The 221,414-nt window shown below is 40.0% G+C and overlaps 3 protein-coding genes and 1 pseudogene across 7 annotated transcripts; 1 reads left to right on the forward strand and 3 right to left on the reverse strand.

Moving 5' to 3' along the window:
• Positions 1-29,370: 29,370 nt before the first annotated feature.
• On the reverse strand, positions 29,371-30,743 carry LOC111521427 (annotated as a pseudogene).
• Positions 30,744-42,414: 11,671 nt separating this feature from the next.
• Positions 42,415-101,031, forward strand: GNB4 (G protein subunit beta 4). Its single transcript, XM_023184819.2, has 10 exons — positions 42,415-42,743; positions 69,613-69,711; positions 74,830-74,868; positions 76,309-76,415; positions 79,254-79,317; positions 80,778-80,940; positions 82,034-82,100; positions 82,209-82,410; positions 90,382-90,598; positions 95,763-101,031. The coding sequence occupies exons 2-10, from the start codon at positions 69,655-69,657 to the stop codon at positions 95,867-95,869; spliced, it is 1,023 nt and encodes a 340-aa protein (XP_023040587.1). The 5' UTR covers positions 42,415-42,743; positions 69,613-69,654; the 3' UTR covers positions 95,870-101,031.
• Positions 101,032-115,827: 14,796 nt separating this feature from the next.
• Positions 115,828-164,426, reverse strand: MFN1 (mitofusin 1). Of its 4 annotated transcripts, none has more exons than XM_023184806.1 (18): positions 163,852-164,426; positions 158,313-158,431; positions 155,283-155,418; positions 148,216-148,378; positions 145,116-145,240; positions 142,876-142,984; positions 142,060-142,167; positions 139,370-139,523; positions 138,858-138,925; positions 131,623-131,744; positions 129,813-129,939; positions 129,533-129,637; positions 128,537-128,639; positions 128,160-128,389; positions 123,321-123,473; positions 122,420-122,616; positions 118,884-119,018; positions 115,828-117,069 (listed from the first exon to the last, which is right to left on the reverse strand). In XM_023184806.1, exons 2-18 carry the CDS (start codon positions 158,422-158,424, stop codon positions 116,991-116,993), a joined length of 2,226 nt encoding a protein of 741 aa, XP_023040574.1. In that variant the 5' UTR covers positions 158,425-158,431; positions 163,852-164,426; the 3' UTR covers positions 115,828-116,990. The 4 variants fall into 4 exon arrangements, with proteins under 4 accessions (XP_023040574.1, XP_023040573.1, XP_023040571.1 ...); XM_023184805.1 differs by lacking the exon at positions 163,852-164,426 and adding an exon at positions 159,490-159,596 and having other exon boundaries at positions 158,313-158,428; XM_023184804.3 differs by lacking the exon at positions 163,852-164,426 and adding an exon at positions 159,490-159,609 and having other exon boundaries at positions 116,394-117,069.
• Positions 164,427-170,303: 5,877 nt separating this feature from the next.
• ZNF639 (zinc finger protein 639) lies at positions 170,304-182,094 on the reverse strand. Of its 2 annotated transcripts, XM_023184802.3 has the most exons (7): positions 181,590-182,094; positions 179,962-180,023; positions 177,467-177,537; positions 176,749-176,817; positions 175,362-175,472; positions 171,894-172,028; positions 170,304-171,748 (listed from the first exon to the last, which is right to left on the reverse strand). In XM_023184802.3, exons 4-7 carry the CDS (start codon positions 176,804-176,806, stop codon positions 170,595-170,597), a joined length of 1,458 nt encoding a protein of 485 aa, XP_023040570.1. In that variant the 5' UTR covers positions 176,807-176,817; positions 177,467-177,537; positions 179,962-180,023; positions 181,590-182,094; the 3' UTR covers positions 170,304-170,594. The 2 variants fall into 2 exon arrangements, with proteins under 2 accessions (XP_023040570.1, XP_023040568.1); XM_023184800.3 differs by lacking the exon at positions 179,962-180,023.
• Between the last annotated feature and the right edge of the window lie 39,320 nt (positions 182,095-221,414).

Consider the following 221,414-nt stretch of genomic DNA (forward strand, 5'->3'; position numbering starts at 1 on the left):
TTCTTTCTTTCTTTCTTTCTTTCTTTCTTTCTTTCTTTCTTTCTTTCTTTCTTTCTTTCTTTCTTTCTTTCTTTCTTTCTTCAGCTAAGACAGCAGAAGAAGTGATTTATTGTATGCTTATTACACTTGGCCACAAGTGAACACAGAAATAGTTCAGAATGCCACAAATCCAGGGAAAAGAATCAGCGTGGACTGTTTTGGTTATGAGTTAGGTGGGTCTCCAAGGTAGTTTTGGTGATCACATGGCAATGGAAGTTCTAGATCCATTGACACAAGCTCTAGACAGTAGCATGGAGTCCAACAACTTGTACTAGCTTCCTCCGCCTCTAGCATTCCATGTTTCTGTTCCTGTGGCCTCCATGGGTGCATGAGCTAGTGGATTACTTGGACTTCTGCCTCATCTTTCTTCTTTTGCACTTCAGCCTATGCATTCGCTTCTTCCTCCACTTGGTTTTCATGGCACAGAGGTTTTCAGGATGATAGTGCTAAGGCTGGGAGCTGGCGATTATTTCTTTAAATAAGCTTTTCCTCCTTTCCTCTCTCTTCTCATTCTGGGACTTCTATAATTCATATATTATTTTCCTTAATGGAGTCCCATAAGTCCTAAAGACTTTCTTCACTTTTTTTATTCTTTTTTTCTTTTGAGACTGGATAATTTCAAAAGACCTGTCCTTGAGTTCATAGATTCTTTCTTCTGTTTGATCGAGTCTGCTGTTGAAGCTCTTTATTGCATGTTTTATTTCAGTCATTGTATTCCTCAGTTCTAGGATTTCCGTTTTGTTCTTTTTTATGATTTTCATCTCTCTGTTGAACTAATTTTGTTATCGTATTGTTTTCCTCAATTTCACTTAGTTGTCTATCTGTGTTCTCTTGTATCTTGTTGAGCTTCACTAAAAATAATTAACTTGAATTCCTTTTCAGGCACTTTGTAGCTCTTCATTTCTTTGGAGTTGGTTACCAGAAATTTTTTGTGTTCCTTTGGTGGCATCATGTTTCCTTGCCTTTTTGTGTTTCTTAAGACCTTGTATTGATGTGTGCATAATTGAGGGAGCCATCACTTCTTCTAGGCTTTATAGACTGTTTTCAGTGGAGACAGTTTTTTAATTGTGGGTGAGTGTGAGAGCATCAGCTGGATGAGGCGTGGCAGCTATCATTCTGTGGAGGACACAGTGGCATAGTCTCCCTGCAGCTCCATAAACTGAAGTCTCTGTTGGCAAAGACATTGAGAGTTCTCAGCAGCCTAGGCTGCAGGTATCTGTAGTGGTGACAGTGGCCCCAGCAGTGGCAGCAAATGATGTTGTGGACTTCAGTGTCAAAAGCTGTTAGGGTCCCTCTGGTTTCTTTTTACCTTGTGGGGGCAAAGTCCTAACTGAAGAGATCTTTCTTGGCATCAGGTCTGGCATGCAGGCACATAGGCAGCCACAACAACACTGGGTTTCAGGGCAGAGGTGCTCAGAATGGCTGCAGAGACAGGGTTCTGGGCACAAGGGCATGTGGAATTAACATGGAACCTAGGTCCTAGGGCATGGACATGCTTGCTACAGTGATGGTGCTGGTGTACTAGGCTTAGGTATGTACCAATTGCCCATACTGCTAGGTTCCAGGTCTCTGGGGTACACTGCAGCTTCTTGGGCTCCAGGGCATGTGACATAGTGGCAACTCAGATCTCAAGGAGGTACCAGGGCTGCTCAGGCCCTGGGGAAGCAGGGCGCAGCAGCAGCATGATTCTGGGTGTGGTGGAGCATAGTAGCAACTCTGGCACTGGCACTAGGGTTTGGCATGCAGCACAGCAGCAACTCCAGGCTCATGGATGGTGCAGTATCACAGTAGCTCAGATCTTGGGGTAAGGATGCAGTGGTTGCTCCTTTCCTAGGGGAAGCACAGTGGCATGGACTTTGGGCAGCTTGATCAGGTGGGTTCAGCATCTGTGAAGACTGTGAAGTCCTTCCTGGTGAAGGCTACAGGTATCTGCAGTGGTAATGAGGGCTGCTAGGGTTTTCTTGTTCTCCTTTTTCCCACAAAGGGAAAAGAGAAATATCTCAGAGGGTATCACTCTTGGTGCCTCAAAACTCTGGGAGATGAGAGCCCAGGTAAAATATTTTCTTTCACTTTTCTATTTTGTGCTTCACATGGTTTCTGCTATTTCTTCATTGTACTCCAAAGTGCTCCTAGAACTATTTTAATTGGTGTGTAGATGTTTATTTCTTTATTTGTTATTTTTGCTGTTTCCATGGGGAAGACAGGCATTGAAACCTTCTAGTTCTCTATCTTAATGATGTCACTTCAGATCTCCTAGATACTAGATTGATACCTAGCTGTTTGAATAAACATGACATTTCACAATTTCCCTTAAAGTTAGGAATGGTGATGTAACCAATTTCTACCCAATAATATGTCAACAACCGCTTAAGAGAACCTTCCTTTACAAAAACAGCTTGGTAAAATCTTTGCCTCTTCTTGTCCCTTCCTTCCTGCAGCTTGAAACATGTCTGGGATGGCTACAACTCCATTTTGGACAAGGAAGACAAGGGATATAACTTAGAAATGGTGGAGGAGAAAGCTGCAGTCAGCTTGGGGTCCAGAGGATGGTACAGCCTCTACACCAGCTCTGGAATGCTTCTATATGGACTTTTACAAGAAAGAAAAATAACTGTCACTAATTTTTATGTCTCTGTCATTCCTGGGACAACCTAATGCTAAATAACATATATATACCCTACACCTTCTCTACTTCCCTAGGTTTGACCATTTCCTCTTTCTAACCCTTCTGCTCTTTGTTCATGATTCTATCATAGCACCTTCCATAATGTATTGTCATAATTTATGCACCTCATATGTAGGCACATAATTTGACTGACTTTGTTGAAACCCATGAATAGATTTCAGCCTGTTAATTTGAACCTCTATTCTCTTATGTATTATTGTAATTTAAAAATTTTGTATTCTTCTAATTAGATTGCAAGTTCTTTGAGCACAGGAACCTTTTCTTATTCATCTTTGTAAAATTTCCATTTGGTTCTTCCTTATGTTCTCTATTTCTATGCTGAGAATTTCTGTCTTACTATTTGTTTCCAGAGTGTTCACCCTTGCTTCTTAGAGAATTTTTATAATAGCTGCTTTAAAAACTGTCAGATAATTCTAACATATGTGTTATTCTGTTGTTGGTATCTATTGATCATATTTTTTCATATGACTTGAGATTGTACTTATTCTTCCAATGCTGTTATTTTGGGTTGTGCCTGGACATTTTGAATATCATAAGGCTCTTAGCCTGCGATGGTTAATTTTAGTGTCAATTTAACTGGTTTAAGGAATACCTAGGGAAGTGACAAAGCATTATTTTTGGGTGTGTCTGTGGGGGTGTTTCCAAAGGAGATTGGCATGTGCATCTGAGTGGATTCAGTGGGGAAAATCCACCCTCAAAGTAGGTAGCACCATGCAATTGGCCAGGGGCTTAATTAGAACAAAAACAAAGGAAAGGCAGGTTGGTCTCTCTCTCTCTCTCTCTCTCTCTCTCGGAATTGGGATACATTCTTTTTCTCTTTGGACATCAGAAATTCAGGTTTTTTGGCCTTTGGACAACAAGATTTATACCAGTAGCCCTCCAGGTTCTCAAGATTTTAGATTTGTATTGAGTCATGCTATGACATTCCAGGGTCTCCAGCTTGCAGATGGGCTGTCATGGAATTTCTTGGCCTCTGTAATCACATAAGCCAACTCCCCTAATGAATCTCCTCTCATATATGTCTCTGTCTATCGATCTACCTACCTACTTACCTATCTGTCTATTTTCTATTGCTTCTATCTCTCTGAAGAATCCTAACTAACACAGGGCCTTTTTGAAATCCTATGAAGGAAGCTGATATTTTTATTTGAGCAGACAATTGACCTGGCTGCATGTTTTGACTGTACTTCTGAGTTTGGCACTGTCTTGAGTTCAGGTTAGGGGATATTGGAGGGAAAAAATACAAAAATCATTGCCAGTTTAAAAATACTTCAAATTCTAATCTTCTCCAGTGCATCTGCTTCTGAAAATAGCTGTTCCACGAATTCTGTCTAGGTTTTATACTTACATTCCATGGGTGAAATAGAGTGAATTGTGCTTACTCCATCTTATCCAGAACTAAAACTTACTAAGTCATTTTTAAAAATATATATCCTCAATTTCTGTAGAGGTTAAAAAGAAGAAATGGTCATACAAATAATTATTTTGAGTTTCTAGTAAAGTCCTTAAGATGTATCTTGATACATTACAGGGTTTAAAGTGTTGTATGCAAAGCAATTGGGAAACGTGGAAAGTGCATAAACCTTGGAATTAGACAGTCCTAGCTACATTTCATACAAATAGAAAATAGATTAATATGATACACTCTGAGAGGATTAAATCATATCATGTATGTCAATTCTCCAGCATACATAAGGTAGAAAATAAATGTTAATTTCACTTCCTTTTAGAATTTAGTATCATGAAAAGATTGCCTGCAGAAATAGCATACTTCTTTTAATCTTTTTTTTTAATTAAACATTTTTTTTAGACATAGGGTCTCACTCTGTCACCCAGGCTAGAGTACAGTGGCAGAATCATAGCTCACTGTAGCCTCAAACTCCTGGGCTCAAGTCATCCTTCCACCTCAGCCCCCTGAGCAGCTGAGACTATAGACATGTACCACCATGCCCAGCTAATTTTTTATTTTTAGTTTTGTACAGATGGGGTCTTGCTTTGTTGCCCAGGCTGGTCTTGAACTCCCCTGGCTTCAAGCAATCCTCCTCCTCAGCCTCCCAAAGTGCTGGGACCATCGCATTGATGTTATAGTAAGAAACATGCAACTTGTATTTCTTTGTGTGTGTTAGCTGACTGGAGGCTCAGAGATAAGCATAATGAGAAACCAGTGTGTTCTTCATTTGTGGGATTGATATATTTTCTTCTATTCTACATAGCATTTTATTTTCCATTTTTTATTTTGATAACCAAATTGTATAACATGACTTTTGTGGTAAAATACTTTAAACTTTTTCAATGTTAGATAGGGCATAGCCATTAAAAAACTATGCCTTTTAATTGATGCAGTATTTATAAAAGTTTTATGTTCCTGAACTGAAAATTCACAATTATTTTCTGATAAAATAAATTTCAAATTAAAATATAGTTATTTTATTATAGATAGATAGATAGATAGATGCAGGATCTCACTTTGTCACCCAGGCTGGAGAGCAGTGGTGCCATCTTGGCTTACTGCAGTCTTGACCTCCCAGGTTCGAGCGATCCTCCTGCCTCAGTCCCCCAAGTAACTGGGACTACAGACACACACTACTGCTCCTGGAAAATTTTTTGTATTTTTGGTAGAGATGGGGTTTCACCATATTGCCCAGGCTGGTCTCGAACTCCTGAGCTCAAGCGATCTGCCCCTCAGCCTCCCAAAGTGCTAAGATTACAGGCCTGAACGACCATGCATGGCCAAGACAGTTATTTTAGAGTCATGAACACTTGGTCATAAAATAATCACCTCTTACAACTAAAATGTATACTTCATAGTTAGAGCATTTTATATTTCAAATCTAGCATTGTTCCTATTGTCAACTTCAAAATCACACAATTTATACGTTAAAAGGAGAGCTTTATATCTTAAGAAGGGGATCACAACCTACAGGCAGGAAGTGTAGCCTCTAGTTGAAGCTGGAAGCAGGCACTTCCAAAGAGCAGGGATTGCAATAGGAATTTATGCTGAGTTGGCTAAACAGACGTATTCAACAGGTTACAGGAGGAGCTATGAATATTCATGAAGGGGGTCCTAATGCATGCATACTAAAAAAACACACATGTTACTTGCATCCCATGTTCACTGTGGGGTAGAAGACTTAACATTTAAATGCATTACAGTTAGGCCCTATACATCAAAAATTGAAGCAGGGACTCAAAGGCTAACAAATGTGCAGCCTCTCTAAACTTAACAGAACCAGCCCTTGGTCAGTAGTCTCTTATCAGGAGAAAGTTATGGAAATCAGTCTTTCGTCCAATCAAAGCTATAGTCATGGCTTTTGGAACAGGAAGGTCAGTTCTTCAGTGTCTGTCAGTGGATGAGCTGCAAGTGGATTCTTTTTTTTTTTGAGACAGGGTCTCACTCTGTTGCCCAGGTGGGAGTTCTGTGGCGTGATCTCTCCTCACTGCAACCTCTGCCTCCTGAGTTCAAGCGATTCTCCTGCCTCAACCTCCTGAGTAGCGGGACTACAGGCATGAGCTACCTCGCCCAGCTAATTTTTGTATTTTTTAGTAGAGATGGGATTTCACCATGTTGGCCAGGCTGGTCTTGAATCCTGACCTCAAGTGATCTGCCCGCCTTGGCCTCCAAAAGTGCTGGGATTACAGGCGTGAGCCACTGCGCCCAGCCAAGCTGCAAGTGTTTTAATATTGCTTATCTTGAGGCCAGTGCTTGTTTAGCTGCTAGAGAGAAAAAAAAAAAAAATCTTGTGGCAGTTAGAACATAGGCTATTTTTTAAGTATAAGAGTGCATGCTTAACCTTTGCTTGGCAAGGCTTTAGGTCTTATTTATAATTTTGTATCTTATTGCTACGAAAATTATTTCTTTTGTCAGTCTTATGATCTCTGTTTTAACATTAATGTTGGTCAGTTTTTGGATCTAAACTGCAAAAGGGAGGGGATCTGACCTGCCATGCTGTCATGGCTGGGAACTCAGTTTTTAAGGTTTATCTGGGGTTCCCTTGTCCAAGAGGGGGACTGTTTAGTCAGTTGGAGGACTTAGGATTTTATTTTTAGTTCTCACCATATATGACCCAGTTTAAAGCATTTAATTTTTGGTGCTTATAACACTTGAAGATTTCTCTAACAAAATAAGATGATATGGTAAGACTATGGTTGTATAATCTTTCTTCCTCCAAATGTTATTGGCATATTCATTGCAGTGAACAGTATGCCTTTCTTTGTTAAACACTGGTAGGAACTGGCTTATTAAATATTCTATATTTTGCTTTCCAAGTCTAAAGACATTCATAGTAAGCACATTTTGCACTAAACAGCTCTTATTTAAAACGGCTCTTATTGGTTAGATTTTGAAATAATGAAATGTCCTATGCTTTGGATGAAAGCTTTCTCTGTCTGAAATTTTCCTTAGAAGAGGCATTTTTAAATAGAAGTGTTGTCTAATTACAGGCCCAATTTCTCCAGCTTGGTTTATGCCAATATGTTTTTGAAAGAAGTTTACAATTATTTTGTGAGGCCCAGTGTTTAAACAGTTTTGGTTTTATTTTTCTAATTTGCAGGCACAGGCTCACCATTCACAGGGAAAGACAACTTTCTAATTATTGATTTAAAGCTGTTTCTTAAGCCTTAGGTTTTCCCTAGTAATGCAGCTCATAGCAGTGCAGCAGTTTGTGTGTCTACTCAGCTTGCTGGATTTAAGGCAAAACTTTAATGGGCTGGCCAGTGTCAACCTCCTCAGATTCTCTCTTCGGGCTTCACTGTGCTTGCACTCTGTCAAGTAAAACAGGATCAAAACTTGTCCTATGTTACCAGGCGCTCCTCTTGAAATTCCTTTGGAATCCTATGATGGCTCATTGGTTATCGTAAGAGATGTCAGAGATATTCTTGTTTTCTTTTTGCATTTGCATATTCTTATTTAGCTGAAAGATATACAAAGACTGCAACTTTAGGCAGAGGTGAATGATAATAGCTGGAAATTGGGAAAGCTAGGTTAAGAGCTTCTGAAATAAATATCACAATAGTAAGATGGAGAACAATGCAAAATCAGCAAAGAAATGTCCACATAATAAGGGATTTATTAAGCAAATAAACTCATGATTATTTTTTAAATTTTAACAGAAGAATGACTTGAAGAATATTTAAAATTACTGGAGGAAAGGCAAATTACAGAACATGCATCTTTTACTTTTTTTTTTTTTTTTTGAGACGGAGTCTCACCCTATCACCCAGGCTGGAGTGCAGTGGCACAATCTCGGCTCACTGCAACCTCTGCCTCCCACGTCAAGCAATTCTCTGCCTCAGCCTCCTGAGTAGCTGGGGTTATAGGCACATGCCACCACGACTGGCTAATGTTTGTGTTTTCAGTAGAGACGAGGTTTCACCATCTTGGCCAGGCTGGTCTTGAACTGCTGATCTCGTGATCCACCTGTCTCGGCCTCCCAAAGTGCTCGGATACTGAGTTTTGATTGTTGTTTTGTTTTGAGATGGAGTTTCGTTCTGTCACTCAGGCTGGAATGCAGTGGCAAAATCTTGGCTCACTGCACCCTTCACCTCCTGGGTTCAAATGATTCTCCTGCTTCAGCCTCCTGAGAAGCTGGGACTATAGGCACCTGCCACCATGCCTGGCTAATTTTATATTTTTAGTAGAGATGGAGTTTCACCATGTTGGTCAGGCTGGTCTTGAACTCCTGAGCCCAAGTAAGCCACCCGCCTCAGTTCCCAAAGTGCTGGGATTCCAGGCATGAGCCACTGTGCCCAGCCGACACTGAGTTTTATATATTGCAAGACAGTGCAATTCGGGGGTTAAGAGGAGAAAAATACACTCCACTTAGTACTGGTCAAAGTATTACCAGAGAAGTATATCCTGCTTTATGTTTCATAACGTAAGGCATTTACATGTCAAGGCATTTTACAAAGTTAATTAAATATTGCCAGATATATTACCCAAATGGAAATAAGCAAAATAAATACTGGGTTGACATACAGTACAGGGCTAGTCTTGACTTTCTATTTACAAGCTATTTCTTAATTCTGTAGGGGCAGAGACTAACTTGTAGATACAACTGAGTTCATTATTCATAGTAGTTATGTTCTATGAAGTTGCCATGGGCCGGGTGCGGTGGCTCACACCTGTAATCCCAGCACTTTGGGAGGCCAAGGCGGGCGGATCGTGAGGTCAGATCGAAGCCATCCTGGTTAACACGGTGAAACCCCGTCTCTACTAAAAGTGCAAAAAAAAATTAGCCGGGCCTGGTGGCGGGCGCCTGTAGTCCCAGCAACTTGAGAGGCTGAGGCAGGAGAATGGCGTAAACCCAGGAGGCGGAGCTTTCAGTGAGCCAAGTTTGTGCCACTGCACTCCAACCTGGGCGACACAGTAAGACTGTCTCAAAAAAAAAAAAAAAAAAAAAAGTTGCCATGAACACTGAATTAGCAAATACTGAATCATTTCTTCCAAGGCAAGAAATGATTCAATACCAAGCCTCAAGATACAAAATTTTTGTCAACTGATCAACACATAACCTTGTTTCATGTGTGTTTCTATTTGAACACACACACACACACACATATATATAGCTATATATATTAGATATAGTTGATATAGTTGATTAACATTGAACTCATGACCAGCAGTACTATAACTAATGCCAGAACAAAACTTACCTAACACATATTTTCTTTTAAAGGCCCATCACAGATTTCTTGCACTTAGGAACATTAAACAACCCTTCAGCAGTATACTTGAGAGCCATTTAAAAACAATGAAATCACCAACAAAAAGCACAAAAACACACCCAAAAAAATGGCACTATACAGATGGCAAAGGGACATTTGGTTACAGTACAACAGCTGAAACAGGAAGGTAGTGTCACATCTTTCAAACTCAATTATGAATTGGCACATCAGGCAATTCAGATTTTTCACTGCTCTATGCATGGCCTCAAAGGAGCATGAAAGTGTCTTCAGTATTAATTTGTGGGTTACAAATAAACTGTATTGAGTAAGCAATTTCACAGATATGGGATCTGTAAATAATAAGAATTGACTATATTTGTCCAGTAGGGATACAAATAATTTTTAACCAGAGGAACAGAACCCCAAGAGTTATATATTTGGCCCTGCTAGAGGGTTAACCAATTCTAAATCTTAGGCCAAGATCAATTGGTTTGCCAATATAAGTCTAGTTTCTCAACTACTCTGAACTGGTTTTAACATCTCATGGATTCCCTTATTAATTGAGGAATACTATTGACATGTGCTCATTTTATATTTTTCTGAGAGTCATGTTTTTCACAATTTGAAATTTGAACTTTATAAATTTTCAGAGACCAAGACACTGAGACAATGTGCCCATAACTACTGAATGAGGAGGTTGAACTATAAAAGTTCTAATGTCCTTTTTTTTAGCTCTAGATTCTGCAATTTTAGGAGATTGCAGGGTAAAGGATGATTCAAAATTATTTAAACTATATGGATTGTAATAAAATTTGTCAAATATTTTGACTTTAGTTAATTAACATATTCTAGCCTCAATCTATCTAGCCTGATACTACTATTAGTATAGTATCAGAAAACAAAAAACTCTTAAAATCAAAATGGAAATAAGCCATCTAAATAATCTACAGAGAGTAAAACAAGATTATTTAAATCATTGTCTGGTAAGAGATAAAAATTTTGTCCAGTCTTAATGGTGGTTATATTTGGAATCAAGAAAAACAACTGTCTTTTTGTCACAGGATTTTTTGCCTTTTGTGATTTCAATAAATTCTTCATCAAGTAAATCTATGTAGTCCCCCACTGAATTAATGGAGGGAAATGAAATTATGCTGATGGTTTCTCTTTCTTCCTTCCTTTCTTTCTTTCTTTCTTTCTTTCTTTCTTTCTTTCTTTCTTTCTTTCTTTCTTTCTTTCTTTCTCTCCCTCTCTCTCTCTCTCTCTCTCTCTTTCTTTCTTTCTTTCTTTCTAGCTTTCATTGCCAGGCAACTTAGAGTGAAATTTGAGGCTCAGCTATAATAACTATATTACACAGTTTTTCAAGACCTGTGCCTTTATGGGCCTTTCGCCTGTCCTAATCTTATTTATTATTGATACTACTTATTTATAATATAAACTGAGTGATATAAATTTATTTATAAAATAGTATATATATAATTTAATTATAAGTTCACTATGATTTTTAAATAATTTTCTGAGTCCTGGGTTTTAAACTCCTATATCTATTTTACTCTTTTATTATACATGTCTTTTGTGGTCACCTATACAAGTCAAGCATTGGAAGGGAAAAAATATTCTACTCCTTTGTGGAAGGAGGCAGGGTATACACAGGAAAAAGAGACAAATAAAGGAAATAAAGAAAAAAAAACATTAAATTGTCCTTTAGCCAGAAAGGAAATGAGCCATTGTTGTCCGGAAGGCAGAACAAAATGACTATGACTTCTTATATATGAGGCCATCATGGTTGTATTATCGTAAATCAGAGTGACCTCAGACAACTAGCGCAATGGATTATTGCCAGAAGAAAGGCTTCAGGCCAACAATTTCTCATACCCAGCATGATGAAGGATAGAAATTGTAAAAGGTGGCCGGGCGCGCGGTAGCTCATGCCTGTAATCCCAGCACTTTGGGAGGCCGAGGCAGGTGGATCACGAGGTCAGGAGATTGAGACCATCCTGGCTAACACGGTGAAACCCCGTCTCTACTAAAAATACAAAAAAATTAGCCAGGTGTGGTGGTGGGCGCCTGTAGTCCTAGCTACTCGGGAGGCTGAGGCAGGAGAATGGTGTGAACCTGGGAGGCGGAGCTTGCAGTGAGCCGAGATTGCGCCACTGCACTCCAGCCTGGGCTACAGAGCAAGACTCCGTCTCAGAAAAACAAAAAAAACAAAAAAAAAAAAAAAAAAAAAATTTTAAAGGTCCCACTAACTTTGATGGGGAAAAAAAAGTAAAACACCCTATTTCTCAGGACAAACTTCATATTCTGACACCAGAAAAGTCACACCAAAAAATTAAGACTTTTCCACCTGCCATATGTGACCCACACCACCTCCCTCACCCGGAAAAGGAGAGTCATGAAAAGCCTTGGAATAATGCCAAAATTATTCAAAGCTATAAATTTTTTTAATTTGGAACTGCAAAAGTGAAGATTAACTGCAGTGTGATGACAAGCAGTAGAGGTGGCTCTACCCTTCACAACAGTGGGAATAATTAGTGTCTTAGTAGAGAGGGACTACAGCCTCAATGTCCCAAGGCATTAGTGGGGGCAGGGAATTATGAGGAGACAGAAGGAAAGAAGAAGTTCTTCTTTTTAAAAACAAATGTTTTATACAAAATAAAATAATGTTTTCATATTTCAAAAGCAGAACGTGCTAATTTTTAGAAAATTTTGAAAAATTTAACAACGTTCACAGATGAAAGTAATAACCACTTGCGTCATCACCACTCAAGAGAGAACCCACTCTAACATTTTACTCTAAGTACTTTATGAGCCTCTAGTCTTCTAATCTTTGCTGATATATGCATATCTTCCCTCTCTAAGAATCTATGGCATTACAAAAAGGTCATTTGAATAGGGAACCATAATTTCACAGAAAACAACGAGTAAACATTTGATTGAAACTTGACTTTTAAAAGAAGCAGGCCAGGTGTGGTGGTTCATTTCTGTAATCCTAAGCACTTTGAGAAGCAGGTAAAAGGATTGCTTGAGCCCAAGAGTTCAAGACAAGCCTGGACAACATGGCCAAACCCCGTCTCTACAAAATCACAAAAATTAGCCGGGCCTGGTGGTGCACACCTGTTGTCCCAGCTATTGGGGAGGCTGAGCCAGGAGGATCGTTTGAGTCAGGGAGGTAGATGCTATAGTGAGCTGTGATTGTGTCACCGCACTCCAGCCTAGGTGACAGAGCGAGATCCTGTCTCAGCAAAGTGAAAAAATACATATAAATAAATAAAGAAGAAAATTACAAAAATGAATTTATTTCATGTTGTGTTGAGCAAAATTTAGGTTGTAGTTGAAACTATGCACTAAGAGTGAATCAAGTCGACTCTGTTTTGGAGCAATTGATTGAGCAAAATATATTTGATATTTAAGCAGTGTGATAGGAAAGACAGTGCATCAGTTTATTAATTAAATCATTCTTTTTAAAACTACCTATTATTTTATGATTTTCTTCTAGTTTATTTTATTTAGTTTGGGGCTGGGCACAGTGGCTCACCCCTATAATCCTAGCACTTTGGGAGACTGAGGCAGGAGGATCACTTGAGCTTAGGAATTCAAGACCCACCTGGGCGATATAGTAAGACCCTGTCTCTAAAAAAATTTTAAAAATGAAATAAATTTTTTTTTAAAAAAAGAAGAAGCTTAGCTATGGGCATGGTGGCTCATGTCTGTAATCCCAACACTTTGGCAGGCTGAGGCAGAAGGATTGCTTGAGTCCAGGAGGTAGAGGCTGAAGTGAGCTCTGATCACAACACTGCACTCTAGCCTGGGTGACAGAGACCCTGTCTCAAAAAGAAAAAAAAGTTCAACTTTGCCAGGCCCTCATTAGCAATGACTTTGGGTGTCTTTGAGAAACTAGGAGGAAGATAAGATACTTCCTTTCTCAGGATTAATTTTATTTACATCCATGGAACTCATGGAATTCTGGTGTCTTTCAGAAGCTCTACAACTTTAGTTTGAAATTAGTTTGCATTGTGTCCTGATTACTTTAGCAAATGCTTACTGTATCTGAAAATCAGGTAGAGACTGACTGACCAAGAGACAAATTCCATGGGCAAGAAAAGGCCAGTGTTAAACCTGTGGGAGTTTTGTAACAATAAATGTTGCTTCTTTATACACTATCTTATCAATGTGGACATGAATAAGAAACAAAAACCCCTCTGTACTTGATGACAGTATCAAGTAGTTTTGGTAGATGGGGTTGGGGGATGAAGTGCATCCTATGACATAAGAGCTGTATAGGATCCTCCAAGAGGATCCTTATTTCCAGGATCCTCCTAGAAAAAGCCAGGACCTTGAGAATGATGGCAGCTAATTTATGATGGAGAGAAGGAGAAGTAAAGACTGAGCTAAAGAGAGCTAGTATATGGAAAAGTGTTCAGAGCTATGCACTTGTAAGTTGTTATTGCTATTATTACAGGGGTCAGAATACCTGGACTAGGTCAACAGATGTATCTTATGCCTTTAAGAAAGTCACTTCCATTGGAAACACCATTGATTTGTACAATAAAGGGTTGCTATCTTTGTCTGTTTTCTGTTGCTATAGTAGAATACCACAGACTGGGTAATTTATAAAGAAAAGAAGCTTCACTCACAGTTCTGGATGCTGGTAAGTCCAAGAGCATGGCACTGTCATCTGGCAAGACCTTTCTTGCTGTGTTGTAACTGCAGAAAACATCACATAATGAGAGGGCAAGAGCAAAAGAGTCACAAAACTTGCTTTTTTTAACAAAGCCACTCCTGCAGTAACAAACCTATTCTTGTGGTAGTGACATCAATCCATTCATGAGAGTAGATCTCTCATTAATTCATTAATCCATACAAGGAAGAGCTGACATTAATCCATTCACATAGGCAGAGGGATTAGTTTTCCAAAACATGAACTTTTGGGAAATACATTCAAACCATAGCAATTGGTGTACACTTATATTTTTAAAGTTCTATAGTTCTATGACCTGAGAATGTGCAATATTTCTAAGAGATGCTGGAGCGCTTAAGAACATTTGAAAAATATAATTCTGATATTTGCTACTTAAGAAGAGTTTATAGCCATTTTGAGTTTTTTTTTAAATAGATGCTCTTACACATTTGCACTTCCATGTTTCTTTTGCTTTTAGTTGAACTAATCAATTGGCTCATAAGACTTTAGTGAATTAGGAAAATGCTTCTCCATTAGCTTGGCAAAAGGACTCTGTGTGTGTGTGTGTGTGTGTGTGTGTGTGTGTGTGTGTGTTCTCTCTTTGCAATCATGGCATTGCTTCCATTGGATAGATAAAACCAAATTATTCTTGTTTGGGCTCTTGATCTGATAAGTGGAGGTGCTATAGTCAATAATATCATTTGATTTTCTCCCAAATAGTTTTCAACTTCTACCTGAAGTGAACATAAAAATGTTAAATTGTTTGAATGGCTGTAAGAGATAAATACAAGTATGAAGAAAAGTAGATTTCAGGGGCAGACAGAAAATTTGGTCAATTTCCAGGAAAACATGTTGGGAGAAGATTATTTCAACTATTTAAAATAAAATGGGCACCAGAAATCATATAGAATCACTTGTTAGAGGTGTGTCTTGTTGTCTTGTATATTCAACATTATCCTAGTACATATGCAACTTGATGCTGATTTTAAAGATTTTTTGAATAACGTGACTAGCATAGGCAAGACAGTCACCCCATTTCTACATAAAATAAAAAAGTTAGTTGGGTGTATTAGTCTATTCTCACACTGCTATAAAGAAATACCTGAGACTGGGTAATTTATAAAGAAAAGAGGCACTATAGGAAGCATAGTAGCTTTTGTTTCTAGGGAGGCCTCAGGAAACTTATAATCATGGCAGAGGGCAAAGGGCAAGCAGGCATCTTCACACGGCTGGAGCTGGAAGAAGAGAGAGAGGTGGGAGCTGCTACACACTTCTAAACAACCAGATATCATGGGAATTCTATCATGAGAAGATCACTAGGGTGATGGTGCTAAACCGTTCATGAGAACTCTGCCCCATGATCCATTCACCTCCCTCTAGGCCCCACCTCCAACATTGGGGATTACAATTTGACATGAGATTTGGGTGGAGACACAGATCCAAACCACATCAGTGTGGGTAGTGGTGTACATCTGTAGTCCCAGCTACTCAGGAGGCTGAGATTGGAGGACTGCTTGAGTTCAGGAGGTTGAGGCTGTAAGTGAGCCATGATAATGCCACTGCACTCCAGCCTGGGTGACAGACTGAGGCCCTAATTGCAAAAAAAAAAAAAAAAAAAAAACAGAACAAAAAACCCACAACAAATAAACAAAAACAGCAAAACCTTAGTAAAATGGATAGGAATCTCAAGGGATATGAGTTAACTATTTGTGATTGCTGCAACAGGAATGTTTACTAATATTTCCTAGCTGTTTACTATGGATCAGGCAGTGAAATACTTTGTAATAGGAAGTTGCTTGGGAGTATACAGCTCATAAATGGCAGAACAACTGCTATGATTTGAATATCTCCTCCAAAACTCATTTTGAAATTGAGTTGTCATTATGATGGTGTTAAGAGGAGAGACCATTAAGAGGTAATTAAGTCATGAGGGGTTATCCCTCATGAATAGTTTAATGTTGCTATCATGAGAGTTGGTTTGTTACTGTGAAAGTGGATTGTTTTAAAAGTGAGTTTGGTCCTCTCTCTCTCTCACTCTCATCTTCGCTTGCCCTTCTGTCTTCTTCCATAAAAGATCACAGCCTGAAGGCCCTCATGAGATATGAGCCCCTTGATCTTGGACTCCCCAGTCCCCAGAACTATAAGAAATATATTTCTTTTCTTTATAAATTACCCTGTATATGGTATTCTGTTATAGCAACACAAAACAGACTAAGATGGAAAATTGGTACTGAGAGTGGGACTGTTGCTAAAACAAATACTTGAAACTGTGGAAGTAACTTTGGAACTGGGTAATGGGTAGAGCTTGGAAGAATCTGGAGGAGCAGTCTAGAAAAAAACCTAGAGTGTCATGAATAGAACAATAAGAACAATTCTAGTGAGGGCTCAGAGGAAGACCTCAGAAATAGGGACAGCCTAAATCTTCTTTTTTTCATTTTTTAAATAAAAAAAAAAAAAAATAGAGATAGGGTCTTGCTATATTGACCAGGCTGGTCTTGAACTCCTGGCCTTAAGTAATCCTCCAATCTCGGCCTCCCAAAATGCTGGGATTACAGGCATGACCCACCATGCCCGGTGTAAATCTTCTTAAGTTGTTGTGATGAGAGAGTGGGTAGAAATACGGATAGTAAAGGTCATTCTGGTAAGGTCTCCCATGAAAATGAGAAACAAGATATTGAAAACTGGAGCAAAGGCCATCCTTGTTATACAGTTGCACAGAAATTGGTGGAGTTTTTTCCAACCTGAGGGCTTTATGGAAAACATAATTTAAGAACAATAAACTTGATATCGGGTGGAAGAAATTCCTAAGCAAAATATTGAGGGAGCTGTGTGGCTACTCTTAACTGCATACAGTAAGATGCAAGAGGAAAGAAAAGACTTAAAGATGAGATTTATAATTAAAAGATAATCAGAACTAAAATATTTTTTTAAAAACTTCAGGCTGACCTTGTAAATAATTTAAAAAGTGTGTTCAGGAGAGTGAACCAAGGATTTGGCAAGTAACTGTTTGCTGAGGTGATTAGTACATACAGAAGGGATCGTTAAGACAATGAGAGAATGACTCCAAAGGCACTTCAGATCTCTTTAAGGCTGCCCCTACCATCACAGGCTCAGAGCTCTCGGAGGGCAGACTGTCTTCAGGGTATAGTTTCAGAGCACCCTCTATTGGCTTGCTGCCCAGAGCCACCTTGGGTCTCTACTCCCCACATTCTGCAAGAGAGAGTAGAAAAGACTTAAAGTGTAAGATAAAAGAAGACTTAAAGACAAGATTTATACTTAAAAGAGAATCAGAACTAAAAGATTTTTTTAAAACTTCAGGCTGACTTTGGAAAGCTGCTCCTCAGCTGCTCCGGCTGTAACTCAAGCAGGACCAGGTGCGGTTCAATCCATGGCTCCAAAAGGTACAAGCTGTAAACTTTGGTGGTATGTACGTGATGCTAATTCTGCAGGTGCACAGAATGCAACAGCTGTGGGGACATGGCTTTCTCCACCTATATTTCAAAGCACATTGCAGACAACCTGGGAGGCCAGGCAGAGACTTGTCACAAGGGTAGCACCATCACAGAGACCCCCTACTAGGGCAATACTGAATGAACAGACACGTGGAGTTGGAGCTACAAGAGAGTCCTCACTAAAGAAATTCAGAGTGGATGCATGGGAGTGGAGCCACTCCTGAGGCCCTAGAACTGTAGAGCTACCAGCTTGCAACACGAGCCTGGGAGAGCTGCAGGAACAAGACTCCAACCCTAGAGAGCTGTAGCACAGGCTGAGCCCAGCAAAGCCATGGGGTGGGGCTGCCCAAGACACTGGGAGGCCTAACCTCAACCCCATTGTGCCCAGGTTGCAGGACAAAGGGTCAAATAAAATTACTCTCCAGCTTTAAGACTTAACGTTGTTTTCACTGTTAAGTTTTAGATTTTCTGTGAACCAGTTACCTCTTTCTTGCCCATTTCCCCCTTTTGGAAAAGGAATGTCTATTTTATGCCTGTCCCAATATTGCATCTTGGAAGCATGTAACTTATTGATTTCATAGGCTCACAGATAGAGAGGAATTTGCCTCAGGATGAATCGTGCTTTGACTCTCACCTATGTCTGATTTTGATGAGACTCTGGATTTTGAACTTTTAAGCTGGAACTGGAACAAGTTAAAACCTTTTGGGGCTATTGGGATGGAACGAAGCCATATTGTATGAGTTTTGGTGAACCAGAGGCAGTTTGAATGTCCTCTCCAAAATCATGTTGAAATGTAAGGGCTGCTGTGACAGTATTAAGAGGTAGGACAAGTAAGAGTTGATTAGGTCATGAGGGCTGTGCCCTCATAAATGGGTTAATGTCATTATAGCAGGAATGTGTTCATTATCACTACTGCAGAATGTTTAAAAAGAGAGTTCCGGGCCGGGCACGGTGGCTCGTGCCTATAATCCCAGCACTTTGGGAGGCCGAGGCGGGCAGATCACGAGGTCAAGAGATTGAGACCATCCTGGACAACATGGTGAAACCCTGTTTCTACTAAAAATACAAAAAATTAGCCAGGTATGGTGGTGGGCGCCTGTAGTCCCAGCTACTTGGGAGGCTGAGGCAGGAAAATCGCTTGAACCTGGGAGGCAGAGGTTGCATCCCCGTGAGCTGGGATCTCACCACTGCACTCCAGCCTGGTGACAGACTGAGACTTTGTCTCAAAAAATAAAAATAAAATTAAAAATAAAATAAAAATTAAAAAATGAGCTCAGGCTGGGTGTGGTGGCTCATGCCTGTAACCCCAGCACTTTGGGAGGTCGAGGTGGGAGGATAACAAGGTCAGGAGATCGAGACTTTCCTGGCTAACATGGTGAAACCCCGTCTCTACTAAAAATATAAAAAATTAGCCAGGCCTGGTGGCAGGCGCCTGTAGTCCCAGCTACTCGGGAGGCTGGGGTGGGAGAATTGCTTGAACCCAGGAAGTGGAGGTTGCAATGAGCCGAGCTCGCGCCACTGCACTCAAGCCTGGGAGACAGATCAAGACTCTGTCTCAGAAAATTAAATAAATAAATAAATAATAAAAATAAAATAAAATAAAGTGAGTTTGGCCCTCTCTGTCTCTGTCTCTTGCTCTCACCCTTGCTTGTCCTTCCACCTCCTGCCATTGGATGACACAGCTTGAAGGGCCTTGCCAAATTCAGGCCTCCTTGACCTTGAACTTCCCAGCATCCAGAATGATAAAAAATCAATTTGTTTTATGTATACGGTACCCAGTCTTGAACCAAGCACAGTGGCTCATGCCTGTAATTCTAGCACTTTGGGGGGAGCAAGGTGGAAGGATCACTTGAGCCTTGGAGTTTGAGGCTGCAGTGAGCCATGATCACATCACTGCACTCCAGAGGGGATGACATATTGAGAACCTGTCTCAAAAAAAGGAAAAAAAAAAAAAAAAAAAGAGAGAGAAAGAAAGTAAAAAAGGACCTGCTCTGGGATTCTGTTACAGCAACAAAAAACAGACTAAGACAGCCATGATTGAAATCTGGGCAACATGACTCCGGGTCACAGTACTCTAATGCTATACTTAACTATAGACTCTTGCTGCTTCTGTGCTGCAGTGCTTTTACTTTAGCAACTTGGCAAAAAATGTACTGTTTTGTCTATTTAAATCAGGTGTAAATCTCACCATCAAGAATATGTGGCTTGGCTGGGTGCAGTGGTTCTTGCCTGTAATCCCAGCACTTTGGGAGGCCGAGGTGCAGAGATCACTCAAGGTCAGGAGTTCAAGACCAGCCTGGCCAACATGGTAAAACCTCATCTCTACTAAAAATACGATAATTAGCCAGGCATGGGGGCGTGCGCCTGTAATCCCAGCTACTCAGGAGGCTGAGATAGGAGAATCGCTTGAACCCGGGAGGAGGAGATTGCAGTGAGCCAAGACATGCTACTGCACTCTAGCCTGGGAGACAGAACAAGACTCCATCTGAAAAAAAAAAAAAAAAAAAAGAATATGTGACTTAATTGAATATTATTATTATTATTTATCTTTTAGAAACAAGGTCTCACTCTGTGACCTAGACTGGAGTACAGTAGCACAATCATAGCTCACTAAGCCTTGAATTCCTGGGCTTGAGTGATCCTCCCACCTTGACCTCCCAAAGAGCTGGGATTACAGGCATGAGCCACTGCAGCCTGGCCAATTATTATATTTTTAAGCCTTGGTGTTGCAAATTGATGAAACCAAACAAATCAAAGATGACAGGAAAGAAGTGTTAATTTATATCAATCAAAATCATATTTTCTACCCTCTTTCTTCTCATCCTTTATACCATCCAAGCCAAAGAGAGTAATTGCCAGTGTTGGGTAATTTCATATAATAGAGAAGTGTAGCACAAATGCACTCTTGAATCGAAATTACAACCAAGTGGTTACATTTACATATTGATACTGCAGTAGAACTTATATAACAGGCTGGAATTTCTTTTCAAACATCTGTGACTCAGGGTAAACTATGGGAAGTTAGAAAAAAGTTATTTCCGTGTTTTCAAAATAGAGAAACAGAACGGTCTGTTGGATTTGCCTTTAGAACTGATACCACTTCCCAGCACTAATCTCAACTATAAGAAAAAAACAAATTGGCTAGACATGGTGGCTCGTGCCTGTAATCCCAGCACTTTGGGAAGCTGAGGTGGGAGGTTTGTTTGAGCCCAGGAGGTCAAGCCTTCATTGAACTATTATCATGCCACTGCCCTCCAGCCTGGGTGACAAAGTGAGATTTTGTCTCTAACAATAATAATAATAATAACAATAATAATAATAGATGAATGAAATAATTCATGATTAAAAATTGCTTCAGGAGGAAATTGGGTGAAGGGTACAAAGGACCACTCTGTATTATCTTTGCAACTTCCTGTGAATCTATAATTATTCCAAAATAAAAAGTTTTAAAAAAATTTCCTTCAGTAAGTTTTTAAAAAATTTCCTTCAGTAAGGGAAGTGGGCTTTTCACATTGGAAAGAATTACTGCTATATTCTATAATTTACTAGAAGAATAAGGGAAGGGATGTCTGTAGTCAGACTTTTGTCATTTTCTTTTTTTTTGAGACAGTCTCACTCTGTTGCCCAGGCTGTAGTGCAGATCTCGGTTCACTGCAACGTCCACCTCCTGGGTTCAAGCAATTCTGCCTCAGCCTCCCGAGTAGCTGGGATTACAGGCGCCCGCCACCATGCCTGGCTAATTTTTTGTATTTTTAGTAGAGACAGAGTTTCACTGTATTAGCCAGGATGGTCTTGGTCTCCTGACCTCATGATCTGCCCACCTCAGCCTCCCAAAGTGCTAGGATTACAGGTGTGAACCACCATGCCTGGCCAACTTTTGTCATTTTCAAAGAGTGAATTTAGCGTCCTTGGAGGGTCACTTCTTCCAAATCAGTGGCAGTGAGTAGGAAAAAAGTGTCAGGGTGCTCCATCAAAAGTATGCTCCCTTTTCCAACTCAAGACTTGAAATCAGAAGCAATAATCAAGGAGTACCAACTATATATTTTGGTGTTCCTTAAACATTTTCTCTTAGTGACAGAAATAATACCTGTTCATGGCCCGGTGTGGTGGCTCTTGCCTATAATCCCAGCACTTTGGGAGGCCAGTGCAGGCAGATCCCTTGAGTCCAGGAGTTTGAGACCAGCCTTGGTAAAATGGCAGAACCCTGTCTCTGCAAAAAATTCGCCGGGTATAGTGACACAAACCTGAAGTCCCAGGTACTCAGGAGGCTGAGATGGGAGGATCAGTTGAGCCTGAGAGGTTGAGGCTGCAGTGAGCTGAGATCACACCACTGCATTCCAGCCTGGGCAACAGAGCAAGACCCTGTCTCGAAAAAAAAAAAAAAAGAAAAGGAAAGAAAAAGAAAAAGAAAAAAAGAGATAATATGTGTTCATTATATGAAAATTTGGTGAATATTGAAAATTATAAATTAATCCAATTTATCCATAATTTGAAACTGAGCAACAACTAATGTTGATATTTTGGTATATCTTTTCAGTTATTATTGCTATATAAATGTTTTTGTATAAAATTGGCATTAAAACATTTTTTCTTTTTTTTTTTATTTTTTATTATACTTTAAGTTCTAGGGTACATGTGCATAACGTGCAGGTTACATATGTATACATGTGCCATGTTGGTGTGCTGCACCCATCAACTCGTCAGCAAAAACATTTTTTCTTTACCTATGTTTGAAAGACACATACTTCATTTTCATTTTGTGAGTTTACCTTTACATTTAGTGAGTTTTTCTCAAATAAAAAATAATACGTGACTGATTATGCCTCTATTACTGTGCACTACTACAGACTTATAAACACTCTACACCTAGGCTACGCTAAATTTATAAAAATATTTCTTACTTCAATAATAAACGAAGGTGAGCTTACTGTAATTTTTTTTTTTTTTTTTTTTTTGAGACGGAGTCTCGCTCTGTCACTCAGGCTGGAATGCAGTGGCGCGATCTCAACTCACTGCAACCTCCGCCTCCTGGGTTCACTCCATTCTCCTGCCTCAGCCTCCCGAGTAGCTGGAACTACAGGCGCCCACCACAATGCCCAGCTAATTTTTTGTCTTTTTGGTAGAGATGGAGTTTCACCATGTTAGCCAGGATGGTCTCGATCTCCTGACCTTGTGATCCACCCTCCTTGGCTTCCCGAAGTGCTGGGGTTACAGGCATGAGCCACTGCACCTGGCCTACTGTAACTTTTTTACTTTGTATACTTTTAAATTATTTTTTAACTTTTTGACTCTTTTGTAATAACACTTAGCTTAAAATGCAGACACATTGTACAGCTGTATAAAAATATTTTCTTGCAGGCACGGTGGCTCACGCCTGTAATCCCAGTGCTTTGGGAGGCTGAGGCGAGCGGATCACGAGGTCAGGAGATCGAGACCATCCTGGCTAATACAATAAAACCCCGTCTTTACTAAAACTACAAAAAATTAGCTGGAGTGGTGGCAAGTGCCTGTAGTCCCAGCTACTTGGGAGGTTGAGGCAGGAGAATTGCTTGAACCCAGGAGGCAGAGGTTGCAGTGAGCAGAGATCACGCCACTGCACTCCAGCCTAGGTGACAGAGCAAGGCTCCATTAAAATATATATATATATATATAATATGTATTTTTTTTCTTTCTCTATATCTTCATTCTCAACACTTCTTTCAATTAAATTTCTTTTTGGCTTTGTAACTTTTTGTTAAAAACTTAGACACAAACACAAACAATAGCCTAGGCCTACACAGGGTCAGGGTCATCAATATCACTATCTCCCTCCTCCACATCTTGCCATCTATACTGGAGGGCAATAACACTCAAGGAGCTGTCACTTCCTGTGATGACCATGCTTTCTTCTGGAATACCTCCTGAAAGACCTGGCTGGGGCTGTTTTACAGTTAACTTTTTTCTTTTTATAAGTAGTAGGAGTATACTCTAAAATAACAATAAAAAGTATAGTGTAGCGAATATATAAACCAGCAACACAGTTGCTTATTATCATTGTCAAATATTATATACTGTATGTACCTAATTGTATTGCTACACTTTTATACAACTGGCAGCACAGTGTTTGTTTACAGCAGCATCACTACAAACACTGTACTTCAGTGTTACCATGTCACTGGGTGATAGGAGTTTTTCAGCTTCCTTGTAATCTATGGGGTCATTGTGGAATATCTAGTTCATAGTTGATTGAAACATTGTTATGTGACACATGAGTGCATAAGACTGAGCTCCTTGGCCTCGGTATCACAAAGGCAGAGAAGATGCCATCACTTTCAGAACTTTCTTGTAACCATATTAACATTAGTATGTTTTTGCATTTTCCAAAACTGTATTAGCCCAATACACTAGCACTGTATTACTGGGTTCTAGAGAAACCCAAATGAGTAAGACTGTGGAAAGAGAGAGGAAAGAATGGTTTCCTAAGGTTCAGGACTTTAGAATTCTCATGGAAAGGACCGTATTCCTCAGTGTTTCTCAAGCTTTAATGTGCTTTTAAATTACACAGGACCTTTTAATTATTTTACTATTGCTGTTTTATGGTGTGATTAACATTTGTATGCCGAACTTAGTCTGCATCTTATTTTTTCACTCAATAATGTGCCATGCAGACCTTAACACATCTATCTATTTCCGTACCAATACAATAATAATCTTAGAATATGTTTTCATAATTTGTTGTGCAGGCCCCTCCTATTTTTGTTCAACTAAAAAAGTATTTGTTCTACTTGCCCTTTACTCTTTCATATATGGTTTATCTCATTTTTCAGCTTTATTGAGGTATAATTGACAAATAAAATTGTATATATTTAAGGTATAACCCAAAAAGTAACTGAGACAAGTGTCAATCAGTTTAGAAGTTTATTTTGCAAAGGTGAAGGACATGGCCATGACACAGTCTCAAGAGATCCTGAGAACATCTGCCCAAGGTGGCCAGGCTACAGCTTGGTTTCATACATTTTAGAAAGGTGTAAGACATCAATCAATACCTGTTAGCTGCGCGCTGGTTTGGGCCAGAAAGTACACACAACTCTAAGCAAAGGGGAGCGGAGTACCTTCCAGGTCATAGGTGGATTCAAAGATTTTCTGATTGGCAATTGGTTAAAGGGGTTTATCTAAAAGACCTAGAATCCACAGAAGAAAGGGTCTGGGTTAAGATAAGGGGCTGTGGAAACCAAGATTCTTATTATGCAGATGAAGCCCCCAGGTAAAAGGCTTCATAGAGAATAGACTGTAAATGTTTCCTATCAGACTTCAAAAGGTGCCAGACTCTTAGTTATTAATAATTCTCTCCTGTATCAGGAAAAAGACCCAGAAAGAGAAAAGAATTCTTTACAGATGTAAATTTTTTCCCACAAGAGACAGCTTTGCAGGGCCATTTCAAAATATGTCAAAGAAAGATATTTTAGAATAAAATACTTTGAGTTCTGCCAGGGCCTGCTATCTGTCATGTTGGTATCTTACTGCTACAAAGAATCTGCTTTGTCCATCTTAAGGTTTCTGTTTTAATGCTAGTGCTGGTCAAGTGTGCCTAAATTCTAAAGGGTGGAGGCTATAAGGCATGTCCAACTACCCATTTCCATCATGGCTTGAACTAGCATTTCAGGTTACCTTTGCTTTTTTTTTCTTTTTTTTCTTTTTGAGACGGAGTTTCACTCGTCTTGCCCAGGCTGGAGTGCAATGGTACAATCTTGGCTCACCACAACCTCTGCCTCCCGGGTTCAAGCGATTCTCCTGTTTCAGCCTCCTGAGTAGCTGGGATTACAGGCATGTGCCACCACACGCGGCTAATTTTGTATTTTTAGTAGAGATGGGGTTTCTCCATGTTGGTCAGGCTGGTCTCGAACTCCTGACCTCAGGTGATCCACCCACCTTGGCCTCCCAAAGTGCTGGGATTACAGGCATGAGTCACCGAGCCGGGTCTTGTTTTCGTTTTTTAGAGACAAGGTCTTGCTCTGATGCCCAGGCTGGAGTGCAGTGGCACAATCATAGCTCACTGCAGCCTCCACCTCCTGCACTAAAGGAATCCTCTCACCTCAGCCTCCCGAGCAGCTGGGACTGCAGGCATGTGCCACCACACCTGTTTCATATATATATATATATATACTTTTTAATCAACAAAACGATTCTTTAAATTATTATCACTGGTTTTTCATACCTGGAATCACATTTCATTATACATTTGGGCGGGTCCTTCCTGCAAATTATCAATGTTTATTCCCAAAGTCAAGCTCCCATTCACATGAACAATACATGTTAGACAGAGGTAATGTCACATTTTACATTATAACTTTGTAGTATTAATCAAGGTAGTACTTTAAAGGAATGATTGAAAACTATTTGGGAAGATAAAAACCAGTTTCAGTGAAGCAAACCTATTCCTCATGAAACTTAAGATCCATCATTTTACCTTCAATCCACATTTAATGAACACCAACCATGTTTATTTAATACCTACTATGTGCCTGACAGCCACAGTGCATCTGACGCTTTCTCCAAAACAACTATGATTTGAACCTTGAGTAAATCACTTTGGTTAGAGTTACTATATTTGCTCAAGATGACAAATGCAGGTGCTTTCCTTTTTAAAGAAAAACGACACTAGATCATTAACACCTTGAGTACTAGGACAGGTAATTGCCTCTGTAATCCCCAGAGCCTAGTGTAGTGCCTGGTCCATAGAAAGTTATCAGTAAGTGTTTGATTACATTGAATCTCAGAGCTCCCTTTCAAGGGATACTTCCAAGAGGTAAAACTCTAAACCTATACTCCTACTGATAGCAGAATTTCTTAACTAATCCAGAACCATCTTCTAGGCTTAAGTATAAATTCTTGCCAGGCACAGTGGCTCATACCTGTAATCCCGCTACTTGGGAGGCTGAGGTGGGAGGATCAGTAGAGGTCAGAAGGTCAAGACCAGCCTGGGCAACACAGTGAGACCCATCTCTCAACAAATATTTAAGAATTAGCCAGGCATGCTGGCACATGCCTGTAGTCCCAGCCATTTTGGAGGCTGAGGCAAGAGGATCGTTTAAGCCCAGGAGTTCAAGGCTACAGTAAGCTATGATCAGGCCACTGCACTCCAGCCAGGGAGACAGCTGGAACCCATGTCTTATAAACAATAATAATTAATTTTTTAAAAAAGTATTTACATCATCCACACCAATCCTGGGGGAGCTAAAAATCCACCCTTGGCTGGGCGCGGTGGCTCAAGCCTGTAATCCCAGCACTTTGGGAGGCTGAGACAGGCGGATCACGAGGTCAGGAGATGGGAGACCATCCTGGCTAACATGGTGAAACACTGTCTTCTACTAAAAAATAAAATAAAAAACTAGCTGGGCAATGTGGCGGGCCCCTGTAGTCCCAGCTACTCGGGAGGCTGAGGCAGGAGAATGGCGTAAACCCGGGAGGAGGAGCTTGCAGTGAGCTGAGATCGGGCCACTTTACTCCAGCCTGGGCAACACAGTGAGACTCCATCTCAAAAAAAAAAAAAAAAAATCCACCTTTAACATTTCAGTTTTAAAACCTGGTTGATTTGGAATAGAACTTTGTCCAAATTAAATTGTAGAAATGCTATGGATTCAAGACTAAACCTACTTGATTAATCAAACAAGCTGAAAAACTACTCTGTTAATTTCTTTGTTGTAAATTGATCACTATAATTTTACCTTACATGTGATTTATATTTTGTATATATATGAGCATTTTAATTTCCATAACTTTTAACAGGTCGACATAATACTTCTCCATGCAGTAAGTCAGTTATTTTTTCCACTTATAACTGTAATTCAATAAAATTTTGGTCATCTTGGTCATCTAGCTCCATGCTTAAAAATCTAGATAAGTAAGCAGGCATGGCTTATAGACATGAGCTATACCTCACTCACAAAAACATCTCCAGCAAACTCTCTAAACTTCTTTCAACTGCAGAGAACTATGAAAAGAATAATGCCAGCTGGCAGAAGAACAAGGACGGAGGTAGGTCAAATCAACTGTTCTTTCTCTTTCTGTCTCAAGCTGCCTAGAACAGGAGCTACTTCTGCTTAGCCAAAAGCCAAAATAGACAAGGAACCTATCCCTGCCTCAAGTATTTTACAGATTAAGCTCCTAGCTTTGCACAACTTGATGGGATATAAGATGGTAGGACTGGCCAGGTACGGTGGCTCATGCTTGTAATCCTAGCATTTTGGGAGGCCGAGCCAGGTGGATCACTTGAGGTCAGAAGTTTGAGACCAGTCTGGCCAACGTGATGAAACCCCGTCTCTACTAAAAACACAAAAATTAGCCAGACATGGTGGCATGCACCTGTAATCCCAGCTACTCAGGAGGCTGAGGCACAAGAATTGTTTGAACCCGAGAGGCAGAGGTTGCAGTGACCTGAGATCGTGCCACTGCACTCCAGCCTGGGCAACAGAGAGAGACTCAGTCTCAAAAAAAAAAAAAAAAAAAAAGGCTGGAGGACGCTGGTTTCTCCAAAGCTCTTTAAATCTCTGTTTGGGCCTGAGTGGCCCATGCCTGTAATCCCAGCCCTCTGGGAGGCTGAGGCAAGAGGATTGATTGCTTGAGGCCAGGAGTTCAATACCAGCCCAGGCAACATAGCAAGACCCCATCTCTACAAAAAAAAGAAAAAAAAAAAAAGAAAAAATTTTATCTATTTAGGCTATAGTAGTGTTACCGAATACAGGAATATCTACATTGATTAAATGAGAAAAAAACTCTGGTTAGGTCGCAACTAGGAGTCATAGGAAGACAGAATTTCAGAAATTCATATCACACCAGACAGATGTGTTTTATTAAAAAAGAAGAAAAAACCTTTAATCAGAAAGTCTGATTAAAATCAGTATTAACTCAGACTCTTAAAAAATGTCTGGAAAAGTCAACAGGGTACATCACAGAAAAGCAGGCAGCTGCTGACAGTTCTTCGGTGGAAGAGTAAGTTGCATACTTACCCAAGCTGCCCAAATGATTATCAAGCCAAGTTTGCTTTTCAAAAATAGGTTTTAAGACACACCAAAGAAACTATACAATACAAAAATTTAACAATGAAGTTAAAGTATATAGCAAAAGTCAAATATGACAATACACATAAATAATGTGTAAAAGAAGCCTTTCAATCCTAGAAAACTAAAATGGGGAGAACTTACTGAAGGGTAACATACATAAAATGAGTACTAATAGCAAGGAATAATCCTAAACATTTTCCCAGTGACTGACTAAGCCTCAAAAAGACAGCTTAGGAAAACGATTAACATGTAGCTTTCCTTTTTTCCTTGCCAATTCAGTTCTACTTAGATAAATCTGGTTACCAATCAATACATATACAAATTAGAGTATTTTTTTTTTTCTGCTCAATTACTACCATTTTTTTCTTTCTCACCTTTTCCGTAATTTTCTCTAGCAACACTTTTCCTTTGGTTTGGTCAGTTGAACTCAAAAGGTTTGGTATCTAAAATGAGTATCAACTGTTATCAGAATAGCACTTGGGAAATGCAATCCTGGAAAAGGTAAATGTGTAACCGAGGTGCTTGACAAACTGAAGTGTCCAGTCTCCATACGGTAATGTCTCCCACCTTAATCACTAGGTTAATGGCTGCTCCTGGCTAGATCACAGGACCCTGCATGATACTGGAATGCTCCATGGTGAGGTACTGCAGCGGTACATGCACAAACACCTACCCGTTTAAGCTTTCAATAAATACAAGACATCATTGTAAACCATTTCAGTAGAATAAATTAAGAATATTGCATTTCTGTTGGCCTGCTTTGTTTCTTGAGCTGGCCTGGAGTGCTGTTCCTGACATAGCAGACACAATAGTTAATTAGCGGCTACCCTAAGCTTTTTAGACTCCAGCACTTCTGGCTCTTCAAGCCTCAGCACCTGTTTTGCAGCAATAATGGTATTTTTTGTTTTTTGAGACGGTGTCTTGCTCTGTCTCCCAGGCTGGAGTACAGTGGCACGATCTCGGCTCACTGCAAGCTCTGCCTCCCGGGTTCACGCCATTCTCCTGCCTCAGCCTCCCGAGTAGCTGGGACTAGAGGCGCCCACCACCACGCCCGGCTAATTTTTTTGTATTTTTAGTAGAGACGGGGTTTCACCGTGTTAGCCAGAATGGTCTTGATCTCCTGACCTCGTGATCCGCCCGCCTCGGCCTCCCAAAGTGCTGGGATTACAGGCGTGAGCCACCGCACCCGGCAATAATGGTATTCTTCATTAGCATTGCCACTGTCATGGGGCCAACACATCCAGGAACTGGAGTGATATAACCGGCTTTTTCTCTGACTCCTTCAAAATCCACATCTCCAACCAACTTGGGTTTGGCAGTTACAGGATTGTGAACTCTATTTATTCCCACATCAATGACTGCTGCTCCTTCCTTGATCATATCTGATGTGATCAGATTTGGAATACCCGCAGCAGATATTACAATATCTGCAAAAATTGTATGTTTCTTCAACTGCTCTTTGGGAGTATATCGATGAGATATTGTAACAGTGGCATCACCTCCGGGACGTTCATGCACCCCATCTGTGTGCAGTAACATTATAAAGGGCATTCCAACATTTTTTGACCTTCCAGCCACAACCACATTCTTCTCTAGGGTTGGGATGCCAGTTCGCTTAAATTATTTCCCACACACCCCATGGGGTAGCTGGTAACGTGGAATACTGGTCCAAACACATTCGCCCTACATTAATTACGTGAAAGCCATCAGCATCCTTGTCCGGAGAAACAGCATTGCAGATCCTCCTCTCATCAATATGCTCTGGAAGAGGCAGCTGAACAACGAGGCCATCTACATTATCATCATTATTCAGTTTACCGATTACATTCAACAATTCTTCCTCTGAAATTTAAGCTGGTTTCACAATTGTCTCACTGTTCATTCCCGTATCTGCGGCTGCCCTGGTTTTGTTGAGGACGTAGGAGTGATTTGCAGGATTCTCGCCAACCAGGATCACGCTCAGGTGTGGCCGTTTGTTGCCTGAGGCCACCCACTCTTCTACCTGCTGCCGCACTTCCTGCTTGAACTGCTGGGCCAGTTTCCTTCCAGAAATTACAACAACTTCATCTCGAACTGCGGCGTGGTGGAAGGGGTGAGGGCGGAGGAAGCAGCTGTGCGCGGGCTGCAGCAAGCTGGAAGCCAGCGCGGACGTGAGGGAAGTCGCAGCCGTAGCCCGCGCCGGTGACCGCGCCAGGAACTGTTTAATATTTTTAATTTTTAGTAGAGATGGAGTATCTCTATGTTGCCTAGGCAGGTCTTGATCCCCTGGCCTCAAGTGATCTTCCCTCCTTAGCCTCCCAAAACGTTGGGATTATAGATGTGAGTCACAGCCCCCAGCCCCAGGTTAACTTTGGAACCCCTTGGCCGAGAGGAGGGGTCCATTCCGTTGGTTGGGGGGCTTAGAATTTTATTTTTGGTTTACAAAGGTACACAATATATTTGATATGCATATATATTGTGAAATGGTTACCACAATCAAGTTAATTAACACATCAATTGTTTGTCATAGTTACCCACCCGCTTCTTTTTAATAAGAACATTGAAGATCTATTCCTTTAGCAAATATTAAGTATATAATACAATATTGGCCAGGGGCTTTGAGTCTGCCTTTCTGACAAGCTTTGTGGAGTGCTCTGAGTAGCAGGGTTATTTGACTATTAGGAAAGACAACTGTTTGAGGTAACAGTAATTTAGGAGACTCTATCAAGGGCTGAAAGAGACCGTGAAGGTAACTAGCATTCGCCCAGGAAGGACTGCCTGATTCTCCAGCAATTTTGCTTATGGAAATCTGCATTTTCTTGGTCTGGATAGTCAGCTGCAGCTCCTCACTAGTTTGTAATAGCATACTATCTTCCTAAGAGGGAATGTGATGGAGTAAAAACATCACAAGTTTTAGGATCCAACACATGGATACAAATCTTAGTGCTCTTGGGCAAGATCTTTTAACCTCTTCAGTTACTTCATCTGTGGGGTGAATAAAATAAAGTCTTCCATACAGGGCTACTGAGAAGATTACACAAGCACTTGGCAGTGCCTGACTCATAATAAATGCAAAGGTCTAGAGTTGTTATCTTTACTATTATTAATATATACATTGGTCATTTCCCTCTCATGGAAACAATGACAAATTTATTTCAGAAAGTTGTTCTTGAACAATATGAGAAATACCTTCTGTTTGGGGAGACAAGATAGTAAATTTCCCAACATACGCTGGATGGTCCTTTTTCTTTTCAATGTCTTATTTCTGAAAGACGGAGTAGGGGAGGGGCAGACTCAGAGAGAAGTGTGTTGACTTATTGATTCTCAGGAGCTTTGTTTCGAGTGACTGCAGACATTTCTTCCTGACCCAGTGAATGTACAGACCATTGATACAACTGCTTCCAAACAAACAATACTATTCTTCCACTTTCTTTTCTTAGCTAAACACCTTTGACATATACTGATCATTTTTCTTTAAACCTTCCTAGACTTTCAGTTCAATCTTTCTTTTTTCCTTCATTAGCTCTTCTTTACTTCCTTCTGTCTTTGTTGCTTTTTGCTATTCACAAATGGGGTTGGGCTGGGTGGTAAGAATCTTTTTGCTTAAAACGATTTTGTGATAACTCCAAATATGAGAGAACAGGAAAGTGAACCAATAATTTTTTTTTTTTTGAGACAGTTTCACTCTGTTACCCAGGCTGGAATACAGTGGTGTGATCGTGGCTCACTGCAACCTCTGCCTCCTGGGTTCAAGTGATTCTCCTGTCTCAGTCTCCCGAGTAGCTGGGATTACAGGGGTGCACCACCCCACCCAGCTAATTTTGTATTTTTAGTAGAGACAGGATTTCACCATGTTGGCCAGGCTGGTCTCCAACTTCTGACCTCAAGTGATCTGCCTGCCTTGGCTTCCCAAAGTGCTGGGATTAATTATCATTAGTTATTTCCATGCCCGGCCAACCAATTATTTTTAATAGGTTTAAAAAAAGAAATTCGGAAAAGTATGCTACTTCTCTGAAGTCACATAGTTCATAAGTGACAGAGGCAAGATACGAACTTAAGTTTTTCTAACCTCATAGCTCATGTTCTTACAAGTATGCCATGCTTATTGTCAAATCTGGGAGATAAAACAAGCACACAGACTAATATAATTCAAGCTAAAGTGGGTTATAGTGACTTAAGTACTAAAGGGAAATCCCAGCACCTCTTCTCAGAATTAGGAAGAGCCAAGTTTCGGTGGAAAATACCACAGAGATAAAGCTAGAAAGGACAGGTTGGGGCCAGATTATAGAAGGTTATGCCAGGTGAGCATGAACATATAATTCAGTAAACAACTAGAAACTGTTGTAAGTGCTTAGCCAGCAAGTGACTTAATCAGAGCTAAATTTTAGGAAAATGGTTTCAACAATAGTATATTGGATGGATTAGGGCAGGGAAAAGCAGAAAGCTCTATTTGGTGCCATGAAGGATACACAGATGAATCAACCTTGTGTTCTACATGTAAGATTCTCATTACACAGTAACTTTTTACACACAAAGAAAACTTCAATGAAAGGTAGAATTTAATAAATGTCATTGAAATATACAAAATGTCATAGTAGTTGAAGGTTGAGGTGGCAAAAACAATCTGTTTTTAGTTAGTGTAGAAGGATAGATTTGTTAGGCAGTCATTGTCAACATGTAAATTTTGAAAAGCTAGGTCTGATTTCATGGACATTTAAACTTTCTTGAAATTTATATTTCAGCTCATATGTAGACCCAAACAATTACCTCACCATCTCTCCAACCTAGGAATTCCTTCCAAATACTAATGCCTAAAATCATTTTTAAAAATTATATATTAAGATTTCCAGTAGCAGGGTCTGGGGAAGGGGCGGTAGTTGCCATGTCCAGCCGCTAAGGTGGCAAGAAGGCCCTGAAACAGCCCAAGACGCAGGCCAAGGAGATGGACTAGGAAGATAAGGCTTTCAAGCAGAAACAAAAAGAGAAGCAGAAGAAACTCGAGGAGCTGAAAGTGAAGGCCACGGAGAAGGGGCCCCTGGACAAGATGGAATTAAGAAATCTGACAAAAAGTAAGCTGTTCCTTGTGCCTGCGGCGATGGTGACCATTGATTTCATTCGTATTTAAACATCAGTATTCCCTGCCATAATGTCTTTTGCCACCTATAGCTGGAATGAAGTGTTGTCTTGGAGCCTGTTGTATATTTAAGAATAAACTTTTGTAAAAATAAAAAATAAAAGATAAAAATTATAGATTACTATAGAAGATCTTGGCAGCCTTACCTCTAGTCCCAGCTATTTGGGAGGCTGAGGCAGGAGGATTGCTTGAGTCCAGGAATTTGAGTCCAATGTGGGCAACATAGAGAGACTCTATCTTAGAAAAAAAAAAAAGGAATTATTTAGGTATGCAAAAAGGCAAAGTAAGAATTTGGTTTTTAAAATAAAAGAAAAAGAAGCAAATCTACAGTAAGTTTTATTTTTAGAGCTGCTGCTTTATCAACTAAACCAAGATGAAACACTTATTCATAAGATGACAAAATTTTTTTTCTTCTTAAATTCATTTCTGAGTTAATACATATCTGACTCATTGTCACCAAAGAGGAACCTTCTTGCAGAGACTTGTGCAGCTGCCCTAGGGTCAGTCTCTACAGAAAATATACTTACCTTCATGCAATGCTAATAGTGTAAATGTTAGTTGAAATCTGATTTTGATTTTAAATAAGCTTTTTTTTTTTTTTTTTCTGAGATGGAGTCTCACTCTGTCACCCAGGCTGGAGTGCAGTGGTGCCATCTTGGCTCACTGCAAGCTCCGCCTCCCGGGTTCACGCCATTCTCCTGCCTCAGCCTCCCGAGTAGCTGGGACTACAGGCGCCTGCCACTGCGCCCGGCTAACTTTTTGTATTTTTAGTAGAGACGGGGTTTCACCGGGTTAGCCAGGATGGTCTCGATCTCCTGACCTCATGATCCGCCGGCCTCGGCCTCCCAAAGTGCTGGGATTACAGGTGTGAGCCACTGCGCCCGGCCATTATAAATATGATTTTATAAAAATTGACAAATAGACTAGAATTATCTTTGCAAAAGTGAAATTTTTAACAATGAGGTTTCTGGTTTCTTGAGAAAACACAAACTCCCTAACACAGACTTCATTTGCAATGAGAATGCCCATGAAACTCTCAGAAAGTAAGATGGAGCAGTGCAAATATCTGTAACAAGCAATAATGCCACAATGCAGAAAAAGCAGAATTAATATCATTCTGATTCAAAGCTTTTAAGCTTGGAAATCTATCTGACAGAAAGGATAAGAACTCAAGTTTATTTCAGTTGAAGCAAAACAGGAAGAACAATAAGTAGCTAATCCTGATAATGGGAAAAGGGGGGAAAAGATTAGCTGAGCAATTGATGTTTCCTGATTGAATGAATTGGTGAAGTCTCTGGGATTCGGGTTAAATGTTGGGGCAAATTGGGTGAGGATGGGGTGGTTAAATTCACCTACCTGATTTTTGTTTATGAGATCCAACTGGAAAGATAGAGAAACTTCTGAGGCATTCATTTACTGGAGACTCTGCTCTGATTTATTTAGCAGGAAATACAATATTCACAATGAAACCTAAACAAAAGCAGTTGTGGAGCTGTTGGAAGGTAGGCTTATGAGAGCAGGAATAGGAACACACCCAAGCATCAGGTCAGAAAGTTCTGGCTCCATGTCAGTGCCACCACTTACCAGCTGTGGGATTCAATATAGGAGAGTCTCAGGGGCGGCAGCATTGCTGAAGCATTCTGGAGTTTCATTTGCACAGCAAGCACACTCTTTCCTTAGGTTGTCTAGCTATGGTGGTAGCTTGGAGGACTTGAAGATGGGGGGTTGGGAAGAGTAGGGAGGACCTGATCTCCCCATGCCTACCCCTGGCACTGCCTCAAGACCTTGAGCAAGATGTTCAATTCTCTGAGCCTAAATCTCCCATTTGCACAACGGGAATACTAATATCCCCTTACAAATCTGTTGCATATAGTAAATGAGGTTAATTAATATGAAGTGCTGCCTCCTAAATGCTCCATAAATGTATGTTAAATGTAAAAGATATCAAAGGGGAAACACTAAAGTAGGAAATTTGTTTAAAAGCAGATTGTTTCTGTTAAAAAATTCTCAATTCTGCCCTGTTCCTAGACAAGTTTTGATATCTATTTTCAGATGTAGTTAGCTTTCCGTATCTTCTGCATCCTTAGATTCAATCAACCTCGGATCAAAAATATTTGAAAAAAATTAAAAATAATAATAGAACAATAAAAAGAACATAAAAATTTAAAAATACAGCCTAATAACTATTTATACAGCATTTATATTGTATTAGGTATTATAAGTAATTTAGAGATGCTTTAAAGTATACTGAATGTGGCTGAGGCAGGAGAATTGCTTGAACCTGGGAGGCGGACGTTGCAGTGAGCCGAGATCAAGTCACTGCACTCCAGCTTGGGTGACAGAGCAAGACTCTGTCTAAAAAAAAAAAAAAAAAAAAAAAAAAAAAAAAAAATGAGAACTAAAATGATAGCACAAGGAAACGTGTAAAGGTAGCTCAGTGCTCAAAAGTTACTACCTCAAAGTGAAGGAAAATTGTAAAAACCGTCACAAGTCTTAGAACTCATGCCCTACTTCCACCCCAGGTTGACTATCTCACCTTCCAGGAAAAGATTCCACTCCTAATGTTGAACCAAGCATTTTGTTAGCCTGACTCTATTTGTTCTTAAATAGATATGAAGACACTTTTTATCTGAGAGCGCATTAACTACTTACAGAAGAATGAATGAATGGAGCTCCCAGAGATTGTCCCTTAGAGCTCTGCATTCATTTGCTCACTCATTAATTGAAGAAAATTGGTGGGTGTGTGTGCTGTGCTAAGACTGTGGACTGTGGCTAGAATGTGATGAGAAATGAGTGAGACCCCGGGAGAGAGAGTTTGGCATAAAATAGTCATCCAATTATAAACCTCTGAATCATACAAAGTACTGTATTACATTCTAGGCACTACAAAATGAGCATAATTATACAAAGGGGAAAACCATGTAGAATGTAACTTTAATACATCATACACTCTACCTGAACTGAATTTGCTATCATTAACAATTTCACTTGACTTTCTTAGAATTTAAATGGGCTTTTGAAAACATGATTTGTTAAAAAAAAAAAAAAAAGAAAAAGAAAGAAAGAAAGAAAGAAAAAGAAAAAGAAAACATGATTTGGATATCCAGGTCCATTTAGAGAAAATGGCTAAGGGAGTCTGAATTCATGAATCCTTTTTCTCTTAAATATTCCTTGGGGTAAGAAGACGCATTCAAAATCATTCTCTTGATCTTAGAGTTTTGTTCTAAAGAGCAGGTTCTTTAATTTTTTTGTTTGTTTATGATACTGAGATCGGCATTTCTACCAACAAACAAACATGTTTAGAGTAAGACATCTTTTCTTACCTCCTAAATAGAGTCTGAAGTCTGGGCTATGTGGCTTGGTATCAGTTCAAAGCAATTGTTTCCCTCAAAAAACTATTTGCCAAATGGATAAACCAACTGTGGTACTTTTGTACCATGGAATGCTGCACAGCAATAAGAAAGAACCAAAGTGTTATGCTAAGTGAGAAAAGACAGTCTCAAAAGGTCACATACTGTATGGTTCCATTTATATGATAATCTCAGAAAGACAGAACTCTAGGGTCAGAGGACAAATCAATGATTGCCAAGAGTCATGGTAGGGAAGAGAGGTGACTATAATTAAGGCTGTAAATGGTAAGTATGAGGGAGATTTGGGGAGTGATGGAACTGTTCTGATTATAATGATAGTTACATGAATCTGTACATGTGTTCAAAATCATAGAACTGTACACTAAAAGAAAAAAGGTCCATTTTACATTATAATTTTTAAAATCAAAGCAAAGCCAAAACAAATTTGTAAGGAAAACAAGATGTTTTCCATTGTTTGTAATATCTAACAGAACATATAAGCGTAAATAAAATCAGTGCAGTATGGGAGGAAGGAATGGAAAGACAGAATCTTAGATTGTTGGATGCTCATAGATTATTAATCCAGGGTTAGCAGATGTGCTTGTGGCAGATTATATTTCTGAAGATAGCTGCAATGATATGTGCCATTCAACACGTTCCTCTAGATAAGTCCGTCCAGCCTAGGGAACATGGTGAAACCCCGTCACTACAAAAATACAAAAAAAATTTGCCGTATGTGGTGGCACACACCTGCAATCCCAGCTACTGAGGAGGCTCAAGAATCACCTGAGGTTGCAATGAGCCGAGATTGCGCCACTGCACTCCAGCCTCGGTGATGGAGCCAGATCCTGTCTAAAAAAAAAAAAAGGTCTATGTCCCTATCACATGAATTTGTGACTGCCTAGACCAAGTGAGGATGGTGGAAGCGACACTATGGGATTGCTGAGGCTAAGTCATAAAAACGCTATGCACTTCCTCCTTGTTCTCTTGGAACACTTGCTCTTAGAACCCAGCCACTCCAATGTGAGGAATTCCATGTAGGCCGTGGAAGGGCCTACATGAAAAGGAACTGAAGTTTCTGCCTACACACCTGGCTAATCTTCCAGCCAGCAGCCAGCACCAACTTGCCAGCCATGTGAGAGAGCCGTCTTAATAAGAGACAAACTATCTGAGGCTGCATGGAACAGAGAACATGTCTGCCAAGCCCTGCCCACGTTGGAAATTCAGGAGCAAATTAAATAATTGTTGCTGTCCTAATCCACTAAGTTTGGTGACTTGTATAGAGCAATAGATAACTAATATGTCATCTCATTTTAAAACTCATGTTTTTACTCACTTAACAGAAACAGATCAGAGTTCCTTTTGAAAATGTGGTGTTCAGAAGAGTTCTTGGGATGGAATGAAGCTTAGAGGGCAAGAGTCCATGATTGATTAGTGAAGTCATCCCCGGACATAGTCTGAGAGATGGCACCAATGTTGTCTATTTGTCAATTGTGTTAGAATTCAGCACCTTCATTTTATATAATTAAGACAGAATGCAGGCAGGGTAAGATCTGCTTAAGATCACATAGATATGTAGTACCAGAGCCAAAAGCTCTAAATCAAGTCTTCTGATGTGCAGTTTCGTGTTTTTTCACTTTGCCATGTCCGTTTCCAGGGACCTGAATTCTCTGAATTTCCTGATTCCAGGGACCTGAATGACAGGACACAGAGCAGCAGATATATGCCTGCATACTTCTACCTCCCTCTCTCATGCCTGTGACAGACATCACTGACACTCTCCTAAGGTCACTGGGATGCACTTGGATGACAGATTCCAAATTGCCATGGTTGATGAGAACCTGAGTGGAAATATACAAAAGCTATAACTGATTTGTATCACGAGTGTCAGAGGAGTACAGCAAAGGTGACTCAAAGTACAAACTGTACTTTGGTATGGAAAATGCATTGTGTGTGAGCAAGAGGGAAGGCTTTAGGCATGCTACTCTGTATCAAGGATGCCTGTCTGAAACCACACAGACCGACTGACTTCGCATAGAATCTACTAGGGAATTGCTTCTCATGTCCTTGGGGAACTGTGCTGTAGACCCTGTTAGATAATTTCCATTTAATATTTTATTACTTATTTTGTTGCAGGTGAAAGAAAATTTGTTATTGTAGTTATGATGTTGTATGTATATAATTTGGCCTCATTTCAAACACAATAGAATTGGAATGCATACAACACATACAGGGCGGTGCTGAAATATTGGACACTTTAGTGGCTCTGTTCTTCACGGTGTTCTTGGCATCGTCTGAGAGCAAGGTAGGCTCAGAAAAAAAAAATAGACCATTTCTAGGGTAAAACTTTAAAAGCAGGATATGCAAACCTATGGCACTATGGATTACAGCGTAATTCACTGAGTACAGCATTCAGACTCACCCAGTGTAGGACCAAGAGCAGAGCTTCTCTGAACTTGATCACAGTGAAGCAAAACACCCTGCAAAAGCAACTGTAACTAAACTCCTAGAAAAACAATGATCACTTTCTCCCCTCCTATGATTCTGACTAGTGTGTGGGATGGGGTGAGGTGGGGTTATTTGCATAAAACAAGTAGCCAAGTGCATTCATTCATTTATTTGTTTGTGGAGTACCTAGTAAGTGCAAGGTGCTCTGTTAAACACTATGGGGGAACACGAAGATGAAACGGACAAGGATTTTGTCTTCAAAGGTTCTCTAGCAGGGACCCCACCATGCTCTCTTAATAGAGTAGGATTTGAGAACATGGGCCTAATGAGTCATAAATCTAATTATCAACCGGTGGCAACCCAACAAAAGACCATGGGGCTTAATCCTTAGAAGTAGGATACATCTCTACAATTGTCTACACAAACCAGCAGGCATCAGAAATGTTAACAGCATGCCCCTTCACCTTTCTCTCTACCTCCCTTGCCTTTCTCTCTCTTTCATTATTCATGGATTTCATTATCATTGGAAAAATTATGAATTGCTGGATCACGTAGATGCCTTACTATCCTCTTATGAAACTATTCCTGATGATGAAATTCTTTTAATCAGCTCCACTTTCAGATTTTCAGTATAGGCTTGTCCTTTAACAAGTAAGTTTTGTTTTGTTTTGTTTTGTTTTTTCAGAAAAATATGCAGCAGGTGTGGCAAAACAGAAATACAATATTCTTGGAAGTAGATTTGTTTGGATAATAATTAAACTTTCCTTTTTCTGTACTTGGACTTTCTTCTTCTAGTAATTTCTTTGTCTACATTAAATTTTCAAGAAGGCTGACGTTATCATTCTTTTAAACTCTCCAAAAGACAGTCAAATTCTTGTTACATCTTTTCAGGGTTTTTATGTTTAGGAGCTGTTCATTTATATTTCCCCTAATCTTTTCTGGAATAGACTATCTCATTGCTTCCCACTGGGTTTTCCTAAATACCAGCAACTTGTTTTTCAACAAATAATCTTAACCCAACAACCACCTCTCAAAGCTTTAACATCTGGTAAATGCTAGTGCATAGGAACAAGGCAGAAAAGAATCTAAAGAAAGACTATGGGACCGGGATCGGTGGCTCATGCCTGTAATCCCAACAGTTTGGGAGGCCGAAGCGGGCAGATCACCTGAGGTCAGCAGATTGAGACCAGCCTGGTCAACATTGTGAAACCCCGTCTCTACTAAAAATACAAAAAGTCAGCCGGGTGTGGTGGCTTGTGCCTGTAATCCCAGTTACTTGGGAGGCTGAGACACAAGAATCACTTGAATCTGGGAGGTGGAAGTTGCAGTGAGTGACATCACACCACTGCACTCCAGCCTGGGTGACAGAGTGACTCTGTCTCAAAAGAAAGAAACTGCACTCCAGTCTGGGTGACAGAGTGACTCTGTCGAGAGAGAGAGAGAGAGGGAGAGAGAGAGAGAGAGAGAGACAGAAAGAAAGAGAAAGTAAGAGGGTTTTGGAGTTGATCCAATCTGATGTTATGCAAGGCTCTGCCAGTACCCTGGTGACTCTGATAAATTAATCTTACCAGGGCATCAGTTTGCTTATCTGTAAAATGGGGATTAAACTCACACTTCAAGGTAATTATGAGGATTAAGTACAGTATAAGACAGCAGAGAGCATGGTCCATAATAGGCACTCTTTTAACAATTTCCCTTTGCTTCCTCCTAGAAACGACAATGATAAAGCTCAGGATTTAATCATTAAAACATAAATAGTTACAGATGCAAAACACTCATGTCCTAACTAGCTCTTCTGACACTTTGATATGCAGAATATTTGGCATTTTTCCTCTTTCTTCTTAATGGAAAAGTGCTCCTAATATTAGTAAAAACGAAAATTTTGGGGGAAAAAATTATCCACAGTTTCTTTATCTCTGGATAAAGAAAATAGAAACAGCTGTTTCTATTTTTGTCATGGCCTGGCTTTTATACAAACCGGTCACATTTTCTCCACAGTCACAAACAGGGTGTGCTTATCATGGCATCACCTCTTTCAAGGGACTAACAGATTTATTCCAGGTGATATTGGGAAGCAGCTAGAAAAGGAGGATTGGAAGGCTGCGGGGGTGTTAAAGTTATCTGATGATACTGTTGGAACCTTTCTCCGGCACAGAAACTCCACAAAGAACTCCTCTGCAGCTTTCGCTACCCAGGGCTGTTTCTTTAAATTGTTTGACGTCAGAGAAGGAATGCTATAGCAACAGTCTGTCAAACTGGAATTAACTCCGAAGAAAAATGGGGGTGGGGAGAGGAAAAATGCTCCCAGGCGGTACTGACTTTAGAGGAAGCAAATTGGATAGATGCATTTATTTTATGACATTTTAAACATAAAACACCCAGATAAATGTGAGAAAGGAAAAAAAAACTCGATTGAGATGCATGTGGTGTTTAACTCATGCAGAGAAGAGCGACTTGGCAGGGATATCTGGAAGGCCTTCCAGTTTTATCAACGACAATAGGAACAATAACTTCCAAGTATTTGGAGGCAGGCTTCGTGCAAACATTACTTCATTTGATATGCTTAGCACCTTTATGAGGCAGGTATCACTATCCTTATTTTGGCGATGACGAAACTTAAGCCCGAGACGGTACACGCTCCTACAACTAGTGATGGTAGAGCGGGGACTGCAACGCAAGGTTGTGCGACTCTGGGCTTCAGTTTACTTTCTGACATTTAGAATTCCAGAATGGGAAACCTAAATTGGATCTTTGGGGTCTTCTAGCTCTGCCCTTCGATCTTGCTCACGAGCAAACTGGCGCCTGTCAGAGCCGGAAAAGAAACTGGCCACGCCACTTAGACGGGCGCTACTTAGCAGCGTGCCCCAGCGCCGCACCAACAAGAAAACGAAACTGCCCGGGAAGGAATGTTTTTCTTCTCCTTCGGGCAGGAAACGAGAGAGAAAATAGGAAGCAGAAGCTGCGCGCGGCTCCCGCTCCAGTCGCCCCCCGCCCGGGCTGCGCGCGCTCCGAGGGTCTGCGCGCCCCCGGCACGTCCCCGCCGGGCCCGCGCGCCTCGTGCCTCGCGCCTCGAGCCTCCAGCCACGTCCCCGCCCCGGCTCCGGCGCGCCGCGGAGTTGGCTGCTGGGCGTTGCGGGACTGGGTGTGGCCGGCGGGTCTGGTCTCGGCGGTGCGCTGCGCTGCGCTCTCCACGCCGGCTCTGCGCTCCAGGAGCTGCTGTGCGCCCCGCGGACCCCGGCAGCGCGCGGTCGACGCGGGCCCGAGCTCCCTCCAGGTAGGCGGCGAGCTAGCGAGCGGCGGCTCGTGGGTGTGCCCCGCGAAGCGATCCCGGGCTTCTCGCAGAGACGTGGGGCGCCGCGAGCCACTCCTGCGGAACGGGGTCCGGGTGACGGTGCGGGGCGGGATGAGTCCCTCCTGGCTCCGGGACTGAGGGCTCGGGCGGCGGACGGTGCCCGGGAGGGCCCGGGAGGGCGCGCCTGGGTAGCGCTCCGCCGCTGCGCGGGAACCGGCCTCACGACCGCGGGCGCAGGCACTTCCCGGGTGGTCCAGATCGCTCTCCCGGGGCAGCGAGGAACGGTCGGCGGTCCAGGTCCTCCAGACCCCCTGGGTTTCTCGTCACTCCCCGAGGCCTCCTCCCAGGAACTCAGAGTACAGCCCGTGCGTGCCCCCAAAATAGCGGGTATTCGGGACTGCCCAGGAGGGCTATTGGGTGGAGAGCGCTGCGAAAACTCATAAAAGTTCTACGCTGAGTCCAAAATTAGTCCAATGGTTTTGTATCTGATTTATTTTGGGAATGATATAATGTCCAGAGTTTGGGGATGGGAGGGGATTAATGAATTTTGAATACTTGTGAGTTCAGTACGAGAAAAAGTGTTTTCCTTTTCTCTCCACCTTTTTCTATTTCAGAATACAGATGATTGCCATGTACTTTGATATGTATTCCTATTCGCTAAGGGAAAATTGAATTTTCAAAAGTTTAAAACCAGGCTTTCATTTGTTTATACAAGCAATACTTTGTTATTTTGCATCTCCTTGTCTTCCCTTTTCTCCCTCTCCTTCCCTTTCTCTTTCCATAAAGGATGAGGGTGCATCTTTCTCCCTCTCAGCCACTGACAGAGTAGTTTGGCGTGTGGATTCCACTTTATCAGGAAGTTTTCTTAAAACGTTCAAAATTTAATTGTTGATTAGAACTTTTATTATCAGTCCATCTCAGTGTTGCGAAATGAGTTTATGACCATTAAGTACATCTTCTAGGACAGAGATAGAACACACGCTGCTTACCTAAGATGGGAGGGAAGTCATTTCTAGTCGGAGAGGAAAACGACGGATTAGGTGCATTTAAAATTGTGTGCTTTGAGCCTCTACCATTGTTCATTTTAATATTCTTCAGTGTGGTGCTTTTGGTTTACTACTGATCCTGGGCTCTGAAAATTTGCTGTATATTTCAGTATGTAGTTTGAAAACATTTGAAGATTTTCCATGTTGCATTTTGGTTTGTAGATGAATTTGAAAGTGAAATAGAAACGTTTAAAATGTCTTATTGAACGTTGTCAACTTTCTGTATATACTTTTATGAAACTGATTAATACAGCTTTTGATACATTTAGGTTGGTTCCTCTCTTTGTGGGCCTGTAGACATTATTTAGGAAGTTATTCCGAGTCATTGGCCTTTGTTAACCTGTAGAATTGTTTCTTTTAAACAATTGGCATGTAAGTATGTCAGCACATACTTTTACACTTTAAAAATAGACTCTGGGGCAATTTGAAATTTAAGAATTGGAACTAAGTGTTGGACATTTTTCTGCCCTTACTAAATGCTGCCTGAGATGGTGTGATTTCTCTTAGGTGTGTTATTGAAGTCAGCTGGCTGTGTCATCAGTTTCTTTACCTTGCTGACTATTTTAATCTGCATCTGTTATGGACTTACTTATTAAAATATTTCTTCTGGGCTGGGACAGTGCTGTAAGTTATTCTACTTATATCTCACAAAAACACCCTTATCTACTTCCACAGGTGAGGAAACTGAGGTTTTAAGTAACTTGGCAGTGGTCATGTAGGCGTTAAGTAACTCAACTGGGATTCGAAGCAAGATCCCTCTGCTTCCACAGTCCATGTTCTTTCCCCTGTGCCATATTAACTTAGTACCAGGGCATTAGGAGTGACCCTCAATTCCTCATTAGCATGTGTGTAAAATATCCAAGACATCCCAGAGACATGTTTGTTTTTCCAGCATGATCATTATTGTCTGTCCATGTTTTTATACAACTTCTCACATTCTCTTCTCACCATTCTACTCCTAGTTGAATGTATTGTTCCAAGTTCAAAACCTCCCTTTTGCCAGGGCACAGTGTATCCTATTGATATTAACAGGTAGTGATGGCTTAATTATCTTGATAAAATAATAATGCCATTTTAATGTGGGTTCTCTAGAAATAGAGTTATAACTAATTTGGAAGGTTACGAACAGGATGGCAATCTGTTTTGGGATATGAGAACCCTTTGATATCCCTCAAATTAAACCAGGTGATATTTAGATAGATATTTCCCTCTGCAATTTATCATACTCTCCTGTGTCTTCAATTTGTCAGTTACTACAGAGTCATTTGCACTATTTTACAGTCTGTCTCCCATTTTAAAATAAAATTGTTTCTTGATGAGTGTTCTGCTTCAGTGACTGCCTCATTTCTTTTTATTTATTTATTTTTATAAATAGAAGCAGGATCTCACTGTGTTGCCCAGGCTGATCTTGAACTCTTGGGCTCAAGCAATCCACCCACCTCAGCCTCCCGAAGTGTTAGGATTACAGGCGTGAGCCACTGCATCCGGCCCTGCCTCATTTCTCTACCTCACCTTGAGGAAGCTTAGTTTTTTGACAGAACAAAAATAAATACAGGAGCAATAACCAGAAACTAATTAGTTACCTACAGGCACTGGGTAGGAACTGAGTAAACGGGAACAACAGAAGGAATGGCGTTGCTCTGAATATACCTTTTTGCATAGTTTTGAGTTTTGGAAACTGTTAGTCTTTTTTATGTTCAAAAATAAAATTAACAAGATGTGGAGAGTGGGACTCCAAAACTGAATACAAACAGCAACAACAAACCGTGTATTTCTGTGAATAACATGAACTCCCAGAATAAAAAAAAAAAAAAACAAAAACCAAAGTAAGTTTTGAGCACAGGATTAAAGATTACAGAACTGAAAAAATAATCTTGAACTCTGTGTACTCTGTGTAGTAGGCTATTATTTGGTAGAGGTGTAGCAATTCTGAAACTATTTTATGTGTGTTATAGGACTGAGCAAATGGGTCAATTCATTGATATTTTGGGAACTGGGATTTTCAGTGTGGAAGAAGAGAAATAAAAATATGAAACAGGCCTGGCGCGGTGGCTCACACCTGTAATCCCAGCACTTTGGGAGGCCGAGGCAGGCGGATCACAAGGTCAGGAGATCGAGACCATCCTGGCTTACACGGTGAAACCCTGTCTCTACTAAAAATACAAAAAATTAGCTGGGCGTGGCGGCGGGCGCCTGTAGTTCCAGCTACTCAGGAGGCTGAGGCAGGAGAATGGTGTGAACCCAGGAGGTGGAGCTTGCAGTGAGCCGAGATTGTGCCACTGCACTCCAGCCTGGGCGAGAGAGCGAGACTCCCATCTCGGGAAAAAAAAAAAATATTGAAACAGAAGAAGGCAATGAAGAACTGTTGATTTTGGATTGGAATTAATGGTATCAACATGAACTCATGATTAAAATATATATTCACGTATGCCTACTTGCATCTATTTGCTAGTTCTGTCTAATGAAAGGGCCCAGAGCAGTGACATTCTAGGTAATTAATTTGGATTCAGGCAATGTTACTTCAGGCAAGTGCCACACACTCAAATGATCTCTCCGGATTAACACCAAGGGGAAAACAGTAGCTTCACAGTGGAGAAGTGTGGCAGACACCACCTTAACCAAGGGATCAGAGTTAGCATCACCAGTAGTAGCATAATCATGTTCTTCTTGATGTGTCTGAACCGAGAACATCATTACTTTCCTGTGGTATTTCTAAAATAATCAGAATTTAATCACAAGGAAACAATTGGGGGACCTTTATTGAGGATTATTCTACAAAGTAACTGCCTTGTAATCTTCAAATATGTCAGTGTCATGAACGACAAAAGGTAAGGAACTATTTCAGATTAAAGGAAGTTCAAGAGACATGGTAATTAAATACCATGCATAATCCTGGATTGGATCTTGGCTTGGAAAAAAAAAAATCATTTCTCTAAGAACATTGTTAGGATATTGGCAAGATTTCAAAATGAAGTAATAGTGTTGTATCAGTGTTAAATTTTCTGAATTTGATAATTGTTTTGTGATTATATAAGATAATGCGCTTGTTCTTAGAAGATAACACAATGGGCCGGGCGCGGTGGCTCAAGCCTGTAATCCCAGCACTTTGGGAGGCCGAGATGGGTGGATCACGAGGTCAGGAGATCGAGACCATCCTGGCCTACACGGTGAAACCCCGTCTCTACTAAAAAATACAAAAAACTAGCCAGGCGAGATGGCGGGCGCCTGTAGTCCCAGCTACTTGGGAGGCTGAGGCAGGAGAATGGCGTAAACCCGGGAGGCAGAGCTTGTAGTGAGCCAAGATTGCGCCACTGCACTGCAGCCTGGGCGACAGAGCGAGACTCCGTCTCAACAAAAAAAAAAAAAAAAAGAAAAAAGAAGATAACACAATGAATTGTTTAGGAGTAAAAGGTCAAAATGTTTTTAGCTTACTCTCAAATGGATAGACAATAATAATTCCATATATAGAGAGACCGATAAAGCAAATATGGTACAAATTAGCAATCTAGGCGAAGGGTACAAGGGTGTTCACAGTATTACTGTTTTCAAGTTTAAAAGTTTTAGAATTGAAAAGTTAAAAATAAAACTTCAAACAGTAACAATGCAGCTTTGCTTCAAAAAGAAAATCTTTGAAAGACTCCATATAGGCTGTCTCTCCTCCTTATCTGCCATCTTCTTCTGAACCCACTCCAGAGAGACATTATTCCTCCTACTTCATGAAACAGTTCTTCTCCAGGTCACCAGGGATGTCAGTCTTGCCAAACTGGATCTTCAGCCACATTTGATACAGGCAACAGATAACTCCTTTCTTATCAAAATATCTTTTCCCCTTGGCTTCTGGGACACTCGCTCTCTCTGGTTTTCATCCTGCCTCATTGGCTACAGTTTCTCATTCTTATCCATCTCAGTAAACGGTACCACCATCCACCAGGTTGCTCAGGCTAAAAATTCTAAGAATTATCCTCATTCCCCTATTTCACTCATCCTAAATCTATTCCTTCAACAGCAAGTATTATGGGCTCTACCTTCAAAATCACTGCAGATTGGACCATCTTTTTTAAAAAATTGATTTGACCATTCCTATCACCTACACTGCCACCACCACTCTTGTGTCAAACTGTATTCTTTCCTGGCCTGGATGACTGCAGGAGCCCCCCAACTGGTTTGTCAGCTTCCACTCTCTGTCTCCCACCAGCCAGCATGAACTTTAAAAGAGGTAAATCAAAGCAGGTTATATCTCAGTCATCAGAACCCATTATTGTTAGATAAAATAAAAATGTTTTAGCCAGGCATGGTGGTGCATTTCTGTGATCTCAGCAACATGGGAGTCTGAGGTGGGAGGATTGCTTGAGTCCAGGAGGTCAAAGTTGCAGTGAGCCATGTTTGTGCCTGGACAATAGAGTGAGACTCCATCTGAAAAAAAATCAGGATTTTTTTTTTTTTTTTTTTTACTATGATCAAGAGGCTGTGACTGGACTCTGGGGCACCCTTCTAGTCTCATCTGCTGCTCTCTGCCGTGCTCACTCTGTTCCAGCCTCGCCATCATCACTGCTGTTGGTCCAGCATGTCGGGTTAGTTTCTGCGTGGGCCTTTGCTTGCTGTTCTGGCTGGAATGCTTTGTCACAATTAAGACATGGCTCATCTTCTCATTTCATTCAGTCCTTACTTAATTTATTTAAAAATAGCCTTCCTCGTAACCCTCTAACTTCTTGAAGTTCTTGCAGTTTTTTTCTTGCATACGACTTATCTGTACTTAAAATTATGATGTGCTTTCTTGTTTATCTCCTAGACAAATACAGAACAAAGCACTATGGCAATGGGAAGTTTTGTTTTGTTTACTACTGACTAGAGCCTGGAATATGTTTGGCACATGGTCAGGACTCAGATATTTGTTGAATGAAGGAATGAATACATGAATTAATATTTGCTGTATCTTAGCTAATGCTGTTTCAAATATAGAAGACAGTTTCCGAGAATCTGACAGTGTTAGTGCTATGTAAGGTGTTTGGTGATGCTGCTAAAGCTTCTCTGAAAGCTAACAAGTTACCAACTTTGAGTGTTTCACGTTGTCACCTTTCTTTTGTGTGCCCTCTGGTGGAGTGATGATAATAAGCGGCAGGCCAGTAGAATAGGTCAAGAAGAAACTAAAATGCAAGAACTTAGATCACAAACTGGATAATTAACTTAAAAAAATAGATTTGAAAATTTTAATTTTAGTTAAGCCTCCTGAATAATTATAATAAGATTAGAAAGAATGAAAAGAAAATGAGGCATAGTTAGATTTGAAGAGATATCTGGCTTAGGATGAAAAAATAACCTATTGCGCACACCCAAAATGTTTGGATTACTTAAAATAATTCCTGCTTAAATATACTTCTGTCCCTTAAAGTATTTTAATATTTTTCCAACTTTGGTTCAAAGATTCTTTCTCTCAACTGTAGTAATCATTTCAATGAACCTTTATTGACTTTACCATGTGTCGGTTAATGTATGCAAGTGGTGAAGCCAGTGTTCAGACTCTAGCAGTGGAGGACCAGAGACAGTGCGCTCAATCATCATGCTTCACTACCACCTTTGTGCTAATGTCCTGTGGATGGTATAGGGACTGGAGAATTTCCTTTAGAGCAATAGTTACGGACAGAAAAATGCTTGGTAAGTTCACAGTGTGCATTCCTCAGTTCCATTTTCCAGTATGTTTATAGAGAGCCCTTTCTTCCAGAATTGCTGAAAGATGTGTTATCTTTTTTGAAATAGAAATCACATGAAATGTTTCCACACTCAGGTGCTACTGACTTGCTAAAATAATATAAAGTTTCTCTTAGTGTACATATTTAATACTTACGGCAGTAACAGCTTCATTGTTCCCCCACTTTTGGCTTTAGCAGGGTTTGTTCATATACTGTATAGTTATTACAAAGGAAATTTAGTATACCTTGCTGGGTAAGGACAAACTCCCACTGAGATGCTTATCTTACTTGCAGTAGGAAACCTCCAAAAAAGAATTCGTTCAGAAGATATCATTATTCTTAGTATCTTTGCAAGTCAGTACTTAGAGCACTAACATTGTCTTCTTAATAGCTGCATAATATTTCATTGTATGAATGCATCATATCTACCCTTCTATTTACATTTTTAATTTTTTGTCCATATAAACAATTTGCTAATGAATATCTTTAAACATTAATTCTTAGCTATCAAAAGTGTTGGCCAGTTGCAGTGGCTCACACCTGTAATCCCAGTACTTCGGGAGGCTGAGGTGGACAGATTACTTGGGCCCAGGAGTTCAAGACCAGCCTGGGCAACATGGTGAAACACCATCTCTACAAAAAAAAAATACAAAAATTAGCCAGGCGTGATGGTGTAAGCCTGTAGACCCAGCTACTTGGAAGGCTGGGGTAGAAAGATTGATTGAGCCCAGGAGGCAGAGGTTACAATGAGCTATGATCATGCCATTGCACTCCAGCCTGGGTGACAGAGGAGACTTTTAACTGCCTTTAAAAAAAAGAAAGAATATATATATATATATATATATAAAGTACTCTTTTTAGAAGCCTTACTGTTTTCTACTCTCTTTTAGCTTGTCATGAATTTTCAGCTATGGAGAAATTGATGAAATCTGCTTTCTTTATGGAACAGATTCTGTCAATTTCTCTATAGCTGAAAAAAGGGAGAATACTACTTTGGGAATGACAAGATGACGACAATGGCCCCTGTGCTCAAAGAGCTAATAATCCCCAGGCTCTTATATAGGATTTTACATTTTTCTTTTATGGCAGCACTTAGCAATGGCTTGACTCAGTTTTTTTTCTCCTTATTTTTATATTCAGTTTTTCAAGTAAACACCTTTACCCAGAAATTGTTTAAAATATGAAAATTGGTCATTAATTACTTGGTAATGTGAAATTAAAAACCCAGTAAGGCAGCTTAAGCTGAATGAGGTTTTATGTCTAATTGGCATGTGACATAAATTATATACATTGTGTTTAGGATAGTTAAAAAGGCTTACGGTGGCTCGTTTTTATCAGGAAATAATTTAAGACATCTTATTCTAGAATTCTGCAAATTAAATTATGTGTGTATGTATATATGTTTGTATGTACTTTTTGAGACAGAGTCTTTCTCTGTCACCCAGGCTGGAGTGCAGTGGTACAGTCATGGCTCACTACAGCCTTGACTTCCCAGGCTCAAGCAATCCTTCCATCTCAGCCTCTTAAGTAGCTGGGACTATAGGTGCATGCCACTGTGCTGGCGAAATTGTGTATTTAAATGGAACATGGTAGGCAGTTAATTACTTGAGGAAATTGAAATTTGTCAACAAGGGATCTTAGTTATCTGCATTACTTATTAAATGGGGCTCTAGGGAAGCTGTTGAGAGATAAACAAACAAACAAACAAAAAAACAAACAAAAAAAACCACCCTGAAAAATGTGATCTCCTTGCCATGTGGTCTAAAAAACAAGAAAACTTAGTATTTAAAAATTTTAAACTTAGATATTAGTTTTCATGGTTTGTGTTAACCTTTGCTATGGGAATTAAAATTTCTGAACAAGAGATTTCATTTGGTTCATTAATTACTGAATATATCATCAGGGAAACTTTTTTGGGGGGAGAAAAAATGAAAAAACCACAGAGACTCCTTGCTGTAAGACATAAAGAAGGTAGAGATATGTTAGTATGTAAATTTCATTCATGTTTATGTGTTGGCTCACTTTTTAATGCAAAAAAATCTTCACAAAGGTTTTAGAAATGATGATGAGACAGATTATGAGAGGATACTGAAGAATTGGGGGGATTGTGTGTTCCCTTAAGGCATTGAAGAGCAGTCTTGGTATATCTGATAGAGAATGTTGTAGGATAAAAACATCAGTAGGAAAATCAGCAGTAGAACAAAACTAAATGTGACTAAATGTAACTAAAAATGAATATTCTGTTCAAACTGCATGGTAGAGATTAGACCCTTTGAATGATAGATTCTGAGAACATTAGTGGTAGGGGTAGAGAATTGGGGATGGGATGGAATCCCAAATAACTTGAGTTATTAATTAACTGCTAATCTAAACCTGAGACAGTAATTGTATAATATTTTGGTAAATAAAGTGTGATCCTGAGGTAGCAGAGATGGATACCAGCTCATCTCAAAACAGTATCACTGTAAGTACACTTGCTTGTTAACTAAAACCTCTAAAATTTTATCTTATAGGTAGGCATTATGGCTTTGTTAAGATAAATGAAATCTACAGTGAAAGACACTGGATGCTTTATTCTATTTCTACTTATTATTGGTAACTTTAAGATATTTTTACCTTTTTTTTTTTTTTTTTCCTGAGACAGAGTCTCACTCAGTCACCCAGGCTGGAGTGCAATGGTGAGATCTCGGCTCACTGCAACCTCTTTCTCCCAGGCTCAAATGATTCTTTGCCTCAGCCTCCCAAGTAGCTGGCATTACAGGCATGCACACCAGTCCTTGCTAATTTTTGTATTTTTAGTAGAGATGGGGTTTCACCACACTGGCCAGGCTGGTCTTGAACTCCTGACCTCAGGTGATCCAACTGCCTCAGCCTCCCAAAGTGCTGGGATTACAGGTGTGAGCCACCGTGCCCAGCCATATGATATTTTACTTTTATTAAAGCTGTGAGCATATGGAATTGTAGCTACCTTTCCATGACTGTTAATTGCACAAGTTACATTTTGTCCTATGTAGCTGAGTTAGCAAATAAGCTAGATGGTAATGCTTGTGAGGCACTCATAAACATTTGTTGGATGAAATTCTGATATCCCCAGTTGTCATATTCTAACCCTTTAATGGTGGGATTGATTTTTAAAATTTTTGTATTTAACCAAGAGTAATATATAACCAAGTCTGGTAAATTTAAAGGGTTGTTTCTGGTAAAACAAAAGCCAGTTATGTGACTTTAAAGTGATACAAGACTGCCAGATATGGTGGATCACACCTTTCATCCCAGCTACTCAGGAGACTGAGGTGGGAAGACAACCTGAGCTCAGGATGTCAAGACAAGCCTAGGCAACCTAGTAAGGACCCCATCTCTAAAAAAATTTTTTTTAAATTAGCTCAGCGCGGTGATGCATACCTGTAGTTCCAGCAACTTGGTAGGCTGAGGTCGGAGATCGTTTGAGCCACTGAGTTCAAGGCTGCAGTGGTGAGCAAGGATGGCAGTGCCACTGTGCTTTAACCTGGACCACAGAAAAAGACCCATCTCTTAAAAAAAAAAAGTGACATAGGACTGTGTGACTTGGTAACACAGAGATAACCACACGTGGTCGTTAAAAAAAAATCGAGATGATAATGCTTGAGTGGGTCATGTAAGAAAAGACAGGCTAAGTGTATGATTTTAAATTTACGTAATCATAATTTATGTTTCTAATGTTTAGTTCACAAAATCTTAGAGTACTAAAACCAAGAAGCTCCTCTTAGAGAAGGTAGTTTTAGGACTAAGTAAAAGGAAATGCCCTGCTGTTTTACAGAGCTGATGGTAAATTTATAGAACTTGTACTTTAAGAAGTAGTACAGGAGAAAATATAAGCATACTAAAAATGGGTTCAGTGAATTCATGGACAATAGTTTCAAAACATATTGTGTAAAATTTAAGAGAAATCCTTAGTAGGTTGAGTTCAGCCACATTCTCATAAACATTTGGTTTCAATGATGTGACACTTTAAATACAAGTTCTGTCATAGCACTTACACTCTAATATGATTATAGTGATGAGCCCCATAATGATGTTTCAGTCAGCCGGGTGCGGTGGCTCACGCCTGTAATCCCAGTGCTTTGGGAGGCCGAGGCAGGTGGATCACCTGAGGTCAGGAGTTCGAGATCAGCCTGAACAACGTGGTGAAACATCATCTTTACTAAAATACGAAAATTAGCCAGGCTTGGTGGTGGGCACCTGTAATCTCAGCTACTCGGGAGGCTGAGGCAGGAGAATTGCTTGAACCCAGGAGGCGGAGTTTGCAGTGAGCTAAGATCATGTGCCACTGCACTCCAGCTTGGGCAACAACAGTGAAACTCCATCTCAAGAAAAAAAAAAGGATGTTTCAGTCATTGAGTAGACTGTATATGGGGTGATGGTCCCATAAGATAATAATATCTTTTTTTTTTTTTCTGAGACGGAGTCTCTATCACTCAGGCTGGAGTGCAATAGCGCAATTTCGGCTCACTGCAACCTCCGCCTCCTGGGTTCAAACTATTCTCCTGCCTTAGCCTCCCAAGTAACTGGGATTACAGGTGCCGGCCACCAAGCCTGGCTAATTTTTGTTTGTTTGTTTGTTTGTTTTTGTATTTTTAGTAGAGACAGGGTTTCCCCATGTTGGCCAGGCTGGTCTCAAACTCCTGACCTCAGGTGGTCCACCTGCCTTGGCCTCCCAAAGTGCTGGAATTACAGGCATGAACCACCATGCCTGGCTATACCATGTTTTTACTGTTCTTTCTATGTTTAGATATGTTTAGATACACAAATATTTACCATGGTGTTAAAATTGCCTGCAGTATTGAGTATGCAGCACAGGTTAGTAACCCAGGAGCGATAGGCTATATGCTATAGATAGAGCCTAGGTGTATAGTAGGCAATACCATCGAGGTTTGTGTAAGGACACCCTTTGATATTTGCACAGTGATGACATTGCCTAAGGACGTGTTTCTCAGAGCATATTCCCATCGTTAAGTGATGCATGGCTGTATTGTTACTTACCTGTTTTTCCAATGGATGGATGTTTCTGATGGGGTGGGTTTCTGTGCCTAGCACAGGGTAGGTGTTTAATACATGTTTGTTGAGTGGAAGAATGAATCACATGATGATTTAGATTGACAGTAGGACAGAATAATACTCATTTCTTATGTACTTTTAGGAGTATAGGTGAAAATAATGGGAACAATGCAGAAGAAAATCCTTTTGAAAACTTTCCCAAAGTGTTGACTGGAAGAGTTTAAACGTATTTGTTTAAAGCTGCTATTGTCTTTCTCCCTCCCTCTCTATAGATACATATCTAGATCTGTCGATCTGTAGATCTAGATATCTACAGATCTAGATATATATGGGAATTTTAAAAAAATACACTTAAAGAATAGAAACATATCAACACTATACTTAAGACATGTACTCTGCATTAGGTTTTAATTCCATAAATTCCTATTCATTTTTTATTTTTATGCATGAAATTTTACTGGGTAATGGAATTTACCATCCCTGTTAAGATTCGGCATTGATGACATATCCTGTTCAATGTCATAAGCCCTAATTATTAACCCCAAATGGACCCATTTATGATACATGGAGAAAGAACTTGTTTTTCTTCTTGGTCAGTTTGCGCCTGTACCGACTGATCACATCGTGCTTGTTCAGAAAACGTAATCACAAGTTCTTTCAAAAATAATGAAACACGTAAAAATCAGCTGGCGTTTCAGAATCTAAGTCCCTTTTTAATACATGAAACACTTTTCTTGGTGTTTTCTCATTTCTTTGCTACTTTAACAAAGATTAATTCTTTTAAGCCTTAATTTTTTTTAAAATGGCTCAAGTGTCTCTTTTTTAGGTAGCATGAATATTTCAAGATAAAAGAAGACAGCTTGGTTCCTAACTAAGCCTGTCCTTCCCGACCTTGGTATTTATTTCATTCTTATGGTTCTTTAAAGTAAGACCAAAGGAGGTATAGCTGCTCCCTGAAAAATCACAGTTCTGTTTGATGCATTGTTTCCATCAAGGAAAGAGAAGATAATACCTGAAATAGGTCAAGGAATTAATTGTTTGTGTACAAGTGTTTTAAGTTGGGAGCGTTGCAAAAATTACAATTTATATAGGAACTTCTTTTCCTTTTCTGAAGCCATTCTTCAGAAAAAATTTCAAAATCATCACTATTCAGATATGGGAAATTATTTTGCTTTGTTTTAAAATGAACTAAGAACGAGAATAATTTTTTAAAAATCTATATTCCTTTTAATGTGTAAATCAAAGAAAAAAACTGAGACAAGTCTCAATCATTTTGTGAGGTTTATTTGCCAAACTTAAGGATGTGTGCCTGGGAGACAGGTCTATGCCTGTCTTTGAAGATGATTTTGAGGGCTTCAGTATTTAAAGGAGAAAGGGCAGCATCTTGGGAAATACACAGTTTTCATGTGGGAAGTGGGTAGGGGAAAATATCATTCATGCCTTTGTTTAGATCAGCAAATCTGTATTTTTACATAAGACAACATAGACAAATAGGGCAGAGGAAGCAATGAGATATACATTTGTCTGAGGTGAGCGAAGGGATGATTGAGTCCTGTCCTGTGTCCCACACCTGTGAAGATAAGCTATCAATTGACATTGCCATGGTGAGCTTCAGCGGAACTGCTTTAGGGTAGAGATCTTGGGGCCCATAAGGATTTCCTTGTGGGGCAAAGTGTGAGGGAGGTATGTAGCTTTTCATCTTTGTAGCCATCTTATTTAGGAACCAAAATGGGAGGCAGGTTTGCATGACCCAGCTTGACTTTTCCTTTAGGCTTAGTGAGTCTGGGGTTCCAAGATTTAGTTTCCTTTCACAGATGTCTTTATGTTTAAGTATTTAGATGTTTTATCTGATTAGGAAGATTATATAAGTGCCAGTTTAGTGATATTTAGGAAGTGATTAATGCATGAACACACATTGTTGAACTTTCCTCCAATCACACGATCTTAAACTGCTTGTGTAAATAAGAGCTTAGACCAGTGAATCTCAAACTCTAGAGAGCTTCAGACTCACCATGAAGACTTACTAAAACACAAATTGCTGGGCTCTACCCTCAGGGTTTCTGAGTCTGTAGTCCTGGGAAGAGATTTATGAATTTGCATTTCTAACAAGTTTCTACGTGATGCTGATGCTGCTGGTCCCCACACTGTGAGAACCATAGATCGAAACTGTCTGGTTAAATTAGTGGTTATCAACCCTGGTTCTGCCCTTACACACTTGAAGAGTCAAGGCCTTAGGGTGGGTATGGGCCACAGTGACAGGTGCTGCTGATGCGGTGGGGCAAGTATTTAAATCTTCCAGGATGTGGATGTAGTTTGAGAAAGCCCTTCAAATGATAAGTTGTTTTCTTCCTATTCTCTCTCCCGCTTTGAAACCACTCTCCTCTACCCCTCAGTACGAGAGTCCTGGTGCAAATGAAACAGTGCTCATAGATTGTTTTAGTCCTCTCCCAGAAAATAAAACACAGCCTTTACCAACAGTTGCCCAGTGCTTCTTAAGGAGTTCAGTAGAGAAAGTAGTAGTTAAATTGCAACGTAACTGAGGTGTGAAGGCCAGGAAAGGACTTCCTTCTGGTTATTTCTTTTTCCACTTTTGTTTAGAGCACTATAGTATTAGATCCATCGATTAATCACTGTAGATAATAGCCTGAGTAGTGTTCATGGTTATAGCTTCTTCATGTATTTCCCTTGCTGGGCCAAATTGACTTAAATTTCCAAAGACATTAAAAAATGTGTATTATTTAATTCCCAAAACAATCCCGTAGGGGTAGAGATCCCCACTGTGCAGATGAAGGAATTGAAGCTTAGAGTAAAGAATTTCTGGGGTCACACTGTAAGTAGTCACCTCTGGCTCCTTTAGGTTGTGTGAACTTGGCTAAGGTCCATAACCTCCATGTGTAAAGTTTCCTTATCTGTGGAATGAGAATGATACTGGTACCTACCTTCTGAGGTTGTTTTGAGAACTAAATAAAGAGTTACTACACAGAGTTGTATACATACACATAATAAATGCTCAGTAAATGTTATCTCTTGGTTGGCTAACTCCTAGTTAGTACTTTTGAAGTTCAGGGGTAATCCTGCCTTTTCTTTTTTTTTTTGAGATGGGGTCTCACTCTGTCGCCCAAGCTAGGGTACAGTGGCACAATCGTAGCTCACTGCAGCCTTGACCTCCAGGGCTCGAATGATCTTCCCACCTCGACCTCCCAAAGCACTGGGATTGCAGACAAACACCACCACACCTGGGTGATTAAAAAAATTTTTTTTGTAGAGATGGATACCTGCCGTGTAGCCGGGCTGATCTTGAACTCCTGGCCTCAAGTGATCTGCCCACCTCAGCCTCCCAAAGTGCTGGGATTATGGGCATGAGCCACTGTGCCTGGCCTATCCTGCCTTTGCGCCAGGTAATCCTCCTCATGTGTATTACAGGTCAGTCTCTTAACAATTTAGAAACACCAAATACTCTTGAAAACTACAGGTTTTTTTCCTTTTTTTTTTCCTTTTCATAAATCGTTTAGTGGCAAAACCTTATATGACCTAAACTCATTTGGTGGCACAGTGCGACCTGAACTGTAATAACGTGAAGCTATCGCTTAGTCTGTTTTTGTTTTTTTGAGATAAACTTGCTTTGTTGCCAATCAGGAGTACAGTGGTGCAATCTTCCGCTTACTTCAACCTCCGCCTCCCAGGTTCAAGTGATTCTTATGCCTCAGCTTCCCAAGTAGCTGGAACTGCAGACTCACGCCACCATGCCCTGCTGATTTTTGTATTTTTAGTAGAGACGGGGTTTTACCATGTTGGCCAGGCTCGTCTTGAACTCCTGGCCTCAAGTGATCTGCCCACCTTGGCCTCCCAAAGTGCTGGGGTTGTAGATTCTTAGTCTGTTTTTTTCCTACCTCGTATGAGCATGCTTTACATTTTGCTGCAGAAATGTTAATTCTTGACTCTGTGGGTGCTGCTCTGGGGTCTGGTTGTGGCGGTATGCCAATACAATGAACATACCTTTCTAAAACCTGGGAACTTCCAAATTCTGAAATATATCTGGCCCTAGGGTTTGGGGTAATGGATTATGGGCCTATGTGTGTATGTGTTTATACGTCCGTCTTCCCTTTTAGACTGTAAACTCCTTGAGACCTGGGCCTCAGATTTATTCATATGTAGCCCCAGTTCCTGGCACATTCAGTAAATATTTGGTGAGAGAATAAACCCTACCAGGACATAACAGTTAGGTGAAGGGAAATAGACTGGAGAGGAGTGCCTTATTTATTTCCTGGAACACAAAACAGCCTGCCTTCGGTTCATAAGAGGTTGGACTATTTTACTTTAGGGGTATTTAAAAATGCTCAATGTGATGAGTAATTTGGTAGCAAAACAAAAAACAAGATAAAAAAAAGTTAATACCGTATGCTACAATTTCAGCATCTGCGACTTCTATTTTCCTCTCTTATCCACTTGTCCCATGCAGCTGTAGGGTTTTGACTAACTTCCTGAGAAAGAAAGCCACGTGGAGATGTCTGTGTATGGAATACTTGGGGTGGGTGGGCATGTGTGTTTTAAAATGTCTTGGTTCAAAAAAAAACATAAAAGCTTTAAATATTGTACCTGATTCATTATGGTTTTTAAAAATTGTTTTATAAAGTATAAGAAATATAAATTTGTATTGCAAAAAGAAAAGTAGCATACTAGAAAATTTATAACAAATTAAAAATTATGAATAGACTTTTAGAGAAGCAAAAGTAGTTGATACTTACTTTTATTTTATTTTATTTTATTTTGAGATGGAGTTTCACTCTCGTTGCCCAGGCTGGAGTGCAATGGCATGATCTCAACTCACTGCAACCTCCGCCTCCTGGATTCAAGCAATTCTCCTGCCTCAGCCTCCCGAGTAGCTGGGATTATAGGCATGTGCCTGGCTAATTTTGTATTTTTAGTAGAGACAGGGTTTCTCCATGTTGGTTAGGCTGATCTTGAACTCCCAACCTCAGGTGATCCGCCTGCCTTGGCCTCCCAAAGTGCTGAGATTATAGGCATAAGCCACTGCATCAAGCCTGTACTTACATTTTTTAAGTACAAATTAAAGTAACATTTTTTATGGCTTATGTGAGCTTTCATGATCAGTATGAAACAGTAGCTAGGAAATACTTGTATTTTCTTGTCTTGTACAGATTAAAATGTGTTCACTAACACAGCAATATAATTGTACAGCCTGCATAATGCCTTGCTTCAGTAAAAGTTCTGTGGACATTCTAAGACATGGAATGAGAAGGCCATTTGAATTATGCAAGTGTATTTTTTCCATTTTATTTAACAGATTGGCTTGGATACAATGGCTCATTAGTATCTTTTGATATTTGTAACTGGTACAGCTGAACTCTTAAAAGATAACTGATACGCTGCTTTCTGCTCAACAACGCTTTCACTATGTGATAGTTATTTAAAATGTGTTCAATGAATCGAATATTCGTGTTGAAACAGTGCTTAATCAAGAAGTTACGGTGACAAAATAAGAGCACTGTGTTTATGAAACAATTTCTATTTAGTTATTGGTTTAAAATTGCCTTAGCGATGTTAATGCTGCTTTGAAGATTGTGATAAGCAGCTCCAATGTCATCTTGAGCAAAAAGCACTCTTGGTTGAAATTCGTTGACGATTACACTGTGCCCTTCTGTGTTTTTTTTTTGTTTTGTTTTGTTTGTTTTGTTTTGTTTTTTTGTAAAAGAAAGGGATGGTGTGTGTATCTCATATTCCTCTTTAGCTTTGCTTCCTCCCAAGAGGGAAGTTTCCTAACTAGCTTGATGAAGATAGAACCCAGGACACATAAATCAATATTTAAATGAATGGAGGAGAAGGACCCATAAAGGTAAAAAGAAGGAATAATTAAGTACAGGGGTAATCAGAGAAGTATGCGTTCATGAAAGCCTCAGGAATAAAGTTTCAATAAGAAGGGAGGATCATTAGATTGAGCAAAGAGGTCTTAAGATGCCCTTTGAAAAGAGGCCGTATGGCAGAGTGGTAAACAACCTGGGTTTCAGAGTCATATGGTTGGATTCAAATATGAACTCTGCCTCTAATCTTAAGCAAGTTATTTAACCTGCCTAAGCTTCGTTTTCTTTTTTCTTTATTTTTATTTTATTGTTCCCAGTGGACTTCAGGTGCAAGAGTTAGATAAATTATTAATATGCTCACCTTTGATTCCTATAGCACTCACTTTTATATATTTATGTTTGCTTGCTTATTTTGTTTGTTTATTTTTAAGAGACAGGGTCTCATTCTGCTGCCCAGGCTGGAGTACAGTGGTACAGTCATAGCTCACTGCAGCCTTGAACTCCTGGGTTCAAGCCATCCTCTTTTCCTTGGCCTTTGGAGTAGCTAGGACTACAGGCGTCCACCACTCCACTGCATCCAGCTTGTGTGCATTCTTTTTTCCTTCCTTCCTTCCTTCCTTCCTTCCTTCCTTCCTTCCTTCCTTTCTTCCTTCCTTCCTTCCCTCCTTCCCCCTTCCCTTCCCTTTCCTTCCCTTCGCTCCTTCTTTCCTTCTTTTCTTTCTTGCTTTATCTTGCTTCCCTGTTTTCTTGCTTTCTTTCTCCTTCCTTCTTTCCTTCTTTGACAAGAGTCTTGCTCTGCTGGAGTGGAATGGTGTGATCTCGGCTCACTGCAACCTCTGCCTCCCAGGTTCAAATGATTCTCATGCCTCCGCCTCCCAAGTATCTGGAACTACAGGCACACACCACCACATCTGGCTCATTTTTGTGTTTTTAGTAGAGACAGGGTTTCACCACATTGGCCAGGTTGGTCTCAAACTCCTGGCCTCAAGCTATCTTCCCACCTCGACTTCCCAAAGCGCTGGGATTACAAGTGTGGAACCACTGCGCCTGGCCCACTGTGTGCCGTCTTAAGCAATGTATCATTTAGTTGTAGTTGTTTTTTGAGTTTTGTAAAAGGGGTATGATGCCAGTATGTGGCTCCTGGAATTTGCTTTTTTTTCTCCCAATATTATTTTAAAGATTCATCTATGTTGCACGTAACTGTAGTTCATTTGTTTTCACTGCTGTATAATAATTTACTGTGAAAACACTACAGTGATCCATTCTCCTGTCAGTGGGCATTGGTGTTCCAGTTTATTGTTATTATAAGTAGTGCTGTATGAACACTGTTAAATCCTGTGCACGTGTACTATAGATTCCTTAGGGCTTATGTATCCAGAAGCAGAATTGAATTGTCAGATTGAAAGATGTATGTGTCGTCACCTTTGTTAGATGTTGCCAAATTGCTTCCGCAAGAGTTGCCCCATGGAATTTGTCCCATTTCTACAACCTTGCCAACCCTTGGTTGAGATATAAAATGTTTTTCATCTAATAGACATGAAATTCTACCTTATTTTAATTTGCATTTCCCTGATTCCTGAGGTTGAGTGTCTTTTCATTTGTATGTGGTCATCTGGCAGCTTTTCCTGCTGTGGTTTGCCAGTTCATATTTTTGCACGTTTTCCTATTGGATTGTTAGTCTTTGTAATGATTCATTTGAAGTAATTACTTTTAAAAATCTAGATGCTAATTCAGTATTTGAATTTTAGCTTACAGCTATCTTTTCTCAGTCTGTGACTTTTTTTTTTTTTTTTGGTGTTTTGTTCTTTTGAGGTATCTGTGTTATCATAGATACCTTGTATTTACCCAGCTGAAGCTGCTTGCTTCCCCCCCACCCCCTCGGCCTTTAGAGACAGGGTCTCTTTTTGTTTCCCAGATTTGAGTGCAGTGGTGTGATTGTAGCTCACTGCAGCTTCAAATTCCTGTGCTCAAGCGATCCCCCCACTCAGCCTCTTGAGTGGCTGAGGCTAGAAGCATGGACCACCATGCCCAGCTGGAAGCTGCTAGCTCTTATAGTTGATGTTTTCTCATCTCCCCAGTTTTCTCATATGTAGGGATAATTATAAAAATCGTCAGCAGTGGATGTGTCTGTGTGGTGGGGCTGGAGGGTATAGCTGGTCATTGAACTGTTAGCCTTTGGGGAGATTCTGCTCCCCTATGTTAAAAGCTTTTTTTTTTTTTTTAAATAGCATGCTTGATGCCTCTTTGTGTTCATCTTTGGGGCTCATTTATCAGGTCTGTGTCATTGGGAGAAGTCCCACTCAGTTTTCTGTTTTGCGTGCAACTAGTGTAGATGAAAAACTTTCTGTCTGTAATCACTTCTTATTTTTGTCATTTATTCAGGAAAAGTCTGATCAGTCAGAAATTATTTTTTTGGTTTACTCCCTTCTCAGATTGGGATCTTGATTATTTTAAACTTTAAATAAGGAACACTGAATTAATTGATGCTGCAGTTAGTCTGCCTGGCTAAGACCCAGTGGAGGATTTCTTCAGTAGTGGGTGACTGTCTTGCCAATCACCCCCTCCCTCCACTTTCCATATTTTTCTTTTCCTTACATCACAAAGCTTTAGACATCCTTTTGCCACTTCCCTGATTTCTGTTTCTTATTAAACTGTGGATGTAAAGGAACTGCAGGAGGGCAAGTGGTTAGATGACTTTCTTTTCTACTGTCAAAGTGTGTCGCTAAAGAGATTCCCTTCCGTGAATTTACCCATGCTTTAGATAAACAGCCTGAGGGAGCTACTTACTAAACTATACCTGATGTAATAGTATTGTTTCCAAGAATTAAAAAATTTTATAGTCATATTATGTACACACATTTCCATACACAGTTTGGCCACTTTGGATCCTTACCTTCAAAACGTATTTACTAGGACCTGCCACATTAGGCTTCATCTGGGGCATCCTATGGCCTCGTTTTACCCTCATCAGCCTTTAGGCTTGTCTGAGAGTAGTTTATAATCTATTGGTCTATGCTAGATTCGTGCTTTATTGGTATTCTCAGAAATCCAACAGTTGTTGGCTGAGAAGAAAAGATCACCAAAAAAATCTGTGTAATCAGAATGTTCTCCCTCCCAAGTGACAAAATGAACCAGTTGTGTTTTTTTTGAAGAGTGAAAAGTTAGTTCCTCCTTTTAGCAGCAAAAAGGAAAGGGGAAAAAAGGGCAGCTTTGACATTTCTTTTCAGACATCCAAAGAAAGGTTGCGGTTGTCTGGCACAGGCATCACAAGGGTTCTGATTTTGCAGCTTAGCAGCATTTCTCAGACAGCCCCTTGCCTTATAACTACACTCCCTCTCCATCATGCCTGCCCAAACATAGCTGGAGCCTGCTGGACATGAGGTTTGAGAACTCAGAATTTCATGTGAGAAAGTGGGGTCATGTGTAGGCAGTTCTCTTTAAAAGTCTTTGATGAAGGGAAGAAAAAGGACTGTAAGTGGTGGTGCAATGTGGAGTCAAGGAATTTTTTCTTTTTTCTTTTTCTTTTTAAGGGAGAGACTTGGGCGTGTTTAACTGCTGATGGAAAAGACCCAATTGAAAGTGAAAGGTTCCCTCATAGATTGTCTGCTGGATGAGAGTGAGGGATTATAACTGTATAGTGGACAAATTAAGCTGTTAACAGCTGAATACACTGAGGAATCTTAGCTTCACCGATAGTGGCACAAAGAAACATTAAGTTCATCCTGATGTGCTGTAGTATGAAGTCCACAGCATTACCTGGAAGGATTCTTGCCAAATATATTGAAACTAAATATAATCTAGCCAGTAGATCTAACGCCCTTCCAGTTTACAAGCAATCAGTATAGAAGATAAACAAGTTAAACAGTACCATAGGAAGTAAACAGAATGGGTTACATCCTATAGGACAAGTGATTTAGTCTTTTTTTTTTTTTTTTTTTTTAATTGAGACAGTTTCACTCTTCACCAGGCTGGAGTGTAGTGGTGCAATCTCGGCTCACTGCAGCCTCTGCCTCCTGGGTTCAAGTGATTCTCCTGCCTCAGCTTCCCAAGCAGCTAGGATTACAGACACATGCCACTATGCCTGGCTAAATTTTGTGTATTTTTAGTAGAGACGGGGTTTTGCCATATTGATCAGGCTGGTCTCGAACGCCTGGCCTCAAGTGACCCACCCACCTTGGCCTCTCAAACTGCTGGGATTACAGGTGTGAGCACCTGCACCCGGCTGATGATTTAGTCTCTCTAATAAGTCAATGTCAGAAAGTGCAAAAGAGTAGGCAAGAGATGGATTCTTCTAGATGGTGGAACAAGAGACATAACTAAATGTATTATGTAGTTCTTAATTGGATCTGGATTTGCACAAATGAGATGTAAAAAGACATTGGTCAAAGAGTTGGGGAAATTTGAAAATCTCCTGGGTTTTAGATATTAAATAATTTGTTAATTTTGGTAGTTATGATAATGGTATTGTGGTTTGGTAGATATTTTTAGAGATGTATAGTGAAGTATTTAGGGCTAAAATGTCTTGATGTCTGTAATTGACTTTAAAATACTTCAGCAAAAACAAAAGATAAAGCAAATACAGCAAAAAAAGTTAATATTTTTTAAATCTATGTGATGAATATTAGAGTTGTTCAGTCTTTATGTTAGAAAATTTTATTAATAAAAAGACTAAAAAGAAAAAAATGTAAGAGATTGAATATACTGGAAGTATAAGATTACTTAAAAGGTGAGAGTCTAAATCACTGGTGGAGGGGCTGGGCATGGTGGCTCATGCCTATAATTTTAGCACTTTGGGAAGCCAAAGTGGGAGGACCAATTGAGGCCAGGAGTTCAAGCCCAGCCTGGACAACATAGCAATACACCATATCTCAAAAAAAAAAAAAAAATTAGCCAGTCGTGATAATGCGTGCCTGTAGTCCCAGCTACTGGGGGAGGCTGAGGTGGAAGAATTGGGTGATCTCAGGAGTTTGAGGTTACAGTGAGCTATGATTGTGCAGCTGCATTCCAGCCTGGTTGACGGAGTAACACCCTGTCTCAGAATGAATCAATGAATGAATGAATAATAAATAAATCGCCAGTGGAGGACTTGGCCCAAACAGGAGAGAAGTCAGCTATTCTATTATAGTTTAAAGGAAGGACTAGGTACAGTGACTTATACCTATAATCCCAGCACTTTGGAAAGCTGAGGTGGGGGGATCGCTTGAGCCCAGGAGTTTGAGACAAGCCTGGGTAACATGGCAACCCTGTCTCTATCGAAAAAGAAAATCAGCTGGGTGTGGGGGTTCCCGCCTGTGGGCCCACCTACTTGGGAGGCTGAGGCTGGAGGATTGCTTGAGCCTGGGAGGTTGAGGTTGCATTTCACCACCACTGCACTCCAGCCTGGGCAGCAGAGTGAGACCTTGTCTGTCTGTGTCTGTCTGTCTGTCTCTCTCTCTCTCTCATTCACACATACAAAGAAGGAAGATGAGGAATATGATGAGTCAGTTATGTATCTATAGCTTTGTATAGTAGTGGAAAATTGAAAAAGTTCATGTCTGATGGCTTCTCCTTTATGATATAGATGGCAAGGTTATCTGCTGCAAGAGGGCTTGTGAGAAGGTCAAAATTTTGAAAAGATTGCAAATGAATTTAAGTATTTGATAGCAAAAGCGGAAGCAGTGCATACAAAGCTGTGTAGGGTTGCCAGGTAGTTTTGAGGGCCCAGTTGAAATTAGTGATGTGAATTTGTAGTAGAACTGACATGCCCCATTGTTTGACTTTCTCAATCAATGTTCAGCCACTTGAGTGCTCGCTGAAAGAAAGTAGGTAGCTGATTTCATCCAGGGTTTTGCTTTTGCTGTTGAGTGTGACAAGATGGAAGGGCAGGCAGTCTGGGGTACTGTGAAAAGGCTTGAGGTGCTGGACCTAGAATGCCTGATGAAGTACTGGATGAAGCCTGGTTAAGAAGGGATGAGCCACAAACTCACTGTTTTCCACATTGCACCCCTCATCTTTTTTCTTGTGAACCCTATATCCATGACTGCAAAGGGCCTGGGATCTTTACCTACTTACAAGTGAATAAATGAGTCTGTTACTGTTTCATGAGACTCCTTAAGATTTTATTATTCACGGGGAGTAGCATGGTGTGATCCTGCTTTGTGTTGATTGCCTATGTTCCCCAGTGCCCACAGGGTGACACAGGTAGGCCCAGGTGGATGCTGCACATGCATTGGATTTGCATCACAGCCTAGAGACACTGAGCTTGGGGGTTTTACCCCTTTTACGGTATTCTGCTCTTCATCTCCTGAGGAGACATTGTCTTATTCCTTGAGGTTGCATGTTGCAAAACAATCCTGAGAGATGGCCCAAGTAACAGCCACTAGGGACTTGTATTCTTGGCATTCCCAGCCAGAATGTGCAGGAAGGGCCAGGGTCTGTGACAGATTGCCTCTCCCGTCATCCCATCGGTGCCCCATCCACAGAGTGATGGCAGTGAGGGAACTGCTTTTTGTTTCCCATTTCTATTCATGGTACCTCCATCCTTAGGGGCACTCAGCCTGGAAATTCTCATTCCTTTGGTACAGATCATAGTCTATCCCAAGTAACTCTTACTACAGGTAGCTCCTGCTTTAGAAGGTTACTGGTATGTGTGTGTGGCTTTGGGAAGGACAGCAGTGGGATGGGTAACAGATAATTTTTAATATGCTTAAAAGTTCTGAAACCCAGGCTGGGCTCAGCGGCTTGTGCCTGTAGTCCTGGTGCTTTGGGAGACTGGGGTAGGAGGGTCGCTTGAAACCAGGAGTTCAGGACCAGCCTGGGCAATATAGCTAGAACCCCATCCCTACAAATAATAACAATAATAGTAATAATAATAACTGCAAATTTTTAAAAAGTTCCAAGGCCCTTTGATAGTTCTTTCTAGTATGTTAGCAACTTAGTAGGAGGGATGTAAACTACTACTGCTTACCCCAAATTTTTTGGAACCCTAAAAATAAAGAGCTATCAAAATCAATAAGAGTTCTAGGACTTTTGGGCCAGGGATATCTCAGGAACGGTCAGCAAGGGCAGCTAAGGTTGTGACTTTAAAGAGCCTGCATGCTGCTTGTCTTCAGTTCAGCAGAATGGTATTCCAGACTGGCTGTAATCTGTCCAGTCGGGCCCTCTCTGAGATGCATACTAAATTGTTAAACAATCAAACTTTTATCAGGGAATGGTTAGGACTCATAAATAAAAGATGGAAAATTTGGATAAACAGAGAAATACGCCACAATATTAAATTGGAAATGGAATATTAGAATGATTTTAGTTCTTCTGGAACTGTTTTATACCTTAATGCCATTCCAATCAATCCCGATACATTTATTTTTTAATTGGACAAAATAAATACAAAGTGAATTCTGAAAGAATAAATAGATGCTGGTTTCTTTTTCTTTTTCTTTTTTTGTCTGAACATAATAAACAGATATTTCTACCATAGTTGATGTGATTGTAGGATAGACACCAAAAACAAATTCTCTGTCATGATGGGAATCAATCTTTTATAGGAATTTGAACTTAGGACAGTCATTTTGGGCTACAATCTTGACCTAAAAAGACATAAGCTTGGGTTTTGTACTTAGGGGAGCAGAAAAAGTCATTCTGTAGAAAGAAAAAAACCGAGGAAGATAAGAGAAAAGAGACCAGGACAGGTAGAGAAAGAATACTCCCAGTTTCTAGCCTGTAGTGTCTTTTTGAGGTAGTTATATTCCTGTCTTTTGGTTCTCTGATTCATCCTAAATCCTTAGAATGAATATTCCTTTATTTGTTAAGCTATTTCAGGTTGCTTTATTTACTGGAGACCAAAGTATCTTAAGTGATGGGGATACAACAAAGAATAAAGCAAACAGACACCCCGCCTCAAGGAACTTTACATCTCTCTTTTTTTTTTTTTAAAGACAGAGTCTTGCTCTGTCACCCAGGCTGGAGTGCAGTGGTGTGATCTCAGCTCACTGCAGCCTCCACCTCCCAGGTTCAAGCAATTCTTGTGCCTCAGCTTCCTGAGTAACTGGGATTACAGTCATGTGCCATCACACCTGGCTAATTTTTGTATTTTTGGTAGAGTCGAGATTTCACCATGTTGCCCAGGCTGGTCTTGAATTCCTGGCGTCAAGTGATCCACCCACCTCGGCCTCCCAAAGTGATGGGATTACAGGCGTGAACCACCACGCCCGGCCCTTTACATCTTATCAGAAGGAAAGAGATCACAAATAAGTAAATACTTGCTGATGGTGTTGAGTCTTATAGTGAAAAACAAGACAGGGTAAGAGGAGCATGTTTGGGTGCATGTGTGCTATCAGCAAAGGTCCTGCTGAGAAGATCACATTTGAGCAGATATAAGGGAGCAAGGGATTAAAATATCAGGGACAAGATCTATCCAAGCAGAGGCAGGAGCAAATGCAAAGACACTGAGGCTGGGGCCTGCTTAGCGTGTTCAAGGAACATCAGAGAGGTCTTTGAACAACTGGAAGAGAGTGAATGTGGGAGTGATAGATGAGGTCAGAGGATGTGTGTGTGTGTGTAATGATACAGGGCTCTGTGGGTCAAAATACAGTTTAGTGGAGTGGAAAACCTTTGGAGGATTTAAAGTGACTTGTATTTTCAAAGGATCTCTAGTTACTCTAATTAGACCAGAGAGTGGTCGAGGGCAGTAGAAAGGAGACCAGGTGAGAGATGATCATGGTGGTGTGGACCCAGACGGTAGAAGTGGAGGAAATCAGAATTAGAACCTGGATAATTTTTTAAGGAATAACTGACATGATTTGCAAATGGATTCGATGAGGAGGGTATGATTAAAATAGGACTGCTCCCAGATTTTTAGCTTAAACTATTATAAGTAAGGATGGACTTGCCATTTCCTGAGATGGGGAAGGCTTGGGGGTGGGTGGGGTTCAGTTTTGAGGTACTCTTTGAGGTGCCAATCCAGACATCCAAATGGGGAAGTCTCTTGGTGTCCTCTGAACTATTGTAAAATATTTCTCACTGGACTCCATTCTGGTGCCAATTCCCCATAATTCAGCCTTGAAGACTACAACTTGCAATTTCTCCTCCATCGTCTGATCATGTTCTTGTATAAAACCCTTCAGTGAATAACCTCAATCTGTATTTACTAACCATCTTTAAATTCCCTTAATAATTGACTACCTCCGTTGAATTTCAGAAGGTCCAAAAAGAAGTTATATGTCAGTGTTACTAGATGAAGATGTAAATACAGAACTGAAGCTTTCTCTTGTTCTCTATTTTTTAACAGCTGTTTTCACTCATTAGCTCCTGAGGTAAACAAATTGAAAAAATGAGTGAACTGGAACAGTTGAGGCAAGAAGCAGAACAACTGCGGAATCAGATTCAGGTAAAACCTTTTCATTTCGAAATGTTAACACTTATTTACAGGAATCTACAAAATTTGCCTATTTATCAGTCTATATTAAATGATTTCGAAGGCTAGAAATGGTCTTTTTTCTCTCACATGTGAAGTAAGAATTAAGGTCTATTTGTGTTTATCGTGTCTCGAAAGAACTCTTCAAAATTCATTGTGAACAAGTACCTATGTAGAAGAATGGCCTCTATGAAAGACAGACATAATTCTCTTGATTTACATGGCTAGAATCATAGATTTTTGGTACAAAACAATAATGTAGATAGTGTCACAATGTAATATACTAGGAAAATATTAATCTGTACATTAGATTGCAGAAAATCATTAGGCTGGGCACAGTGGCTCATGCCTGTAATCCCAGCACTTTGGGAGGCTAAAGCAGGTGGATCACCTAAAGTCAGGAGTTCAAGACCAGCCTGGCCAACATGGTGAAACTCCGTCTCTACTAAAAATAGAAAAATTAGCCGGGTGTGGTGGCATGCACCTATAATCCCAGCTACTCGGGAGGCTGAGGCAGGAGAATGGCTTGATCCCTGGAGACAGAGGTTGCAATGAGCTGAGCTCGTGCCACTGCACTCCAGCCTGGGTGACAGAGCGAGACTCTGTCTCGGAAAAACAAAACAAAACTATTAGTGGCAGAATCAAAACATGTCTGACACCTTTTACTCTTGGAATCAACTCAAAACAGTAAGGATAAGAAACAACTATAAACTCCATCTTTAACAAAATTAAAAGACACTAGATCTTCAAAGCATAATAGGATGGGGAGGAGTAGCCAAATGCAGTGAAGCAGCAGCACATGGAGATGCTCTGAGAGGAGGCGTCTGCGTGGGGAGCACTCTCTAAGAGACAGCACCACGGTCCCTTCTTTGGAACAATGGGAACAGATGCTTCCTTGGGCTTCATTAGCACTGAGAAATATCAAGGAAGGCAGAGCTAAAAATGAAAGGATATAGACATGCCATCTTGTAGGAAGCCTGGCGGTAAGCAGGGTGGAGGAAAGAGGCTTTGAGTTGTGAGTAGCCTGGCAGCTGCCTCCTCCTTTTCCCAGAGAAAAGTAAAGGCTAAAGCAACGTACAAGGGTAAGCAGGGAGAATCTCATAACTTGGAACACAGCTGTGGCTTTTCCCAGTTTGAACCTCTCTCTATAGCTGTTTCTGAAGAATTTATCTAATTTAAAAGTGAAGAGTAGGCTGGGTGCAGTGGCTCACGCCTGTGATCCCAGCACTTTGGAAGGCTGAGTTGGGAGGTTTGCTTGATACCAGGACTTCAAGACCAGCCTGGGCAACATAGGGAGACTCGTCTCTACAAAAACAAACAAACAGAAAAACATCAGCCGGGTGTGGTAGTTTGCGCCTGTAGTCCCAGCTGCTCAGGAGGTGGAGGCGGGAGGATTGCTTGAGTCCAGGAGTTTGAGGCTGCAGTGAACCATGAACACACCACTGCATTCTAACTGGACAAAAGAGCAAGACCTTGTCTCCAAAAATAAAATCAAGTCTCTACAAAAATGATACAAGAAAAGAGAAGAAAGGATTAGGAAAAACAGGGATGAATGAAGAACGTTCACCAGAAAAGTGTTGATTCTGAGTGAAGTCATAACCAGACAGACATATTGCCAGGAATTCAAGAAAGTTAATTATTTCGATGTGAGTAAGAATTATGAGTTGAAACCTTAGGTATCTGAATGAGTTGAAACAGGTATCTGAACAAATTTCAGAACAAAGGAGAGATTTGTTTTGCCTGGGATACTCACAGAAGGCTTCGCAGGCTCATCTCTGAATTCGATGTTACTGCACCCACTAGAAGGAATTTCTGCCTTCTCTACTTTGTGTCACTTACTCCAGATGCTGAACAGGAGCAACTGATTGGCTAAACCATGTGGCCACAGGCCCATCCTCACACCGACTCTGTGAAGTCGATGGTGTTACTTCATTTAATAGTTCAGGAAGCTGAGGCTCAGTGAGATTAAATAAATTGCCAAGGTAACAGATCCAGGATTCAGACCAGGTGTGTTTTGCTAGAACTTAAAGTGGGTTCTCCCAATCTTAGTTACTAATGTCTTTTCCTGCGACTTGTGCTGTAGCCATGCTAGTCTGGTTCCCTGAACAGGCATTACTCTTTCTCATCTGTTACCTTTTATCAAATTGTTCCCTTGGCCTTGAGTTTACTACCTCTGAGCCAATTTTGCTCTTTGGAAATTCTGTTGAGTCCTTATCTTCCAAGAGCCCTCCACTTGGATTTATCTTTTTTTTTTTTTTAATTGAGATGGAGTCTCACTCTGTCACCCAGGCTGGAGTGCAGTGGTGCGATCTCGGTTCACTGCAACCTCTGCCTCCCAGGTTCAAGCGATACTCCTGCCTCAGCCTCCCGAGCAGCTGGGTCTACAGGCGCACATCACCATACCCAACTAATTTTGTATTTTTAGTAGAGATGGGGTTTCACCATGTTGGCCAGGGTGGTCTCGATCTCTTGACCTTGTGATCTGCCTGCCTCGGCCTCCCAAAGTGTTGGGATTACAGGTGTGAGCTCTCGCGTCTGGCCAAGTTTCTTAACTTCATTGATGATCAGTATCTTTGCTGTGAAGCAAGAGTACTGGTACCCCACTTTATATGTTTCTGCGGAGGATTAAGTGAAATAACACATAGAGGACTTAGTCTACTGCCAGCAAGTGGCAGATTTTTACTCGTGCAGCATGTTGGACTTCTGTTATAGAGCTGATCACGGTCTGCCTTGTGTTGTAGTTCCTTGTGCACATTTGCCCCTACTGTTTGTACCTAGATGGATAATTTTGTGTCTTAATCATCTTCATATCTCACTAGCATCCCAAGCACAATGTTGTGGGCGCAGGTGCTCACCAAATCATCTCCTCCCATGATTTCAAGTAGCCACATGTATGTAAAATACTACATACTTTTCTTAGTTTAATTGTCACATTGTATTTAAAAATCTTTCCGGCCGGGCGCGGTGCTCACACCCGTAATCCCAGCACTTTGGGAGGCTGAGGTGGGTGGATCACGAGGTCAGGAGATCGAAACCATCCTGGCTAACATGGTGAAACCCCGTCTCTACTAAAAATACAAAAAAAAAAAAAATTAGCCAGGAGTGGTGGCAGGTGCCTGTAGTCCCAGCTACTCTGGAGGCTGAGGCAGGAGAATGGCATAAACCCGGGGGAGCGGAGCTTTCAGTGAGCCAAGATCACGCCCCTGCGCTCCAGCCTGGGCAACAAAGTGAGACTCCGTCTCAAAAAAAAAAAAAAAAAAAAAAATCTTTCCTTTCTTCCTCCTCCCATCCAGAAATATAATCTATTTATTATGTATTGTAGTAGATTATTTGTTTTAAATTTTAAAAAATGCAAATAGAGAAAACATTTTGTTTTCTTGTGTAATTATTATGTCTTTGATTTGGAAAAAAGTATGTATCATCTTTCTTTTGCACAAAGATCTTACCAGATTTTGTATTTCTTGTGCTGGACAGTATGAATTCAGCCTTTAATTGGGAATACTTTATATTCTGGTTTTTTTTTCGTTTGTTTTGTTTTGCTTTCTTTTTTTTTTTTCAGAGACAGGGTCTCACTGTTTGCCCAGGCTTGTCTAAAACTCCTGGGCTCAAGCAGTGCTTCCCCCTCAGCTTCCCAAGGTGCTGGGATTATAGGCATGAGCCATCATGCCTGGCCTTATATTCTGTTTTATAATGGATAATAGTGTTCATAAGAGAGAGTTCTCAGTGTAAATAGAATCTTTGCATAATGTAATTTTGCACATAACTGCTGCTAACATATTTGTAGAATTCTTGTATTCCAACATGATATTTTAATTTTTGTTACCAATTTTCACCATAATTCAATAATTTCCATTTGCAGTTTTTAAATTGTGTTACTAATATTAATGTAAGCTCAATGAGGGCAGAGATTTTTGATGTCTGTTGGTGCCTAGAATAGTGCCTGACACATAGTGTTCAACCAAGTTTTTTAACAGCTAACTAAATTTAAAAAGATAGTCTAAACAATGATAGTTCATTTTCATAAAGCTTGAAGTCAAAGAACCTTTTTTAAGAATTTGGTCTTCAACTGTACCATTTTTGGAACATAGTCCAGGCCCATCACTGTCATTTCTGGAAACTCTTCATTATAGGACAGTGGGCTACATTATTCCTTACCAGATGAGGTCTTTAAACCCACAATTTGGCTAAGAATGAAAAAATCAAATCATATGTTTTGTGCCACTGCTTGTGAACACCCTTACTTAGAAATATTCTAAGTGGTTATAAATAGGTTGAAAGGGCAGCCAGAAAGATCATGTCCGCCATCCAGTGTTTGCTGTGAGTTGAAGCAGGCATTTGTCCCTTGGCTGACTGGAACAAGTTGTCCATTTGGGACATTTATTCAGCAAACATTGTGTGCCTTCTCCTTGCCTAGGAGTATGCAAGTACTTAAACACTGTATAGGAAGATACAAAATTGAAGAGGATACTACTGTAACCTTTGTGGAAAAAAGTTTCAGTCTAGCAGAAAGGATTTAATTGCATTTCTTATTTTTCTATGTGTATAAATCCTCTAAATTTGTTAACTGATAAATTTGAAAAAAAGTGATTCAGTTTGGTTTAAAACTTTTTTTATTAAATATGTCTTTGCAGTCTTTAATTTTTTGTTAATTTCTGCTTCACCATCTTCCTTTTGATAATCCTTTTCAGTTTGTATAAAAATTTGAGGTCTCTCAAATTTTTATTGACATCTCTCAGATTTTGTTCAGAAGAGGCAAATCCATAGAGAAATAAAGTAAATTAGTGATTGTTAAGGGCTGTGAGAGAAAAAGGAATTAGGAGATATGGGGTTTCTTTTTTGGGGTGATGTAAATGTTCTGTAATTAGTGGTGATGGTTACACAACATTGTGATACTAAAAACCACTGGATTATATGCCTTAAAATGGTTAAAATGGTTCGATTTAGGTTATATGGTTTTTATATTAAAAAATTTTTTAAAGATTATGTGGTATAGTGAAAAGTAAATTAGCAAATCTACATTTTCAATGAAAGTATCACTGTAGTCATTCCACAGGTTTCTAAATGCATTATAATCATCTTTCTTTACTTCAGGATGCTCGGAAAGCATGTAATGATGCAACGCTTGTTCAGGTAAAGTTTTGTTTTTCTTTATTTCATTTTGGTAACTCATAAAATAATTTGACATTGAGGCAAATGACAATCAGATCCTTGTATTAGTACTTAATTGATAAAAGTTAAATGAAATCTCTGTGTAAAAGCACTTTGTAATTTGCCAAATGCTATACAGTACAAGTGCTTTTTAAAATATATTGTTAAAATAGACATCTATGGAAAAATAAATGCTATAAAAATATACCAGCTATACCAACATGGTGAAACCTCATCTCTACTAAAAATACAAAAAGTTATCTGGGCATAATCCCAGCTAGTCGGGAGGTTGAGGCAGGAGAATTACTTGAACCCGGGAGGCAGAGGTTGCAGTGAGCCAAGATTACACCATTGCACTCCAGCCGGGGCAACAGAGTGAGATGCCGTCTCAAAGAAAAAAAAAATTATATATCTATATGTACATATATATATGTATGCATATGTATACACACACACATACACACACATATGTGTATATATGTAGATTCAAGGCCAAGCATGGTGGCTCATGCCTGTAATCCCAGTGCTTTGGGAGGCTGAGGTGGGAGGATCACTTGGGGTCAGGAGTTTGACCCCTGAGGTGGGAGGCTGGCCAGCCTGTCCAACATGGTGAAACCCTGTCTTTACTAGAAAAAAAAAATTAGCTGGGCCTGGTGGTGCCTGCCTGTAATCCCAGCTACTTGGTAGGCTGAGGCAGGATAATCGCTTGAACCTGGTAGGCAGATTTTACAATGAGCCGAGATCACATCACTGCATTCCAGCCTAGGACACAGAGTAAGACTCTGTCTCAAAAAAAAAAAAATTATATATATTTATGTATGTATATATGTATATATAGATTCATATAGTTTATGCTTCTTTTTAAATAGTTTCTGATTCTTTTTGGTATACCTGAATTAAGTGGTTTTTTTCCTTGTGAAAACTCGTAGGTTGGGAATGATAGTAAGAGGGGTTAAGAGAACTAATATTTTAAAAATCTTTGGAAGGCTTCATGTTTAATTAATATTGATAATTATTATTAAGGAAGTATTTTTTGTGCTTTACAAATATAAAATTGGCTTTCTTACAGTTACAATTATAAATGTTTACTGTGATCATTTGCTACTAGATTTTTATTTGTGGCTGGTTTTTTACTAAAGCATAGAGGTATATCTATTTTTAGTTAACAGTCTGCAGAAGGCATTCTTATTATATATTTATATATATTATTTATAATAGCACATACGATTATTTTGAACCAATCATAATTTTCATGAACATACTGATCCCATACCGGCTCTGTGGAATTATATCTATTAAATTACCTTCGATTACTATAAATGTACTTTATGTTTGTTTTTTTCACTCCTCACTGTTTCTAGTTCAAGTTATCTCATGAACCATGACTAAGGTAAAGAATAACATTTTTGTTGCTTTCAAAAGATTACATCAAATATGGACTCCGTGGGTCGAATACAAATGCGAACAAGACGTACACTGAGGGGCCACCTAGCTAAAATCTATGCTATGCACTGGGGATATGATTCCAGGTTTGTACCTGTCATTGCCTGTCGTTTTTAAACTGTCGCAGAATTATTTTCATTATGAACTATCATTTGTATTTTCTTTGTTTAAAAAGAGTATATGCATGAAGCATTTGCAGAAAATGCATCTCAGATGAACGAACATGTTGCTTTCACTAAGAATATTGACTCTTTAAAAGTTAAAAAATTTTTAATTTGGAATCCAGGACAACTGTTTAGAAGAGGATTCCTTTTCTTTGCAGTGGGACATTGCAGACATTCTGTGTTTTTTAAATATGCTCAGAGCATTTTTGCTGTGTATTAACCTTGAGATTTCAGTTAATAAGCAAATATTTATTCAACACCTTCTATGTGCAAGTTATTGGTTATTGCTATAGGTACTTAATACATAAATTCGCAAATAATGGAAATTACACCAAACAAAGTTATTTGTATTGAATACATCTTTTACTCCCTCGACCCCATCATGTGTACTTGAATGTGCAAGCTGACCGTCTGCAGGTGCACGGGCACACGCACGGCTGCCACCTGGCCTGCAGTTACATAGATTGCTCATCACTGTCATTCACTATGTGTATAAGGCTACAGTGCAGCCTGTGCTTTTTCCATTGTCTGGCAATAGCAGGTGTGTCTGCTGCCATAGTGATTTACTTGTTCCTTTGATTTGGTTAATCTTAATGGGAAATGCCTAAACCAAGAAACTTCTGTTTTTTAATAGAAGTTGCACATTTATTCTCTTCTCCCAGGAGACACTAAAATTGTAAAGTAGAAGAAGCCTCAATTGTTGCTCTAATTGGGATGCTTGACAACAATAATATAGAACATGTGTCTCTTAAGAAGGATACATGAAAGTATACAATTGACAACTGACATAATGTCTTCATCTTTTTCTTTTTCTTTTTCTTTTTTTTTTTTTTTTTTTTTGAGACAGAGTTTCACTGTTATTGCCCAGGCTGAAGTGCAATGGGCGATATCGGCTCACTGCAACCTCTGCCTCCCAGGTTCAAGGGCTTCTCCTGCCTTAGCCTCCCAAGTAGCTGGGATTACAGCATCCACAACCATGCCTGACTAATTTTTCTATTTTTAGTAGAGAGGGGGTTTCACCATGTTAGCCAGCCTGGTCTTGAACTCCTTCCCCTCAGGTGATCCAACCACCTCAGCCTCCCAAAGTGCTGGGATTAATCAGGTGTGAGCTACCGTGCCTGGCCGAATATCTTATTCTTTTTCTTAAAGGAGTTTAAGATAAAAATAACTTACCTGTTGATAAAGCAAATTTTTAATTCAAAATATAATAACATGAAACAGTGTTTATGGTTCTTGCTTTCCTTAAACATTTTCTCAAGACTGTTAATCTTCATAGAAAAATGAAACTATCACCCAGGAACCTATCTCACGTAGTCTTCCCACCCATCGTATTGTCAGTCCGTTACTTAATGTTCTCCTGAACTCTTATGCTGATGATGGCAATTGATTTCTAAAGAATTTTCTTTAGATTCCATCCTATACCCCACTATCAGATAGATCTTCCCTTTTGTAAAACCTTGTAGTGATTGCTACCTGAGAACCTGATAATGTTATTTACCTCTAGGGGAAGGTAAATAACTGGGTGGCTCATGATAGGCCCAGGAAGGGGCTTTTTAAATTTTTTTCTGTATATCCTTTTTTATTTTTTGAATTTTACACCATGGTGAAAAATAAAACTTCCAAACAAGGCTGGGCGTGGTGGCTTATACCTGTAATCCTAGAACTTTGGGAGGCCAAGCAGGTGGATCACTTGAGGTCAAGAGTTCGAGACCAGCCTGGCCAACATGGTGAGATCCCATCTTACCAGTTGTGGTGGTGCGCACCTGTTATGCCAGCCATTTGGGAGGCTAAGGCAGGAGAATCACTTGAACCTGAGAGACAGAGGTTGCAGTGAGCTGAGATCACGCCACTGGACTCCAGCCTGGGTGACACAGTGAGACTCTGTCTCAAAAAAAAAAAAAAAAAAAAAAAAAAAATCCAAACAAAACGAATCTAGTGTCTAAAATTACTTAGGAGTTCATACTCTTTAGCTTAACAAAGCTTTCTGCAGTTTAAGCCCAATCTGCTTCTCTCACCTTATTTTTCCTTTTTCTCACAAACTCTGTACTACTGGAAGACTCACAATTTCTGAAACACTTGTGTTTTTCTACCTGTCATTGATCTTAAAGCTTTCTCCTAAAATACAGCCCTTTCTCTGTCTTTAGCTCTCAACATTTTCTTTCAAGACTCATTCTCTTTTGATTAACTCAACTAGCCATTATTCCTTCTTTACTCTCCTGTGGTATTTATTTTATACCCCTCTTCTGACAGTTTTTACTTATTTGATTTAATATAAATGAGTAAATGTCATATCTTCACCAGATGGTAGAGGCCTCAAGAGCAGGAGATGTATCCTGCATTGTACCTCTAGTACTGTCATATTCTCAGGCTCTCAATTGGTGTTTTTAGATTTGATGAAATATGGTTGTTAGGCTACTATGTACATTCTTGTCATTAAATTTAAGTAAGTTAGTAAGTACTAAACCAGTCAGCTAATATCCATCCAAATCTTGTATAACTAAAATGTTGTTACGACAAAAAAGTTTAATCATAGCCAGACATTTTTAGTCAGTTGCTAAATTTTATTTTATGAAATATGTTCAAAACTTTTGGCATGCAGCATACATTTTTTAAAAGTTGGAAGAACATATTTTGGTATCAAGTTTTTAATTAGAAAGATTGTATTTTTTTCTGAATTATTCTACATTAATACAATGCATAACCAATTTAATCTATTTTTTCCCTCTAAGTGTCAAATTATTTTTGTGTTTGTTCCTCTAGGCTGCTAGTCAGTGCTTCCCAAGATGGAAAATTAATTATTTGGGATAGCTATACAACAAATAAGGTAGAATTTCTTCATAATTCTTTTAAATAACCTTATATTTGTTTGGCTCTTTACCAGTTCTTTCCTTTATTCTTTTACCTCAAACCTAAATTGCTTTCTGAGATAAATTTATTATAGTTTATTTTAATCTAGTTCTTCTCTTTTGTCTTAGTGTTTGCTTTTAATGTTTAACTCTTTTTTATTTCCAAAGATGACTTTGTGTTTTACTAGAGGGCTCATATTTAATTTATAAATACTAGAAAAAGTACCATTATACATATACTAATAAATGACTTTTTAAAATTCCCATTTCCTAATGTGACAAAGACCCTGAGATTGTAATTTCTAGTTGTGGATAAGTTAGATGGCTAGTGTGAAGCTCTTCTTTGGCCCACTCCAGGCATTGATTTGTGCTTCTGGACTGCTTAGAAGATACAGTAGATTGGAGGCAAATGACAACTTGTTTAGATCTCTTGGGGGTAATAGAGTGTGGATGGTCCTAATACATCCACTGGAAGGAATCCCCAGTTTAAAATTGTTGAGTGGTAGTGAAAAAGCTTCAGGAATACTTTGATAAGTTTAAGATAAGTATAAAGTTTAACTTTATACTCTGTGTATACATATTAGTATTTTTATTAAACATTTGAAAATACCATTTTGTGAAATAAACAATAGCTTCAACCCGATTGAGATTTTAAAGCAAGCTAAGACAGTTTTGTAATATAATAGTTTTTCTTTATTAATCATCATTAAGCATGTTATCTTTCAACTGTATTTTCATAAAACAAAAAAATGTATTTTAAGCATATTATTTTACGTTAAGTGAGAGCATAGTAGTAATCCTGCCATGTGTTGATTCCCTGTATGGACTGTTTAGCCGTGGTATTCTCATACACCTTACTTTTTTCCATCTGACTTTCAAATTATTGGTGTTAGGGTAACAAGGCAGCAGATAGCGTTGTGACCAGATCAATGCAAAACTATCACCATTGTTTGAATGAGAGCCCAGAATAAGGGCCTATTAGTAGAGGGATGCTAGTGTCATCTTTTCATAGAAGACTCATGTAATCGACTCTGAGACTTGCTAATTATCTCCCTAGTTCTTGTTCAGAGTTATGTTTGAGGAATTTTGAGCACTATTACAAAAATGAAAATTCTATTAAAACCTTTAACATTTTACACTTAATTTTTCAAATGGCAATATATTAACACTGAAACTTCTTTATGTTCTTTATTAAGAGAATTATTTCCAAGAAGAGCACTTTTTGACTCATGATTTGATAATACAAAATAATAGGCATTTTAATGTGCTTTAGCATTTTATTTTTCATGGTTCACTCTCTCAAGCCCTTATTTTATTTGACTTACCTTTCTTAGATGTATTTAATTTTTAGTAATATTTACTTCATTGTAAATGGGTTTATGCAATAGATGATGGTTTTTGTAATCTGAGTGATGTGTGACCGGTGTGTGCCCTACAGATGCATGCTATTCCTTTGAGGTCCTCCTGGGTGATGACCTGTGCTTATGCTCCCTCTGGTAATTATGTTGCCTGTGGAGGCTTGGACAACATCTGCTCTATATATAACTTAAAGACCAGAGAGGGAAATGTGAGAGTGAGCCGAGAGTTGCCGGGTCACACAGGTGAGCTTCCCTAAATATTCTTTCCCACCACACATGACATGATTCCTTGTGTAGAATGTGCTGGTCAAGGACAAATAACAGATTGTGCTCGGCTGGCTAAAGGATGAGGATTAATCGGGTGGGAATAGAAATTATTATGAACCAAAGGAAACATTAACTTTTTATATTCATACAAACAATCATAATTTTATTTTTCTTTCAAAAATAGCTGTATTGTTTTTGTAAAAATGATAAGTTTATGGCACAAAATTCAAACTCATGAAAAATAACGCAAATAAAATGTTCTCCATTTTCTGCTGCCATATAACCATTATGGGATTGTGGCATCTGTACTCAATTATATAATTGAGAGTATGCATTAAGGTGCATTAGTGAAATACTTTTCACCATGATAGTGTATTGCTTTGTTTGCCAGTGTGCCCATCATAGTTCAGTAGTGTAGTATTGGGTTAATGGTGTTAATTAGGAATTTATTGCCACTGATCTGGTATCCATCCATCTGAATTTTTAACCATACTATTTGACGTTGCTTTTACAAAATCTCTAGAATGGTGTTTTCCTGACATTTCCATATTTTGAAACACTGATGAATGCTGAGCATTCAAATGCCACATCTTTCGTAAAGTCTTCACTGTCGTTCTTTTGATTTCTCACAATTTTTAATTTTTTTAATATTTTTTGTTTGAAAAAAATTTTTTTAACTGCTCCTTGCAGAGCAGGGCTAACTCCCAGGCGGTGCGCCCAGAGGCGTCCTCTCACAGTATTTTAAAAGTATTTCTCCAGGGTGCTTAACACAGTCGGCCATAGATTATAGTTCTTCGCAAGGTAATTGTCTTAGGTGGCAGGGGCTATGTCTTGCTCAGTTTGGTAGCTTTCAGAGTACCCAGCACAATGTCATTAACACAGTAAATGCCTAAGAATGGGTTTGTTGATAACATTTAATTTATAGACAATGTAGGATTTGAAGTAACTAAAAGTAGAACTATGTTGTTGCCCAAGTATTCTATTTTTAACAATATGTATTGCTATTTCATATGGTAGCTGAGTTATTCAATCAATGATAACCTAAAATTTGCTACTCTTTATGCTGTAGGGTACTTGTCCTGCTGTCGTTTTTTAGATGACAGCCAAATTGTTACAAGTTCAGGAGATACAACTTGGTAAGTTTATTCCAAAAGCACACTGATTATGGGTGTGAGGGTGGTAGCAGGAACTGACATAAGAAGAGGTCATTGCCATTAAGTGTTGTATTTTATTTTTAATTACAGTGCTTTATGGGACATCGAAACTGCCCAGCAGACCACCACATTCACTGGGCATTCTGGAGATGTGATGAGTCTTTCTCTGAGTCCTGACATGAGGACTTTTGTTTCTGGTGCTTGTGATGCCTCTTCCAAATTATGGGATATTCGAGATGGAATGTGTAGACAGTCTTTCACGGGACATGTCTCAGATATTAATGCTGTCAGTGTAAGTGAATAGCATTTCCAGAGAAAATTTATTACGCATTTAAAGTATTGAGCTCTGTGGCATGATTTTAACAACAAATTGCTTTCAAGGATTCTTATAAATAATGTGCTCTTATAACTTTGAATCTCCAAGTAATAAGCGTTTTTGATTTTTTAAAAAAGAAAGCTTCAATTCGTAGTCCTAGATCTTTTTTATTATTGTTGGATTTTTTTGTTGTTGTTGTTGTTTGATTTTTTGAGACAGTCTTGCTGTGTCATCCAGGCTGGATTCCAACGGCACAGTCATGGCTCACTGCAGCCTTGACCGCCTGGGCTCAAGCAGTCCTCCACCTCAGTCTCCTGGTAGCTAGGATTACAGGCACACACCACCATACACGGCCAATTTTTGTATTTTTTATAGAGATGGGGTTTTGCCATGTTGTCCAGGCCAGTCTCGAACTCCTGAGCTGGAGCAGTCCTCCTGCCTCAGCCTCCCAAAGTGTTGGGATTACAGGCATGAGCCATTGTTCCTGGCAACCTAGGTTTTTAATTGCTGGTGAATATCGCTTTTTTTTTTCAAAGTAGAGGGAGGGATTATCATGAGTAAACAAGCAGATCATGGATGTTCTAACAGTGAATTTAGATGAGAAAAAAGTGTCGTTTCTCTGGGACCAAAGCGAACAACCCAAAGAGAAAACAATAAGGATGAAAACAGCAGCTGATGAGTGTGGAGTATAGCTTTTGAAGGCAGTGCAGCCTGGGTCTAATCTTAGTTCTGCTGCCGTCAAGCACCTGTGTGACACTAGTCATGCTGTCTAATCTTGGTGAACCTCAGATTCTTCAGTTTTTAAAATAGGGATAATACCACCTACATCAGAGAATGGTGTGGAGACTAAATTAGGTATTAGATGCTCAGTAATAATAATTATTATTATTTAGAGACAGGGTCTCACTCGGTTGCCCAGGCTGCAGGGCAGTGGCATGGTCATAGCTCACAGCAGCCTTGAACTCCTGGTCTCAAGTGATCTTCCTGCCTCAACCTCAGGAGTACTGGGACTGCAGGCACTCACCACCACAGCTGGCTGTTTTTTTTTGTTTTTTTTTTTTAATCTTTGGTAGAGGCAGAGTTTCATTTTGTTTCCCAGGCTGCTCTTGAACTCCCGGGCTCAGCGGTCCTCCCACCTCAGCCTCCCACAGTGCTGGGATTATGAGGCATGAGCTACCATGCCTCGCTGCTATCAATTATTTATGAGCTACTTCATATTTTATAAAACTACCTAAACAGATAACTATAAATAGATTAAGCCAGGTAAGAAGTACTCAGTATATAAGAGGATAAGCTAGTCATAGGTATCTGTAAATTAGGATAAAGTGAAAATAACATTTTGAATGACAATCAAAATGATTGTGAAATAGTCAGAATTGATGGGGAGGGGTGTTTAAAGAAGGTAGGATACTGCTTGAGTTAGGTTACCTAAGCAGATCAGATATGACTAGAGTGTCCAAAAGTACCATAATTGCCAAGGATTTTAATGTATGAGAAACACTCTACTTTTGTAACAAGACATTTTTGGGGAAAAAATTAGCTTTTCTTTATCATACACTTACCGAGAGTCATTTTTGTTTTACATGATTTTGTAGAAAACATCAGAGAAAGTAAATGCTGTGCTCACCCCATCCCCACCTCTTCGCCTTAGGCCAACCTGGTTAGAATAATAGAGTTTTAGAGCAGCAAACTTTACCCTCTCTATCTCTCAGCCCATTACTTTTACCAAGTTGAGATGTTCTCTCATAATTTGCTAAATTCTTTATCAGGAATGAGTGTTGAATTTTCATCAAATACTTTTTCTCCATTTTGTGAGGTGTTCGTGTGGTTTTTTTTAGCCAGTTAAAATGGTGTGTTTACATTGATTTTCTTTTTCTTTTTTTTTTTATTTAAGTCAAAACATTAGTACCATCTTTTAAAACTATAAGTAAATATAGAAGCCTTCCATTTGGAATAAAATGGTTCAAACAAAGATACTGTATATATAACAGTTTTCCTTTTTTCCTATGAAATTATGACCACCTTTATTATATTTTTGCTTTCAAATTATATTCATTGAGGATTTTAACAGTGACATTTCTCACACTGTTTAGAATGTTAGGCTTAGAAATCAAACTGTAATAGTTTCATTTGTGGCTGAGCCCCATATATTCACTGATTGAGTTGCTGAAACTTTCCATTTGACTCTATATTTATGGGGCCTCTAGGTGTCTCTCAGCAGTAAAGACACTGTTAATAATTGTGAACTGTGATTATTATTTTCATTAGCTCAGTGCCAGATTCAGTTATTTCTATCATAGATCAAGGCTTTTTTTCCTCCCCAGCCCCCACTTTATTAAGGTATAATTGACAAATTGTATATATTTACAGTTTATAATGTGATATCATATTAGTTATAGGGCTTTTTAGGTTATCCATTTCTTTTTGAGTGAACTTTCAAAGATTTTGTCTATATCATCTCCATTGTTATATTTATTGGCTTATAGCTGTTTATTATACTCCCCTAATTATTTTTGATATCTATAGAGTTTACAGGATATCCTGCTCTCACGTATGATGTTGGTAATTTGTGTTTTACTTTTTTCGTAATAGTCTAGGACTGTAGGTTGAATTGTGCCCATCTAAAATTTATGTGTTGAAGTCTTAAAGCCCAGGACCTCAGACTGTGACCTTGTTTGAAAATAAGGTTGGTCCAGATATAATTGGTTAAAATGAGGTCATAAGGGATTGGATGACACTAATCCAGCGTGACTATTGTCCTTATAAAAGGGGGAAATTTGGAGATAGACAAGCATAGAGGGAAGATGATGTGAAGAGACACAGGAGAAGACAGTCATCTACAGGACAGAGAGAAGATTACAGATCTTTCTGTCACAGCCCTCAGATATCTTGGTTTCAAGCTTCTGGCCTCCAGAACTGTGAGACAATACATTCCTTTTGTTTAAGCCAACCAGCTTGTGGTGCTTTGCTATTGCAGCCTTAGCAATAAATATATCTGGCTAGAGGTTTTTTTATTTTATCTGTATCTATACCTATCTGTCAATCAACTATCTGCTCAGAGAACCAGCTTTTGTTCTGAATGATACTCTGTTGTTTTTCTGTTTCATTGATCTTTCACTCTCATCTTTATTATTTCTTTTCTACTGCTTCCATGGTGTATTAGTTCGTTCTCACACTGCTATGAAGAAATACCTGACACCGGGTAATTTATAAAGAAAAGAGGTTTAATAGACTCACAGTTCTACATGGCTGGGGAGGCCTCAGGAAACTTACAATCATAGTGGAAGGTACCTCTCCACAGGGTGGCAGGAGAGAGAATGAGTGCGAAGGGGGAAGCCCCTTATAAACCATCAGCTCTCATGAGAACTCACTATGGCAAGAACAGCCTTCAGGGAGCCCACCCCCATGATTCAGTTACCTCCCACTGGCTCCCTCACAACACTTGGGGATTGGGGATTACAATTCAAGATGAGATTTGGGTGGGGAAACAAAGCCAAACTGATCACTTGGGCTTCATTTGCTTTTCTTTTTCTAGACTTTTTTTTTTTTTTGAGACGGAGTCTCGCTCTGTTGCCAGGCTGGAGTACAGTAGCGTGATCTCAGCTCACTGCAACCTCTGCCTCCCGGATTCAAGTGATTCTCCTGCCTCAGCCTCCCAAGTAACTGGGACTTACAGGCGCACACCACCATGCGCAGCTAATTTTTGAATTTTTGGTAGAGACGGGTTTCACCATGTTGGCTAGGATGGTCTCGATCTCTTGACCTTGTGATCCGCCTGCCTCTTCCTCCCAAAGTGCTGGGATTATAGGCGCCAGCCACCGTGCCCAGCCTTGTTTTTTTTTCTTTTCTTTTTTTTTTGAGATGGAGTTTCACTCTTGTTGCCCAGGCTGGAGTGCAATGGCACAATGTGAGCTCACCACAACCTCCGCCTCCCAGGTTCAAGTGATTCTCCTGCCTCAGCCTCCTGAGTAGCTGGGATTACAGGCATGCGCCAATACTCCTGGCTGATATTTTTTGTATTTTTAGTAGAGACAGAGTTTCTCCCTGTGGTCAGGCTGGTCTCAAACTCCTGACTTCAGGTGATCCGCCCACCTCGGCCTCCCAAAGTGCTGGGATTACAGGCATGAGCCACCACACCCGGTCTTTTTTCTAGTTTTTTAAGATAGAAGCTGATGTCATTGATTTGGAACTTTTTAAAATTTCTAATATTGGAACTTAAAGCCATATTTTTTTTTTTTTTTTTTTTTTTTTTTAAGACTGGGTTTCACTCTGTCACCCAGGCTGGAGTACAGTGGTGCAATCATGGCTCACTGTAGCCTCAACTTCCCTGGGCCCAAGTAGCTGGGTATACAGGTGCATGCCACCATGCCTGGGTATTTGTGTGTGTGTGTGTGTATTTTTTGCAGAGATAGGGTCTTGCCATGTTGCCCAGGCTGGTCTCTAACTCCTGCGCTGAAGTGATCTTTTGTCTTAGCCTCCCAAAGTGCTTGAATTTCAGGAGTGAGCCACCATGCCTGGCCCTTCTTCATGTTTCTTGTCTTTGGATCTATGAGTTTCTTTCTGTCTTGTCTTTCTTTCCTTTCTTTTGACCGACTCTTTGTCACCCAGGCTGGAGTGCAATTGCACGATCTTGGCCTCCACCTCCCGGGTTCTCAGCAACCTCCACCTCCCGGGTTCAAGCAATTCTCTTGCCTCATCCTCCTGAGTAGCTGGGACTGCAGGCACACCCCACCATGCCTGGCTATTTTTTTGTATTTTTAGTGGAGGTGTGGTTTCATTATGTTGGCCAGGCTGGTCTCAAACACCTGACCTCAGGTGATCCACCCGCCTCGGCCTCCCAAAGTGCTGGGATTAAAGGTGTGAGCCACTGCACCCCGGCCCCTAATCAGATTTTTTTTCTGTCTCCTCTCTTCCTTCCTTTGGAGACTTTTAAGTTACAGAGACATTAAACTACTTGAAGTTTTCCCATGTTCTGTTCATTTTATTGTTCAGGATATTTTTCTTTCTGTATTTTACTTTGGATGGTTCCTATTGCTTTGCCTTCATGCGTCTTTTCTCTTCTGTGGTATCTAATCGGCCATGAACCCATCCAGTGCACTTTTCATCCCAGACATTGTCATTGTCCTTGTCTATTAATTTTATCTTCTGTGACTTTTTCTGTTTTTTTCAACTGATTAATTTTTCTCCTAATTATAGGTCATATTTTCTTGCTTTTTTGCATGTCTGGTGAATTTTTATTAGATACCAGACATTGTGAATTTTACCTTGTTGGATGCTAGATAATTCTATATTCATAAAAATATTGTTTCGGTTTGCTCTGGGGCATAGCTAAAATCAGACTGGCCAAGTTAAGTTACTTGGAAATGATTTGATCATTACAGGGTTTGCATGTAAGTTTTGTTAGATGGGACCAGAGTCACACTGTGTGTGCTTAATTTTGCCCCACTGGTGAGGCAAAAGACTTACAAACCCTCTTCCCTATAAATTATGAGGTTTTTCGTGTGCATTATGAGGTTTTCCCTCTGGCTGGAGGGGATAGGCATCATTCTCGTCCTATGTATGCACCAGAGTTTGTTTTCTCTAATCGTTTTGGGTGTTTCTTTTCTGCTTGATTAGTTTTTCACACGACTCTGCTGATTGGTACTCAGTTGAATACCTAAAAGAGGCCCTCCACATGCCTCTGGAGTTTTCTCTTTGCCAAACTTTGCCCTCTCTGGCACTCTCTGTGAACCCTAGCTGCTGTGGACTTCTTGGATTCCCAGTGCTGTCTCCTCAACTCAGGGAGGCCAGTGGGCTCCAGCTGCGTTTCTCTTCCCTTCACCATGACCTGTAAACTTTCATAGTAAGATGGTAGTAAGGTAGTAAGATGGAGCAGCTGTAGGAATTATTTATTTATTTACTTACTTATTTTGAGACAGAGTCTCATTCTTTCACCCAAGCTGGAGTACAGTGGCGTGATCTCGGCTCACTGCAACCTCTGCCTCCTGGGTTCAAGGGATTCTCCAGCCTCAACCTCCCAAGTAGCTGGGACTGCAGGCACCTGCCACCACACTGTGCTAATTTTTGTATTTTTGGTAGAGACGGGGTTTCACTATGTTGGGCAGGCTGGTCTCGAACTCCTGACCTCAGGTGATCTGCCCACCTCAGCCTCCCAAAGTGCTGGGATTACAGGTGTGAGCCACCACACCCGGCCTCTTTTATTTATTTCTCAGAGGCACACTCCTTAGTTGACTGATATCCAATGTTTTGAGAACCATGTTTTATATATTTTTGTCCAGTTGTTTTTAGTTCTTTAAGGTGTGGAGCAAATCCAATCACTATTACTCTGTTTTGGCTGGAAGCAGAAGGATAGCCAAGAAGTAATTTTTTAAAAAATATCTTAGTTGAAGAAAAACATTGAGTTGAAGGTCTAAGGGTCTTATGAAGTAGTTTTTAAAAAGTAATTAAAAGAGGGGCCAGGTGCTGTGGCTCATGCCCGTAATCTCAGCACTTTGGGAGGCTGAGGCAGGCAGATCACTTGAGGCCAGGGGTTCAAGCCCACCCTGGCCAACATAATGAAACCCTATCTCTACTAAAAATGCAAAAAAGTTAGCCAGGCGTTGTGGTCCATGCCTATAATCCCAGCTACTGAGGAGACTGAGGCAGGAGAATTACTTGAACCCAGGAGGCAGAAGTTGTAGTGAGCTGAGATTGCGTCACTGCACTCTAGCCTGGGCGACAGAGCAGACTCCATCTCAAAAATAACAAAGAAAAGTAATTAAGAAAAACCAACACGTCCTGTTGAATTTAGAGTATCAAAAGATGGAAGAAAATTCAAGATGAAAACACAGATTACCTAGATATAAGAGATTAAAAACTAAGCTAAACTCACACTTTTTCACAATAGACACTGCTAGAAGGCTCCTGAAGAAAATCTGCCAAGTGTTAAGGGAGAAATACTGTATCAGAGATCATAGCCGTGATATAGGGAGAAAATACACTAAATAGAATATAGGATAAGATATTAAGGCCCAAGAATAATCACGTAAGGCATTACACATAAATGATGACTGCTATTGAAAGATATGGAATAAACTGAACTATAATGTTGTTTGCAAGAAACATACCTAAAGCAAAATGACCCAGGAAGGCTAAATGTAACAATGAGAGAGTGGGTAAGTCATAAACTGGAAGGAAATCTGTAGTAATATTACTGTATTGCTATTAACCGAAGTAGAATTGGAGCAAAAACTGTAAGATGAGAGAAGTTTTATCTTAACAAAATGGACAGTAGTGACACCATAACGTCGAAATTCATAAAACAAAAGCCATTAAAAATTCAAGGACCCAAAACACCATTGTGTAGGAGACTTTAGTAGACAACTTGGAAATACTGATACCCTAAGAAGGCACGAAATAAGATATTGAGGATCTGAATAGTGTTGTTTAATAATGTTGACTTGATAGTGTATTGTACACTGCACCATATTTGGGTTTTACCAAATATGCAGTATATTACCTTTCCAAAATCTGAAAAATTCTGAATTCTGAAAAAGAACTGTCCTAAGGGTTCCTTATAACCCTTTGAGGATTGTGGACCTTTTATCTCCTTGCCGCTCATTCTGCAGTAGCCACACACACACACACACACACATATATTCTATAAATATTAGTACTTACCTTAAATGTTCCAGTATGACATATGGAGAACCAGAGCCAGTATTTGTTGAATACTTGCTGTGTTCTGAACAATAGGCTGTGTACTTTGCATATGTTATTTAATTCAATCCTAACCAACACTTTGAAATGGAATCTAAGGCTCAAAATATTTAAGAATCTTAGTGCCCAACATCGCTCACCTGGTAAGTAGCCAAGTTGGACTATTAGTCTAGATTTGTTTATTATTATACTGCCTCCTATGATTTTGCATACATCTGTAGAATAAATGTTTGTTACTCTCCTGTCTAGTTTTTCCCAAATGGATATGCCTTCGCCACTGGCTCTGATGATGCCACTTGCCGGCTCTTTGACCTTCGTGCAGATCAAGAGTTATTATTGTATTCTCATGACAATATCATCTGTGGAATCACTTCCGTAGCCTTCTCAAAAAGTGGGCGTCTCTTGTTGGCTGGTTACGATGACTTTAATTGTAATGTATGGGACACGCTAAAAGGAGATCGTGCAGGTTAGTAAATCAGTCCACATTAGGTTCTGATTTTCAGGAAGCGTGAAGAGGTTCCCGTCAGTTGTATTCTAGGCCTCCATGGACATCTTGGACTTGGGGGAAGTGGTAACCCAATGGTTCTCATCATGGTCTTTGTCGTTACCCTTTGTTTGTGATTATAATCCATAAGCTATATTTACACTTTTGCTTTCTGAAGAATCACACTGAGGTCTGTAATATTTTCTTGTTTCTTAGACTTCAGAGTTAAAGATGGATAGTGAATGTGATTCAGTGTGGTCTTTTAGAAATCACACTTTTCTTATCACCTGACAGGAAACATTGTAACTGCTGGTTTTCTTCCTTCTGAAGCAGATCTTGTATGGGACAGGACATACACCTGTCACTTCCCTTAGCCCCATACCCTGAGTCCTCCTCTGCAGCTTCCACAAGATGACAATACACATTAAGTCATACTGGGGACTGTCATTAATAACAAGTCACACAGAGTAATTTTTAACTCTTTAAAAATCAAAATTATACTTAAAGGAATCCAATTGTCCTTTATAGCTTGTTACCAAAACACAACATTGCTTCATTCCCAACCCATAGTTTCTGCTCCCCAAAGTAACTACATTTAGTCATTAACTACTCCTCCTCCTCTCTCTCTCCACCTTTGTTCTGTTTTGTTGGGACAGGATCTCTGTATGTTGCTAAGGCTGGTTTCTTCCTGCCTCAACCTCTGGAGTAGCTGGGATTACAGGCTTGAATCACCTCACCTGGCTTACTTACATATCTCTAAATAACATGCCTGTATTGCTGTTACTTGTTTAAAAAAAACATTAGGTGTTATCTGTTGTTGACCTATTACCATGGATGATAAGGGTTTGGTTTTAAGCTGCTCCCACCATAGCCACATTCTTCCCAACCAATTTTCTCCCATATGATAGATTTTGTTTAGAGCCACATTCACTGTTTACATAATTCCGACTTTTCAAAAAGTCATTTGCTGCTGAGACATGAGACGTGTTATGACTTCTTTTGCCATGGAGCTTTTTTTGTATTTTCTAGAGTTAATTTTTTGGTTTATAGTCTTAGTTTTGATGTGCTTCTCACTAATGAATCTTCACACTTTCTGCCACTTTTGATATGTCTTGGAGCAGATCCATTTTCATTCATTGTGCTGGATATTTAGTGTGCCTTTTTGATCTGGAAACTGATTGCCTTATAGAATAGGGACACTTGGGGGTGCACTTGGGGGTGGGGGCTTGTTGAATTTTATTTCTTCTCCATTATCATCATTCCCTTTTTCTAGATCTCCCATTATGTTGATAATGGGCTTCCTGGACTGATCCTTTGACTTCTTTTTTTTGTTTTTAAGAATTTTTTTTTCTTTTTTTGAAATGGAGTCTTGCTGTGTTGCCCAGGCTGGAGTGCAGTGGTGTGATCTTGCTTGGCTCACTGCAGCCTCTGCCTCCCAGGTTCTAGCAATTCTCCTGCCTCAGCCTCCCGAGTAGACTAGCTGGGATTACAAGCGCACACCACCATGCCTGGCTAGTTTTTGTATTTTTAGTAGTGATGGGTTTCACCATGTTGGCCAGGCTGGTCTTGAACTCCTGACCTCAGGTGATCTGCCTGCCTCAGCCTCCCAAAGTGCTGGGATTACAGGCATGAGCCACTGTGCCTGGCCTGACTTTTTAATTGTGTTTTTTTTAGTTGCCATCTTTTTTGCTTTATCTTCTGGAAGGAAACCTCACCTCGGGTTTCAACCCTTCTGTTAAGTTTTGGTTTTCATTTTCACTGCCATCTTTTTAACTTAAGAGCTATTTTGTTCTGGGTTTTTCTTTTTTTTTTGTTTTTTTTTTTTTTTTTGGTGGCACCCATTCTTTTATATTGCGGGATCTGGCCAGCAGCCCGCAATGTAATGGGCCTCTCTCTTTGTTCCCAGGCGGATCGGCAGGTCGAGAAATAATAGGCACACACAAGATAGTGAAAGCCGGGTCTGGGGGATCACCGCCTTCCGGTCCCACGGTGCCAACAATGCACTGGATATGCCAGCATTTTATTATTAAGTTTAGTGAGGGCGAGGGTAGGTTAGTGAGGGATTTAGGGTCATTTGGTGATGGTGAGATGGTCACATGGGGATGAAGTAGTTCTTTAACATAACATCTGTATGCAGAAGTACAGTATACAGAGATAATTTACAATATAGTGTGTGCATCAGTAATTTCTAACAGAGCCTTAAAACAGAAAGTCTTTTCATAACCTATGATTAGCAAGATATTAATCAGCAGTAACAGTTACAGGAAAAGCTGGTTACAAACAATCCATAGAAAGAAGATGTGAAGCTAGACAAGTGGTTAGACCAGAAATTCCCAGAAGGGAGTATGCCTTAACCCTAAAGAGGCCTAGAAGAACCATGGCAAGATGAAGACATTTATAGCCCTATCTTATCCATATGGACAGGTGCTCCCCATGCATCTGTTTATAGGCTCTCCACGAGGGTCACATTCCATTCTCAGAGCTATGAACATCTGCTTTTCTGGGATAGGAATCTTGGTGATGTGAAACCTCCCTGACTGCATGTCCATTCATAGGCTCTCTTCTGGGGGAAGCACATCATGTGCTGTTGGCTCATTCTGGCAGTCCAACCTGACATTGTCTTTACAGAATCCTGCATGCAATTTTGTATTTACAATAATCAGGAGTATTTCATCTTTTATTCCATAGCAATAGTTTCAGGGGGTCTCCCCACACTTTTATTCATAAATGAAGTCTTGTGTTTCTCTGAGCTTATTAGTGAAAAAAATTTTTTTTAAGTTTCTTCTTCAAGCATAGTCTTTTGTGTTGCTAAGTTTTTTTCATTTTTTTTTCTTCATTTTTGGGGTTTCCTGTCCTTATTTTTAGAGTATTTCCTTAAAAGTGTTAGTTCTTATTCATATTTAAGAGTGAGGCACTAAAACCATTTGAAGCTCTGAGCACATGGCTGGTGTGCTGACTCTGGGCCTCTCTGAAGGGTGATCTGGCCGGCCGTTAACTGAGGAAGCTCTCCTATGTCTGCCCATCTGCCTTTCTGCCTTTCTTCCTTTTTTCCATCTTCCACTTTCCTCCATAAAGTGTATAAACTGGCTGCCAGTTTGGGGGCTGATTTCTAGAGAAAACCTGAGGGACCACAGCATTTAGCTAGTAAACTTCCTTTATTCCCCATTTCAGCAGTTTTACCAATCTCATCTGTGTCTGTTTTCTTCCAGTCAGGAGACCCTGTTTTACCCTTTCCACTGAGTGAGTCTCTAGTCTTATGCCACAGTACAGGATGATCCGTCACCTGACTCTGCAGAGTGGAAGAAGAGGACACCTGGGGGGTCTTACTGATTGATGAACACTTTCCAGTGCAATCTTATTTTTCTCTGCCTTTGCCCCTACCTGTTCCAGAGATACCTGTTTCCACCTAGTAGGGATGCTTTTGGAGAATCTGCAGTGTAATTTTGTTACTTGGCTTACTATATTATTCATTTTGAACTATTTTGGGGTTCATTAACAGTTACCACCATCCAGCTTACAAAAGTTTGTTGCCATTGCCTGCTCTCATCTCACTGTCCTGGTGGATTTATGTCCTTACCCTTTTAACCCCCCTATGCAGTTGTTGGGGTTCCTGAGGTAACAGAGGCAGTGTAAGTTTTTTCCAGGAATAATTTTCTACAACCTCTTTTAAGAGGCTGCATGGTTTGCAGTTTTACACTTTGCAAGTAGATTCCTGGAAGTATTCTGTTGCCTAAAGCCAATTACTTTGTAAAGATATTTGGTGTTTTGCCTGGATTGAAACAATTCGTATCCATAACAAAATAAAAATGTGCTTGTTGTCCACACTTACATGCTTGAGTTTTAGTTTTGCTTTGCTTACAAGCTGGTTTCAAGTTGGCTGAACTGGAACTTTGAACTTAAAATTGGATCCTGACTTGGGAATTGCTAATTCATTTCCCTCTCCAGTGTGACTTAAAGTATTTACTCACAATGTTCATTTTTTTTGTTATTTCAACTCATAATGATAAATTTTCCCATTGCCAAACATGGCCATTACTGGAGATACTATAGAGAATATTTAGACAATATGAACTTCTTTTCCTGAGATGATTGATCGAAAATGATATGCTTACGAATATAGGGAGATGATGTAAATTCAAACATAGTGTATTTAAAAAATTTTTTGAGCATTTGATGTATTCTAATTTTTCTTAATGATCTTACTGTATTTCTTGTTTTCCTCCCAAATATTGGAAATATATCAAGTGAGTTTAATATGTGAAAGAAATGAAAACTAGATGAGTTTCATGGTTTCAGAAAGTTATGACCAATAACATTCCAGAGTTTGGTGATTAGCATAAGAAAGTAAATAAATTGGCCGGGCACGGTGGCTCAAGCCTGTAATCCCAGCACTTTGGGAGGCCGAGACGGGCGGATCACGAGGTCAGGAGATCGAGACCATCGTGGCTAACACGGTGAAACCCCGTCTCTACTAAAAATACAAAAAAATTAGCCGGGCGAAGTGGCCGGCGCTTGTGGTCCCAGCTACTCGGGAGGCTGAGGCAGGAGAATGGCGTGAACCCGGGAGGCAGAGGTTGCAGTGAGCTGAGATCCAGCCACTGCACTCCAGCCTGGGCGACAGAGCAAGACTCCGTCTCAAAAAAAAAAAAAAAAAGAAAGTAAATAAATTATGTTGGTATTCTTGGAAGCAGTGACGTAAAGCAGCTTTATTCTTACGTTTTTATTGTTCCTGTGGTGAAGGACTACTTCAGTGAACTTCATTGAAAATCTTGTTCTTGTTGAAAATAGCGTAGCTCAGTAGCAAAATTTGGAATATCATGAACTTATTAAAGATGTGGACTAATTGTCTGCATATGTTTTCCTAGATATAAGTTGAATTATAAAATGATGTTTCAAAAAATAAAACCACAAATTGAGGCACATGTCAAAATTCAAATAATCCAAATTTATAAATACATCCAGCTTACTTCTAACCTGTCTTCTTACTCAGAGAAATTTGTTTTCTTTTAAAGTATTATTATTATTTAACTGATCAGCTTTCAGACTGGACTGATAGTTTTTAAGTACCCTTTTAAATCTCTGCATATACTTGTTTAATTCTAAAACTCTACAATTGCTAATTTTTTACTGAATTTTTTTTTTTCAGGTGTCCTTGCTGGTCATGACAACCGTGTGAGCTGCTTAGGTGTAACTGATGATGGCATGGCTGTGGCAACAGGCTCTTGGGACAGTTTTCTGAGAATCTGGAATTAACAGTGTCATACATGTTCTTTGTTCTCCATTGATATATCTGGAGAAATCAATGCTACAGCCTATAGCTGTGAAAAAATTCTACCTTATATTTGCAGGTGAAGATTTTTCTATGAGATTATATACAAAAACAAGCTTTCAGTATACTACCAAAAAAAAGTCGGGGGGGGGGGAAGGCAAAGGCGCCTTCTGAGATCAAAAGGACCAGTGTATTAATTTGAGGGGTTGGGTTAATTTAACCTTAATGAATTGTGTGTACTCAGAGTCTATTTTCTTTGTGTAGAACATAATGTACACATTATATCAGGTCGCCATTGTGTTTGCATTTTTTAAGAAGTACATTTTTAACTTTGTATACACAAGAAATGTCATGTTTTTTAGTTTTGTAATGGAAGAACCAGGTACAGAAATGCGACAGAAATGATACTGTATGTGTGTATATTTATGTCTGAAGAAAGTCCCCTTGAATCCTGATATCTCTTTGAATCTAAGAGATCCTGATGGCTTCATGTTTAAGAGCATTGACAGGAGGGGCACCTCTGAGGAGAGTCCTTCATTTCTCATGCATCATTTACCATATACTATTAATCTAAGTGCTCGCTTTCAGTCCTTTGAGGGGACAGATAATCTGAAGGCCAGAGATTAGAGATTTCACTGATATTTTGGACATACATAAGAAACTTCTTTAGAATTTATTAATAAAAAGTAGATAATAGCATATAAATGGTTCTTGACATTTTAAAAGCCTGGTTATGATCGGTTGACACTTTGAGTACCCCCGCTAAATAGCTGAACTTTCCTATTCATTTCATATTTGGAACTAAGTTTGTAGTGTATATTCATCTTTCAGAAGTTTGGTAAACATTGGGATTGTCCCTGCATCTGAACATCTTTCCCAGTGCTATCAGTATACATTTAGAGAGGAAATGCAATGTGACAGTGTTACATTTGGAGAGAAGTGTGAAATCTAACCAATCACTAAGACATATTTGTTGTAATGTGGTGGTTTATTTCATGTTTGCAAACTATAAAATCTGAATCGATGTGAAATATCTGTGCCTTTACATTTCTTAAAATGAAACCCTTAAGCTTTTTGTTCTGTTTTGCAATATTTTGTAATATTTCTTCCCTTCCTTAGCACAAAATACTGGTTTCTAAGTGGTTTTGCTTCAAAGGATATCTAGATCTAAGTGATTCCACTTAAAGCCAAAATAAAAATTCCTAAAGCAGTTCTTAAAGGAGTTAGAGATAAATAGTTCTTCTGTACTAATAATGTGTCTATTACTAGAATGTCCCCCACCACCAAGTTAAAGATACTTTTCCTGTTGGATTTTCTTTTACAAATAAGTTGGAATGATTTATAATAGAAGATTGTTAGTCTTGCGTGATGGTTAAGTCTTGGATTATTCTGATATATAGACGTGCATTGTTTTGTAACTTAGTTACTTTTCAGATAGATCTGTGTTAACTTTTGAACATGTGTAACCTTAACCTAAATATTCCCAAATTTTACCTCTGAATTTTTTGTTTATATTGTGAATGTGCTAATATATGCATCACCTGTAAAGACATCAATATCAGTTTTGTTTATTAAAATCAGTTGACAATTAGAATAATAACAAAATAGATAAAGGCAAATTAAGATATAGGACCAAAACAGAATATTGTAGATGGCAGTTATGAATGTATATTTATATTTTGGTTAAGATTTCTATTAACTTTTTGGCTGGGTGCAGTGGCTCACACCTGTAATCCCAGCACTTTGGGAGGCCAAGGTGGGCAGATCACTTGAGGTCAGGAGTTCACGACCAGCCTAGCCAACATGGTGAAACCCCATCTCTTCTAAAAATACAAAAATTAGCTGGGTGTGGTGGCACATTCCTGTAATCCCACCTACTTGGGAGGCTGAGGCAGGAGAATCGCCTGAACTCAGGAGGCGGAGGTTGCAGTGAGCCGAGATTGTGCCACGGTACTCCAGCCTAGACGACAGAGTGAGACTCCATCTCAAATTAAAAAAATAAAAAATTTTAAAAATTATATGAACTTTTGCTATTAATGCTATTAATGTTTATTTTAGGCTGTTTATATCACTTCATAAAGAACAGCTCTTTGAGAGAAGAATAAAGGAATATATTCATTTCCGGAAAAAGAGGGTTGGGGAAAGTTTGCCATGTAGGTTAGTCAGAAATTTATTCTGAAGTCCTGTTCAAGAAAGCAATTGTATTATGCATAAAAATAACCTTAAATGTATAAAAGAGAATCTCCTCTACTTAAAAGTTATTATAGTAGTCAGAGGCATACAGACCACAGGAATTATATGGCCTTAACATATTTCAAAATGACATTTATTTTAATGTTCTTAAAGTTTATGAAGAGGAGTTTAAGACAGTTCCCATAATTAAATATTTATTCGGCAACTAAAAACTATTTAACACTTGTGGTTAATTATACACATAAACAAATGGCTAGAGAGTAGCCTCACTACAGTTACCTTTCTGGTTACACCTTTGCTTTCTAATATTAGAGGCTCCAGTTGCTAAGTATATTTGTTTACTTGCAGTTTAAGTTGAGCTGATTATTTGTTTAATTCTGTTGTTCCTGAATTCAATGAGTATATAATTTGTAGAGATGTTGAATACTTTTGATCTTACTTTTTAAGACTGAAAAATCTGGCTGGATTTAGTTTTAAAAAATATGCATCATCAAGAATATTGCAGTTAATGTTCCTTCTTTTTTTTTAAAGACAGAATCTCTGTCACCCAGGCTGGCATGTGCAGAGGCACGATCTTGGCTCATTGCAGCCTCAACCTCTGCCTCCCGGGTTCAAGTGATTCTTGTGCCCCAGCCTCCCAAGTAGCTGGGACTATAGGCATATGCCACCATGCCCGGCTAATTTTTGAATTTTTAGTAGAGATGGGGTTTCGCCATCTTGGCCAGTCTGATCTCCTACTCCTGGCCTCAAGTGATCCACTGGCCTCAGCCTCCCAAAGTGCTGGGATTACAGACGTGAGTCACCGCGCCCAGCCAGGTTTCCTTCTTTACTTTCTAGGAAACATTTAAACATAATGTGCCTCAGAAGGTTAATTTGTCGACTGTAGCATGTCAAGAAGAGTAATTTTTTGAGATCTGGCAAGAATATTTTAGAGATACATATTATTTTCTAAATATGTGATCACCCTGTGGTGTTTAGCATATCATCCCAAAAACCTGCTTAAGAGCAGTTCTTGGCCAGGCACAGTGGCTCATGCCTGTAATCCCAGAACTTTGGGAGACCAAGGCAGGTGGATCACGAGGTCAGGAGTTCAAGACCAGCCTGGCCAAGATGGTGAAACCCCGTCTCTACTAAAAATACAAAAATGAGCCAGGTGTGGTGGCGGGTGCCTGTCTTCTCAGCTACTCACGAGGCTGAGGCAGAGAATTGCTTGAACCCGGGAGGCAGAGTTTGCAGTGAGCTGAGAGCGCGCCACTGCACTCTAGCCTGGGCGACAGAGCAAGACTCCGTCTCAAAAAAATAAATAAATAAATAAAATAAGCAGTTTTTGCTATCAGCAAGGATATCTCCTCCACTTTAATGGACAGGCCTCATTTTTGGCAGCTATACTATTTGAGATTTAGACTGAATATCCAGGATTCCTCCGTAGCCCAAGTTTTTACTTGTGATTACACATACCACATTGAATTCCATCTTCAGAGGCAAAGATTTGGGCTTCCTATCTCTTCAGCAAAAGGGCCTGTTCAGCAATTCCCTTCATTTTAGACTCATATGACCTCAGAGATTGCATGATAATAGTAAACTAGTCTCCTGGAAATAATGGATGTAGGTGCTTCTAGAATATGTTACAGAATTTCAAACTTAACCTATTAATAAATGGATCTTGACTTAAGGTGACAGTGAAACTTTTATTAGTGCTTAAAAATGCTGTGCCAATATTGTATAACTGAGCTCCTCCAATACTCTTGGTATTTTGGATTTAATAATAATTTAAGACCTTAAGCATTTTCAATGTGAACATGTTCAGGGAAATATGCTTTGATGTAAATGTCTCAGATCTAAGTTGTAACACAATGAATACTTTGGCTTATTCTTGGTTTAACTTAGGAAAACTGGTTAAACAATCCCCCATTTGGGCCTGTCATCATTTTAATAGTGAAGATGTTCTTTCTAAAATCTTCAGGGTCTGAGTCAGGCTGATTTTTTTTTTTTTTAATTAAATATTACGTTCAAATTCTTTCCTTTTTGCCATTGTGAAAAAGCAAAATTTTAAATGATTTCTTCTGTTAGAATTTTTAAAAATATCCACAGGTTGGACCATCTTATAGGTTGCACAATGAATTTATATTTTAAATTAGATTAAGTAGAATGTGAAGTACATTTCAGATTTACTAGTTTTCTTTCCATTGTTCATTTTGGGTTGCCTCAGATCAGTGTATATTTTAAAATATTGGTTACATAATAGGTACTCAGTGAAATGGTTTATAGAATATCTAAGCTAGCACTTTATTTTTAAAAAGTAACTTATTAATCACACATTGATGGTACACCTTGTGTTTAGCAAATGTTTGCATGTCGATAAAATCTATGTCTTCTTTAAATCCAGTTACTGATTTTGTAAAATACAGTTGTGATAAAGCAGCATTACGGAGGGGAAAAAAAGCTATGTTCCAAATGGTGTTAAATGTATTCAACAAAATCTTACATCGTACAGTATTTCTTAATTAATAGAACTTCATTGATATACTTGGTAGATATCTCAAGCCTTTTGTCTTTTACACAATGGTGCTTTATCCTATTGTTTTCTTTTCAAAGAAGCATCTGAACACTTGCATTTCTATTTTCCTATCCAAAGGCATTCACATGTGTGTTTTTAAAGTTGATTAAAATTATTTTCCTGTTAAAGCATTCTGAAAATGTTTGTCTTTACCTAGAATGATTTGTACACACTTGTGTCAATTGAACATGAATGTCAGTAGTAGTCTAATTATGGGAAGGGTAAACATGTTAGATTAAGGCTCTTAAAGCTCTAAACCATATAAACTATGGACTTGTATCATGATTTAACTGTTCTTAGATCTTTCTTACACAGTGATTCATTCCTGTATTTGTACAGTGGCTTTATGAAATATTGTGAATTGATCCTGTAATCAATAAAGTGCTTTTAACCAGATTTCATTGTATCTTTTTTTTTAATCCTGCACCTTTTGGTGTTTTTGTTTGTTTGTTTGTTTGTTTTTTTTTTTTTGAGTGTTACTGTTGCTCAGGCTGGAGTGCGGTGGTGTGATCATGGTTTACTGCAACCTCAGCCTCCCGTGCTCAAATGATCATCCCACCTCAGCTTCCCGAGTAGGATTGGACTATGGGTACATGCCACTATGCCCAATTAATTTTTGTATTTTTTGTAGAGACAGGGTCTGTGTTGCCCAGGGTGGTCTTGAACTCCTGGGCTCAAGAGATCTGCCTGCCCCAGCCTCTTAAAGTGCTGGGATTACAGGCATGAACTATCATGCCCAGCCAATTTTTTATAAAGTTTTTATTGAAACAGGGGTCTTGCTTTGTTGCCCAGGCATGTCTTGAACTCCTGACTTTAAGGGACCGTCCCACCTTTATCTCTCAAACTGCTGGGATTGCAGGCTTGAGCCAACAAGCCTGGCCTCTATAATTTTTAAATAAGCAATTCTGCTTATGGTGTTGATAAATTATCTTTACTACTTTCTTTCACCACCACACCCTTGGGGAAGGATGAATGTGGAAATTAAAGATGTTATATAATTATTTACAGATTATCTTAAATTTACTTCAATATGTGGGAGATAAAACAACTTTGGCCATGAGTTGGTAATTCCTGAAGCTGGACAATGGGGTCATGAAGGTTTATTATGCTTTCCTGGTTATTTCTGGCCTTGATTAATATTATTCTATAATAAAATGTTTCTTTCCTTTATGAATCCATGCAGGGGTACACAGCACTATAGGTTGAAGCAGAGGGCAAGAATCAACTCCCCTTTGACACTCTGAATATTAGTTCTATTGTCCAGTGAAGCATACTAAGTACCTGTAAATTGTTATGTCTAAGGCAGAAAACTTGAAATGTGCTCCTCCAATGGTATTGTGTCCAGAATTGGTGGGTTCTTGGTCTCGCTGACTTCAAGAATAAAGCCGCGGACCCTCATGGTGAGTGTTACAGTTCTTAAAGATGGTGCGTCTGGAGTTTGTTCCTTCCGATGTTCAGATGTGTCTGCAGTTTCTTCTTTCTGGTGGGTTCGTGGTCTCGCTGACTTCAGGAGTGAAGCTGCAGACCTTCGTGGTGAGTGTTACAGCTCTTAAAGGCAGCACGTCTGGAGTTGTTCATTCTTCCCGGTGGGTTCGTGGGCTCGCTGGCTTCAGGAGTGAAGCTGCAGACCTTCGCGGTGAGCGTTAACAGCTCACAAAGGTGGCATGGACCCAAAGAGTGAACGGCAGCAAGATTTATTGTAGAGAGCGAAAGAACAAAGCTTTCACAGTTTTGGGACCGGAGCAGGTTGCCACTGCTGGCTTGGGCAGCCTGCTTTTATTCCCTTATCTGACCCCACCCACATCCTGCTGACTGGTCCATGTTACAGAGAGCTGATTGGTCCATTTTGACAGAGTGCTGATTGGTGCATTTACAATCCCTGAGCTAGACACAGAGTGCTGATTGGTGCATTTACAATCCTTTAGCTAGACACAGAGTGCTAGACAGAAAAGTTCTCCATCTCCCCACTAGGTTAGCTAGATACAGAGTACTGATTGGTGTGTTTACAAACCTTGAGCTAGACAGAGGGTTCTGATTGGTGTATTTATAATCCCTTAGCTAGACATAAAGGTTCTCCAACTCCCCACTAGACTCAGGAGCCCAGCTGGCTTCACCTAGTGGATCCCACACCGGGGCGGCAGGCAGAGCTGCCTGCCAGTCCCGCTCCATGTGCCCGCACTCCTCAGCCCTTGGGCGGTTGATGGGACCGGACGCTGGGGCGCAGGGGGTGGTGCTCCCCTGGGAGGCTCATGCCATGCAGGAGCCCAAGGCCCTGGAGGACCCTGCACACCCTCTGCAGTGGCTGGCCCGGGTGCTAAGCCCCTCACTGCCCGGGGCTGGCAGTGCTGGCTGCCTGTTCCGAGTGCGGGGCCCGCTGAGCCCTTGCCCACCCAGAACATGCTGGTCCGCGAGCATCGTGCGCAGCCCTGGTTCCCACCTGTGCCTCTCCCTCCACACCTCCCAGCAAGCAGAGGGAGCCGGTTCCGGCCTTGGCCATCCCAGAGACGGGCTCCCACAGTGCAGTGGCAGGCTGAAGGACTCCTCAAGCATGGCCAGAGTGGACGCTGAGACTGAGGAGGTGCTGAGAGTGAGGGCTGCTAGCATGTTGTCACCTCTCAATCCCCCCTCTTAACAGGATAACCCAACTGCTGTTGGGAATTTGGCCTATGACTGCTCTAGCTACTTCCTGCTGGATAGGGGCGATGAAGGGGCCCTGCAGTTACGGTGTCCTCCAGAGGGGTGGTCTCTAGGCCAGGGAAAGTGCCAACGGGTTGGTCCAGGGGTCCTCGGTAGAAGTTGTTGAGTTCATTTGGGGTTCCATTTGTAAGACCGTCTGTGGCTTGATGGCTTCAATTCTAGAGGAAACAAATTTGACAAGAAGGTTAAAAATACAGGGCCCAAAATTATAACAAACTGTCTCTCAGACCACAGTGCAATCAAACTAGAACTCAGGACTAAGAAACTCAATCAAAACCGCTCAACTACATGGAAACTGAAAAACCTGCTCCTGAATGACTACTGGGTACATAACGAAATGAAAGCAGAAATAAAGATGTTCTTTGAATCCAATGAGAACAAAGATACAACATACCGGAATCTCTGGGACACATTTAAAGCAGTGTGTAGAGGGAAATTTATAGCACTAAATGCCCACAAGAGAAAGCTGGAAAGATCTAAAATTGACACTCTAACATCACAATTAAAAGAACTAGAGAAGCAAGAGCAAACACATTCAAAAGCTAGCAGAAGGCAAGAAATAACTAAGATCAGAGCAGAACTGAAGGAGATAGAGACACAAAAAACCCTCCAAAAAATTAATGAATCCAGGAGTTGGTTTTTTGAAAAGATCAACAAAATTGACCACTAGCAAGACTAATAAAGAAGAAAAGAGAGAGGAATCAAATAGACGCAATAAAAAATGATAAAGGGGATATCACCACCGACCCCACAGAAATACAAACTACCATCAGAGAATACTATAAACACCTCTACACAAATCAACTAGAAAATCTAGAAGAAATGGATAATTTCCTGGACACGTACACTCTCCCAAGACTAAACCAGGAAGAAGTTGAATCCCTGAATAGACCAATAGCAGGCTCTGAAATTGAGGCATCAATTAATAGCCTACCCACCAAAAAAAGCCCAGGACCAGATGGATTCACAGCTGAATTCTACCAGAGGTACAAGGAGGAGCTGGTACCATTCCTTCTGAAACTATTCCAATCAATAGAAAAAGAGGGAATCCTCCCTAACTCATTTTATGAGGCCAACATCATCCTGATACCAAAGCCTGGCAGAGACACAACAAAAAAAGAGAATTTTAGACCAATATCCCTGATGAACATCGATGCAAAAATCCTCAATAAAATACTGGCAAACCGGATTCAGCAGCACATCAAAAAGCTTATCCACCATGATCAAGTGGGCTTCATCCCTGGGATGCAAGGCTGGTTCAACATTCGCAAATCAATAAACGTAATCCAGCATATCAACAGAACCAAAGACAAGAACCACATGATTATCTCAATAGATGCAGAAAAGGCTTTTGACAAAATTCAACAGCCCTTCATGCTAAAAATGCTCAATAAATTCGGTATTGATGGAATGTACCTCAAAATAATAAGAGCTATTTATGACAAACCCACAGCTAATATCATACTGAATGGGCAAAAACTGGAAAAATTCCCTTTGAAAACTGGCACAAGACAGGGATGCCCTCTCTCACCACTCCTATTCAACATAGTGTTGGAAGTTCTGGCTAGGGCAATCAGGCAAGAGAAAGAAATCAAGGGTATTCAGTTAGGAAAAGAAGAAGTCAAATTGTCGCTGTTTGCAGATGACATGATTGTATATTTAGAAAACCCCATCGTCTCAGCCCAAAACCTTCTTAAGCTGATAAGCAACTTCAGCAAAGTCTCAGGATACAAAATTAATGTGCAAAAATCACAAGCATTCTTATACACCAGTAACAGACAAGCAGAGAGCCAAATCAGGAATGAACTTCCATTCACAATTGCTTCAAAGAGAATAAAATACCTAGGAATCCAACTTACAAGGGATGTAAAGGATCTCTTCAAGGAGAACTACAAACCACTGCTCAGTGAAATAAAAGAGGACACAAACAAATGGAAGAACATACCATGCTCATGGATAGGAAGAATCAATATCGTGAAAATGGCCATACTGCCCAAGGTTATTTATAGATTCAATGCCATCCCCATCAAGCTACCAATGAATTTCTTCACAGAACTGGAAAAAACTGCTTTAAAGTTCATATGGAACCAAAAAAGAGCCCGCATTGCCAAGACAATCCTAAGTGAAAAGGACAAAGCTGGAGGCGTCACACTACCTGACTTCAAACTATACTACAAGGCTACAGTAACCAAAACAGCATGGTACTGGTACCAAAACAGAGATATAGACCAATGGAACAGAACAGAGTCCTCAGAAATAATACCACACATCTACAGCCATCTGGTCTTTGACAAACCTGAGAGAAACAAGAAATGGGGAAAGGATTCCCTATTTAATAAATGGTGTTGGGAAAATTGGCTAGCCATAAGTAGAAAGCTGAAACTGGATCCTTTCCTTACTCCTTATACGAAGATTAATTCAAGATGGATTAGAGACTTAAATGTTAGACCTATTACCATCAAAACCCTAGAAGAAAATCTAGGTAGTACCATTCAGGACATAGGCATGGGCAGACTTCATGTCTAAAACACCAAAAGCAACGGCAGCAAAAGCCAAAATTGACAAATGGGATCTAATTAAACTAAAGAGCTTCTGCACAGCAAAAGAAACTACCATCAGAGTGAACAGGCAACCTACAGAATGGGAGAAAATTTTTGCAATCTACTCATCTGACAAAGGGCTAATTTCCAGAATCTACAAAGAGTTTATAGATTATAGTTATAGATTATAGATTATAGTTTATGGATTATAGTTTATAGATTATAGATTATAGTTATAATCTACAAAGTTTATAATTTCCAGAATCTATAAACTCAAACAAATATACAAGAAAAAACCAAACAACCCCATCAAAAAGTGGGGAAAGGATATGAACAGACATTTCTCAAAAGAAGACATTCATACAGCCAACAGACACATGAAAAAATGCTCATCATCACTCGCCATCAGAGAAATGCAAATCAAAACCACAATGAGATACCATCTCACACCAGTTAGGATGGCAATCATTAAAAAATCAGGAAACAGGTGTTGGAGAGGATGTGGAGAAATAGGAACACTTTTACACTGTTGGTGGGATTGTAAACTAGTTCAACCATTATGGAAAACAGTATGGCAATTCCTTAAAGATCTAGAACTAGATGTACCATATGACCCAGCCATCCCACTACTGGGTATATAGCCAAAGGATTATAAATTATGCTACTACAAAGACACATGCACACGTATATTTATTGCGGCACTATTCACAATAGCAAAGACTTGGAATCAACCCAAATGTCCATCAGTGACACAGTGGATTAAGAAAATGTGGCACATATACACCATGGAATACTATGCAGCCATAAAAAAGGATGAGTTTGCGTCCTTTGTAGGGACATGGATGCAGCTGGAAACCATCATTCTTAGCAAACTATCACAAGAAGAGAAAACCAAACACCGCATGTTCTCACTCATAGGTGGGAACTGAACAATGAGTTCACTTGGACTCGGGAAGGGGAACATCACACACTGGGGCCTATCATGGGGAGGGGGGAAGGGGGAGGGGGGAGGGATTGCATTGGGGAGTTATACCTGATATAAATGATGAATTGATGGGTGCTGACGAGTTGATGGCTGCAGCACACCAACATGGCACAAGTATACATATGTAACAAACCTGCACGTTATGCACATGTACCCTAGAACTTAAAGTATAATAAAAAAAAAAAAAAAAATACAGGGCCCAAAGGCGAGTAATAGCAAGATGGCTGCCACGAGACCTAGAAAGGGGAGAAGCCATGTTGCCCAACTCCAGAGGTTGGTATAAGAGTTTGAAAGGCATCTGATTTCAGAAGCTTTTTCCTGTAAACGCTGGGCTGCATCTCATACTATCCCTGACTGGTTAGTGTAAAAACAACACTCTTCTGCTAAGAAGGTGGAGAGTCCGCCTTTCTCAGCAGTGAGGAGGTCTAGGCCTCGGCAGTTTTGGAGAGTCACTGCTGCTAACGAGTCTATTTGGGATTGTAAAGTAAGGATAGATTTTGTTATTTCTTGCAAACTGTCTGAGAAATCCTTTGAGAGTGTGTGGTAGTAGGATAATGAAGTAGATAAACTGGCTATTCCGGTTCCTGTAGCAGTAGCCATCCCTAACCCTGTAAGTAGGGGTATTAGTTGTATTGCTCTGCACTGATGGACTTGAGTTTTGAGGGGTACTGATAAGCTCTGATTTCCTGGGGCAATGTTAATGTTGGGACTTAGAAAGACTAAGGTGCAGGTGCCTGTCCAGTTAGTGGGGAGGCAGATATAGGTTGACGTTCCACATAAGAAGAATATGCCTTGGCTGGGTAGACATTTAGAAATTTACCCTGGGGGCTTTTAAAGGAATAGGGTACACTTTTTTCTTTACTACTTCTATATCTTTTTCTTTCTCTTCGACTTCTTCTTTGTCTCTCTCCTTCTGACTCTTTCCTTTCTGCTGCTTCCTTCTCTTTGACTTTTGTCTTTCTCTTTCTCTGACTTCCTGTCTTTTTCTCTCTTTCCTTTCTGCTGCCTCTGCCAGCTGCTTATGCTGTTGTTCTCCCTTCTCCTTCCCCTTTTTGATGGCCTTGGCAGTGTAAGACTGACACCTTCTTCAGTTTTTGCACTGTGTGAAGTAACTCCATGATTTCCTTGTGGTATTTAATGGGGGTTCCCAGATGTTAGGAACTCCGTCTTTCCACATTGCAGTATGCACATGTAGGATTAGATAAGCATACTTCCTATCTGTATACACATTTATTCTTTTTCCCTTTCCCAGTTCTAAGGCTCGGGTAAGTGCCACTAGTTTTGCTAACTGGGCACTAGTCCCTGGGGGAAGAGGCTTACCTTCAAGTTTGGTTACATCACTAACTATGGCATAACCTGCCCTTTGTATTCCATTCTCCACAAATGAACTTGCATCAGTATATAGGTTAAGGTCAGGATTAGCTAAGGGGACTTCTAAGAGATCATCTCAGGCGCCATTAAGTCTGGACTATAATTTGTTGGCAGTCATGCTCGATTGGTTCCCCATCCTCTAGGAGAAAAGTGGCAGGGTTGAGGGCCGCGTATGTACATATTTGAAGCACTGGTCCCTCAAGGAGTAGCTCCTGGTATCTAAGTAGGCGGTTGTCTGGTAGCCATAAACTTCCTTTGGCACCTAGTGTGCCATTTACATCATGAGTAGCCCAGACAGTGAGATCCTTTCCTTGTATTATTTTGATAGCCTCTGACCTAAGACAGCCACTGCTGCCAACTACCCATAAACAGTGAGGCCAGCCTTTTGCTACTACATCAATTTCCTTACTTAGGTATGCCGTTGGTTGTGGGGTTGTTCCACGAGTCTGAGTAAGGACTTGAGAGCTATCCCTGCTCTCTCTGTGATGTATAAACAGAAGTTTTGTCCTGTCGGAAGGCTTAAAGCTGGAGCCTGCTTTAAGGTTTTAAAGGCTGTTTCTGCCTCTGGTTCCCATTCTACTAGATGAGTATTTGCCCTCTGGGTTTCCTTGATTAGAGTATAGAGGGGTCTGGCTATCTCGCTATATCTGGGGATCCATAGCCAGCAAAAGCCGGTGATTCCAAGGAACCCCTGCAACTGTTTTAATGTCTTAGGGTGAGGATAAACCAATATAGGCTGTATTTGTTCCTTGCTGAGGATCCTGGTGCCTCTGGCTAAGATTAGGCCTCGACATTTGACCTTATGTAGACAAAGCTGGGTCTTCGACTTAGACACCTTGTACCCTTGATTAGTTAGAAAGTTCAAGAGATCTAGAGTAGCCTGCTGGCACCCGGTTTCCGAACTGGTAGCCAAAAGTAAATCATCCACATACTGAAGGACCAGAGTGCCTGGACTTGAGAAGTGGCCTAGATCGTGGGCCAGTGCCTGAACAGATGAGGGCTATCCCTAAACCCTTGGGGCAAGATTGTCCATGTAAGTTGGGATGTGTGGTCTGTGGGATCCTCAAAGGTAAAGAGAAACTGGGAGTCAGAGTGCAGGGGAATACAGAAGAAGGCATCCTTGAGGTCAAGAACTGTGAACCATTCTGCTTCCTCTGGTATTTGAGAGAGCAAGGTATAGGGGTTGGGTACAACTGGATATAGAGGAATTACTGCCTCATTGATGAGCCTAAGATCTTGCACTAGTCTCCACTGACCATTTGGTTTTTGTACTCCTAGAATTGGGGTGTTGCAGGGACTGCTGCATTTCCTTACTAAGCCTTGAGCTCTTAAATGCTTAACAATATTCTGTAATCCTTTATGAGCTCCAGGCCTTAAGGGATATTGCCTTTGATAAGAAAAAGTGTTGGGATCTTTTAACCTGATTTGGACTGGGTGGGCATTTTTTGCCCTTCCAAATTGTCCTTCCAATGCCCAGACTTCAGGGTTGATTCCCTCCTCAAGTAGGGTATAACAAATGAGTAACTTGTTCCCCATATTCATGTAGATAATAGCTCCAGCCTTGGCTAATATATCCCTCCCTTAATAAGGGTGTGGGACTTTCAGGCATAACAAGAAAGCCATGTGAAAAGAGCAAAGTCTCCCAATTGCAACTGAGGAGGCAGGAGAAATACCTGGTTACAGGCTGTCCCAGGATTCCTCAGATGGTAATGGACCTTGAGGACAGTCGTCCTGCCAGGAGATTAACACTGAGAAGGTCACGCCAGTGTCCAGGAGGAAGTCAATTTCCTGGCCCTCAATGGTTAAATGTACCGGGGGCTCAGCGAGGGTGATGACATGAGCTGGCACTTGCCCCTGGCACCCTCAGTCCTGTTGTTGGATCATCTGGTTGGGTGCTTCTGACCCAGAGAACTTTCGTCCTCTGGGGCAGTGCACCTTCCAGTGATTGCATGGACGAGGGGCAGCTTGTTTCTCATTGAACAATCTTTTTTAAAGTGTCCTAGTAAACCACACTGATAACAAAGCCTACCGGGTGATTGGCCTGCTCCATTTTCTGTCCTCTCTGAACCTCCAAGGTTTGTCTGTCTGAGGGCCGTAACTAAGGCTGCGGCCTTTCTCTGATCTCGCTTTTCCTGTTGGGCCTGTTCCTCTTGGTCCCTATTATAGAACACCGAGGTTGCCAGGTTTAATAATACCTCCAAATTTTGTTCAGGGCCCAGGGCTTGTTTTTGGAGCTTTCTCCTGATATCTGTGGCTGATTGGGTAATAAACTTATATTTTAGAATCAACTGACCCTCCAGTGATTCAGGTGACAGAGGAGTACATTTTCTTAAGACTCCCGTAGCCACTCGAGGAAGGCAGGATTTTCTTCCTTTCCCTGAGTTATGGTGGACATCAATGAATAATTCATTGGCTTTTTTATAATTCTCCTTAGTCCTTCTAGAACACAGGTCAACAGATGTTTGCAATTCCAGTCCCCATGATCTTAGTCAAGGTCCCAGTGGGGATCCATACGGGGGATGGCTTGCTGACCGGTAGGGAATTTGTCCCTTTATTTGGCTGTCATTCTATCATTTACTTGACTAAGACACCAGATATCTCCAAACTCTCAGGCTGCGGCTAAAACCGCATTCTTTTCATTAAAGGCCAGGGTTTGGTCTACCAATAGCATGACATCTCTCCAAGTGAGGTCGAAGGTTTGCCCTAGACCCTGTAGGACATCTATGTACCTATCAGGATCATCTGAAAACTTCCCCAGGTCTGCCTTGACCTACTTTAAGTCAGAGAGAGAGAAGGGGACGTGTACCCTGGTTGGGCTGAATTCCCCTCCCCCTACAGCTTGAAGGGGACATAACTGATAGCCTGAGGGTTTTTGTGGTCCTTTGGAGATTTCTTTGTGTATTTCCTTCTGGGCAGGAGAGATTAGAGGAGGATTATCATTAATAGGAAGGGGAGCTATAGGGAAGCTAGGATATGGGGCTAAGAGGTCCTCCTGTGGGATGTAAATTGCAAGCTTTGCATAGTTGTGTATTCTCCCTCAATGAAAGGAAAGCTTGGATATAAGGTATTTCACTCCATTTGCCTTCCCTCTTACAAAAAAGGTCAAGCTGCAGGATAGTATTGTAATTTGTACTTCCCTCAGGTGGCCATTTTTCCCCATCAGAGAGAGAATATATTGGGGCCAAGCAGTAGTGCAAAAAAAAAATGAGCCGCCTCTTTTTCAGGGTTTGTGGGTCAAATTGGTCCCAATGGCTTAGGATGTATTTTAAGGGTGAGCCTGTTGATGCCTGAGTGTTCCCCATCTGAAAGACAAAACCGTCCGCAGTTTTGGTTTGTTTCTCTCCCTGCCCAGTGGTCCCTGGATCCTGCTGATCAGAATAGCTGCACTCACCAACGCAGCAGCAGAAACACTAGCTTTCCTCCCAGACCACATGGAGGACCAAGGAAGGTCGGATTTAGTGGCCCTTACTGAGGCATTCTTGAAAACCTGCACCCTTTCCTCCCAGACCACAAGGATGACCGAGAAAAATCGGATTTAGTGGCCCTTACCAACACATTCTCGAAAATCTGTTAAGAGTCTTAAGCATTCTCCTATTAGTATTGGGACTTTACCCCTGTCCTATGAAGATGTTATGCCCCAAAAATGAAGTGGAGGGCCATACCCTGAGGGAGGGAAGGGATCTCCAGGGTTGGAAGAGTGACACCTTTTGTCCTCACTTACATGAACAGGAAGGATACAATTTCTGAGGCTCCTCATAGCCTAGCTTCAGGAATAGCTTTTGTTAGGCCAGCTAGTCTGAGGAGGGATCCTAAAATTCCAGGTAGTCCCCTCCATGACGGGGCTTTGGGCAAAAATTATGTCTTCTGATTGGTGAGCCAGGGTGCCTAAAGAAGGCAACAGAGTCTTGGAGTTTATACTAGAAGTCATTCTTACAGGAGAAACTAGAAAAGCAACAGAGACAGGGAGTGATTTTTAGAAGCGGGACTAGCCTCGGAGAAGAGAGGTGAGAGGAAATTTGTCCAGCACGCATTAGGACCCAGGGGACAAGGGTCAGGATAGATAGAATAGATAGGTGAGTCTGGCTTGGGCGACATGCCTTTGAGAGTTCCGCTCATGGCTGCAGGGTCAACCAACTTCTTGTCAGGAACCTGGAGCTGCATGGCTTTCCTCCCTGTCGACCCTCGGCTCAGCCCAGAAGTACAGGAAAAGTGGAAGCTGGTTCTAGGCAAACCAATGCTCCCAACTCCGAAGAGTCAAGGGTTGTCAGAGAACCCTTTCCCAGAAAGCCTGACACCCGTGTCTTTAGTCCAGCAGCCATGCTAGTTGCTTTTAACTGGCTGACAGGTGCCCAGTATTTAGCCCCCAAATTCTAAGAAAAAATAGGACAGAATAGCAAGCAAAAGGGGTCCATTGGTGCTCACCGATCAGCGATAGTCGATGTCCCACTGCTTGGCGATAGGCAAGATTCTCACCGCGTGGTGATAGGTGAAAGTCCCATCTGGGTCACCAAAATGTGTCCGGAATTGGTGGGTTCTTGGTCTTGCTGACTTCAAGAATGAAGCCGCAGTTCTTAAAGACGGTAGTCCAGAGTTTGTTCCTTCAGGTGTTCAGATGTGTCCCCAGTTTCTGGTGCGGACCCTTCCTTCTGGTGGGTTGGTGGTCTCGCTGACTTCAGGAGTGAAGCTGCAGACCTTCACGGTGAGCGTTACAGCTCATAAAGGTGGCATGGTCCCAAAGAGTGAACAGCAGCAAGATTTATCCTACAGAGCGAAAGAACAAAGCTTCCACAGTGTAGAAGGTGACCCCAATGGGTTGCCACTGCTGGCTCAGGGCAGCCTGCTTTTATTCCCTTATCTGACCCCACCCACATCCTGCTGACTGGTCATTTTACAGAGAGCTGATTGGTCCGTTTTACAGAGAGCTGATTGGTCCATTTTGACAGAGTGCTGACTGGTGCATTTACAATCCCTGAGCTAGACACAGAGTGCTAGAGAGAAAAGTTCTCCACATCCCCACTAGGTTAGCTAGATACAGAGTACTGATTGGTGTCTTTACAAACCTTGAGCTAGACACAGGGTGCCGATTGGTGTATTTACATCCCTTAGCTAGACATAAAGGTTCTCCAAGTCCCCACTAGACTCAGGAGCCCAGGTAGCTTCACCTAGTGGATCCCGCACTGGGGCTGCAGGTGGAGCTGCCTGCCAGTCCCGCTCCATGCACCCACACTCCTCAGCCCCTGGGCAGTCAATGGGACTGGGCGCCATAGCACTGGGCAGCGCTCATCAGGGAGGCTCGGCCGTGCAGGAGCCCACAGCGGGTGGGGGACGCTCAAGCATGGCGGGCTGCAGGTCCCGAGCCCTGCCCCATGGGAAGGCAGCTGAAGCCCAGCGATAATTCGAGCGTAGCACTGGCGGGCCAGCACTGCTGAGGGACCCAGTGCACCCTCTGCAGCTGCTGGCCTGGGTGCTAAGCCCCTCACTGCCCAGGGAAAGCAGTGCTGGCCACCCACTCCGAGTGCGGGGCCCACTGAGCCCATGCCCACCCAGAATGCGCTGGCCCGCGAGTGCTTCACGTAGCCCCGGTTCCTGCCCACGCCTCTCCCTCCACACCTCCCTGCAAGCAGAAGGAGCCGGTTCCAGCCTCAGCCAGCCCAGAGAGGGGCTCCCACAGTGCAGTGGCAGGCTGAAGGACTCCTCAAGTGCCATCAGAGTGGACTCTGAGACCGAGGAGGCGCCGAGAGCGAGCTGCTAGCATGTTGCCACCTCTCAGTATTGTATAACACATACTAATGACTAGTATATGTAACTCTGACTTACTCTTTTACTGTATTATACTAATGAGGAGATACCAAACCATTATGAGTTTTCAAGTTTAAGTACTTTCATACAAAGGTTATGGCCTTAAGCTTTGTAACCTAAATTAGCAGTGTGTGATCTTAGACATTGTTTTTCCATGTTGTAGTTGTTACCTAATCCCACTTTCTGTGGCCTGTACCATTTCTTGGGTTATAAATCAGCAATAAAAGCTAAACACCAAAATTAATTTGCATTAGTATACTGCATTCTAGTGTCAATTTGCCCAGAAGAACAGTAATGCAGTCAAAAGAGGTCTCCTCAAGATAACTTACATATCTACCACAAAAGTAATTAAGAATGAAAGATTAAACCTCACTTACTACTAGTATAAATGCTACATTTGTCAACCATCAGGCAAACAGGTTTTATTTTCATCTTGCAACCTTGTATACTGAAAAAAAAATTTTTTTTAAAGATTATACAAAGTTTAATCCTGCAAACATACAAAGTAAACAAGTGTATGTGCAATAACATTGAAGTACATCACTCATAATCACATAATTTCTGTATAATTCATGGACTTGGTCATAGGTGCACATATTTCCAGGCATAAGACTTGGCTTTCATTATTTTACTGTTCCATTTCCAACATTCATTATGTTTTCACAATCCATCAGATAGAACTACATAAAACAAGTGATGGAAAAGTTGCCATACCAAACCTACTACACCAGTGGCCCCCAAATTTACTGTGCATCAGAAACACCTGGATGGCTTGTTAAACCATAGATTGCTGGACCCCAAACCTACTGTTTGACTCCATAGGTCTGGGTTCAGACCCAAGAATCCACACTTCTTGTAAGTTTGAAGGTGATTATAGCTGTGCGTGGTGGCTCACGCCTGCAATCCCAACACTTTGGGAGGCAGAGGTAAAAGGATCACTTGAGCCTGTGAGTTCAAGACCAGCCTGTACAACATGGGGAAACCTCGTCTCTACAAAAACTAGCCAGGCATGGTGGTGTGTGCCTGCAATCCCAGCCACCCAGAAGGTTGACGTGGGAGGATCACCTGAACCCGAGAGGTTGAGGCTGCAGTGAGACATGATCACGCCACTGCACTCCATCCTGGGTGACAGACTGAGACCCTGTCTCAGAAAAAGAAAAAGAAGTAATGTCGATGATCCAGGACCAAACTGTGAGAACCACTGTATTATACTAATGAGGTGATACCAAACCATTATGAGTTTTCAAGTTTAAGTACTTTCATATAAAGGTTACGGCCTTAAGCTTTGTAACCTAAATTAGCAGTACGTGATCTTAGACATTGTTTTTCCATGTTGTAGTTGTTACCTCATCCCACTTTCTGTGACCTGTACCATTTCTTGGGTTATAAATCAGCAATAAAAGCTAAACACCAAAATTAATTTGCATTAGCATACTGCATTCTAGTGTTAATTTGCATAAAAATATATTTTTGAAAGGCTTCAATGGCCTAGTGTTCTCTTCTAAGATATCTTGAAAAATAGAGTTGCACCTGCTGTAAAAAGGCTGAGTAGCATCTAGAAGCCTTAAAAGGCATAGAAAAGGAAGGATTGTGTATTCAAAGAAAAAAAGCCTTAAATTTTATCCCTCCCATGAAAAGGAAGCGTAAACTACACGTGGCCAAATGTACTGTGTTCCCTGGGATTGTGCATTTCTAACAAGTGTCTAGGAGATATTGATCTGGTAGTCCTATATTTTGTCTAGCAAACTCCTAGAATGGTGTCATTTTTGTACATTTCCATTCCATCTGAGTTTCAATCAATTTTTTTTAACTTCAAAGATTTTATTTGATTCATTAAAGAGGAAACTGGTGAGGTATTTCTACCAGCTCAAGGGAGAATTTTGTAAACGCTACATGTATTGATCAGAAATACTGAAATGAATGTGCAAATGGAGGCAAAACTGGCCTCTTCCACAGTGGGGAAGAAAGTCAACAGAACCTCCACTAGGCATAATTTACATGTGTACAGACTCAATCAGCTTTTAATATAGAAAGATATTTGAACCCAAAATCTTTCATTAAGGTAAAAAATACAGTAATAATTTTTAATGAAATCCTGGAAAATTGATACAAATAAAATTAAAAGCCTCCAATGGGGTAGAATCCAGCAATATCCTAGACAAATGCCTCCTGAAGAACAGCTTTTTTAAAACATCACTGTTATCATTCAAAATTCAGACCTCTATCTTTGGCTATTTTTATCTCTTCAAACTTTACTCCTAAAATTGCGCTAGGAAAGCTTGCCTTATTGTAATCATAATTGGAGCAAAGCTGAAAATGTGTCTTTAGAAACATCTAAGGAAATTACTTAGACTCAGATACTTGTAAGTGACCATAACAAGCTTTTATCCTGTTTCACGTCAGTTTTAATGGGAATAAAAAGTAAAAACAGCACATTTATTAGCGGTTCACATAGCTGCCATGATGGCAAAGTGACTGTAACTTGCATAAATAATACACTCAAGGACATTCCACACTCCTTGGTGGTTCCAGCAATGCAATTTATTAAATAAAATTAAAAAGTGACCATTCCCATGAAAGAAAGCATCAAAAACTAGTTTTGAGAAAGAAGATGAAAGGCTCAATCTCTAACTCCTGGATGCCAGGAAGCAGAGTTTTTCAGAATCAAAAACAAATTAAGAGCTCACAGCCCCACCCCTCAGGGGTCACATAAGTTGGTACTGTTGCTTGTAACTAATTCATGATTTTAGCCCTTTCTTTACCCAAAATTAAAACTAAGGACATAACACTCTTCAAAAATACACATACCCTGAGATAGATCATTACCAGAATCTACACAGGGCTTTGCTATTTAGGTACAGTTAGTACAATTCATATTTAAAGTCATTTCATAAAAATAACAACTGTCCCAATCTTACAAGTTTCATTTCCTCCCATCATGGTCACCAAAGCAATCTCTATTGTTAGGATTCTTCATTGCTTGAAGGTAGAAACTGCTTAGCAAAATTCTCCAGCTCATTTTCAAGTTGAACAGCTTTATTTCTAATTAAAAAAAAAAAAACAACAATCTAATTACCATAAAAGTCAAGGAGAAAAGTGCATTCCATCCATTATTAAAAGACAAAAACTTTAATAATAAACAACGAAGAGCATAACAAACAGTGGAATCACATCTTACACGGGAGTTATATCCTAAGTTACCTAGAGTCGTGATTATGCTTGCAAATTCCCTTTAAATAATGCACAAAGTACAGAGTGTTTCTTACGGACATATAAGGAAACTAGCAGATGTTACAGCGGCAACGGCATACCAAAAATATTTCCTTTAAACACTAGATTCATCCTTGATGCAGCCAAATGCCCACAAGAGAGGAAAACTGGAACTAAAACTGTCAGAAAACCAGATTTGTTTCCCATTCTCATACTATGCCAGGGCACATATTCATTGCGTGGGCTCTCTCTCTCCATTATGGAGCAGGGAGGGGTCTTATTTTACTTTATTCCTGCGTGCATATGCTTCAGGTCACACAAGTGAAGTGTATATCAGCTCTGAACTCTACTGTATATATTTCTTGAGGTAGCTTTCCTGCAGCGTAAGCACATTAAATTCTATTCAAATGGATGAGCCTAATCTAGTAAAAAATGGAGATTCCAAATGTTATGGTATTTGATTTTTTTAAACTTTTTTCTATTAGAAAAATGATTAATTAGCAGACCAAAAATATTCACACTTACTCAAGCCAGTCTTTCCCAAATCAGAAAGCTACACGACTAATGCCAATAATCTATTTTATCATTTGTTTTATTATAACAAAATGAAATACTACTTAAAAACTTACCTAGGTATTTCTCTATCAAAAGCTGAATAAATTAAAACCAAAATTAACCACAAAAACTTACAGGGTTAAGTTTAAGGTTAAGACAAAAAACCAATTTCTACTGCAGTTTCACCAAATTTGAAAGGTATATTTGGGATGAGCTGACTTAAAATAGGAGCAATCGAATACATACAATTCACATGGGTGGGTGAGGGTGGAAATATCTAAGTGACAGGCAGTCATCTTTTCCAGAGATTTTGAAACTAAGGTGCAATGAACACGTGTGTTGGTCAGATGAAGACACTATGGATAATCACTACTATGGGTGTTTTAAGCACGTCCAAAAATCCAGGTCACAAAGACAGTCCCTCCAATTTGTAAACATTGACTACTAAGCTATTCTTACACGGGCAATTTTGTGTAGTATGTGTCCTAGAAGTAACAGCAGGGACTAAGTGAGGTTTAATCGTTCTTCCAAGACATTCTGACAAGCGAGCCTAATGGGTAAGCATAAGTAAGAAAGCTGAAAGTTAAGTTCTTAAGCACTGAGTAAGAATTCCCAACTACAGACCGAATGGTGACACTTTGTCTTGTCCCCAAAAGCAAATTTCATTAGACCCTAAATAATATATAATGAATCATATCAAACCAGAAATCCACATTTTATCAGGAAATCTTACTTTTGTTATGATTTAAGTATACACAATCAATAGTCTCCCATGAAAACAGAAGTTATGAGTCTTGAACATATACAACTAAAAACCACTTCTAATTATACAACTTCTGTTCTAAAAGGGACAAATATAGCCTAATGAAGAGTAAATTTGGATCTATAAAATTTCTTTCGATTCAGATTTGTTTTCTTGTTGAAATTAGCCTTCAGTGAAATTGTAAAACACATGGAATTCAATATGGAAGATTTTCATTCAAACCAACATAAAGAGCTATTATGTATGAATACAAATTCATTAATAATTTTACATATTTTGTAATGAGATGAGTAAATGTTCAAATTATTGAGAAGAAAGGTTTACATACCTTAAGAGCTTTGAATTGTTTTGTATTTTTTCCAACTGATCTATTTCTTTCGGTAATCTAGCAATTTCTTCTTCCAGTTGTTTTTGAGTAATATCAACTTGTTGGCACAGGCGAGCAAAAGTGGTAGCCATTTTTCTTAAAATAAAAATTTAGAAGCAGTCATAAATGTCTTCAAAAATGAATAAGCTTTAATTTAAAGCTCACATAAAAAGGAGAACACAAGTTTTAAAAAACTTCTAAACTATAGGAAATCAGAACACTAAGAATGCTAAGAGGGAAGGTATGGCACTAGTGGGCTGAATTTTATCCTGGCTCTTTAGAGATGATATTACCTCTGCTATATGGCTGTGAACAAGAACAAGCTACATAAAGACAAAAGACAGGTCTGTTTCTCCAGAAACACAATAAACCTTACTCATGCTTGGGATCCTGCCCCATCAAAGTAAGAAATTATCAAGAACAGAAAAAAAATTCCACGAACTTTCGTGACATAGGCAAAAATGCCTTACTATAGCAAAATTTAACAATATTTCTAGAATCAAAGGGTTATATTTGAGAGCTTAAATTAATATAGCAACTTTGGCAAACATTGTATTTTTAAATGGGAGCATACCTCTTCCCATTCCACCAAATCCCAGTATTAGACATGAAGCATGTGTCATTCTTTTAATATTTTGTTAAATATATTTACTTAGTTTATTTTAATTGAGATATTATTTGAGGTTGCCTCCATTAACGTGCCAAGTCTTCTAAGAAAGAGGATCAAGTCAAGTTTTTATTTCCCATAACCCCTAGCATGAATTGCTACATGGGAGCCAATTAATAAATGTTTGATAATCAATGCATGGAAAGCTACATTAACTTTGTTTTTATTTATATGAATTTCAGCTGATTTCTTTGGATGTCCAAATATGTTAATTAGATGAAAACTCATTCTTAATATAAATTACAACTATCAGATAAAATAGAGGCTCAAAAAAATTGGTCAATGAATGAATGAATAAATGAACAAATTCCTCAAATTTGAGGTCTCCTGGTAACCATTCTCTGCAATTATTAACTGTTACTTCAGGCTTTGATTTTGTATCTGAAACAGTTTACCGTTCCTGCAATTCCTGTCTCCTGAGTCTGAACAATTTCATATACTACTGCAAAGTTATTTGTTTTAGAGCTGAGTGTTGGTGACATCACTCTCAAAATTCCTAATTATCCAAACCCCAGTCTACACATACAGACAAGGCCACATCCTGTAATGAAGTCTATAACTGAATGTATGTACACAGCTTATATACACGTGCCACACTGAAATTTTTCTCTTCATGTCCTTGAATGCATTCCTTTCCCCTTACCTTCCTGCTTTTGATTTGGGTTGTTGTCTCCATCTTATCTTCTGATACAGCGTGTTCAAATCTCATATGCTACACATCTCCTCTAGGAAATCTTTATTGATCTACTATCCTTCATGATTTAAGTAACTTGTACAGCCTTGTCTTATGATAATAGTTTATCTTCTTATATTTCTTATCACTCTTACTTTGTATTATAATTATGTAAATGTTAGTTTCTCCCATTAAACTGAAGTTATCTTGAACTCAAAGAATTTTTAAATTCTGCTCTCAAGAGGCATCCAAATACAGAACATTGTACCCTGACTTGACTGGAGTTCTATATATTTTTACCACATGAATGAAACAAATATTTAAGTTGCATAAAAGCAGAAACCGGGTCGACTTAGGTATATGTTATAATAAAATTCTCCTGAGATCTAAAAATAAAATAGCATTTAACTTATAAATTTGAACTGCGAGAGCAAAAATACATTACACTCACCGTGAAATCAGGAGTCTGCCTACCATTAAGTTCATTTGTTAAATGCTAAGAATTCATTCAGCTTTCTTAGACTGCTTGGCCAGGCGATCTCTCTATTCATTCAGTTTTCTTAATTAAGAAACCACAAAGATCTAGCTGGGTGCAGTGGCTCACGCCTGTAATCCCAACACTTTGGGAGCCCAAGGCAGGTGGATCACTTGAGGTCAGGAGTTTGAGATTAGCCTGGCCAACATGGTGAAACCCTGGCTCTACTAAAAAAAAAATACAAAAAAAAAAAAAAAAAAAATTAGCTGGGCATGGGGCTGGGCGTGGAGGCTCATGCTTATAATCCCAGTACTTTGGGAGGCCGAGGCAAGTGGATCATGAGGTCAGGAGACGATCGAGACCACCGTGGCCAACCTGGTGAAAACCCCATCTCTACTAAAAATACAAAAAAAATTAGCCAGGTGTGGTGGCATGCACATGTAGTCCCAGCTACTCAGGAGGCTGAGGCAGAAGAATTGCTTGAACCCAGGAGGCAGAGGTTGCAGTGAGCCGAGATCGCGCCACTGCACTCCAGAGTGAGACTCTGTCTCAAAAAAAAAAAAAAAAAAAGCTGGGTGTGGTGGCATGTGCCAGCTACTCGCTTGAATGCAGGAGGTGGAGGCTGCAGTGAGCCGAGATTGTGCCACTGCACTCCAGCCTGGGCGACAGAGGGAGACTCTGTCTCAAAAAAAAAAAAAAAAAAAAAAAGAAAGAAACCACAAATATCTTAAGGGCAACTATGTATTTTTGAGATATAGTCTCTCACTCTGTTGCCCAGGCTGGAGTTCAGTGGTGTGATCTCAACTCACTACAACCTCTGCCTTCCAGGGTCAAGCGATTTTCGTGCCTCAGCCTCCCAACTAGCTGAGATTACAGGCATACACTACCACGCCCGGCTAATTTTTGTATTTTTAGTAGAGATGGAGTTTCACCTTGTTGGCCAGGCTGTTCTCAAACTCCCGACCTCAAGTGATCCACCTGCCTCAGCCTCGCAATGTGCTGGGATTATAGGCGTGAGCCACCTTGCCCAGCCAGGTACATAAATTTAGAACAGGTCTGCTGAAGATCTTTTGAGTTGGGCATGGTGACTCACGCCTATAATCTCAGCTACTCAGGAGGCTTGAGGAGGGAGGATCACTTGAGCCCAGGAGGTCAAGGCCAACCTGGGCAACATATTGAGACCCTGTCTCAAAAAAAAAAAAAAAAAAAAAAATTAAAAATTATCCAGGTGTGGTGGCACACACCTGTGGTCCCAGCTACTCAGGAGGTTGAGGCAGTAGGATCACTTGAGCCCAAGATTCGACGCTGCAGTGAGCCATGATAGCGCCACTATCCTCCAGCCAGGGCAACAGAGACCCTATCTCTGAAAAAAAAAAAAAAAACAACAAAAATTAAGAACTATCTTTTTAAACCCCTCCAGAGTTCTTGAGAGTTCCTATCTACCAATTTTCTAATGTTCAAACCTAACCTATCAGGAGAATGGAAAGAAGAATAGTGATTAGGAGGGAGAAATGGCAGCAGTGAGGTTTAGTATTGGTCTATTTTTTCTCATTTGTGGCGATCACAAAACATGTTCATTTTGTGATAATTCTTTGAGCAATACATTTATTTTGTGCATTTTCTGCATGTATGTAGTATTTCAGTAACTTCTTTTTAAAGGAAAGATGCACCTTTCAACTTACTGTTTTACTTGGTGACTGCAGTTCGCACTCGTGGAGCTAACAATCATCTTCAGTTTTTCAGTTGCATAGTTTACAAACTGCTGTTTAAAGGCTCGCTCCTTGGCATGGGTGGTCCAGGACAGTCTTTCATACAGATACAAAGCTCCATACATAGTTAATGAAACAGATATGAGTTTCCAGCCTATAGTTTTCCAAATCTGTAAGATAAAGTCACAGGTTAGTCTGAGAAGGAAAAACACCATTTTGGAGAGCACATTTAAAAGCATTTTAGTTCCTTATGGATCTTTGAGTTAGATACATTTGTATATTCCTTCTCTATGAGAAAACCTGAAGTTACCAGAAATCAATCAGGCTTAAAAGGGATCAGCACACAAATAAGGGAGAGCTTAATAAGCTGCCAGATTTGATAAACTGATTCAACGTATCTCAACAATAAAACAACGTTAACTATTTAAGGTCAGTTCTTTCAAAAACCAAAACAAGTATATCTATGCTGTTAATGATATAATTTTTTTTAAAAAAAACAAATTACTACTACTAAAAATAATATTTAATACTTAAGATAGATCCTCTTGATATTCAGAGAAGGCTAGATAGGGCACCTGGGGTTTTCTTATTACCCCAATGTACAAATATTTCTTTGGGTGTTATGATGTGAAAATGCTTAGGAAGTATTGAAGACCAGCTAGATGGTGACAGTTCATTCCTAAAAATGTGTGTTTTTTAAAAATTTAAGATGAGACTTGTGATATTTAATTCACTACCTTTAACCTGTAAATGTTCATACTATTTTACAGATCCTACAAACAGAAGTAAATACTATATACCTTTTCTTCTGTGAGCTAACAGGCAGCCTTGCAAACATTTCAATTTTAATTATACTAAAAGTAATCTTTCTTACCACTCCTCCAACAATAATGATACCCATAGAAGTTCTAGATGTAAGGGAAGCCAATCCTGTTACTAATGTAATCATGAGTTCTTCTTGTGATGCATTATCTGGCGTTGCTGGAGTGGTAGGAGCACTGGGAGTAGAAGCTAAAGATCTAGGGAGCTGCCAAAAAAAAAAAAAAAAAAAAGAAAAGAAAAAGGAAAAAAGATTATTATACTTAAACAACTATAAATTAAAGTTACCTTTATAAAACTCTTTAAAATTATAATAGCAAATCTATGAGGGAAAATTACCCTAAATGATGAGTATACAGCAAATATACGTAGAAAATAAAAATAATTTGGAAATTCTTGTCTACAATATGGACCAATGATATCATGAACAATAATAAATGTTCATAATATACAATGGGGTCTAAATGTAATAGGCTTTCAACTCTCAAGAGGAACGAATTGTGTTTTTAAAAAAACTAACAACAAAAGCACAATCCTTGAAACAAACAACAACAAAAAAAGATAAACCAAAAAAAAAAAAAGACTTCAAAATAAAAACCTCTTAAACTTCAAAATGCACAGCCACAGACAAGAGAAATATATTTGGGGGTGGGTGCGGTGGCTTATGCCTGTAGTCCCAGCCCTTTGGGAGGCCATGGCAGGAGGATAGCTTGAGATCAGAAGTTTGAAACCAGCCTGCGCACCACAGTGAGGCCTTGTGTCTACATAAAATTGTTTTAAATTAGCTACGTGTGGTGGCACATGCCTGTGGTCCCAGCTCCTTGAAAGCAGGGGCTGCAAGTGAACTGTGATCATGCCACCATACTCCAGCCTGGGCAGAGCAAGTCCTTGTCTCAAAAAATAAAAAATCAAATAAAAATCATATTTGGAAATCATATATGTGAGAAAGAACTTGATCCAGAATATGCAAAGAAACCCTGCAACTCTGTAGGACTCAAATAACTTAAAAATAGGTAAAAGCTTTGAATAGACATTTCACAAAAGAAGATACACAAATGGCTAGTGAGCACACAAAAAGATGTTTAAAATCATTGGTCATTAGGGAAATGCAAATCAAATCTCCAATGAAATACTACTCTATACCCACTAGAACCTAAGTATATACTAAAGAGAAATGAAAACACATGTCCACATAAAAAACATGTAGATGAATATGTATAGCAGCATTATTCATAATAGCTAAAAAGTACAAACTACCCTAATGTCCACCAACTGATGAATGGATAGTGTTATAGCTATAATGGAATATTCCTCAGCCATAATAAGAAATGAAGTACTAATACATCCTACAACACTGATACCATGATGATAAACCTTGAAAACATTATACTAAGTGAAAGAAACCAGTCACACAAGGCCGTATTTTATATGACTGCATTTACAGAAAATGTGCAGAAAGGGCAAACCCATAAATACAAGGCAGATTCATGGTGAGGCTGCAGGTGGAAATCATAATTGACTACAAATGAGTAAAACGGCTTTGGGGTGACAAAAACTAAAACTCAATTGTGGTGATGGTTTTACAATTTCACATATTTCCTTAAAAATTACTGGATAATTTTTTTAAACTTTTTCTTTTAAAAAGCTTGTATTTATTCTAATTTATTTGAAATGTGAAAACCAAATCTTCTAAAATAGAAAAGTTTCAAAAATGAATGTAGCACCACCTGCAACAGTACTGGACGAAAGCTTTATGATAAGCTTTCCCTTAAGCATACTACAGGCTGAGTGTCCCCTACCCAAAATGCTTGGGACCAGAAGTGTTTCAGATTTCAGATTTTTTAGGATTTTTGAATATTTTCATAGATATTATAATGAGCTATCTTGAGGATGGGACCCAAGTCCAAACACAAAATTCATTTATGTTTCATATACCTTATAATCATAGCCTGAAAGTAATTTTATCCAATATTTAAATAATTTTGTGCATGAAACAAAGGTTGTATACACTGACTCATCAGAAAACACAGGTGTCACTATGTCAGCCACCCATGTGAACACTCTGTGGGTGTTTGGCATCACCATCATTCTTGACTGAATTTATATGCTACTGACAAGCAATCATTTTCTTACACCTATTCACACAAAGGAACTTAACAGTAAAAATATAAGACACACCATTAATAATAGTGAAAAATAATGTATTCAAACTAAGCAGCACAGAACACCTGTATCAGCTGTTAAACAGCAACAATGGCAGGCTTTCAGTCTCTACCTACAATGCTATGTTTTGATTAAAAAGTTGCTGTACACAGTACTTTGTTAGGTGAGAAGAAACATCAGAAGCAGTTGGGGGACCAAGAAGTGGGTCCTCTAGGCATAATAAGACATTCTGCTGAATGGCTTTTTAAAATGTTTCCTGTAGTACCACCTACTTGCCTCTCTAACAATGGTTTTTGTTGAAGTCTCTCCCTGATTTTATAAACCTATTTCTTGTTCTGTTATGAATACATGCTGCTCTAGTGCTTCAAGAAGCCCATCACCATGCTGCCTATAGGCACTTGTTCTGCAGGGTCAACGACATCATCTTCATTATCACCATTATCATAATCACCTTGATTTAGAAGCATTTTAGCTCTTTTGTCATCAGTTAATGAAGGAACAACTGAAGCCTCATTGTCAATGTTAAACACTTCTTTGATATACCCTTCTTCCAGCTTACAGATGGACTCTGAAGATATTATTTTTTTTCATAAGGAGGTCAGACGTCATTTTTTCCTCACTTGACATACTTCAAAGTCACCAACTTGCTCCTCATCATCAATAAATGTAGTGACAGGCAGAGGCTGCAGGCATACACAACTGAGTCACTGTCTTCCAAGTGCTGGCATATATGGCATCCTTCATCCTAAACTCCTTGTGCTGGCAACAGCATATATGGCAGCTTTCATTTTAAACTCCTTCTGAAAACCTTCCATACTCAGCCTCAGTTGACTGCTGCTAGCATGCTGCCCAAAAAAGGTTTTTGTATTTACTCCTCATTGATCTTAGAATACTCTGGTCACAAGGTTAAAATAATGAAACATTATTTTTTATGAGAATTTCAGCTAGAGGATGAGCAGAATAGTTGTCAAGGAATAACAAAGTCTTGCAGTCATCATCTGGTCTAGCTTCCCTGCAAGTGCACACAAGCTGCTGGTATAAAATGTTTGTGAAACCAATCAGAAAAGATGTTCCTAGGGATCCATGCCTTTTTGTTCACACAATAATGGACTAGTAAAAAATTCATTCCTTGAAAACAGTGAGGACGCAAGCTTTTGCCTATCACAGCAAGTTCACATTTATGCCTGCTGCATTAGCACATCCCAGCACAGTTATTCTGTTCTTTGCATCCTTAATTCTTGTAGGGGCTGTCTTCTCAGCTGTAGTCAGTGTCTTTCTGGGTCAATAATGGCAAAACAGTGATGTTTCGTCAGCATTACAGACTTGTTCTGGAGTTGATTTTCATCAGAGACAACCTGGCATATTCATCAATGAATTTCTCTGCTGTTTTTGTGATCAAGATGCTTTACCACCACAAACCTTTAGAAAAGTTAATGCTATCTTACCTTAAATTTCTCTAACCAGCCAATTGAATACTCACAGTTCCCTTTGATTTTCAGTTCATTTTAATAGATCTTTATTTCATAACCAGCATGTCCTTAAGTGGCATGTGTTCACTGAAATGCTGATGGATCCACTCTTTCAATACATGATCAAGATCTTCATATTTAACTTCCTGTAGTGTTTTTTTTTTTTTTTTTAAATTAACTTCTGTCATCATTTTTAGCACAGAACTTCAACAGTTTAGGCCTAAAGAACAACTTTAGGAAAGTTGCTCTTTCTTTTAGGTCATATATGGTGTTCATTCCAACATCATTCTTCTGTAAGAAGTTTCTCACATTGTTAGCCAGTTTTTCCAACAGCTTAAATTTTTGTGCTATAAATAAAATAAATGCCTCTTCTTTTTCTTATCAATGTCACCCACGAGGGTATCCGTAGGCCTTTTAAACATTTTAAACAGGCTGGAAGCTATGGCTCACGCCTGTATTCCCAACACATTGGGAGGCTGAGGCAGGTCGATCACTTCAGATCAGGAGTTTGAGATCAGTCTGGCCAACATGGTGAAACCCCATCTCTACTAAAAATACAAAAATTAGCCGGGCGTGTTGGTGGGTGCCTGTAATCCCAGCTGCTTGGGAGGCTGAGGCAGGAGAACAGGATGAACCCAGGAGGTGGAGGTTGCAGTGAGCCAAGATTGTGCCACTGCACTCCAGCCTGAGCCACAGAGCAAGCCTCCATCTCAAACACATCCCCACTCAAAAAAAAATTTTTTTTAAACAGTATCTTTACACCAGAGAAAAGAGAGTAAAGAAGCCCATAGTGGGTAATGCATAAAGGTCTTGGCCCCTTGTGGGGCATCATGGGGAACCTGCTGTTGGTGCATTGGGTCTGCACGTGTGCCATTTTAGTACCCTTCATAGGTGTGCTTGTGTGGGGGAATCTGGGCATGTGTGGAAAAGATATATTGCAGTTAGAGGAGGCTGAGTCTTTCCCCTGAGGACACTGAATAAACTGTGTGTTGTGTGCTTGCCATTTTACTATGACCTCACATGAGGTCTTGTGTGGAATTTTCCACCTGTGGTGTCACCATACTCAAAAGTTTTTGATTTTGGACCTTTAAGGATTTTCAGATTGGGGATGCTCAAACTAAATATCTACCTCAGAAATGGCTCTAAGAGACAGATATTAGCTTTTAAATATGCAGATTTTGTAAAGCTGGTTTTATTATAGAAAAATCACATAAACAAAATAATAAAGGAGAGTCTAAATTGGTAGATTCAAAGATACGTACCTGAAAGATAGGCTCTGATAATCCTAGGAGCACCCTCTGAGCATTTCTAGGGCCCAAAAATCGATGTACAAGGGAAGACCAGCCCAGGGAAAAACGAAATACAATATCCTCTTGAAAATCAGAACATAACTTGTGGTAATTTAGATTATAACTGAGATCAAATTTCTGGCAAGGGATCAGTGTATGTAGTTTATCCTGTATACCAGCTGGAAGTAATGGCTTCAAATTTTCTAGAAAGAACAAAATTACAACACTTATTTTAAGAAAGAATGGTAAGTGTTTTACCTTCAATGGAACACCTAAAGGAAAATAAGCTCTTTACCAGAGTCATGAATGAAAAAACAAACCAGACATGACCTTGTAGACATAAATATTACCAATAATTTCTTGCTGGGACTGAAGCACTAAGGCGTTTACTTCATCGGTGCATCGATCAGCCAAATTTCTTCCCATACCATCCTCTATGTGCTTATTTAATTCCTGTTAACAATGGTAAATATCCATATTATTTTTTCTCCAGAAAGCATGTAGTTTTTATAAAGACATAAAAATGCAGTAAATGCCAAAATGGTCTTTATGATTTTTTGTGTGTGTGTGTGTGAGACAGGGTCTTGCTTTGTTGCTCAGGCTGGAGTGCTCTGATCTTGACTCACTGTAGCCTTGACCTCCTGGGCTCAACTGATCCTCCTGCCTCAGACTCCTGAGTAACTGGGACTATAGGAGCGTGTCGCCATGCTTGGTTATTTTTTTTTTTTAGAGGGAGTTTTGCTCTTGTTGCCCAGGCTGGAGTGCAGTGGCGTGATCTTGGCTCACTGCAACTTCTGCCTTCCAGTTTCAAGCGATTCTCCTGCCTCAGCCTCCCAAGTAGCTGGGATTACAGACGCCTGCCACTGGCTAATTTTTTTTTTGGCATTTTTAGTAGAGACAGGGTTTCACCATGTTGATCAGGCTGGTCTCGAACTCCTGACCTCGTGGTCCGTCCGCCTCAGTCTCCCAAAGTGCTAGGATTACAGGCACGAGCTACCGCCCAGCCTAACTTTGTTTTTTGTAGATTACAGTTCTCACTATGTTGCCCAGGCTGGTCTCGAACTCCGGGGCCCAAGTGATCCTTCCGCCTCGGCCTCCCAAAGTATTGAGATTACAGGCATGAGCCACTGTGCCTTGTCCTAAAATGATCTTTATCTCATTCTAAGTATAAATTTTCTATTTACTTTTTATACAAGATAGTTTACATTTATTATAAGAGGGCAATCTAACAGTTTCATTTTGTACTGATTGCCATGAAGACACTGAAATGCCAAACCATGAAATAAATGAGGGTATAGAATAATAAGAAACTGTCTCTGAATAATTTTATCTATACTTTAACTTACACTTTTATATATTTTTAATACATCTGGATTAGGATGAAACTCTGAACAAAATTCATCAACCAAAACAGACAGTCGACAAATTTCATCTGTCATTGCACATGAAACCTGAAAATATGAAAAATTCGGAGTTAAAATAATTAAACAAGATTATCAATTACTCAAAAAAATTAAGTTGAAAAATCTTAAAACATTCTTTTAAAGTAACAGGAATAACATTTTTAGCTTTATCAAAAATAATTTCCATCCAGGTTATTTTAATCATGAAGCTACTGTTACCCACTTTGTTTGCCACCTCCTCGGTAACCTCCTTGATTTTTTTCTTAACATCCAGTGTTAAAAGGTTCATCTGGTTTCGAATAAAGTCCAGTCTATCAATTTGGTCTTCCCTCTCTTCCACTGAATAATGCCTATTTCAGTAATAAAGAGTAATCAACGTTCAGGGTAGACTGAAGTCCTAAAGCATTTCAGCAAGGGACTCATTCATGGATTGAACCATCTATTAGTATGACCCAAGAAAAAAAAAACTTGTAACATCTGAAAGGATTCAAGTAATATTTCACTTATAAAGTATTTTATATAGACCATTTGATAGAAACCACGTTTCTCTGCCCATGTGGCACCTAAAATCCAGAAAGGATAAATAAGAATTCTAAGTCTTCAAACACTTCATAAATATGAACAGGCAAAACAGAATGCAATATTGACTTTAGTTAATAAGCAGGGGTCAGCATATGGCACCTTACAAGTCAAATCTAGCCAGCTGCCAGCTTTTGTTAAAGTTTTCTTGAAATGCAGCCACACCCATTCATTTACCTATTATCTATCTATGGCTGCTTTTGCTCTAAAACTGTAGAAATGAGTAGCTCCAAGACACTTTATGGCCCATAAAGCCTAGAATATTTACTGTCTGGCTCTTTTTTTTAAAAAAAGTTTGTTCACCTCCAGCTGATACAGGGAAAAAAAAGGTCTGAGATCCATTTAAGAAGATCTTTTACTTAAGAAGTTCCCAAGACATTATGATTACACGATCCTCAAATCACATTTTCTTTGTGCTATACTTTGTTCAATGTCCTATGTCTTTAAAAATAACTACTAATTAAATCAATCTTATAGACCAAAATTTGGGTACTACAACAAAGCAACTGAGCTAGAAGGAACTGCTATAGCAGCGCAATCTCATTAAACAGAGGCGACACAGAGGCTCTACGCAGGGGCTGAGTTCAGACTCACGGTTCTGATCCTTGCATTTTATATGCTGGCAGTTCTCTGCATTTGAACTTAATTCATTCCTAAGAAAGTACCATTATAAAGCAACACACAGGGACATGAGAGAGTCTTTGTTCCCAGCAAGAGCAAATACATTTAAAATTCCAATGTTATGACATCTTGGACTTAAGCTTTGATGCTTTTATGTTTCCTTTAACTGGCTTAAGTCCACTGAAGGTCCTATTGAGGCTTAACATCATTACTTTTGTCACATCTAGTAACATTCCATTCTGTGTTTCAAGCATACCAAGTTTGTGAGAATTATACTTTTTATCAATAATGCTGGTATTTTCATATATTCATTGCCACCTTTACAAGGTAACACATAGTATAAAATAACGCCATACAGTATAACATAAAGGGTACTGCTTACCGAATCAACTTTCTGGTTGGCAGGTAGCATCACCTTGTTTGTTCATCAGGCGATAAACAAACACAACTAGTATAAAATAGTGATTTCAAAATACCGATGTATGACTATATTAAAAAATGGGTTGTGGGTTGAATGCAAAAAGAGGATCACCTGTTTTGGACTTCTTCATGAAAATCTGCTTGAAGAAATAGCCATAAAACATTTTAAAAATCACAATTCATACACAGGAATAGTGAGGTCCAGGGAATATAAATGATGTGTGCAAGGTTGCAGAATAAATATTGACACTTTCAAATATGCACTTAAAAAATACAAGTAGGCATCAGTTAAACCCACAAGGCTGATTTCACTGTAAAAAGTATTTATAGTACAACAATTTAAAACCTCAGTCTTAACAAAAATCTGACCAAAAAAACTAACATTTTTATGTTGCAACGAAACAAACTCATACCTTTTCTCTTCAGCTGCCAGGTTTATTGAATCCATTATGTTTTTCACAGTAGCTAGTATCTGTTTAGCTCTGATAGTGTGCTGTTCAAACTTTGTTTTCACTGCTGACTGCGAGATACACTCCTGCGAGGGGCCCAAGCCATAACACATTACTGTAATTCCATCGCAACATTTTCAGGAATTTAAACACAAGAACTTGCTGTTTGTAACTTTAACCCAAACAGAAATAAAGATAGAAAATAAATGAGTGATAAAAGCACAACTTAAAATTACAAAGGTGAAAAAAATACAAAGACTCAAAAGTAAAAAGGGCTTTAGCAGCAAGTTACCATCTTTGTGTATTTTTACACAGTAATGTGCAATGGTTTGACTCTAACATTAAAAAAAATAAACAGGGTACTATTTTCAATGTTAAAAAATTTTCTCATTAGAATTACTATTTTTTATCTGGATCACCTTTAATCCAATTCTAGTCCTTCTATCTAGATTCTTCTCATACTTGAAATAGATATAACCTAGTAAAGTTCTTAAATAAGATGTGAATTAGAACAATTCCTTATTTAATAGCTGAATGATACAATGATTCCTGTAAGTTCGCTAAAAAAGACTTTTCTGGATTAAAATGTGAAGAATTTGAAAGCTAATATTTAACAATGTAACATCTAAAATTGTTTATAGAAAAAATATCTGCAGCTATTTAGAAGATAATTGTAATTACTTTCATTAGAATATAGTATGTACACAAAGGCCTGAATCATGCCCTATCTCATTTGTTTTATCTTCAAGCTAACAACCCATTAATAGTTGTTATAAATCAGTGTTTTATAACCAGTATTTATTTAAATAAAAAATACATCACAAGCATCACATGTATCGATGGATACATTTTGCAACATTTTTGTTTCAATTTTCTTTTTCTTCTTTTTTTTTTTTTTTGAGACGGAGTCTCGCCCTGTTGCCCAGGCTGGAGTGTAGTGGCCTGATCTCGGCTCACTGCAAGCTCCACCTCCTGGTTTCATGCCATTCTCCTGCCTCAGCCTCCCGAGTAGCTGGGACTACAGGCGCCCGCCACCACACCTGGCTAATAATGTTTTGTATTTTTAGTACAGGTGGGGTTTCACTGTGTTAGTCATGATGGTCTTGATCTCCTGACCTCGTGATCCACCCGCCTCGGCCTCCCAAAGTGCTGGAATTACAGGCGTGAGCCACCGTGCCCGGCCTTCAATTTTTAATATATAGAATACTTGTTATCTAAGAAATACATATAAAAATTTATATATATATATATATACATAAAAATATATATATATATTTTTTTGGACAGTCTTGCACTGTCACCAAGGCTGGAGTGCAACGACATGATCTTGGCTCACTGAAACCTCCACCACCCAGGTTCAAGTGATTCTCCTGCTTTAGCCTCCCAAGTAGCTGCAATTACAGGCATGCACCACCATGCCTGGCTACTATTTGCATTTTTAGTAGAGACAGGGTTTTGCAATGTTGGCCAAACCGGTCTCCAACTCCTGACCTCAAGTCATCTGCCTGCCTCAGTCTCCCAAAGTGCTGCGGTTACAACAGTGAGTCACCACGCTCATCCTATAAATATATATTTACTATGATTTATCATTTAAAGTTTATAAAATTGTTATATTACAATTTGTCTTTCATCTTTTCTTCATGGAAAGTCAAATTCTGCACTGAAATACAGCACAGTAACTACTATAGATGTTTTACAAGAGACTTATTTTCTATGATAAATTTTTTAAAAATTAGGGATATATTAATTATCTGATACTCCAATGAATTAATCTTCTTGAACCTCTATATATTTAGCTAATACAAATCGTGGTAATTGCTTCCTGAAGTTCATTACTATCCTTCCTTTGTTAAAACAAATGGCTTTTAAGCTTCAAAAGGCATTTACTTAATACTCTAGTGCTACATTTGTTATCCTGAAATCATCAGGATGCTATATGTATATTCAGTGTCCTATTTATGACCTATGCTTAGTCTTCATGTCTCTGAAGTTATTTGAGCATTCAGAAAGACAACAATCTCCTTTGCCATTTTAGCTCCCCACTTCAGCATTTTGTTTGAGGTAGAGAAAACAAAACAGATTATTTAGCTATAGAGCACATGAGGGTAATTCATTTAGTCAATATTTAACTCTGAAGCCATTACTTTCTTACATTGCCTAGCTTCATTTTTGCCCATGGTGAAGCTCATTTATGCATTAGTCATTTTCACTGATTTTGAAAAGATTAATGTAGGAAGTTATAGTATTCCTGTTCTGTACACATCTAAAGATAAAACATTCCTGGATGTTTTCTTTTTATTTTTTCTTTTGTTTTGTTTTTTTCTGGATGTTTTCTTCTTTAAAATCACCAATAATTATATAATAATGAACATTTGTAAACTACTTATTTTTTAATAATTAAAAGAATGCATTGATTTTATTTTAAATAAATGCCTCGTAAATGTGTCAAATTAACTTCCGCAAAAATTATAATAGAAACAAAAATATTTTTAAAGGAAAAATATTAAAATAAAGTCGATATTCCTCGATGAAGCAGATCTAGATATCAGCAATGAAGATCCAAATTTGTAGATAACAGCACAGTGTTAGAGCTAGACGAGACAGAAAAGATCTCCAAAAGTTATTAGGCAATATAAGTTTCTTTCTGATTCAAAAATATATAATGATGAGTAAGCATAGAGAAGAAAATAATCAATCTTCTAATTAAAAAGTATCCCACAGTGGTGCTCCCACTGATCTGTAGGATATTTAAGAGGTACCTTGAAAAAAAGAACATTCTACTCCAAATAAGTATGGGTAGTGTTAATTTTAATAAAGTCCCCTTCTAAGTTATTTCTCAGCATCCTTAATACACTAATATGCTAATTAATCTCTATGGGGAACATATATACTATGCAGCAGTTCCCAGACTTATTTTATCAGGAACTCTAATCATACATTAATATTAATTTATATGTACAATTAAAACATAAAACCAACAAACTTGTCAATTTCCCTTGAAAATAGACCCTACAAACACCTAACAATATGCTATTCATCACTGCCAACTTATTTTGGTGTATTTTCAACAGAAAAGTGCAAGAACTATACCTTTCATCTAGATATATCAAATACTAACATTCAGCCCCTTTTGTTTACTTCTCCTCTCCCTCCATACACATGCTCCATACTTTCTATCTTGTGTGAGGGCATATAGATATATATAATATTTATATATTACATATAATAAATATAATCTTGCAATATATATATAAAATGTATGCCCCCATATATATAAAGAGAGGCATACATTTTTATGTATACTTATGTATTATTTTCCTTCCTAAACATTTTGACAGGATTTTACTGCATCACAAGCTTATTACTAAATACATCAACACTTGTCTTCTAAGAAAGAAAACATTTATTTGCACAATCACGAAACAACTGTATTCAGAATATTTACCATTGAGACAATACTATTATCTAACAAACAGTTCATGTTCAAATTTCACCTGTCATCCAAGAATGCCCATTACAAAAAATCCACTGACATTTTAAATAAGTTATTTTTATATGTCTATCTCCCATCATACAACCAAAACTAGTAAGAATTAATGGTGAAATAACTGTGCAAAAGAAATTTGGATTTCTAACTTGCCTTTAGAACAATGCATTCCAAATGCATTTTGAAACTTTCCAAATACAGTTTTAAAACAATAAGAAAATGTATTAATAGACTAACATTGATTTTCCTTTCTTCCTTTTTAAAGAAATGAGACAGAGTCTCACTCTGTCACACAGGTTGGAGCACAGTGGTACCTCCATAGCTCACCATCACCATAGCCTCAAACTCCTTGGCCTCCTACCTCAGCCTCTGGGGTAGCTGTGACTATAGTCATGAGCTATTATATCTGGCTTTTTTTTTTTTTTCCTGGTAGAGATAGGATTTAGTCTTTTCATGTTTTTGCCAACTTGATCTTGATCTCTTTAGCTCAAGCAATCCTCCTCCTTTGGCCTCCCGAAGTACTGGCGTCACTGGCATGAGCCACCAACGCCCAAGCTAATAATGATTTTCTTGATTGCTTTCACTCAATTTCAAGCCTTGTTTAACTTAGTATTCTAAATGTTTAAAATACTTAGATCCGCTTGAATCAAATGAATCTAAAGAAGTCCATGGCAAAGGTCAGATTGATAAAGGTGATGAACTTGATAGTTTTTCTTTTCACAAAAAAATCTTGCAAGACTACAAAGAAAAGTAAGCAAATCCCCAAAACAAAGAGAAATGTGTGTAAAAGCCACATGATGTGACCACAACACAAAGAAACCAAGAAATTAGTAACCAAAAATTGGATAAAAAGAACCACAACACCTGAATTTTAAAAAATCTTATATTGATAAGGAAATGCCAAAAGGATAACTAGAAACAAAATCAACAAAAACTAAACTAGCACTGAAAACCTTGGGATACAACCAAAGCTGCAGTCACAAATTCACAATCCTGAATCTTTTCTTCAAGAACAATAAGCAAAAAACCAATGCATCTTCAAAGTAAACAATGTTAAAGATGAACACAGGCCAGGCACGGTGGCTCATGCCTGTAATCCCAGCACTTTGGGAGGCCAAGGCGGGCAGATCACAAGGTCAGGAGATTGAGACCATCCTGGCCAACATGGTGAAACCCCGTCTCTACTAAAAACACAAAAATTAGCCACGTGTGGTTACGCGCCCCTGTAGTCCCAGCTACTAGGGAAGCTGCGGCAGGAGTCCCTTGAACCCAGGAGCTGGAGGTTGCAGTGAGCCGAGATTGTGCCACTGCACTCCAGCCTGGCAACAGAGTGAGACTCTGTCTCAAAAACAAAAAAAAAAACCATAGAACTTAGTGAATGAACCCCCAAAAATGACATTTATTAAGTGATAAATTACATAAGAGCTGGGGCTGCGTCTTTGGATGATAAAACATTGGCAAACTCATTAAAGGTCTGTGTGTGTGTGTATATGTATATGTAGATATACATTCATATTTAAATACAGACATGAGAAACAAGAGACTCAAAATAAACAATTTTGTGCTACTAAATTATAAAATTTCAGAAATACACCAATTTCTAAGAAACCAGGAATTACCAAAACTAATTTAAGAAGTAACAAATACCAGTCTTGGACTAAAGCTGACTAAAACTTTCAACGTAATTATTCACCAAAAAGTGTTTTGTCTCTTTTCAATACATTTAGACATAATATTTTTGCCCAGCTGATTATTTGTTTAGATAAATTCAAGTAATTTTTACTGATTCTCATTTTAGATATTTCAGACTTAAAATTTTCAAACTCTAAAGCTGCACATTCCATGACTTTATATATATATATATATATATATATATATATATATATATATATAAAGCTACTGCTCAAAAGCAATTTTTTCCATACATAAATTTTAGAATCCCAAATGGACCATTAGAATAAAACATAAACTGCCAAGTTTCCTCTAAAAACATTTAAAAATAATAGTTCCTAAGTCTGTCTGATTATTGCAATCATTTGGGGAGTTTTGAATATGTATGTATATAGATTGCTAGACCAACTCCAACCCCCTGGATCTGGGGTTGGGGATATGACAGGTTGCGAGCCTGCGGTTCTGTAAAGAACATCATGTGATTCTGATGATCAGCCAGGCTTGTGAACCAATGCCCGACAGCATATCTTTTATTCTTCTCATTCCCACCTCCTCAAGGAGATATTCTGGGGAAGCACAAGCTATACCATGAACCAGTATGGAAGCAATATAAATGTGTAACAGAACATTACACAATTATACACTCTATAAATGTATAATTTAGAAGAAATCAATGATAAACATACATAAAACACATATATACAAAGGTCAATAAATAAGGAAAGACAAGGAAACAGATCCTCTCCCTACATATTTTCCCCATGGATGAAATACTGATAACAGTGAGGACAGGAGGCTGAGGTGGGAGGATCATTTGAGCCCAGGAGTTCGAGGCTGCAATGAGCTATGATTGCCCAACTGCACTCCAGCCTGGGTAACAGAGGGAGATCCCATTTCCTTAAGATAAAAAAAAAAGGTGAGGAGAGCATCAACTCTTTGGTGAAAGCAAAAGGAAAAGAAAAAAAAACAAGCAATGGTCTTTGAGTAACTGGGACTTCACGTATCCTATAGCTTGGCTTGAGAGGACATCTACCCATAATCCAGTAGCCTCTGAACAATTAGATCTTACCGAGATAGCTGGCAGTGGATTTGCTTTCTTCCAGTTTGTCTTCATCTAATAACCTTTTTTCTCTCACCAAATTAAAGATGAGAGATAGTAAGCAAAATGTTTATTTTAAAAATCCTGCCAAGTATACTCATCATTCATGTCCCCCCTATTAAGGCAGTTACTACTTATAAGAATAATTACAGATTGAGATTTCTTCAATGCTGAAGTCATTGTGTTCATTCCTAAGTGGGAAGGTGATATGAATTATATAGGGCAAAATAGGAGTTCAGAAGGTTAACATCTAAAGAACTATTCAGTCAAATGTAGGGTGAGTTTTAATGTCTCTGAATAAAAACACTTACACTGCAACATAAGAAACTAGCCTCCCTCCCTGTCTACCACTCAGGCACTTCAGTAGTTTCCTAGAAGATTCTGAAAACGGTGAAGCTCTTTTTTACTCAATTATTCATTTAGAGAGTTTGGCACAACATATGGAGAATGGACATGTGGTAACATGGTATATAAATATAATAAAATTTTGTCAAATGGCATTAATCATGTTTTGTATACTTCTATTAGTCATGCGGCACAAAGAAAAAAGGATAATGCTTACTTTGCTCTATTATCCATTCCAACAACAATTACGCTTGTTTGCTCTTGTTCCAAATTATTGAATACAGGGAATTTCATTCATTGCACAACACAGCAATACTGAAACACAGTTTCTTATTTATATATAAATACATAAAAAATAAGAGTAAGGAAGAAAATAAGAATAAGGAAGAAATTACAATCTCTAATTCTCAATTCTTACAAATCATTTTGCAGGGGCTTCCTTTCTTCAGACTTTCCACATTTTACTGGCTATGTCAGTAACTAAACTAAATAACAGCAAAAGTTATTGACAAAGACAAATGATAAAAACAGAAGAGTATGCTTTCTCCAACCAAGGAAAGAGTTTTGTATTAGGCAATACAATCATAAAATTCCTACCTCAAAGATTTGTTCAAAATTCTGAAATTCCTGTAATCTTGCCTGAAATCCTTCAGCAAGTGCCCCACCTGTAATGTATAGGCAAAGATGTAAAAATCTAGTATATAGCAAGATATATTTTCTGGTAGGCTACTGATTTTATAATTTTATATATATATATATATTTTCCACCCTCCACCCGAGACAGAGTCTTGCTCTGTTACCCAGAGCTGGAGTGCAATGGCGCAATGTCGGCTCACTGCAACCTCCGCCTCCTGGGTTCAAGCAATTTTCCGGCCTCAGCCTCCCCAGTAGCTGGGATTACAGGTGCACGCCACTATGCCGGGCTAATTTTTGTATTTTTAGTAGATTCGGGGGTTTCACCATGTTGGCCAGGCTGGTCTTGAACTCCTGACCTTATGATCCGCCCACCCCAGCCTTCCAAAGTGCTGGGATTACAGGCGTGAGCCACTGCACCCGACCAATTTTACATATTTTTATATTTAAAAAGGAAATCTATAATTAACGCATACCACTTTCTGGCATCCCCTGTGCTTTTTGCTTTCTAGCACTAAGAACTTCCTTTGCTGAAACAAAGAAGATACGATTCTGTGCTTCTAAAGCATTTACAACTTTGAGCTCCTCCACCAAGAAATGCAGGCATCTTTCCATGTGCTGTCTGCGTACCTACAGAGAAAAGGGTATTAAAAGAATTCTAATAATTTAAACAAATACAATAACAAATGACTACAGGCCAATACTTTTATTTACAGTGATATAACAAAAGTTACCATATAACTAATGAATTCAAAAAATTCTAATAAATGAAGTTTGATACTTGATAACAGAAAATCTTTCTCTTAACAATTCTGTCTTTTGAACATTTATTTAAAATTCTGCTGGGCACAGTGGCTCACGCCTGTAATCCCAGCACTTTGGGAGGCTGAGGCGGGCAGTTCACAAGGTCAGCAGTTTGAGACCAGCCTGGCCAACATGGTGAAACTCCGTCTCTACTAAAAACACAAAAATTAGCGGGGTGTGGTGGCAGGCGCCTGTAATCCCAGCTACTGGGCAGGCTGAGGCAGGAGAATCGCTTGAGCCCGGGAGGTTGCAGTGAGCCAAGATCGTGCCCCTGTACTCCAGCCTGGGTGACAGAGCAAGACTCCATCTCAAAAACCAAACCAAAACAAACAAACCCTGCTAAGGTTGGGGCGAATGCATTAACCAGGCATTAGAATTGCAATGTTGGGTTCAAGATTGCCACTTGGGCACTGAGGTGAAGATGACGGGTTAGAAGTTAGGATTTAGTACTAGTCTACTAGTCTTTTTTTTTTTTTTTTGAGACGGAGTCTCGCTCTGTCGCCCAGGCTAGAGTGCAGTGGCCGGATCTCGGCTCACTGCAAGCTCCGCCTCCCGGGGTTACGCCATTCTCCTGCCTCCGCCTCCCGAGTAGCTGGGACTACAGGCGCCCGCCACCTCGCCCGGCTAGTTTTTTTGTATTTTTTAGTAGAGACGGGGTTTCACCGGGTTAGCCAGGATGGTCTCAATCTCCTGACCTCGTGATCCGCCCGTCTCGGCCTCCCAAAGTGCTGGGATTACAGGCTTGAGCCATCGCGCCCGGCCTAGTACTAGTCTTTAGCATTATGGCTATGATAAGGGTTCTCTATATTAAAACTTGCAAAAATAAATCTAAATAGGAATGCTGACATATTTGAGGAAAAATAATTTATGAGTGATACTTCCTAATTCTCCAATGATTATGTAAGCCCCAATTTGAAAGAACATGGCTGTTAAGACAACAGTTAATGACAGGAGGATATAAAACATGATGTTATGCAAAATTCCAATGGTGGAAAAATGAAAGCAAATAATTTAACATGTGAACAGTAATGGGATAGTTTATTTTTATCTTGTCCTCTACATATAATAATTTCATACTACCATTAAAATCAGAAATCGTCTCAAGCAAATTAAATAAATATTATTTATAGTCCAAATTCCAGATACTTCAATCTTTTTAGGTTTCTACAATTGGTGTGATTAAAATACCAAAAAAAAAAGTTGAGGATGCAAATCTTATGAAACTCAATCTGCTGGCAAGAGTACAAATTGACACCAAGCACTTTGGAGAACTCTGGTGCTATGTTTACTAAAATCTAACATATTCTTAACTTGTAATCTAGCCATTTTACCTCTAGGTACATATACCCATGGTTTACTGACCTCTGCATTACTGACATTTTGGATTGGCCCATGTTCGTTTGGGGGCCTGTTCTGTGTCAGGGCATGTGTAACAGCATCTCTAACCTCTACTCATTAGATGCCATTAGCACAAAATCCCAGTTGTGACCAAAAAAAAAAAAAAATATCTTCAGATGCTGCCAAATATCCCATAGGGGTCAAAACTGTCCAACCTCCACATTGAAAACTACCTAATAAGAATGCATACATATGCACACCAGAAGGACATATACAAGCATATGCACAATATACTGAATTCATAACTAAATATAGCACATTAACCCAAATGCCCATCACCGTGAATAAGTCAACTGTAGTATAGTCACAGATGGAATACTATACAGCAATGAGAATGCAATACAACTATGCTGTGCACAATGTGGACACATATGACAAACTCGTTAAATGAAAAAAACAGATGCAAAAGCAGATATTATATGATTCTGTTGTATGAAGTTGAACAGCCAGAAAGATTAATTTAGGGGGTCAGAAGTCATGATAAATGGATAATTTCTCTTTGGTAAGGAGGACAGAATGGAAGTCGGAAGGAGAGAGGTAAGAGAGAGGTTCTAGGGTGTTCAGAATGGTCTGCTTTTTGACCTGGATTTTGACACAGGTGTGTTAAATTTGTAAAATTTGGCCAGGCATGATGGCTCACACCTGTCATGCCAGCACTTTAGGAAGCCAAATTGGAAGGATCACTTATGATTTATGTACTTTTCTGTTATGTACATTTCAATAAAAACTTAAACAAAAAAGAAGCTGCAAGCTTTGAAATAACTAGATAGTATAACACAATTTTCCCTCAAAGTAACTTCATACCTCGGTCTTTATCACATACCTACTTCAGGTTTTCTTGAACTATATTCTTTTCATGGAATAGCTCTTATAATTTTCTATTATATAAGCTATATTGTTTTCTCAAATAACAATGTATGTGACTGTACTTCAAAACCTACAAAAAATAAATAAAATAACTTACGTCTTCCATATATTCCGGCTCTGATGCAGAGGCATCCCAACGATTATTGAGAATGAAAATATTAGGCTTGGAAAGTCGCTCATTCACTTTGTGAAAAAAATGTTTTTCCTGAAAAAAAAACCCACAGTACATTCACTGTAATTTACATTTACAATTGAAATTTTATTTTAATGAGAAAGTCTGAACCATTTAGACAACACTAACACCACTGACAAAGGATCCCAAAGCACTCTATGAGCATTAAACTTTCAAAGATGAAAAAAACTGATGAATAACAATTTTTAAAAATCATGTTATAGTTTTGAATATTAGATTATCTCAACTCTGGAAAGTTTATTTCAGATGAGTCTGGCTCCAGACATTTGGATAAATAATCTTCTAAGTCTGACAGCAGCTTAAAGTATACACAGGTAAGGTGAAACCTAGAGTATATTCAGGTGAAGCTGGAAACAGCTAACAATACTGAAAATATAAAAAACCTTGCCCGATAGATGGCAGAAAGGAGGAGTGGTTTATATTTTATTCAAGAGACTTAAGTAAGCATCCTAAAATTTCTGGCACTCATTCTCCCCGAGACTGGCAAATAACCATAAGCTAGAGTCATCAAGCCCTATATTGCTAGAGAAATCCAGGGAACTACACACTATAGAAAGACTAGAAACAGCCCTTCTGGTTCTATGAAAACACAAACCCCTTCATTCATGGCTGTTTTTAGAAGTTCTTTCTAATCCATGATTTGGATTTCTCTTTTCAGAATGAAAACAGACACTGCTTCATTCCCTACCACCGAAACACAATAATATGATTAAATCCTACCGTATTCATTAGTGTTGATTCAGAGTTTGCAACCAAAACGAAGACATCAGCATCCAGGCAAAACTTATCAATCCAGCTATCCAGCTCTGTAGTAACATCTGTGCCTGGACTAATGAGAGTGAAATAAAAATTGTATTATATTTCTTGAAAAGAAAATTTGGGTTACAGAATTTTTTCAGCTTTTATGTATAATTTGAAGTCTAAAAAACAGGATTTCCACCTGTCATCTATAAGAAGCCTAGGAAATTTTAACCCAGTGATCTTTGACAAAGCAAATAACATGCTCAATATTTCAATCTTTTTAATCTTTGTGCTTTAGATGGCTGAAATATAAAACTAGGCTAATGGAGACTAAACAACAAGGGTTAAAGCAGCTATATCCAGTAAGGCTTAGAGAAGATTTAAGCCCTTATAAGCACAAATAAAAAAATATAAATTTAATATACCAACTACACTAGGACCTGCAGTGAAGAATTTGCCAACTATAAATCTTTGTAAAAAATTTAAAAATTTTTTCATTTTAAATGTTTGTGGGTACATATTAAGTACACATATTTACGAGGTATATGAAGTATTTTGATGCAAGCATACAATGTGTAATAATCACACTGGGGCTGAGTGCAGTGACATATTCCTATAATCCTAGCATTTTGGGATTCCAAGGCAGGAGTGCTTGAGTCCAGGACATTGACACCAGCCTGAGCAACATGACAAAACCCTGACTCCACAAAAAAAAAAAAAATGCAAAAAATTAGCTAGGCTTGGTGGCATGCCCCTGTAGCCCCTGCTACTCTGGAGGCTGAGGTGGGAGGATTGCTTAAGCCTGGGAAGTGGTGGTTGCAGTAAGCCATGATCCCATCACTGCACTCCAGACTGGGCAACACAGCAAGACCCTGCCTCCAAAAAAAAAAAAATCACATCATGGTAAATGAGGTATCTATCACCTTAAGCATTTATTCTTTGTATTACAAACAATCCAATTATATTATTTTAGTTATTTTTAAATGTACAATTAAATTGTTATTCAGCCAGGTATGGCAGCTCACATCTATAATTTCAGCACTTTGGGAAGCTGAGATGGGAGGATTGCTTGAGGCCAGGAGTTTGAGACCAGCTTGGCTAACATAGTGAATTCCCGCCTTTACCAAAAAATACAAAAATTAGCCAGGCATGGTGGCTACTCGGGAGGCTGAGGCACAAGAATGGCTTGAACCTGGGAGGCGGAGGTTGCAGTGAGCCAACACTGTGCCACTGTACTAGAGCTTAGGTGATAAAGCGAGACTCTGTCTCAAAAAAATAGAAATAAAAATCAATTATTATTCACTATAGTTACCCATTTTGGTACCAAATACTAGATCTCTTTCATTTTTTCTTGTATCTATCCAACTGTCAATCTTTTTTTTTTTTTTTGAGACGGAGTCTCGCTCTGTCACCCAGGCTGGAGTGCAGTGGCCGGATCTCAGCTCACTCCAAGCTCCGCCTCCCGGGTTCACGCCATTCTCCTGCCTCAGCCTCCGGAGTAGCTGGGACTACAGGCGCCCGCCACCTCGCCCGGCTAGTTTTTTGTATTTTTAGTAGAGACGGGGTTTCACTGTGTTAGCCAGGATGGTCTCGATCTCCTGACCTCGTGATCCGCCCGTCTCAGCCTCCCAAAGTGCTGGGATTACAGGCTTGAGCCACCGCGCCCGGCTTCCAACTGTCAATCTTAACTGACTGGGTCATAGATACAACCTGGTTATGAAATAAAGCTAAATTAGTTAACATTGTATTTAAACCAAATATTTTGGTGTCATGAACATCTTCTCTCTCCTCTGTTTCTACGGATTACTTGAAACACCATTTCCATTTAAAAGGAAAATCCATTATCAAAAACAAAATGGAGCCAGGTGAGGTGGCTGTTGTGTGTCTGTAATCCCAGCTACCCAGGAGACTGAGGTGGGAGAATCGCTTGTGCCCGGCAGGTGAAGGTTGCAGTGAGCCAAGATCATGGCACTATGGCACTGTACTCCAGCCAAAAAAAGTGGCCATCCTTAAAATTTCTTGAAATGGAATAAGACTGATGAACTGGTGTTTTTATGTAACTTATAAAATAAAACCAATACCTTATCTCTTCCTTAATCTACCTAATGAGAACAAGGTAGCAACTGAATGTTTTAATTTTTTATACCACATGCTAAAGTAAGCAGTATTATACTATTAAGTAAACTTCCAGAGAAAATGCAATCCACATGTAATTTTACCTGTCTACTAACACCAGGTCATCTCTCAAGAGGGCACATTTTGCTTTTGGCCAAAACACATGTACAAGACAGCCAGCTTTCAAATCTTTGTCCATGTGAAGGGCATGGGCCAGTTGATTAACTGTCTAAAGCAGGAGGAAAAGAAAAAAATAAACTCCACTTGTAATAAAAGTCAATAAAAATTAACAACATTGTAGTACATTTATTTTAGTCAAACAGGTGTATAAAAATTCTGAAATAAAACCTTCTGAGCAATCTTGAGAACCTGAATTTTTAAATTTCCAAGTACGAAAAAAAAATGGTTCCCTCAAAGAGAACTCCAGCAACAGAATTCTAAGCAACTCCTGATACTGATACTGGTTTTGTGAAGTATGTAAGTTATGGAGTCTTCGTTCTTTTTGCCTACTTGTATCTTCTGACTACTGAAATAAATGTGTATCACTTTGTCATATGGAAGAAATGTCATTATTAAAACAGGTTAAAATTAAATAGCTTTTAACACCCCCTAGAAAGGAATGAAATCATGTCTTTTGCAGGAACATGGATGGAGCCACAGGCCATTATCCTAAGTCAATCAACGCAGAAACAGAAAACCAAATACTGCCATCTTCTCACTTAAAAGTGAGAGCTAGGCCACGCGCAGTGGTTCATGCCAGTAATCTGAGCACTTTGGGAGGCCGAGGTGGGTGGATCACCTGAGGTCAGGAGTTTGAGACCAGCCTGGACAACCTCGTGAAACCCTGTCTCTACTAAAAACACAAAAATTAGCTGGGCGTGGTGGCGTGTGCCTGTAATTTCAGCTACTCGGGAGGCGGAGACAGGAGAATTGCTTGAACCCAGGAAGTAGAGGTTGCAGTGAGCTGAGATCACGCAACAGAGTGAGACTCTGTCTCAAACAAACAAAAAAGTGAGAGCTAAACATCTGGGTACACACAGAGATAAACATGGGAACAATAACACTGGGAACTACTACAGGGGTAAAGGTATAAGGTGACAAGAGCTGAAAAACTACTGAATGCTACATTCACTATTTGGGTGACAGGTTCAATTGAAGGCCAGACTCATGCATCACACAATATATCCACATAATAAACCCGTACATGTAACCCCCGAATCTAAAATGACGAGGAGAAAAAGAGTGTGCAGAGGACTGGAAGAGCACAGATCAGGAAAATGAGAGATGATTTCTTTAGAGTAACACAGCATACTCTGAGGCTCTAAAGTTAGGAGAAGTTTGAATTTTGATTTGCTAAAAATCTTAATTACAAAATAATAGTGATTCCTTCATTTATATGAATTAAAAGCTTGATTAGTATTTTCTTTTCTTTTTGAGACAGTGTCTTGCTCCATTTCCTAGGCTGAATGATCACAGCTCACTACAGCCTCAACCTCCCAGATTCAACCAATCCTCCCACCTCAGCCACTCGGGTAGCTGAGACTACAGGTATGCGCCACCATGCTTGGCTAATTTTTGTATTTTCTGTAGAGATGGGGTCTCACTATATTGCTCAGGCTGGTCTCAAGCAATCTGACCACCTCAAGTGCTAGGATTGCAAGCGTGAGCCACTGTGCCCGGCCTTGAATAGTATTTTCATAAATATCATCTCACTTTTCTAATAACTAATCTGAAGGGTATGCTTATTCTAAAACTTACAGATTGAGTCACCTGATTTACATCAAAGAGCAAATTCACAAAGCAAGAACCATCCATGACTTTACCAAGAAATGAAATAGCATGGATCTTCAAGCACTGAACTTTTGTGTTTGTGGAAGAGATCCTTAGACTCAAGACAAAGTGACCGCAATGAGAAACAGTGCCTTAACTAACTTCTTTCAGTCCAGAGTCAACATCTTGCATTCTAATTTGTTTTTCCTTTTATTCTTTTTTTGGCTGCAGGAGTCTAGTGGCACTGAATTGAGAAATTTATGAAAGGCAGGGAATTACCATTGGCTCTCATCTGACAAAGTTAAAATATTTCTTCATGAATATACTTACTACATACTCCTGAGGTAAGACAATTTCTAAAAACACAGACACATATCAAAAACAGATTCCAGGGCCCAATTTCTTAAGCAATTCTGTTTTAAAAAGACAAATCCAAGGCCAGGCATGGTGGCACATGCCAGTAACCACAGCACCTTGGGAGGCCAAGGTGGGACAAATTTGAGATTAAACAACAATGATACACTTCAATAATGTCAGTCTCGGCCGGGCGTGGTAGCTCACACCTGTAATCCCAGCACTTTGGGAAGCCAAGGCAGGTGGATCACCCTAGGTCAGGAGTTCAAGACCAGCCTGGGCAACATGGTGAAACCCTGTCTCTACTGAAAATACAAAAATTAGCCAGGTGTAGTGGCGCATGCCTGTAATCCCAGCTACTTGGGAGGCTGAGGCAGGATAATTGCTTGAGCCTGGGAGGCAGAGGTTGCTAGCTGAGATCGTGCCATTGCACTCCAGCCTGGGCAACAGAGCAAGACTCCGTCTAAAAACAAATAAATAAATAAAATAATGTTAGTCTCACTGTAAGGGGAGATTTAAAAGAACCTGTAATTCTAATATACCTTTAAATTAAGGACAGGTTTTATTCTTTCACTAATTTAGCTATGAAGTAAAAAAAAAAATTTAGAGTACTTAAAATATTTAGTGATGGCTTTCAAAGTGACAAATATTAAGTTCTTCCTATAATCCTAGCACTTTGCGAGACTGAGGCGGATGGATCACCCGATGTCAGGAGTTCGAGACCAGCCTGGCCAACATGGTGAAACCCCATCTCTATCAAAAAAAAAAAAAAAAAAAAAAGTACAAAAATTAGCTGGGCATGGTGGCACGCACCTGTAATCCTAGCTACTTGGGAGGTTGAGGCAGGAGAATCATTTGAACCTGGGAGGCAGAGGTTGCAGTGAGCCAAGATCGCACCACTGCACTCTATCCTGGGCAACAGAGCAAGAATCACTCTCAAAAAAAAAAAAAAAAGAAAGAAATATTAACAGTTCTTTTTATAAGATGTCAGCAATGCAGACATCTATAAAAATGTTATTAAAGAATAAGTTAAGGACATTGTTTCAGGTATATTATGCTGCTAAAGGTTAAAGATCATACCTTCACACTCTTTTTTTCATCTGATCCTTCTGTCATAAGATAGGCTTTATCTCCATCGGTTCCTTCAACACTTAGGAAGCAATTGGTTATATGGCCAATCCCACTAGGGAGAACTTTATCCCACAGCATTGCATTGATAACAGAGCTCTTCCCACTGCTTGTCCTGAAGAATATACAAAATCATGAAAAACAAAACATAACAGTAAAAAAATTAGTTCTTTCACTGGGTCTAATATCAATTTTTTTAAAATCCAAATTTTGTTAAGATTTCTTAAGACTGCATTTTTACAAAAAAATTGACCACTTGGCTTACACAAATATCAGTAATGTATATTTCAGAAAAAATAAAGTGTAAGAAAACAAATCTGACCTTTCTCATAGTATTATCCTCAACTTTTCTTTCTTGCTTTTTGTGGCAATTTGAAATCACAGGTCAAAATTCTGTAACACTACTATCACAAGATGGGGTCTAATATCCCATCTCCTTAAATCTGGGCTGGTTTGTGACTGTTTCAACAAATAATGCACATCAGAAGTGACACTGGGTGGCTAGGTGCAGTGGCTCACACCTGTAATCCTGGCACTTTGGGAAGCCAAGGTGGGTCGATCACTTGAGGTCAGGAGTTTGAGACCAGCCTGACCAACATGGTGAAACTCCATCTCTACAAAAAATTAGCCAGGTGTGGGGGGTTGGGGGAGGGCACCTGTAATCCCAGCTACTCACAGGCTGAGGCAGGAGAATCACTTGAACCCAGGAGGTGGAGGTTGCAGTGAGCCAAGATCGTGCCACTGCACTCCAGCCTGGGTGACAGGGCCAGACTGCATCTCAAAATAAAAAAAAAAATTAAAAAAAGGAGTGACAATAGGTGACTTCCAAGACTAGGTCATAAAAGACAATGCAGCTTCTTCTATCTTGTTCCCTGGAATATATGCACTTGGAGCCTTGCCATGTAAAAAGTCCAATTACCCCAAGTCCGCTGTGCTACAAGGAAGTCAAGCTACATGGAGAGCTCTGGGTAGTGCTCTACTGAACAGTCCTAGTCTTTGAATCATTCCAGCCCATGTCCCAGACGTGTAACTGAAGATTTAAGATTATTTCAACCCTCAGTTTTTGAGCCACCCCAATCTTCACATCTTCTCAGTTAAGGCTCCAGAGTCCATGGAACAAAGACAAGGCATCCCCGCTGTGCCCCATCTGTATTCTTGACTCACAGAATCAGTGAACATAGTAAAATGGCTGTTAAGTTGCTAAGTTTTGGGTAATCTGTTATGCAGTCATAGGAAAAAAAACACTTTTGATGGCTCTGAAATGCAAGGAACAACCCATACTCACTTCAGGGACTTGCTTTCCATTAAGTCAACCCACGTCCCAGATACCATTGGGAGCCTTTTGGTTCATTGCAAAAGCATCCTATCTTTTTGGCATATGTTTTACCTCTTTTCTTTAGCAGAAGAGGGAAAGAACTTTTCTTATGTTATGGATATCATTCCCAACTCCCTTCCCAGGGAAGCTGCTTACCTTCATTAGCTCAATATTGGCTTCTATTGCCACTATACCACATCCTGCAAGGATGCCTAGGACCTCTCTTAAAATTTATCTTTCTGGACATTTCATGAAGCCTTGCAGTGATCCTCAAGGGTAGTTCTGAAACCATCTCCATGGGGTTAACAAGAATTACATGCCGGGTTCTGGACAGAAATATGGCTATAGCTCAACATTAATCAGGCTGCACTTTGGCCCACTTCCTTGTTGCTAAATGTCACATAACACCAGATACCGACCATTTGCACCTCCTTCTTCCTATAGACAGGATCTCTGACATTAGAATCATAACACTTTTAAGGATAGTTTAAGATGTTTTCAGGCCCCCAAATCCAGCAACCAGTTTGAAGACCCCCCGCCAGAAAGGAATGGGATGGATCAGCATGTGAATACAGCCTAGCTGTATTATCTTCCTCTACCATGACTTCACTCTGCAAGCTCCAACCAATCAATGATCTCTATACTTTGGGCACTCCAAAAACCTTAAAAACCCTAACCTCAAATTCCTTGGGGAGATGGATTGAGGTTCCCTCCCATCTCCTCATTTGGTGACCCTACGATTAAATCTCTTCTCTGCTGCAACCTGGTGTCTCAGCATATCAACTTGCTGCATTCACTGGGTGATGAACCTACTATGGTTACAGTTTGGGTCCCCCCCACTCCATATAAGAATCATCTGGGGAGCCCATTAATGATGCAGATCCCTCAAACGAACTGCGAACCTAAAGAATCAAAACTCTGGGGATGCTCTCAGATGATTCTTACGCATACTAAGTGTGAGACACGCTGTCATCCTGCCTCCCAAAACAAACAAAAAACAACAACTGTGGAAAAAGAAACTTTTTCTCCTCTATTATCGAAATCAACACAGAACACTTCTTAACTAGATGTATGGAGATTTTTCCACATGCATGAAGCAGTTCTCCAGCAGACACCAACTGGGTGTCCTATCATTCAATTCATTTCTACCTCCTCCCACCTTGGGTTCAATATCAGAATAGCTCACAGAACTCAGGGAAGCACTATACTTACATTTACTGGTTTATTATAAAGGATATTATAAGTGACACAGATGAGATGCCTGAGCACTCATGCCCTCTCAGCATGTCACTCTCCCAGGATAACCATGAGTTTAGTTACCTGGAAGTCCAATCTTATTCAAGAATTTTCATAAAGCTTAATTTTCAGCCTGTCCTCCCCCACCCTTCCTGGAAATGGGTTGGTGGGAAGGAAAGTTCCAATCCTCTAATCTCCTGATCACTTAAACTTTCAGGTGACTGGTCACCCTCTGAGGTTATCTAGTCACTGCCCCACACTAAACCACTTATTAGCATAAATTCAGGTGTCATCAAAAAGGGCTCATTATGAGAACAAGATACTCCAATCACTCAGGAAATTCCTATGGTTTTAGAAGCTCTGTGACAAGAATGGGACAAAGATCAAATATATTTCTTTTTATACCATACCAATGCTTTCTAATCTTCCTTTTACCTGGCTGGCATTTCTTTTTCTTGTTTGAGATGGAGTCTCCCTCTGTGGCCCAGGCTGGAGTGCAGTGGCACGATCTCAGCTCACTGCAATCTCCGCCTCCTGGGTTCAAGTGATTCTCCTGCCATGGCCTCCCAAGTAGCCGGGATTATAGGAGTGTACCACCACACCCAGTTATTTTTCCACTTTTGGTAGAGACAGGGTTTCATCATGTTGGCCAGGCTGGTCTCAAACTCCTGACCTCAGGTGATCCACCTGCCTCGGCCTCCCAAAGTGTTGGGATTACAGGCATGGGCCACCATGCCTGGTCCCTGGCTGGCATTTCCATGGATAGTCCCTCTTCCTTTCCCCAGTGTTTTTCATTACACACTCTCCCTGGATCATCTCATCAACTCCTGTGATCTCAATCACCGACATAAGCCAATAATAATTCCTAAATTTCCTAGAATTCTCCCTAGTCCAAGTCTCATATTTCCAACCGCCTTTTTGGTAACTACACTTGAATATATATAGTTGTATTAAACACACACAATTTATGGCCTATACTACTTGTCAGAGGTGTTTGAATCAGAGCAACTCCATCTTGAATAGGGGCTGAGTAAAATGAGGGTGAGACCTACTGGGCTGCATTCCCAGTAGGTTAGGCATTTTAAGTCACAGAATGAGATAGGAGGTTGGCACAATATACAGGTCACAAAGACCTTGCTGATAAAAGAAGTGACCAAATCCCACCAAAACCAAGATGGCAATGAAAGTGACCTCTGGTTGTCCTCACTACTCGTTGTGATATATATATAATATGTATATAATATACATTAAACTAATTATAATACATTAGCACGCTAAAAGACTCTCCCACCAGTGCCATAACAGTTTAGATGCCATGGCAACATCCAGAATGGATGGATATATGGGCTAAAAAGGGGAGGTACCGGCCGGGCATGGTGGTTCACACCTGTAATCCCAGAACTTTGGGAGACCGAGGTGGGTGGATGGCCCGAGGTCAGGAGTTCGAGACCAGGCTGGCCAACATGGTGAAACCCATCTCTACCAATAATACAAAATTTAGCTGGGCGTGGTGGCACACTCCTGTAAACCCAGCTACTAATAGGGAGGCTGAGGCAGGAGAATCACTTGAACCTGAGAGACAGAGGTTGCAGTGAGCCAAGATCATGCCTCATGCCATTGCACTCCAGCCTGGGTGACAAGAGCGAAACTATCTCCCGAAAAAAGAAACAGAGGGGGACAGGTACCAACCCTCAGTTCTGGGAATTGCCACCCCTTACCTGGAAAACTCATGAATAATCCACCCTTTGTTTGGCATACAATCAAGAAATAACCATAAAAATAGCAAAGCAGCAGCTCTTGGGGCTGATCTGCCTATGCAGGAGCCATTCTTTATTCCTTTAATTTCTTAATAAACTTGCTTTCACTTTATGGAACCCACCCGGAATTCTTTCTTGCACAAGGTCCAAGAACCCTCTCTTGGGGTTAGGATCAGGACCCCTTTCTGGTAACAATACTACAACTGCCTCCTACCTCCTGTTCTCATTTAATTCATTCTCCCTATTATATCTAAGGTTATAATTGTAACATCCAATCCTCTCATGACTATTTTCCAAAATAAAAGAATGCAGAACTCCTGAGCATGATATATTAATTTAAGGTCTTTTACAATCTGACTTTTGCTTACAAAGTCTCGTCTTTTGCTAGTTTCATAACGCCTTAAATTCAACTACTTGAGTTCTCCAAACACACTGTGGTCTCTCTCCCCCTTTCTATTTATAGCTTTCTGCAAGAAATGAGCTTTTGGACCTTTTTCACATCCAAAGCTACACCTATTTCTCATTCTCGGTAGGACAGCTGAGTCATCACCTTCCCAGGAGGCTCTTCCTTCCTACTCCACCCTAATCTGAAGTAGGATCTTTTTAAATGGAGCTGTCTCATGCCAGACTCTGTGTAAGGCCCTGAGAATATGGTCAAATGGGAGAAGCAGAAAATAAAAACATAAAATAAGAGCATTGTGAAAAGTGATGAAAGACATTAACAGGGTGCTTTAACAGAAAATAACTGAGAAGGAATAATTTAGATAGACTGGTCAGAGAAGGTATCCAAGGTAGTAACATTTAAGATGAAATATGAAGAATAAGAAGGCATGAGACATAGATAGAACAAGGAAAAGAGAGTTGTAGGCATAGGGAATTGCAAAGGCAAAAGCCCTGAGATGGGAAATAGCTTAGAAGGCCAATGAAGTCAGTTTAGTAAATAAATGTCTCTGTTGGTACACAGCACATGATAGCTGAATGACCAATTATGGAGCTACTCATTTGTCTTTGCATATAAGCTGTGGCAGAGATCACCCTATCACTCTGGATAGTGACACCAACGTAATGGTGCCTCCTACTCTCCCTCTGGGAATGAAGGAGTTGAAAATTCTGGAAGACATACCTGATCACTGCCCTTTTCTTCCCCCCATAATCCTTACAACCTGTGAACCTGATAATTGTCAACCTTAAGAAAGATACTAAAGAAAATCACCTCTAAATTAGCCAGGCACAGTGGCTCACACCTGTAATCTCAGCACTTGGGGAGGCCGAGGAGAGTGGTTCACTTGAGGTCAGGAGTTCGAGACCAGCCTGGCCAACATGGTGAAACCCCATCTCTAATAAAAATATAAAAATTAGGCCAGGGCCAGGTGCAGTGGCTCACGCCTGTAATCCTAGCACTTTGGGAGGCTGAGGTGGGTGGATAGCCTGAGCTCAGGAGTTTGAGACCAGCCTGGGCAACATGGTGAAACCCCATCTCTACTAAAATACAAAAAAAAAAAAAAATTAGCCAGGCGTGGCAGTGTGCGCCCGTAGTCCTAGCTACTTGGGAGGCTGAGGCAGGAGAACTGCTTGAACCCGGCAGGCAGAGGTTGCAGTGAGCCAAGATGGTGTCACTGCACTCCAACCCGGCAAGAGTGAGACTCTGCCTCAAAAAACAAAACAAAACAAACAAAAAAAATTAGGCTGGATGCAGTGGCTCACGCCTGCAATTCCAACAATCTGTGAGGCCAAGGCGGGTGGATCACCTGAGGTCAGGAGTTCAAGACTAGCCTGGCCAACACAGTGAAACCCTATCTCTACTAAAAATACAAAAATTAGCCAGGTATGGTGGCGCACGCCTGTAATCCCAGTACTCGGGAGGCTGAGGCAGGAGAATCGCTTGAACCCGGGATGTGGAGGTTGCAGCAAGCCAAGATTGTGCCATTGCATTCCAGCCTGGGCGACACAGCGAGACTCCATGTCAGAAAAAAAAAAAAAAAAAAAATGCTGAGTTTACTTGGGAATCAAAAATAAGGATTATAATCTGGAATGCATGGAATGGCATACCAGTGCATTCAGTGAGGGTAAGAGGAGTTTTTTTTATCAGCAAAAAGAGATTTACATAAGCTGCCTAGAAACAGAGTTCTTTGGTTCCAGAGGTTCAATGCCAGCTATTGTCAGTTCATTGGTGGAGATGCCATTACTGGGCAAGAACTCTCCTGAGAACATTTTATCTTATGCAGTCCTAAAGTATGTTTATTGATAAGTCTTAATCAAAGCAGGAGATTTGAAAGAATTTCTAGAAAGCCCTTGGAAATAGTTATCTCAGACACGTAAGCAAGAGCCTCTTTCCTTCTAGGCCTGTCTAGGTCTGACAAAAGTTATTTCATCCTAGCTTCTGAAACTTTCACATATTCAAGTAAACTTAAAAGAGTAAATCACAAATTATGCTTATCATTTACCTGTATTTCCATTCTTAAAACTGGCTAAGAGCCAATTCTTAGAGATGAGAATCATGAAAAGGTAAAAATATGACTGACTTTCATAAAGCTTCATTTTATACCAGGAGGTAAAATGTACAAATTCTTTCACATGCTAACAGCTTTAATGTTCAACACAGGCAGAAATTTGCAGGGCTGGGGGAGGATGGGAGAAATATTACTTGCTGAAACATCAGACACAAAGCTGATTTCTGGAAACTAACCTTAGAAGTAATAATAAATAATTACCTGCCAAAAAATGCCACCTTCATGTGTCTCCGAGATAGCACCTCACCAATGATGGAAAGCTTGTCTTTATATCCCTGCATTTCTACCAGATCATTCTCAGTGGCTATTCGATCAAGTTCTGGATTCTTGTATGTTGCTGTGAAATTGAAATGGCATCAGAAAAGTGATATAAATGAATATTAAGTTAGTTATATAATGGAATACCTAAGATTGTATGTATTCTGGCTTTATGTTAACATGCCACCCACAGCATCTGAATATTTGGTAAAAGGTGCATACTCCGTGGCAATGGGTCATAAGAATCCCACCCGAAAGAATTTCAAGAATATTAAATGTTGCAAGGGCACAGTCAAAAGCATACTTCTAGGTCTCAAACATTCAAGCTACCCCTGAGACAAGACTACATTTCTAAACAGAGAAACTAGAACCTAACACTGACCTATTATTGTTCCAACCTGACAGGATGGATCTTCAGATCTTGAACTCAGAAAGAGGAGCCACATACTGAGAAAAAAGTGAGGTTTAATAGGAGCCCCTCAGAAATTAAGATGTGGTTCAAGGTCTCCAAGCTAGGAAAGACTTTGCTACTTTACCACGTTCTATCTGCTTCCCTCAGGGATGAGGTGAAACAGCTCATTTAACAGAGAAGAAAGAGAATTACAGATTGTGTCCCGTCTACAGCCATACCACCCTGAATGCACTCCATCTCATCAGATTGTATATCCCAGTCTCACTCTCATCAGGTTTAGGGTTTAACTGCACATCCCAGCCCTCACCTCTCCTCTATGGCTGGAGGTAGTTAAAAAAGCCTGGGTTTGAAGAGTAGAAAAATATTTCAATTTTGTTTATAATTCAGGAATAGGAGATAAACTGATGTTTACATTCTTATCACCTCTTTTTGAAGGTAAAGACATGAAGATTTATGTGGGCGTGGGGGCTCACGCCTATAATCCTAGCACTTTGGGAGGCCGAAGTGGGCAGATCACTTTAAGTAAGGAGTTCGTGACCAGCCTGGCCAACATGGTAAAACACCACCTCTACTAAAAATACAAAAATTAGCTAGAAATCACTTGAATCTGGGAGGCGGAGGTTGCAGTGAGCCGAGATCATGCCACTGCACGCCAACCTGGGCAACAGAGCGAGACATCGTCTCAAAAAACAAAAACAAAAAAAAGATTGATCTGGCTATCTGAATGATCCTAATTAGAGACAAACACTGCCACTGAAAACATACCCAGTGCATATCCAATTAAGCTTCTCATATCTCACCATACTTTTTTAATGCATTAATAAAATATATGCAATTTGGTGAATAATGGACAGACTTGTTTAAGTATCATTACATTTATTTTTGCTTTTCATTTTATTTTTGCTCTTGTATGTTTTTCTTGATTTATTTGCTTTGTCTGCTTTTTGCAACATTTTTACTGAGGTTCTAAAACCTGTAAAACTGAATTCAGATTCTAAAGCTGCCATTTCACTAGTGCCTAGCATAATGCATGATCTACAACACACACAATACACATTTAACTTCATTTTCACTTCCTATTAATTTTTTTAGAAAATATTTTTCAAACGTCAACTGTGCCAGCTCAAATTATTTCCTAATTGGAAACAAAGATTCTATAATACTATTTTTTTTTTCTCATTCAGCATTGAATTGTGTCAAGTCTGGTGCTAGGAATACAATGAGTCCTAGGATCCTGTCCTAAAGGAGCTCAAAATCTGGTAAGAGAGAGTTGGGAGAGACATGAAAAAAAAGTTTGATTCTACCAATCTATCAAAGGTTTCCAGCGTTGCTGGAAAAATTTATAGAATCCCTCCCTTTCCATTGTATAGTTGAGAGGTACATAATCTTTTTTTTTTTTTTTTTTGAGATGGAGTCTCACTGTCGCCCAGGCTGAGTGCAGTGCGCAACCTCGGTTCACTGCAACCTCTGCCTCCCAGGTTCAAACGATTCTCCTGATTACAGGCTTCCACCACCATGCCGAGCTAATTTTTGTATTTTTAGTAGAGACAGGGGTTCACCATGTTGCTCAGCCTGGTCTTGAACTCCTAACCTCAGGTAATCCACCCATCTTGGCCTCCCAAAGTGCTGGGATTACAGGTGTGAGCCAGGGTGCCCGGCTGAGAGGTACATAATCTTAAGAATCAGCAAAAAATTTCAAGTTATCTTCAAAGACGTATTCCCGGCCAGGCACGGTGGCTCACACCTGTAATCCCAGCACTTTGGGAGGCCGACGTGGGAGGATCACGAGGTCAGAAGTTCGAGACCAGCCTGGCCAACATGGTGAAACCCCATCTCTACTAAAAATACAAAAATTAGCTGGGCATGGTGGCACGTGCCTGTAGTCCCATTTAGTCTGGAGGCTGAGGGAGAAGAATCGCTTGAACCCAGGAGGTGGAGGCTGCAGTGAACCGAGGTCACGCCACTGCACTCCAGCCTGGGCAAGAAAGCAAGACTTTGTCTCAAAAAAAAAAAAAAAAAAGTACTCCCTAGTAAGACATTCCTCATCACCTTTGTTTCAACAGTTACGAAACGCCTTTTGCCCATTTCCACTGCAACTCAGCCTCATTTGAGAGAATGAGATATGCCTGAGGTCTTGGTTTAACTGCTAAGTTGGGGAGGAGACAAGTATAATGGTTAAATGTGGACTGCCTGATTTTTTGTCTGGGCACTTATTAGCTGTGTGACCTTGGGCAAGCTGTTTAACTTTTCTTTGATTTGGTTTCTTCACCTTTAAAATGAAAGATGGTGGTGATGAAAATTAAATGAACTATTAATATAGCTATTTCATCACCTAGTGGTGATGAAAATTAAATGAGCTATTAATATACTAAAGTTCTTAGTTGTTATTAATACCATTTAATTTTCCCCTTCTGGAGGGTAGAAATGGGTTTTACTCATTATGGTACTTCTCATAGTATACAGTACAATGCCCTATATGTGTTCAATAACTAATGTTGAAAGAATACGCACTTTTATATATTTTCAACAGTAATTACTTTAAGAACTTAAGAAGAACTAACCTTCAACAAAATGTGATCCTTCAGTAACAAACTCCAGTAACTGGTCAAAGATTGCAGTAATCGCCTTCTTAGCCAGCACAAAGTGCTTCAGTGGAGAAACAGTTTCTGCCATTATGCTACTAGGGGAGATAAAGTTAGAAAAGCACAAACTAAAGTGGATGATAGACATGCAAACTGATGACACACCAGTGACAGTCATCAACTCCCCAATGAAATAAATTATGCTGGCAAAATGTTTTTAGGTAATTCTTTTTTGAGAGTGTTCTAGTCAGACAATTAGAGATGACTTTTGAATGATATTTCACTAAAATAAGTGAAAATCTATTAGCCAAAATCTTGGTTGCAATTTCGACTCAATTTCCCTTTGGTGAAGATGAAACTAATTGTGACTAAGTTTGTCACTGCATGTGACTATAAAGTACATCAGGGAATAGGGTTAGTGAAAGGAAGCCAAGTTCACAAACAATAACGAAGTTACTAAGTTTCTCAACCTGAAGCTCTAGGTGAGTAGGGGTGGATATGCAGAGTGAGGAAATAAAATTCTAAGACCACAACGTGAGGCTGACATTTAGAAAGACGGAGTTCATCACTACAAATGAGGAGGTAAGGCTTAAAGAGGGCATTAACGCTTCCAGCCAAAGTATCAGAAACTTCAAGGAACATCAGTCTAAGAAACATAGGTGGTTTCTCAAGAAAAAGACACCAAAGACAATCACGGTCTAATCCCGGTGTGCACATGGAAAGGAACAGTGGCCATAAAGAAGGCGGATCCTTCCAGAGTCCAGAAATGACCGCGCGAGGGAGCTGCGTGGGAAAAGCCGGGTGGGGGCAACGCCCCGGTCCGGCCGGTGTGAACACCTGCCTTAGTAAAAGCCTCCCGCCTTCCCACACCGGGCGCAGTGGTCGGGGCCAGAGCCCACCCCAGACCCGCGCGCGCCAGTCCAGGTCCGGATCCCCTACTCCCACCCCCGAGCTCGGCCTCGTGGGCTCCGTGGGCTCGACTCGGCCGCCAGCCCCGCTCGCCTGACGGTTCGCTCTCTCCTTTCCCACAGGACCACGGCGGGCGGCGCCTCGTCACAGAACGCTGCATGCACGACTCCCGCCCTCTGTCCCCAGTCGCTCGAAGGTCACTCCGAGCGTCGCAAACGTGCTAGCTGTCGAGGCAGCCGGCACTCACTGTCTCCGCTCCAACTATCACCCGGCAACAGCAACTCGGCCACTGATCCCAAACTGCCTCATCTTCCCGAGAAGTTAAAGGCGGAGAGGAGGCAGGGGGAGTGGCAAAGGGCGGTCACTTCCGGCCTCTTGCCTCCTCTGTTCTGTTTGGCTCCGTGGCCGGAAGCGCATCTATGCCAGGCGCCATTTTCCTTAAGGGCAGAAGGCAAGGTTTGTTGTGGGCAGGGACTGCTACCAGGAGAGTGGCTTTCCGTTCCCCCTTCCAACTTCTCACCCTGCCTTCTCCCCTCAAAGTGTCTAAGTCTCTGCCCAGCCTAGGCTTAGCTAGCTTCCAAAGATGGCAGTGGCTGACGCCTGTAATCCTGACACTTTGGGAGACCGAAGGGGTGGGATGTTTCTTGTGGGATATTTCTTAAGACCAGGAGTTCGAGACCAGCCTGGGCAACATAGGGAGCCCCACCCTGCCGCTTCCTCCTCCCTGTCTCTACAAAATAAAAAAATTAAAAATTAAAAAAAAAATTTAAAAACCTAGCGAGGCGTGGTGGCACACACCTGTGGTCCCAGCAACTTCAGAGGCTGAGGTGGGGGGATTGTTTGGGCCCGGGGCTGCAGCGAACTGTGATTTATCGTGCCACTGCACTCCAGCCTGGGCAACAGAGCGAGACATTGTCTCCAAATTAAAAAAAAAAAAAGAAAGAAAGAAAGAAAAAGAAAAGAAAAATCCAGATCATATCACTTTCGGAGCTTAAAAGCTTTCCAGGCCGGGCGGGATGGCTCACGCCTGTAATCCCAGCACTTTAGGAGGCCAAGGCGGGTGGATCACAAGGTCAGGATATCAAGACCATCCTGGCTAACACGGTGAAACGCCGTCTCCACTAAAAACATAAAAAATTAGCTGGGCGTGGTGGCAGGCGCCTATTGTCCCAGCTACTTGGGAGGCTGAGGCAGGAGAATGGCGTGAACCCGGGAGGCGGAGCTTGCAGTGAGCCGAGATTGTGTCACTGCACTGCAGCCTGGAGGACAGAGTGAGACTCCGTCTCAATAAATAAATAAATAAATGAATGAATGAATGAATGAATGAATGAATGAATGAATAAAAAGAACTTCAGAAAATAGAGCAGAAAACCCAACAGAAAAGCAAAGGATAGGGAGAAGCATTTCACAAAATGAGAGTGAAAATGACTAATAAGCATATTAAAATAGTCTCAACCTTGTTAGTAATCAGATTATGCAAATTTAAACAATAATAATGTACTACTTTATACCCTTAAGATTTACAGGATATTTAAAAATTGTATGATATTGTTGGTAAGCCTGTGAGGAAACATGATCTTGCTGATGGGAGTATAAACTTTAGTCATTCTGCATATATTTTGGAAGTACTGAATCACAAGTATATAAAAAACTTACAAAAATGTGTATGATAGGTAGCGTTATACATAAAGCAAATACTTAGATACATGAAAGTCAATTTGATATTTAACGGACTTGTAGTTCAGAAAGGCGACAGTTTCCTGCATTATATGGTAAATCTCTTTGAGGTCAAGAACCATAGTTTATATCCTTGAGCACTTGGCTTGCTGGTAGATATTCCATAGCTGCTGTTGGTTAAATAGAAACATAGTAAAATAGTTTTTTTTTTTTTTTGAGAAATCCCGCTCAGTCGCCCAGGCTGGAGTGCAATGGCGTGATCTCGGCTCACTGCAACCCCCACCTCCCAGATTCAAGCGATTCTCCTGCCTCAGCCTCCCGAGTAGCTGGGATTACAGGCATCCACCACACCTCCCGAGTAGCTGGGATTACAGACATCCCCCACCAATGCTTGGCTAATTTTTTTATTTTTGTAGAGACAGGGTTTCACTGTGTTGGCCGGGCTGGTCTTGAACTCCTGACCTCAGGTAATCCACCTGCCTCGGCCTCCCAAAGTGCTGGAATTACAGGCATGAGCCACCGCGCCCAACCCGTAAAATATAAGATTTTAAGGTCAAAAAAAAAAAAAATTTTTTTTTTTAAGGAAGGGGGTGTCCAATCTTTTGGCTTCCCTGGGCCACATTGGAAGAAGTAGTGTCTTGTGTCACACATAAAATACACTAACGATAGCTGATGAGCTTCAAAACAAAACAAATTGCAAATAAATCTCACAACGTTTTAAGAAAGTTTACAAATTTGTGTTGGGCCGTGGATTGGACAAGCTTGTTTTAAGGAGTTGCAGAACCCATGGACTATTTAAGAAAAACTTAGTAACATTACATCTACTGTTCGTGATCATAGTCACACAATTTATAGCTACTGAACAGGGATTACAAATCAGAGTCATATGCTTTTGTCCTTTATTTTTTAATATGTTATTTTTCTCTAAGTGTTTGGCATAACATTCCATTGAAAAACACAGGGCACATTTTAACTTTAAAGAAAATTCTTTGAAGAGTGGTTGGGAGTTTGTCATGTTCATTCTACCTTAAAAAGCATTTGACTAATGATGTTAGAAGATCATTTTTCTCAAATATAAATAAGTTTAATCTGGAATTCTATATTCTCCAATTTCAGTCATTCATGTATCATCTACCCAATGTTTTCCATATCCATGTATGACTATTATTATTTACTTCATATTTTTCAGCAATTTGTTTTTCTTACAAAGTTGATTTTTTCCTACATTAGCTGGGCGTGGTGGCAGGCACCTGCAGTCCCAGCTACTCAGGAGGCTGAGGCAGGAGAATGGCGTGAACCTGGGAGGCAGAGCTTGCAGTGAGCCGAGATCGCACCACTGCACTCCAGCCTGGAGGACAGAGCGAGACTCTGTCTCAAAAACAAAAAAAAAAAGTTAATTTTTTCCTAAGTAAAAATATTCATGAATCAAAGTATTGTGCCAATGAAATTTTATACCACAGAATTTACAACCATGAAAGTAAAAACTACATACCATATACAATTATTATTATTATTATTAGAGACAGGATCTCACTCTGTCTGCCCAGGCTGAAGTGCGGTGGCACGATCAATAATAGCTCACTGCAGCCTTGAACTCCTGAGCTTAAGCAATCCTCTCACCTCAGCCTCCCAAGTAGGTGGGACTACAGGCACACACCACCATGCCTGGCTAACTTTATTTTAAATTTTTGTATAGTTGGGATCTCACTATGTTGCCCAGGCTGGCCTCAGGCGATCCTCCTGCCTTGGCCTCCCAAAGAGCTGGGATTATAGGAGTGAGCCCCCACACCCAGACACAATTATTTTTATATGTTTTTCACTTTATGAGTCTAGACTGTATCTCTAAGGTTCATCACAGATCTAACATTGTGTCATTCTAGGTTAGGTCCTTCTACTTCAGCATCTTAGTTGCTCACCAACATTGGATGAATGCCATTAAGGAATTTAACCAGAATATTGTAACCATAAAGAAGTTATTAAGATCTGTGCCATAATGTTCTCCTTAAAATCTAAAATAGACACATTCAAAATTTACAAATTCAGCACAAACTGATGCCAGGCAGGTATATATAAAATATCTGCAGGGTAGACAAGGAAGTGATGTGGGTATGGCATGAAGGGAATAACTTATTTTAAGAGTTTGGAGAACAGATGGAAGGAAGAATCAAAACAAATCTACTCTATCTTAGTCAATATAGGCTACTATAACAATGTACCATAGACTGAGTGGCTTATAAACAATAGAAATTTCTCACAGTTCTGGAGGCTGGAAGTCCGCGATCAAGGTGCTAGTATGGTTAGGTTCTGGTGAGGCTCTCTAACCAGGTTGCAGACTGACTTCTCATTGTATCCTCACATGGAAAAAGGGTGAGCGCTCTCTGGGGTCCCTTTTATAAGGGCACTAATCCCATTTGTGAGGGCTCCACTTTCATGACCTAATCATATACCAAAGGCCCCATCTTCTAATACCATCACATTGGGGATTAGCATTTGAACATGTGAATTTTGAGGGGGACACGTTTAGTTCACGGCAACTTACCTTGTTAGTTGGGAAAATAATCTTTTGAAACTTTCTGAAAACCCAAATAAGATGAGTTGTAAAGAAAGCAGTAATCAGCCATAGAATATAATTTCAGAAATATGTATTTAAAAAAAGATGAATAAGGCCGGGAGTGGTGGCTTATGACTGTAATCCCAGCACTTTGGGAGGCTGAGGCAGGTGGATTGCTTGAGCCCAGGAGTTTGAGATCTGCCTGGGCCTCTCTTATAAAAGAAAAAGAAAAACAGAAAAAGACAAATAATGCCATTGTGGACATAACCACAAATGAACAGGGTAGGCAGGAAACATGGGAATTCTGTATGCTGCAATTTTAGCCAACCAAAATCCAGAACAGCAGGTCAATAGCTTTAAAAAGAAACAAAAATTACTCACCAGAAATTATATTTGCTGAATATGATTCCAATTTCTGATTTCAGCTTTACTTTGAAGAGTAAAGGCGAAAATATCAATAATTCAACTGCAGGATTTTTCAGTAGTGGATACACTCCCTGGACAAGATATTAAAAACTAGAAAATTCTGAGTTTTCATTCAAAATATGTACTATTCATTACATTTTTGGAATGTCATTCATTCAGCTCAATATTTCTAGCAAGGGGAAAAAAGATGTCAGGTTAGATTTATTTGCCTATTTAAAAACAAACAACAAAGAACACACTTTTAAATGTTCTGTTAATTTCTTTTAAAACTCTCTAAATAATCACCCTTCATAAAGTATGGGAATAAGATTAGTAGGTACTACAATATTCTTTTCCAGCAATGTAAGAAAATTTCTTTTTGGAATGAATAAATTACTCTTCACAAATTTATTTTGGGTTCAGATAGCTACCACTTTAGCACCAAAGTTACTAAAGAGAATTAACTTAATAAGGAATTGGTGGTGACTGATGCTTTAGTATGGAAATTCATTATCCAGAAAATTATTTTTCAAATCACTAGTACAAAGTAAATTCCTAACAACTCTAATAGTCTTAAAATCTTAGTTTTTAAACTTACAAATGGGATGTATAACTTTATATAAAGTTATAAACAGGTAAACTATGTGAAAACTTCTAGCTTTGCGAATTTGTTTTAAACCATGAATGTACACCATTTCTTAGATGTGAATGTTGTCTTACAAGATTAATTTATGGAAAGCCAAATTAACATAAGGAATATATGTAATCCCATAAACTCAGTGCCATAATAAAAATTCTCTTCTGACACTCTATCTTTAGTCACCAGTACTGAGGTTAAAAGTTATAAGCAAGGGAATATATATTATAATCCTAATTTTTTTTTTGAGACGGAGTCTTGCTCTGTCGCCCAGGTTGGAGTGCAGTGGCCGGATCTCAGCTCACTGCAAGCTCCGCCTCCCGGGTTTACGCCATTCTCCTGCCTCAGCCTCCCCAGTAGCTGGGACTACAGGCGCCCGCCACCTCGCCCGGCTAGTTTTTTGTATTTTTTAGTAGAGACGGGGTTTCACCGTTTTGGCCAGGATGGTCTCGATCTCCTGACCTCGTGATCTGCCTGTCTCGGCCTCCCAAAGTGCTGGGATTACAGGCTTGAGCCACCGTGCCCCGCCCCAAAATTTGTTTTATTTATTGGGATGAAACTGTTAATTGTATGATATACCTGACTAAAACAATTGGCTTCTCCACTGGGTTTAACAGTTGATCTTAAGTATTTATTTTCACTTAAATTCTTTTTTTTTTTTCAGAGACGGAGTCTCGCTCTGTCACCCAGGCTGGAGTGCAGTGGTGCAATCTCGGCTCACTTCAACCTCTGCCTCAGGGTTCAAGCAATTCTCTGCCTCAGCCTCCCGAGTAGCTGGGATTACAGGCGCCCACCACCATGCCCAGCTAATTTTTGTATTTTTAGTAGAGACAGGGTTTCACCATCTTGGCCAGGCTGGTCTTGAACTCCTGACCTCGTGATCCACCCACCTTGGACTTCTAAAGTGCTGAGATTACAGGCGTGAGCCACCGTGTGCATCCAACCTCACTTAAATTTTTAATGAATATTGATATTTTGGTAAGCCAATCTACTTCCCAAGAAGATTGTGGCCATTTGATTTTTATTAGCTCTTTCAAATTTATATAACATATGTTTTTGTTTTTTTCTTTTGAGACAGAGTTTCACCCTTGTCACCCATGCAATGGCACGATCTTGGCTCACTGCAAACTCTGCCTCCTGGGTTCAAGCAATTCTCCTGTCTCAGCCTCCCAAGTAGCTGGCATTACAGGTGCTAACCACCACGCCTGGCGAACAACCCACTAGATCTGTATAAGTCTATCCTGTAGTCCTTTCGGCCAGTTGATAGAAATTGAACAGGGAGTCAGAAACTGGGAATCAGAGTTTCCAAGTTCTTGCTCACCCCATGACCTTGGAGAGATGTTTGTCCTTTTAAGAATCTGTTTCCTCATCTGGAAACCAAGTTAAATTTTGTTGTCGTTTTTTTTAGTAGAGAACGGGTTTCACCATGTTGGCCAGGCTGGTCTCGAACTCCTGACCTCAGGTGATCCGTCCACCTCCACCTCCCAAGGTGCTGAGATTATAGGCGTGAGCCATCGCACCCAGCCAACATATGGTCTTTTTAGGCATTAAAATTCCATTAAAAAATTAACACAGCAGCTTGGAAAATATACTAAGTCTCTTGTAAAAGGTAGTAAGACGTACAAGAAAAGTGGAAAAGTGCCAGGATTAAGTAATTCAATGCTTTGTAAATCAGATTTAAGGATTAGGATTAGGCCGGGCGCGGTGGCTCAAGCCTGTAATCCCAGCACTTTGGGAGGCCGAGACGGGCGGATCACGAGGTCAGGAGATCGAGACCATCCTGGCCAACACGGTGAAACCCTGTCTCTACTAAAAATACAAAAAAAAAAAAAAAAAAAAACTAGCCGGGCGAGGTGGCGGGCGCCTGTAGTCCCAGCTACTCAGGAGGCTGAAGCAGGAGAATGGCGTAATCCCGGGAGGCGGAGCTTGCAGTGAGCTAAGATCCGGCCACTGCACTCCAGTCTGGGCGGCAGAGCGAGACTCCATCTCAAAAAAAAAAAAAAAATTAGGATTAGTGCTAGTCTATTAAAAAAAAAAAAAAGAGAGCCTGCAACAATTCAGCAAACAATGGATTAGAGAAACTATGAAATTGACAAATAATATGCAATTCAGAGAAACGTAAGAAAGGTGATTTAAAATGGTAAAACTGGCAAATTTACAAGCAGGAAGAGGCTTTTTAGTGACCCACCATTTTCAATTTCAGGGAAATGTTTTGGAATTTCAAAGTAACTCATTGTAAGATGAAGATTTAAAACAGCAAGAAAAACAATAATGACCTGTCACTACTGTTCACTGCTGCCCAGAACCTTCTACTGAAGTGTTCATGTAATCTCAGACTTGAATTGTGGTGCAAGTCACAAGAATACAGTGAAAATGTCTGTCTCTGAAGTTAAAAACAACAACAACAAAAGTAGGAGTGTTAATTTTTTTAGGTAGGTTTGTTCTTCTGAAGTTCATTAAGTTAAAAGACTGGCTGGGCACGGTGGCTCACGCCTGTAATCTCAGCAGTTTGGGAGGCCGAGGTGGGTGGATCACAAGGTCAGGAGTTCAAGACCAGCCTGGCCAAGATGGTGAAACCCCATCCCTACTAAAATTACACAAATTAGCTGGGTGTGGTGGTAGGTGCCTGTAATCCCAGCTACTCGGGAGGCTGAGGCAGGAGAATTGCTTAAACCCGGGAGGCGGAGGTTGCAGTGAGCCGAGATCACGTCACTGCATTCTAGCCTGGGCGACAGAGGGAGGCTCCGTCTCAAAAAATAATAATAATAAATAAATAAAGACCAACTACTTCAAGCAATTTATGGTCAATCATTGATTTGAAAACGGCCACGGCAAAAAGGTTTTGTGGGACAAACTGTCATTGGGATAGGTCCTTAAGCTGCAGATTCATCAAAAAGTACAAAATTATGCTGGGCACGGTGGCTCGGGCCTCTAATCCTAGCATTTTAGGAGATCCAGGTGGGCGGATCACAAGAGGTCAGGAGTTCAAGACCAGCCTGGTCAACATGGTGAAATCCCATCTCTACTAAAAACACAAAAATTAGCTGGGCGTGGTGGCACACACCTGTAATCCTAGCTACTTGGGAGGCTAAGGCAGGAGAACTGCTTGAACCTGGGAGGTGGAGGTTGCCATGAGCCAAGATCACGCCACTGCACTCCAGCCTGGGCGACAGAGCAAGACTCTGTCTTAAAAAAATAAATAAATAAAGTACAAAATTTTATGGTTCTGCGACTTGAATTTATGTCTCTTTGAGTAGCTGCATTGCAATCTTTTCTTTTTTGAGATGGAGTCTCGCTCTGTATTCCAGGCTGGAGTACAGTGGCACGATCTTGGTTCACTGCAAGCTCTGCCTCCCAGGTTCACGCCATTCTCCTGCCTCAGCCTCCCAAGCAGCTGGGACTACAGGCACCCGCCACCACGCCTGGCTAATTTTTTTTGTATTTTTAGTAGAGATGGGGTTTCACTGTGTTAGCCAGGGTGGTCTGGATCTCCTGACCTTGTGATCTAAAGTGCTGGGATTACAGGCGTAAGCCACCGTGCCCGGCCCGCATTCTTTTCAATTACTAACACTTGATCAAAATGTAAAGCAGCAAATAGATTTTAAAAAAACAAACAAACCAATACATTACTTAAGGTGTTTTTCTGAAAATCTAATTCCTGGAGCTAGATGTATAAAAAGCATAAAAACAAAATTATCAAGAAGTAGGTTAATTGTTAGGTGAAGTAGTCACAAAAAACATCCGAGGGACAAAGGTTAGGTTTATGTAGCATGGTGTAATGGAACCATCACTAGACTGTAAACCAGATAACCTGGATCCCACTCCCATATGCCATAACTGGTTATATGTAATTGGCCTCATAGCGACCTACATTTCTATTTCTGCAAGAAACTTAGAAAACTAGAGGCTTTAGACCAGATGCTTTCTAAGGTTATGTTACAATTTAAACTGTTACACTTTTAAGTCTTATGAGAAACATTTGCATCAGCCCTAACAGGAATGTTATAATTAGATGGAATGTGAGTTGCTAGGAACAGGTATGCACATACAACAAAATAGTCGGGATAAAAATAATACCTTCTAAGAATACTTGCAGCCACCATTGTCAAAACAGACTAAATTCTTGAAGTGAGAAAATCATTGGTCACAAATTGATCTTCCACTTATATCAATAAACCTAAAAAATAATATTGTTAGCAGTGCTTGTTAAATTTGAGAGCAATGATACACATAATTCTGTCTTCTTTGTACTGCTGTTTCAGACTGCTACTGAATTATGTTCCCTCCCAAATTCATATGTTGAAGTCTTAAACCTCAGCACCTTAGAATATGACGTTATTTGAAGATCAGTTCTTCAAGTTAAAAGGCCATTAGGAGGGGCCCTAATCCAATATGACTGGAGTCCTTATAAAAAGAGGAAATTTGGCCCAGCATAGTGGCTCATGCCTGTAATCCCAGCACTTTGGGAGGCTGAGGCCAGTGGATCACCTGAGGTCAGGAATTTGAAACCAGCCTGGCCAACGCAGTGAAACCCCGTCTCTATTAAAAATGCAAAATTAGCCCGGCATGGTGGCTGGCGCCTGTAATCCCAGTTACTTGGGAAGCTGAGGCAGAAGAATCACTTGAACTCGGGAGGCGGAGGTTACAATGAGCTGGGATTGCGCCACTGTACTCCAGCCTGGGTGACAAGAGTGAAATTCCATCTCAAAAAATTAAAAAAGAAAAAAAAGGGGGGGATATTTGGGGACAGACTCGCACACAGGGAGAACACCATGTTAACATGAGGCTATCCATCTACAAGCCAAGGACAGACCTGAAACAGATCCTTCCCCTACAACCCTCAGAAGGAACCAACTCTGCCAGTAACTCCATTTTGAAAGTCTGGTCTCCACAACGGAGAGACCATAAATCTCTGCTAGGCAACTCAGTTCGTAGTAATTTGTTATGGCAGCCATGGGAACTAATATCGATGTTAATTTATCATTTTATTGACAAACAAATATTGTTAAGCTATACATTTTCATGCCAGCAACCCGTATCTCTCAGATCTTCCTAACTTTAAATACTTCAGTGGGTTTTCTGTCAATAAACAATTTGACGTCAGAGATTTGGGCAAGAGTCACGCATAATGGCTCATGCCTATAATCCCAGTGATTTGGAAGGCCAAGGGGGGAGGATTGCTTGAGTCCAGGAGCTTGAGACTGGCCTGGGCAACATAGCGAGATCTCATCTCTACAAGAAATTTAAAAATAGTGGGCATGGTGCCACATGCCTGTAGTCTTAGCTATGCAGGAGGCTGAAGTGGGAGGATTGCTTGAGCCTGGGAGACTACTGCCTGGGAGCTGTGATCAACCACTGCACTCCATCCTAGACAACAGAACGAGACCGCCTCTAAGGAAAAAAATATTAAGTCTGTGCATGAATTTATGGTTCCTCAACAGAAAATGAAACATCAAGTTATGAATGAGTTATGATAGTTATTATTGCGTAAGCCCTTATTAGTTCCTCCCTCATCCCATCTTAAAATATTCAACAATAGACAGGGGCTCAAAAAAATTTTTTTTTAAAAAACAGACTGCTATGAAAACCAAATCTTTTCTTCCTGTGATAATAGTGGCTTCCTAGTGTTATTTCTTATTAATGAGAGTATCCGTGGACTTAATTGTATATTGCATTTTAGTTCTAGTCGTGTAATAATTTCATGACTTCATACACAAAAAAACTAATATTGTCTTGAGTTTTAAAAAGAAAAAGTTACTAGCACCCATGGTTAAGGAAGGAAAACTGCAGCTCATTTCAATACATTTGTTTCTTTTCAATTCATGAAATCGAGCACATGCAAGAAATAGGATGACAGTCACCAAGAGTGGTTAAAACTACAAACTATCACGCAATTGAAAATACCACATTAAAGATATATTTATATACTGAAAATGGAGCAATGCCAATAAAATTTTATAATTTACAAAAGTTACCTGTTAAAGGCAAATTTCATAAGTTGTGTTTACAATCATCCATTTAATCATCTCCAAAATAAGGCTGAATTTATTATTTTAAACTTTCTGTAAGTTAAAGAGAATAATCACGTTGTCTCATGGACTGGAAGGTGACTTACTAATTCCCTTTCGTTTCCAAACCTCATCAAGCAGTCACTACATTTATGAGGTAAGTCAGCTGAATGCTTGAAGTCTAGATGAATTTTAAGATCTTCAATTTGTCCTGTTGAATATTCACAATATTGACATAAATAAATCCCTTCAGATAAATGTGAATTTAAATGCTTGCAATATTCTAGCATACTTGAAAAGCCTTTCCCACAGTCATCACAAACATGAGGAAAAATTTTAGTATGTTCAATAGCAACATGCCTGTTAACATTTGTATGAAGTCTACTCCGAAAACCACATACTTGACATACAAAGAAATTTTTACATTTGTCAAAGGTAATTTTGCTTAAGAGGCTATACTGTCCATGTTCTCCATTGTTATACTTATCACTTAACTCTATTAATTTACATGCATGCTCATTTACCACATGGCTATGCAAGTCTTCTGGATCATTAGTTTCATGTTCACAGAACTGACACAAGTACTGTTCATCACAGCTGTGCTCCTGGAAATGTAGGTAGAGTTCACTGCTTGAGGAGAACTGTACATCACACTGTTCACACCAATAGAGGTGATCACTAAAATGGGTGTCTGCAATGTGCTGGCTGAGGTTCTCAAAAATTACTGTCTTATAATCACAGTATTTACAAATGTAGGGATCCTCTTCATGTAGTTTGGCATGTTCTATCAGAAGCATATTAGTAGAGAAACTTTCCTTGCATACTCGACACACATTTGAATCAGTACGTTTATGCTTCAGGATCATATGCTGCTTTAAGTCAGAAAAATATTTGCTGTTAAACTCACAAAGTTCACATTTATAGAGGCCACTGCTATTAGCTCTCAGTAAAGGCCATTTCTGCTGGGCAGTCACATTCAAAGCTTGGCTCTTGTCAAGAATTTTACAAAGTTTAGCTGGTGGTTCCTCATCAGTTTGGTCTTGGAGACTCTCAGAGGAATTGTTTTCTGTCTCTATATCATAATCCTCAGAAATCGCATGCACTTCTACAGCAATTGGAACATCTTCAGCAGTGTGAACTTCTATAGGACTCTCCTCTTGGGTCTGCTGGTTGACTGATTCAGGTGAGTCACACTCTTCATCACAAATTTCAATATCAGCAGATTTTTCTGAAGAATAAAACAAACCTATTATATGACTATAACTAAGTAAGATCTGTGAACTACAACTGGGCAAAAAGAAATTTATTGCATGCACTTTTTTTTAAATTCACCTATACAAAATGTATCAATGCTATTAATTAGTTCCCCCAACCTGTAGAAAAGGCAGTGTGGTCTAGAATTCTAAGTACAGGACTGGGAACCAGGTAGTTCTGATTTCTGTTTCTGGCCTTGATTCCATCTGCAAATTTTGGCAAGTCATTTGATGTCTCGGTATCAGAATCATCATCTGTAAAAAGGAATTTGGAAGAATACTTATTATTTATATAATCAAAGTATTCATTATAGAATGAAGCATCAATTTTTAAATACGATTTTGAATTCTTACAGGAACTAAGACTTGGATTTAGTCACAAAAAGAAAATGATCTATATACCTCAGACACAGAAAATCTGCTCAAACAAGCAAATGCTTTAGAAATAATGCCCCATTTGAACTAGATTACACTTTTTGAAGTTTCTTAGGATTTTAAATTTAAATTACTGAGTTTGAATAAGTCTTTATATCCGCAGGTCAGCCCCAGTGTTTCAAAGGTAGCACGGGGAAACTGAAATACAGGTTAATAGTGAAAATTGGGCTTCAACATTTTGCGAGGGAGCAAGTTTTGCTCTGTCTGCCAAGGCTGGAGTACAGTGGCATGATTGTGGCTCACTCACTGAAGCCTCAAACTCCTGGGCTCAAGTGATCCTTCAGCCTCAGCCTCCTGAGTAGCTAGGACTATGGGCATGTACCACCAAGCCTGGGTAATTCTTGTTTTTTGAGATGGAGTCTTGCTATGTTGTCCAGCCTGGTCTTGAACTCCTGGCCTCAAGTGATCCTCTCACCTTGGCCTCCCAAAGACCTGGGATTATAGGCATGAGCCACCACACCCAGCCCATCCATCATGTTTTCTTAAAATAGACTTTATTTTTTAGAATAGTTTTAGAATCACAGAAAAATCTGAGAGGATAGTATGGAGAGGTCCCATGTATCCCAGTTTCCCCACTACTAACATCTAACATTAGTATGGCACATTTGTTAAAATTAATGACCAATACTGATATCTTATTAATAAAGTCATCTAGATGTCCTTAGTTTTTAACCTAATATCCCCTTTCTGTTCCAGGATACCACATTCCATTAAGGTGCCATGTCTCTCTAGGCTATTGCTGGCTGTGGCAGTTTCTCACTCCTTGAGGAGTACTAATCAGGTATTCTGTAGGATGCCTTGCTAATGGAATTTGTCGTTCTTTTTTTTTAAATGATTAGGCTGGAATTACGGGTTACTGGGAGATAGACCAGAGGTAAATTGCCATTTTCATCACTTCTTATTAAGGGTACATACTATCAATATGATTTATGGTTGTTGATGTTGATCTTGATCACCTGCCTAAGTATTTATCAGGTTTCAACACTGTAAAGTTGTCCTTTTTTTTTTTTTTTTTTTTGAGACAGAGTTTTGCTCTTGTTGCCCAGGCTGGAGTGCAATGGCGTGATCTCAGGTCACTGCAACCTCCGCCTCCCAGGTTCAAGCAATTCTCCTGCCTCAGCCTCCCGAGCAGCTGGGATTACATGCATGCACCACCACACCCAGCTAATTTTGTATTTTTAGTAGAGATGGGGGTTTCTCCATGTTGAGGCTGGTCTCGAACTCCTGACCTCAGGTGATCTGCCCACCTCAGCCTCCCAAAGTGCTGGGATTACAGGCGTGAGCCACCGTGCCTGGCCTAAAGTTGTGCTTTTATTTTCCATACTTTACCCTTTGTAAGAAGTCACTATGTGCAGTCCATGTTAAGGAGTACAGACTTACATTCCATCTCCCAGAGGGAGGAGTAGCTACATAAAAAATCTGGAGTTTATTGTTTCTTGGTCTTTTGGTTAAGATGAAGTCTAATAATTTGAAATTCTTCTGCACAGATTTGCCTCCTCCTCTATTTAATAATTTATAACAGCATGAATTCATGGATATTTTATACTCTGGGTTATAATTTTTTGTCCTCAAATAGTTTTCAGTTTTGGCTACTGGGAGCTCTTTAAGTTGACTTGTGCTCCTTTAGCATGCCCCTGTCAAGTGCATGTGTTTGGGTTTTTTTAAGTACTTTTCCTATTTTCCAGCACTACAAAATGCTCCAGGTTCATCTTGTGTATTTCCTGCCCCAGACCTAGAATCAGCCATTTTTTCCAAGGAGGCCTAGTTCTTTTCACTAAAGAATGGCATTAGAAACCAAGACCTGGGCACTCAATGTGCTCATGCTCACTGCTTCTGGATGTCATTTCTTCTAGACCCTCTCAGCTAACAGAGCAAAAAGTGTGTGTGTGTACAGTACCATACGTATATATACACACACACATATCTACAAGCATTCTGTATGTAGCCAACTGAATCTATAGTAAGCTAAACATGAATTCATACTGATGTCTCCAACTCTACATGATTTTTGTAATTTATATTTCTGTTCCTGTAACGGAACTCAAGGGAACTGGGACAATCTGGTTGCAGAAGAAGTTTAAGTGCAAGTTATAAATTGTTATCGTTCACTAATGCTCTAGAACAGAGCCAACAGAAGATCCAAGATTGAAAAATACCAAATCACCCTCTGTTCTTTTCTTCCACACTATGTGATATAGCTGAGTAGAACTGTGTCTAACACTATTCTTAACCTTTCAAGATAAATACTCCCAACTCTGAGTCACTCCTGCTTTGCCACCAATTCCTAACCAACTAAAGTGGATTTAGGACTGAGAGCCGTGGCTCAGCACTCTGTGAGGCCGACATGGGAGGATTGCTTGAGACCAGGAGTTCAAGACCAGCCTGAGCAACACAGCAAGACCCCGTCTTTACAAAAAAATTTTAAAAATTAGCCAGGCATCATTGGGCATGCCTGTAGTCCCAGCTACTCAAAAGGCTGAGTGGGAGGAATGCTTTAGTTCAAGAGGTCAAGAATGCAGTGAGCCATAATCCATGGAGTGAGACACGTCTGCATGGGTGACAGAATGAAGACTGTCTCCCCGCAACCCCACTCCCTTCAAAAAAATGAACTTACGAGAGTACACTTTTTTATTTATATAACTTCTGATATATAATGTTATATATGTTAAAAGTTAAAATTATAGCCGGGCACGGTGGCTCATGCCTGTAATCCCAGCACTTTGGGAGTCCAAGGCTGGCAGTTCATGAGGTCAGGAATTTGAGACCAGCCTGACCAACATGGTGAAACCGTCTCTACTAAAAATACAAAAATTAGCTGAGCGTGGTGGCGCACTCCTGTAACCCCAGCTACTGAGGAGGCTGAGGCAGGAGAATTGCTTGAACCCGGGAGGCAGAGGTTGCAGTGAGCCGAGATCACGCTGCTGCCCTCCAGCCTGAACGAAAAATCCATCTCAAAAAAAAAAAAAAAAAAAGAAGAATTAAAATTACTTGCTTTCTTAAAAAAATACAACTTTGCTTTCTTACATTGTAACAAATTGCAAAGACTTGTCTGTTTTGAAATCATCAATCCACATTTTATCCACATTTTCAAGTAAGGAATATAAAATGTAAAAGCAGTTTAAAGAAACATATTTTCAAAAATATTAGATATACCTTTGTTGTCAAAATATTTTAAATCTGGCTGTCTCATAGAACAGACACTGTAACAATGATCAGAGAAAATTCCATTGAATCCATCTGCAATTCTGCTTATTCCAGAGGAATCTGAACATAAAACAAAATGAAAAATATTTCAAGCACAGTAAACATACACATTTAATGAGAAACTTCCCGTTATCTAACATACACAGATGTTCTTAATGTTACAGTATCTGTAATGAAAATACTATATATTTTCAACTTTTAAAGCTTTTATATTTCAGATCTGATACTGACATTGGACTTTGAAAGAACCACAAATTACATACTTTAAAACGTAACAACTTTGAAATACACAAGGATACATTTGTTTTATACTCAGAATCATACAAAATAAAAATATATGATAAACACTGTATTAACTGCACAAAACAGTGAAATAAACACCAGGAAGGTGTGCCATGTCATGCAGAGAAAGGTTATTACATAGGGGAAATGCTGAAGACCACTTAGGGTTTCTGAATATAGTCATTTCAAGTCTTGTATAGGAAGGGTCAGTAAGCAGTATACTAGGATTAATTTCTTCAGAAATGAAGAATGTGTAGGCTGGGTAGACTAATAGGTAAGACTGAGATGGTCCCAAGTAAATGTATGCAAGGTGTATGAGAGACGGCCAAAAGACCCCTTTTCTTATACTGCCAACACAGCAGAGCCAACCTCAATCAAAGGATCTAAAATTACACAGTCATCCAGCCTGGCCAGCATGGTGAAACTCCATCTCTACTTTAAAAATACAAAAAATTAGCTGGGTGTGGTGGTACACGCCTGTAATCCCAGCTACTTGGGAGGCTGAGGCAGGAGAATCACTTCAACCCAGGAGGCAGAGGTTGCAGTGAGCTGACATCATGCCACTGCACTCCAGCCTGGGCTATAGAGTGAGACAATGTCTTAAAAAATTAAATAAATAAAATTACACATTCAGAATGAATGAAAGTTTACATTTCCAAAAGTAATAGAGAGGATAAAGTCTTTTTTCCCCAATAATGTAAAATATTTTCTACTAAGGTTGTCATTACTGTGTCTTAAGCACAGCTTAGGAATCAGACATGCAAATCCCAATTATGCTATATAAGTAAATAACCTTGGCTATCTAATTTTAAATATTTATAACCCATAGAGTTGTGAGGAATAAAATAATGTCTGTAAAGTTCTTATGTGTGCCTAGCACATGGCAGACAATAAGGAATATATATTCAGAGAATGTATTTAAACCGTTCTTTTACCTAAAAATTGACCCAGATACTTAAGTCTTATCTGATCACTCAGGAGAAAACAGATGAGAATATAATTTTGTGGGAATTTATCCATACCCAACTTCAAAATAAATTAATTACATGCTGACCTGAATAACGAGAAGGGTGTAGAGTCTTCCTTTTTCTTTTTTTAGGATACTCATTCATATCTTTTCAATCTAAAAAATGAAAAAAAAATTAACAAATATGTCACAAATAACAACTGTTAATGCCATTATAAAAATTCTAACTGAAGAATTTACTGGCAATAACAAATATGTGAGCCACTTGAAAATCTATGGTATAACAAAAATGTTAAACGATGCCTCTGTTTGTATTTCAGATTGCTTTCCAATCAGGTTTCAAGGCAGAAACTGATTTCTGTTTTCTTTCTTACGGAGGTTAAAAAATTCTTTTTCAAATGTTGATATAAATTGTGAGAACTGGATAATTACAATAAATCAAATGCTTAAGTCATTTTGTGTATATATAAAAAAAGAAACATTGTGCCTATGACACCACATTAGGAGTTTTATAGGCACAATTCCTACCATTGGAAATATTTTCATGTAGTTTTCAAGCTAAAAGTGGAGACATTTCCTTTAAAAAAAAAAATATCATCACAAATATGTACCGGCCTCCTGGCTTCCAGAAAAAAGTACTCATCATATAGATCAGAATATAAATAATTTTCAAGAAAAAAATCATTTTCCTATTTATGAGGTCACATTCAACATTCCACTGAGAACACAACAGGTGCAGCAACCATTGTCCAATTAAATTCTCATTAACTTATAAAATTAATTAGTTTCAATACAGTCTACTTACTTGGTATAATTCTTACTACTGGAGTGAGGAAAAATGAATTACAATAAGTTTCTGTAGATGGTAAAAAATGCCTGTAAGTAAAACATGAAAGAAGTTAGTAAGCAAAAAATATAGGTCATTTCTGGTACTGAATAACACAATGGCACCAGATCTTTAATCAACTGGAAAGTTATACAGAACTAATTAAGATATATTATTTTGAAAAGAATGTACTACATACTAAAAACTGTATATATTGATAAATGTGATTATATGTAAATTTCCACATTTCTTTGAAATGATTCACATTCTACAGTTTTTTTTTTGAGACAGTCTCATGACTGACCTATACTTAAATCTTTTGATACCCAAAAATATGAATCTGAATTAATTTATTCATCCATAAGGAAAGCAAGCATAATGAAAGCAAATCAAATTATAAACTTTTTTTGTTTTTGAGATGGAGTTTTGCTCTTGTCACCCAGGCTGGAGTGCAATGGTTCGAGCTCAGCTCACTGCAACCTCAGCCTCCTGGGTTCAAGCGATTCTCCTGCCTCAGTCTCCCAAGTAGCTGGGATTACAGGCGCGTGGCACCACACGGGGCTAATTTTCGTATTTTTAGCAGAGACAGGGTTTCATCATGTTGGCCAGGCTGGTCTCAAACTCCTGACCTCAGGTGATCCGCCCACCTTGGCCTCCCAAAGTGCTGGGATTACAGGTGTGAGTCACCTTGCCTGGCCCAAATTATAAACTTTAAACTGTTACAGTCCTTACAGATTATTTATTTAAGAAATAAAAGTGGCTAGGCACAGTGGCTCACGCATATAATTCCAGCACTTTGGGAGGCCGAGGTGCATGGATCACCCCAGGTCAAGAGATCAAGACCAACCTGGCCAACATGGTGAAATCCTGTCTCTGCTAAAAATACAAAAATCAGCGGGGTGTGATGGTGCACACCTGCAATCCTAGTTACTCAAGAGGCTAAGGCAGGAGAATCGCTTGAACCTGGGAGGTGGAGGGCTGCAGTGAGCTGACATCACGCCACTGCACTCCAGCCTGGGTAACAGAGCAAGACTCCCTCTCAGAAACAAAAAACCAAACCAAAACAAAAAAAGAAATTAAAGTAAAAGTGATAATAATTTACTGACCACCAATTATGTATCAGGCTGTGAACATACTTTATCTCATTTAATCCTATGTAATCGTATGAGATGCACATTTCACATCACCCTCTCAAAATCATTTACTTCCTGCTATTGATGAGGAAACTGAGGCACAGCAAAGTCAAAGCTAGATACTCAGTAAATGCTGGGGTTGGGATTTGAATAAAGGTTTACTCAATTTTATTTATCAATCTATTTATTTATTTGAAACAGAGTCTTGCTCTGTCACCCAGGCTGGAGTGCAGTGATGAGATCTTGGCTCACTGCAACCTCTGCCTCCCCAGCTCAAGCGATTCTCCTGCTTCGGCCTCCTGAGTGGCTGGGATTACAGGTGCCCGCCAGCACACCCAGCTAATTTTTGTATTTTTAGTGGAGACAGGGGTTCACCATGTTAGCCAGGCTGGTCTTGAACTCCTGACCTCAAGTGATCTGACCACCTCGGCCTCCCAAAGTGCTGGGATTACAGGAATGAGCCACTGCGCCGCCTATAATGCTCTTAACATCAAGGTGATACACATGACAAGTGTTCTAGTTGAGGTGCACATACTATTTTTGCTGCTTCGCTAAGTTCTGGGTATAGCAGCACTAAACTGATACAATACAGCAGGGAATGAGATAGTGCTTTTTCAGTTTATTAAGCATTTTCCTAACCCTTATTCTACCTCATCTTCAAAATGGTCCTGTGAGGTACATGGAGGTGTTACTAACAAACCCATTTACATTTTTACTGATATGGAAACAGCCTTAGTGAAAGTTAAGTCAACTAATAAGTGGGGGAACCAGAGATGAAATGCATGTACATCTTTGCTTCCAGTTCTTAACTACTAGGTGGGAGAAGGGAAAGGGAATAGCCTAAAGAAACCGATAACCATGAAACGTACAGAAATGATACCAATATTTAAAATGCTTCACCTCGCCGGGCACGGTGGCTCACACCTGTAATCCCAGCACTTTGGGAGGCCGAGGCAGGCAGATCACCTGAGGTCAGGAGTTCAAGACTAGCCTGACCAACATGGAGAAACACCCTCTCGACTGAAAATACAAAATTAGCCGGGCATGGTGGCACATGCCTGTAATCCCAGCTACTTGGGAGACCGAGGCATGAGAATCGCTTGAACCCGGAAGGCGGAGGTTGTGGTGAGCCTAGATCACATCATTGTCCTCCAGCCTGGGCAACAAGAGCGAAACTCCGTCTCAAAAAAAAAACCAAACAAACAAAAACCAAAATGCCTCACCTAGCAATGTAAACAATTGTTCCTTGAGTAACCATCTCAATTCACTGCATTCAAAAATTAAAAAAAGAGCTATTACTATCTTTATGTAATAAACTAAAATTTCAAGACTTATTAATACCTCTTTTGTACACTTCCAGGATTCATAGAGCCCAAAGCTTCACACTTCACGTTCTAAATACTCTAAAAGTATCAGGGAGAACATGAAAACTGTCAGACAAACATGTTAAGTAGTCTCTTGTTATTTCAGAATGTATCTCAAGTTCTTTAGAACTTGAAGAATAAAAGTAAGAAAAGAAAACCAAGCGTGGTATTAAAATTAACGTTGCAAGCTGGCCTGGATTCAGGGTGTTAGGTGAGAGGAGTAGGCACATGGATCAGGAAGGGTTTGACTCCTACTTAGGGCCAAACAATATCCAAATGTCCATCGGACTTCCTTTCAGCACGATGGTGAGATGCCTATTCAAGACCAAAAATGCTAACCATCCTTCATTTTGGCAAACATTTTTATGTGCCTTTTGTGTGCATAACAGCCTTGAAAAAACTTAGCTTTTTACTCAAGGACGTCAGAAACATTTGCTCACTAGTCTTCTTAGCAGGAAGATTCTGAATCACAAGCAACTTACCACACAGTTCCCCCCCACTCCCGAAATACAAACGACATATGTAACACGTGTCACTGCAGGAAAATCAGAAAAATGTTTTAAAAACTTTGTATCACCTAGAAACCAACATCTTTCCACCTGTCATTTTTTTCAACCAACAAGAATGTCTATGCACAAAATACAATACATACAACAGGTAGTCAGCAATTATCAAATAGATAAACATTTTAAAAGGCTTTTCATGCAATGTGTAGTCTTTCTTCCTAATTGGTATAAGACGTCTTTACAGTAAATAACTCCATTTTTAACGAGTTTAAGAAGAGTTAAACTTTCTTTTTCGTTCTCATTAAAATAAGTATACGCTTTAAATTGTAAAGAATGGAAACAAAACATGTTGCAGGAAAGCCTGAAGCAGAATCCACTACATGTCCAACGTGGAGGCAGTCCTTACTGCAATACCACAACGGTCACTACATACTTGATTCGCTATTTTTCAGTCCGGCATAAATCTTTCTCTTTGGGGGGGAAAAAAAAAAGTATAAACTGCTTCAAATTACTCGTTTCCCTAGGCAGCACCTAAAACCAAAAAAGGGTTTCTAAGCACTGTAACGAGTGGAGGGACTCTCGGCTGGAGGCTTTGGGCGCCAGCATCAGACGCCTGCTCTCGGCGGCTGCAACTCTTTGCGCAAGCCCGGGGATTCGCTGCCGGAGGTCACGAAGCCGCCGGGCAGGGCCGCAGCGCCACCGAGGACCGAGGGGCGTACCGAGCCCGGACGCAGCCAGACAAATGCCAGTCGGAGGCGCACGGCAGGAGTCCCAGGGACTTAGCTGCCTCCACCCCGGCGCCACGCACCAGCCTCGCCCGGGCCCAGAAGTCGGCGCCGAGGAGACTCCCAAGCCCCGACCCCAAAAGTTCCGTGAAGACAACGGCAGTAGGGGGCCGAGGCGAGCCCGGCCAAGCCGTCCTGGCAGGGGGTGGAACTGCCACCGGGATGGGGGAGGGGAACGCCATCCCGCCATATAACGAAGGCAGAGTTTCCGTGTAAAGGGAGCTCCAGCCTCTCCCGTTGGAAGATGCGCCCGCACGCCCGCGTCCCCTGGAGCAGTCCAGCGCCCGGCCCACCCGCTCCTCCCTCATACTCACCAGTCAGTCTCCTCGGGCCCGCCCGGCCGGCCCACGCGCAGCTCAGAAGCGGTGGCTGCCGAGGTGCCGGAGCGCGGGCGGAGGGGCCGGGCGGTCCTTCCCGCGGACGCACGGTGGCGGGCAGCGCTGCTGCGGCCCTAGAGCTCCCGGACGCTGTGTTGGGCCCACCCTTCTCCCTCTCCGCGCGCCCCACGCCCTGCGCGCCGGGTCCCCGGCGTAGGCTCCGCGGCCGCACTGACTTGGCCGCCTTGGTCCGCGCCTGCGCCGCGCACCTCAGGGGCCCGCCGAGAGGGCGGGGAGGTGACGAGGTGAGGTGGGGGCAGGGAGCGGGCTGAGCCAACGCACCGCACACGCGGCCTGGGAGGGACCACCGACCCGCAGCCCGGGGGGACGCCCAGCGGCCCGCGCCCCCTGCCGGATGCCTTGCGCCGCCGCAGTCTCCTTCTGGGCGGGGAAGAGCCCCTCCCGAGCCCCGAGGGTGAGCCCACTCTCTAGGATTGCTCCACGCCAGGCGGCCAGCGAATTAACCCCCGCCCGCCTCCAGCGCCCCCTGGAGCCCTGGGGAAGTGGGAGAAACGTGGCGCGCAGCGGCAACTTTCCCCACGCTGCTCCTCAAGGGAAAGGACGCGAATGGTCTTGCCCAGGTTAGGCAAAGCAGATGACATTTCAGACCCCAAAGTGTGCCAGCAGCCTGTTGGGGACAAAAAGGCCGAGGACCGCGTCACGGTTTCCTGAGGCCACACCAGAGAACCACCCAGGGCTGGGATGCTGCCCTCAGGGCAAGAGGGTGAAACCTGAAGACTGCGAGTCGGTGTTGGGTTTCACCCGATTCCTTGGCTCGAGAAATAGTGGAATGAATGAGGAGTTAAGGGGGACTGGACTCGACGATGTAAGTCCTTTCTCGACTTTGACTTGCTTTGAGCAGCTGTGGAAATGATTAAATTACGCGAGCATAAATAAATTTGTGAACATGGTTCCATAAATGATCTCTGTGCAAGTGTGGTGATATGTTTAATTCAATCCTTTTGATAATGAGTTGAGGTTTTTAGTCACATTTTACAAAATAGAAAAGTGAATGTGTGAGAAGCTAAAGACTGGGTCTTAATTCATTTTGGTAGCCTAAGCCCCTGAGGTTCAAACGGTTAAGAGGTTGACTGAGAGCCACGTGGATTATCAGGTACCCAAGGTCACGCGGATAGTGAGGACTGCAATGATGTCTCTTTATTCATGTCCACTGCGTTTTCTGATAACCACATGCTAATCAACTGGAAAGTAATCGCTGGAAAGTAATCACAGACTTTGATCTCTTCACCATCGCCCAGGAGATAAAGCTATATTTGAAAGAGAAACTGCTTGTTTGTTTGTGAGGCTCAGTTTTTATGACCTCCTAATTTTTATGTGCGTACTCAGCTCAAATAAGCTAATGTTCACGAATGCTAGTATGGTCCGAATTACAGTTCGAAGAAATGTAGAGACATTTTTAAATCCTAGAATAGTTAGTATCTAGCACAGAACCGGGAATCGGTGGAAACCACAAGGGGGTGTCATGCCACCATCTTACCGTTTTGCTCACACATAGCCTTGTGTCCAACAAAATCTTTATATTTCAAAATGAAGTTTTACTCCAAAACATTTTGTTGTGAAAGTAAACGCACACTCTCCCCAGCATCCCGCGTATTGTTTGCACTTAGAGGAACATGATGATGTTTAGATGTTTAACATAGTCACAAATTGCAAGCAATTCAAGTTCTTGATTAGCTGGAGTGTTTTTTAGTTTCATTATTGGGTCCCTCTTTTCCTCCAGCTCCAAGGGAGGGTGATAGCTGGGATAAAACCCTGAAGTCTCAAGAGTACTAAACTGTAGAGTTTGTTCAATACTATTATAAATTTGATTCAGGGCTAATAAAACATCATTCTTCCAACTTTTTCACACATCTGTAGAATAGCCTAATTTCTCCTTACTTCCGTCCTTCCTTCCTTCCTTCCCTCCCTCTTCTCTTTTCTTTCTTTCTTTCTTTCTTTCTTTTCTTTCTTTCTTCCTTCCTTCCTTCCTTCCTTCCTTCCTTCCTTCCTTTCTTTCTTTCCTTCCTTCCTTCCTTCCTTCCTTCCTTCCTTCCTTCCTTCCTTCGTTTCTTTCTTTCCTTCCTTCCTTCCTTCCTTCCTTCCTTCTCTTTCTTTCTGTCTTTCTTTTCTTTCTTTTTCTCTCTCTTTCTCTCTTTTTTTTTCTTTTTTCTTTTCTTTTCTTTTTTTGACAGGGTCTCGCTCTGTTGCCCAGGCTGCAGTACAGCGATGAGATATCGGCTCACTGCAACCTCCACCTCCCAAGTTCAAGCGATTCTCATGCCCCAGCCTTGAGATTAGCTGGGATTACAGGCGCGCGCCATCACGCCCGGCTAATTTTTGTATTTTTAGTGGCGATAAGATTTCCCCATATTGGCCAAGCTGGTCTTTAGCTTCTGGTTTCAAGTGATCCGCCCGCCTTGGCCTCCCAAAGTGCTGGGATTACAGGCGCGAGTCACCACGCCCGGCCACTTTAATTTCTTACTGATTAGAAAAGAGTTACGTTTTTAGTACATAATGGAGACAACAGAAAAGTACAAAGAGCAAAAGTAAATTTACCATAATCTCACAACCGTGAGCTCATCAATGTATATCTTTCCGTTATTTTTATACCTATACAGACATATAAATTTGTTTTCAAAATTAGAATATTGGTTGTGTGTGTGTGTTTTTTTTTGTTATGTTTTGTTTTTTTATTTTTTTTTGAGACGGAGTCTTGCTCTGTGGCCCGGGCTGGAGTGCAGTGGCCGGATCTCAGCTCACTGCAAGCTCCGCCTCCCGGGTTTATGCCATTCTCCTGCCTCAGCCTCTCGAGTAGCTGGGACTACAGGCGCCCGCCACCTTGCCCGGCTAGTTTTTTGTATTTTTTAGTAGAGAGGGGGTTTCACCGTGTTAGCCAGGATGGTCTTGATCTCCTGACCTCGTGATCCGCCCATCTCGGCCTCCCAAAGTGCTGGGATTACAGGCTTGAGCCACGGCGCCCGGCCTGGTTGTGTTTTTTTCTAACAGGTTCTTTTTTCCAATTAGTATAGCATGAGCATTCTTTATGTTTTTTTGTTTGTTTGTTTGTTTTTTGCGATGGAAATCTTGCTCTTTCACCCAGGCTGGAGTGTAATGGCCTGATGTCAGCTCACTGCAACCTCCTCCTCTTGGGTTCAAGAGATTCTCCTGCCTCAGCCTTCCGAGTAGCTGGGATTACAGGCCTGCGCCACCACGTCCCACTAGTTTTTGTATTTTTAGTAGAGATGGGGTTCACCATGTTGGTCAGGTTGGTCTCCAACTCCTAACCTCAGGTGATCTGCCCGCCTTGGCCTCCCAAACTGCTGGGGTTACTGGTGTGAGCCACCACACCCGGCCTCTTCATGTTATTAAAGTGTTAATAGCACCTTAAAATCACTATAAGTTAAAAGTGGACATTTGAGTTGTTTCCATTATTTAAAATGCTTTGCCAATTTGTTAAGTAAAATATAGTATTCCATTTTAATATGTGTAATACATATTTTTGTATGAAATGGAATATTTTCTGATGTGCTTATTAACTACCCCTACCCCTGCCCCCGGCCCCCCAGACTGGGTCTCACTAGGCTGGAGTGCAATGGCATGATCTCACCTCACTGCAACCTTCACCTTCTGGGTTCAAGCAATTCTCCTGCCTTAGCCACTGAGTAGCTGGGATTACAGGCACCTGGCACCACACAGAGCTAATTTTTGTATTTTTAGCAGAGATGGGGTTTCACCATGTTGGCCAGGCTGATCTCAAACTCCTGACCTCAGGTGATCTGCCCACCTTAGCCTCCCAAAGTGCGGGGATTACAGGCATGAGCCATGGCCCCCAGCCAACCATTTGCACTTATTTCATGAATTTTTAGTTTATGTCCTTTGCCTTTTTTTTAAATAGGCTATTCATCTTTTTTTAACTAGAAATTTTAGCCTTTTACTTGTCATACCTGTTGCATGTTTCTTTTTTTTCTCTCTCTTTCCTTCCTTCCTTCCTTCTTTCTTTTCTTTTCTTTTTAGAGATAGGGTCCTGCAGTCCAGGCTGGAATGCAGTGGTGTGCTGTTGGCTCACTGCAGCCTCGACCTTCCAAGCTCAAGCATTTTTACCACCTCAGCCTCCCAAGTAGCTGGGATTGCAGGCCCCACAGAACCACATGTGGGTAATGTTTTAAATTATTATTTTTTGTAGAGACCGAGTCTCTTTATGTTGCCAGGGTTGGTCCCGAACTCCTGGACTCAACTGACCCTCCTGCCTCAGCCTCCCAAAGTGCTGGGATTACAGACATTAGCCACTGCACCTGGTCTGCATATTTCTTTGTAGTTTGTTGTTTGCTTTTTAATTTTGTTAGTGGTACAAACATTTTAAATTGTAGCGAAAGTAAGTCTATTAATCTTTTCCTTTGCAAGTTCTGTTTTTGGTCTTTTGCTGAGATAATCTTTTCTTCTATGCAAGATCTGCTTGCATTTTTGGCTTTAACTTTTTAGTTTGTCTGTAATTTATTTTGGGATATGGGATGAAGAGAACTCTTTCTCTTTCTGTCATGATCCTTTTGTCTTCTTTCTCTCCATCTTGTATAACAGCCTGAAAAGAAATTTGTAAGAAATAAAATAGCTTCATCTGATGCTCAAGTAATCTCATAAGGCATTAGTTTTCAAACATTTTCTGCATCAGAATCACCAGAAGATCTTATTAAAGTTCAGACTTCTGTGCTTTATCCCAGAGTTTCAAACTGGGTAAGTCTGGACGAGGGCCTGAGTAGGTGCAGTTCTAACAAATTTCCTTTTGATATCCATGCTGCTGGCCTGTGATCACATCTGGAGAACCACTATCCTAAGGCTTTCCTCACCCAACCCCACACTAACCATATGGTATTTCTCACTATTCCACAGATATGCTCTGCCTTTTTCTCACTTGTGTGATCTAGCATGTTTCTTCTACCTGCAATTTGTTTCCTTTCTGGCTGTAAGATGAAGCTCACAGTTGATCTCTTCTATGAAACCTTGATTTTCCCTTGCTGAAATCTCTGATCAATCTTTAGAGATTCCACAGTAGTTATTACATTTGTCCACTTATTCCCAGAGATGGATTTACTGTGAAGTTATTGAAGCTTAAATTTCAAGTCCCTTCAATTGCATGAACCTCTTCCAAGACCAGGTTCTTAATTTTGTACTATTTATTTTGAGACAGAATCTCACTCTGTTGCCCAGGCTGAAGTACAGTGGCATGATCTCGACTCTCTGTAACCTCCTCCTTCCAGGTTCAAGCGATTCTCGTGACTTAGCTTCCCAAGTAGCTGGGAGTACAGGTATGCGCTACCATGCCTGGCTAATTTTTGTATTTTTAGTAGAGGCAGGGTTTTACCATGTTGGCCAGTCTGGTCTCAAACTCCTGACCTCAAGTGATCCACCTACTTCGGCCTCAACAAAGTGCTAGGATTATAGGCATGAGCCACCACACCCAGCCTGTGTTAAAATTTTGTATTATTTTTCTTCAGTTGATCTCCCCTGTTTGCATAAGCGTCTGCCCTTGAAAATTTTGGCTCCATCTGTTTATCATGTTGTCTCTCCACAGACTGTAAGTTCCAGTTTTATTATCTTCCAATCTGCTCCATTTCCCTGCTTGGCACAGTATGTTGCATACAGTCTCATTCATTTCTTTCAGTAGAATATTCATTGCATATCTACTTTGTGTTCAGCACTGTACCAGATACTGGCAATACAGTGTGAGCAAGATAGACGTGGTCACTGGTCTCCTGGTCCTTACAGTTAGGTAGGGAAGATGGGCAATTATACAACACTGGAATGGAATTGGTAAACTTACATAGTGCAGGTAAAGAATGTTTATGGGAGCACATGACACATGGCCTAGCTTGGTATTCTGTTTGTTGAATGAATTGATAAACTCTGTCATGGTTACCTAGTCAGCTAACACTAGTGCACACCTAAAGAACGTACTTCTGACTCCGGCGTGAGGTGGCTGCAAGCAAGAGTCTCAAGTCAGCGATTTCACGTTCTCAACAGAGCCATCTGAGCTCCAAAATTCCAAGCCACCCTTACACAGGTACAAGGACTAAATTTATACATTTCTTTTTTGAAAGCACTACAGGCCAGGTATGGTGGCTCACACCTGTAATCTCAGCCTTTTGGGAGGCCAAGGCAGGCCGAGTGCAGGAATTTGAGATGAGCCTATGAGCCTGGGCAATGTGGCAAAATCCTGTCTCTACAAAAAAAAAAAAAAAAAATAGCCACATGCCTGTAGTCCCTACTTGGGAGGTTGAAGTAAGAGGATCTCTTGAACTCGGGAGGTCAAGACTCCAGTGAGCTGTGATTGTACCACTGTACTCTAGCCTGGGTAACAGAGTGAGACCCTGTCTGAAAAAAACAACAAAAAAGCAATCCAACAAAGCCCAAGTCTAGCCATTCCAATCAACACACTCAGACAATTTGCTTTCCTAAAATGGGACAGGGGCAGTGTTTTGGTTGTAAAAGATCTAGCCTATTTCTCCTTTCTTTCTTTCCTTTTTTTTTTTTGAGACGGAGTTTTGTTCTTGTTGCCCAGGGTAGAGTGGAATGGCACGATCTTGGCTCACCTCAACCTCCACCTCCCAGGTTCAAGCTTTCTCCTGTCTCAGCCTCCTGAGTAGCTGGGATTACAGGCACCTGCCACTATGCCCAGCTAATTTTTGGTATTTTTGTTAGAGACGGGGTTTCACCATGTTAGCCAGTTTTGTCTCAAACTCCTGACCTCAGGTGATCCACCTGCCTCAGCCTCCCCAAATGCTGGAATTACAGGCGTGAGCCACCGCACCTGGCCTATTTTTCCTTTCTTGAACCTCATCCCAGAGAGCCAACTAGACTCTGTGCTGACCCAGGATCTCTGCTTAGCTGTCAAACCTCTTCATTCAGTGCTCACTTTTCAGTATCAGTCTTTATTTTTTCCGTTAGCTTGGTGAATGACTGAATGAATGAATAACACCTGATTAGTCTTGCATATTAGGATATTAACAATGATTCCTTCTACAGTGTTTCTGAGGCACTGTTTATTTTCTAGAGCACTGACTTTACATGATTTACATTACTTTATTTACATTGCCTGGGAGTAAAGGTCATGGTGTATCCATTTGATAGATTTGAATTCAGACACACATACCTGCAAAGATTCGAAGGCTGAACCTCTTCAAGGGAAATTGACGCTAGCAGATGATGAAAAGGAAGTATTTCCCCAGTAAATAGATACATTTGTTATCCCTAAGAGGAAAACTTATTGACTGTTTAGGTCTGTGGTAGGCATTACTACTGTTTACCAATATCCAGGTGGGGTATGGAGACTTATGTCTATAATTTTGGCATGTTGGGAGGCTGAGGTGGGAGGATTGGTTGAGTCCAAGAGCTTAAGACCAGCCTGGGCAACATAGTGAGACCCTGTTTCAAAAAACAAAGTAGTAAAAATTAGCCAGGCATGGTGGTGCACACCTGCAGTCCCAGCTCCTCAGGAGGCTGAGGTGGAAAAATCCCTTGAGCCACGCAGGAGGGTCCACTGCACTCTAGCATGGATGATGGAGTAAGACCTCCATCTCTAAAAAAATATAAAAATTAAAAACACTATCCAATTTTTGATACTCTCTACTTTCAGGCATGCAGGAGATTATACTTCCTGTCCTGCTTGAGGTTAGGTATAATCATATAACTTGCTTTGGCCATTGACATATCAGTAGAAGTGTTGTGTGTCACTTCGAGATAGAGGCATTTCACGTCCAGTGCTCAATTCTCTAGCCCTCCCTTCCACTGAATGGAGTCATCAGGACCCACAGCAGACACTATATGAAGAAACAGATTTAGGCCAGGCATGGTGGCTCACGCCTATAATCTCAGCACTTTGGGAGGCCGAGGTGGGTGAGGCTAAGAGTTTGAGAGCATTCTGGTTAAGATGGTGAAAACCTGTCCCTACTATAAAAATACAAAATAGTAGCTGGGCATTATGGCACACACCTGTAATCCCAGGTACTCAGGAGGCTGAGGCAGGAGAATCACTTGAACTGGGGAGGCACAGGCTGCGGTGAGCCGAGATCACACCACTGCACTCCAGCCTGGGTGACAGTACGAGACTTGGAAAAAAAAGAAAACCCACACAAAAAACAAAAACCAAGTCGTTATTGTGTTAAACTGTTAAGCTTTGGGGATTGTTATTTCAGAATCACTAGCCTATCCGGATAGTTACAAGGGCTAAATTTATACATTTCTTCAGCCACAGCCTGAGTCTAAAGAACAGAACCTATTAAAAATCTATAGTTCAGTAATGTGCCTTTGGATTTCATTTGGATTCATTTAAGAAGCATTTATTAAAGCCTATTATTTTCAAGATAACTGTGGTGGCCACTGTGGCTGTTTTCACTTTCTTTTATGACTGTCTTCTAAGCCACTGTGGAGCGGGCTGTTTTACTTTCTTTTCTGACAGTCTTGTAAGGGCACATTGAAAATCTTTGTACATGTTAGAACTGTAATTTTCATGTTGCAGTTCTCAAGTCTTACACCAAGTGGTGCCACATACTAAATGGTAACCATGGGAGCTGCTTTTGATGATCAGGCATATCCAGAGTTTATCTAGTCCAAACTTTGAGTAGCCCAACTTAGCCACATTGCTTTTCCCGTTATTGCTAATGAGACTTTAAAACAACCACAAAGGCATACTTATTTGTAATAATTACTAATCTCACACACACACACACACACACACGCAAAACAATCTTGCTGGGGCGAAATGTGGGTGAGGTGGGTCAGAGTAGGTGAACAAGACTCTGTGGTGTCTTTTCTGGTAGACACTACGCTCTGTGAAGGTAGAAAATTTGTGTGTCTAATCAAAAACTAGCACGGTGCTGTCCCACAGTAATTCCCTGATAAGTATGTATTATATGAATGAAGGACAAAAGGAAGGAATGCATGAAATCCTTAGCACAGTGTAAATCTTCATACAATGTTTAGTTTGTATGCTAAAGTTTGCTAAAACCAAAAGGTTTACTTAGTAGGCATTTTTTCTCATTTTTAATTCCTTCCAAAATTATGTTTTGAAGTTTAAAATCTTTATTTTTGAATCGGAAAATTGATGTGGAATCTTAAGGACAAAGCTAGCATTTAAGTGAGCTTTACTTAGTCACCGTTAAAGCTACAAAGTTTTCAGGTATTTTAAAGCCATTAAGAAAAGAAAAATGAGGGCCATGCACGGTGGCTCACGCCTATAATCTCAGAACTTTGGGAAGCTGGGATCGGTTGAGGCCAGGAGTTCGAAACCAGCCTGGTCGACATGGTATAACTCCATCTCTACTAAAAATGCAAAAATTAGCCAGGCGTAGTGGGCACCTGTAGTCCCAGCTACTCTGGAGGCTGAGGCGTGAGAATAGCTGGAACCCAGGAGGCAGAGGATGCAGTGAGCAGAGATCACACCACTGCACTCCAACCTGGACAACAGAGTGAGACTCTGTTTCAGTAAAGAAGAAAAAAGAAAAGAAAAGAAAAGAAAGAGAAAAAGAAAAGCTTTAAAGAAGACCATCATCATCGTGAATACTGGCCTTAGTTTTTCTGCTCTTCACAGATGTAAAATCTCTTTATTTAAGAATTTTAAAATGGATTATGTATAATTGATTTGCTCATAAAAATGATGAGGTTTAGTATATCCAAAGGGTAGTTTGGACCATAATCTCACTAAATGAATGTTTTCCATTTTTAATCTGCATGTCTTTTGGGTATTTTTATGGCTTTTGTAAGCTTTTTCAAACACACAGAAGAATAGGGAGAATAATAAATGAACCCTTCTGTGTTCAGCACCCAGTTTTCAATAATTATCAAACATTTGCTATCCTTCTACTGGTTTATCTCTCTGTTTTTTTTGTATGTGTTTTTTTTTCTGACACCGAGTTTTACTCTTATTTGCCCAGGCTGGAGTGCAATGGTGCCATCTTGGCTTATTGCAAGCTCTGCCTCCCGGATTCAAGTGATTCTCCTGCCTCAGCCTCCCAAGTAGCTGGGATTACAGGCACATGCCACCACGCCTGGCTACTTTTTGTATTTTTAGTAGAGACAGGATTTCACCACACTGGCCAGGCTGGTCTTAAACTCCTGACCTCAGGAGATCCACCTGCCTGAGCTTCCCAAAGTGCTGGGATTACAGGTATGAGCCACTGTGCCCAGCCATATCTCTCTGTTTTTTCTGTCCTCTCTTCCTCCATCCATCCTTCCTTCTCTCTTCTTTCTTTTATCTCTTTCCTGTGGCTATTTATTTATTTGGAGATAGAGTCTCAGTTTGTCATCCAGGCTGGAATGCAGTGGTGTGATCATGGCTCACTGTTAACTCTGAACTCCTGGGCTCAATTGCTCCTCCTGCCTCAGTATCCTGAGCAGTTAGGAATACAGGCGTACACCACCACACCTAGCTAATTAAAAAATTTTTTTTTTGTAAAGACGGAATCTTGCTGTGTTGATCAGAAGGTCTCAAATGATCCTCCCCCCTCGGTCTCCTAAACTGCTGGGATTATAGGCATGAGCCACTGCACCCAGCTTCTGTGGCATTTGAAGGAAACATTAGGTCATTTTACTTCTATGTACTTCTCTATAAAACATTACATCTTCTTACATGAACACAAGTCAATTTCACACCTAACAAAAATAACACTAATTACTTAATATCCTCTAGTACTGACATTTCTTTGTCTGGCAAATGTCTTTTTCCAGTTGGTTGTTCAAAACCAAGATCTAAACGAGGTCCACACATCAAACCTAGTTGTCATATCTCTTTAGTTTCATTTAAGCGGGAATAACCCTTCCCACTTTTTCATGCCATTGATTTGTGAAAGATGAATTTATATATTTTCTTTTAAATGTCAAACGTTTTGTTATGAAGAGAACTCCAAAGATCTGCATTGTAAAGAATCTTGCATCTGAGTCTTTCTCTGCCAGTTTGCAAAAAGCAGACAAACATTTAAAACAGAATAACTAGCTTTGTACGGACAAAGAGGATCTGTTTTTATGAATTTATTTGGCTCCATTATAATAAGGAAATTCATATTTTTCAAGTAGAAACAAAACATTATTAAGTACAACACAGGTAATTCGATCATATTTTCCTAGCTTGTCACTTTTAATATATTTTTTTTCTTGAGATGGAGTCTCGGTGTCGCCCAAGCTGGAGTGCAGTGGTGCGATCTCAGCTCACTGCAAGCTCCGCCTCCCGGGTTCACGCCATTCTCCTGCCTCAGCCTCCAGTAGCTGGGACTACGGGCGCCCGCCACCGCGCCCGCCCCCATGCCCGGCTAATTTTTTTATTTTTTTAAATTTATTTTAATTTTTTAGTAGAGACAGGGTTTCACCGTGTTAGCCAGGATGGTCTTGATCGCCTGACCTCATGATCCGCCCGCCTCGGCGTCCCGAAGTGCTGAATTACAGGCGTGAGAAACCGCTCCCGACCCACTTTTAATATTTCTTGCTTCTCTGGCTGCTTAATTTTCTTTCCTTTTAAGGACCTGTGAAAATTAAAGGTTAAACCAAGATCGAGAGTTCCCTAAGCAGCATACATCTCACTCTCTTCCCTGTGAACGAAATCCTGATTTGACTGAGGACTGCAATGTGTCCATTTTTTAAAAACTGTGTTTTTCAGCCTCTCTTACAGCTAAGAGTGGTATTAAGATGCAGGTCTGGGCCAAGTGCAGTGACTCATGCCTGTAATCCCAACACTTTTGAAGGCTGAGGTGGTAAGTTGGCTTGAAGCCAGAAGTTTGAGCCCAGGAGTTCCAACATAGAAAGACTCCATCTCTACAAAAAATTAAAAAACTGTGGGGCACGGTGGAACATGCCTGTAGTCCTAGCTACTCAGGAAGCTGAGCTGGGAGGATTGTTTGAGCCCAGGAGCTTGAGATTACAGCAGGCTATCATCATGCTACTGCACTCCAGCCTGGGCAACAGAGCGAGACCCTGTCTTAGAAGAAGAAGAAGAAGAAGGAGAAGGAGAAGGAAGGAGAAGCAGAAGGAGAAGGAAAAGGAGAAGATAAGATGCAGGTCTGACCGATGAAATAGATGTAGGCAGAGGTAATTTTAAGGGGCTATCAGAAAGCTCTTTTCAAAGATGGAGACAAAACCATTCATAAAGAGAGACGGCCCTTAAACATATTTTTTAAATGCTCAAATTAACTCATAAGAATTTGAATACAAATTAAAACTACCTTGAGCTCTCACTTGTCACTGGCACATTGGCATAAATAAAACAATTTAGGCTGAGTGTGGTGGGGCACGCTTGTAATGTCAGCACTTTGGGAGGCCGAGGCAGGGGCGTTACCTGAGCTCAGGAATTCAAGACCAGCCTGGGCAACATGATGAAATTCCAATCTCTACAAAAAATCCAAAAATTAGCCAGATGTGGTGACACGTGCCTGTAGTCCTAGCTACTTGGGAGGCTGAGGTGGGAGGATCACTTGAGCCTGGGAGATCAAGGCTGCAGTGAGACGAAATCATGTCACTGCACTCCAGCCTGGGTGACAGAGTGAGACCCTATCTTAAAAAACAAACAAAAAACCAAAAACTCTTTTAGCGAGATAGTGGGGTAATAGACAATTTCATTGATGTAAAATGATACACCCCTTGATGCAAGATTTGAACAATACCAGCAAAATTATAGATAAATTTGCCATTTGATTAATAAATCTCACTTCTAGAAATTTATCCTTAAAACACACTAGCATGAATATGAAATCGCATATGCACAAGATGTGTTTGTGTGTGTAAGTGTTTTTATGTGTTGAATCAAAAATTATAACATACAATGTGGTGCTCATTATGTGAAGAGGAGATGCAGAAGGTAATAGTATTTGAAAAATGGAGAGGGTAAAGGGACCTAAATGAAATTGGGCTTCTACATTTCACTCAAAGTGGTCAAATACCAAACATTCATATGAGTAGGCTATGGTAAGTTGCATATGTATGTTGCAATAACTAGAGCAAAAACTAAGGAAACTACACAAAAAGGTATACTCAAAACACTACAAATAAATCAAGAGAAAAAAATTAAAAATCAAATAACCCACAAGAAGTTAAGAAAAGAGAAACAGAGGAAACAGACAGGAAGCAAAATTTAAATAGCAGATTTAAGTCCTAACATATCAATAATTACTTTGAATGCAAATGGTCTAAATATACCATTAACAGAGAGAGGTTGTCAGAGTAGATTAAGAAAATTGATCTAACAATGTTATGTTTATAATAAATTCACTTCAGGCTGGGCAAAGTGACTCACACCTGTAATCCCAGCACTTTGGGAAGCTGAGGAAGGAGGATCACTTGAGTCCAGGAGTTCAGGACAAGCCTGGACAACATAGTGAAGCCCCCATTTCTAAAAAAACAAATACAAAATACACTTCAAATTTAATGGCATAGATGCACTAAAAATAGAAAAAATAAAACAACTTAACAGATATTTATTTGATTTTTTGGTAAGCTTTTGCTAACATTATTTATAGTGAACAATAGTTCTTATCAAATCTCTATGGATAGTACAAATTCAAAATTATTTTTGTTTTCTGCCAAATCCTTGATTCATTTTTAAAATAAGGCTTCTAAACCAGATGTGGTGACACATGCCTGTAGTCCCAACTATTTGGGAGGCTGGAGGCAGGAGGATCGCTTGAGGTCAGGAGTTCAAGGCTAGAATCCCGCCTGGGAATAGCAACTGAACTCCAGCCTGGGCAACACAGCAAGGCCTCATCTCTAAAAAATAAAATGAATCTTTTATTTTTAGAATAGCTTTAGATTAACAGAAAAATTGCAAAGATAGTACAGAAGGTTCTCATATACTTCTCACCCAGTTTTAGCAATTATTGACATCTTACGGAACTTTGGTACACTTGTCTCAACTAATAACTCAATATTGGTGTGTTATTATTCACTAAAAAAGTATTTACAAATTCATAAAACAAGCATCTTACATTTATGAGAGAGAGACGGAGGAAGAGGAGTGTTGATAATTCCTATCTCATAGGGTATCCATGTTAGAAAATATCAACATTATTTATAAAATGCACATTATATGCCTGTGTTTATGCTACTCACTGAGGAATACAAAGCTGAATAAAACAAAGGTTCTCAAAGACTACGATAAACTAATAGTCTTTTGGATTGGACATGTTACTGGGTGGGAGATGCAGGGTAGGGAAGGTTTCTTGGAGGACTAGTAGGAATCAGCTAAGTGACAAAGAGGGGGAAGTTTATTGGCCAAAGGGAATGCATAAATAAAGACAATGAGAAAGAAACATGTCTTGGCATTTCTGGAAGAAGGGGTTAAATTTGAAATTGAATATGTTTATAGACAGGCAAAATGAGCAGGGACCAGGTCTGAGAGGGTTTTGTATGGCTTATTAAGAAGCTTAGACTTTGTCTTTACAGCCAACAGGAAGCCATTGATAAGTGGGGGAATAGCCATTGCATTTGTATTCTAGTGCAAGCAACAGCGCATTAGCAATGGATTTCTAGCCACAGTGATATTTCCTTGGAGTTAGAAGAGTTAGAAACTATTGCATTGTTCTAGGTGGGAGATGATAAAGACTTTGAAATAGATCAGTGGCATTAAGGACATAAGAACGAGACAAATTCAAGAAATAGGAAGTGAAAGAGTCAGAACATGGTTATAACAGGGTGTTTGGAGGTGAGGAAGAGGAAACAGTGTAGAAGGAATTCCCAGTATCTGGCCTGTGTGACTAAGTGGCAGATTAACATAGGTAATGCAGGATGGGGAGCAAGCCTGCTGGGGAAAGAGGATGAGTTACGTTTTGGTCTTGTTGAATTTTATATATAGTTGGCATTTAGTAGGCAGGTCAGACACTTTGTAGAAGGAACCAGTCTGGGGATAGACTATATACTGTAAAGATTCATTGTCGTAGCTTATGTGCATAGCACAGTATTTCAGATTTATTTATTTATGATTCCTGTTTCAGTGTATTGTCTGCTAATAACACTATCAGGTAGCTGTTGCAAGTGACAGTGACAGAAATTCAATAACCAGTGACAGAAATTCAATTTCAACAATCTTAGGAAGTAACATATTTGTTCACATACAAGTGGGAGAAAAAGGACACAGAGAATGTAATTTGTGTCAACATTAGAGGGAGAGAGGTCACGAATACTTCAGAATCTGCAAAATGGATATATTTCATACAAGAGTTAACTTACTTAGCAGACCACAAAAAGCCAGGTTCTGTCAAAGTCCTCCAGCCAGGGATCACCAGGAACACAACTGGAGTTAAACAAGTTATGTTCATTTAGTTTGCTGCAGCAAGGGAGAATACACCCCAGAGGAACCTTGGAAGCATCTCAGTAAGTGGGCATAGGGGACAGGGAGGGGCTCCTTATAGGACTGGATTTTGCTGTGTAAGGATTAGGGAATTGGAGTGCCAATTGTGAATGGGATATAGTCAAGAAGTGGGGGAATTTCAGCAATTGGATATCTCAGAAATTTTTTTCGGGAGGCTGAGGAAAAACTCGAACTAAGGATGTCATTGGTAACAAAGCAGCAGTCACTTAGAACAAAAGATTGTTAGTCTTTTTATTTATTTATTTATTTATTTATTTATTTATTTATTTATTTATTTTGAGATGGAGTCTTGCTCTGTCTCCCAGGCTGGAGTACAGTGGCATGATCTCGGCTCACTGCAACCTCCACCTCCCAGGTTCAAGCGATTCGCCTGCCTCAGCCTCCTGAGTAGCTGGGATTACAAGTGCACGCCACCACTAATTTTTGTATTTTTAATAGAGACGGGGTTTCACCATGTTGGTCAGGCTGGACTCGAACTCCTGACCTCGTAATATGCCCGCCTCAGCCTCCCAAAGTGCTAGGATTATAGGCGTGAGCCACCGCACCCGGCCGATTTTTAGTCTTTTACAAAAAAAAAAAAAAAAAAAACATTTTATTTATTTAGAGACAGGATCTTGCTCTGTTACCCAGGCTCAAGTGCCGTAGGTACAATCATAGCCTACTGCAGCCTTGACCTCCTGGGCTCACGGGATTCTACTGCTTCAGCCTCCTGAGTAGCTAAGACTACAGGTATGTGCCAGCAATCCTGGCTGTTTTTTTAATTTTTATTTTTATTATTTTAAAATTATTATTATTATTATTTTTGTAGAGACAGGGGTCTTGCTATGTTGCCTGGCCTGGTCTTAAACTTCTGGTCTCCAGTGATCCTCCCACCTTGGCCTCCCAAATTGCTGAGATTATAGGTATGAGCCACCACATAGGGCCAAGGTTGTTGGTGTTTTTGCAACTGTGGTATGTTCTTATATAGAAAAGTTATTTCTATGACCTTGCTCATATTCCTTGGAAACATTGTTTATGTTCTGTTAGGAATATCACAGGCTGATTACCAGTAAGGCTGGTTTTCATTTTCTTAAATCTAACTGCTTATAGGAGAGTGACTCCAAGAAGCAGGCTGATTTTCACAGCAGAATTCTGGAAAGGTTTGAATTAGACACAACAGGCATGAATGGGTATGACTGGGACTGAAAACATGGGGAAGTCTGCATAAAAATGAAAGAAAGCAGTCAGGCCTTTAGAACTCTTTCTCTACATAGCCAGGCTACAACTTCCCACCCCAAGAGAGGATTGAAGGTTTACTTTCTAGAGAGAATCAGAGAGACTCTGGATTTAGAAATATGAGGAATAGCAAATGGAAGAAAGATCCTACTGAAAAGGAACTGAGGGAAACATTTGCGTTTTCTGTTTTTTTCTTAATAATTATTTTTATTTTATTTTATTTATATATATATTTTAAGGTCTGGGGTACATGTGCAGAATGCACAGGTTTGTTACATAGGTAAATGTGTGCCATGATGCTTTGCTGCATCTATCAACCCATCACCTAGGTATTAAGCCTAGCATGCATTAGCTCTTTTCCCTAATGCTCTGCCCCTCCTTCACCCTCCTCTGACAGGCCCCAGTTAAGTGTTGTTCACCTCCCTGTGTTTATGTGTTCTCATTGTTCAGCTCCCACTTATAAGTGAGAACATGCAGTGTTTGGTTTTCTGTTTCTGCGTTAGTTTGCTGAGGATAATGGCTTCCAGCTTCATCCATGTCCCTGCAAAGGACATGATCTCATTCCTTTTTATGACTGCGTAGTATTCCATGGTGTATATGTACCACAGTTTCTTTCTTTTTTTTGTTTTTTTTGAGACCGAGTTTCACTCTTATTGCCCAGGTTGGAGTGCAATGGCACAATCTCGGCTCACCGCAACCTCTGCCTCCCAGGTTCAAGTGATTCACCTGCCTCAGCCTCCCTAGTAGCTGGGATTATAGGCATGTGCCACCACGCCCGGCCGATTTTGTATTTTGAGTAAAGACAAGGTTTCTCCAAGTTGGTCGGGCTGGTCTTGAACTCCCGACCTCAGGTGATCCGCCTGCCTCGGCCTCCCATAAAGAAACTGCCCACAGTCAAGAAACAACAGATGCTGGTGAGGTTGTGGAGAAAACACTTTTACACTGTTGGTGAGAATGTAAATTAGTTCAACCATTGTGGAAGACAGTATGACCATTCCTCAAAGACTTAGGACCAGAAATACCATTTGACCAAGCAATCCCATTACTCGGTATATACCCAAAGGAATACAAATCATTCTATTATAAAGATGCATGTGCATGTTCACTGCAGCACTATTCACAATAGTAAAGACTTGGAATCAACCCAAATGCCCATCAGTGATAAACTGGATAAAGTCTGCATTTTTGTAGTTAGACTTCAGCCCCCTTCCCTGACTCAGCTGTCAGAAGACTGGCTTACAGACTTAGAAGTAGGATGATTCCTCCCTTGGGAAACCAGAGAATCTAAGGGGAAAAACTTATAGTAATGGGCAGGGGATAATGTGGGCCTCCAGGAAAACAGTTGGGTCCTGGCCTGATCACCCTATAATGAAGGCTACCATTGTGCTCCCAAAGAGCTTTGTAGAGCCTTACTTAGTCTTAAATATGGGCGGCACCCAAGGACCATGAGAGATTTGGGAAAAGCATTCAACAAGAAAGAAAATAAACACTTTTTTTTTTTTTAATTAAAAGAAAAGAGACAATCCAGGGAGAATAAGATATTGAGCAATGAAAAAGGAAAAAAAAAAAAAAAAAAAAAAAAAACCTAAAAAAGGAACATACAATAATCAAGAAAACATTTTTGATAATTAAAAATGCATTAGCTAAATTACAAGCTAAATTAGGGACTGGGTGCAATGGTTGAAGCCTGTAATCTCAGCACTTTGGGAGGCTGAGGCTAGAGGATGGCTTGAGCTCATGAGTTTGAGACCAGCTTGGGCAACATGGTAAAACCTTGTCTCTTCAGAAATTACAAAAATTAGCTGGGCATGCACCTGTTGTTCCAGCTAGTCAAGAGGCTGAGGTGGGAGGATGGCTTGAACCTGGGAGGCCAAGGCTGCAGTGAGCCAAGATTATGTCACTGTATTCCAGCCTGGGTGACACAGAAAAAAAAAAAAAAATTAAATCAATAAAAGCTTGAAAAAATAATATGAGGAAGTGGGATCATTTGAGCAGATCGAATGCTCAAATGAGTTCCAAAATGACAGAACATAGAAAAGAGAGGAGAAAATAATAAGGAAAAAATATTAGAAACTTTCTTGGAGTAAAAGCGCATGAGTCTCCAGATTGAAGGATCCACAGAGTGCCCAGCAAAATAAATGGAAAAAAATTTTTACACCTGGATGAAGCATTGTGAGATTTTAGAACAGGATTAAAGAGAAGATTTTAAAACTCTAGGAATGGAGACGGGGGTAGAACACATACAAAGCATAGAATCCAATCTAGAATTCTATAGCTAACATACTATCAATCAAATAAAGGTAGCATAATGACAACCAAGTATTTAAAATGCTTACTGAAATAAATTGCTTTTCAGGAAGCTCTGGATAATATACTCTATTGAAAGAGAGGGTGAATCAAGAAAGAAATATGGGAGCTCCAGTAATAAGAAACACAAGAGAAAGGTGAGAATTGCCAGGATGATGGTAAATATAATTCCTGGAATACAATAATGTAGCAGGCCTAGAATTTTAAAAATCGAAATTAAAACAGAATGATGGAGAGCTCCAGACATGTCTAAATTTAAAAACAAACAAAGTAGAATACATAGTATTTTTTTAAAGCACCAAAAGGAGATTTATACTTCTAGCACAGAGCTTGAAATGAATTAGAAAATTAAGCCAAATGAAGCATCTATAAACTCCAGGGAAAATTAAAAGTGAAGTGGCTCAGGTAACAGAAATATGTATTTACATAGTTGCTATAATATAAATACTAAATATTTAACAATAATAATAAAAAAACATAAGGAAGTGAGTGGGTGTGGGTGTGTGTTTGTTGTGAGTGTGGTTTTCCCACTAAACAGATGGAGGTAGAAGAGATCTAAACCCTTTTGATCAGGAGTAGGATGCCAGTAGAAGATATCTGAACTTGAAAAATCAAATTCCTATATAATCATGATGTCTGGAATATTGAGTAAAGTGTCACTATACTCAGTATTGACACTATAGCCAAAAGAGTTGGAAGTGACTGCCATTGCAGGGAAGAAACTGGGTATGAGGAGGAGTGGAGGAACGGACTCCTGCTGTATATTAGAAGCCTTACGAAACTATTGGACTTGTCGGGTGCGGTGGCTCACGTCTATAATCCCAGCACTTTGGGAGGCTGAGGCGGGTGGATCACATAAAGTCAGGAGTTTGAGACAAGCCTGACCAACATGGTGAAACCTGTCTCTCCTCAAAATACAACAAATTAGCCGGACGTGGTGGTGTGCACCTGTAATCTCAGCTACTCGGGAGACTGAGGCAGGAGAATGGCTTGAACCCGGGAGGCGGAGGTTGTAGTGAGCCGAGATCGCGCCACTGCACGCCAGCCTGGGTGACAGAGCGAGACTCCACCTCAAACAAATAAACAAGCAAACAAACGCACGCCAAAAAACGATTGGACTTTAAAAAATATGTACATATATTCCTTTGATAAAAGTAAAACATTATCTTAAAAATTGCAATAAGAAAGGAAAGTGCGGCCAGGCACGGTGGCTCACGCCTGTAATCCCAGCACTTTGAGGGGCCGAGGCGGGTGGATCACGAGGTCTGGAGATGGAGACTATCCTGGCTAACACAGTGAAACCCCAACTCTACTAAAAAAAAATACAAAAAATTAGCAGGGAGTGGTGGCGGGCACCTGTAGTCCCAGCTACTCCGAAGGCTGAGGCAGGAGAATGGCGAGAACCCAGGAGGTGGAGCTTGCAGTGAGCCGAGATCGCCCCACTGCACTCCAGCCTGGGCAACACAGCAAGACTCCATCAAAAAAAAAAAAAAAAAAAAAAAGAAAAGAAAAGAAAAGAAAAGAAAGAAGGAAGACAAGTGGAAACAATTGAAACCATGCTTTCTGTTTCCTTTTTTCTGTTTCTCTCTGTGCCTCTGATGCACTCTCCCTGCCCTGTGGATGGGATTTATCAGAGCTCTGTGGTGTGGGAAAGGCTAGGGAGGATGTGTCAGGGTAAGGGGATGGCCCTCAGCAGATCTGGACTCATAGCTTTGCCGATGGAGAGCAAAAGACTCTTCCTCCCAACTCCAGTTAGTATAAGAATGACTTACACTTCTCTTTCCACAGCCCCCTCTGTATTTGTGAAGGTTGTTTTATTGTCTTCAGTACTCTTCCTCCCAATGAAGACGTATTTGATGATTACAGAAATATTTGTAAATATTTTAGGTACTTGTGTTTACAAATATTGTTTTTAATCAGAATCACTTGGAGCCTCATAATGATTCCTAGGGATACTAGCCACTGATTATTTGATAATGACATAGAAAAGAAAAAGACTAGATTAATGACCACTTTTCTCATACATAGTAACAAAAGCATGTACATATGTGCCACTACATCTTTTCAGTCTAATTTCTTGGCAGAAATTTGTCCTTGCTCCTCACTTGGGAGTGTGTGAAAAATGCAAAATCTCAAGTGCCACTTTGTCAGAATCTGATTGATTGATTGACTGATTGATTTAGAGACAAGGTATTGCTCTATCACCCAGGCTGGAGTGCAGTGGCACAACTGCAGTTTACTGCAGCCTTGACCTCTTAGGCTCAGTGGTGCTCCTGCCTTCACCTCTGGAATAACTGGACCACAGGGCCTTGCCACCATGCCTGGCTAATTTTTTAAACTTTTTGTAGAGATGGGGATTCTTTATGTTGTCCAGGCTTATCTCAAGCAATTCTCCTGCCTGGGATTATGGGCATGAGCTGTTGTGCTCAGTCCAGAATATGATTTAGTCTGAAGCCGGGGTCTCTTTTTCTTTATTTAGTTCCCCAGGTGATTAGGTTGTTACCGAACAATCTGAGCAAATAATAACTCTGTTCCTATTTATTTCATATTTGTGAGTGAGTAAACAAACAGAGTCATTGTTTCCAAAATTTTGTGTGCACTTAAATCACCTGAGGGTCTTTTTTAAAAACAAAACAAAGCAAAACAAAAACCCTTTCATTTTGAAACAATTATAGACTCGCAGGAAGTTGCAAAGACAATAGAGAGGTCTTGCATACCCTTCAGCCTGTTTCCCCTAGTATTGACATGTTATGTAATGTTAGCACTGCATTAAAGCCTGGAAATTGACATTAGTACAATGTGTGTGTAGTCAGATGCCATTTTATCACATAAGAGATTCCTGTAACTGCAATCACAATACCGAACTAGTCCCAAAACACAAAGATCTCCCTTATACTACCCCTTCATAATCATACCTATCCCTTTCCCCCTGCTTCCCAGGTAACCTCTAACAACCACTGTGTTCCATCTCCAGATTTTTGTGATTTTTGAGAATACTATACATGGGGAATTATTCAGTGTGTGGCCTTTTGAGTGTGTTTTTTTCACTCAGCATAATACCCTTTTTAAATAAAAATAAACTTTTTTAAAAAATTATTAATTATTAATTATTCAATTATTTATTCTAAATAAAATTTAAAAATTTACTTTAAAATCAAATATGTAGATTATATTAGCAGATTAGATTTTTAAAATCAAATATATACATTATATTAGCAAATTTTATTTTTAAAATCAAATATGTAGATATTAGCAGATTTTATTTTTAAAATCAAATATGTAGATTATACTGGCAGATTAGATATTTTTAAATCAAATGTAGATTATAGTGGCAGATTTTATTTTTAAATCAAATATGTAGATTAATTAGCAGATTATATAGATTAGATTATATATTTAAAATATATATACGTATATATTCTAATATATAATATCTAATATATAATCTAATATAATAAAGAAAATATATATATATATATATTTTTGAGACTGAGTCTCACTTTGTCAACCAGGCTGGAGTGCAGTGGTGTGATCTCAGCTCACTACAACCTGTGCCTCCCAGATTCAAAAGATTCTCCTGCTTCAGCCTCCCAAGTAAATGGGATTACAGGTGCCAGCTACCACACCCGGCTAATTTTTTGTGTTTTTAGTAGAGACAGATTTTGCCATGTTGGCCAGGCTGGTCTCCAACTCCTGACCTCAAGCGATCCCCCAGCCTCCACCTCCCAAAGTGCTGAGATTACAGGCATGAGTCACCACGCCCGGCCCATTTTTATGTTTAAAGAAAAATATAAGTTTTCTTTTAGCCTCTTTTGGTCACAGGAGAAGCTAGCTTATAGCTTTTTTCTAAATTACTTTACATGTGGAGAAAGGATTTCTCTTTCTCCTACCAAGAATTTTTTGAGCAGAGAAGACTGTTAATTCTTTATGTCTGTGATTATTGCTATTTTCCATATCAGTGGTCCTGGAGCTCCTTGAACTCAGGATGCTTTTTACCCAAGACCATTATGTATGGCTTTGGTAAACCAAAAATAAGACATATTTTTGTGTTAAATGTAGTCCTGTTTCCCTTTAATATGTAGCATAGATGAATCATAATTGGCCTCAAAAACTAAAGAAAAAATTTATAGGAAAAGAGATCTTAAGGCCAGGCGTGGTGGCTCATGCCTGTAATCCCAGCACTTTGGAAGGCTGAGGCAGGCAGATTGCCTGAGCTCAGGAGTTCGAGACCAGCCTGGGCAACATGGTGGAACATTGTCTCTTCTAAAATACAAAAAATCAGCCGGGCGTGGCAGTGTGCGCCTGCAGTCCCAGTTACTCAGGAAGCTGAGAGAGGAGAATTGCTTGAACCTGGGAGGCGGAGGTTGCTGTGAGCCGAGATCACACCACTGCACTCCAGCCTGGGTGACAGAGCAAGACTCTGCCTCTAAAAAAAAAAAAAAAAAAAAAAAAAGAGGTCTTATAACACTTTCTTTGCCTATAATTGCAAAAAGACACTAGTGTTTTGTATCTTTGGGAAATGGGCACATATCAGTCAAAAGAACGTCTCTACTCTCCTGTAGATCAAACATTTAACCTTAAAAGGACATTGAATTCTTTTTCAATTTCTTGCAAAAAGGATAATGTCTCTGATGAAGGGTGGCCAAATATGTCACCCCGAAATATGCCACTTTGGTGTAAGAATTATTTTGAGCTAAAGAGACTTAAAAAACAACAGGTACAAGAAGAATGTTCTGAGTGTCTCTTTTCTTCCTGAAAGTAGGAGATAAGACTCCTGTGTGAAAGGTATCCTCCCTACACTAGGGGGAAAGAACATTTTTATCACCAGGGACAGGGGGTTGAAGCACAGATAATTCTGTACAAACAAAACTTGTTCAAATAACTCTTATCTGCCTCTAGCCTCCCCATATATTTCAGTTACTTTTCCACAATTGCCTCTCTCTGTTCAAACTAGTAGAAAAGCAGTTAGGTTTTGCCACTTCTTTGGGTCTTCATTTTCTTATAAAAAATTCTGTGTCACATAAAACTTACATTAAATAAATTTGTGTGCTTTTCTTCTGTTAATCTGTTTTACGTCAATTTAATTCTCAGACCCAGCTGAAAATTCTAAGAAGGTAAAGTTTTGTCTCTGCTATACTGAAAAAGAGAACAATATTATACAGTTACATTTGAGAACTCTATGATCTGATATGTCCTGCTTCTTCAGAAATTGCAATATTATAGTTTTATATAAAATTCATTTTTTTTTTTTGAGACAGAGTTTCACTCTTGTTGCCCAAGTGCAATGGTGCCATCTCAGCTCACTGCAACCTCTGCCTCCTGGGTTCAAGCAATTCTCCTGCTTCAGCCTCCCAAGTAGCTGGGACGACAGGCGGCGGCCACCAGCAAATTTTTGCATTTTTAGTAGAGATGGGGTTTCGCCATGTTGGCCAGGTTGGTCTCAAACTCCTGACCTCAGGTGATCCGCCCACCTCGGCCTCCCAAAGTGCTGGGATTACAGTTGTGAGCCCCTGCACCCAGCCAAAATTCTAATAATAGTAGTAATAATAAACATTTAAAAATTCATTTTATAAGGATTTTAGAAATAATTGTAGGAGAAGACAGGAGTGAGTCTTGTATAGCAATTAACAAATACCCTTCTCATATAATGATTGGTATTACAAATTTACATTTTGTTAGCTTTTTTTTTTTAAATGTGTGGCGATGGAAGCATTGAAGAAACATGTTTTGGCTCCTTTTCCTACTCTTGTGTTCCCACTTTTCTCCCTCCATATCTCTGCTTTGCTTGGTGAAAACAGAAATGTAGGTGTTGCTGGGCATAGTGACTCACTAACCATAATCCCAACACTGGGAGGCCAAGGCGGGTGGATCATTTGAGTCCAGAAGTTCAAGAGCAGCCTCGGCAACATAGTAAGACTGTCTCTACAAAAATAAAATAATTAGGTGCGGTGGCTCATGCCTGTAGTCTCAGCTACTTGGGAGGTTGAGATGGGAGGATTGCTTGAGCCCAAGAGGTCAAGGCTGTGGTCGCACCACTGCATTCCAGCCTGGGTGACAGAGAAAGACGCTGTCTCAAAAATGAATATAATAAAATAAATAAATAAATAAACAAACAAACAAATGAATAAATAAATAAAGGTAGGAAAAGCAAGATGAAGTAAAAGCCTGTTAAGAGGATGCATGAGTGAGCTCAGTCAGGCTCTTGGATATTAATTACATGGGGGAGTAAATTCAGAGTGGAACTCAGTGAACAGTCAGGAGTTCTATAAATGACTAAGAGGTTTCAAAAAGTTGTTGATGACATTTGAAAGGACAGAAATAAGGTCTTCAGGGAGGATATCTGAAACTATTTAATTGTAGAGACAGTTTTGGTTCATTTTGTTTCACAGGCAGCCATCAATCTGCTTTTGGTCTTTATACTTCTGCCTTTCTGTGGTGGACAGAATCCAAGGTGACCGGCATGATTCCTACCTCCTGGTGTTCCTGCCTTTGTGTAATACTCTCTCCATGGATATGGGCAGAACCTATGATTTGCTTTTAACCAATGGGATATGGCAAAGGTGATAGGATGTCACCTCTGTGATTAACATAACAAAGGTGATGAGATGTCATTCCTGTGCTTATGTTACATTACATAAGACCCTGACTTGCTAGCAGATTTGCTCTCTCTTGCCCTCCTGAAAGCCTTGAAGAAGGAAGCTGCCATGTGACAGCCATTAAGAGGGTCATGTGATAGGGAACTGTGGGCAGGTCCTGGCAGCCTCTCAGTTCTCCAGCCTCCAACAAAGGACTTCTGTCAATAACCTGAGGGAATGCTGAGATAGACCTTTCTTCAGTTGAGCCTCTGATGGGACTGCAGCCCTGACCAATGCCTGGATTACAGCCTAATGGGACCCAGAGAGAGAGAACAAATGTGTGTTCATAATATTGTGTGAGATAATAAATGTGTGTTGTTTTATGCCACTAAGTTTGTGATGCAGCAATAGACAATGAATTTGCTTTTTTAGAACTTTCACACAAATGAAATACCACAATACGTCATCTTTTGTCTGGCTTCTTTCCCTTAACACATGCCTTTGAGATTCATCAATATTGTTGCATATATCACTAGTCATTCATTTTTATTGCTGAGTAATATTCCATTTATGGATGTACCACATTTGGTATATCCATTCACCAGTTGATAGACATTTGCGTTGCTTCTACTTTTGGGCTATTACGAGTAATACTGTTTCAGCATTTATGTACAAGTCTCTGTGTAGACATATGTTTTCATTTCTCTTGGGCAGATACCTAGTAGTGGAATTGCTGGGTCATATGGGTAGTATGTTTAACTTTCTTTAATGCTGCCAAACTATTTCAAAATTGGCTGCACCACTTTACCTTCTCACCAATGGGTGACAGTTGCAGTTTCCTCACATTCTCTGTAAAGTTGGTATTTTCAGTTTTTAAAACTGGTATCTCACTGTGATTTTAATTTTATTTTCCTACTGACTTTGGAAAAGTGCTTATTAAAATCTTCTGCCAATTATTTTTTCGGTTGAGTTGTTTATCTTCTTATTGAGTTGTAAGGATTCTTGTTATATTCTGGATAGAAGTCTTTTCACAGGTGTATCAGTGAATGTTCAATCAAAGAATCAGAACCACTAGGAGACATACACACACACACACACATATTTTAAATACACACAGGTTTTTAAAATCAGAAATGTGGCCTTATATAAATCAGATCAGGGATCTGATTGTGCCCCGTGTACAAACTAATTAGTTAGCTTGTTAGTATTTCATGAATGCTGACAGGAGATATCAGAATCTTGGGTCAGAGAAAAAGGATTTCATATTGGTGGTACAATAAGCTGAATGAGAATCAGCATTTTGGCATCAGCTCCTTTTGCCACTCAAGTTCCATGGAATAACATGAATGACACTGATGGGTGACTGAACACACAGGGGCCTTACAGGAGAAGAACACTGAGCCTGAGGCTGTAAACAGCCTGCTCTTTCTCCCGGAAGGGGACGTTACTTCATCACACAAGGTTACTTATGGCAACTGTCACCCTGAGAAATGGCCTGGGTAAAGAGCTCCGAGGGCCTTGTGTTCTGAGCATTCTCAGCAAGAATGTGCAAGGCAGCTCAGGGCTCAAGGTGAAGCCTCTCCCAACAATCCAACCCTTGCCCTTCAAGGCTCCTTTGAGTATCAGGAGAAGTATACAAATATGTGTCAGTGAGATTGAAACAAAGTTGTGCTGGTCCTTGTGTTTGTACACAAATGGTGAAGGGCACATTCAGGAACTGTCGTCGATGGTCTCAGGCATAGGGGAATAATTCAGTATCAGACATGTCCACATGAGTTTCTGTGTTTTCATTAGCACATGGACAGGGATGACAAACTCAGTGGTAGGTCAGATTTCCCCTCACAGCTGCTGCTTGTTACAAGTGGACCACATAATCATTTTGCCAGACTGTGTTGGTGAGTATAACAGACAGAGAGAGCATAAACTCTTCTACCCCTCCCTCTTACTTCCTAGGGTCTAAGGTATTCCCTACTCTGGTGCTAGGGTGTTGCTTTCCCTTCATGACCACAACATTGTTGTGTCCATTCTAGGAACTATAACTTTTTTTTTAAGGGTCTCCTATTTGTACTTAGGGGGATCAGGTATGAGGGGAACAAGGGCATTTTAATGAAATTTACAGAGACCCATTATATCTTCCACCTTGGCTCATACAGACCACTCTACAAGGACTTGGTGATTGATGTACTGAACCAAGTGATCATTACCTCTAGGATCTAGGACCATGTCAGTCCAAAAAAGTTTGAATTCAATAAGAGAATCAAGTAATTTTGAATTCTTAGGCTTCCTTTTTGCCTGGCTGATACACAGAAGGTATACCAATCACACAAGTCTGGGGCTGCTGTTAGCGGAATGAAAGAATCATTGTGCTCAGAAATGGTCAGGGTAAAAATCTCACATTTTCAAAATAAGTCTATGTGACCCCTTCTTTCTTCCTGATCATTACAAAGAAGGAGGCTAAAAGGAATTGATTTCTCTCTGGTGATAGCCATGTGCGTTGACCAAACTACTTTATTAAAGTGTTTGAAACAGAAGGAGGTGAGAGAGAGAGACTAAGAAATTTTGGGGGTTGATCTTTTGAGAAGACTGTTTTAGTGTTCTACAATACCTAACGCCAGCCCATGACATTAGGTGGGGAGCAGATTCTATGGTGGGGAGCATGGAATCTCCTTTGAATAACCTGATTATTGGACCATTGTCAGATAGTCTTTGAGGGAGAGAGGAGAGTGAGGGGAGATGATATGATGGCTTTAGCCTGTGCCTGCTAAGCTCAAGCCTGACCAATTTTCCTTTCCAGACTGCCTGCTCTTTGGATTGTGAACTTGCTTAGACAGCCCCTGCAATGGCATAAACCAACTCCTTGTAATAAATCTCACACACATTGGAAATTGTTGGGATGAACAATTTCGGAAGTGAGAACTAGGAATTCTCTTTTGGACATCTTCAGTAGACGGTGTAGACCTCCAAATGGAGAAGTCAAGTAGGCACTTGGACGGTTAATAAACATGAGGGCTATAGACATAAATTTGGGACCTATGATTATAGAGATGCCTATTTTAAACCATAGGTCTCATGAAATTGGATGGGATTGCTAAGGAGAGAACGTATACAGAGAAAAGAGGAAAAACCACAACTGAGCCCTAGGTAGTCCAATGTTAAGCCCTCCAACAATGTAGGGAAAACCAGAAAAGAAGATGGAAGAGTCACGGTCCCTGAGGTAAGAGAAAACCAGAGAGTGTTATGTCATGGAATCCACAAGCAAAGAATTTTTCAAGAAGCTAGAGGCCAAATTCCAATGTTGGTAAACTGTAAAAGGAAGTGACTATTGGATTTTTTTTTTGAGACAGGATTTTACTGTATTGCCAAGGTTGGAGTGCAGTGGCTCAATCTCAGCTCACTGCAACCTCTGCCTCTTGAGCTCAAGTGATCCTCCCACCTCAGCCTCCCAAGTAGCTGGGACTACAGGCATGCACTATCAAGTCCAACTAATTTTTTATTTTTAGTAAAGACGAGGTATCACCATGTTGCCCAGGCTGGTCTCGAACTCCTGACCTCAAGTGATCTGCACACCTTGGCCTCTCAAAGTGCTGGGATTACAGGTGTGAACCATCTTGCCCGGCTGTAATAATTGGATTTGGTAATCACAATAATTCAGTGTTCACAGGAAACATTTTGGAGCACTTTTATAACATCTGTAATCTCAGGATTTTTCTCTTACGTGAGATAGTGGGAGGTAGTTATAATCATTATAATCCCTCTTTCATTAATGAGGATTTGGGGCTAAGATAGATTTTAGGGAATTGCTCAAAGTTCAAGTAGCTAGTTATGACAGACCTGGGTTAGAACCAGATTTCTTTATTCCAGCTCATTTTTCTGATTCTAAATCCTGGTTGGCGTAGGACTCATCTGCGGAGCTTTCTAAAAATATAGGCACAAATAGTATCATCAAGGAACTCTGGGATAAGGGTCAGGTCATGAGCACAAAAAAAAATGTACATATGCATTTCAACGAGTCGTTCTAATAAGAGGCTAGAGTTGAGGATCTATAATGAATTAGTCTATAATGTGTTCTGAGCAACCGTTAAATGAGACTTCTTAGGATGCAAGTCTATGCAAGATTTGGTTAACTTACCTCACAAAGGTCAACCAAAACTTCTTTGAGTTTCCCCAGGGTGGAAATGCTAATTAACCCCGTATGTTAATGCCTCAGTTCAATCTGCTAAGTGTTTTTTTATCATTAGTCCCCTGCTTCTGCTGAGAAAACATTATTAGGGTTTTATCCAATCACAATATGTCGTGCAATACCACACGCAAATCTACACGCAAGTCAGAACTACCTTTCCCAAAAGACAGTTACTTTCTTCATGACTGAACTTCCAAATTAAACTTAGTTGTCTCATCAAGTGAATTTCCATGACTAGGTTCCCCAGATTGAGAATCACTTAGAGTGAAGAGAGATGCAACAACTGGGAATGTATGGAGATTGTCATCTGCAAGTTTATGAAATAAGGATTGTATCCAAAATGTAAGAACTTACCTGCTACAAGAAAGAAAATTGTGTTTTATGGGTAATTTAAAGCAGGGACTCACACTTATTAAATCATGAGGTATTTTTTTCCAAAATTTTTTATCGCCTAGGCTGGAATGCAGTGGTGTGATTATGGCTCAGTGCAGCCTTTACTTGGGCTTAAGTGATTCTCTCACCTTAGCCTCCTGAGTACCTGGGACTACAGGCGTGCTGTCACGCCAGGAAAATTTTTGTATTTTTTGTAGAGTCTGGGGTTTCACCATGCTGCCCAAGCTGGTCTCGAACTCCTGGGCTCCAGGGAAGAAGTGTGTACAGATGTTTTTTTCTTGACTCAATTGTAAGTCTTTTCAGAACAGGAATGGTGTCTTATTCACTTCCCACAATGTTTAAGAGTGGTAGAGGATCAGTCAATGTTTGTTGAATGAATAAGTGAATGAATGGGTGATAGCTTCTTGTAGTTTCTGATTTATTAATAAATGAGTAATATATAAATGTTTCAACATTGAGCTTTTGCTTTGTATCTTTTTCTTTTCTTACGTGGTTTCTTTTTTCTGAAGTTGTTCTGCTGGTTTGTTTTCATATTGCAAGATTTGAAGGAAGTTTCAAAGAGCTGACGAGATAATGCTGTTTCACATGCAAGTATTCCCTCCCCAGCTTGGTGAGGAAGGCAATTACTATTTTCTCTTTCTGCTGAGGGAATGAGACTCAGAAAATACAGGGATTTACATGTCACAGACTTTGCAGTAAAATTAGCATTCGAATGTTTAGCCTTCACAGTGAGAGAAGCAATTCTTTATTTTATTCTGCTGATTCCTCTTTTCTTCTGCTTTTTTTATTTATATGTGGGGAATCTATGAGATAAAAATAACCCTTACATTTCTTATTCTTTTCTCAAATAAAACATTTCCCAGACAAGACATGATGTTCAAAATAAGAAACATGAAAATAACGTGAGATAGTGTGAGAGGCTGAGGGAGATGATCAATGGTGTTACTTAACTTGTCCCAGCTCTATCTTTTAAAACATTTTTATTGTAAAATATTGCACATTTGTTTAGAATTGTGCATCAATTTATTTGCACAGTTTAACAAATATTTATAAGGGAAACATTCATGTAACTGGTATTCAGATTAAAAAATTAAACATTGTGAGCACTTCACAGTAATCCACCTATCAATTTCTGATTACCGTCCCTGCCCTCTTTCCAGGGGCAACTGTTTTCTTTATGTTAATCACTTTCTTTCTTTTCTTTATAGTTTAACCACAACTACATACGTCCTTAAACAATATTGCATAGTTTTGTGTGTGTTTTCAAGCTTTATATAAGTCATAGTGTATATATTCTTTTTTTTTTTTTCTTTTGAGACAATCTCGCTCTGTCACTCAGGCTGGAGTGCTGTGTGCAATCTTGGCTCATTGCAACCTCTGCCTCCTGGGTTTAAGCTATTCTTATGCCTCAGCCTCCTGAGTAGCTGGAACTACAGGTGTGCACCACCACACCCAGCTATGTTTTGTATTTTTTTGTGGAAACAGGGGTTTTGCCATGTTGGCCAGGCTGGTCTCAAACTCCTGAGCTCAAGTGATCTGCCTGTCTCAGCCTCCAAAAGTGCTGGGATTAAAGGCATGAGCTACTGTGCCCAACCTGTATAAATTCTTTCGTCCTTTTTGCCCTCAACATTATGCTGTAAGAGTTATTCATACCATCGCATATAGCTGAAGTTGATCAGTTTTGTTGTTAAATGGTATTCCTGCTTGAATATACTATAATTCTTTTTTTACTGTGTATGTATATCTTTAACTTTACTAGATACTACCAAATTGTTTTCCAAAGTGGTTATACCACTTTACAACCTCACCAACATTAGAGTTCCAGTTGCTCTGAATCTTTTTTTTTTTCCTTCCTTTTTGTGGGGAACGGGGTCTCGCTATATTGCCTAGGCAGGTCTCGAACTCCTGGGCTTAAGCTATCCTCCTGCCTCTACCTCCCTGAAAGCTGGGATTACAGGCGTGAGCCACCGCGCCTGGCAGTTGCTCTGAATCTTTACCCACACTTGCACCCTTTTTTCCCCTGCCTTTTTTGTGGCTATTACAGTGCCAGGATAATGTGTATCACTGTGGTTGCAATTTGCGTGATAACTAATGAGGTTTGCACCTTTTCATTGACTCTTTGGATTTCTTGTTTTGTGAACTATCTGTTCAAGTTTTACTCATTTTTCTGTTGTATTATATGGCTTTTTCTCAGTATATTTGGTCTGTCTTCAAGTTATAAAGATGGGCATTGATAGTGAAGTTCTGTGATAATAACCAACCTTTTTAGAAAACTGTTAGATGTAGTGTAAGGTTTTGTTTTTGTTTTTGAGATGGAGTCTCACTCTGTCACCCAGGCTGGAGTGCAGTAGCACGATCTTGGTTCACTGCAACCTCCACCTCCCAGATTCAAGTGATTCTCCTGCCTCAGCCTCTTGAGTAGCTGGGATTACAGGCACCCACCATCACACCTAGCTAATTTTTATATTTTTAGTAGAGGCGGGGTTTTGCTGTGTTGGTCAGGGTGATCCGCCCGCCTCGGCCTCTCAAAGTGCTGGGATTACAGGTGTGAGCCACCCACCCAGTGCTGGGATTACAGGTATGAGCCCCATGCCTGGCCCGGTGTAAATTTTTGGGAGCGGGGTGAGGAAAAGAATTCTGTGTAATGGCTTCTCCTTTTCAGATGTTACCTCCAGGTAGTTCATGAGTTTTCTGCTCTTGAGCCTGGGTAAATGACTCTGTAAGGTCTGAGTAAGTGCCACCAAGGGAGAATACAGGAAAACAAACAAAAAGCTGATATCAGGAGACCGTTTAATGGGGGACATCAAAGGATGTTTATTGCTTGGGGAAGACCTTCTGTTAACTATTACCTAGAAACAGAGAGCAGAGCATTTGCTGGCTGATCAACCTTCTAAACTGGGGACTCCCCTTTAACTAATGCTTTGAAGATAATTCAAATTCCCATTAGAACCATTACCTCATCTGGAAACCACTGTTTACATGGAAATCAGCCAAATGAGAAAGGGATTTTCTGAAACAATCCCTTGGAAGAACACATCTTCCTTTCCCTTAAATAAAGTAAAGAGAAAATGGAGGACAGAGAGGAAAATAGAAGAAAGTTAATTGTAGTTTCTGAGAAATACTTTGCTGGAGCACCTTTGTGTGTCTTTAAGCAAGTACTATTTAGGAAGAGCTGATGGGCTAACTGTAATCTAATGACTGATAATTGATATTTTAAACAGTTTTTCTGCACAGAGGATTAACCTGAAGAGTTGTTCTTTTTTTTTCTTTTTAAATACTGCTTGAGGTGGTTGGAATTTTGCAGAGCATTATTTCTCAAACAACACAGGAATTATAACTCTGTATTTTTTTTTGAGACAGAGTGTTGCTCTGTTGCCCAGTTTGGAGTGCAATGGCACGATCTCGACTCACTGCAACCTCCACCTCCCAGGTTCAAGAGATTCTCCTACCCTCAGCCTCCCGAGTAGCTGGGATTACAGGCACCTGCCATGACACCTGGCTAATTTTTGTATTCTTTTAGTAGAGACAGGGTTTCCCCAAGCTGACCAGGCTGGTCTTGAGCTCCTGACCTCAAGTGATCCACCCGCCTCGGCCTCCCAAAGTGCTGGGATTACAGGCACGATTCACCACGCACGGCCAGGAATTATAACTCTTAACAAGCTCCACAAAGTCTGACATTTCAGTCTTTTACATGCACCATTGTTTTTCCAGAGCCTTGAGCAGTGCCTGGTACATAATAGGAATTCAAATATTCATGAATAAATGAACGAACAAATGATTTTTTTGACATTGATGGATAATGAATACTAATAGCTTAATAACAGAAGGAAGCAAAGATGATGGTCAAAGAGTACAATTTTTAGTTATGCAAGATAAATAAGTTCTGGAGATTTCTATACAGCATAGTGCCTATAGCTAACAATACTGTATTATATATTTAAAATTTGCTAAAAAGATAGATCTTATGTTAAGGGTTTTTAACATGCAAATAATAATAATAATAATAAAATGGGGTGGAAGGAAACTTTGGAAGGTGATGTATATGTCTGTGGCCTTAATGGTGGTGATGATTTCACGGGTGTATGCTTATCCCCAAACTCATCAAGTTGTTCACATTAAATATGAACAATTTTTTTCCTGTCATCATACTTCAATAAAGTGTTTTTTAAAGGATTATACTTGTTATTATGTGAACACATGCAAGCACACAGAATCTACTTAAATTTAACCATGTTTCTGGCTTTCCGGTGGAAAAGATGCACAATTCTGCTCTAAGTGCGTAAATATCTAATGAGCATGCAAACACTTTTATAGCCACAGACACAGGCAATAAGCTTAAAGTCTTAGTTCTTGAGGGCAAAACCTGCTTCACTCCCACTTCTATTTCTTAAGGATTCTCCTGGTTAGAAAGGCTTAAAATACGCTCTATCCATAATAGGTTCTCAAAAAATATCCAGAGGATGAACATCATATATCCAGAGGACGGACATCATTTACCTGGAGTTATAATTTAATTCATTGCACATCAACACATCTCGTGTAGCATTTTTTGCCTGTGAGAAAGCAGCCCTGACATGGGAAGTGTGTGGGTGGGACTGCATCCCATTAATCTCTGTGTTCTGAGTGCACCTCACATGACCTGGTACACAATAGGGTGCGATCATGTAGACTGAATGAATTAATCTGTCCTATGAAGAAGAGTTGAAGAAGCTGATTGTGATTAACCTGCAGAAGGAGAAGTCCTTGGACAGAGGAGGAGATTGCTGTCTTTGGACTTTTGAGGGCCTAACCTGCGGCAGATGAAGAGCAGAGTGAGGACACTATGCGGACACTTCCAGCAGGCAGATTTTTATTCACTACATATCAGCCGAGGAAGAGTTTGATCTTAAAACTAAAACCTGGAAAAGAAAAAAGTTGCATTCCTTTTCCAGGTTATTTTTTGCAAGGCATTTTTTATGGGGCACCTTGCTTCCCCCTCTTATTCATTCCTTTGTTTTCTTCCAAGGTTTACCATATGAGTTCCCTGACTCAGCAGAAAAGCCCCAGCTTTCTATCAGCAGATCTGCTTCCTGAGGAATGATGATCCTCTCTGGGTCATTACGTACACTATATTTCAAGGCTTAGAATTCCATGGCTACCATCAGTTAAGAGTAATATATAGCTCTACCTTTGTCTATAAAAATGAGACCTAAAAAGTGGTAAGACATAAATCAATTTTATGTCAAGGCCACCTAAACCTCCACAGCGTTGCTCCTAATGAGTGTTGCTAAGGACTCTTCACAAATCAACGTGAAAAATTAGTCTCTACAAACAGTGATGTATCTGTTGCCTTTGGAAGTATTTGCACATTACCTTGCTATTAATATGAAGTTATATTGGATTAAAAATATTAGTTTTACCTTGACTTTTGTTTGGATGACGAAAATCTCAACTACTGGGCTTTTACATACTAATCTTTTCTACTTTAAATTCAGACCTCATCTTCTATTTATAAAATGCAGGTAATCGAAGAGAAGTGCTATGACTTAGAAACAAACCAAGAACAGGAATAGAAAGCGTTCTCAACTTGTCAGCCTCTGAAGCTTTATGCAGTCTCAGGTAAATTGTCCAATTTCTTAGCATCTCATTGTTCTACCCATAAAATAATGTTAACAAGAGAAATATACCACATTCTTTCTGCTGGAGAATGAAGGTATGCTTACAAATTTTTGGCATATATTATTAAATTGTCCCTGGAAATAGTGTAAAAATGACTAGATTTAAGTCATTTTGTCAAAATATTTTTTAAAAATATATATTTATTCATACGTCTTTCTTATGAACAGGGCCATATGGGACCTGGCTTGGGGGCACACCCTGGCTGAGCTTTACAGGTGGAATTATGGTGACGATGCAGGAGTCCCCGAGGAGAGCTTGTCCAAAGAGCGAGAGGACCAGGAGGGAAATGTGGTCTGTTTGAGACATGGCCCGCAAAATGCCTGAAAATCAACCTCAGCAACCCATCAGTTTAACAGTGCCTCACTCCACGTGGTGTGATAGAAAGGTCAGTGTTAGGAAGTTTGGGTTAGTTCTAACTCAGCTACAGACTGATAATAACTCTGAGCAAGTCATTTAATCTCTCTGTGCTACAATTTCTTCATCTGTAAGTTGAGGTATTTCAGCTAGTTTGACACTTTCCAATACAGTGGCCGCCAGCCACATATAGCTATTGACCACTTGAAATGTGTGTGGCTACTGTGGCTGGGGAGAAACTGAATTTTAAATTGTATTTAATTTTAATGGATTCAAATGTTTATTTATTTACTTACTTACTTAGAGGCAGGTATCCCTTGTCACCCAGGCTGGAGTGCAGTTGCATGGTCTTGGCTCACTGCAGCCTTGACTTCTTAGGCTGAGGTGATTCTCTCAACTCAGCCTCCCAAGTAGCCAGGACTATAGGTACACACCACAGCTTGCTACTTTTTGATACTGTTTTGTAGAGATGAGGTTTGTCATGTTGCCCAAGCTCGTCTCAAACTTCTGGGTCCAAGCGATCCACCTGCCTTGGCCTCCCAAACCGCTGGAATTACAGGTGTAAGCCACTGCATTGTCAAATTTAAATTTAAAAGCTGGAACAGCATAAAACATTTTTATTTTAAACAAAACTTAGTAACTTTGACAGGACTACATTTTACTTTAGACGTTGAAAATTTAGTGTCCTTACTGAGATGGGTTAGAAGTGTAAATTACAGACTATTTAAAGGACAGTGTGAAAGACACTGTAAACTATCTCATTAATAAATTTTTGTATTGACTATATGTTTATGTGATAATATTTTAGATATGTTGGATTAAATAAAATAATACTATTAAAATTAATTTCACTTGTTTCTTTTAATGTTTTAAAAATGTGGCTACTAGAAAAATTTAAATTATTTGTAAGGCCCACATTGTATCCACATTGGTTAGTGATAGACTAGGTGATCTCAATTGCATCTTCCAGAAATAAAGTCTATTTTTCTAGGTAGCAAATGGCAAGCTTCAGCTCCGAGTGACTTTGAGCATGGACTTTCAAAGTAGAGAGTATAAATTATATCCCCCTTTGCCAGCTATGTGATTTTGGGCTAACTTCTTGGCCTCACTGGGCCTCAGTTTCCTCATCTGGGGACTAGAAACACATCTACTTCATAAGGTTGTTGTAAGGATAAAATGAAATAGCATGTGTAAGGCACCAAGCACAGTGCCTGTGACTGTGTTGAAATAAGTTCTCCCCAACTTTCTCTTTTCTCTGATTGAGAAATATCCATGAGGACCAAAAGAGGAAACAAGGACAGGAGGGTTTTAGGAAGCACTAGTTCCTGTGTGGTGGTACACGCCTGTAATCCCAGCTACTTGGGAGGCTGAGGCAGGAGAATTGCTGGAACCTGGGAGGCAGACATTACAGTGAGCCAAGATCGTGCCATTGCACTCCAGCCTGGGCGACAAAAGTGAAACTCTATCTTAAAAAAAAAAAAAAAAAAAAGGCCAGGGTGTGAAGAGGTTTAGGAGGTCAAAGGAAATGCATGGCTTTGTCGACACGGATCAGCCATGTTCAGGTCTGATCCTTGACTTGATCCAGATGCCCACTTTCTAATCCTGCAGCTCATGTCTCTCCCTCCCTTTACTATTCCCCTTTTGCCCTGACAGTTTTTCTGTTAGTTATATTCTAGGCCTTTATAGCTTGCTGGTCTCGAGATGTAGAATTGCCCAAGGATGTAATTCAGGCTGTTTGGGAAAGAAGACAAGTTCCTCCCTCCTTCCTGGGTTTCAGTGTGAACCATGGAGGTTTCTACGATGCATGGTTCCAACCATTGAAAATTTAGTGTCCTTACTGAGATATGTTAGAAGTGTAAAATACAGACTGTATTTCAAAGACAGTATGAAAAAACCAACTTTTGTAGCAGGGACCAAGCTTGTTTTACTTTATACAGGCTCCCTAATTCCTCTCTGCCACTTCAACCCTCAACTGAGATCCCTGGCAGAAGGATGAAAAATCAAAATGGCAAGAGATAGAATATTTGTTTTAGGCGTTGGGACAACTCCAAGTGTTAAGGATAACAGATTTATCTCATGCTGTTTCATTTAATCAATGTTCATTCATGGCAAATTTTATTTATTTTTTATTTTAATTTTTGTGGGTACATAGTAGTTTTATATATTTATGGGTTACATAAGATATTTTGATACAGGCATGCGATAATCACATCAAGGTAAATGGAGTGTTCATCATCTCAAGTATTTATCCTTGTGTCACAAACAATCCATTTATACTCTTTTAGCTGTTTAAAAATTTGGGGAGTGGAGGGCAAGTGGAGGGAGAACAGTAGGACAAATACCTAGTGCATGTGGGGCTTAAAACCTAGATAAATGGGTTGATGGGTACAGTAAACCACCATGGCACATGTATATCTATGTAATAAACCTGCATGTTCTGCACATGTATCCCAGAAGGTAAAGTAAAATAAAATAATATAAAATAAAATAAAGGAATCACTAATGAAACCTACATTTGCAAAATAAATTATAAATATTGAAAAGAAATACAAAGTACAAAAAATTATTTTTGTCTATAGTTACTCTGTTGTGCTATCAAATACTAGTCTTATTCATTCTTTTTGTTTTTCTGTACCCACTAACAATCCCACTCCCCTCCGCACACGCCTCCACAGCCCACCCCTCTACTCTTCCCTGGTAACCATCCTTCTAGTCTCAATCTCCATGAGTTGAATTGTTTTAATTTTTAACTTCCACAAATAAGTTAGAATATGTGAAGTTTGTTTTTCTGTACCTGGCTTAAATTTCACTTAACATAATGACCTCCAGTTCCATTCATGTTATTGCAAATTACTGGATCTCATTTTTTTTAAATGGTTGAATAGTACTCCATTGTGTATATGTACCACATTTAAAACATCAATTTGTTAGTTGACGGATTGCTTTCAAATCTTGGCTATTGTGAATAGTGCTTCAATAAACATGGGAGTGTAGATATCTTTGGGATATCTTTTCATCTTTTCTTTTCTCTTTTTTTTTTTTTTTGAGATGGAGTCTTGCTCTGTTGCCCAGGCTGGAGTGTAGTGGCGTGATCTTGGCTCACTGCAACCTCCGCCTCCCAAGTTCAAGCAATTCTCCTGCCTCAGCCTCCTGAGTAGCTGGGACTACAGGCACGCACCACCATGTCCAGATAATTTTTGCATTTTTAGTAGAGATGGGGTTTCACCACGTTGGCCAGGCTGGTCTTGAACTTCTGACCTCAGGTGATCCACCCATCTCGGCCACCCAAAGTGCTGGGATTATAGGCGTGAGCCACCTCACCCAGCCTGATTTTTTTCTTTTAAGTATATACCTAACTCCATTTTTAGTTTTTTGAGGCACCTCCAAACTGTTCTCCATAGTGGTTGTACTAATTTATATTCCCACTAACAGTGTACAAGGGTTCCCTTTTCTCCCTATTCCTGCCAGCATTTGTTATTGCTTTACTTTTGGAAAAAAGTCATTTTAACTGGGGTGAGATGATATGTCATTGTAGTTTTGATTTGCGTTTCTCTGATGATCAATGATGACGCCTTTTCTTTCTTTCTTTTTTTTTTATCCATCCAATCTCTGTTTTCAGAGATTGTTTTATTATGTGCTTTAAGTTCACATAAATGATCTCACACTGAATGTGTCACTGTAGGATTTTTTCTTCAAAATTATATTTTTGAACTTTCTGTATATATATAATTTCTTTGATTTTT

Source organism: Piliocolobus tephrosceles, chromosome 2 (genome assembly GCF_002776525.5).
Source record: "Piliocolobus tephrosceles isolate RC106 chromosome 2, ASM277652v3, whole genome shotgun sequence".
Lineage (NCBI taxonomy): Eukaryota > Metazoa > Chordata > Mammalia > Primates > Cercopithecidae > Piliocolobus > Piliocolobus tephrosceles.

Coding starts and splice junctions, on each gene's coding strand:
- GNB4 (XM_023184819.2), top strand. CDS start 69,655: ATGAGTGAACTGGAACAGTTGAGGCAAGAAGCAGAACAACTGCGGAAT. Junction 79,318..80,777: donor ATAGCTATACAACAAATAAG/GTAGAATTTCTT, acceptor TGTGCCCTACAG/ATGCATGCTATTCCTTTGAG. Junction 82,101..82,208: donor AGTTCAGGAGATACAACTTG/GTAAGTTTATTC, acceptor TTTTAATTACAG/TGCTTTATGGGACATCGAAA.
- MFN1 (XM_023184803.3), bottom strand. CDS start 158,511: ATGACTGTCACTGGTGTGTCATCAGTTTGCATGTCTATCATCCACTTT. Junction 128,640..129,532: donor TATTAAAAATATATAAAAGT/GTAAGTTAAAGT, acceptor CATTGTTAACAG/GAATTAAATAAGCACATAGA. Junction 123,474..128,159: donor TATCAGAGCCTATCTTTCAG/GTACGTATCTTT, acceptor TTTTTTTGGCAG/CTCCCTAGATCTTTAGCTTC.
- ZNF639 (XM_023184800.3), bottom strand. CDS start 176,806: ATGAATGAGTATCCTAAAAAAAGAAAAAGGAAGACTCTACACCCTTCT. Junction 172,029..175,361: donor AAAATATTTTGACAACAAAG/GTATATCTAATA, acceptor TCCTTTTTACAG/ATGATGATTCTGATACCGAG. Junction 171,749..171,893: donor CCACACTGCCTTTTCTACAG/GTTGGGGGAACT, acceptor TTTATTCTTCAG/AAAAATCTGCTGATATTGAA.